The 288,358-nt window shown below is 45.8% G+C and overlaps 14 protein-coding genes, 1 long non-coding RNA gene, 1 other non-coding gene, 2 pseudogenes and 1 gene segment (V, D, J or C); 10 read left to right on the top strand and 9 right to left on the bottom strand.

Moving 5' to 3' along the window:
* The window catches only part of LOC144483994 (uncharacterized), a 105,096-nt gene extending 87,099 nt beyond the window's left edge, over positions 1-17,997 (top strand). The window contains exon 6 of the mRNA XM_078202570.1: positions 16,969-17,997. Coding sequence (XP_078058696.1) covers positions 16,969-17,915 — 947 coding nt within the window. The 3' untranslated portion in view covers positions 17,916-17,997. The remainder of the gene's footprint in view (positions 1-16,968) is intronic.
* LOC144483997 (uncharacterized) lies at positions 6,006-8,638 on the bottom strand. Its single transcript, XM_078202572.1, has 2 exons — positions 8,609-8,638; positions 6,006-7,286 (listed from the first exon to the last, which is right to left on the bottom strand). The coding sequence occupies exon 2, from the start codon at positions 6,827-6,829 to the stop codon at positions 6,224-6,226; it is 606 nt and encodes a 201-aa protein (XP_078058698.1). The 5' UTR covers positions 6,830-7,286; positions 8,609-8,638; the 3' UTR covers positions 6,006-6,223.
* A 9,411-nt stretch (positions 17,998-27,408) lies between the features above and the next one.
* On the top strand, positions 27,409-30,504 carry LOC144483968 (uncharacterized). Of its 3 annotated transcripts, none has more exons than XM_078202547.1 (2): positions 27,409-27,653; positions 29,466-30,504. In XM_078202547.1, the coding sequence occupies exon 2, from the start codon at positions 29,817-29,819 to the stop codon at positions 30,405-30,407; it is 591 nt and encodes a 196-aa protein (XP_078058673.1). In that variant the 5' UTR covers positions 27,409-27,653; positions 29,466-29,816; the 3' UTR covers positions 30,408-30,504. The 3 variants fall into 3 exon arrangements, with proteins under 3 accessions (XP_078058673.1, XP_078058672.1, XP_078058671.1); XM_078202546.1 differs by having other exon boundaries at positions 27,409-27,984; XM_078202545.1 differs by having other exon boundaries at positions 27,533-27,681.
* A 6,232-nt stretch (positions 30,505-36,736) lies between these two features.
* LOC144483993 (uncharacterized) lies at positions 36,737-70,394 on the bottom strand. Its single transcript, XM_078202569.1, has 4 exons — positions 70,356-70,394; positions 63,804-63,982; positions 59,698-60,711; positions 36,737-38,099 (listed from the first exon to the last, which is right to left on the bottom strand). Exons 1-4 carry the CDS (start codon positions 70,392-70,394, stop codon positions 37,256-37,258), a joined length of 2,076 nt encoding a protein of 691 aa, XP_078058695.1. The 3' UTR covers positions 36,737-37,255.
* Positions 70,395-71,359: 965 nt separating this feature from the next.
* On the top strand, positions 71,360-74,102 carry LOC144483955 (uncharacterized). Its single transcript, XM_078202524.1, has 2 exons — positions 71,360-71,497; positions 72,046-74,102. Exon 2 carries the CDS (start codon positions 72,155-72,157, stop codon positions 73,190-73,192), a length of 1,038 nt encoding a protein of 345 aa, XP_078058650.1. The 5' UTR covers positions 71,360-71,497; positions 72,046-72,154; the 3' UTR covers positions 73,193-74,102.
* Positions 74,103-75,256: 1,154 nt separating this feature from the next.
* LOC144483950 (uncharacterized) lies at positions 75,257-80,833 on the top strand. The gene is made up of 2 exons (XM_078202511.1): positions 75,257-75,292; positions 79,332-80,833. The coding sequence occupies exon 2, from the start codon at positions 79,515-79,517 to the stop codon at positions 80,718-80,720; it is 1,206 nt and encodes a 401-aa protein (XP_078058637.1). The 5' UTR covers positions 75,257-75,292; positions 79,332-79,514; the 3' UTR covers positions 80,721-80,833.
* A 2,516-nt stretch (positions 80,834-83,349) lies between these two features.
* LOC144483964 (uncharacterized) lies at positions 83,350-86,544 on the top strand. Of its 2 annotated transcripts, none has more exons than XM_078202538.1 (2): positions 83,350-83,420; positions 84,349-86,544. In XM_078202538.1, the coding sequence occupies exon 2, from the start codon at positions 84,699-84,701 to the stop codon at positions 85,518-85,520; it is 822 nt and encodes a 273-aa protein (XP_078058664.1). In that variant the 5' UTR covers positions 83,350-83,420; positions 84,349-84,698; the 3' UTR covers positions 85,521-86,544. The 2 variants fall into 2 exon arrangements, with proteins under 2 accessions (XP_078058664.1, XP_078058663.1); XM_078202537.1 differs by having other exon boundaries at positions 83,357-83,494; positions 84,341-86,544.
* Positions 86,545-97,611: 11,067 nt separating this feature from the next.
* LOC144483992 (uncharacterized) lies at positions 97,612-224,036 on the bottom strand. The gene is made up of 11 exons (XM_078202568.1): positions 224,031-224,036; positions 222,917-222,979; positions 219,546-220,429; positions 206,627-208,880; positions 142,545-142,711; positions 141,828-141,939; positions 125,770-126,743; positions 122,303-122,307; positions 103,485-104,055; positions 102,259-102,267; positions 97,612-98,314 (listed from the first exon to the last, which is right to left on the bottom strand). The coding sequence occupies exons 1-11, from the start codon at positions 224,034-224,036 to the stop codon at positions 97,612-97,614; spliced, it is 5,748 nt and encodes a 1,915-aa protein (XP_078058694.1).
* Positions 107,383-108,738, top strand: LOC144483981 (uncharacterized). Its single transcript, XM_078202557.1, has one exon. It carries the CDS (start codon positions 107,560-107,562, stop codon positions 108,736-108,738), a length of 1,179 nt encoding a protein of 392 aa, XP_078058683.1. The 5' UTR covers positions 107,383-107,559.
* On the bottom strand, positions 134,915-142,764 carry LOC144483951 (uncharacterized). Of its 5 annotated transcripts, none has more exons than XM_078202515.1 (4): positions 142,538-142,764; positions 141,828-141,939; positions 141,468-141,621; positions 134,915-136,339 (listed from the first exon to the last, which is right to left on the bottom strand). In XM_078202515.1, exon 4 carries the CDS (start codon positions 136,228-136,230, stop codon positions 135,034-135,036), a length of 1,197 nt encoding a protein of 398 aa, XP_078058641.1. In that variant the 5' UTR covers positions 136,231-136,339; positions 141,468-141,621; positions 141,828-141,939; positions 142,538-142,764; the 3' UTR covers positions 134,915-135,033. The 5 variants fall into 5 exon arrangements, with proteins under 5 accessions (XP_078058641.1, XP_078058638.1, XP_078058642.1 ...); XM_078202512.1 differs by having other exon boundaries at positions 134,921-136,339; positions 142,578-142,764; XM_078202516.1 differs by lacking the exon at positions 141,468-141,621 and having other exon boundaries at positions 134,921-136,339.
* Positions 144,982-145,054, bottom strand: trnav-aac (transfer RNA valine (anticodon AAC)). Its single transcript has one exon. It is a non-coding gene; the product is annotated as a tRNA-Val (tRNA).
* Positions 151,956-161,272, bottom strand: LOC144483966 (uncharacterized). Of its 2 annotated transcripts, none has more exons than XM_078202542.1 (2): positions 161,241-161,272; positions 151,956-154,242 (listed from the first exon to the last, which is right to left on the bottom strand). In XM_078202542.1, the coding sequence occupies exon 2, from the start codon at positions 153,910-153,912 to the stop codon at positions 153,154-153,156; it is 759 nt and encodes a 252-aa protein (XP_078058668.1). In that variant the 5' UTR covers positions 153,913-154,242; positions 161,241-161,272; the 3' UTR covers positions 151,956-153,153. The 2 variants fall into 2 exon arrangements, with proteins under 2 accessions (XP_078058668.1, XP_078058667.1); XM_078202541.1 differs by having other exon boundaries at positions 161,187-161,253.
* LOC144484001 (U2 spliceosomal RNA) lies at positions 155,372-155,472 on the bottom strand (annotated as a pseudogene).
* Positions 161,404-164,113, top strand: LOC144483961 (uncharacterized). 2 transcript variants are annotated; one of them, XM_078202533.1, is made up of 2 exons: positions 161,404-161,508; positions 162,033-164,113. In XM_078202533.1, exon 2 carries the CDS (start codon positions 162,391-162,393, stop codon positions 163,279-163,281), a length of 891 nt encoding a protein of 296 aa, XP_078058659.1. In that variant the 5' UTR covers positions 161,404-161,508; positions 162,033-162,390; the 3' UTR covers positions 163,282-164,113. The 2 variants fall into 2 exon arrangements, with proteins under 2 accessions (XP_078058659.1, XP_078058658.1); XM_078202532.1 differs by having other exon boundaries at positions 161,424-161,863; positions 162,033-164,111.
* Positions 183,508-189,740, top strand: LOC144483957 (uncharacterized). The gene is made up of 2 exons (XM_078202525.1): positions 183,508-183,612; positions 188,343-189,740. The coding sequence occupies exon 2, from the start codon at positions 188,694-188,696 to the stop codon at positions 189,702-189,704; it is 1,011 nt and encodes a 336-aa protein (XP_078058651.1). The 5' UTR covers positions 183,508-183,612; positions 188,343-188,693; the 3' UTR covers positions 189,705-189,740.
* On the top strand, positions 211,740-212,587 carry LOC144483967 (uncharacterized). Its single transcript, XM_078202543.1, has one exon. The coding sequence runs from the start codon at positions 211,916-211,918 to the stop codon at positions 212,570-212,572; it is 657 nt and encodes a 218-aa protein (XP_078058669.1). The 5' UTR covers positions 211,740-211,915; the 3' UTR covers positions 212,573-212,587.
* A 6,159-nt stretch (positions 224,037-230,195) lies between the features above and the next one.
* Positions 230,196-231,248, bottom strand: LOC144483959 (uncharacterized; annotated as a pseudogene).
* A 2,819-nt stretch (positions 231,249-234,067) lies between these two features.
* LOC144483998 (uncharacterized) lies at positions 234,068-237,042 on the top strand. Its single transcript, XR_013496054.1, has 3 exons — positions 234,068-234,384; positions 234,885-234,981; positions 235,910-237,042. It is a non-coding gene; the product is annotated as an uncharacterized LOC144483998 (long non-coding RNA).
* Positions 237,043-246,185: 9,143 nt separating this feature from the next.
* LOC144483944 (Ig heavy chain C region-like) lies at positions 246,186-265,359 on the bottom strand. The segment is given in 7 exon segments: positions 246,186-246,646; positions 247,148-247,456; positions 248,377-248,697; positions 249,672-249,971; positions 263,552-263,598; positions 264,805-265,114; positions 265,247-265,359. Coding segments are annotated over 7 exon segments (1,725 nt in total).
* Between the last annotated feature and the right edge of the window lie 22,999 nt (positions 265,360-288,358).

Here is a 288,358-nt window from a genome sequence, read left to right as displayed (position 1 = left end):
AATGTATAACATCGCTACAGCATTATATTACAATGCAAGAAATAATAATAAAAGTATTTTATTACAGAAACATAAATAATATATCTAATCTGGCTAACATATAATAACACTAGACATATCTCTGTCCTATATTAACGTACTGTCCCCTTAAATGTCAGCCATCTCCTGGGGAAAGCTGCCCTTTAATGTGAACATGAGGAAAAAGACCATCCTTTTTGACAGACAAATAAATGTGTCAAGCTGAGAGAGCAAAGGATATTTACCAGGCTGATTCAGGGAATGGCGGGACTGATGTATGAGGAGAGACTGACGAGGTTAGGATGGTTTTCGTTGGAGTTCAGATGAATGAGGGAGGATCTCATAGAGACTTATAAAATTCTAACAGGTCGAGACAGGATAGCTGCAGGGAGGATGTTTCTGATGGTGGGGGAGTCCAGAACCAAGGGTCACAGTCTGAGGATTCAGGGTAGACCATTTAGAACATAGAACATAGAACATTACAGCGCAGAACAGGCCCTTCGGCCCACGATGTTGCACCGACCAGTTAAAAAAAAAAAACTGTGACCCTCCAACCTAAACCAATTTCTTTTCGTCCATGAACCTATCTACGGATCTCTTAAACGCCCCCAAACTAGGCGCATTTACTACTGATGCTGGCAGGGCATTCCAATCCCTCACCACCCTCTGGGTAAAGAACCTACCCCTGACATCGGTTCTATAACTACCCCCCCTCAATTTAAAGCCATGCCCCCTCGTGCTGGATTTCTCCATCAGAGGAAAAAGGCTATCACTATCCACCCTATCTAAACCTCTAATCATCTTATATGTTTCAATAAGATCCCCTCTTAGCCGCCGCCTTTCCAGCGAAAACAATCCCAAATCCCTCAGCCTCTCCTCATAGGATCTCCCCTCCATACCAGGCAACATCCTGGTAAACCTCCTCTGCACCCTCTCCAAAGCCTCCACATCCTTCCTGTAATGTGGGGACCAGAACTGCACACAGTACTCCAAGTGCGGCCGCACCAGAGTTGTGTACAGTTGCAACATAACGCTACGACTCCTAAATTCAATCCCCCTACCAATAAACGCCAAGACACCATATGCCTTCTTAACAACCTTATCTACTTGATTCCCAACTTTCAGGGATCTATGCACACATACACCTAGATCCCTCTGCTCCTCCACACTATTCAAAGTCCTCCCGTTAGCCCTATACTCAACACATCTGTTATTCCTACCAAAGTGAATTACCTCACACTTCTCCGCATTAAACTCCATCCGCCACCTCTCGGTCCAACTTTGCAACCTGTCTAAGTCTTCCTGCAAACTACGACACCCTTCCTCACTGTCTACCACACCACCGACTTTGGTGTCATCAGCAAATTTGCTAATCCACCCAACTATACCCTCATCCAGATCATTAATAAATATTACAAACAGCAGTGGCCCCAAAACAGATCCCTGAGGTACACCACTTGTAACCGCACTCCATGATGAATATTTACTATCAACCACCACCCTCTGTTTCCTATCCGCTAGCCAATTCCTGATCCAATTTCCTAGATCACCCCCAATCCCATACATCTGCATTTTCTGCAGAAGCCTACCATGGTGAACCTTATCAAACGCCTTACTAAAATCCATATATACCACGTCCACTGCCTTGCCCCCATCCACCTCCTTGGTCACTTTCTCAAAAAACTCAATAAGGTTAGTAAGGCACGACCTACCTGCCACAAAACCATGCTGACTATCACCTATCAATTCATTACTCTCCAAATAACTATAAATCCTATCCCTTATAATTTTTTCCAACATCTTGCCGACAACAGAAGTGAGACTCACCGGTCTATAATTCCCGGGGAAGTCTCTGTTCCCCTTCTTAAACAATGGGACAACATTCGCTAACCTCCAATCTTCTGGTACTATACCAGAGGCCAACGACGACCTGAAGATCAGAGCCAGAGGCTCTGCAATCACTTCTCTTGCCTCCCAGAGAATCCTTGGATAAATCCCATCCGGACCAGGGGATTTATCTATTTTCAGACCCTCCAGAATATCCTGCACATCCTCCTTATCAACTGTAATACTGTCTATTCTACTCCCTTGCAACCCAGTGTCCTCCTCAGCTATATTCATGTCCCCTTGCGTGAACACCGAAGAGAAATATTGGTTCAATGCTTCACCAATCTCCTCCGGTTCCACACATAACTTCCCTCTGCCATCTATAACTGGCCCTAAACTTGCCCTAACCAACCTTCTGTTCTTGACATACCTATAGAACGCCTTAGGATTCTCTTTAACCCTATCCGCCAAAGTCTTCTCATGTCCCCTTTTAGCCCTTCTAAGCTCGCTCTTCAACTCCCTCTTAGCCAATCTAAAGCTTTCTAGTGCACTACCCGAGTGCTCACGTCTCATCCGAACATAAGCCTCCTTTTTCTTTTTAACCAACAAAGAAACTTTTTTGGTGCACCACGGTTCCCTAGCCCTACCAATTCCTCCTTGCCTGACAGGGACATACCTATCACAGACTCGCAGTAGCTGCTCCTTGAAAAAACTCCACATGTCGGACGTTCCCAGTCCCTGTAATCTCCTAGTCCAACCTATGTTTCCTAATTCTCTCCTAATAGCCTCATAATTACCCTTCCCCCAGCTAAAACCACTGGCCCGAGGTTCATGCCTATCCCTTTCCATCACTAAGGTGAACGTAACCGAATTGTGGTCACTATCACCAAAATGCACACCAACTTCCAAGTCTAGCACCTGGTCTGGCTCATTTCCCAGCACCAGATCCAATATAGCCTCACCTCTAGTTGGCCTGTCTACATACTGAGTCAAAAAACCTTCCTGCACGCTTTGAACAAAAACTGACCCCTCTAACGAGCTAGAGCTATAACAATTCCAGTCAATATTAGTCAAGTTAAAATCCCCCATAACAATTGCCCTATTACTTTCACTCATTTAGGACGGAGGTGAGGAGACATTTCTTCACCCAAAGAGTGGTGAGCCTGTGGAATTCATGACCACAGGAAGTAATTGATGCCAAAACATTGAATGTATTCAAAAGCGGCTCGATATAGCACTTGGAGCAAATGGGATCAAAGGTTATGGGGAGAAAGCAGGATTAGACTATTGAGTTGCTTGATCATCCATGATCTTAATGAATGGCAGAGCAGGCTCGAAGGGCCAAATGGCTTATCCTGCTCCTATCTTCTATGTTTCTCTTAAATTTCTTTAAGAGAGAGAGAGAGACCTGGGCCAACCTTTCCTGAGTCTGCACTCTCCCTGGATTCACTTCCTTTTCCTTCAGTTGTTGCAATTCTCCAATTACCCCCAGAATGAGAAAAGAAGGCGTTTTACTCACAGATGTTGGCCTCTTTTAGGTTGAGACTGGAGGAAGTTTGAGTCTGTCAGAAGCTCAATCTTCATTCACACAAAGCCCGCGCTCTGATTGGCTGGAGGACCACGGTCTTTCCGGTCCTCCAAGTCTTCCCATTGGCCAGAGCTGGTGAGCGGAAGTGAATCAGACGTGCGCATGTGCGGGTTTTGGGGGAATGCGCATGTGCGGGTGTGGGGCGGGGCCCGGGCCACAGCTGGCGCACTGACCATTGTCTGTCCGGGTCTTCCAGCCTTTCCCATTGGACAACAGCTCAGCGCGGCTGGAGGGCACAGGCCCGCCCATCCCCACGTGGGGCTCCGCCCCTCATTGTCTGTCTGCGTGGGATTGACCAATGGGAACTCTGGAGTACTCGGGTCCTCCAGCCAATCAGAGCTCCCCTATTGTCTGAATGCGGAAGTTGCACAATGAGCTTGTTCAGCTGCTCATTCCTGCCCAGCGAAGCTGCTGCTGCTCTTTCTGAATGAAGATTGAGCTTCAGACAGGCTCAAACTTCCTTCTGTCTTCAACATCTGTGAGTAAAACACTTTCTTTTTTCCCCCTTTCCATTTATTTTCTCATTCTGGGGGAAATTGTTGACTTGCAGCAACTGATCACGAGAAATAGAAGCAGGAGCGGCCACCAGGCCCTTGAAGCCTGTCCCGCCATTCAATCCGATCATAGCTGACTGATGCTGGTTTCAACTCCTTTACTGTGCCATTTCCCCATAGCCCTCTATTCCCCGATCTATCAAATATGTATCCACCTCCACTTTAAATACTTCTAACGATCCAGCCTCCACCACCCTTTGGGGCGGGGAATTCCAGAGCTTCATCATCCTCTGTGAGAAGAAATTCCTGCACACCTCAGTTTTAAATGACTGACCCTTTATTTTGTTTGAAAATATCTCACCATCTACCCTGTCAAGCCCCCTCAGGATCTGAAATGTTTCAATAACTCCTTTGTCTTCAAAATTTCAAGGAACACAGACCTTGACAATTTACTCCCTCGTGATAAGACAACCCTCCTATCCCAGGAATTAGCCTGGTGAATTTCCTTTGGACTATGTCCAATATTACTATATCCTTGTTTAGATAAGGGGATCAAAACTGTATGCATTATCCCGGGTGAGGCATCACCAACACACTGTATAGTTGCAACAAAACCTCCCTGTTTTTAAACTCCAACCCCTTTGCACTAAAAGCCAAAATGCCATTTTCCTTTTTACCTATTGTGTGAACCTGCCTGCTAGCTTTTTGTGATTCATGCACAAGAACACCAAGATCCCTCTGTACTTCACTCACCGGCAGCCTCTCTCCATTTAGATAATCTCCCTGTTGATTCCTCCAACTGAAATACATGACCTCACACTTCCCCACTTTAAACTCCATTTGCCAGGTTTTGAAGAGAGGGGTGACTTTATTGCATCTTCCCCAATGCCCGACTCATCTTTCCCAGGCCCTATCCCTGTAGCCCTACATTTTTACCCCACTAATCCACCTAATCTACATCTATTGGGACACAAAGGGGCAATTTAGCATGGCCAATCAATCTAACCCGCACATCTTTGGACTGTGGGAAGAACCTGGAGAACTCAGAAATCCACACAGACATGGAGAGAATGCGCATACTCCACACAGATTGTCACCGGGATTGAACCTGGGTCCCTGGCACTGTGAGGCAGCAGTGCTAACCACTGTGCTGCCATGGCGCCATATCTAAATAAACTATCCTAAATGATTAGCTATTTGCTCTTTGATTATTGACTCCAGCGTCTTGCCAATAATAGATGTTAAATTAACTGGCCTATAGTTCTCTGCCTTCTGCCTTTCTCCCTTTTTAACCAAGGGAGTCACATTGACCGATTGCCAATCTTCTGATACTCTCCCGGAATCTAGCAAGTTACGAAAAATTTAAACAAAATTCTCCACTATCTCTTCAGCAACCTCCATTAAAAAGCTAGCGTGCAGTTCATTGGGTCCTGGTGACTTGTCCGCCCTTAGTCACTGAAGGGAAAGGAAGTGAGTCCAGTCTATATAATCCATACATTTTTCGTCCAGTCATATAGACATATCTGTGTCTGGCAGCCTGCATGGAGATTTCCAGCTCTCTGTGTCCAGGACAGGAAGCAGTGAGCATGGATCTGTCAATCAGCCTCAATCAGCACCTTCAGGAGAATTGGGAGGGTGAATATTAGATACAGCAGAGTGAGAATGGAGGGAGAGTGTGTGGGATGGAGATTTACAGCTTTTGGGGAATGAGAGAGAAAGGAATGTTTCATAGAAACTAGAATTGTCTGTTCTGAATTTCTATCCTGTACTGACACTGATGACTTTTGTAACCCACACATCTTTGGACTGTGGGAGGAAACTGGAGCACCCGGAGGAAACCCACGCAGACACGGGGAGAATGTGCAAACTCCACAGACAGTGACCCAGGCTGGAATTGAACCCGGGTCCCTGGCATTGTGAGGCAGCAGTGCTAACCACTGTGCTGCCGTGCTGTCCCATTTTATAAATACCATGGAAGCAGTTCAGAGGAGCTTTACTAGATTGATTCCCAATCCAGTAGTGTGAAATATTAACACTGTTTCTCTCTCCATAAATGTTGCCAGACCTAAAGCATTTTTCCAGTCCTTTCTGTGTTTATTTCAGATCTACCTGTAGTGGTAGGAAAAACACTATTTACTATCCAGGATAAATAAATGTCCTTCATCAGCTTTTGTGGATCATTTCAGTGGAAATGTGCTCTCCCAGGCTCAAAGAGCATCAGTCCACTGGAAGCAAAGTCGTGAGACCGGCCAGTCCAGCAGAAAGAAACCCTCCGACCCTCCCACTTCACCAACTGTCAGAATGAACATGGTTCAGTCCTGGATGTGATTAACAGCAGCATCCAACCCCTGTCATCACTTGTGAACTCGTTGGTGTCTCCGCAGGCTGGATGACTGAGTGAATCCCTTCCCACACAAACAGCAGGTGAATGGTCTCTCCCAGTGTGAACTCGCTGGTGTTCCTGCAGGTTGGATGATGTTCTAAATTTCTTTGTGCAGTGAGAGCAGCTGAATGGTCTCTCCTCAGTGTGAATGCGCTGGTGGATAACCAGATCCCGAGAACTTTTGAAACCACTGCCACAGCCAGAGCATTTAAAGGGTCTCTCCTGGGTATGAGTGAGATTGTGACTCAGCAGGCTGGAGGAATGAGTGAATCCCTTCCCACACACAGAGCAGGTGAACGGTCTCTCCCTGGTGTGAATTCGCTGGTGCTCCCGCAGGTGGGATGATGTTCTAAATGTCTTTGTGCAGTGAGAGCAGCTGAACGGTCTCTCCCCAGTGTGAATCCGCTGGTGGATCATCAGTTCCCGAGAGCTTTTGAAACCATTTCCACAGTCAGAGCATTTAAAGGGTCTCTCATTGGTGTGAGTGACTTTGTGTTTTGACAGATTGGATAACTGCATAAATCCTTTCCCACACACCAAGCAGATGAATGGTCTCTCTCCAGTGTGAACACGCTGGTGTCTCTGCAGATCGGGTAAATGAGCGAATCCGTTCCCACACTCAAAGCAGATGAACGCTCTTTCTCCAGTGTGAACCAACCGATGTCGCTGCAGATGATATAACCGAGTGAATCCCTTCCCACACACAGAACAGGTGTACGGCTTCTCTCCAGTGTGAATACGTCATGGGAAAATCTCAGTTGATTGTGTGTGTGTGTGTGTGTGTGTGTGTGTCAGTCCTGTTCCAGTCACAATGATGTTTAAAGACTGCTGAAGCCGATAGAACAGAGAAACATTTCTCCTTCTGGATTCAAAGACCGAAGATATTCAGGTCCCGATGAATTGAGTGACTCTGTCAGATGTTGATGTGATGTTTGGTTTGAGATTTCTGTCTGTAAAATCCTCAACTTCTGATATCCTGTAAAAGGAGTTTACAAAGGTTATCAGTGTCAGTACAGGATAGAAATTCAGAACAGACAATTCGAGTTTCCATGGAACATTATTTCCACTCTCATTCCCCAAGAGCTGCAAATCTCCATCCCACACACTCTCCCTCCATTCTCACTCTGCTGTATCTAATATTCACCCTCCCAATTCTCCTGTCAGTGCTGATTGAGGCTGATTGACAGATCCATGCTCACTGCTTCCTGTCCTGGACACAGAGAGCTGGAAATCTCCATGCAGGCTGCCAGACAGATATATGTCTATCTGACTGGACTAAATGTGTGGAACATACCGACTGGATTCACTTCCTTTCCCTTCAGTTGCTGCAAGTCCCCCAGAATGAGAAAAGAAATGGAAAGGGGGAGAAAAGAAAGTGTTTTACCCACAGATGTTGGCCTCTTTTAAGGTCAACCCAAATAAACAAACTCAAGTTAAATCAGGACAAAGTAAAAGGGGCAGCTCCCCAAAAGGAGGGGGAACAGCCCGAACAAAAATCAAAGTACAAAGGAAACTTAAAAACATCAAATTAAAATGTGATTATTAGGGTCGATAACGCACCCCAACCCCTGCGGTGCCCAACGGGGGCGGAAGGCGTCAACCGCACCCGTGGACACCGCATGTTCCCTCTCCAGGGACACCTGGCCGTGAACGTAGCCGCGGTAGAGGGGCAGACAGTCAGGGTGGACGGCCCCCTCGATCGCCCGTTGCCTGGACCGATAAATGGCGCGTTTCGCCAGGCCCAGGAGCAGGTTCACGAGGAGGTCGCCATCCCGACCCGCCCCTCTCTGCGTGGGTTTCCTCCGGGTGCTCCGGTTTCCTCCTACAGTCCAAAGATGTGCGGGTTAGGTTGATTGCTATGCTAAAAAAATTGCCCCTTAGTGTCCTGGGATGTGTAGATTCGAGGGATTAGCGGGTAAAATATGTAGGGATATGGGGGTAGGGCCTGGGTGGGATTGTGGTCGGTGCAGACTCGATGGGCCGAATGGCCTCTTTCTGTGCTGTAGGGTTTCTATGATTCTATTGTCCCTCTGAAGACAGAGGTTCTGAACCAGCCCCTGAAACCACGCCCATTGTGACCCGCCACCGACAGCAGCGCATGCGCTCTCCTTCCCCGCTGAAACAAGATGGCGGCCGATAACCGGGGCCTGTTCCCGAGATAAAAGCCTTGGAGCTGTAAACCCAGGACCTGCAGGGTCTTATTCGGGCCGTGCGGCCTACAGCGGATGTTTGTGAAGCCAGAGCTCCCTCCCTACCCCGACTCCCGGCTCCATTTCTCCCGCAGCCCCACCGACTCACCCGCTGAAAAAAGCCGCTCCCGCACTCACACGGCTCCGAGCAAAGTGACACTGCGCACGCTCCAGATATAGCATTGCGCCTGCGCAATAGGCTCCTGTGGAATGAATAGGTCACTTCCACACCCGCAGGGCCACCTGGGACTTAACGGCGTCATTGTCAAAGACAATAATAGAAAATTATCTTGTGCAATTAAGACCAATTAATTTTTTAAAATGCATTCCTCGGAATTTGTGCGCTGCCATTCTCTATTTCTAAAATTGATTTAAACCAGTGCTCTCCTGTGGGAATACCTCGAGTTTTTAAAACTTTTCCCACTGGTTTCCTCCCCTCTCTCTGCTCTCCTGAAGGTGCTCACACTGGTTGGGTCAATCCCACAGAGACTGGTTTCTTTCACTTTCTTTCTCCTGATGCTGAATATTCTGTTTTATGGAATGATACATCACAGATGGAAACCATTTGGCACATCCTGCCCAGTCGGGCAGTCTTTAAGATCTGTCCAATTAATCCCACAGCCCTGCTGGCAGAGTGAGAACGATATCTATATGTACTGCAGCAATGCAGGAGGTGAATGGAAAATGTTTTCCAGTTGCATACCTCTCAGACACACTCATCCCTAGAAAGATAAATTGGCCTGTGTACTAAGAACAAAGAAAATTGCAGCACAGGAACAGGCCCTTTGGCCCTCCAAGCTTGCACCGACCATACTGCCTGACTTAACTAAAACCCACTACCCTTCCAGGGACCATATCCCTCTATTCCCATCTCATTCATGTACTTGTCAAGACGCCCCTTAAAAGTCAATACCGTATCTGCTTCCACTACCTCCCCCGGCAATGAATTCCAGGCACCCACCACTCTCTGTGTAAAACATCTGCCTCGTACATCTCTTTTAAACTTTACCCCTCGCACCTTAAACCTATTCCCCCGAGTAATTGACTCTTCCACCCTGGGAAAAAGCTTCTGACTATCCACTCTGTCCATGCCTCTCATAATCTTGTAGACTTCTATCAGGTGTCCCCTCAACCTCCGTCGCTCAAGTGAGAACAAACCAAGTTTCTCCAACCTCTCCTCATAGCTAATGCCCTTCATACCAGGCAACATCCTGGTAAATCTTTTCTGGACCCTCTCGAAAGCCTCCACATCCTTCTGGTAGTGTGGCAACCAGAATTGAACACAATATTCCAAGTGCGGCCTAACTAAAGGTTCTATAAAGCTGCAACATGACTTGCCAATTTTTAAACTCAATGCCCGAGCCGATGAAGGCAAGCATGCCGTATGTCTTCTTGATGACCTTCTACACCTGCATTGCCACTTTCAGTGATCTGTCCACCTGTACACCCCAATCCCTTTGCCTATCAATATTGTTAAGGGTTCTGCCATTTACTGTATATTTCCTATCTGTATTAGACCTTCCAAAATGCATTACGTCACGTGTCTGGATTAAACTCCATCTGCCATCTCTCCACCCAAGTCTCCAACCGATCTATATCCTGCTGTATCCTCTGATAGTCCTCATCGCTATCCGCAAATCCACCAACCTCTGTGTCGTCCGCAAATTTTCTAATCAATCCAGTTACATTTTCCTCCAAATCATTTATATATATTATATATATCCTGTGTGAATTCGCTGTTGTGTCCAAAGACTGGATGGCCTAGCAAACTCCTTCCCACACAAGGAGCAGGTGAACGATCTCTCCCCAGTGTGAACTCGCTGATGTGCACTGAGGTTGGATGAACATGAGAACCCCTTTCCACAGGTGGAGCAGCTGAACGGCCTCTCCTCAGTGTGAATTTGCTGGTGTAACAGCAGGTGGGATGAGATAGTGAATCCTTTCCCACACACAGAACAGATGAATGGCCTCTCTCCAATGTGACTGTGTCTATGGTTTTCCAGCAAGTATGGATAATTGCATCCTTTATCACAATCATCACATTTCCATGGTTTCTCCATTTTCCCAACCCCAATGAGACCGTGTCAATGGGTTTCCAACCGGGTGGATAATTGAATCCTTTACCACAATCCTCACATTTCCACGGTTTGTCCATGGTGCTGGTGTCCTTCTGTCTCTCCAGGTTGGATGATTAGTTGAAGCCTCATCCACATACAGACCATGGTGTGATGTTTTTCTGGCTATGTAACTGGTTAAAGCTCTATCCACTGTCAGGTCACTGGAGCACTCTCACTTGGGTGTATGTGTGTGTCTCAGTTCTTTTTCTGTCACATTGAATTTTGAAATTTTCTTCCACTGACAAAACAGGGAATGATTTATCCCTCCACTGTCAAAAGTAATCATATTTAGGTCATGATGAATCGAATGGCTCTGTCAGACTTTGATGTGAAGTTTAGTTTGAGTTTCCTGTCTGTGAATCCTCCTCTTCTAGTTCCCTGCAAAAAGAGTTTTAAAAAACTGCTTTAGAACAGACAATTTCAGTTTCCACGAAACATTTCTCTATCTCATTTATCTTGAGCTGTAATCCCCATCCCACACACTCTCTCTTGTCCCTGAGCTGAAATCAAACTCATTGCCCCATCTCCACTCTGAGCCCAGCTCCCTCTCCCTCCAGCTGGATTCAGTCCTCCAGACCATGTGCAGATTGAGAGGACAATCAAGGAGTCAATTATTTTCCTTCCAAGGCAGGGGACGTGCAGCCCCACTGACTCTGTTGTTACCACAATAGGCACATGTGCTCTGCTCACCAATGAAACACCACGGTGACCATTAACATGGGCCGGTTCCTGGGAAAGGCTCCATTTTATTTGTGCCACAACACCAGGGGAATTACCTCCTGCACAGGCACAAAGGTATCATCAGTCACAGAAAATAATTGCAGCTGGTGTCTCAAACCTCATTTTACCATTTGCTCTCAGACATTCCCAATTGAATTTTGAAATGCAAACTGAAATCTGCAATTATGGGGTAAATTAAAACACATTTTAATGGTCATTTTCAGAATGACTATTCCCGAGAATTAATTCCCAAGTCAGTAAATTAAAATTCTCATCAGCAATGTAGGCAGCACAGTGGCTAGCACTGCTGCCTCAGAGCTCCAGGGACCTGGGTTCAATTCCCAACTTGGGTCACTGTCCGTGTGGAGTCTGCCCATTCTCCCCATGTCTGTGTGGGTTTTCTGCAGATGCTCCAGTTTCCTCCTATCGTCCAAAGATATGCCAGTTAGGTGCATTGGCCACACTAAATTGCCCCTTAGTGTCCTGGGATGAGTAGGTTAGAGGGATTAGCAGGTTACATATGTGGGAATAGAGCATAGGTGTGATTGTTGTCGGTGCAGACTCGATGGGCCGAATAACCTCCTCCAGCCCTGTAGGGATCCTATGAAATACATTGGGAGAATTGCTATTTTAATGGGTATTTTCACAAATGCTATAAAATGATTTTTCAAAACAAATTAATATTTTCTGCAACAGATGATTAATAAATAAAAAGTATTTAATAAAACAACCACCCAGTGTGGGGTTCAGGATTCTAACCCAGGGTTTCTGAGCTCCAGGAACCACTAACTGAACCAGCCGGGAATGGTCTCCACAAAACATCCCCAACTCCCTCCCGGGAAAAAGCTGCAAACCCGGGAGCTGCAGCTTTTTACTGGGGGTGTTGGGGCCTCCAGCGGGTGTTTGTGAATCCTCCCCGCCCACCTCCCAGGGTTTCCTTCCTTCCCAGAGATCAGAGTCCTCATTGATTTGAGGCCAAAGTGTAACCTCTTATTTATTGTCCCCCTCCCCCATCCTCTGATGTGAACCATCCTCCAGTGGCTGAGCCAGGATGGGGCCGTTAACCTGGGCCTGTTCCCGGGAGGGAGGGAGGGAGAAGCCCCGCAGCTGCAAACCAGGGAGCTGACAATGATTCTGAAGGGTTTGCGGATCCACAAAGTGTTTCCAAATCCTCCCAGCCACCGCCTAACGCTGACTCCGCTTCTCCGGGACAAACAAGCGCCAAGGACAGCAATGACACTGCGCATGCTCCACATCACAATGCCCGGGGGCTGATTGACGGCAGCTCCGGACCAATAGGAAGAGGGGGCGGGGCTGGAGGACCGAGCGGGAGCGGCTGGTCCTCCAACCAATCGGAGTGAATGAGGGGCGGGAAGTGCGGGTAATGGCGACGGACAGACGGACGGTTTTAACTGGGAAGCGAGAACAATACCAGGTAGAGGACGGTGCGCGGGGAGCGATGAATCCCCCGGTGGGTGGAGAGGCTCCTTAAACATGTTGTTCAAACTCAATCCCCGGAAATGAACTTCCCGGTCCCCCCCTTTGTACCAAATGGAGCGGCAGCTTGTAGTGTTAGACCCGGGCTGACTGCCGCCATTGAGGCTGCATGTGGGAGGCCGGCAGGGATTGCGATCGGAGAGTGAAGCCCTGACGTCAAAGAACAAAGAACAGTACAGCACAGGAAACAGGCCCTTCCGCCCTCCAAGCCTGTGCCGCTCCTTGGTCCAACTAGACCAATCGTTTGTATCCCTCCATTCCCAGGCTGCTCATGTGACTGTCCAGGTAAGTCTTAAACGATGTCAGCGTGCCTGCCTCCACCACCCGACTTGGCAGCGCATTCCAGGCCCCCACCACCCTCTGTGTAAAAAAACGTCCCTCTGATGTCTGAGTTATACTTCGCCCCTCTCACCTTGAGCCCGTGACCCCTCGTGATCGTCACCTCCGACCTGGGAAAAAGCTTCCCACCGTTCACCCTATCTATACCCTTCATAATCTTGTATACCTCTATTAGATCTCCCCTCATTCTCCGTCTTTCCAAGGAGAACAACCCCAGTCTACCCAATCTCTCCTCATAGCTAAGACCCTCCATACCAGGCAACATCCTGGTAAACGTTCTCTGCACTCTCTCCAATGCCTCCACGTCCTTCTGGTAGTGCGGCGACCAGAACTGGACGCAGTACTCCAAATGTGGCCTAACCAGCGTTCTATACAGCTGCATCATCAGACTCCAGCTTTTATACTCTATACCCCGTCCTATAAAGGCAAGCATACCATATGCCTTCTTCACCACCTTCTCCACCTGTGTTGCCACCTTCAAGGATTTGTGGACTTGCACACCTTGGTCCCTCTGTGTTTCTATACTCCTGATGACTCTGCCATTTATTGTATAACTCCTCCCTACATTATTTCTTCCAAAATGCATCACTTCGCATTTATCCGGATTAAATTCCATCTGCCACCTCTCCGCCCAATTTTCCAGCCTATCTATATCCTGCTGTATTGCCCGACAATGCTCTTCGCTGTCCGCAATTCCAGCCATCTTCGTGTCATCCGCAAACTTGCTGATTACACCAGTTACACCTTCTTCCAAATCATTTATATATATCACAAATAGCAGAGGTCCTAGTACAGAGCCCTGCGGAACACCACTGGTCACAGACCTCCAGCCGGAAAAAGACCCTTCGACCACTACCCTCTGTCTCCTATGGCCAAGCCAGTTCTCCACCCATCTAGCCACTTCTCCTTGTATCCCATGAGCCTTAACCTTCTTAACCAACCTGCCATGTGGGACTTTGTCAAATGCCTTACTGAAATCCATATAGACGACATCCACGGCCCTTCCTTCATCAACCGTTTTTGTCACTTCCTCAAAAAACTCCACCAAATTTGTAAGGCACGACCTCCCTCTTACAAAACCATGCTGTCTGTCACGAATGAGATTGTTCCGTTCTAAATGCACATACATCCTGTCTCTAAGAATCCTCTCCAACAACTTCCCTAGCACGGACGTCAAGCTCACCGGCCTATAATTTCCTGGGTTATCCCTGCTACCCTTCTTAAACAACGGGACCACATTCGCTATCCTCCAATCCTCAGGGACCTCACCCGTGTCCAAAGAAGCGACAAAGATTTCCGTCAGAGGCCCAGCAATTTCACCTCTCGTCTCCCTGAGCAGTCGAGGATAGATGCCATCAGGCCCTGGGGCTTTGTCAGTTTTAATGTTCCCTAAAAAACCTAACACTTCCTCTCTTGTAATGGAGATTTTCTCTAACGGGTCAACACCTCCCTCCGAGACACTCTCGGTTAACACGCCCCTCTCCTTCGTGAATACCGATGCAAAGTATTCATTTAGGACAATGGAATGGGTGAGAGTGTGACGTCACAATGGAATGGGTGAGAGTGTGACGTCACAATGGAATGGGTGAGAGTGTGACGTCACAATGGAATGGGTGAGAGTGTGACGTCACAATGGAATGGGTGAGGGTTCCAGATGAGCTGAGACTGGGCTGGAGTCGGGCGATGGCACTGACATGTGGCCCGGTGGCACAGTGGTTAGTGCAGCTGCCTAACAGCGCCAGGGACCCGGGTTCAATTCCAGCCTCGGGTCGCTGTCTGTGCAGAGTTTCTACATTCTCCCCGTGTCTGTGTGGGTTTCCTCCGGGTGTTCCGGTTTCCTTCCACAGTCGAGAGATGTGCCGGTTAGACGGATTGGCCATGATAATTGCCACTTGGTATCAGGGGGATTAACAGGTAAATATGTGGATAGGGCCTGGATGGGATTGTTGCCGGTGCAGGCTCGATGGGCTGAATGGCCTCCTACACTATTTTCTGATTCATTATTATTAATTAATTACTATTAATGCTTCTATGAATGAAGGTGGTCTTGATGATGATGTGGACGTTTGGCTGGAAGCTCATCTTGGGATGAACTATTTCACCCTGGTTGTGAACAGCCTGGTTCAGCCTCAGACAGTTGCCAGGAGGAGAGATAAAGTTGTTGGTGAGGGAGTGGAGTCTGTAGTGGGGACTGAACACAATGGGTTCAGTCTTCCCAGTATTTATATGAAATAAATTTCTGTTCTTTCAGTACTGGATGTCAGACAAGTCAGGATGGTGTGTGAGTTGGAGAGGAACTTGGAGCTGATGGTGTTCACAGGGTTTGGAAATTCTGTCAGAGTTCCTGTTGAGTTGTGGATGTATAAAATCTCTCTCCTCACCTCCGGCCTCTCCTACTTCTCTCTGTCTCCGCTCAGAGTGTGGAGATGCCGGCGTTGAACTGGGATAAGCACAGTAAGTAATCTCACAACACCAGGTGAGAATCCATTGATATGGATGGAGATTTACAACTTCTTGGGAATGAAATAGGAAAGAATGTTCCATAGAAACTAGAATTGTCTGCTCTGAATTTCTATCCTATACTGACTGTGATGACTTTTGCAAACTCATTTCACAGGATTTTCAATGAGGAATCACAGGCAAAAATCTCAACCGCCACGTCTAGACAGAGTCATATTCCTTGGGACCTGAATATCTTGTAATATGGAACTGTAGCTCCGTTATATATTTCCAGACATCTCTTCCCTCAGAGGGTTGTTAGTCTTTTGGATTTCTCTTCTACAGGGACCAGTGGAGGCTGAGGATCATTGAATATATTCCAGTTAGACAGATCTTTGACTGACAAGGGTGTCAAGAGTTATGGGGAACAGACAAGAAGATGGAGCAAAAGTAATATGTGGGGCGATTTCTTCACTGAAGGATGTGGTAAAGCTTTGGAATTCTCAACCCCTGAGGACAGTGAAGCCTCAGTCATCAACTATTTTCAAGAGAGATATTGATTGGTTTCTCGATATTGAAGATATCAAGGGATATGGGTTTAGTGTGGGGAGAATGATGCTGAGGTAGATGAACAAATTATCTCATTGAATAGTTTAAAAGGCTCGATGGGCCAAATGGCCGACTGCAGCTCCTATTTGTTATGGTCTCTGTGTCCAGGACAGGAAGCAGTGAGCATGGATCTGTCAATCAGCCTCAATCAGCACCTTCAGGAGAATTGGGAGGGTGAATATTAGATACAGCAGAGTGAGAATGGAGGGAGAGTGTGTGGGATGGAGATTTACAGCTTTTTGGGACTGAAATAGGAAAGAATGTTCCATAGAAACTAGAATTGTCTGTTCTGAATTTCTATCCTGGACTGACAGTGATGACTTTTGTAAACTTGTTTTACAGGATATTGAAAGAGGAATCACTGGCCGAAATCTCAAACGTCACGTCTCGATCTGACAGAGTCATATTCCATGGGAGCTGAATATCATCGGCCTTTGAATCAAGAAGGGGAAATGGTTGTGTGGTCTGTCGATTTGAAAAGGTTTCAAACATCAGTGTGACTGGAAAAGCACCAACACACTGCCACACTCGAGTGAGAGTCTTCCAGTGCACTGACTAAACCAGTTACACAGCCTGAATAAATATCACACCATTCACAGCAGGGAGAGACGGTACCCGTGTTGTGAGTGTGGACGAGGCTTCAACTGATTGTCCACCCAAGGGAGAGGCAAGGACACCTGCACCATGGAGAAACCATGGAAATGTGCAGACTGTGGGAAGGGATACAGAGCCCCATCTCTGCTGGAAGCTCATCGGCGCAGCCACACTGGGGAGAGACCATTCACGTGTTCTCAGTGTGGGAAGGGATTCACTCGGTCATCTGACCTGTGGACACACCACCGAATTCACACTGGGGAGAGACCGTTCACCTGCTCTCAGTGTGGGGAGGGATTCACTCAGTCATCCCACCTGCAGAAACACCAGCGAGTTCACACTGGGGAGAAACCATTTACGTGTTCTCAGTGTGGGGAGGGATTCACTCAGTCATCCAGCCTGCGGGCACACCAGCGAGTTCACACTGGGGAGAGACCATTCAGCTGTCCTCAGTGTGGGAAGGGATTCACTTGTTCATCCCACCTGCGGAGGCACCAGCGAGTTCACACGGGGGAGAGACCATTTACGTGTTCTCAGTGTGGGGAGGGATTCACTCAGTCATCCAGCCTGCGGACACACCAGCGAGTTCACACTGGGGAGAGACCATTCAGCTGCTTTCAGTGTGGGAAGGGATTCACTTGTTCATCCAGCCTGCGGGCACACCAACGAGTTCACACTGGGGAGAGGCCATTCAGCTGCTCTCAGTGTGGGAAGGGATTCACTCAGTTATCCAACCTGCAGAAACACCAGCGAGTTCACACTGGGGAGAGGCCGTTCAGCTGCCCTCAGTGTGGGGAGGGATTCACTTGTTCATCCAGCCTGCAGAGGCACCAGCAAGTTCACACTGGGGAGAGACCATTCAGCTGCCCTCAGTGTGGGGAGGGATTCACTTGTTCATCCAGCCTGCGGAGGCACCAGCGAGTTCACACTGGGGAGAGGCCATTCACTTGCTCTGATTGTGGCAAGGGATTCAGTCAATCATCCAACCTGGTAAAGCACCAGCGAATTCACACTGGGGACAGGCCATTCACCTGCTCCGTGTGTGGGAAGGGATTCACTCAGTCACCTCACCTGCTGAAACACCATCATGTTCATGAGTGACTGCAAGGACTGAAGTTTGCTGTTAATCACATCGAGGTCCCAACCATTTTCATTGGTGTCTGTTTCTGCTGATGTTAATAAACCCTGGCCCAGTTGTAAGATTTGTAATGTGGATTGTCTTGTCTGAGTCCTGAACTCGTAAATAAAAACAAGAAGTGCTGTAAAAACTCAGCAGGTCTGACAGCATCTCTGGAGAGAGAAACAGAGCTAATGTTTTGACACTGAAGAAGAGTCACATTCAACTGGAAACATTAACTGTTCCTGTCTTTACAGATTCTGTAAGAAGTCTCACAACACCAGGTTAAAGTCCAACAGGTTTATTTGGTAGCAAATACGTGTATTTGTGGCATTTGTTACTTGGTACACAGATTGCTTTTCTACCTATCTGTATCATCAATTCTGGCTTCATCCAAGTCATTGATCAAGGTGGCTGTTTTTCTCTCTCTCAGTTGTGGGTAAAACCCCAGACAGTTCCTCAGTAAGGATTTTTCTGGTTCCTCACCATATATTAGTCAGGATACTGAAACAGATAAGTATCTGTGGTATCTCCAAGGTATTTGCTCCCAAATAAACCTGTTGGACTTTAACCTGGTGTTGTGAGACTTCTTACTGTGCTTACCCCAGTCCAACGCCGGCATCTCCACATCATGACTACCATTTACAGATTCTGTCAGACTTACTGAGATTTTGCAGCAACTTCTGTTTTGAGAATGACGGTGAATGCTGGATACATGAATCAGAGATTGGTGTAAAACTGGGATCTGCTCCTAAATGAAAGTGAAACAGCAGGTTAAAGTTTCCAGCCTGAAAATTACTCTGGTTATTATTCTATATCTACCATTTTAAGGCTGGTTTTAACTCATTTAAAATAAACCTATTTAAAATATATTTGTTAAAGTCAGTATTAAAATACGAGTTGGATGAGTTCACAGGAGCCTGTTAACCGCTGGGACAATTATTCAACAAACATTGGATCTCCAGATAGAGAAGAAGCTGCAGTTTGTTTGCAGGAATTCCCTGTTTTATTGATGTGTGTGTTAGACATCAGGATAACTAAAAATACACAAACCTGGACATCAATGGTGATCTGATTGACAGTTACTCTGGGAATCACTCCCACGGTGAAACTTCAGCACTGACACTGCTGAATGTTGTCGGCTCAGGGAGTGGGACCTCCAGGAGTGGACTGTAAAAAAGCTGGGTTTCAGTATCCTGACTAATATACGGTGAGGAACCAGAAAAATCCTTACTGAGGAACTGCCTGGGGTTTTACCAGTGTAGGTTCAGGGGCGAATGATTCCTGACTCCCTGAAATGTCTGATATTGAACCCAGTTTGGAACAAGATTCATTCCGTTTCCAGGAGAATAGGGACAAATATCACCCACAACTGAGAGAGAGAAAAACAGCCACCTTGATCAATGACTTGGATGAAGCCAGAATTGATGATACAAAGATAGGTGGAAAAGCAAGTTGTGAGGTTGTGACAAAAAATCTGTAAGGGGCACAGATAAGTTACCTGAATGGACAGAAAAATGGCAGATGGAGTATAGTGCGGGAAAGTGGGAGCTTTTCCACTTTGGCAGGAAGAATAGAGAAGCAAAAAATTGTTTAAATATACAGAAACTGAAGAATACTGCCGTAGAGAGGAATCTGGGTGTCCTTGTACATGAATCGTGAAAAAATAGGATGAAGGTACAGCAAGTAAAGAAGGCGGCAAATGGAGTGTTGGACTTTACTGCAAGGGGGTGGAGTTTGAAAAAGGGAACTTGCTGCACCTACACAGGACATTGCTGAGATAGCAGCTGGAATACTGTGTACGGTTTTGCTCTCCCATCCCACCCACCACAGGAATCATAGCAGGCCAGGGGGTGGACCACACAAAGGTCCTTTGACCTCGCAGAATCCAACTCGTTGTCTTTTGGGGAAGGGTTGCACCTATACTCATTCGGTTTGGAAGAATGAGCAGTGAACATTCTGAAACATGAGATTCTCATGGACAGTTGACAAGCTCGAGGCCAAGAGGATGATTCATGAAGCAGTCTTGAACTTGGTGCCACAGATCTACAAGGAAGCCAAGGGTATTATTTTAGACCTTACAGACACCAATACTTTATCCTCAGTTTTAGTCAGGTTAGTCAGAGGTTTAGTCAGGTGTGGTGAAAGCTTCAACCAATCATCTGGCCTTTTGGAACATAATTGCAGTCACAGGGAGATGCCATGGAAATGTGGGGATTGTGGGAAGAACATAAGAACTAGGAGCAGGAGTAGGCCATCTGGCCCCTCGAGCCCTCATGGCTGATCTTTTTATGGACTCAGCTCCACTTACCCGCCCGCTCACCACAGCCCTTAATTCCTTTACTGTTCAATAATTTATCTATCCTTGCCTTAAAAACATTCAATGAGGTAGCCCCAACTGCTTCACTGGGCAGGGAATTCCACAGATTCACAACCCTTTGTGTGAAGAAGTTCCTCCTCAACTCAGTCCTAAATCTGCTTCCCCTTATTTTGAGGTTATGCCCCCAAGTTCTAGTTTCACCCGCCAGTGGAAACAACTTCCCTGCTTCTATCTTATCTATTCCCTTCATAATCTTATATGTTTCTCTAAGATCTCCCCTCATTCTTCTGAATTCCAATGAGCATAGCCCCAATTTACTCAGTCTCTCCTCATAAGCCAACCCTCTCCACTCCAGAATCAACCTCGTGAATCTCCTCTGCACCCCCTCCAGTGCCAGTATATCCTTTCTCAAGTAAGGAGACCAAAACTGTACACGGTACTCCAGGTGTGGCCTCACCAGCACCTTATACAGCTGCAACATAATCTCGCTGTTTTTAAACTCCATCCCTCGAGCAATGAAGGACAAAATTCCATTTGCCTTCTTAATTACCTGTTGCACCTGCAAACCAACTCTGAGATTCCTGCACAAGGACACCCCTGTCCCTCTGCACAGCGTAAGAAGTCTCACAACACCAGGTTAAAGTCCAACAGGTTTATTTGGTAGCAAATACCATAAGCTTTCGGAGCACTGCTCCTTCGTCAGATGGAGTGGAAATGTGCTCTCAAACAGTGCAAACAGACAAAATCAAGTTGCAGAATACTGATTAGAATGCGAATCCTCCAGCCAGCCAGTTCTTAAAGGTACAGACAATGTGGGTGGAGGGAAAATTAAACACAGGTTAAAGAAATGTGTATTGTCTCCAGACAGAACAGCTAGTGAGATTCTACAAGCCCAGGAGGCAAGCTGTGGGGGTTACTGATAATGTGACATAAATCCAACATCCCGGTTTAGGCCGTCCTCATGTGTGCAGAACTTGGCTATCAGTTTCTGCTCAGCGACTCTGCGCTGTCGTGTGTCGTGAAGGCCGCCTTGGAGAACGCTTACCTGAAGATCCAAGGCTGAATGCCCGTGACTGCTGAAGTGCTCCCCCACAGGAAGAGAACAGTCTTGCCTGGTGATTGTCGAGCGGTGTTCATTCATCCGTTGTTGTAGCGTCTGTATGGTTTCCCCAATGTACCATGCCTCGGGACATCCTTTCCTGCAGCGTATCAGGTAGACAATGTTGGCCGAGTTGCAAGAGTAGGTACCGTGTACCTGGTAGATGGTGTTCTCACGTGAGATGATGGCATCCGTGTCAATGATCCGGCACGTCTTGCAGAGGTTTGTTTGAGGTCATTAGGTTACATTGAAGCTTGATATGTTTCATATGAAGCAATTTTTAAAAGCAGTATCTTGGCCTTTTGGCTAAGATGCAAATGAGATCAAGTCTTGGAGGAGGAATTGCTTTCCCTCCTCCAATCAGCTTGGCCTCTGCACAGTAGCACGCTGCAATTTTTTCCCATTTAAATAATAGTCAATTTTGCTGTTATTCCTACCAAAATGGATGACCTCACATTTACCAACATTGTACTCCATCTGCCAGACCCTCGCCCACTCACTTAGATTATCTATATCCCTTTGCAGACTTTCAGCGTCCTCTGCACACTTTGCTCTTAGTGTCATCTGCGAATTTTGACACACTACACTTGGTCCCCAACTCCAAATCATCGATGTAAATCATAAACAATTGCGGTCCCAACACTGATCCCTGAGGCACACCACTAGTCACTGATCGCCAACCAGAAAAACACCCATTTACCCCCACTCTTTGCTTTCTGTTAGTTAACCAATCCTCTATCCATGCTAATACATTACCCGTAACACTGTGCACCTTTATCTTATGCAGCAGTCTTTGGTGCGGCACCTTGTCAAATGCCTTCTGGAAATCCAGATACACCACATCCACAGGTTCCCCATTGTCCACTGCACATGTAATGTTCTCAAAGAATTCCACCAAATTAGTCAAACATGACCTGCCCTTCATGAACCCATGCTGCATCTTACCCATGGGACAATTTATATCCAGATGTCTCGCTATTTCTTCCCTGATGATAGATCCAAGCATTTTCCCTCCTACAGAAGTTAAGCTAACCAGCCGATAGTTACCTGCCTTTTGACTACCTCCTTTTTTAATTGTTTGTGATTTTGTGAAACCTGTTTTTGTTGTCTGAGCTGACTGGAATTAGAGCCAGAGCAGGAGTAATCCAGGAGAATGATTTGGAGGTAAAGCAAAATCCAGCAGATGCTGGAGTTCTGAAAAGAACCGACCTGCTGAGTTTATCCAGCATTTTCTCTATTTATTATAATGCTTTTGGGACCTGGGTTTGAATCCCACCACGTTTCAACAAAAATATTGATGAGCATGAATTAATTGTTGTAAAAACACATCTGGTTCTCTAATTCCCTTCAAGGAAGGAAATCTGCCGCCCTGATCCAGTCTAACCGACATGTGACTGGATTCACAAACAATTCAAGGGCTGACTGGGTAAACAGGGAATGTCACCATCAGAAAAACAGAGCCCCCTGGAGGGCAGAAGTGTTAGGACAGGTTACGGAGAGGTTAAAACTGTCATCATTGAGAACAACACAGACTTTAGTGGAACAACTGGTCCCAAACACAATCTCTTGTAATTAGTGTGGCAGGGTGTGGTGAATCAGGTTTAAAAAGAGTCAAATTATATATGTTTTCTAGTTTGGACAACCACATTTAAATCTGGGACTCGGATGAGGATATAAATTGGTGTTTGGTGGTAAGATCTAAATCTGTGTATTACGCCGTGAAGCCTTAAACCCAGAGTGAGAATATTTCAAACCAGGGTTCAAAATAAATGGCTGTGGATGGTGAATTCACTCTCAAAAGAAAACAAAGAAAATTACAGCACAGGAACATTCCTTCGACCCTCCAAGCCTGCACCAACCACGCTGCCCGACTGAACTGAAATCCCCTCCCCTTCTGGGGACCATATCCCTCCATTCCCATCCTATTCATGTATTTGTCAAGACGCCTCTTAAAACTCACTATCGTATCTACTTCCACTACCTCCCCCGGCAGCGAGTTCGAGGCACCCACCACCCTCTGGGTAAAAAACCTGCCTCGTACATCTCCTTTAAACCTTGCCCCTTGCACCTTAAACCTGTGCCCCCGAGTAATTGACTCTTCTACCCTGGGCAAAAGCTTCTATCCACTCTGCCCAAGCCCCTCACAATCTTGTAGACTTTGTCAGATCGCCGTCAACCTGCGTCGTTCCAGTGAGAACAAACCAAGTTTCTCCAACCTCTCCTCATAGCTAATGCCCTCCATGCCAGGCAACATCCTGGTAAATCTTTTCTGTACCCTCTCCACTCTCCAAAGCCTCCACATCCTTCTGGTAGTGTGGCGACCAGAATTGAACACTATATTCCAAGTGCGGCCTAACTGAGGTTCTATAAAGCTGCAACATGACTTGCCAAAAGGCCCGCAGAAATTCTGTCTTGGGAGGAGCAACTGGAAGAAAATAAATCATCCTGTACATGGGAGAGACAGAAGCTGTGAGGACCATCTCCTCCAATCACAGATTCTGTCTCTCCCGATGTTGCTGCATCTGCAGAGACAGAGTCTCAAACTGGAGGAACAGCTTTGCCACCTATTTTGAGAAAAGAAGTTCACTGACTCAGCAGCCTATCGGTGATGTGTGGAGGAGTTGTGTCTTCCTGCTACAGAACTAGTTTCATAGCAGTGTGAGCCTCAAAAGGAATGATCCAACCATCGGCAGAGCTTTCCCCATTCTGCTGAACAAGTCTCAATTATTTTTATATATCTCAGGAGGTGGGGTTTACAGCTCAGGAATTGGAGTAACCAGATATTGTGAACATACTTACCAATCACTTGGGTCGTCACATTAGAAATTGAGATCCATTCATCCAGGTTCATATTCTAAACTGCTTTTATTTGCAGTTTAATGTTCACAGACAACATACAGAATCCCCGGTCAGAGCTGATCTCAGCTGGTGTAGTGAGGTTATTGATGGGTTATCAATGTAAATCCACACACAATGAAGATCAGAATCGGGAGAGATTTTTCCTGCTCCACCGTCTGAACCAATGAACATCTGATTGTTACCTTGTGTCCAATAGTTAGAATTCTCATTTTGGAAAGAGTATGGGAGTATTTTTAAAGTAAATTAACAAAACATATCATTCATAGATTCCAATTTAAAAGATTTAATATATACACAGTCTTCAGTATTTGTGCTATCTTATTCAAAGAAGTAAACAAACACAAACACAAAAAGTAATGTTACTACGTGACTACATCACTAATAAAGGAGTTACTGAGAATGGAAAACGATGCCCTGGAAGCCAAAAAATAGCCCTTAAAAATCAAAGAGTAGCTTTCCAGAAAATCTCAATACAAGCATTGAAAATAAATACTTTGTGCCCTGCAGATGGATCTTTCAGAGAATGAATTGTAGATTTTGCCCCAAAGATCAAATTAGAATTGAAGCAAAAGTTCTTAACTTTATTCTCAACAGGTTCCTGTGAGAGTTCTTCAGTTAAGAGGGAAGATCACAGGTGTTGCTTTTAAAAAGTGACATTGCAGCCCCGAAAATCAGTGACATTTCCAGAATATTAAATTCCAGCGAGTTATAGGGTTTGTTAACATCAACAGAAATAAAATATTGTCAGACTGTCAATACTGAACAGCAGCAAAAACAGCAGAATCCAACCCCTGCAGTCACTTGTGAACTTGTTGATGTCTCAGGAGCCATTGTGACTGAGTGAATTCCTTCCCACACACAGAGCAGTTGAATGGCCTCTCCCCTGTGTGAACTCGCTGGTGAGCAGAGAGGTTGGATGGCCGATTGAATCCCTTCCCGCACACGGAGCATGTGAATGGTCTTTCTGCAGTGTGAGTGCGTCGGTGAGCAGTGAGGTTGGATGACTGCCTGAAATTCTTTCCACAGTGCAGCGGAATGGCTTCTCTTCAGTGTGAATTTTCTGGTGTCTCAGCAGGGTGGGTAAAGCTGTGAATCCCTTTCCACACACAAAGCAAGTAAACGGTCTCTCCCCAGTGTGAATTCGCTGGTGTGCAATGAGGGAGGATGCCTGTCTGAAACTCCGTCCACAGTCAGTGCAGCTGAATGGCTTCTTCTCAATGTGAACTCGCTGGTGTGACAGTAAGTGGGATGACCCAGTGAATCCCTTCCCACAGTCGGAGCAGGTGAACGGCCTCTCCCCAGAATGAACTCGCTGGTGTGACAGCAGGTGGAATGACTGAGTGAATCCCTTCCCACATACGGAGCAGATGAATGGTCTCTCCCCGGTGTGAGTGCGTTGGTGCACAGTGAGTGCTGAAGAATGCCTGAACCTCTTCCCACAGGAGGTGCAGGTGAATGACTTTTCCTCAGTGTGAATTCTCTGGTGAGACCAAAGGCCAGATGACTGAATGAATCCCTCCCCACAGACAGAACAGGTGAACGGTCTCTCAAAAGTGTGACTGCGCCGATGGTTTTCCAGCAGGGAAGGGTAACTGAATCCTTTCCCACAGTCCCCACATTTCCACGGTTTCTCCATGGTGCTGGTGTCCTTATGTTTCTCCAGGTTAAACGATCAGTTGAAGCCTCATCCACACACAGAACACGTGTACAGTTTCTCCTTGCTGTGAATGGTGTGATGTTTTTTCAGGCTGTGTAACTGGATAAAGCTCTTTCCACAGTCAACTCACTGAAACACTCTCACTCGGGTGTGCGTGTATCTTGGTGCTTTTTCAGTCACACTGATGTTTGAAATCTTCTCCTCCAGACAGAAGACAAACATTTTTCCTTCCACGTTCAAAGTCTGAGGATATTTAAGTCCAAGTGAATCGAGACTCTGTCTGATTTTGATGTGATGTTTCTTCACCTCACCTGTAAAAGGAGTTTACAAAATTAATCACTGTCAGTCCAGGATAGAAATTTTGAACAGGCAATTCTAATTCTCTGGAACATTTCTTCCTCTCTTGTTCCCCAAATCAATAAATTCCTGTCCCACAAACTCTCCCTCCTCCCTGGGCTGAAATCCAAACCCATCTCACCATTTCTTTTCTCCACTCCCAGTTTGCTCCTTCCCTGTCCTCTGTCTGGGTTCAGTTCTGATGTGGAGATGCCGGCATTGGACTGGAGTTTTAACAACACCAGGTTAAAGTCCAACAGGTTTATTTGGTAGCAAACACCTAATGGTAGCTAATGGTGTTTGCTACCAAATAAACCTGTTGGACTTTAACCTGGTGTTGTTAAAACTCTTACAGGGTTCAGTTCTCCAGCTCCTGTCTGCAGACTGACAATAAAACCAATGGGTCTTATTGGGGGTGTTGGGGCCTCCAGCGGGTGTTTGCGAATCCTCCCCGCCCACCTCCCAGGGTTTCCTTCCTTCCCAGAGATCAGAGTCCTCATTGATTTGAGGCCAAAGTGTAACCTCTTATTTATTGTCCCCCTCCCCCATCCTCTGATGTGAACCATCCTCCAGTGGCTGAGCCAGGATGGGGCCGTTAACCTGGGCCTGTTCCCGGGAGGGAGGGAGGGAGAAGCCCCGCAGCTGCAAACCAGGGAGCTGACAATGATTCTGAAGGGTTTGCGGATCCACAAAGTGTTTCCAAATCCTCCCAGCCACCGCCTAACGCTGACTCCGCTTCTCCGGGACAAACAAGCGCCAAGGACAGCAATGACACAGCGCATGCTCCACATCACAATGCCCGGGCACTGATTGACGGCAGCTCCGGGCCAATCAGAAGAGGGGGCGGGGTTGGAGGACCGTGTGGCAGCGGCTGGTCCTCCAACAATCGGAGTGAATGAGGGGCGGGGCTGGAGGACCGAACGGGAGCGGCTGGTCCTCCAACCAATCGGAGTGAATGAGGGGCGGGACTGGAGGACCAGCGGGAGTGGCTGGTCCTCCAACCAATCGGAGTGAATGAGGGGCGGGGCTGGGGGACCGAACGGGAGCGGCTGGTCCTCCAACCAATCGGAGTGAATGAGGGGCGGGGCTGGAGGACCGAGCGGGAGTGGCTGGTCCTCCAACCATTCGGAGTGAATGAGGGGCGGGTCCTGAAGCATGCGCAGTGCGGGTAATGGCGACGGACAAGCGGTTTTCACTCGGAAGCGAGATCAATACGAGGTAGAGGGCGGCGCGCGGGGAATGATAAATGTGGCGGGTGGGTGGAGAGGCTTCGTAAACATGTTGTTCAAACCCAAACCCCGGAAATGAACTTCCCGGTCCCCCCCTTTGTACCCAATGGAGCGGCAGCTTGTAGTGTTAGACCCGGGCTGACTGCCGCCATTGAGGCTGCATGTGGGAGGCCGGCAGGGATTGTGATCGGAGAGTGAAGCCCTGACGTCACAATGGAATGGGTGAGCGTGTGATGTCACAATGGAATGGGTGAGAGTGTGACGTCACAATGGAATGGGTGAGGGTTCCAGATGAGCTGAGACTGGGCTGGAGTCGGGCGATGGCACTGACATGTGGCCCGGTGGCACAGTGGTTAGTGCAGCTGCCTAACAGTGCCAGGGACCCGGGTTCAATTCCAGCCTCGGGTCGCTGTCTGTGCAGAGTTTCTACATTCTCCTCGTGTCTGTGTGGGTTTCCTCCAGGTGTTCAGGTTTCCTCCCACAGTCCAAAGATGTGCCGGTTCGACGGATTGGCCACGATAAATTGCCACCTGGTATCAGGGGGAATTAACAGGTAAATATGTGGATAGGGCCTGGATAGGGATTGTTATCGGTGCAGGCTCGATGGGCTGAATGGCCTCCTTCTACACTGTATTTTATTATTCATTACTTTTAATTAATTACTATTAATGCTTCTATGAATGAAGGTGGTCTTGATGATGATGTGGACATGTGGCTGGAAGCTCATCTTGAGATGAACTGTTTCACCCTGGTTGTGAACAGCCTGGTTCAGCCTCAGACAGTTGCCAGGAGGAGAGATAAAGTTGTTGGTGAGGGAGTGGAGTTCATAGTGGGGACTGAACACAATGGGTTCAGTCTTCCCAGTATTTAAATGAAATAAATTTCTGTTCTTTCAGTACTGGATGTCAGACAAGTCAGGATGGTGTGTGGGTTGGAGAGGAACTTGGAGCTGATGGTGTTCACAGGGTTTGGAAATTCTGTCAAAGTTCCTGTTGAGTTGTTGATGAATAAAATCTCTCTCTTCACCTCCGGCCTCTCCTACTTCTCTCTGTTTCCACTCAGAGTGTGGAGATGCCGGCGTTGGACTGGGGTAAGCACAGTAAGAAGTCTCACAACACCAGATGAGAATCCATTGATATGGATGGAGATTTACAACTTTTTGGGAATGAAATAGGAAAGAATGTTCCATAGAAAGTAGAATTGTCTGCTCTGAATTTCTATCCTATATTAACTGTGATGACTTTTGCAAACTCATTTCACAAGATTTTGAACGAGGAATCACAGGCAAAAATCTCAACTGTCACATCGAGACAGTCATATTCCTTGGGATCTGAATATTTTGTAATATGGAACTGTAGCTACATTATATCTTTCCAGACATCTCTTCCCTCAGAGGATTGTTCGTCTTTTGGATTTCTCTTCCACAGGGACCAGTGGAGGCTGAGGATCATTGAATATATTCCAGTTAGACAGATTTTTGACTGACAAGGGTGTCAAAGGTTATGGGGAACAGACAAGAAGATGGAGCAAAAGCTAAGATGTGGGGGGATTTCTTCACTCAAGGATGTGGTAAAGATTTGGAATTCTCAACCCCTGAGGACAGTGAAGCCTCAGTCATCAACTATTTTCAAGAGAGAGATTGATTGGTTTCTCGATATTGAAGATATCAAGGGATATGGGTTTAGTGTGGGGAGAATGATGCTGAGGTAGATGAACGAATTATCTCATTGAATAGTTTAAAAGACTCGATGAGCCAAATGGCCGACTGCAGCTCCTATTTGTTATGGTCTCTGTGTCCAGGACAGGAAGCAGTGAGCATGGATCTGTCAATCAGCCTCAATCAGCACCTTCAGGAGAATTGGGAGGGTGAATATTAGATACAGCAGAGTGAGAATGGAGGGAGAGTGTGTGGGATGGAGATTTACAGCTTTTGAGGAATGGGAGAGGAAAGAATGTTCCATAGAAACTAGAATTGTCTGTTCTGAATTTCTATCCTGTACTGACACTGCTGACTTTTGTAAACTTGTTTTACAGGATATTGAAAGAGGAATCACAGACCGAAATCTCAAACGTCACGTCTAGATCTGACAGAGTCATATTCCTTGGGAGCTGAATATCATCGGACTTTGAATCTAGAAGGAGAAATGATTGTCCAGTCTGTTGATTTGAAAAGATTTCAAACATCAGTGTGACTGGAAAAGCACCAACACACTGCCACACTCGAGTGAGAGTGTTCTAGTGCTCGGACTAAAGAGCTTTAACCAGTTACACAGCCTGAATAAATACCACACCATTCACAGCGGGTAGAGACGGTACCCGTGTTCTGTGTGTGGACGAGGCTTCAACTGATTGTCCACCCAAGAGAGAGGCAAGGACACCTGCACCATGGAGAAACCATGGAAATGTGGGGACTGTGGGAAGAGATACAGAGCCCCATCACAGCTGGAAGCACATCGGCGCAACCACACTGGGGAGAGGCCATTCACCTGCTCTCAGTGTGGGAAGGGATTCACTCGGTCATCCAGCCTGCAGACACACCAGCGAGTTCACACTGGGGAGAGGCCATTCACCTGCTCTCAGTGTGGGAAGGGATTCACTCGGTCATCCAGCCTGCGGGCACACGAGCGCATTCATACTGGGGAGAGACCGTTCACCTGCTCTCAGTGTGGGAAGGGATTCGGTGATTCATCCAGCCTGCTGAGACACCAGACAGTTCACACTGGGGAGAGGCCATTCACCTGCTTTCAGTGTGGAAAGGGATTCTGTGATCCATCCAGCCTGCTGAGACACCAACGAGTTCACACTGGGGAGAGGCCGTTCACCTGCTCTCAGTGTGGGAAGGGATTCGCTCAGTCATCCAACTTGCAGGCACACCAGCGAATTCACACTGGGGACAGGCCATTCACCTGCTCCGTGTGTGGGAAGGGATTCACTCAGTCACCTCACCTGCTGAAACACCATCAGGTTCACGAGTGACTGCAAGGACTGAATTTTGCTGTTAATCACATTGAGGTCCCAACCATTTTCATTGGTGTCTGTTTCTGCTGATGTTAATAAACCCGAGCCCAGTTGTAAGATTTGTATTGTGGATTGTCTTGTCTGAGTCCTGAACTCGTAAATAAAAACAAGAAGTGCTGTAAAAACTCAGCAGGTCTGACAGCATCTCTGGAGAGAGAAACAGATCTAATGTTTTGACACTGAAGAAGAGTCACATTCAACTGGAAACATTAATTGTTCCTGACTTTACAGATTCTGTCAGACTTATTGAGATTTTGCAGCAACTTCTGTTTTTAGAATGACGGTGAATGCTGGATACATGAATCAGAGATTGGTGTAAAACTGGGATCTGCTCCTAAATCAAAGTGAAACAGCAGGTTAAAGTTTCCAGTCTGAAAAGTACTATGGTTATTATACTATATATACCATTTTAAGGCTGGTTTTAACTTATTTAAAATAAACCTATTTAATATATATTTGTTAAAGTCAGTATTAAAATACGAGTTGGATGAGTTCACAGGAGCCTGTTAACCATTGGGACAATTATTCAACAAACATTGTCTGTCCAGACAGAGAAGAAGCTGCAGTTTGTTTGCAGGAATTCCCTGTTTTATTGATGTGTGTGTGTTAGACATCAGGATAACTAAAACTACACAAACCTGGACATCAATGGTGATCTGATTGACAGTTACTCTGGGAATCACTCCCACTGTGAAACTTCAGCACTGACACTGCTGAATTTTGTCGGCTCAGGGAGTGGGACCTCCAGGAGTGGACTGTAAAAAAGCTGGGTTTCAGTATCCTGACTAATATATGGTGAGGAACCAGAAAAATCCTTACTGAGGAACTGCCTGGGGTTTTACCAGTGTAGGTTCAGGGGCGAATGATTCCTGACTCCCTGAAATGTCTGATATTGAACCCAGTTTGGAACAAGATTCATTCAGTTTCCAGGAGAATAGAGACAAATATCACCCACAACTGAGAGAGAGAAAAACAGCCACCTTGATCAATGACTTGGATGAAGCCAGAATTGATGATACAAAGATAGGTAGAAAAGCAAGTTGTGAGGTTATTACAAAAAATCTGTAAGGGACACAGATAAGTTACCTGAATGGACAGAAAAATGGCAGATGGAGTATAGTGCGGGAAAGTGGGAGCTTTTCCACTTTGGCAGGAAGAATAGAGAAGCAAACAATTTATAAATATACAGAAACTGAAGAATACTGCCGTAGAGAGGAATCTGGGTGTCCTTGTACATGAATCGTGAAAAAATAGGATGAAGGTACAGCAAGTAAAGAAGGCGGCAAATGGAGTGTTGGACTTTACTGCAAGGGGGTGGAGTTTGAAAAAGGGAACTTGCTGCACCTACACAGGACATTGCTGAGATAGCAGCTGGAATACTGTGTGCGGTTTTGGTCTCCCTACTTATGGAATGACATGCTTTCATTGGAATGAGTTCAGAGAAAGTTCACCAGGCCCATTCCTAAGATGATGGTGTTGGCTTTTGAGGAAAGGTTGTGAAGGTGTAGGGGAGAATTCTCCCATCCCACCCACCACAGGAATCGTAGCAGGCCGGGGGGTCCTCTGACCTCAGGGGGGGATTCTCCAGTTTTGGGGAAGTGATCCCACAGAATCCAACTCGTTGTCTTTTGGGGAAAGGTTGCACCTATACTCATTAGTTCTGGAAGAATGAGCAGTGAACATTCTGAAACATGAGATTCTCATGGACAGTTGACAGGCAAGAGGCCAAGAGGATGATTCATGAAGGAGTCTTGAACTTGGTGCCACAGATCTGCAAGGAAGCCAAGGGTATTGTTTTAGCCCTTACAGACACCAATACTTTATCCTCAGTTTTACTCAGGTTAGTCAGAGGTTTAGTCAGGTGTGGTGAAAGCTTCAACCAATCATCTGGCCTTTTGGAACATAATTGCAGTCACAGGGAGATGCCATGGAAATGTGGGAATTGTGGGAAGAACATAAGAACTAGGAGCAGGAGTAGGCCATCTGGCCCCTCGAGCCTCGTGGCTGATCTTTTTGTGGACTCAGCTCCACTTACACGCCTGCTCACCATAGCCCTTAATTCCTTTACTGTTCAATAATTTATCTATCCTTGCCTTAAAAACATTCAATGAGGTAGCCCCAACTGCTTCACTGGGCAGGGAATTCCACAGATTCACAACCCTTTGTGTGAAGAAGTTCCTCCTCAACTCAGTCCTAAATCTGCTTCCCCTTATTTTGAGGCTATGCCCCCAAGTTCTAGTTTCACCCGCCAGTGGAAACAACTTCCCTGCTTCTATCTTATCTATTCCCTTCATAATCTTATATGTTTCTATAAGATCTCCCCTCATTCTTCTGAAATCCAATGAGTATAGCCCCAGTCTATTCAGTTTCTGCTCATAAGCCAACCCTCTCAACTCCGGAATCAACCTCGTGAATCTCCTCTGCACCCCCTCCAGTGCCAGTATATCCTTTCTCAAGTAAGGAGACCAAAACTGTACACAGTGTTCCAGGTGTGGCCTCACCAGCACCTTATACAGCTGCAACATAATCTCGCTGTTTTTAAACTCCATCCCTCGAGCAATGAAGGACAAAATTCCATTTGCCTTCTTAATTACCTGTTGCACCTGCAAACCAACTCTTTGAGATTCCTGCACAAGGACACCCCTGTCCCTCTGCACAGCGTAAGAAGTCTCACAACACCAGGTTAAAGTCCAACAGGTTTATTTGGTAGCAAATACCATAAGCTTTCGGAGCACTGCTCCTTCGTCAGATGGAGTGGAAATGTGCTCTCAAACAGTGCAAACAGACAAAATCAAGTTGCAGAATACTGATTAGAATGCGAATCCTCCAGCCAGCCAGGTCTTAAAGGTACAGACAATGTGGGTGGAGGGAACAGTAAACACGGGTTAAAGAGATGTGTATTGTCTCCAGACAGAACAGCTATTAAGATTCTACAAGCCCAGGAGGCAAGCTGTGGGTGTTACTGATAATGTGACATAAATCCAACATCCCGGTTTAGGCCGTCCTCATGTGTGCGGAACTTGGCTATCAGTTTCTGCTCAGGGACTCTGCGCTGTCGTGTGACGTGAAGGCCGCCTTGGAGAACGCTTACCTGAAGATCCAAGGCTGAATGCCCGTGACTGCTGAAGTGCTCCCCCACAGGAAGAGAACAGTCTTGCCTGGTGATTGTCGAGCGGTGTTCATTCATCCGTTGTCGTAGTGTCTGCATTGTTTCCCCAATGTACCATGCCTCGGGACATCCTTTCTTGCAGCGTATCAGGTAGACAATGTTGGCCGAGTTGCAAGAGTAGGTACCGTGTACCTGGTAGATGGTGTTCTCACGTGTGATGATGGCATCCGTGTCAATGATCCGGCACGTCTTGCAGAGGTTTGTTTGAGGTCATTAGGTTACATTGAAGCTTCATATGTTTCATATGAAGCAATTTTTAAAAGCAGTATCTCGGCCTTTTGGCTAAGATGCAAATGAGATCAAGTCATAGAGGAGGAAGTGCTTTCCCTCCTCCAATCAGCTTGGCCTCTGCACAGTAGCACGCTGCAATTTTTTCCCATTTAAATAATAGTCCATTTTGCTGTTATTCCTACCAAAATGGATGACCTCACATTTACCAACATTGTACTCCATCTGCCAGACCCTCGCCCACTCACTTAGATTATCTATATCCCTTTGCAGACTTTCAGCATCCTCTGCACACTTTGCTCTTAGTGTCATCTGCGAATTTTGACACACTACACTTGGTCCCCAAATCCAAATCATCTATGTAAATCGTAAACAATTGCGGTCCCAACACTGATCCCTGAGGCACACCACTAGTCACTGATCGCCAACCAGAAAAACACCCATTTACCCCCACTCTTTGCTTTCTGTTAGTTAACCAATCCTCTATCCATGCTAATACATTACCCGTAACACTGTGCAACTTTATCTTATGTAGCAGTCTTTGGTGCGGCACCTTGTCAAATGCCTTCTGGAAATCCAGATACACCACATCCACAGGTTCCCCATTGTCCACTGCACATGTAATGTTCTCAAATAATTCCACCAAATTAGTCAAACATGACCTGCCCTTCAAGAACCTATGCTGTGTCTTACCAATGGGACAATTTATATCCAGATGTCTCGCTATTTCTTCCCTGATGATAGATCCAAGCATTTTCCCTCCTACAGAAGTTAAGCTAACCAGCCTATAGTTACCCGCCTTTTGTCTACCTCCTTTTTTAAATGTTTGCGATTTTGTGAAACCTGTTTTTGTTGTCTGAGCTGACTGGAATTAGAGCCAGAGCAGGAGTAATCCAGGGGAATGATTTGGAGATAAAGGAAAATCCAGCAGATGCTGGAATTCTGAATAAAACAGACTTGCTGAGTTTATCCAGCATTTTCTCTATTTATTATAATGATTTTGGGACCTGGGTTTGAATCCCACCACGTTTCAACAAAAATATTGATGAGCATGAATTAATTGTTGTAAAAACACATCTGGTTCTCTAATTCCCTTCAAGGAAGGAAATCTGCCGCCCTGATCCAGTCTAACCGACATGTGACTGGATTCACAAACAATTCAAGGGCTGACTGGGTAAACAGGGAATGTCACCATCAGAAAAACAGAGCCCCCTGGAGGGCAGAAGTGTTAGGACAGGTTACGGAGAGGTTAAAACTGTCATCATTGAGAACAACACAGACTTTAACGGAACAACTGGTCCCAAAAACAATCTCTTGTAGTTAGTGTGGCAGGGTGTGGTGAATCAGGTTTAAAAAGAGTCAAATTATATATGTTTTCTAGTTTGGACAACCACATTTAAATCTGGGACTCGGATGAGGATATGAATTGGTGTTTGGTGGTAAGATCTAAATCTGTGTATTACGCCGTGAAGCCTTAAACCCAGAGTGAGAATATTTCAAACCAGGGTTCAAAATAAATGGCTGTGGATGGTGAATTCACTCTCAAAAGAAAACAAAGAAAATTACAGCACAGGAACATTCCTTCGACCCTCCAAGCCTGCACCAACCACGCTGCCCGACTGAACTGAAACCCCCTACCCTTCTGGGGACCATATCCCTCCATTCCCATCCTATTCATGTATTTGTCAAGACGCTCCTTAAAAGTCACAATTGTATCTGCTTCCACTACCTCCCCCGGCAGCGAGTTCCAGGCACCCACCACCCTCTGGGTAAAAAATCTGCCTCGTACATCTCCTTTAAACCTTGCCCCTCGCACCTTAAACCTATGCCTCCGAGTAACTGACTCTTCTACCTGGGAAAAAGCTTCTGACTATCCACTCTGCCCAAGCCCCTCACAATCTTGTAGACTTTGTCAGATCGCCCTCAACCTGCGTCGTTCCAGTGAGAACAAACCAAGTTTCTCCAACCTCTCCTCATAGCTAATGCCCTCCATGCCAGGCAACATCCTGGTAGATCTTTTCTGTACCCTCTCCACCCTCTCCAAAGCCTCCACATCTTTCTGGTAGTGTGGCGACCAGAATTGAACACTATATTCCAAGTGCGGCCTAACTGAGGTTCTATAAAGCTGCAACATGACTTGCCAAAAGGCCCGCAGAAATTCTGTCTTGGGAGGAACTACTGGAAAAAATAAATCATCCTGTACATGGGAGAGACAGAAACTGTGAGGACCATCTCCTCCAATCACAGATTCTGTCTCTCCTGATGTTGCTACATCTGCAGAGACAGTCTCAAACTGGAGGAACAGCTTTGCCACCTATTTTGAGAAAAGAGGTTCACTGACTCAGCAGCCTATCGGTGATGTGTGGAGGAGTTGTGTCTTCCTGCTACAGAACTAGTTTCATAGCAGTGTGAGCCTCAAAAGGAATGATCCGACCATCGGCAGAGCTTTCCCCATTCTGCTGAACAAGTCTTGATTATTTTTATATATCTCAGGAGGTGGGGTGTACAGCTCAGGAATTTGAGTAAACAGATATTGTGAACGTACTTACAATCACTTGGGTCATCACATTAGAAATTGAGATCCATTCATCCAGGTTCATATTCTAAACTGCTTTTATTTGCAGTTTAACGTTCACAGACAACATACAGAATCCCCGGTCAGAGCTGATCTCAGCTGGTGTAGTGAGGTTATTGATGGGTTATCAATGTAAATCCACACACAATGAAGATCAGAATCGGGAGAGATTTTTCCTGCTCCACCGTCTGAACCAGTAAACATCTGATTCAGTTACCTTGTGTCAAATAGTTAGAATTCTCATTTTGGAAAGAGAGTATGGGAGTATTTTTAAAATAAGTTAACAAAAAATATCATTCATAGATTCCAATTTAAAAGATTTAATATATACACAGTCTTCAGTATTTGTGCTATCTTATTCAAAGAAGTAAACTAACAGAAACACAAAAGGTAATGTTACTACGTGACTACATCACTAATAAAGGAGTTACTGAGAATGGAAAACGATGCCCTGGAAACCAAAAAATAGCCCTTAAAAATCAAAGAGCAGCTTTCCAGAAAATCTCAATACAAGCATTGAAAATAAATACTTTGTGCCCTGCAGATGGATCTTTCAGAGAATGAATTGTAGATTTTGCCCCAAAGATCAAATTAGAATTGAAGCAAAAGTTCTTAATTTTATTCTCAACAGGTTCCTGTGAGAGTTCTTCAGTTAAGAGGGAAGATCACAGGTGTTGCTTTTAAAAAGTGACATTGCAGCCCCGAAAATCAGTGACATTTCCAGAATATTAAATTCCAACTAGTTATAGGGTTTGTTCACATCAGCAGAAATAAAATATTGTCAGACTGTCAATACTGAACAGCAGCAAAAACAGCAGAATCCGACCCCTGCAGTCACTTGTGAACTTGTTGATGTCTCAGGAGCCATTGTGACTGAGTGAATCCCTTCCCACACACAGAGCAGTTGAATGGCCTCTTAGTGTGAGTGCGTTGGTGAGCCAGCAGGTTGAAAGACTTTGCGAATCCCTTCCCACACACGGAGCATGTGAATGGCCTTTCTGCAGTGTGAGTGCGTCGGTGAGCAGTGAGGTTGGATGACTGCCTGAAATTCTTTCCACAGTCAGTGCAGCTGAATGGCTTCTCTTCAGTGTGAATTTTCTGGTGTCTCAGCAGGGTGGGTAAAACTGTGAATCCCTTTCCACACAAAAAGCAAGTAAACGGTCTCTCCCCAGTGTGAATTCGCTGGTGTGCAATGAGGGAGGATGCCTGTCTGAAACTCCGTCCACAGTCAGTGCAGCTGAATGGCTTCTCCTCAATGTGAACTCGCTGGTGTGACAGTAAGTGGGATGACCCAGTGAATCCCTTCCCACAGTCGGAGCAGGTGAACGGCCTCTCCCCAGTATGAACTCGCTGGTGTGACAGCAGGTGGAATGACTGAGTGAATCCCTTCCCACACACGGAGCAGATGAATGGTCTCTCCCCGGTGTGAGTGCGTTGGTGCACAGTGAGTGCTGAAGAATGCCTGAACCTCTTCCCACAGGAGGTGCAGGTGAATGGCTTTTCCTCAGTGTGAATTCTCTGGTGAGACCAAAGGCCAGATGACTGAATGAATCCCTCCCCACAGACAGAACAGGTGAACGGTCTCTCACCAGTGTGACTGCGCCGATGGTTTTCCAGCAGGGAAGAGTAACTGAATCCTTTCCCACAGTCCCCACATTTCCACGGTTTCTCCATGGTGCTGGTGTCCTTATGTTTCTCCAGGTTAAACGATCAGTTGAAGCCTCATCCACACACAGAACACGTGGACAGTTTCTCCTCGCTGTGAATGCTGTGATGTTTTTTAAGGCTGCGTAACTGGATAAAGCTCTTTCCACAGTCAACTCACTGAAACACTCTCACTCGGGTGTGCGTGTTTCTTGGTGCTTTTTCAGACGCACTGATGTTTGAAATCTTCTCCTCCAGACAGAAGACAAACATTTCTCCTTCCACATTCAAAGTCTGAGGATATTTAAGCCCGAGTGAATCGAGACTCTGTCTGATTTTGATGTGATGTTTCTTCACCTCACCTGTAAAAGGAGTTTACAAAATTAATCACTGTCAGTCCAGGATAGAAATTTTGAACAGGCAATTCTAATTCTCTGGAACATTTCTTCCTCTCTTGTTGCCCCAAATCAATAAATTCCTGTCCCACAAACTCTCCCTCCTCCCTGGGCTGAAATCCAAACCCATCTCACCATTTCTTTTCTCCACTCCCAGTTTTCTCCCTCCCTCTCCTCTGTCTGGGTTCAGTTCTGATGTGGAGATGCTGGCGTTGGACTGGGGTGAACACAGTAAGAGTTTTAACAACACCAGGTTAAAGTCCAACAGGTTTATTTGGTAGCAAACACCTAATGGTAGCTAATGGTGTTTGCTACCAAATAAACCTGTTGGACTTTAACCTGGTGTTGTTAAAACTCTTATTGGGTTCAGTTCTCCAGCTGCTGTCTGCAGACTGACAATAAAACCAATGGGTCTTATTGGGTGTGTTGGGACCTCCAGCGGGTGTTTGTGAATCCTCCCCGCCCACCTCCCAGGGTTTCCTTCCTTCCCAGAGATCAGAGTCCTCATTGATTTGAGGCCAAAGTGTAACCTCTTATTTATTGTCCCCCTCCCCCATCCTCTGATGTGAACCATCCTCCAGTGGCTGAGCCAGGATGGGGCCGTTAACCTGGGCCTGTTCCCGGGAGGGAGGGAGGGAGAAGCCCCGCAGCTGCAAACCAGGGAGCTGACAATGATTCTGAAGGGTTTGCGGATCCTCAAAGTGTTTCCAAATCCTCCCAGCCACCGCCTAACGCTGACTCCGCTTCTCCGGGACAAACAAGCGCCAAGGACAGCAATGACACTGCGCATGCTCCACATCACAATGCCCGGGCACTGATTGACGGCAGCGCCGGACCAATAGGAAGAGGGGGCGGGACTGGAGGACCGAGCGGGAGCGGCTGGTCCTCCAACCAATCGGAGTGAATGAGAGGCGGGACCTGAAGCATGCGCAGTGCGGGTGAACCAGATAAACCTGTTGGACTTTAACCTGGTGTTGTTTGACTTGTTGCTGTGTTTACCCCAGTCCAACGCCGGCATCTCCACATCAGTGCGGGTAATGGCGACGGACGGCCGGTTTTAGTTTGGAAGCGAGAGCAATACGAGGTAGAGGGCGGCGCGCGGGGAATGATAAATGTGGCGGGTGGGTGGAGAGACTTTGTAAACATGTTGTTCAAACCCAAACCCCGGAAATGAACTTCCCGGTCCCCCGCTTTGTACCAAATGGAGCGGCAGCTTGTAGTGTTAGACCCGGGCTGACTGCCGCCATTGAGGCTGCATGTGGGAGGCCGGCAGGGATTGTGATCGGAGAGTGAAGCCCTGACGTCACAATGGAATGGGTGAGAGTGTGACGTCACAATGGAATGGGTGAGGGTGTGACGTCACAATGGAATGGGTGAGGGTTCCAGATGAGCTGAGACTGGGCTGGAGTCGGGCGATGGCACTGACATGTGACCCGGTGGCACAGTGGTTAGTGCAGCTGCCTAACAGCGCCAGGGACCCGGGTTCAATTCCAGCCTCGGGTCACTGTCTGTGCAGAGTTTCTACATTCTCCCCGTGTCTGTGTGGGTTTCTTCCGGGTGTTCCGGTTTTCCTTCCACAGTCCAAAGATGTGCCGGCGTTGGACTGGGGTAAGCACAGTAAGTAATCTCACAACACCAGGTTAAAATCCCAACAGGTTTATTTGGTAGCACAAGCCACAAGCTTTCAGAGCGCTGCCCCTTCATCAGGTGAGTGGGAGTTCTGTTCACAAACAGGGCATATAAGGACACAAACTCAATTTACAAGATAATGGTTGGAATACGAGTCTTTAAACGTAATCAAGTCTTAAAGGTACAGACAATGAGAGTGGAGAGAGGGTTAAGCACAGGTTAAAGAGATGTGCATTGTGTCCAGCCAGGACAGTTAGTGAGATTTTGCAAGCCCAGGCAAGTCGTGGGGGTTACAGATAGTGTGACATGAACCCAAGATCCCGGTTGAGGCCATCCTCATGTGTGATTGACAGATCCATGCTCACTGCTTCTTGCCCTGGATGCAGAGAGCTGAAAATTTCCATGCAGGCTGCCAGACAGATAAATGTCTACATTACTGGAGTAAAAATGTGTGGAATATACAGACCGAATTCACTTCATTTCCTTCAGTTGCTGCAAGTCCCCAACTTCCCCCAGAATGAGGAAAGAAATGGAAAGGGGGAAACATTGATTTCCTCCCAGATGTTGAACAGAGGAGGGAGTTTCACTCGGAAGCTCATTGGACAACTTCCGCATTGTGACGTCACAATAGAGCCCTGCCTGAATCAGCCAATAGGAATCACTCTGCTCCGCGGTGACGTCTCTGGGTTCCAATGCGCAGGCCCGGGCGCGCGGACCCAGGAGCCCCGCCCCCACCCATTGTTCCCCTCCCCCTACACCTCCTTGAACCAAGGTTTCCAGGCAACTGGCTGACGGCTCCGGCAAGAGCGAGAAGCCGCTCAGTGAGCTCTCCCGCCCCCCGGCCCAGGACTACACATGTGCGAGGGAGAGGGGAAGCTGCGCATGTGCGGGGGAGAACCCACCCTCTGATCTTCATGCTGAGGTGTTGACCAATGGGAAGAGTTGGAGGACCGGAAGGACTCTGGTCCTCCAGCCAATCAGAGCGTGGGCTTTGTGTGAATGAAGATTGATCTTCAGAGAGAGTCAAAGTTTCTCCTGTCGTCCACATCTGTGAGTGGGAAAGATTGGATTGTCCAGCCAGTCCACCATATTGGCCGTTCGCTTTGCGTGTTGGCCAGTATGGTGTGCTCCAGGCAGGGGGCGGGCAGAGGATAAGGAGTTCAAGGCGGGCTTAATGTGCGCCTTGCGGTGAGCTTTTGGAAATGTGGCCGCTGGGAGGAACGCCTTGGTCGGCGTGAAGTTTCTGTTTCAAGTGCTTGGGTTCGTGACTTGTGCAAGAACTTTTTGTTTCGGCTGGGGCTTGTTGAATGCTGCTCTCGCTGGGATTCCTGTGCCTTGAAAGGCGTGGCCCAGGTAGATGCAGTCTCGGAAGACCCAAGCCAGGGAGGAGCCATTTGGGAACTATGGTTTCGGAAGGTTCAGCTGCGGAAGGTGTGACCCCAGACGGTGCAGCCCCAGTGGGTGTGATTTTGGAAGTTCTGGCCCGGAGTGGTGGACGTTGGAGGACTGTATTTGAGTGTTGTCGACTTCGGACGGTGGAGTGTTGATGGGCGAAGCTCTGGAAGGCGATGCCTCCGAAATGTTTCACAATTGTATGGTTGTTCATGGATTGTTTGTTATTGTAGTATGTGGTTTTCCTGTTATGACAGTTGGTGGTTTGTTCTGGCCCCCGTCTATTTTCTTGCGTTATTTGCGGCCTGGGGGGCATCCCCCCCTGGATAAAGTCACCCCCGGGGGGTGTGACATCCACTTGGGGAAAGTTCTGGGTGGTGAAGCCCCGGACATAGTAACACCAGAGGGATTTTTATTCTCTGGGAGAAACATTGGGAAGGCAGGCCCGAACTGAGTACCCTGGAGAGACTCTCCCACCGCCCCGGCTGAAATTCCGGAAGGCAGTCCGGATTGAGTAGGCGGGGTGGTTTCCCCAATTTCCCCCCCTCCGGCTGAACATCCGTAAGGTGTAACCCCCGGATATGAGTACCACTGGAGGGTTGCATCCCCCGGCAGGTGGACAAATCCAGGGGACGGTGCCCTTATGCTTCAGTGTTTATTTTTTTGTTGTGTACAGTTGTAGTGTTGTTAATGTTTGTAGATTTGTAGATTATGATTTGTAAATGGAGGTGTATTTTGAGGGCAATGCACTGGAAAACTGTAATTGACGATGAACCCTTCCGAAATGGAAGGTAGTAATTGATAAATGGATGGTGTTAGCCATCGGTAATGTATTTTTCATGGATTGTTTGTTATTGTAATATGTGGTTATCCTGTTATGGTAGTTGGTGGTTTGTTCCGGCCCCCGTCTATTTTCTTGCGTTATTTGTGGCCTGGGGGGCATCCCCCCCTGGATAAAGTCACCCCCGGGGGGTGTGACATCCACTTGGGGAAAGTTCTGGGTGGTGAAGCCCCGGACATAGTAACACCAGAGGGATTTTTATTCTCCGGGAGAAAAATTGGGAAGGCAGGCCCGAACTGAGTACCCTGGAGAGACTCTCCCACCGCCCCGGCTGAAATTCCGGAAGGGATTCCGGATTGAGTCGGCAGGGTGGTTTCCCCCATTTCCCCCCTCCGGCTGAACATCCGTAAGGTGTAACCCCCGGATATGAGTACCACTGGAGGGTTGCATCCCCCGGCAGGTGGACAAACCCAGGGGACGGTGCCCTTATGCTTCAGTGTTTATTTTTTGTTGTGTACAGTTGTAGTGTTGTGTTAGTGTTTGTAGATTTGTAGATTATGATTTGTAAATGGAGGTGTATTTTGAGGGCAATGCCCTGGAAAACTGTAATTGACGATGAACCCTTCCGAAATGGAAGGTAGTAACTGATAAATGGATGGCGTTAGCCATTGGTAATGTATTTTTTTCACATTTGTTCTTTGTGTATTTGTAATTGTTTTGTATTAACGTATTTGTAATAAACAAAAAGAAATCCACATCTGTGAGTGGGAAAGATTGGATTGTCCAGCCAGTCCACCATATTGGCCGTTCGCTTTGCGTGTTGGCCGGTATAGTGTGCTCCAGGCAGAGGATAAGGAGTTCAAGGCGGGCTTAATGCGCGCCTTGCGGTGAGCTTTTGGAAATGTGGCCGCTGGGAGGAACGCCTTGGTCGGCGTGAAGTTTCTGTTTCAAGTGCTTGGGTTCGTGACTTGTGCAAGAACTTTTTGTTTCGGCTGGGGCTTGTTGAATGCTGCTCTCGCTGGGATTCCTGTGCCTTGAAAGGCGTGGCCCAGGTAGATGCAATCTCGGAAGACCCAAACCAGGGAGGAGCCATTTGGGAACTATGGTTTCGGAAGGTTCAGCCGCGGAAGGTGTGACCCCAGACGGTGCAGCCCCAGTGGGTGTGATTTTGGAAGTTCTGGCCCGGAGTGGTGGACTTTGGAGGACTGTATTTGAGCGTTGTCGACTTCGGACGGTGGAATGTTGATGGGCGAAGCTCTGGAAGGCGATGCCTCCGAAATGTTTCACAATTGTATGGTTGTTCATGGACTGTTTGTTATTGTAATATGTGGTTTTCCTGTTATGATAGTTGGTGGTTTGTTCCGGCCCCCGTCTATTTTCTTGCGTTATTTGTGGCCTGGGGGGCATCCCCCCCTGGATGGAGTCACCCCCGGGGGGTGTGACATCCACTTGGGGAAAGTTCTGGGTGGTGAAGCCCCGGACATAGTAACACCAGAGGGATTTTTATTCTCCGGGAGAAAAATTGGGAAGGCAGGCCCGAACTGAGTACCCTGGAGAGACTCTCCCACCGCCCCGGCTGAAATTCCGGAAGGCAGTCCGGATTGAGTAGGCGGGGTGGTTTCCCCATTTCCCCCCTCCGGCTGAACATCCGTAAGGTGTAACCCCCGGATATGAGTACCACTGGAGGGTTGCATCCCCCGGCAGGTGGACAAACCCAGGGGACGGTGCCCTTATGCTTCAGTGTTTATTTTTTGTTGTGTACAGTTGTAGTGTTGTGTTAATGTTTGTAGATTTGTAGATTATGATTTGTAAATGGAGGTGTATTTTGAGGGCAATGCCCTGGAAAACTGTAATTGACGATGAACTCTTCCGAAATGGAAGGTAGTAATTGATAAATGGATGGTGTTAGCCATCGGTAATGTATTTTTCATGAATTGTTTGTTATTGTAATATGTGGTTTTCCTGTTATGGTAGTTGGTGGTTTGTTCCGGCCCCCGTCTATTTTCTTGCATTATTTGTGGCCTGGGGGGCATCCCCCCCTGGATAAAGTCACCCCCGGGGGGTGTGACATCCACTTGGGGAAAGTTCTGGGTGGTGAAGCCCCGGACATAGTAACACCAGAGGGATTTTTATTCTCCGGGAGAAAAATTGGGAAGGCAGGCCCGAACTGAGTACCCTGGAGAGACTCTCCCACCGCCCCGGCTGAAATTCCGGAAGGGATTCCGGATTGAGTAGGCGGGGTGGTTTCCCCCATTTCCCCCCTCTGGCTGAACATCCGTAAGGTGTAACCCCCGGATATGAGTACCACTGGAGGGTTGCATCCCCCGGCAGGTGGACAAACCCAGGGGACGGTGCCCTTATGCTTCAGTGTTTATTTTTTTGTTGTGTACAGTTGTAGTGTTGTGTTAATGTTTGTAGATTTGTAGATTATGATTTGTAAATGGAGGTGTATTTTGAGGGCAATGCCCTGGAAAACTGTAATTGACGATGAACCCTTCCGAAATGGAAGGTAGTAACTGATAAATGGATGGCATTAGCCATTGGTAATGTATTTTTTTTACATTTGTTCTTTGTGTATTTGTAATTGTTTTGTATTAACGTATTTGTAATAAACAAAAAGAAATCCACATCTGTGAGTGGGAAAGATTGGATTGTCCAGCCAGTCCACCATATTGGCCGTTCGCTTTGCGTGTTGGCCAGTATGGTGTGCTCCAGGCAGGGGGCGGGCAGAGGATAAGGAGTTCAAGGCGGGCTTAATGTGCGCCTTGCGGTGAGCTTTTGGAAATGTGGCCGCTGGGAGGAACGCCTTGGTCGGCGTGAAGTTTCTGTTTCAAGTGCTTGGGTTCGTGACTTGTGCGGGAACCTTTTGTTTCGGCTGGGGCTTGTTGAATGCTGCTCTCGCTGGGATTCCTGTGCCTTGAAAGGCGTGGCCCAGGTAGATGCAATCTCGGAAGACCCAAGCCAGGGAGGAGCCATTTGGGAACTATGGTTTCGGAAGGTTCAGCCGCGGAAGGTGTGACCCCAGACGGTGCAGCCCCAGTGGGTGTGATTTTGGAAGTTCTGGCCCGGAGTGGTGGACTTTGGAGGACTGTAGTTGAGCGTTGTCGACTTCGGACGGTGGAATGTTGATGGGCGAAGCTCTGGAAGGCGATGCCTCCGAAATGTTTCACAATTGTATGGTTGTTCATGAATTGTTTGTTATTGTAATATGTGGTTTTCCTGTTATGATAGTTGGTGGTTTGTTCCGGCCCCCGTCTATTTTCTTGCGTTATTTGTGGCCTGGGGGGCATCCTCCCCTGGATGGAGTCACCCCCGGGGGGTGTGACATCCACTTGGGGAAAGTTCTGGGTGGTGAAGCCCCGGACATAGTAACACCAGAGGGATTTTATTCTCCGGGAGAAAAATTGGGAAGGCAGGCCCGAACTGAGTACCCTGGAGAGACTTTCCCACCGCCCCGGCTGAAATTCCGGAAGGGATTCCGGATTGAGTAGGCGGGGTGGTTTCCCCCATTTCCCCCCTCCGGCTGAACATCCGTAAGGTGTAACCCCCGGATATGAGTACCACTGGAGGGTTGCATCCCCCGGCAGGTGGACAAACCCAGGGGACGGTGCCCTTATGCTTCAGTGTTTATTTTTTGTTGTGTACAGTTGTAGTGTTGTGTTAATGTTTGTAGATTTGTAGATTATGATTTGTAAATGGAGGTGTATTTTGAGGGCAATGCCCTGGAAAACTGTAATTGACGATGAACCCTTCCGAAATGGAAGGTAGTAATTGATAAATGGATGGTGTTAGCCATCGGTAATGTATTTTTCATGGATTGTTTGTTATTGTAATATGTGGTTTTCCTGTTATGGTAGTTGGTGGTTTGTTCCAGCCCCCGTCTATTTTCTTGCGTTATTTGTGGCCTGGGGGGCATCCCCCCCTGGATAAAGTCACCCCCGGGGGGTGTGACATCCACTTGGGGAAAGTTCTGGGTGGTGAAGCCCCGGACATAGTAACACCAGAGGGATTTTTATTCTCCGGGAGAAAAATTGGGAAGGCAGGCCCGAACTGAGTACCCTGGAGAGACTCTCCCACCGCCCCGGCTGAAATTCCGGAAGGGATTCCGGATTGAGTAGGTTCGGGGTGGTTTCCCCCATTTCCCCCCTCCGGCTGAACATCCATAAGGTGTAACCCCCGGATATGAGTACCACTGGAGGGTTGCATCCCCCGGCAGGTGGACAAACCCAGGGGACGGTGCCCTTATGCTTCAGTGTTTATTTTTTGTTGTGTACAGTTGTAGTGTTGTGTTAATGTTTGTAGATTTGTAGATTATGATTTGTAGATGGAGGTGTATTTTGAGGGCAATGCCCTGGAAAACTGTAATTGACGATGAACCCTTCAGAAATGGAAGGTAGTAACTGATAAATGGATGGCGTTAGCCATTGGTAATGTATTTTTTCACATTTGTTCTTTGTGTATTTGTAATTGTTTTGTATTTATTTGTATTTATTTGTAATAAACAAAAAGAAACCAACATCTGAGAGTAAAACACTTTCTTTTCTCCCCCTTTCCATTTCTTTTCTCATTCTGGGGGAAATTGGGGACTTGCAGCAACTGAAGGGAAAGGAAGTGAATCCAGGGAGGCTGCAGACTCTGGAAAGGTTGGCCCAGGTCTCTCTCTCTTAAAGACATTGACATCCTTTGCTCCCTCAGCTTGACACATTTATTTGTCTGGCTAAAAGGATGATCTCTTTCCTAATGTTCACAATTAAAGGGCTGGTTTCCCCAGGAGATGGCTGACATTTAAGGGGACAGTAAATTAATATAGGACAGAGATATGTCTAGTGTTGTTATATCAGACAGGTTTATTCCTGGTCCTGCAATAAATACATTTATCATTCCAATCTTGTCATATTGTACTGTAGCTGCATTATATATTTCCAGTTATAGAGTCATTACAGCACAGAAGGAGTCCATTGGACAACTCGAGTCCATGCTGACTCTCACAGTAACTTCATAGATTGTTTGCACTTTTTTCATGATTTTCAAGTGACTTCATTGCAGTGTTAATGTAAGCCTCCTTGTGACACTAATTAATAAACAATCAAAACTAAACTATAAACCGCCTTGGCGAACACTTACCCGAAGATCAGAGGCTGAATGCCCTTGATCTTCGGGTAAGCGTTCTCCAAGGCGGCCTTCAAGACTCACGACAGTGCAGAATCGCTGAGCAGAAACTGATAGCCAAGTTCCGCACACATGAGGACGGTCTCAACCAGGATCTTGGGTTCATGTCACACTATCTGTAACCCCCACAACTTGCTGGGCTTGCAAAATCTCACTAACTATCCTGGCTTGAGACAATTCAGTAAGAAGTTTAACAACACCAGGTTAAAGTCCAACAGGTTTATTTGGTCGCAAAAGCCACACAAGCTTTCGGAGCTCCAAGCCCCTTCTTTAGGAGAGTGGGAATTCTGTTCACAAACAGGGCATATAAAGACACAGACTCAATTTACATGAATAATGGTTGGAATGCGAATACTTACAGCTAATCAAGTCTTTAAGAGACAAACAACGTGAGACAATTGAGACAACATTGAGACAATTCACACCTCTTTAACCTGTGCTTAACCCTCTCTCCACTCACATTGTACCTGTAAAGACTTGATTACCTGTTAAGACTCGCATTCCAACCATTATCTTATAATGGAGTTTGTGTCTATATATGCCCTGTTTGCGAACCAAATCCTGCACACAGCTGATGAAGGAGCAGTGCTCCGAAAGCTCCTGCTACTAATAAACCTGTTGGACTTTAACCTGGTGTTGTGAAACTTCTTACTGTGTCTACCCCAGTCCAACACCGACATCTCCACATCCAGGACAGGAAGCAGTGAGTATGGATCTGTCAATCAGCCTCAATCAGCACCTTTCGAAGAATTGGCAGGGTGAATATTAGATACAGCAGAGTGAGAATGGAGGGAGAGTGTGTGGGATGGAGATTCACAGCTTTTTGGGGAATGAGAGAGGAAAGAATGTTCCATAGAAACTAGAATTGTCCGTTCTGAATTTCTATCCTGTACTAACACTGATGAATTTTATAAACTCTTTTGCAGGATAGATTTGCAGAAGGTGAGGATTTACAGGCAGAAATTTCAAATCAAACAACACATCAAGACCTGACAGAGTTATTCATTTGATCAGGACCTGAATATCATTGGCCTTTGAATCTAAAAGGAGAAATCTTTTTCTGTTCTGTCTGCTTCAGAATTTTTTTTAACATAAATGTAACTGAAAAATCACTGAGACACAGATACACCCGAGTGAGTGTGTTCCAGTGTACTGTGTGGGAAGAGATTTAACCAGTTACACAGCCTGAAAATACACCGCAGCATTCACAGCGGGGAGAGACTGTACCCGTGTTCTGTGTGAGATTTAACTGATTGTTGAACCTGGAGAGTCACAAGAACACCCGCACCAGGGGGAAACCGTGGAAATGTGGGGACTGTGGGAGGCGATTCAGGGTCCCATCACAGCTGGAATCTCATCGACACAGTCACACTGGGGAGCGGCCATTCACCTGCTCTGTGTGCGGGAAGGGATTCACTCAGTTATCCAGCCTGCAGAGTCACAATCTCACTCACACCAATGAGGGATCGTTTAAATGCTCTGACTGTAGCATTGGCTTCAAAACCTCTGGAGAACCAGTGTCCCACCAGGTGTCACACTGAGGAGAGACCGTTCAGCTGCTCTCACTGCAGAAAGAGGTTTAAAAGCTCATCCAATCTGCAGAGACACCAGCGAGTTCACACTGGGGAGAGACCATTCACCTGTTCTGACTGTGGGAAGGGATTCACTCAGTTATCCCACCTGCTGAGTCATAATCTCACTCACACCAATAAGAGACCCTTTAAATGCTCTGACTGTGGGAGCAGATTCAAAAGCTCTGGAGAACTGGTGTCCCACCAGCGAGTTCACACTGGGGAGAGACCATTTACCTGCTCTTTGTGTGGGAAGGGATTCACTCAGTCATCCAGCCTGCTCAGACATAAAGTCACTCACACCAATCTGAGGCCTTTCAAATGCTCTGACTGTGGAAGTGGCTTCAAAAGCTCTCAGAGCTGATGTCCCACCAGCGCATTCACACTGAGGAGAGACCGTTCAGCTGCTCTCACTGCTCAAAGAGATTTCGAATATCTTCAGCACTGCTGAAACACCAGCGAGTTCACACTGGGGAGCTGCTCTCAGTGTGGGAAGGGATTCACTGAGTCATCCAACCCATGGGTACTTCAGTGAGTTCACACTGGGCAGAGGCTGGTCACCTGCTCTGACTGTGATTCACTCAGTCAGCAAACTTGGTGAAACACCAGTGAGTTCACAAGTGATTACAGTTCTGGGATTATTCTTGTGAATCTTTCTTGCCCCTTCTCCAGTGCCTCTGTTTCCTTTTTCTAAATGGAGATCACAAATAGAACATAGAACAGTACAGCACAGGAACAGACCCTTCAGCCCACGATGTTGCGTTAAACATGATGCCAAATTAAACTATTCCTTTCTGCCTGCCCTTGGTCCATATTCCTCTATTCCTTACATATTCATGTGCTTATCTAAAAGCCCCTATTGTATCTGCCTCCACCACCACCCCAGGCAGTACAGGGAATCCCTGTAACTCTTTCCTCCCCAGCTGTTGCTAAACCTCAGACTCTGCCTGTCGTTCTGCTAATTAACCCAGAACCCCTTCCACACCATTTGTTAGCGGGTTTCTCCGACAAGGTGGCAATTATACTCCGGAAACCAATGTCACAGTATCAAGGTAAAACTTTATTAAAAACCAGTGATCAATGGGAGAAATTATATTGATGATCTCAGATACAGAATACCCAGACCGTTCTAATGTAATCATAAGACCATAAGATATAGGAGCAGGATTAGGCCATTTGGCCCGTCGAATCTGCTCTGCCATTAAATCATGGCTGATCTGATTCTTGTCCCCATTCTCCTGTCTTCTCCCCGTAACCCTTGATCCAGTTATTAATCAAGAACCTGTCTATCTCTGTCTTAAAGACACTCAATGACCGGGTCTCCACAGCTCTCCTTCCAAAGATTCACCACTCTGGCTGAAGAAATTCCTCCTCATCTGTTTTAAAGGATCATCCCTTCACTCTGAGGTTGTGCCCTCGAGTTCTCGACTCTCCCACTGGTGGAAACACCCTCTCCACGTCCACTCTCTCCAGGCCTCTCAGGCTTCTGTAAATTTCAATTAGATCCCCCCTCATCCTTCCAAACTCCAATGAGTACAGACCCAGAGTCCTCAACCATTCCTCATACGAGAAGCTCTTCATTCCAGGGATCATTCTTGTGAACCTCCTCTGGACCCCTTCCAAGGCCAGCACATCCTTCCTTAGATAAGGGGCCCAAAACTGCTCACAATACTCCAAATGGGGTCTGACCAGAGCCTTAGACAGCCTCAGAAGTACATCCCTGCTCTTGTATTCTAGCCCTCTCGACATGAATGCTAACATTGCATTTGCCTTCCAAACTGTCAACTGAACCTGCACGTTAACCTTAAGAGAGTCCTGAACCAGAACTTACAAGTCCCTTTGTGCTTCTGATTTCCTAAGCATTTCCCCAGACCACAATCCCATCAGGCCCTATCCCCATAACACCACTTATTTACCCTGCTCGTTCCGCTGACATGAAGGGACAATTTGCTATGGCCAATCAACCTAACCTGCCAATCTTGGACTGAGGGAAGAAACTGGAGCACCCGGAGGAAACCCACACAGACATGGGGAAAATGTGCAAACTCCACACAGACAGTCACCCAAGGCCAGAATTGAACCCGAGTCCTTGGCGCTGTGAGGCAGCAGTGCTAACCACTGTGCCACCATGCCAACCTTTATATTCTTCAGTGCAGTTCCACCGTGTACTGTCGGATGTCAGTTCCTTCACAATTTACAAACCACCTCTGCAATCTCACATCGGTGTTCCAACTCCTTCTTTAACCCTCTGTTGGAGTCTCGCGCTCATAAGCCATCTTCACACATGTCCCTCCCTGTTAAACGTTGCCTCTCATTTTATTTTTAACCAGACAGTGTTCTTTTGTCATATTTGTTGGCATCTCTTTTCCCTCTCCAACAAATCATTGTTTTACATTTGTGGAAGGTTTATCAGGTCTTTTGGGATTGTGCTGTGTATTTTACCAATCAGTTTCATCATCCTGGATTCCACTTTCTTACAAAAGAAGCACCATTACATAATTCTGTCAGAATCTTCAGAAGAAAGTCAAAAGTCAGAGTCAAAGGGGTTCTTCATCTCAATGTCTTTGCTTATTTCCCCCTGTACAGTCCCAATGTGTCAGGTGGTGGCCAGATTATCAAATTCAGTTCTCTCAAATAGTTCATAGACAAAGAAACAAATATCTCCAAGAGAAAACTGTCACCTCATTCATCTCATCTGGACTTCCCTTTCACTCAAATCTTCATAAACACCCAAATGTATGGATTGCTTTAAACTACACTTTCAGGAGTTCTGGAGAATCTTTGGAGTCAAATAAATCATGAAGTATTCTCATAATATCTTTTAACAGAAACCGAACATTTCTGTTTGATTCCAGGCATTATCAATTTTGTTCTTTCCCTTAAACATCAGGTAAATTTCCATTTTAAATGCTTGAAATAGCAACCCATGTCAGATATTTATCAATTCCAATATCAAAAGCAGGCTTGTTGGCTTTCTGAAAGGTAAAGTCTTTTATTCTCTGCTTTAATTCTCAAAACTGCTGCCTTCACTCGGATTGTTTGTGAGTGAAAACGTCATCACCTGTTTAAAAAAACCCCATAAACAATCCATCTGGCTCTGGCCAAGATCCCAGTGAGTTAATGTGTCCAATCACAGGTTACATTAAAAAACAAAGGCTGTGTGGAGATTTATAAAAATCAGCTGTCTGCTGAAAGGGTTAACTTCTCTGTGGAACCGAGAGAGGCGGGGAGTGGGCAGAGGAAACTTGGCAATTGTGTCAATTTATATAATTTTAAAAATTTCTCTCATGTTATTTTCTTCAATTTTGTTCAAATTTCATCTCTTTTATCCATCCTTTTTTGAACACCAATTTCAATTTTCAATATTTGCTACTTAATCGAAGTTGAAAGAAATACTTTGTGAAATGTGTTGTTAACCAAATCTCAACAATTTTAACTCCGATGTTTTGGAAAGTTGGAACTGGTTTGCTGCCAAACTGCAGCCTTATCTTTGTGTTTTGGGAGCAAATTGGCCTTCACAATTCTAACCTTCAACAACTTAATTTCAAACCCAAATACATTCCTTTCATATTTTAGTGCAGTCTGAATTTATTTCAAACAGAAACTCATGGCAGTTCAAATTAAATTAATTTTTATTCCCTTTCCAAACTAATTCTTCGAATCTGTGATGCTTTCAAACAACACTCTGCTTCAACAATTATGACTCAAATGTACAGTATTCCTTCAACTGAGCAAACCAACTTGGAGTAAGGGTTGTGGATCATGATGGTGCAGAAGTCATGGCTAACCTCACACACCTGCATTCCCTTATCACACAGGAGAGGCAGAGGAGAGGGAGGAGTGCTTTCAGTGATTATTTTTTTGGAGAAAACAACTAAATGTGCTCGCTGGTGACTGATTTGTGTCTCAGGTTGTTTGATTTTAGCTAAACACGGGGAGTGGTCTGCTTCAGGGAGGTGTCTCTTTGTGGCTGAATTAACTTCCTCAAAGTCCCCACGGCATTTTCTAACTCTTCACTTGATCTGATATTTTCTGACTGTAAATCAATATCTTGTTCCAGAGTTTGGCCGAACAGCAGTAGATTTTTCTGAGCTCCACTCACCCTATCATCTGCCCCCTGTTCCCAATGTAACTGATTGTCCAGGTCAGACGTGCTCTCCTGCCAGCAATCAGCTCCATTCTGCAGCTTATCCACCAGTTCCCTCAACTCTTTATATTTTGTACTCAGCTGTGAGGCACAGGTTTCCAATGTAACTGTAAATTAATTTATTCTGGACTTTTTCCAACTCACTCTTTCCTTTCTGACTCTCTTTAGAAAACCTATCAAGGACCCGCTCGTAATCTCCGTCACATTCTTCTCCACCTCCCAAGGTATCTTTTACTCCTGATGCCCTTGACTCCGTTGTCAAACTGTCAGTCACATTGTAGCAGTTGCCAAAGCCATTGCTGTATTTGCTTTTTTGAGGCAGCAGTGCTAACCACTGTGTCGCTGGATGGAATGCTGGCCCAGTGGAGAGAAACATAGAAACTAGAAGCAGGAGTCGGCCATTCGGCCCTTTGAGCCTGCTCCACCATTCATCTTCATCATGGCTGATCATCGAATTCAATATCCTGATTCCCCAATTCCTTCCATATCCCTTGATCCCTTTAGCCCCAAGAGCTATATTTCATATCTTCTTGAAATAAGACAATGTTTTGGCCTCAACTATAGGGTGACATGGTGGCACAGTGGTTAGCACTGCTGCCTCACAGCGCCAGGGACCCATCTAATTCCAGTCTTGGGTGAGTGTCTGTGTGCAGTTTGCATGTTCTCCCTGTGTCTCCGTGGGCTTCCTCCAGGTGCTCCAGTTTCCACCCACAGACCAAGGATGCCCAGGTTCAGTGGATTTGCAATGTTGAATTCCCCCTTAGTATCCCAAGCTGTGTGAGTTAGATAGGTTAATACGGTAAGAAGTCTCACAACACCAGGTTAAAGTCCAAGAGGTTTATTTGGTAGCAAATACCATAAGCTTTTGGAGCACTGCTCCTTCGTCAGATGGAGTGGAAATGTCCACACATTGCTAAGTTTGCAGATGATACAAAGATATGTAGAGGGACAGGTAGTATTGAGGAAGCAGGGGGGCTGCAGAAGGACTTTGATGGGCTCGGAGAGTGGGCAAAGAAGTGGCAGATGGAATACAATGGAAAAGTGTGAGATTATGCACTTGGGGAGGAGGAATGGAGGCATCGACTATTTCCTAAATGGGGAAATGCTTCGGCAATCAGAAGAACAAAGGGACTTGGGAGTCATTGTTCAAGATTTTCTTAAAGTTAACGTGCAGGTTTAGTTGGCAGTTAGGAAGGCAGATGCAATGTTAGCATTCATGTCAAGAGGGCTAGAATACAAGAGCAGCGATGTACTTCTTAAACTGTATAAGGCTCTGGTCAGACCCCATTTGGAGTACTGTGAGCAGTTTTGAGCCCCACATCTAAGGAAGGATATGCTGCTCTTGGAAAGGGTCTGGAGGAGCTTCACAAGAATGATCTCTGGAATGAAGAGCTTGTCGTCGTATGAAGAATGGTTGAGGACTCTAGGTCTGTATTTATTGGAGTTTAGAAGGATGAGGGGAGATCTTATTGAAACTTAGGAGGAAAAACTAGAACTAGAGGACACAACCTCAGGCTAAAGGGACGATCCTTGAAAACAGAGATGAGGAGGAATTTTTTCAGCCAGAGAGTGATGAATCTATGGAACTCTTTGCTGCAGAAGGCTGTGAAGGTAAGTTCATTGAGTGTCTGTAAGACAGAGATAGATGGGTTCTTGATTAATAAGGGGATCGGGGTTCTGGGGAAAAGGCAGGAGAATGGGGATGAGAAAAATATCAGCCATGATTGAATAGCGGAGAAGACTCGATGGGCCGAGTGGCCTAATTCTGCTCCTATGTCTTATGGTCTAAGCTCACAACTCCTTGATTAAAATAAGATACAAGATCCTTTATTCCCTTTCATTATAACTTAACCTTTTTTTAGCCAACTTCCAAGGCCTGATTTTATAGGAAACATCTAGTCTTTGTTGATTTAAAATCCCAAACATGTTGCCAGCTGCAAAATCTTTGTTCTTTATCTGGGGTTGAGGTGACAACACGATAAAATCCTCACAGTTCTTCCAAATTCATCCAGGCTCTGCTTAAAATTTACACTTTTAACTGGTTCCCATAAATCCTCAATCAAAAACTAAAATAGACACATGAGTTTCCAGGTGATTTACAAAGAAATGAACTGTCTGCTGAAAGGGTTAACTTTTCTACAGAACCTAAAGGGGTCGGGAGTGAGCAGAAAAAACTTGGCCCACAATTACTTCACTTTACATATAATGGGGTTTTTTCTCAGAGGCTAAGTATTTAGCTGAACCCAGTTAATACAAAGATTTGCAAAAGACAGTATACTGGTTAAAGACATTATTTATTGACCAACGCACGCTGGGAGAAAGGCAGCTGGGCAGTCCAACTCCTTTCTAAAGTTACAATACATTGGCCACGTAGTTATACTATTTTGAAAGTTCATTTCACCCGCCGACTCTGTCATCCTAACTGGATGCTCCAATCATGTTTGTGCACAATATTTACCTTGGCCAATAACATCCTTTCTTCTGGAAGAATGGGAATTCATTGGTCTGTAGAATCTGAAAGTTCCTGCCCACTGTGACTTTGCAACATTCACTTATGTAGGTCCATAGGGTTCAAAGGTTGCTTTCTAACTGACTCTCAGCAACTTCTATTACATAAGAACATAAGAAATAGGAGCAGGAGTAGGCCATCTAGCCCCTCGAGCCTGCCCCGCCATTCAATAATATCATGGCTGATCTGACGTGGATCAGTACCACTTACCCGCCTGATCCCCATAACCCTTAATTCCCTTACCGATCAGGAATCCATCCATCCGCGCTTTAAACATATTCAGCGAGGTAGCCTCCACCACCTCAGTGGGCAGAGAATTCCAGAGATTCACCACCCTCTGGGAGAAGAAGTTCCTCCTCAACTCTGTCTTAAACCGACCCCCCTTTATTTTGAGGCTGTGTCCTCTAGTTTTAACTTCCTTACTAAGTGGAAAGAATCTCTCCGCCTCCACCCTATCCAGCCCCCGCATTATCTTATAAGTCTCCATAAGATCCCCCCTCATCCTTCTAAACTCCAACGAGTACAAACCCAATCTCCTCAGCCTCTCCTCATAATCCAAACCCCTCATCTCCGGTATCAACCTGGTGAACCTTCTCTGCACTCCCTCCAATGCCAATATATCCTTCCTCATATAAGGGGACCAATACTGCACACAGTATTCCAGCTGCGGCCTCACCAATGCCCTGTACAGGTGCATCAAGACATCCCTGCTTTTATATTCTATCCCCCTCGCAATATAGGCCAACATCCCATTTGCCTTCTTGATCACCTGTTGTACCTGCAGACTGGGCTTTTGCGTCTCATGCACAAGGACCCCCAGGTCCCTTTGCACGGTAGCATGTTTTAATTTGTTTCCATTGAGATAGTAATCCCATTTGTTATTATTTCCTCCAAAGTGTATAACCTCGCATTTCTCAACGTTATACTCCATTTGCCATATCCTCGCCCACTCACTCAGCCTGTCCAAATCTCTCTGCAGATCTTCTCCGTCCTCCACACGATTCACTTTTCCACTTATCTTTGTGTCGTCTGCAAACTTCGTTACCCTACACTCCGTCCCCTCCTCCAGATCATCTATATAAATGGTAAATAGTTGCGGCCCGAGTACCGATCCCTGCGGCACGCCACTAGTTACCTTCCTCCAACCGGAAAAACACCCATTTATTCCGACTCTTTGCTTCCTGTCGGATAGCCAGTCCCCAATCCACTTTAACACACTACCCCCAACTCCGTGTGCCCTAATCTTCTTCAGCAGCCTTTTATGGGGCACCTTATCAAACGCCTTTTGGAAATCCAAAAACATCGCATCCACCGGTTCTCCTCCATCAACCGCCCTAGTCACATACCTTATAGTGTTCAAAAGTTCCTTTCCACTGTCTGCTGAGCCATCCCTCATCAGTAAAAAATGAATAATTCTATTCATTCTAGTGTCTGGGAAGCGTTTACTTTTATAACTCATACTGATAAAAACTGTGCTCTGTGGCTTCACTGTTCTGAAAGAATGTGGCCTGTCTCACTCAGCTTTTATCCCATTATGCTTTAGGGCAGTCTGCAGTTTGGCCAAGGTATACATTTCAGTACAAAAAGTACATATTTAAATCTGAAATACATGTTTAAATTCTCTACCAGTGGTTATATGTGTCTCTAAGCAGACAGTACCTTTGTATAATATAAATAAGGCACATTGTGGTCCTTATTCTACATTAGTCTAAGTCAGTCCACCCTGTTTCAATAGCCTTTATTAGTTTTTAATCTCAAGGTATTCTGAACCCCTCTAACAAAATAACTTTAAAAAATTTAAAGTTTATAATTAGTCTCAAGTAAGCTTACATTAACACTGCAATGAAGTTACTGTAAAAAATCCCCTCTCTAACAACAAAAGAAACTTGATTTTAAACTTCATCTATGAATTTTTTTGTTATATTCTCAACCTATTTTAATTTGATCAGTTTTTTGTTAGGGATGGGTAATTTCTGTTCTTTATAAACTGGTTCACTCGTTTTGTTAATTCTACATGGGCTCGGAGAATCAGAACCCAGACTCTATCATCCATATCCTTTTTCTCCTTTTGTCACCACTTTCTCTCTGCCTTGCGGGAGGATCGTGGGGATTCCAATCAGACCGAATCATTTATTATAAAAGTAAAACAAAAACAGAAAATGCTGGAAAATCCCAGCAGATCTGACAGTATCTGTAGGGAGAGAATAGAGCCAACGTTTCAAGTCTGGATGACCCTTCATGAGAGCTCCTATGAAGTGTCATCCAGACTCAAAATGTTGGCTCTATTCTCAAATCATTTTATCGATAAGTTTCTTGCTCTTAGTTTCCAAAAGACAGGTAAGAAATCTGTCCAGTCCCCACTCGAGCTCTGAATTTTTCACTGGCCATGCTTGGGTCAGATTATAACCATTAGAATCCACTCTTAGAGGTCCACTTTTCAGTCCAGTGCTACTTGGAGTGTACCGTCACTTCACCGACTATCAGGTCACAAGTCCCTCACAGTTCTTATCACAAATTTATGATAACATAATTTAAACATGCCTGAAAACACTTCTTAATTTCTTGGTCAGCTACCTCCCCCGGTCTGTTGATCAGTCAGACCCCGTTTTTACAGATTCCAGGTATCTCAGCCGCTGAACACCAGCCGGTCCTGCAATAATCTCATAGAATCTCTACAGTGCAGAAGGAGGCCATTCGGCCCATCAAGTCTGCACCAACCACAATCCCACCGACCCTATCCCCATGCATTTACCCTCGCAAGACCCCCTGACACAAAGGGGCAATTTAGCATGGCCAATCCACCTAACCCGTACTTCTTTGTACTGTGGAAGAAAACCGGAGAACCTGGAGGAAACCTACACAGACACGGGGAGAATGTGCAAACTCTACACAGTGACCCAAGCTGGGAATAAAACCCGGGTTCCTGGCGCTGTGAGGCAGCAGTGCTAACCACTGTGCCACCCCAGTTTAATTTTAGCTCATTCTGAGTAAATATTCTCACCAGGTCCTCTGTCGGGGCCCTGCTGAGCAGCTTTAATGGTTCGTGATTGCAGAAACTGAGCAGTCACAGGAATGTGGTCAAGATAGTCCAGTCCCATAATGCCTCACATTCAATCTGCAGTCCTTCAATTATAACAGAATATGTGGCTGTATGTAGCTGCCTCGGCCACGATCAGCACCAACACTGCCTTCCTGAACTGCTACAATGCCTGAGGTGTAAGTACACCCACAGTGCTGTTAGGGAAGGATTTCCAGCTACACATTCCAGACTTTCCCTAGACTGTAGATGGATACCAGATTGATATATTCCATTCAACCACACCCAAGGTGAGTCATTCCAATTTCTTTATTGTCCAGGAAAGTATATTCACAAGATCTTTAAAACAGAAATTAAACATTCCCATTTGATTTCAGGCAGTAACATATTCTGTTAGTTTGTTCTTTATTGTCAATGTCAGGCTGGGGTTGTTCCCCTTGGAGCAAAGCATGTTGAAGGGAAATTTGATGGAGGTGGACAAGATTCTGACAGGTTTAGATAAGGTGGACAAAGAAAAGCTGTTCCCATTAGCTGATTGGACAAGGATGAGGGGGACACAGATTTATGGTTTTGGGTCAGAGATGCAGGGGGAGATCTGAGGAAAAATATTTTGATGCAGTGAGTGGTAATGACCTGGAACTCGCTGCCTACGAGGGTGGAGGAAGTGGAGACAATAAACAATTACAAAGGAAATTGGATGGGCATCTGGGGGGTTTCAAACAGAAATAGTGACTCTTAACTTCCTAACACCCTGTCACTCTGTGATCCTTGTGAAATTTGAAACCAGGTATTCGCAACAAGACTCAAAGAGCATCAGCCCACTGGAGGCAAGGTCATGAGACCGGCCAGTCCAGCAGAAAGAAACCCTCCGACCCTCCCCATAAAGGGATTTACTCAGTCATCCAGCCTGTGGACACACCAGCGAGTTGAATGAACAAAATGCAGTCCTGGATGTAATTGAGAGCAGAAACAATAACAGCAGAATCCAACCCCTGGAATCACTCATGAACTTGTTGGTGTCTCAGCAGGTGGGATGAAAGACTGAATCTCTTCTCACACACAGAGCAGCTGAACGGCCTCTCCCCAGTGTGAACTTGCTGGTGTGTCTGCAGGCAGGATGAGCGAGTGAATCCCTTCCCACATTGAGAGCAGGTAAATGGCCTCTCCCCAGTGTGAACTCGCTGATGTGTCAGCAGGCTGGATGAATCACTGAATCCCTTCCCACACTGACAGCAGGTGAACGGCCTCTCCCCAGTGTGAACTCGCTGGTGTATCCGCAGGCTGGTTAATCGAGTGAATCCCTCCCCACACTGAGGGCAGGTGAACGGTCTCTCCCCAGTGTGAACTCGCTGGTGTGTCCACAGGCTGGATGACTGAGTAAATCCCTTACCACACTGAGAGCAGGTGAATGGCCTCTCCCCAGTGTGAACTCGCTGGTGTATCTGCAGCTGGGATGACCGAATGAATCCCTCCCCACATTGAGAGCAGGTGAATGGCCTCTCCCCAGTGTGAATTCGCTGGTGTGTCTGCAGGTTGGATGAACAAGTGAATCCCTTCCCACACTGAGAGCAGGTGAACGGTCTCTCCCCAGTGTGAACTCGCTGGTGTCTCCGCAGGTGGGATGACAGAGTGAATCCCTTCCCACACTGAGAGCAGGTGAATGGTCTCTCCCCAGTGTGAACTCGCTTGTGTGCCCGCAGGCTGGATGACAGAGTGAATCCCTTCCCACACTGAGAGCAGCTGAATGGCCTCTCCCCTGTGTGAACTGGCTGGTGTCTCCGCAGGTTGGATGAACAAGTGAATCCCTTCCCACACTGAGCACAGGTGAACAGTCTCTCCCCAGTGTGAACTCGCTGGTGTTTGCGCAGGCTGGATAAATGACTGAATCCCTCCCCACACTGAGAACACGTGAATGGCCTCTCCCCAGTGTGAACTCGCTGGTGTGACTGCAGGCTGAATGACTGAGTGAATCCTTCCCCACACTGAGAGCAGGTGAATGGTCTCTCCCCAGTGTGGCTGCGCCGATGAGCTTCCAGCAGAGAGGGGGCTCTGTACCTCTTCCCACAGTCCGCACATTTCCATGGTTTCTCCATGGTGCAGGTGTCCTTGCCTCTGTCTTGGGTGGACAATCAGTTGAAGCCTCGTCCACACACAGAACACGGGTACAGTCTCTCCCTGCTGTGAATGATATGATATTTATTCAGGCTGTGTGACTGGTTAAAGCTCTTTAGTCAGTGCGCTGGAAGACTCTCACTTGAGTGTGGCCGTGTGTTGGTGCTTTTCCAGTCACACTGATGTTTGAAATCTTTTCAATTCAACAGATCGGACAATCATTTCTCCTTCTAGATTCAAAGGCCGATGATATTCAGCTCCCAAGGAATATGATCCTGTCAGATCTAGACGTGAAGTTTGAGATTTCAGTCTGTGATTCCTCTTCCAATATCCTGTAAAACGAGTTCACAAAAGTCATCAGTGTCAGTACAGGATAGAAATTCAGAACAGACAATTCTAGTTTCTATGGAACATTCTTTCCTCTCTCATTCCCCAAAAAGCTGTGAATCTCCATCCCACACACTCTCCCTCCATTCTCACTCTGCTGTATCTAATATTCACCCTCCCAATTCTCCTGAAGGTGCTGATTGAGGCTGATTGACAGATCCATGCTCACTGCTTCCTGTCCTGGACACAGAGACCATAACAAATAGGAGCTGCAGTCGGCCATTTGGCCCATCGAGCCTTTTAAACTATTCAATGAGATAATTCTTTCATCTACCTCAGCATCATTCTCCCCACACTAAACCCATATCCCTTGATATCCTCAATATCTAGAAACCAATCAATCTCTCTCTTGAAAATAGTTGATGACTGAGGCTTCACTGTCCTTGGGATTCTTTCCTATTTCATTCCCAAAAAGTTGTAACTCTCCATCCATATCTATGGATTCTATTTCAAAAGGAAAGTGGATGGGCACTTGAAGCAAATAAACTTTCAGGAGAATGGGGATATAGAGGGGGAATGGGACTGGAATGTTATACAGAGAGTCAGCATGGACTCGAGTTACCAAATTGGATTCCTTCTGTGCTGTAATGACTTTATGACTGGAAATGTATAACGTTGCTACAGCATTATATTATAATGCAAGAAATAATAATAAATGTATTTTATTACAGAAACATAAATAATATATCTAATCTGGGTACCATATAACACCAGACATATCTCTGTCCTATATTAATGTACTGTCCCCTTAAATGTCAGCCATCTCCTGGGGAAAGCTGCCCTTTAATTATGAACATTAGGAAAAAGACCATCCTTTTCGACAGACAAATAAATGTGTCAAGCTGAGGGAGCAAAGGATGTTTACCAGGCTGATTCAGGGAATCGCAGGACTGATGTAGGAGGAGAGACTGACTAGGTTAGGATTGTTTTCATTGGAGTTCAGATGAATGAGGGGGGATCTCAATGAGACTTATAAAATTCTAACAGGTCTAGACACGATAGATACAGGGAGGATGTTCCCGATGGGAGTCCAGAACCCGGGGTTACAGTCTGAGGATTCAGGGTAGACCATTTAGGACGGAGGTGAGGAGACATTTCTTCACCCAAAGAATAGTGACCCTGTCGAATTTATTACCGCAGGAAGTAGTTGATGCCAAAACATTGAATGTATTCAAGAGGCGGCTGGATAAAGCACTTGGGGCGAATGGGATCAAAGGTTATGGGAAAAAGCAGGATTAGGCTGTCGAGTTGGGTTGTGTGGTGTCATGGTCACTGTTCTCCTGAAACCGCATCAACCTCCTCAGAAGACAAACACGGGACACGGTGGACAGAGTACTCTTCGTCGTCCAGTACTTCCCCAGAGCAGAGAAGCTACGGCATCTCCTCCAGAGCCTTCAACATGTCATTGATGAAGACAAACATCTCGCCAAGGCCATCCCCACACCCCCACTTCTTGCCTTCAAACAACCACGCAACCTCAAACAGACCATTGTCCGCAGCAAACTACCCAGCCTTCAGGAGAACAGTGACCACGACACCACACAACCCTGCCACAGCAACCTCTGCAAGACATGCCGGATCATCGACACAGATGCCATCATCTCACGTGAGAACACCATCCACCAGGTACACGGTACCTACTCTTGCAACTCGGCCAACATTGTCTACCTGATACGCTGCAGGAAAGGATGTCCCGAGGCATGGTACATTGGGGAAACCATGCAGACGCTACGACAATGGATGAATGAACACCGCTCAACAATCACCAGGCAAGACTGTTCTCTTCCTGTGGGGGAGCACTTCAGCAGTCACGGGCATTCAGCCTTGGATCTTCAGGTAAGCGTTCTCCAAGGCGGCCTTCACGACACACGACAGCGCAGAGTCGCTGAGCAGAAACTGATAGCCAAGTTCTGCACACATGAGGACGGCCTAAACCGGGATGTTGGATTTATGTCACATTATCAGTAACCCCCACAGCTTGCCTCCTGGACTTGCAGAATTTCACGAGCTGTTCTGTCTGGAGACAATACACATCTCTTTAACCTGTGTTTAATGCTCCCTCCACCCACATTGTCTGTACATTTAAGACCTGGCTGGCTGTAGGATTCGCATTCCAATTAGTATTCTGCAACTTGATTCTGTCTGTTTGCACTGTTTGAACGCACATTTCCACTCCATCTGACGAAGGAGCAGTGCTCCGAAAGCTTATGGTATTTGCTACCAAATAAACCTGTTGGACTTTAACCTGGTGTTGTGAGACTTCTTACTGTGTTCACCCCAGTCCAACGCCGGCATCTCCACACAATGTCAGTTGTCACAGCCCTCCATTCAGAAATGTACCTTTGCACTGCCAACCTCTGTTTTCTTCTGACTAAATATCTCTAAACTTCCTAACACCCTGTCACTCTGTGATCCTCGTGACATTTGAAACCAGGTATTCACAAAAAGACTCAAAGAGCATCAGCCCACTGGAGGCTGAGACCAGCCAGTCCAGCACAAAGAAACCCTCTGTCCCTTCCCATTGACCAACTGAGAGAATGAACAAAATGCAGTCCTGGATGCAACTGAGAGCAGAAACAATAACAGCAGAATCCAACCCCTGGAATCACTCGTGAACTTGCTGGTGTCTCAGCAGCTGGGATGAAACGCTGAAACTCTTCCCACACTGAGAGCAGGTGAACGGCCTCTCCCCAGTGTGAACTCGCTGGTGTGTCTGCAGGTTGGATGAAAGACTGAATCCCTTCCCACACACAGAGCAGGTGAATGGCCTCTCGCCAGTGTGAACTCTCTGGTGTGTTTGTAAATGGGATAACTGAGTGATGTGACTGCAGGTGGAATGACTGAGTGAATCCCTTCCCACATTGAGAGCAGGTGAATGGTCTCTCCCCAGTGTGAACTCGCTGGTGTATCCGTAAGCTGGAGAACTGATTAAATCCCTTCTCACACTGAGAGCAGATGAACAGCTTCTCCCCAGTGTGGCTGCGCCGATGAGCTTCCAGCAGGAATGGGGCTCTGTATCCCTTCCCACAGTCCCCACATTTTCATGGTTTCTCCATGGTGCAGGTGTCCTTACCTCTCTCTTGGGTGGACAATTAGTTGAAACTTCGTCCACACACAGAACAAGATTACAGTCTCTACCCGCTGTGAATGGTGTGATATTTATTCAGACTGTGTAACTGGTTAAAGCTCTTTAGTCAGAGCATTGGAACACACTCACTCAAGTGTGGCAGTGTGTTGGTGCTTTTTCACTCACACTGACATTTCAAATCTTTTCAAATCGACAGACTGGACAATCATTTCTCCTTCTGGATTCAAAGTCCGATGATATTCAGCTCCCAAGGAATATGACTCTGTCAGATCTAGACGTGACGTTTGAGATTTCGGTCTGTGATTCCTCTTTCAATATCCTGTAAAATGAGTTTACAAAAGTCAGCCGTGTCAGTACAGGATAGAAATTCAGAACAGACAATTTCTATGGAACATTCTTTCCTCTCTCATTCCCCAAAAGCTGTAAATCTCCATCCCACACACTCTCTCCCCATTCTCAGCAGGTCTGGCAGCATCTGTATGGAGAGAAAAGAATTGATGTTTCAGAGCTTTGACAAAGGGTCATCTAGACAAGAAACATCAGCTCTTTTCTCTCCTTACAGAGGCTGCCAGACCTGCTGAGATTTTCCAGCATTTTCTCTCTTGGTTTCAGATTCCAGCATCCGCAGTAATTTGCTTTTATAAGGCTGCAGATACCTCCTCCCAAGTAGCATGCGTGTGCCCAAGACATCACCACTTGTTTCCCTTATTTCTTTAGCACCCATGGTGCTCTCCGCAGTAAACACAGAGGGGAAGTATTCATTAAAAATCTCACCCATCTCCTGTGGCTCCACACACAGATGGCCATACTGATTTTTAAGGGGATCTATTCTCTCTCTAGCCACCCTTTTACTCTTAATATAGCTATAGAACCTCTTGGAATTGTCTTTAATCTTACCTGCCAGATCCATATCATACCCTCTTTTTGTCCTCCTGATTTCCCTCTTCAGTATTTTCTTACACTTTTTATAGTCAGAGTGATTCACTTGTCCCCAATTGCCTAAACCCAATGTCTGCTTCCTTCTTTTACCTGACCAGAGCCTCAATGTCCCTTGTCTGCCAGAGATCCCTAAATTTACCATTCTTTCCCTTCATCTTAACAGGAATATACTGCCCCTGGACTCTTGATATCACACTTTTAAAACCTCCCATTTGCCAGTCATTCCTTTCCCTTCAAACAAACTCACCGAATTGACATCTGCTCGATCCTGCCTAATGCCCACAAAAGTGGCCCTGCTCCTGTTTAGGGCCTTGACCTGTGGACCTGTCCCATCTTTTTCCAGAACTATTTTGAAACTATTGGTGCTCCCAATAGTGCTCCCTGACTGACACTTCAGTCACTTGCTCGACCTCATTTCTTAACTGTCTAATAGAAAGTGAGTCCAGGAATTGATGATGAAAAATAAGGAGCTGGGAGATGAATTGAACAAGTATTTTGCCTCGGTGTTCACAATAGAGGACACAGTTAAAACTCAGAAACAGCTGGAAATCAGAAAACAGAAGTGTGGGATGAACTCTGAAAAAGCACAATTCCCAGGGAAGTAGTCCTCAGCAAACTGTTGGAGCTGTGGGCTGATGAGTCCTCGGGTCCTGCTGGGCTTCATTCTCGGGTCTTAACAGAGTGAGATAGTTGATGTGTTGTTCAATTTTCTAAAATTCCCCATCGGGAATTGGATAAAGGGAAACCGGTGGATGTGCTGTACTCAGATTTCCAGAAGACATTTGATGAGGTGCCACATCAAAGGTTATTGCAGCAAATAAAAATTCATGCTGCGGGGATAACATATTGGCGTGGATAGAAGATTGGCTAACAGCAAACAGTGGGCAGAAATGGATCATTTTCTGGTTTAAGAGAGAGACAGACAGACCTGGGCCAACCTTTCCAGAGTCTGCAGCCTCCCTGGATTCACTTCCTTTCCCTTCAGTTGCTGCAAGTCCCCAATTTCCCCCAGAATGAGAGAAGAAATGGAAAGGGGGAGAAAAGGAAGTGTTTTACTCACAGATGTCGATGTGTTCAATTTTCTAAAGTTCCCCATCGGGAATTGGATAAAGGGAAACCGTCCGTCGCCATTACCCGCACTGCGCATGCTTCAGGTCCCGCCCCTCATTCACTCCGATTGGTTGGAGGACCAGCCGCTCCCGCTCGGTCCTCCAGCCTCGCCCCCTCTTCCTATTGGTCCGGAGCTGCCGTCAATCAGTGCCCGGGCATTGTGATGTGGAGCATGCGCAGTGTCATTGCTGTCCTTGGCGCTTGTTTGTCCCGGAGAAGCGGAGTCAGCGTTAGGCGGTGGCTGGGAGGATTTGGAAACACTTTGTGGATCCGCAAACCCTTCAGAATCATTGTCAGCTCCCTGGTTGAATCTTAAATTCCCACTGATGTGGCACAGCAAGCCACTCAGTTGTACCCAACTAGTACTTCTCCACCCACAGACCAGGCATAGGCCTTGACACGGGAAACGGCCTTGTCGACCCTGCAAAGTCAGATTTAGAAAATAAATATTTGAACCTGGTTGTAAACAGCCTGCTTCAGCACCAGAGTGGGATGGTGTCAGTGTCCACGGGGTGGAGTTTGTATCGTGAACTGAAGACAATCGTTTCATGTTTCTCACTCTTTAAATGGAGGAAACTTCTCCTAATCCAGGACAGGATCTCAGTCCAGTCGCGATGCTGTGTGACTTTGAGGTGATGATGTTCACATTCACCTGTGAACCTGGTCTTTCTAAATGGTGGAAGATGAGGGTTTGGGGGTTTCTGTCTGGTTGTAGATGTATCCTTTCCTTCACCTCTTCTCCTCCCACATCTCTTAATCCCGCCCATCCGCTGCCTCTTCACCTTGAAGCTCTGGTCTTGTATAGGTTCAGACTGGCTCAAAGGTTCCCTTCCCTGAAGGACATTAGTGAACCAGTTGGGTTTTTATGACAATCCATCAGTTTTCTTGGTCTCTTTTTCCCAGTGCCGGCCCCACAAATTACCAGATTCATTCAGCTCAATTTCACAACCTGCCTTTGTGTTTTTGTGGGTTCTCTCTCACTCTCTTTTTTTCTTTTTTAAATCAATTTCACAGCATATTCAAAGGTGAGGATTTGCAGTCGGAAAACTGAAACCAAACATCACATCAAGATCTGACAGAGTCGCCCAATTTATCGTAATATGCGTATCATTGGATTTTGAACATGGAAGGAAAAAGCACCGCTCACAGTGGGGAGAAACTGTACACGTGTTCCGTGTGTGGACGAGGATTCAGCCATTTATCTGGCCTGTCAAAACATAAATGCAGTCACAACGGAGAGAAATTGTGGAAATGTGAGTATTGTGGCAAGGGATTCAGTTCCCCATCAGAGCTGGAAATTCATCGACGGTGTCACACTGGGGAGAGACCGTTCACCTGCTCCGAGTGTGGGAAAGGATTCACTCAGTTGTCCCACCTGGTGAGACACCAGCGAATTCACTCTGGAGAGAGACCATTCACCTGCTCTGTGTGCAAGGTGGGATTCACTCAGTCAGCCCACCTGGTGTCACACCAGCGAGTCCACACTGGGGAGAGACCATTCACCTGCTCCGAGTGCAAAATGGGATTCACTCAGTTAACCCACCTGGTGACACACCAGCGAGTTCACACTGGGGAGAGACCATTCACCTGCTCCGAGTGTGGGAAGAAATTCAGCCGGTCGTTTCACCTTCTGATTCACCAGCGAATTCACTCTGGAGAGAGACCATTCACCTGCTCTGAGTGTGAGAAGGCATTCATTACATCAACAGAACTGTTGACACACCAGCGGATTCACACTGAGGATAACCCGTTCACCTGCTCCAAATGTGGGAAGGAATTCGCTAACTCTTCGAACCTGATCTGCCATCAACGGATTCACACTGACGAGAGACCTTTTAAATGCCCAGACTGTGGAAAGTGCTTTAAAAGTTTTGGGAACTTGATGACCCATCAACGGGTTCACACTCGAGTCCGTTCAGATGCTTTCACTGTGGGACTGAGTTCAGATAATCATCTCCTCTCACTGTAAACCAGCGAGTTCACACTGGGGACAAACCATTCATCTGCTTCAAGTGTGGGAAAGGATTCAATCAGTCATCCAACGTGCTGACACACCAGCCAGATTGGAGTTTGCTGTTAATCACATCCAGAACTGAACTATATTTATTGGGGTCTGATGTTAACAATATCCAGTGCAGATTTAGATATTAGTATTCTGGGTTCAAAATAAAAAAAATCAACTTTGCTTTAATTTTTGAATGACTGCATCTTCATTTGGGAGGCTGGGATTATCCCCGTTTCGAGGGAACTAAGGAATAGACCATAAGCCGTAGGAGCAGCATTCGGCCATTCAGCCTTCATTTTAACAATGATCCCATTGTGATTCCTGCTGGTTGGGAAATGTGCGATATTAATGCCAGTCTGTCTTTCTTTAATTATCTTCAATCCCAGTCCTCTGGTTACTGACCCGCATCAGTGGAACAGTTTCTCCCGGTCTGCTCTATCAAACCACCCGTCCCCACCCCCATAATCTTGAACAGATCCATGAAATCTCCATTTAAGCTTCTTTGTTCTAAAGGGAACAAATTTGGGGGAGGTGATGCCTAATGGTATTATCGATAGACTATTAATCCAGAAACCCAGCTAATGTTCTGAGGACCTGGATTCGAATCCACATTTTGAAAAAGATGAACAGTGTCTGTGGTACCTGCTGGATGTGGTGCAGCACATTTCCCAGGACATTGGAGCAGTAATGAATGAGGCCAGGATGACAGAGTCAAAACAACATTATATTCTTTATGCTTGAAACCTATCTTAGAATTCTCTTCATTAACTGGACCATCAATGTGAGGGGAATTAGCATCTTCTGTAATTCCAGAACCAAGAGACACTGATTCCCCTGGGATGTTGTTCTGTAATTTACACTATCCCCCAGCAGGGCTCTTCACCCAGGCTGACAAGAGGCAGCTCAGTGTTCGTGATTTGTCATTGCTGCTCTCCCAGATGTTGTTCAACATAGACTCAAGTTTAGAGAAAGGAGTGGAAATGGGTCATCAGAACTGCTCACAATCCCTGGAGGGTAATGGTTACTTGAATTTCTCAAACATTGTGGTTTGTAAAGACACTGTTATTTCATCTCCAGTATTAGTCAGAATGGGCTGTATTCTCCACATGACAGGGCTGGAATTATCTGTGTGGGTGTGTCTATGAATGAAGATGTCTGTCTGGGTGTGGGTGTGTGTCTATGAATGAAGATGTCTGTCTGGGTGTGGGTGTGTCTCTATGTTTGCCCATGTCCGTGTAAGAGACAGGGAGAGAGAGTGTGTTTGGATCTCTGTGTTTGGATATCTTTATGTGCTGCTGCTTCTTAGGTGGTTTGTCTCAAAGGTTCCTCTCCGGGTGATTTGAGTAGAATCATTCAGAGATTCTTCATCCTGGGTGAATCCACAGGCTGACCATCTGCTGTGTAAAACCTGACATCCACACCACTAGACCCACTTTTCCTGGAACAACATAAAGTGTTTGCTGCTTTCCTGATCCTTTCCTCTCTCTTTTCAATTGTATCACTTCTCATGATTCTGAATTTCAGAGAGGACAGACTCATCCCACTGAATGTCCTCCAAAGACAACCGCCTCACCTCAGGAATCAATCCAGTGAAATTTAGTTGCACAAAGACAGTGAGCAAATAGAACAAAGACCAAAAGAGGGAAATAGAGACACAGACAGAGACTGTTAGAGTGAAAGAGACTGAGCGAGAGTTACAGTCATAGTCATACAGTGCAGAAAACACCCTTCGACCCATAGAGTCTGCACCAACAATAGATACCACTAAACCCCATGCTAATCCTATTTTCCAGCACTTGTCCCATATCCTTATCTGAATGCTATAATATTTCAAGTGCTCATCCAAATACTTTTTAACGGTTGTTACGTTTCCAGCCTCCACTACCTTCCCAGGCAGTTTATTACAGATTCCCACCACCCTCTGATTTTTTTTTCTCAACTCCCCCCTGAATCTCTTGTCTGGCACCCTAAAGCTATGTCCCCTCATGCTTGACCCCCTCAACCAAGGGTTCTACTCACCCGGTCCATATCCTTCATAATCTTATTCACCACAGTCATGTCCCCCTCAGCCTTCTCTGCTCTAAACACTCTAAACCTATCCAGTCTCCTTATAGCTCAAATGTTCCATCCCAGGCAACATCCTGGTGAATCTCCTGTGTACCCCCTCCAGTGCAATCACACCCTTCCTATAGTGAGGTGACCAGAACTGCACACAGTACTCAAGCTGTGGCCTAACCAACATTCTATACAGCTCCAACATTATCTCCATGTTCTTATACTGTATGCCACCACTGATAAAAGCAAGTGTCTCATATGCCTTCTTATCTATTCTATTCGCCTGCTCTGCTACCTGAAGTGAATAAGTACCCCAAGCTCCTCTGATTTTACCTCGTGTCCTTCCTTTCATTAATTATTTCCTGTCTTGTTGCTTCTTCCAAAGTGCATCACTTCGCACTTATCAAGGTTAAATACCATATTTTTTTTATTCATTTGTGGGACATGGGCGTCGCTCGCTGGCCATCCCTAGTTGCCCTTGAGAAGGTGGTGGTGAGCTACCTTCTTGAATTGCTGCAGTATATGTGCTGTGGGTTTACCTACAATGCGGTAAGGGAGGGAATTCCAGGATTTTGACCCAGTGACTGTGACGGAATGGTGATATATTTCAAAGTCTACCACTGTTCTGCCCATGTGACCAACCCAACTATATCTTGCTGCAACCTACGACAGAGTGGGGTAGACTCTAAAAGGACCCTGGGTCTCTGGAATGCTCGTCCAGTAACAATCCCACCATGCACATTGGTAGATGTATCAATTGGTTTAATAATTTTATATATTAACCCTATAGTTCTGATTGTAATTGGATGACAAAATACAATTTTGTGTTGAACATTATCTCCTTCCTATGGCGGTCCTCTTACCCAGCATTCGCAGCGAGAGAGAATGTGCCGTATTGTCACAATAGCAGCCGCTTGCGCAGGCGCAGTACCTGATTCTGAGTGGAGCATGCGCTGTGCGGATTCGGACTGGCCCATGCGCAGTGTGGGTGCTGGAGCTGCAGGGAGGCAGGGAAGTGAGTGCAGAGGCTTCAGAAACAGCCAGTGGAGGAGGCCTCAAACCCGGAATAAGAAACCCCCGGGCCCGAGTTTGCACCGACCCGGGGGGTAATTGCAGCACCTCTACAATCGGGGAGGTGGTGGTAATATCAGTGACACAGCCTAATGTTCTGGGGACAGGGGTTCAAGTCCCATCATGGAGCTGGGGGAGATTTAAATAGAATTCACAAAACGCTGGAAAATCTGGAATATAATTTCACTTGAGTAACCATTACAGCTGTGAACAATTTAAAAAACCCATCCTGTTTATTCATGGGAATCTGCTGTCTCTCCATAGACTTGTCAACATGCGATTCAGTCTCTAACTGCCCTCCTCAGGGGCAGGAAATAAATGCTGGTTTTGGCAATAAAACCCACATCACATGAAATAGTGAAGGAGAAACACTGATAGACTTGGGTTAATGGCTGTCATCTCAGGACACAGGCACGGTTATCACTGTCCCTGTGAGAAAATGTGAATTTCTAACCTGGACTGACATTGATGGATTTTGGAGTCTCCTTTTCCAGAGGGTGAGAAGGGGAGGATTTACACACAGTAAACTCAAACCAAGAGAAATATTTGCTTCAATTTTTAACTTTGGACTTTTTTTTTACAGGATATTAGAAGTGCAGGAGTGGAAGGGAGAAAACTCAAACCAAACATCGCATCAGGATCTGACACTATCGCCTAAATTAGTGTAATCTGAACATCATTGGGTTTTGAACATGGAAGGGGAAAGCACGGTTAACAGTGGAGAGAAACCGTACACGTGTTGTGTGTGTGGACGAACATTCAGCCGATCATCTGGCCTGTTGAAACATAAATGCAGTCACAACAGGGAGAAACAATGGAAATGTGGAGACTGTGGGAAGAGATTCAGATTTCCATCTGAACTGAAAACTCATCGACACAATCACACTGGAGAGAGACCATTCACCTGCTCTGAGTGTGGGAAGGGATTCACTACCTCATCCATCTTGTTGACACACCGGCGAGTTCACACTGGGGAGAGACCGTTCACCTGCTCCAAGTGTGGGATGGGATTCATTTGTTCATCCCATCTGCTGAAACACCGGTGGGTTCACACTGGGGAGAGGCCATTCAACTGTCATGAGTGTGGGAAGGGATTCGCTACCTCATCAATCCTGCTGACACACCAGAGAGTTCACACTAGAGAGAGACCATTCAGATGCTCTGACTGTGGGAAGGGATTCCCTACCTCTTCTATCCTGCTGAAACACCAGCGAGTTCACACTGGAGAGAGGCCGTTCACCTGCTCTGAGTGTGGAAAGAGATTCACTGATTCATCCTACCTGCTGAAACACCAGAGAATTCATAACGGGGAGAGGCCATTTATCTGCTCCGAGTGTGGGAAGAGATTCACTCAATCATTCAACCTCCTAAAACACCAGCGAGGTCACACCGGAGAGAGGCCGTTCACCTGCTCTGAGTGTGGGAAGGGCTTCAGTCAGTCATTCATCTTGTTGAAACACCAGCGAGTTCACACTGGGGAGAGGCCATTCACTTGCTCCAGTTGTGGGAAGGGATTTATTGATTCATCCACCCTGCAGAGACACCAGCGAGTTCACACCGGGGAGAGACCATTCACCTGGTCTGATTGTGGTAAGAGATTCAGTCAATCATCCAACCTGGTAAAGCACCAGCGAATTCACACTGGGGACAGGCCATTCACCTGCTCCGTGTGTGGGAAGGGATTCACTCAGTCACCTCACCTGCTGAAACACCAGCGTGTTCACGAATGACTGCAAGGACTGGAGTTTGCTCTTAATCACATCAAGGTCCTGACTATTTTCATTGGTGTCTGTTTCTGCTGATAAATCCTAGCCCAGTTGGAAGGTTTATATTTTGGGTGGAACTCAAATACACAAGCTTTATGTTCAACACAGTGTGATGAATGCTTTTAATACCTCAAACATGTTAGTTCCATTTGAAGGGCTTCCCCCTCTCCCGTCTCCTCCATCCTCACCTCCAACAACAAGTGTGAGGAGCTCATGGAGTTTCTTTGTCACCAAGATTGAGACAATCTGATCAGCTGCCTCTGCTCCTTCCCTCTCTTCCATTCGCCCACCGGGCCAAACTGTCTTTAAATTTCCTTCTGGCCTGACTCCTGAACTCATAAATACAAACAGGAAGTGCTGTAAAAACACAGCGGGTCTGACAGCACCTCTGGCGAGAGAAACAGATTTAATGTTTTGGGAGGCACGGTAGCACAGTGGTTAGCACTGCTGCTTCACAGCGCCAGGGACCCAGATTTGATTCCCGGCTTGGGTCACTGTCTGTGTGGAGTTTGCACGTTCTCCCCGTGTCTGCGTGGGTTTCCTCCGGGTGCTCTGGTTTCCTCCCACATTCTGAAAGACGTGCTGGTTAGGCGCATTGACCCGAACAGCTTGTCTGGACTTGCAGAATCTCACTGGCTGTCCTGTCTAGAGACAATACACATCTCTTTAACCTGTGCTTAATGCTCCCTCCATTCACACTGTTTGCACCTTTAAGACTTGATTATCTGTAAAGACTGCATTCCAATCATTATTCTGTAAATTGAGTTTGTGTCTCTGTATGCCCTGTTTGTGAGCATTTCTCCACTCCACCTGACGAAGGGGCAGCGCTCCAAAAGCTAGTGGCATTTGCGACCAAATAAACCTGTTGGACATTAACCTGGTGTTGTTAAACTTCTTACTGTCTTTACCCCAGTCAACGCCGGCATCTCCACATCATGGATTCAGTTCTCCAGCTCCTGTCTGCAGACTGACAATAAAACCAATGGCTCTTATTGGGGGTGTTAGGGCCTCCAGCGGGTGTTTGTGAATCCTCCCCGCCCACCTCCCAGGGTTTCCTTCCTTCCCAGAGATCAGAGTCCTCATTGATTTGAGGCCAAAGTGTAACCTCTTATTTATTTTGCACATTCTCCTCGTGTCTGTGTGGGTTTCCTCCGGGTGCTCCGGTTTCCTCCCACAGTCCAAAGATGTGCGGGTTAGGTTGATTGGCCATGCTAAAATTGCCCCTTAGTGTCCTGGGATGCGTAGGTTAGAGGGATTAGTGGGTAAACATGTAGGGATATGGGGGTAGGGCCTGGGTGGGATTGTCGTCGGTGCAGACTCGATGGGCTGAATGGCCTCTTTCTGTGCTGTAGGGTTTCTAAGATTTCTTATTGTCCCCCTCCCCCATCCTCTGATGTGAACCATCCTCCAGTGGCTGAGCCAGGATGGGGCCGTTAACCTGGGCCTGTTCCCGGGAGGGAGGGAGGGAGAAGCCCCGCAGCTGCAAACCAGGGAGCTGACAATGATTCTGAAGGGTTTGCGGATCCACAAAGTGTTTCCAAATCCTCCCAGCCACCGCCTAACGCGTCTTCAAGACAGAGATTGATAAATTCTTGAATTCTCGAGGAATTAAGGGCTATGGGGAGAGAGCGGGTAAATGGAGTTGAAATCAACCATGATTGAATGGTGGAGTGGACTCGATGGGCCGAATGGCCTTACTTCAGCTCCGATGTCTTATGGTCTTATGGACTCCGCTTCTCCGGGACAAACAAGCGCCAAGGCCAGCAATGACACAGCGCATGCTCCACATCACAATGCCCGGGGATTGATTGACGGCAGCTCCGGACCAATAGGAAGAGGGGGCGGGGCTGGTCACCCAACCAATCGGAGTGAATGAGGGGCGGGACTGGAGGACCGAGCGGGAGCGGCTGGTCCTCCAACCAATCGCACTGAATGAGGGCCCGGACCAATAGGAAGAGTTCTCTATTCTTTGCATGGGAGAGATGCACATGCGCAGTAAGCAACGGCGTTCGCCTTATGGGTGACAGCAATTGGAGAGAAGTTCCTCTGTCTCATCAGCAGCCGGTAAGGATGCAGAAACATAGAGGGAACAATGGAACCGGCGGATGGACGTAGAGGGTTTGTAAATATCTGGTGAAGGCCTCAAACCTCGAATATGAGCCCGTAGGTCCCGTGTTTGCAGCTTCAGGTCTTTTTCCCGAGACGAAGCTCAGGTTAACGGCCGCCATCTTGATTCAGCGGGGAGCAGAGCGCACGCGTTGGTGTCTTGGTGACGCAACCGTGAGTGGGCGGGTCTTTGTGTTTCTGCTCCCACCGGGTCCTAATGCACCCATCGGGTCCTAATGCATACCAACAATGAACAATAGATTTTCAAACAGCTTCACCCACTCCCAGGCTGCACCTCACGTTTGCAGCCGAGAGAAGTTTATGGGTCATGTACATATTCAGTGTGAGAGGTTGCATCCCAGAGTACTTACATGAAGCGGTTACAAGGCTTTTGTACTCGTTGGAGTTTAGAAGGTTGAGGAGGAATTTATTGAAACTTACAGGATACGGCGAGGCCTGGACAGAGTGGACGTGGAGAGGATGTTTCCACGAGTAGGAAAAACTAGAACCAGAGGGCACAACCTCAGACGAAAGGGACGATCCTTTAAAACAGAGATGAGGAGGAATTTCTTCAGCCAGAGAGTGGTGAATCTGTGGAACTCTTTGCCGCAGAAGGCTGTGGAGGCCAGGTCATTGAGTGTCTTTAAGATAGAGATAGATAGGTTGTTGATTAATAAGCAGATCAGGGGTTATGGGGAAAAGGTAGGAGAATGGGGATCAGAAAAATATCAGCCATGATTGAATGGTGGAGCAGATTCAATGGGCCGAGTGGCCCAATTCTGCTCCTATGTCTTATAGCCTTTTCGTTACACTTCAGCCCCAGGCTCCTCATGTTTACATAGAAGCGGAAGTAGACCATTCAGCTCTTTGAGCATTCCCTGCCATTCATTATAGTCATGGCTGATCCTCAAATTCAATACCCTAATCCCACCCCCCACCCCATAATATCCCTTTAGCCCCAAGAGATATATCTAATTGAAATCAGGCTCTACTTCCACTTTTGAGGAACGCAGATCCAAAGATTCATGACCCACTGAGAGAAAAACATCTCATCTCTGTCTCTATGGGCAGCACTGTTTTTTAAATAGTGACCGCAAGATTCTCCCATAAGAGTAAACAACAGTTCTAACAAGTTTTTAGAAGGTATTTTGAGAGACAGGATCTACAGGCATTTAGAGACACAAGGACTGATTAGAGATAGTCATGTGAGTGACATTTAGAGACAGTATGGCTTTGGAGTGGAAAATCATATCTCTCAAATTTGATTGAGTTTTTTGAAGGAGTAACCAAGAAGGTAGATGAGGGCAGTGCAGTTGATGTTCTCTACATGACCTTTAGCAAGGCCTTTGACAAGATACCACATGGTAAGTTGTTGCATAAGGTTAAATCTCTCGGGATCCAGGGTGAGGTAGCCAAATAGGTACAAAATTGGCTTGATGACAGAACAAGTCTCACAACACCAGGTTAAAGTCCAACAGGTTTATTTGGTAGCACAAGCCACAAGCTTTCAGAACACTGCCCCTTCATGACAGAAGACAGAGGATGGTTGTAGAGGATTGTTTTTCAAACTGGAGGCCTGTGACCAGCGGTGTGCCTCAGGGATTGGTGCTGCGTCCACTGTTATTTATCATTTATATTAATGATGTGGATGAGAATTTAGGAGGCATGGTTAGTAAGTTTGCAGACACCAGGATTGTGGTATAGTGGACAGTGAAGAAGATTATCTCTGATTGCAACGGAATCTTGATCAATTGGGCTGACGAATGCCAGATGGAGTTTAATTTAGATAAATGCGAAGTGATGCATTTTGGTAGATCAAACCAGGGCAGGACTTACTCAGTTAATAGTAGGGCATTGGGGGGAGTTATAGAACAAAGAGATCTAGGGTAACAGATTCATAGCTCCTTGAAAGTGGAGTCACAGGTGGACAGAGTGGTGAAGAAGGCATTCGGCATGCTTGGTTTCATTGGTCAGAACATTGAATCCAGGAGTTGGGACGTCTTGTTGAAGTTGTACAAGACATTGGTAAGGCCATACTTGGAATACTGTGTGCAGTTCTGGTCACCCTATTATAGAAAGGATGTTATTAAATGAGAAAGAGTGCAGAAAAGATTTACTAGGATGCGAACAGGACTTGATGGTTATAAGGCGAGACTGGATAGACTGGGACTTTTTTTTCTGGAGCGCAGGAGGCTGAGGGGTGAACTTATAGCGGTCTATAAAATAATGAGGGACATAGATCAGCTAGATAGTCAATATCTTTTACCAGAGGTAGGGGAGTCTAAAACTAGAGGTCATAGGTTTAAGGGGAGAGATAAAAAGAGTCGAGAGGGGCAATATTTTCATACAGAGGGTGGTGAGTGTCTTGAACAAACTGCCAGAGGTAGTAGGAGAGGCAGGTACAATTTTGTCTTTTGAAAAGCGTTTAGACAGTTACATGGGTATGATGGGTATAGAGGGATATGGGCCAAATGCGGGCAATTGGGACTAGCTTCGGGGTTAAAAAAAGGGGCGGCATGGACAAGTTGGGCTGAAGGGCCTGTTTCCATGCTATAAACCTCTATAACTCCTCTCCACATCCAAGACTTTTCAGGATGTGAAAGGTTTAAATTAAGTTGCCTCTTACTCTTTTAAACTCGAGCAGAAGCTAAACTCGAGCAGAGACTGTCTCACTGCTCCTCATCAGACAATCCACCTATTCCAGGTGTTAGTCGACTAAACCTTCTATGAACTTCATCTAATGCACTTATATTTTTCCTTAAATAAGGAAATCGATAATGTAGACATTGCTCCAGATACAGACTCACCGTGTGCAACTGAAACATAACTTCCCAGCTTTTACTCCATTCCCCTCATAACAAATGATAGCTTTCTGAATTACTTGTACCTGTATTTTCTATCGTGATGGATTTTGAACACTTTTTTGTGACAGGGGGTTAGAAAGGGAGGATTTACACACAACAAGCTCAAACCAAGAGAAAATGTTGTCTCTTCTGATATGGGCTTTCTGAATGGGACAAGTAGGTAGATGTGAATGGAATGTTTCCACTTGTTGGTTCTTCCATTACTGGGAACCATGAACAGACAACAAATAAATCAAACAGGAAAATAGGAGATGTTTCTTTCTTCAGACAGTTGTTAGAATTTGGAACTCACTGCGACTGGAAGTGGTTGACTCAAATACTTTAGATGCTTTCAAAAGGAAAATATATGAGCCTATGAGAGAAAAGGGATTGGAAAAATCAAGTGAAAAGCTGAGATGTGGTGATCAGAATGAGAGGAGACTCATGTGGAGGATAAACTCCAGTACAGACTCGATAAACCGAATGGCCTGTTTGTGTATTGTCACAGACAGAACAAACAATTCTCCTTCCCTGTTCAAAGACAATAACAATCAGCTCTGAATGATCCGAGTGACTGTCAGATCTCAACGTAATGTTTGGTTTGTGTTTTCTTGCTGTAAATCCTCCTTTCCAATATCCTGCAAAGGGAATTTACAAAAGTCATCACTGTCAGTTCAGGATAGATATATTCATAGAATTCCACAGCTCGGAAGGAGGCTATTTGGCCCATCAAGTCAACTCTCTGACAGAGCATCCCACCAAGGCCCCAACAACATAACCCAACTTATTTACCCCACTAATCTCCCTAACCTACACACCCTGGGGGGAAAATGGATAATTTAGCATGGCCAGTCCACCTAACCTGAATATCTTTGGACTGTGGGAGAAAACCGGAGCACCTGGAGGAAACCCACGCAAACAAGTGGAGAATATGCAAACTCCACACAGCAGCACTCCGAAAGCAAGTGGCGTTTGCTACCAAATAAACCTGTTGGACTTTAACCTGGTGTTGTTAAACTCCTTACTGTGTAAACTCTACACAGACAGGTAACCACGGCCAGAATTGAACCCAGGTCCCTGGTGCTGTGAGGCAGGAGGACTAACCACTGTGCCACCGTGCCAGCCACGTAATTCTTTGTAAACTTATTTTGCAGGAAATAGAAGAGGAGGATTTGCAGTCTGGACAAACAAATCTCACGTCAGACAGAGTCAATCAATTCATTGGGATTTGAAGATTTGTACATCTGAAGGGATTTAATTGACCATCTCAGTTGGAAACTGGTGAGAATCTGTTTCCTTGCTCCTCCTGTGGGGAGGGATTGATACAGCTGGAAAACATGCTGACACGACAGCGAGCTCGCAATAGTGAGAGTTCATTCACCTGCTCCGTGTGTGGGAAGAAATTCATGTGTTCGTCCAACCTGCTGGCTCACCAACTCGATCACATTATTCAGAAGCCTCTTCAAAGCTCTGACTCTGGGCAAAGCATTGAAACCTCTGAGGAACAGGCCCAACACCAGCTCCTTCGCACTGACGAGAGACCGTTCAGCTGCTCCCACTGCGGGAAGAGGTTCAGCCAGTCCTCCCGCCTTGCAGAGCACCAGCTCCTTCACACACACGAGAGACCGTTCAGCTGCTCTCACTGTGGAGAGTCATTCAGCGACTCAGTGCATCTCACTGAGCACCAACAAGTTCACACCAAGGACAGGCCATTCAGCTGCTCCCAGTGTGGGAAGAGATTCACTCAGTCCTCCCACTGCACCGTTCACCAACAGATTCATTTTCAGAAGAGACATTTTAAATGCTTTAAATGTGAGAAGACCTTCAAAAGAAGGATTAGTCTGCTGAGACACCAGGGCACTCACACTGGGGAGAGACCATACGTTTGCCCTGTTTGTGGGAAAGCATTTACTTGTTTGCAGCATCTGCTAAGTCACCGGCCTATTCACACCGGGGAGAAGGCATTCAGCTGCTCCGTGTGTGGGAAGGCTTTCACGGAGTCATCCAGCCTCCGGAGACACCGCCGCATTCACACAGGGGAGAAGCCGTTCTCCTGCTCCATTTGTGGCAAAAGATTTGCTCAGTTTTCCTCCTGCAATCAACACCAACACATTCACTCTGATAAGAGACCTTTTCAATGCTCAGAATGCAATAAGACCTTTAAAAGAAGTGATGATCTGCTGAAACACAAACGCATTCACACCGGGGAGAGGCCGTTCCTGTGCTCTGTGTGTGGAAAGGGATTCGCTCAGTCATCTGGCCTGCTGAGACACCAACGCATTCACACCGGGGAGAAGCCGTTCACCTGCTCTGTGTGTGGGAAGGGATTCACTGATTCATCCTATATGCTGAAACACCCGCGGGCTCACACTGCGACAGAACCGTTCACCTGCTCCCTGTGTGGGAAGGGATTCACTGATCCATCCCGCCTGCAGAGACACCAGCGAGTTCACACTGGGGCAAAACCTTTCAACTGCTCCATGTGTGGGAAGGGATTTAATCAGTATTACAGCCTGCTGAAACATAGACGACTTCATGTGTGACCGGCAAAGTTGGATTCTGTTGTTTCTGCGCCCTGAGATAAACAATAACAATTGGATGAATAGGGGAGGCAGCGGCACAGTGGAATTATCACTGGACTCAGGGTAAGGCTCTGGGGACCCAGGTTCAAATTCCACCACAGGCAATGGTGAAAGTTGTATTCAATTAAAATCTTCAATTAAAAGTCTAATGACAAACCTCAACCTTTAATCAATTGTCGTAAAAACCCATTTGATTCAGTAACGTCCTTTAGAAAAGGAAACCTGCCGTCCTTACTTGGTCAGACCTACATGTGACTCCAGACCCACAGCAATGTGGTTGACTCTCAAATGCCCTCTGAAATGGAGGGCAGTTAGAGATGGGCAAGAAATGCTGGCCCAGCCAGTGACGTCTACATTCCGTAAAAATGAATAAAACAAAGTTCCTCGGTATCTCAGTAACCTCCTCCAGCCCCACAACACTCTGTGTAAATACAAGTTGTTGATGATTATACCCTGAGATCGATAACGTGAACCCGATTCCCCTCGTCCGCCAACTCGGCAACTTCTTCACAAAAAGTAAAGCACATGGGATTGGGGCTGTTGTACTGAGATGGGTAGAAAACTGATTGGCAGACAAGAAACAAAGAGTAGGATTAAACGGGTCTTTTTCCAACTGGCAGGCAGTGACTATTTGGGTAACGCAGGATCAGTGCTGGGGCCTCGGTTACTCACCTGCCATGGGTCTTGTTTTTTTTCCCTTGTTTATTATACATCATTTTTAAATTGTTGCTTCCTAAGAATCTAATTTAAAACCATGGATAAACTCAAACCACTTTTGGAAAATCTGTGACTCTCTGATCAAGAATCTTACTGACCACTGCATACCATTCTAGTCATCGTATTATTAAAAAAATATCCAGGCACTGGAGAGGGTGCAGAGAAGATTTTAATTATGAGATTTTAATGTAGACGGTAGCTCACCACCACCTTCTCAAGGGCAATCAGGGATTAGCCATAAATGCTGGCCAAGCTCGCAATGCCCACATCCCAGAAATGAATTTCAAAATGTGTGTTTTTTTATCAGGAAAGGATTGACAGGCTAGTTCTTCTTTCTTTAGAAATGAAGGCTGAGGGGTAACCTGAGCAGAGGTCTTCAAATTTATAAAATGCTTCGATACAGAAATAGTGTTTCCTCTTGTGGGGAAGAGCAAAAAGTAAAGTTTATTTATTAATCACAAGTAGGCTTAGATTAACACTGCAGTGAAGTTACTGGGAAACTGGAGACAATCAATATAAAACAGTCACTAAGAAATCCAATCGAAAATCCAGGATAAATTTCTCTACACAAAGAGTGGCGAGAATAGGGAAATCACAACTACAGGGAGTGAAATGAACAGTATAGATGTCTTTCAGGGGAATCTCAACAAGTACTTATGAATGATTTTATAGTTCATTCAGGATTTATTTCAAAACGACTAAAAGTGACAGGAGATAATTTGCAGGGTGTGAGACTCTGTGTGTGAGGGTGTCTGTGAGTGTGTGTTGCTTTTCATTGGTGTCATAGAAACCTTCCTCTTTCTGAGCAGACAATCTGGCTCCTGAATGAGGTGAATTGTACAACTCAGAGATTCTCCATTCAGAATGACCATGTGCTGTGTAAAACAGGCATTCGGCCTCTGATCTTCGGGTAAGCATTCTCCAAGGCGGCCTTCACGACACAACAACGCAGAGTCGCTGAGCAGAGACTGATAGCCAAGTTCCGCACACATGAGGACGGCCTCAACTGGGATCTTGGGTTCATGTCACACTATCTGTAACCCCCACAACTTGCCTGGACTTGCAAAATCTCCCTTACTGTCCTGGCTGGAGACAATACACATCTCTTTAACCTGTGCTTAATGCTCCCTCCACTTACATTGTCTGTACCATTAAGACTTGATTACCTGTAAAGACTTGCATTCCAACCATTATTCTGTAAATTGAGTTTGTGTCTTTATATGCCCTGTTTGTGAACAGAACTCCCACTCATCTGACGAAGGGGCAGCGCTCCGAAAGCTTGTGTGGCTTGTGCTACCAAATAAACCTGTTGGACTTTAACCTGGTGTTGTGAGACCTCTTACTGGGCTTACCCCAGTCGAACACCGGCATCTCCACATCATGGAATCTCTCTCCACAGTTGCTGTCAGACTTGCTGAGGTTTTGCAGCATTTTCTGTTTTGAAGTCAGTGCTTTGCTGTGTTGTCTCTGTGCTCCATCCCCACTCTGATTGTATTGGAGCCTGTGTGTGTCATTGTTACACTCAGAGTAAGTCAGTGCTTTGCTGTGTTGTCTCTGTGCTCCATCCCCACTCTGATTGTATTGGAGTCTGTGTGTGTCATTGTTACACTCAGAGTAAGTCAGTGCTTTGCTGTGTTGTCTCTGTGCTCCATCCCCACTCTGATTGATTGTATTGGAGCCTGTGTGGGTCATTGTTACACTGAGACTCTGTCACTTATTATTGGACAAACAGCAAGCCACCGTCACAATGCCCGGCTGATTGACGGTAGCCCGGACCAATGGGAAGAGAAGGGGCTGGAGGACCAGCCTTTCCCGCTCGGACCTCCAACCAATCACAGTGAATGAGGGGCGGAGCCCGCTCTGACTGGAGCATGCGCATTGTGGGTAATGGCGACGGAGACGGGCTGTTTTTTCGGCTCGGAGATAGATTAGCGGTGATTGACGGTACGGAGGGGGCGAGGGATCTCGCGGGTGGACGGAAACGCTGCGTAAGCAGCTTGTGTCAGCCACGAACCTCGGTAAAGAGCTTCACGGACCCAGTTTGTACCGAGCGGTACCGCAGCTCCTCATGGTCGGGCCGTGTTCATGGCCGCCATCTTTATTGGGGGCAATATGCAACAAGGCGCATGCGCAGGCCGGCATCGTTTTACGGGGTAATATTGTCAATGAGTGGGAGGGGCTTGTTCCCCAGTGTTCAGAATGGAGACAACTTGTCCATCAAACTGCATCAACCCCCTGAGTCCCAATGTCTTATTGACGAGGCAGAGCGGTGGCAGAGAAGGAAAGAAAGGGAAATAGCTTTGACAAACGGTCATCTGGCCTCAACGTCAGCTCTTTTCTCTCCTCACAGATGCTGCCAGGCCTGCTGAGATTTTCCAGCATTTTCTCTTTTGGAAAGGGAAATAAATTCTGCTTTCCAGATCCCACTATATCATGAGATTTCTTTCCCATTCATCTTCTGTTTCACCATCCTTATAGGCAGCGAGTTCCAGATCGTGTGCTCTCCCTACCCAAGTATAAATCTTCCTCAAATGCCTGCTCTATCACGATTCAAATAATGTCCTGTATATTACACTTTTATCCAGTATTGTAGACATCTGTCTGGCGGCTGCATGGAGATTTCCAGCTCTCTGTATCCAGGACAGGAAGCAGTGAGCATGGATCTGTCAATCAGCACCTTCAGGAGAATTGGCAGGGTGAATATTAGATACAGCAGAGTGAGAATGGAGGGAGAGTGTGTGGGATGGAGATTTGCATCTTTTGGGGAATGAGAGAGGAAAGAATGTTCCATAGAAACTAGAACTGTCTGTTCTGAATTTCTATCCTGTACTGACTGTGATGACTTATGTAAATTCCTTTTACAGGATATCAGAAGGTGAGGATTTACAGACAGAAATCTCAAACCAAATGTCACATCAACATCTGACAGAGGCCTCAATTCGTCGGGACCTGAATATTATCGACATTTGAATCCAGAATGGAAATGTTTCTCTGTTCTGTCTGCTTCAGGAGATTTCAAATTTCAGTGTGACTGGAAAAGCACCGAAATACACACACACACCCGAGTAAGAGTGCTCCAGTGCACTGAGTGTGGAAAGAGCTTTAATCAGTTACACAGCCTGAAAATACATCGCAGCATTCACAGCGGGGAGAGACTGTACCCGTGTTCTGTTTGAGTTTAACTAATTGTTTAACCTGGAGAGTCACAAGGACACCTGAACCATGGAGAAACCGTGGAAATGTGGGGACTGTGGGAAAGGATTCAGTTTCCCATCTCAGCTGGAAATTCATCGACGCAGTCACTCTGGGGAGAGACCATTCACCTGCTCTGTGTGTGGGAAGGGATACACTCAGATAATTGATTTACAGAGACACCAGCGAGTTCACACTGGGGAGAGGCCATTTACTTGCTCTGAGTGTGGGAAAGGATTCACTCGGTTATCCAGTCTGCAGAGACACCATCGATTTCACACTGGGGAGAGACCTTTCATCTGCTCTGTGTGTGGGAAGGGATTCACTCAGTTAATTGATTTGCAGAGCCATCAGCGAGTTCACACTGGGGAGAGGCCATTCACTTGCTGTGTGTGTGGGAAAGGATTCAGTGTGGCATCAGGCCTGCGGAGACACCAGTTAGTTCACACTGGGGAGAGGTCATTCACTTGCTCTGTGTGTGGGAAAGGCTTCAGTCAGTTGCCCTACTTGCTGAGGCACAATGTCACTCACACCCAAGAGAGACCCTTTAAATGCTCTGACTGTGGGAGGGATTTCAAAAGCTCTCAGCTAATGATGTCCCACCAGCGCATTCACACTGAGGAGAGACCTTTCAGCTGCTCTCACTGCACAAAGAGATTCAGATCGTCATCTGCCCTGCGGACACACCAGCGAGTTCACACTGGGGAGAGGCCATTCCCCTGCACCGTGTGTGGGAAGGGATTCACACATTCATCCCGACTGCAGAAACACCAGCGAGTTCACAAGTCAGAGTCATACCGTACAGAAGAGGCCTTTCAGCCCATCGAGTCTGCACTGACAAAACTATACTAAATTTACACTAATCCATTTTCCAGCACTTGGCTGATGGTGTTTGAACTGTCAAAACATTCAAGTGCTCATCCATGTGCTTTTTAAAGGTTGTGAGGTTTCCCGCCCCCACTACCCTCCCAGACAGTGAATTCCAGACTCCCACCACCCTCTGGGTGAAAACATTTTTCTTCAAATCCCCCAAAACCTCCTGCCCCTCACCTTAAAATGATGCCCCCTCGTTATTGACCCGTCAACTAAGCTTCCTGTCGGCTGCTTCCTGTCCACTCTGTCCATACCCCTCACAATCTTATACACCTCAATCATGTCCCCCCTCAGCCTTCTCTGCTCGAAAGAAGACAATCCAAGCCTATCGAGTCTCTCCTTATAGCTCAGCTGCTCCATCCCAGGCAACATCCTGGTGAACCTCCTCTGCACCCCCTCCAGTGCAATCACATCCTTCCTATGGTGAGGCAATCAGAATGAGTGCAAACTGGGGTCAAGCAGGGCTGCGTCATTGCACCAACGTTCATCCCCACCTTCCCTGCAGCAACACTCCACCCCAGCACCGTGAAGCTCCCCACTGGAGTCCAGCTGGCCTACTGGACCAGTGGGAAACTTTCAATGTCTGACCCCTCCAGGCCAGAACCAAGACCAGCCCAGCCTCAGTCATCGGGCTGCAGTACGCAGACTCTAAGGGGGGTTGGGGGGAGGTGATGGCCGAGTGGGTATTATTGCTAGACTATTAATCCAGAAATTCAGCTAATGTTCTGGGGGTCCGGGTTCGAATCCCGCCACGGCAGATGGTGGAATTTGAATTCAATTAAATAAAATTAAGAACCTACTGATCATCATGAAACCATTGTCGATTGTCGGAAAAACCCATCTGGTTCACCAGTGCCCTTTCGGGAAGGAAATCTGCTGCCCTTACCTGGCCTGGCCTACATATGACTCCAGAGCCACAGCAATGTGGTTGTCTCTCGAATGCCCTCCAAGGGCAACTAGGATGGCAATAAATGTCCCATAAATGAATGAAGAAAATGCGTACTTGATTTGATTTATTATTGACACGTATTAGTACACAGTGAAGAGGATTATTTCTTGCACGCGATACAGAAAAACCATAACGTACATAAGGAAGGAAATGAGAGAGTGCAGAATGTTACAGTCATAGCTGGGGTGCAGAGAAACATCAACTTAATGCGAGGTAGGTCCATTCAAAAGTTTGATGGCAGCAGGGAAGAAGCTGTTCTTGACTCGGTTGGTTCGTGTCCTCAGACTTTTGTTTCTTTTTCCCCGATAGAAGAAAGCGGAAGAGAGAATGTCCGGGGTGTGTGGGGTCCTTAATTATGCTGGCTGCTTTTCCAAGGCAGTGGGAAGTGTCGACAGTGTCAATGGATGGGAGGCTGGTTTGAACGATGGACTGATCTTCGTTCACGACCTGAGTGAGTCTGTGCGCACACTCAGAGGTTGATCAAGGGCATTTTTACAGTAACTTCATTGCAGCGTTAATGTAAGACCACTTGTGACACTAATCAAAAACCTTAAACTTATCTACAAACTCGTCGACATATTCACTGAGACATATGAGAGAATGGGACTCAGATTAAACATCCGGGAAACAAAGGTTCTCGACCAGCCCACTCCTGCTCCCCCTCCCGACCATCAAGATCCACAGTGAGCCCCTGGGTAACGTGGATCATTCCCCACACCTCGGGAGCATCCTGTCGGCACGGGCAGGCATCGACGATGAAATCCAGCATCGACTCCAATGCGCCAGTGCAGGCTTCGGACGCCTGAGGAACAGAGTTCAAAGCCCGAGACCTCAAATCCAGCACCAAGCTCATGGTCTACAGAGCAGCCGTGGTCCCTGCCCTCCTGTATCCATCAGAAACATGGACAATGCGCAGCACACACCTCAAATCCCTGGAGAGATGTCACCAATGTTGCCTCCACAAAATCCTGCAAATCCACTGGCAGGATAGGCTTACCACCGTGACTGTCCTCTCCCAGGCCAATATCCCCAGTATCGAGGCACTGGTCACACTTGACCAGCTGCGATGGGCGGGGCACATTGTCCACAAGCCCCACACAAGACTCCTGAAACAAGTGCTGTACTCCGAGCTCCACAATGGCAAGCTGTTGGAGAAAATTTCTAATAGGTTGGAGAAATTTTAAACCATGAGGCATCTCAGACACTAACAGAACCACCAGCATTGAGTTCAATGACTAAATCAGACTGAGAAGCTAACAAGGGAACAGTCTACACATGTGAACACAGTAAGAGATTTAAACAAGTAATTCTGATTTAGACATGAATTTTCTGATTTTAAAATGTATGTTAGCTGTATTTTTAAAAGCAATTGGAAACTTTAGCCAAAGGCAGGCTGCTGCAAGGCATGATGGTACAGGGATACTTACAGACAGGCTACATTCTTCGGAACAATGAAGCCACAGAATGCGCCAACCTTTTCAAGGAAGTTTTTAACAAAGTTTCTAAAGGCAGCTTCATGAATATGATTGATTCACACTGGCCAGACAAGACAGTGTCTTCTCAGACGTGAAAACGTGCATTTGTCTGGTTTGGCCAGTGACGGAATAAGAGCCGATTGGAACATTAACTTTGACCTTTGTAGCTAAGCTTCTGAGGTTGCTCAGCAACAAGGGGAAGCAGAGTCAGCAATAGGGGGAGGAAGTGTCCGGATTCTACGGACCAATGAAATCCCATTATGTCAGAGGGTAAAATGCAATTGGTTAAAGTATATGACGTGTAATTAAGGATTGATTTGTATTGAAAATGATTGGTTTACACCTGATGAAAGGCAGGAGAATTGATATGAAGAATGTATTATTGATCTATCCTAATGATTGTCAGAGTTATTAGATCAGGATGCTTCTCTTCTCGAGCAGGATTAACACCGTCCAATAATTTCTCCCTTCAATCGTTGGTCAAATAGAAGATATGTCTTTAAACTGGGGCACTGGCTTTCATGAGTCTTTGTATTGTCTGAAGGTTTTGGCAATACCTGGTCTCCAGTGGTAACGTACCCAGTGTGTTTTGGGAATGAACTCAGAAGAATCATTCAACACTCAAGCCTGATTCAATTGACAAACAGTTTATTGAGTTATGCCAGTGGGGAGAAGTATGCCTGTCTGGAGACAATACACATCTCTTTAACCTGTGCTTAATACTCCCTCCACTCACATTGTCTGTATCTTTAAGACCTGGTTGGCTGTAGAGATTCGCATTCTAATCAGTATTCTGTAACTTGATTTTGTGTCTCTGTGCCCTGTTTGAGAGCAGATTTCCACTCCATCTGACGAAGGAGCAGCGCTCTGAAAGCTAATGGCATTGGCGACCAAATAAACCTGTTGGACTTTAACCTGGTGTTGTTAAAACTCTTACAGTGGGGAGTAGCCACAGGGGCTGACTATGTACAACTCCACCCCACAAGGAAAATCATCAATTCTTATACAGTTACTCAGCTCATCCCAGCTGGACACAATCCAATCAGAATGGTTATAGATTACATACCTTATATATAGGTCCAATCAGTTAGTATCTGGGCATCATGGGGCTTTGTGATCATCTCATGAACAGATCGGTGCCCCCATCATGATGTTTTCCAGACCCCCATATCTACCATCCCTGGTCTTTCTTTGTACATCGACTCTCTTAGTTTGAAAAGGGTGGATTAAAAGTTCTCAAATGGATATCGGTGCCCTTCCTTTGTTTTAATCGAACAACCACACAGTCTGGGAATCATTTCATAAGAACATAAGAAATAGGAGGAGGAGTAGGCCATCTAGCCCCTCGAGCCTGCCCCGCCATTCAATAAGATCATGGCTGATCTGAAGTGGATCAGTTCCACTTTCCCGCCTGATCCCTATAACCCCTAATTCCCTTACCGATCAGGAATCCATCTATCCGTGATTTAAACATATTCAACGAGGTAGCCTCCACCACTTCAGTGGGCAGAGAATTCCAGAGATTCACCACCCTCTGAAAGAAGAAGTTCCTCCTCAACTCTGTCCTAAACTGACCCCCCTTTATTTTGAGGCTGTGCCCTCTAGTTCTAGTTTCCTTTCGAAGTGGAAAGAATCTCTCCATCTCTACCCGATCCAGCCCCTTCATTATCTTATAGGTCTCTATAAGATCTCCCCTCAGCCTTCTAAATTCCAATGAATACAAACCCAATCTGCTCAGTCTCTCCTCATAATCAACACCCCTCATCTCTGGTATCAACCTGGTGAACCTTCTCTGCACTCCCTCCAAGGCCAATATATCCTTCCGCAAATAAGGGGACCAATACTGCACACAGTATTCCAGCTGCGGCCTCACCAATGCCCTGTACAGATGCAGCAAGACATCTCTGCTTTTATATTCTATCCCCCTTGCGATATATCTATTTCTATTTATAATCTCTCCTTTTAAACTCTTTCCTTCAGTATCCAATTTCCTTTTCATTGTGTTAATTGCATCAGGAATAAATCTTTGGACCTGACAGGAAGTTTAACCCAAGATCAATCCAACACAGGATTGGTCAGAATCATTTCACATGTCCCAAATTTTAAATAACTATTACAAATTAAAACTCTCATTCTCACATGTGTGAATTTATCCGGATTAACATTCCCGCATGTTTAGTAAAATGTCCTGGAAACATATCCCTGGCCAGTAAATATGGGTCCAGGTTCATAACTTTGGAAAAAAAAGCTTTGGATACGGTTGAGGGGGACGACATACCAGTGGGAAGCCGCAGTGAGAGGATCTCCAGCACTGTGTCCATCTCTGTGGCTCGGGAGGGAAAGGGGGAGAGCGGGAGGGCGATAGTTATTGGGGACTCGTTAGTTAGAGGGATAGATAGGAGGTTCTGTGGCAGCAAAAGAGACTCACGGATGGTATGTTGCCTACCGGATGCCAAGGTCCGTGATGTCTCAGACCGTGTTTTCCAGATTCTGAAGGGGGAGGGGAAACAGTCACAAGTCGTGGTGCACATTGGTACCAATGACATAGGTAAGAGAAGGGACGGGGATTTAAAGCAGGAATTTCTGGAGCTGGGCTGGAAGCTGAGAGCCAAGACGATACATGTGGTCATCTCTGGTACGTTGCCGGTACCACGTGATAGCGAGTTGAGGAACAGGGAGAGAGTGCAGTTAAATATGTGGTTGCAGGGATGGTGTAGGAGGGAGGGTTTCAGATACGTGGATAATTGGAACACGTTCTGGGGAAGGTGGGACCTGTACAAACAGGACGGGGTGCACCTGAACCAGAGGGGCACCAATATCCTCGGAGGGAAATTTGTTACGCCTCTTCAGGGGGGTTTAAACTAATTTGTCAGGGGAGTGGGAAAGGGAGTTGTAGTCCAGAAGTCAGTGAGGGTGGTGAGGTATTGGGGAAGGTATCAGGGTCAAGGGTGGGTACTGGTAGACAGGAAGGTGGGTTGAAGTGTGTCTACTTCAATGCAAGGAGCATCCAGAACAAGGTAGATGAACTTGGGGCGTGGATTGGTACTTGGGACTACGATGTTGTGGCCATTACGGAGACATGGGTAGAACAAGGACAGGAATGGTTGTTGGACGTTCCGGGGTATAGATGTTTCACTAAGTGTAGGGAAGCTGGTAAAAGAGGTGGAGGAGTGGCATTGTTAATCAAGGATAGTTTAACGGCTGCGGAAAGGCACTTCGTGGGGGATCTGCACGCTGAGGTAATATGGGCTGAAGTTAGAAATAGGAAAGGAGCGGTCACGTTGCTAGGAGTTTACTATAGGCCCCCAAATAGTAATAGAGATGTGGAGGAAGAAATTGCTAAGCAGATTATGGATATGTGTGGGGGTCACAGGGTAGTTGTCATGGGGGACTTTAACTTTCCAAATATTGATTGGAACCTTTGTAGGTCAAATAGTTTGGATGGGGCAGTTTTTGTGCAGTGTGTGCAGGAGGGTTTCCTGACACAATATGTGGATGGGCCGACTAGAGGTGAGGCCACATTGGATTTGGTACTGGGAAATGAACCGGGCCAAGTGTTAGATTTGGTTGTGGGAGAGCAATTTGGAGATAGTGACCACAATTTGGTGTCTTTTGTTATTACAATGGAGAGGGATAGGGCCGTACGGCAGGGCAAGGTTTACAATTGGGGGAGGGGTAATTATGATGCGATTAGGCAAGAATTAGGGGGCATAAGTTGGGAACAGAAACTGTCAGAGAAAGGAACTAATGAAAAGTGGAACTTTTTCAAGGAACAAATACTGGATGTCCTTGATAGGTATGTTCCTGTCAGGCAGGGAGGAAATGGCCGAGTGAGGGAACCATGGTTCACAAAAGAGGTGGAATGTCTTGTGAAAAGGAAGAGGGAAGCTTATGTAGGGATGAGGAAACAAGGTTCAGATGGCTCGATTGAGGGTTACAAGTTAGCAAGGAATGAGCTGAAAAAGGGGCTTAGGAGAGCTAGGAGGGGACATGAGAAGTCCTTGGCGGGTCGGATCAAGGAAAACCCCAAGGCTTTTTACTCTTATGTGAGGAATAAAAGAATGACCAGGGTGAGGTTAGGGCCGGTCAAGGACAGTAGTGGGAACTTGTGTATGGAGTCAGTAGAGATAGGCGAGGTGATGAATGAATACTTTTCTTCAGTGTTCACCAAGGAGAGGGGCCATGTTTTTGAGGAAGAGAAGGTGTTACAGGCTAATAGGCTGGAGGAAATAGATGTTCGGAGGGAGGATGTCTTGGCAGTTTTGAATAAACTGAAGGTCGATAAGTCCCCTGGGCCTGATGAAATGTATCCTAGGATTCTTTGGGAGGCAAGGGGTGAGATTGCAGAGCCTTTGGCGTTGATCTTTGGGTCCTCGCTGTCCACGGGGATGGTGCCAGAGGACTGGAGAATGGCGAATGTTGTTCCTCTGTTTAAGAAAGGGAATAGAAATGACCCTGGTAATTATAGACCGGTTAGTCTTACTTCGGTGGTTGGTAAATTGATGGAAAGGGTCCTTAGGGATGGGATTTACGACCATTTAGAAAGATGCGGATTAATCCGAGATAGTCAGCACGGATTCGTGAAGGGCAAGTCGTGCCTCACAAATTTGATAGAATTTTTTGAGGAGGTAACTAAGTGTGTTGATGAAGGTAGGGCAGTTGATGTCATATACATGGATTTTAGTAAGGCGTTTGATAAGGTCCCCCATGGTCGGCTTATGATGAAAGTGAGGAGGTGTGGGATAGAGGGAAAGTTGGCCGATTGGATAGGCAACTGGCTGTCTGACCGAAGACAGAGGGTGGTGGTCGATGGAAAATTTTCGGATTGGAGGCAGGTTGCTAGCGGTGTGCCGCAGGGATCAGTGCTTGGTCCTCTGCTCTTTGTGATTTTTATTAATGACTTAGAGGAGGGGGCTGAAGGGTGGATCAGTAAATTTGCTGATGACACCAAGATTGGTGGAGTAGTGGATGAGGTGGAGGGCTGTTGTAGGCTGCAAAGAGACATAGATAGGATGCAAAGCTGGGCTGAAAAATGGCAAATGGAGTTTAACCCTGATAAATGTGAGGTGATTCATTTTGGTAGGACAAATTTAAATGTGGATTACAGGGTCAAAGGTAGGGTTCTGAAGACTGTGGAGGAACAGAGAGATCTTGGGGTCCATATCCACAGATCTCTAAAGGTTGCCAGTCAAGTGGATAGAGCTGTGAAGAAGGCCTATCGTGTGTTAGCTTTTATTAACAGGGGGTTGGAGTTTAAGAGCCGTGGGGTTATGCTGCAACTGTACAGGACCTTGGTGAGACCACATTTGGAATATTGTGTGCAGTTCTGGTCACCTCACTATAGGAAGGATGTGGAAGCGCTGGAAGGAGTGCAGAGGAGATTTACCAGGATGCTGCCTGGTTTGGAGGGTAGGTCATATGAGGAAAGGTTGAGGGAGCTAGGGCTGTTCTCTCTGGAGCGGAGGAGGCTGAGGGGAGACTCAATAGAGGTGTATAAAATGATGAAGGGGATAGATAGAGTGAACGTTCAAAGACTATTTCCTCGGGTGGATGGAGCTATTACAAGGGGGCATAACTATAGGGTTCGTGGTGGGAGATACAGGACGGATATCAGAGGTAGGTTCTTTACGCAGAGAGTGGTTGGGGTGTGGAATGGACTGCCTGCAGTGATAGTGGAGTCAGACACTTTAGAAACATTTAAGCGGTTATTGGATAGGCACATGGAGCACACCAGGATGATAGGGAGTGGGATAGCTTGATCTTGGTTTCAGATAAAGCTCGGCACAACATCGTGGGCCGAAGGGCCTGTTCTGTGCTGTACTGTTCTGTGTTCTGTGTTTATTAATGACACTTCCATTTTAAAGTCCATTTGATTTAAATCACAGACACAAAACCTCAAAGCTTGAAGCATTCAACATACAAATATCATCCATACACAAGCAGAGGATCTTAGCATGTGCTTTACAGCAACAATAACCAAAATAAATTCCTTAAGCGTTCTTGTGGTTCTGTTTTTAAACTTCCAGGAATGCCTTTAATTAAAGACTCACGGTAAGGTTAAACCCCAGAAAGATAAACCTTAACAAATGTAGCCCAAAACAATGATAAAACACATTTACAAACATCCACATAAAACAAGAGATGGGTGAGATCCTGAATGAGTATTTCTCATCAGTATTTACTGTTGAGAAAAGCATGGATGTTAGGGAACTCGGGGAAATAAATAGTGATGTCCTGAGGAGTGTACATATCACAGAGAAGGAGGTGCTGGAAATTTTAAAGTGCATCAAGGTAGATAAATCCCTGGGATCTGATGAAGTGTATCCCAGGACACTTTGGGAGGCTAGGGAGAAAATTCTGGGTCCCCGAGCAGAGATATTTGAATCATCGATAATCATAGAATCATAGAATCACAGGTGAGGTGCCTGAAGATTGGAGGGTGGAAAATGTTGTGCCTTTGTTTAAAAAGGGCTGCAGAGAAAAGCCTGGGAACTGCAGGCCAGTGAGCCTCACATCTGGGTAAGTTGTTTGAAGGTATTTTGAGAGGATCTAATGGCGTTTTGAGATGCAAGGACTGATTAGGGACAGTCAGCATAGCTTTGTGAGTGCAACATTATGTCTCACAAATTTGATTGAGTTTTTTGAAGGGGTAACTAAGAAGGTAGATGAGGGCAGTGCAGTTGATGTTGTCAACATGGACTTTAGCAAAGCCTTTGACAAGGTACAGCATGGTAGGTTGTTGCATAAGGTTTAATCTCACGGGATCAAGGGTGAGGTAGATAAATGGATACAAAATTGGCTTCTTGATGACAGAAGCCAGAGGGTGGTTGGAGAGGGTTGTTTTTCAAACTGGAGGCCTGTGACCAGTGGTGTGCCTCAGGGATCAGTAATGGGTCCCCTGTTATTTGTCATTTATATTGGTGATTTGGATGAGAATTTACCATGCTTGGTGAGTAAGTTTGCAGATGACACCAAGATTGGTGGCACAGTGGACAGTGAAGAAGGTTATCCAGGATTGCAACAGGATCTCGATCAATTGGGCCAGTGGGCTGACAAATGGCTGATGGAGTTTAATTTAGATAAATGCGAGGTGATGCATTTTGGTAGATTGAACCAGGGCAGGACTTATTCAGTTAATGGTAGGGCATTGGGGAGAGTTACAGGACAAAGAGATCGAGGGGTACAGGTTCACAGCTCCTTGGAAGTGGAGTCACAGGTGGACAGAGTGGTGAAGAAAGCTTTCGGCATGCTTGGTTTCATTGGTCAGAACATTGAATACAGGAGTTAGGATGTCGTGTTGAAGTTGTACAAGACACTGGTAAGGCCACACTTGGAATACTGTGTACAGTTCTGGTCACCTTATTATAGAAAGGATATTATTAAACTAGAAAGAGTGAAGAAAAGATTTATCAGGATGTTACCGGGACTTGATGGTTTGAGTTATAAGGAGAGTGTAAGTTGATAAGGGTTCAGGACCGGCACATTCCTGTAAGGATGAAGGATAAATATGGCAAGTTTTGGGAACCTTGGATAACAAGAGATATTGTGAGTCTCGTCAAAGAGAAATAGGAAGCACTTGTCAAAGCTAGGAGGCTGGGAACACACGAAGCAAGTGTGGAATACAAGGAAAGTAGAAAGAAACTTAAGCAAGGAGTAAGGAGGGCTCAAAGGGGTCACGAAAAAGCCTTGGCCAACAGGATTAAGGAAAATCCCAAGACTTTTTATACATATATAAAGAGCAAGAGGGTAGCCAGGGAGAGGGTTGACCCATTCAAGGACAAGGGAGGGAATCTGTGTGTGGAGCCAGAGGAAATGGGCGAGGTATTAAATGAGTACTTTGCATCAGTATTCACCAAAGAGAAGGACCTGGTGGATGATGAGTCTGGGAAAGGATGTGTAAATAGTTTTGAGTCATGTTGAGATCAAAAAGGAGGTGGTATTGGGGTTCTTGAGAAACATTAAGGTAGACAAGTCCCCAGGGCCTGATGTGATTTACCCCAGAATACTGAGAGAGGCAAGGGAGGAAATTGCTGGGGCCTTGAGAGAAATCTTTGTATCCTCACTGGCTACAGGGGAGGTCCCAAAGGATTGGAGAATAGCCAATGCTGTTCCTTTGTTTAAGAAGGGTAGCAAGAATAATCCAGATATTACAGGTCGGTGAGCCATACTTCAGTGGTCGGGAAATTATTGGAGAGGATTCTTCAAGATAGAATTTATTCCCACTTGGAAATAAGTGGATGTATTAGTGAGAGGCAATATGGTTTTGTGAAGGGGAGGTCGTGACTCACTAACTTGATCGAGTTTTTCGAGGAAATGACGAAGATGATTGATGAGTGTAGGGCAGTGGATGTTGTCTACATGGACTTCAGTAAGGCCTTTGACAAGGTCCCTCGTGGCAGATGGTGCAGAAGGTGAATTCGCATGGGATCAGAGGTGAACTGGCTACGTGGATACAAAACTGCTTGGTCAAAGAAGACAGAGGGTAGCAGTGGAAGGGTGCGTTTCTGAATAGAGGACTGTGACTAGTGGCGTCCCTCAGGGATCAGTGCTGGGACCTTTGCTATTTGAAATATATATAAATGATTTGGAGGAAAATGTAACTGGATTGATTAGTAAGTTTGCAGACGACACAAAGGTTGGTGGATTTGCAGATAGCGATGAGGACCATCAGAGGATACAGATCAGTTGGAGACTTGGGCGGAGAGGTGGCAGATGGAGTTTAATCCGGACAAATGTGAGGTAATGCATTTTGGAATTGGTTGCCTGGTATGGAGGGCATTAGCTATGAGGAGAAACGTGGTTTGTTCTCACTGGAACAACGGAGTTGAGGGGTGACCTGATAGAAGTCTACAAGATTATGAGAGGCATGGACAGAGTTCATGCTGCACTATATAATTATGCCGCACTATATTCCAAGTGTGGCCTAATTAAGGTTCTATAAAGCTGCAACATGATTTGCCAATTTTTAAACTCAATGCCCCGGCCGATGAAGGCAAGCATGCCATATGCCTTCTTGACTACCTTCTCCATCTGCGTTGCCACTTTCAGTGACCTGTGTACCTGTAAACCCAGATCCCTCTGCCTATCAATGCTCTTAAGGGTTCTGCCATTTACTGTATATTTCCTATCTGTATTAGACCTTCCAAAATGCATTACCTCACATTTGTCCAGATTAAACTCCATCTACCATCTCTCCACCCAAGTCTCCAACTTAATCCTGCTGCATCCTCTGACGGTCCTCATCACTATCCGTAATTCAACCAACATTTGTGTCGTCCACAAACTTACCAATCAAACATTTTCCTCCAAATCATTTATATATATTACAAACAGCAAAGGTCCCAGCACTGATCCCTGAGGAACACCACTAGTCACAGCCCTCCATTCAGAAACGCATCATTTCACTGCGACCCTCTGTCTTCTCCTGGTTAAATATTTCTGAACTTCCTAACACCCTCTCACTCTGAGATCCTTGTGACATTTGACTCAAAGAACATCAGCCCACTGGAGGCAAAGTCATGTGACCAACCAGTCCAGCAGAAAGAAACCCTCTGACCCAATCCATGGATCAACTGTGAGAATGAACAAAATGCAGTCCTGGATGTAACAGAGCAGAAACAATAACAGCAGAATCCAACTCCTGGAATCACTCGTGAACTTGTTGGTGTCTCAGCAGCTGGGATGAAACTGTGAATCCCTTCCCACACTGAGAGCAGGTGAACGGCCTCTCCCCAGTGTGAACGCACTGGTGTATCCGCAGCTCTGATGACTGAATGAATCCCTTCCCACAATGAGAGCAGGTGAATGGTTTCTCCCCAGTGTGAACCCGCTGGTGTCTCTGCAAGTGGGCTGACAAAGTGAATCCTTTCCCACACTGAGAGCAGGTGAACGGCCTCTCCCCTGTGTGACGTAGCTGGTGTCTCTGCAGGTCGGCTGACTGAGTGAATTCCTGCCCACACTGAGAGCAGGTGAACGGCCTCTCTCCAGTGTGAATTCGCTGGTGTGTCCGCAGGTGCGACGACTGAGTGAATCCCTCCCCACACTGAGAGCAGGTGAATGGTCTCTCTCCAGTGTGAACTCGCTGGTGTCTCTGCAGGTGGGATGACTGAGTAAATCCCTTCCCACACTGAGAGCAGGTGAACGGTCTGTCCCCAGTGTGAACTCGCTGGTGTCTCTGCAGGTGGGCTGACCGAGTGAATACCTCCCCACACTGGGAGCATGTGAACGGCCTCTCTCCAGTGTGAACTCGCTGGTGTGTCTGCAGGCTGGATGACTGAATGAATCCCTCCCCACACTGAGAGCAGGTGAATGGTCTCTCCCCAGTGTGAACTCGCTGGTGCATCTGTAGGCTGGATAACTGATTAAATCCCTTCTTACACTGAGAGCAGATGAATGGCTTCTCCCCAGTATGGCTGCGCCGATGAATTTCCAGCTTAGATGGTGCTCCATATCCCTTCCCACAGTCCACACATTTCCATGGTTTCTCCATGGTGCAGGTGTCCTTGCCTCAGTTGCAGCCTTATCCACACACAGAACACAAGTACAGTCTCTCCCAGCTGCGAATGGTGTGATATTTATTCAGGCTGTGTTTAAAGTTCTTTAGTCAGTGCACTGGAACACTGTTGGTGTGTTGGTGCTTTTCCAGTCACAGTGATGTTTGAAATCTTTTCAAATCGACAGACTGTACAATCATTTCTCCTTCTAGATTCAAAGGCCGATGATATTTAGCTCCCAAGGAATACGACTGTCATGTCTCGACGTGACTTTTGAGATTTCTGCCCGTGATTCCTCTTTCAATATCCTGTAAAACAAGTTTTAAAAAGTAATCAGTGTCAGAACAGAATAGAAATTCAGAAGAGAAAATTCTAGTTTCTATGGAACATTCTTTCCTCTCTCATTCCCCATACCTGCTGGGGGGTAGGTACAGGGGAAATGTTAGGGGGAAGTTTTTCACACAGAGGGTGGTGGGCGAGTGGAATCGGCTGCCATCAGTGGTGGTGGAGGCAAAATCAATAGGGGTTTTTAAGAGACTCCTGGATGAGTACATGGGACTTAATAGGATGGAGGGTTACAGGTAGGCCTAAAAGGTAGGGATATGTTCGGCACAACTTGTGGGGCCGAAGGGCCTGTTTTGTGCTGTAGTTTTTCTGTGTTTCTATGTTCTAAAAGCTGTGAATCTCCATCCCACACACTCTCCCTCCATTCTCACTCTGCTGTATCTAATATTCACCCCTTCCAATTCTCCTCAAGGTGCTGATTGAGGCTGATTGACAGATCCATGCTCACTGCTTCCACTCCAGCACATAGAAATCATAAGAAATAGAAGCAACAGTTGGCCATTCAGCCCATCAAATTGCCTCAACCATTCATTGGGAATTGGCTGATCTACCTCAGCGCCATTTCCCACATTATCTCCCAGATCACCCAATGTCCTCAATATCTCAAAATTTATCAATCTCCAGCTTGAAAATTCTTGATGACTGAGGCTCCACAGTCCTCTGGGGTGCAGAATTCCAAAACGTCACCACATCCTTGAGTGAGGAAATCCCTCCTCATCTTAACTTTCTCTCCATTTTCCACCTGTTCCCCAAAGCGCTTGACTCCTTTATCAATCAAAAATCAGTCTAACTCACCCTGGAATATATTCAATGACACTCAGCCTCCACTGATCGCTGTGGAGAAGAAATCCAAAGACTCGAATAGGCAAGAGATGAATGACTGGAAATATATAATGTAGCTCCAGTACAATATTAGTCTGTTTTAAGCTCAATCTTCATCCAGAGCGAGAGGAGCAACAATGGAGGAAGCTCCATGCGGCCATGCACACAAGTCCCGGACTCTGATTGGCTGGAGGACCAGCGTCCATCCGGTCCTCCACACGTTCCCATTGGTCAATCTGCCGCATGTAGACAATAAGGGGGCGGAACCCGGGCCCACGTGGGGGTGGGCGGGGCTTTGACCGCCTGCTGCGCTGAGCTGGTGTCCAAACCGCTTCTGTAACCAGTGATATTGCTGCCAATGGGACACTGTGTGCTGGGAACGCCCCTCTGAGTCATTGTGACGGCACAATGGAGCCCTGCCTGAATCAGCCAATAGCAATCACTCTGCTCCGCGGTGACGTCTCCGGGTTCAGGCGTGCGGACCCGGGAGCCCCGCCCCCCCCCCGCCCCCCAGTCTGTACATTCCACACATTGTTAGTCCAGTCAGATAGACATATATCTGTCTGGCCGCCTGCATGGGGATTTCCAGCTCTCTGTGTCCAGGACAGGATAAACACAGTAAGAAGTTTAACAACACCAGGTTAAAGTCCAACAAGTTTATTTGGTAGCAAATGCCACTAGCTTTCGGAGTGCTGCCACTTCGTCAGGTGGAGTGGAGAAATGCTCACAAACAGGGCACAGAGACACAAACTCAATTTACAGAATAATGATTGGAATGCAGTCTTTACAGATAATCAAGTCTTAAAAGTACAATGTGAATGGAGGGAGCATTAAGCACAGGTTAAAGACAGGACAGCCAGTGAGATTCTGCAAGTCCAGACAAGCTGTGGGGGTTACAGATAGTGTGACATGAACCCAAGATCCCGGTTGAGGCCGTCCTCATGTGTGCGGAACTTGGCTATCAGTTTCTGCTCATCCAGGACAGGAAGCATGAGCATGGATATGTCTATAGAACAGGGTAAAGGTTTGCTCTGCAGAGAGCCAGCATTGAATCAGTGGCCCGAATGGCCCCATTCCAAGCCCTGATGTCTGACTGATCTAAAGAGAGAAATTTCAGCAGCTCCAGTCTCTCCAACCAACTGAACTGCCTCATCATAGAATCGTACAATGCAGAAAAGGCCCTTCAGCCCATCGAGACTGCACCGACACGCAAGAAACGCCTGACTTCCCGCCTAATCCCATTTACCCGCACCTGGCCCATAGTCTTAACTGTTCTGACTTGCCCAGTGCTGATCCAGGTACTTTTTAAGGATGCGAGGTGCCATTCTCGCAAATCTCCTCTGCATCCTCTCTAAGAACTTCACATCTTCCCTAAAGTTTGAGGCCCACATATAGAGTTCCATTCTCGAGGGATAGAATCGAACAGCAGGGAGGTTATGTTCGACTTGATTAGAAGCGCGATTATACTACACTGGGAATACTGTCAACAGTTGTGATCTCCATTTAGAATCATAGAATCCCTCCAGTGCGGAAGGAGGCATTCAGCCCAATTGAGTCTGTACTGACTCTCCAAAAGTTCATCCCAGCCAGGTCTATTCCACCCGAGCCTCGAACCCCGCATATTTGCCATAGCTAATCTACCTAACCTGCACATCGTTGGACTGTGGGTGGAAACCGGAGCACCTGCAGGGAAAATGTGCAAACTTCACACAAACAGTCACCCAAGGCCAGAATCAAACACGTCTCCCTGGATTTGTGAGGCAGCAGTGCTAACCACTGTAGAAATAAAGGCACTGGAGAAGGGGCAAAAAAAGTCACAAGAATAATCCCAGAACTGAGAGCATTTAACCCTCAGGAGAGGCTGGGGCTGCTGATTGTTACAAAGACATTATCAGTTTAAAAAAGGTTTATTTTTGATCTGTTACATTGTTCCAATTTGGCTGTACGCTGCCCAATTATAGAACCCAAATTGTCCTTTTAAAGGGTTTGAATTTGGCAGAGATATAACCATCAAGCAAAGACTCAGACACCAAATCAGTCAATTGTGTCAAAGTTTATTGATTATAAGCAACTTTTAGAAACTGATCGGGTCAAGTTTACTCATCAATGAAACTCTCCCAACTCCACACTTTCAAGTCAGTGATCGATCCAAGAGAAGTGGACGACAATGTGAAATCCTGGGGCTGACAGAGAAACAGTCACTGCCTCTGAGAAGCACGGACGGCACCTTCCTGGGGTTTCGAATAGCAGGGAACCCTTCGCTGAACCATTCCCAGGACTAACTACTCATCTTTTTTTAATTCATTTGTGAGACATGGGCATTGCTGGTGAGGCCAGCATTTATTGCCCATCCCTAGTTGCCCTTGAGAAGGTGGTGGTGAGCTGCCTCTTGAATCACTGCAGTCCATGTGCTGTGGGTTGACCCACAATGCCGTTAGGGAGGGAATACCAGGATTTGACCCAGCGACAGCGAAGGAACAGCGATGATCACTTCACTGATGATCAAGAGTAGGCTGATTGGGCGGTATTTGGCCGGGTTGGGTTTGTCCTGCTTTTTGTGTTCAGGACAATTTTCCACATTGCCGGGTAGATGCCAGTGTTGCAATTGTACTAGAAGAGCTTGGCTATGGAACCGGCAAGTTCTGGAGCACAAGTCTGGAATGTTATCAGGGCCCATTGCCTTAGCAGTATCCAGTGCCTCCAACTGTTTCTTGATATTATGTGGAGTGAATCGACTTGGCTGGAGACTGGGATCTGAGATGTTGGGGACCACTGGGACCCGCTCTTTGCTCCAATGCACCATGAATTTAGGCTTGCTATTTTTCACATGTAACTATTCATATCTGCACACTCACACCCGTATCCCAAAATCATGTCACACATTCTTGACTCTCAGATGTGCTGATGAAAAGATCAAAGTGAGTGTCTGTCTTTCTTATCTCCTGCTGTTCTGGTGCTGATATTTCATGTAGTGGCCGGACTTTCAAATGTGGATTTCTTTAAAACAAAGTTCATGGACAAGGATGTAAGTATTTCCAAGAGAAAGTGATCAACTTATTCATCCCATCTACACATTCCAGACTTTCTCAAGAATGCAGGTGGATACCAGATTGATATATTCCATTCAACCGCACCCAAGGTGAGTTATTCCAATTCCTTTATTGTCCAGGACAATATATTCACAATATCTTTAAAACAGAAATTAAACATTCCCATTTGATTTCAGGTATTAACATATTCTGTTTGTTCTTTATTGTCAATGTCAGGTTGGGGTTGTTCCCATTGGAGCAAAGGAGGTTGAGGGAAGATTTGATAGAGGTGGACAAGATTCTGACAGGTTAAATAAGGTGGACAAAGAAAAGCTGTTCCCATTAGCTGATGGGACAAGGACGAGGGGGACACAGATTTAAAGTTTTGGATCAGAGATGCAGTGAGGGGATATGAGGAAGAATATTTTGATGCAGTGAATGGTAATGACCTGGAACTCGCTGCCTATGAGGGTGGAGGAAGTGGAGACAATAAACAATTTCAAGGGAAATTGGATGGGCATTGGGGGAGGTTTCAAACAGAAATGCTGACTAAATATCTCTGAACTTCCTCACACCCTGTCACTCTGTGATCCGTGTGAAATCTGAAACCAGGTATTCGCAACAAGACTCAAAGAGCATCAGCCCACTGGAGGCAAAGTCATGAGACCGGCCAGTTCAGCAGAAAGAAACCCTCCGACCCTCCCCATTGACCAACTGTGAGAATGAACAAAATGCAGTCCTGGATGTAATTGAGAGCAGAAACAACAACAGCAGAATCCAACCCGTGTGATCACTTGTGAACTCGCTGGTGTGTCTCCAGGTTAGATAACTGAGTGAATCCCTTCCCACACTGAGAGCAGGTGAAAGGCCTCTCCCCAGTGTGAACTCGCTGGTGTGACTGCAGTGTGGATAACTGAGTGAATCCCTTCCCACACTGAGAACAGGTGAATGGCCTCTCCCCAGTGTGAACTCGCTGGTGTGTCTGCAGGTTGGATAAATCACTGAATCCCTTCCCACAGTGAGAGCAGGTGAATGGTCTCTCCCCAGTGTGACCTCGCTGGTGTGTTTGCAGGCTGGATGAATGACTGAATCCCTTCCCGCACTCAGAGCAGATGAAGGGTCTCTCCCCAGAGTGAACTCGCTGGTGTGTCAGCAAGGTGGATAACTGAGTAAATCCCTTCCCACACTGAGAGCAGGTGAATGGCTTCACCCCGGTGTGAATTAGCTGGTGTTTTTGTAGGCTGGATAACTGAGTAAATCCCTTCCCACACTGAGAGCAGGTGAATGGCCTCTCCCCAGTGTGAACTCGCTGGTGTGACTGGAGGGTGGATAAGCGAGTGAATCCTTTCCCACACCAAGAGCAGGTGAATGGCCTATCTCCTGTATGAATGCGTTGATGAGCTTGCAGCTCTGATGGGGCTCTGTATCCCTTCCCGCAGTCCACACATATCCACGGTTTTTCCATGTTTTGGGTCTCCTTGTATCCCTGCAGTTCAGACAACCCTTTGAAGCCGTGGAAACACACACAGAACACGTGTGCGGTTTCTCCCCACTATGAATGGATGTTTTTTTTACAGGCTGTGTAACTGCTGAAAGCTCTTTCCGCAGTCAGTGCACTGGAACACTCTCACTCAGGCGTATGTGTGTCTTGGTACTTTTCCATCCACACTAATGTTTAAAATCTTTTGAAGTTGACAGACCGGTCAAACATTTCTATGATATTCACGTCCCAAGGGATCGAGTGATTTTGTCCAAAATGCACATCACGTCTGAGATTTCTGTCAGTGATTTCTCCTCTTCCAATATCCTGTAAAAACAATTTAGAAAATATCTCACTGTCAGTACAGGATAGAAATTCAAAACAGACAATTCAAGTTTCTATGGAATGTGCTTTCCTTTCTCATTCCCCAAGAGCTGTAAATTCAGGCTGATTGACAGACCCATGCTCACTGCTTCCTGCCCTGGACACAGATCTGTAGAAATAGTTGCTGCTGTTGACTATTCGGCCCATCGAGCCTGCTGAACCATTCAATGAGCTCACTGACCGATTTACCTCTGCCAGATTATCCCCCATATCTCTAGATATCTTCAATGTCTAGAAATATATCAATCACCTGCTTGAGCATACTTTATGACGAAGGTTCTGGTGTAGAGAATGCCAAAACTTCACCACATCCTTAAGTGAAAAAATCCCTCATCTTAAATTTCTCTCTGTTTTCCCCATAACTCTTGACTCCCTTGTCCCCTCAATGATATATTCAATGATCTTCAGCCTTCACTGGTCCTTAAGGAAGAGAAACCCAGATAGTACAACACTCTGAGGGAAGAGATGACTGGAAATATATAAGCTAGCTAAGATTACACAGCAAGAAAAGATATTAAATATATTTTATTACAAGACAATAGATAATGTATCTGATATGGACCATATAAAAACACTAGACATATCTCTTTCTGATTTTAATTTACTGTCCCCTGAAATGTCAGCCATCTCCTGGGGAAACCAGCCATTTAGTTGTGAACATGGGGAAAGAGATCATCTTTTTAGCCAGACAAATAAATGTGTCAAGCTGAGGGAGCAAAGGATGTCAATGTCTTTAAGAGAGAGCGAGGGAGACCTGGGCCAACCTTTCCAGAGTCTGCAGCCTCCCTGGATTCACTTCCTTTCCCTTCACTTGCTGCAAGTCCCCAATTTCCCCCAGAATGAGAAAATAAATAGAAAGGGGGAGAAAATAAAGTGTTTTACTCACAGATGTTGGCCTCAAGAGGAAGTTTGAGTCTGTCTGAAGCTCAATCTTCATTCAGAGAGAGAGGATCTTTATTTAGGCAGCGAGTGGTGACCTGGAAGTTAAAAATTCAACTCCAGAATGAGAAAAGAAATAGAAAGGGGGAGAAAATAAAGTGTTTTGCTCACAGATGTTGGCCTCAAGAGGAAGTTTGAGTCTGTCTGAAGCTCAATCTTCATTCAGAGAGAGAGAAGCAGCAGCAGCTTTGCTGGGCAGGAATGGGCAGCTGAACAAGCTCATTGTCCACTTCCGCATTCAGACAATGAGGAGCTGTGATTGGCTGGAGGAGCAGAGTACGTCCGGTCCCCCAGAGTTCCCATTGGTCAATGCCCCGCAGACAGACAATGAGGGGCGGAGCCCCACGTGGGGGTGGGCGGGACTTTGCCCTCCAACCGCGCTGAGCTGTTGTCCAATGGGACAGGCTGGAAGACCCGGACAGACAATGGTCAGTGCGCCGGCTCTGTCCCGGGCCCCGCCCCGCCCCGCACATTCCACATAACGCGCATCCTCCGAAATCCACACATGCGCATTCCCCAAATTCCGCCAATGTGCACTTCCGACTCACTGCCTCTCACCGTAGCTGGCCAATGGGAAGTGTTGGAACACCGGAAGGACTCTTGGTCCTTGTGTGAATGAAGATTGAGTTTCAGACCGACTTAAACTTCCTCCTTAAAAGAGGCCAACATCTGTGAGTAAAACACTTTCTTTTCTCCCCCTTTCCAGTTCTTTTCTCATTCTGGGGGAAATTGGGGACTTGCAGCAAGTGAAGGGAAAGGAAGTGAATCCAGAGAGGCTGCAGACTCTGGAAAGGTTGGCCCAGGTCTCCCTCTCTCTTAAAGACATTGACATCCTTTGCTCCCTCAGCTTGACACATTTATTTGTCTGGCTAAAAGGATGGTCACTTTCCTAATGTTCACAATTAAAGGGTTGGTTTCCCCAGGAGATGACTGACATTTAAGGGGACAGTAAATTAATATAGGACAGAGACATGTCTAGCGTTGTTATATGATACAGATTAGATATATTATTTATGACTCTGTAATAAAATACATTTATTATTATTTATAGTCTTGTAATATAGAAATGTAGCTACATTATGTATTTTCAGTCATCTCTTTCCTCAGGCAATTGTTATTCTTGAATTTCCTTTCCACAGGGATCATTGCAGGTTGAGAATCATTTAAATATATTCCAGGATGAGTTAGACTGATTCTTGACTGAGAAGACTGTCAAGGCTTATGGGGAACATATGGGGAAATGGAGAGAAAGCTAAGATGACGAGGGATTTCCTGATTCAAGGATGTGGTGAAGCGTTGGAATTCTCTACCTTGGAGGCCTGTGGAGCCTCAGTCATCAAGAAATTTCAGGAGAGAGAGATTGGTTTCTAGATATTGAAGAAATCAAGGGAGATGGATTTAGTGTGGGGAGAATGATGCTGAGGTAGATGAGCCAATGATCTCCCGGAATGGTTTAAAAGGCATGATAGGCCAAGTGGCCAACCGCCATTCCTATTTGTTATCATTTCTGTGCTGGACAGGAAGCAGTGAGCGTGGATCTGTCAATCAGATTCAATCAGCACCTTCAGGGGAATTGGGAGGGTGAATATTAGATACAGCAGAGTGAAAATGGAGGGAGAGTGTGTGGGATGGAGATTTACAGATTTTGGGGAATGAGAGAGGAAAGAATGTTCCATAGAAACTAGAATTGTCTGTTCTGAATTTCTATCCTGTACTGACACTGATGACATTTGCAAACCTGTTTTACAGGATAATGAAAGAGGAATCACAGTCCGAAATCTCAAACGTCACGTCTAGATCTGACAGGGTCATATTCCTTGGGACCTGAATATCATCAGCCATTGAATCCAGAAGGAGAAATGATTGTCCAGTCTGTTGATTTGAAAGGATTTCAAATGTCAGTGTGACTGGAAAAGGACCAACACACTGCCACACTCGGGTGAGAGTGTTCCAGTGCATGGACTAAAGAGCTTTAACCAGTTACACAGCCTGAATAAAGATCACACCATTAACAGCGGGGAGAGACTGCACTCGTGTTGTGTGTGTGTTAACGAGGCTTCAACTGATTGTCCACCAAAGAGAGAGGCAAGGACACCTGCACCATGGAGAAACCATGGAAATGTGGGAACTGTGGGAAGAGATACAGATCCCCATCAGAACTGGAAGTTCATCGGCGCAGTCACACTGGAGAGAGGCCATTCACCTGTTCTCAGTGTGGGAAGGGATTCAGTGAAATATCCCACCTGCGGACACACCAGCGAGTTCACACTGGGGAGAGGCCGTTCACCTGCTCTCAGTGTGCGGAGGGATTCACACAATCATCCCATCTACAGTCACACCAGTGGGTTCACACTGGGGAGTGGCCATTCACCTGCTCTCAATGTGCGAAGGGATTCAGTCAGTTATCCAGCCTGCAGACACACCAGCGAGTTCACACTGGGGAGAGACCGTTCACCTGCTCTCAGTGTGGGAAGGGATTCAGTCAATTATCCAACTTGCAGACACACCAGCGAGTTCACACTGGGGAGAGGCCATTCACCTGCTCTCAGTGTGGGAAGGGATTCAGTCAATTATCCAACTTGCAGACACACCAGCGAGTTCACACTGGGGAGAGACCGTTCACCTGCTCTCAGTGTGAGAAGGAATTCACTCATTTATCCAGCCTGCAGACACACCAGCGAGTTCATACTGGGGAGAGGCCATTCAGCTGCTCTCAGTGTGGGAAGGGATTCACTCATTCAACCAGCCTGCAGACACACCAGCGAGTTCACACTGGGGAGAAGCCGTTCACCTGCCCTCAGTGTGGGGAAGGATTCACTCAATCATCCAACCTGCGGAAGCACCAGCGAGTTCATACTGGGGAGAAACCATTCACCTGCTCTCAGTGTGGGAAAGGAGTCACTCAGTTATCGAGTCTGCGGACACACCTGCGAGTTCACACTGGGGAGAGGCCATTCACCTGCTCTCAGTGTGGGAAGGGATTCAGTGATTCATCCAGCCTGCGAAGACACCAGCGAGTTCACACTGGGGAGAGGCCGTTCACCTGCTCTCAGTGTGGGAAGGGATTCACTCAGTTATCCAGTCTGCGGACACACGAGCGGATTCACACTGGGGAGAAACCGTTCGTCTGCCCTCAGTGTGGGAAGGGATTCACTGACCTATCCAACCTGTGCACACACCAGCGAGTTCACACTGGGAAGAGGCCATTCACCTGCTCTCAGTGTGGGAAGGGATTCAGAGTTTCATCCCAGCTGTTGAGACACCAACGAGTTCACGAGTGATTCCAGGGGTTGGATTCTGCTGTTATTGTTTCTGCTCTCAATTACATCCAGGACTGCATTCTGTTCATTCTCACAGTTGGTCAATGGGGAGGGTCGGAGGGTTTCTTTCTGCTGGACTGGCCGGTCTCATGACTTTGCCTCCAGTGGGCTGATGCTCTTTGAGTCTTGTTGCGAATACCTGGTTTCAAATTTCACACGGATCACAGAGTGACAGGGTGTGAGGAAGTTCAGAGATATTTAGTCAGCATTTCTGTTTGAAACCCCCCAAATGCCCATCCAATTTCCTTTGTAATTGTTTATTGTCTCCACTTCCTCCACCCTCGTAGGCAGCGAGTTCCAGGTCATTACCATTCGCTGCATCAGAATATTCTGACTCACGTTCCCCCCTGCATCTCTGACTCAAAACTTTAAATCTGTGAACCCCTCGTCCTTGTCCCATCAGCGAATGGGAACAGCTTTTCTTTGTCCACCTTATCTAAACCTATCAGAATCTTGTCAGGAATGTGTAGCTGGAAATCCCTCCCTAACAGCACTGTGGGTGTACTTACACCTCAGGCATTGTAACAGTTCAGGAAGGCAGTGTTGGGGTTGACCACGGCCGAGGCAGCTACATACAGCCAAATATTCTGTTATAATTGAAGGACCGCAGATGAATGTGAGGCATTATGGGACTGGACTATCTTGACCACATTCCTGTGACTGCTCAGTTTCTGCAATCACGGACCATTAAAGCTGCTTAGCAGGGCCCCAACAGAGGACCTTGTGAGAATATTTACACAGAATGAGTTAGAATTAAACTTATTCCATAAGTTTGGGTGCCATGATGGCACAGTGGTTAGCACTGCTGCCTCACAGCGCCAGGGATCCGGGTTCGATTCCTGGCTTGAGTTACTGTCTGTGTGGAGTCTGCACATTCTCCCCGTGTCCCTGTTTCCTCCGGGTGCCCCGATTTCCTCCCAAAGTCCAAAGATGTGCGGGTTAGGTGGATTGGCCATGCGAAATTGCTCCTTAGTGTCAGGGGGACTTGCTAGGGTAAATGCATGGGGGATAGGGCCTGGGTGTGACTGTGGTCAGTGCAGACTCGATGGGCCAAATGGCCTCCTTCTGCACTGTAGGATTCTATGAATCTATGAATAACCAGCTGATATTCAGCGGCTGAGATATCCAAATCTGTAAAAAGGGGGTCTGATCAATCAACAAACGGTGGTAGGTAGTCGATTAAGAAGCATTCTCAGGCATTGCTGAAATTATTTTATCATAGATTTGTGATAAGTACTGTGAGGGACTTGTGACCGGTAGTCGGTGAAGTGACGGTACACTCCAAGTAGCACTGGACTGAAAAGTGGACCTCTAAGAGTGGATTCTAATGGTTATAATCCAACTCAAGCATGGCCAGTGAAAAATTCAGAGCTCGAGTAGGGACTGGACAGATTTCTTACCTGTCTTTTGGAAACTAAGAGCAAGAAACTTAGCGATAAAATGATTTGAGAACAGAGCCAACATTTTGAGTCTGGATGACACTTCATAGGAGCTCTCATGAAGGGTCATCCAGACTTGAAACGTTGGCTCTATTCTCTCCCTACAGATGCTGTCCGATCTGCTGGGATTTTCCAGCATTTTCTGTTTTTGTTTTACTTTTATAATAAATGATTTGGTCTGATTGGAATCCCCACGATCCTCCTGCAAGACAGAGAGAAAGTGGTGACAAAAGGAGAAAAAGGATATGGATGATAGAGTCTGGGATCTGATTCCCGAGCCCATGTAGAATTAACAAAATGAGTGAACCAATTTATAAAGAACAGAAATTACCCATCCCTAACAAAAAACTGATCAAATTAAAATAGGTTGAGGAATATAACAAAAAAATTAATAGATGAAGTTTAAAATCAAGTTTCTTTTGTTGTTAGAGAGGGGATTTTTCACAGTAACTTCATTGCAGTGTTAATGTAAGCTTACTTGAGACTAATTATAAACTTTAAGTTTTTTAAAGTTATTTTGTCAGAGGGGTTCAGAATACCTTGAGATTAAAAACTAATAAAGGTTATTGAAACAGGGTGGACTGACTTAGACTAACATAGAATAAGGACCACAACGTGCCTTATTTATATTATACAAAGGTACTGTCTGCATAGAGACACATATAACCACTGGTATCGAATTTAAACATGTATTTCAGATTTAAATATGTACTTTTTGTACTGAAATGTACACCTTGGCCAAACTGCAGACTGCCCTAAAGCATAATGGGATAAAAGCTGAGTGAGTCGGGCCACATTCTTTCAGAATAGTGAAGCCACAGAGCACAGTTTTTATCAGTATGAGTTATAAGGGATGGCTCAGCAGACAGTGGAAAGGAACTTTTGAACCCTATAACCTATGTAATAGAAGTTGCTGACAGTCAGTTAGAAAGCAACCTTTGAACCCTATGGACCTACGTAAGTGAAAGTTGCAAAGTAACAGTGGGCAGGAACTTTCAGATTCTACAGACCAATGAATTCCCATTCTTCCAGAAGCTCGGATGTTATTGGCCAAGGTAAATATTGTGCACGAACATGATTGGAGCATCCAGTTAGGATGACAGAGTGGGCGGGTGAAATGAACTTTCAAAATAGTATAACTACGCGGCCAATGTATTGTAACTTTAGAAAGGAGTTGGACTCCCAGCTGCCTTTCTCCCAGCGCGTGTTGGTCAATAAAGAATGTCTTTAACCAGTATACTGTCTTTTGCAAATCTTTGTATTAACTGGGTTCAGCTCAATACTTAGCCTCTGAGAAAAACCCCCACCATATGTAAAGTGAAGTAATTGTGGGCCAAGTTTTTTCTGCTCACTCCCGACCCCTTTAGGTTCTGTAGAAAAGTTAATCCTTTCAGCAGACAGTTCATTTCTTTGTAAATCACCTGGAAACTCATGTGTCTATTTTAGTTTTTGATTGAGGATTTATGGGAACCAGTTAAATGTGTAAATTTTAAGCGGAGCCTGGAGGAATTTGGAAGAACTGTGAGGATTTTATCGTGTTGTCACCTCAACCCCAGACAAAGAACAAAGATTTTGCAGCTGGCAACATGTTTGGGATTTTAAATCAACAAAGACTTGATGTTTCCGATAAAATCAGGCTTTGGAAGTTGGCTAAAAAAAGTTTAAGTTATAATGAAGGGGAATGAAGGCTCTTGTATCTTATTTTAATCAAGGAGTTGTGAACTTAGACCATAAGACATAGGAGCAAAATTAGGCCACTCGGCCCATCGAATCTTCTCCGCTATTCAATCATGGCTGATATTTTTCTCATCCCCATTCTCCTGCCTTTTCCCCATAACCCCTGATCCCCTTAATAATCAAGAACCTATCTATCTCTGTCTTACAGACACTCAATGAACTGACCTTCACAGCCTTCTGCGGCAAAGAGTTCCACAGATTCACCATTCTCTGGCTGAAGAAATTCCTCCTCATCTCCGTTTTAAAGGATCATCCCTTTAGCCTGAGGTTGTGCCCTCTAGTTCTAGTTTTTTCCTACTAAGTTTCAATAAGATCCCTCCTCATCCTTCTAAACTCCAATGAGTACAGACCCAGAGTCCTCAACCATTCTTCATACGACAAGCTCTTCATTCCAGAGATCATTCTTGTGAAGCTCCTCCAGACCCTTTCCAAGACCAGCATATCCTTCCTTAGATGTGGGACTCAAAACTGCTCACAATACTCCAAACGGGGTCTGACCAGAGCCTTATACAGTCTCAGAAGTACATCGCTGCTCTTTATTCTAGCCCTCTTGACATGAATGCTAACATTGCATCTGCCTCCCGAACTGCCAACTAAACCTGCACGTTAACCTTAAGAGAATCTTGAACAATGACTCCCAAGTCCCTTTGTGCTTCTGATTTCCGAAGCATTTCCCCATTTAGGGGATCCTCAAAAAAGCAAATACAACAATGGCTTTGGCATCTGCTACAATGTGACTGACAGTTTGACAACGGAGTCAAGGGCATCAGGAGCAAAAGATACCCTGGGAGGTGGAGAAGAATGTGACGGAGATTACGAGCGGGTCCTTGATAGGTTTTCTAAAGAGATTCAGAAAGGAAATAGTGAGTTGGAAATAGTCCAGAATAAATTAATTTACAGTTACATTGGAAACCTGTTGCCTCACAGCTGAGTACAAAATATAAAGAGTTGAGGGAACTGGTGGATAAGCTGCAGAATGGAGCTGATTGCTGGCAGGAGAGCACGTCTGACCTGGACAATCAGTTACATTGGGAACAGGGGGCAGATGATAGGGTGAGTGGAGCTCAGAAAAATCTACTGCTGTTCGGCCAAACTCTGGAACAAGATATCAATTTACAGTCAGAAAATATCAAATCACGTGAAGGGTTAGAAAATGCCATGGGGACTTTGAGGAAGTTAATTCAGCCACAAAGTGACACCTCCCCTGAAGCAGACCACTCCCTGTGTTTAGCTAACATCAAACAACCTGAGACAGAAATCAGTCACCAGTGAGCAGATGTTGTTGTTTTCTCCAAAAAAAAGAATCACTGAAAGCACTCCTCCCTCTCCTCTGCCTCTCCTGTGTGATAAGGGAATGCAGGTGTATGAGGTGAGCCATGACTTCTGCACCGTCATGATCCACAACGCTTACTCCAAGTTGGTTTGCCCCGTTGAAGGAATACCGTACATTTGAGTCATAATTGTTGAAGCAGGGCGTTGTTTGAAAGCATCATAGATTCGAAGAATTAGTTTGGAAAGGGAATAAAAATTAATTTAATTTGAACTGCCGTGTGTTTCTGTTTGAAATAAATTCAGACTGTACTAAAATGTGAAAGGAATGTATTTGGGTTTGAAATTAAGTTGTTCAAGGTTAGAATTGTGAAGGCCAATTTGCTCCCAAAACACAAAGATAAGGCTGCAGTTTGGCAGCAAACCAGTTCCAACTTTCCAAAACATCTGAGTTAAAATTGTTGAGATTCGGTTAACAACACATTTCACAAAGTATTTCTTTCAACTTTGATTAAGTAGCAAATATTGAAAATTGAAATTGGTGTTCAAAAAAGGAGAGATAAAAGAGATGAAATTTGAACAAAATTGAAGAAAATAACATGAGAGAAGTTTTTTAAATTATATAAATTGACACAATTGCCAAGTTTCCTCTGCCCACTCCCCGCCTCTCTTGGTTCCACAGAGAAGTTAACCCTTTCAGCAGACAGTTGATTTTTATAAATCTCCACACAGCCTTTGTTTTTTAATGTAACCTATACTTGGACATATTAACTCACTGGGATCTTGGCGAGAGCCAGATGGATTGTTTGTGTTTTTTAAACAGGTGATGATGTTTTCCAGCTCTGAGTGAAGTCAACAGTTTTGAGAATTAAAGCAGAGAATAAAAGACTTTACTTTTCAGAAAACCACCAAGCCTGCTTAGGATATTGGAATTGATAAACATCTGACGTGAGTTGCGATTTCAAGCATTGAAAATGGAAATCACCTGTTGTTTAAGGGAAAGAACAAAGTTGAAAATGCCTGGAATCAAACACAAATTTGGGGTGGCACGGTGGCACAATGGTTCGCACTGTTGCCTCACAGTGCCAGGGACCCGGTTCAATTCCTGACTTGGGTCACTGTCTGGGCGGAGTCTGCACGTTCTCCCTGTGTCTGCGTGGATTTCCTCCGGGTGCTCCAGTTTCCTCCCACAGTCGAAAAGACGTGCTGGTTAGGTGCATTGGCTATGCTAAATTCTCCCGCAGTGTGCCAGAGCAGGCGCTGGAGTGTGGCGACTAAGGGATTTTCACAGTAACTTCATTGCAGTGTGAATGTAAGCCGACTTGTGACGAATGAATAAACTTTGACTTCAAATATTCTTAAAGTTTTTAAAGTTAGTGTCACTACGAGACTTACATTAACACTGCAATGAAGTTACTGTGAAATGTTTGGTTTCTTTTTAAAGATATTATGAATATATTTCATGTTTTAAAAGATTCTCCAGAACTCCGGAAAGTGCAGTTTAAAGGAATGCATACATTCGGGTATGGAACATTCTGGTAAAGGGGAAGTATAGACGAGGTAAATGAGGTGACAGTTTTCTCTTGGAGATATTTAAAGTTTATTTATTAGTGTCACAAGTAAGACTTACTGCAATGACGTTACTGTGAAATTCCCCCAGTCACCACATTCCGGCACCTGTTTGGGACAATGCTCCTAACCAGCACGTCTTTCAGTCTGTGGGAGGAAACCGGAGTACCCGGAGGAAACCCACGCAGACACGGGGAGAATGTGCAAACTCCACACAGACAGGGACCCAAGCCGGGAATCAAACCCAGATCCCTGGTGCTGTGAGGCAGCAGTGCGAGCCACCGTGCCACCCCTTGTTTGTTTCTTTGTCCATGAACTATTTGAGAGAACTGAATTTTATAATCTGGCCACCATCTGAGACATTGGGATTGTACAGGGGGAAATCAGCAAATACGTCGAGATGGAAAACCCCTTTGACCCTGACTTTTGACTTTCTTTTGAAGTTTCCAGCAGAATTATTGGATGGTGCATCCTTTGAAAGAGAGTGGAATTCAGGATGATGATTGGTAAAATACCCAGCACCATCGCTATAGACCTGATAAACCTTTCACAAATACACAACAAGGATTTGTGGGAGAGGACAGAGAGATAACAACAAGCAAGACAAAGTACATGTCTGGTTCATAACAACAACATGAGAGACAACATTTAACATGTAGGGAAATGTGTGAAGATGGCTTATGAATGTGAGACTCCAACAGAGAATTAAAGAAGGAATTGGAACACTGATGTGAGATTGCAGAATTGGTTTGTAAGTTGTGAATGAACTAACATCCGAGAGTGCACAGTGCAGCTGTACTGAAGAGTGAAGTGTGGCACGGTGGCACAATGGTTAGCAGTGCTTCGTCACAGCGCCAAGGACCCGGGTTCAATTCTGGCCTCGGGTGACTGTCTGTGTGAAGTTTGCACAATCTCTCCGTATCTGTATGGGTTTCCTCCAGGTGCTCCAGTTTCCTCCCACACTCCAAAGATATGCAGGTTAGGTTGATTGGCCATAGTAAATTGCTTCATAGCGTCAGGCGGACTAGCAGGGTAAATAAATGGGGTTTTGGGGATAGGGCCTGGATGGGATTGTGGTCAGTGCAGACACGATGGGCCAAATGGCCTCCTTCTGCACTGTAATGATTCTATGATTCAAATGGGACTTTCTCAGCTGCTTGACTAACAGCGTGACATGAAATGGTTAATATGACCTGAAGAGTAAGAAATCATTTTGAAATGATCAAGGCACTGACACAGACTCCAGAGAAACTGACTGGAAGAACAAATTAAAGTCAATGGAATATTGGATTGGGACAAATAAAGGCGGGGGAGAAATAATACTGAATAAGAATTATTACAAGATGAAGCAGGTTAACATAAGAACAGAAGAACATAAGAAATAGGAGCAGGAGTAGGCCATCTAGCCCCTCGAGCCTGCCCCGCCATTCAATAAGATCATGGCTGATCTGAAGTGGATCAGTTCCACTTACCCGCCTGATCCCTATAACCCCTAATTCCCTTACCGATCAGGAATCCATCTCTCCGTGATTTAAACATATTCAACGAGGTAGCCTCCACCACTTCAGTGGGCAGAGAATTCCAGAGATTCACCACCCTCTGAGAGAAGAAGTTCCTCCTCAACTCTGTCCTAAACTGACCCCCCTTTATTTTGAGGCTGTGCCCTCTAGTTCTAGTTTCCTTTCTAAGTGGAAAGAATCTCTCCATCTCTACCCTATCCAGCCCCTTCATTATCTTATAGGTCTCTATAAGATCCCCCCTCAGCCTTCTAAATTCCAACAAGTACAAACCCAATCTGCTCTGTCTCTCCTCATAATCAACACCCCTCATCTCTGGTATCAACCTGGTGAACCTTCTCTGCACTCCCTCCAAGGCCAATATATCCTTCCGCAAATAAGGGGACCAATACTGAACACAGTATTCCAGCTGCAGCCTCACCAATGCCCTGTACAGATGCAGCAAGACATCTCTGCTTTTATATTCTATCCCCCTTGCGATATAGGCCAACATCCCATTTGCCTTCTTGATCAGCTGTTGCACCTGCAGACTGGGTTTTTGCTTCTCATGCACAAGGACCCCCAGGTCCCTTTGCACAGTAGCATGTTGTAATTTTTTTCCATTTAGATAATAATCCAATTTGCTCTTATTTCCTCCAAAGTGAATAACCTCGCATTTGTTAACGTTATACTCCATCTGCCAGATCCTCGCCCACTCACTCAGCCTGTCCAAATCACTCTGCAGACCTTCTACGCCCTCCACACGATTCACTTTTCCACTTATCTTTGTGTCGTCTGCAAACTTTGTTCCCCTACACTCAGTCCCCTCCTCCAGATCGTCTATATAAATGGTAAATAGTTGAGGCCCCAGTACCGATCCCTGCGGCACGCCACAAGTTACCATCCGCCAACCAGAAAAGCACCCATTTATTCCGACTCTCTGCTTCCTGTCAGATAGCCAATCCCCAATCCACGCTAACACCCTACCCCCAACTCGTGTGACCCAATCTTCTTCAGCAACCTTTTGTGAGGCACCTTATCAAACGCCTTTTGGAAATCCAAAAACACCGCCTCCACTGGTTCCCCTCCGTCAACCGCACTAGTCACATCTTCATAAAAATCCAACAAGTTTGTCAAGCACGACTTTCCCCTCATGAATCCATGCTGCGTCTGCTTAATTGAACCATTCTTATCCAGATGGCCTGCTATTTCTTCTTTAATGATGGATTCCAGCATTTTCCCAACTACAGACGTTAAGCTAACCGGCCTGTAGTTACCCGCCTTTTGTCTATTTCCTTTTTTAAACAGCGGCATAACATTAGCCGTTTTCCAATCCGCCGGCACTACCCCAGAATCTAACGCATTTTGATAAATAATCACTAACGCATCCGCTATTACCTCTGACATTTCTTTCAGTACCCTGGGATGCATTCCATCCGGGCCCGGGGACTTGTCCACCTTCAGTCCCGTTAGTCTACCAAGCACTGCCTCCCTGGTAACATTAATTGTATTGAGTACCTCTCCTCCTACCAACCCTCTATCGTTAATATTCGGTAAACTATTTGTGTCTTCCACCGTGAAGACCGACACAAAAAACTTATTTAAAGTTTCAGCCATTTCCTCATTTCCCACTATTAAATCCCCCCCTCTCGTCCTCCAAGGCTCCAACATTCACTCTTGCCACTCTATTCCTTTTTCTATATTTGTAAAAGCTTTTACTATCATTTTTTACATTTAGGGCTAGCCTAACTTCATAACCTATCTTTCCTTTCTTTATCGCTTTCTTAGTCGTTCTTTGTTGTTTCTTAACGTTTTCCCAATCTTCCGATTCTCCACTATTTTTGGCCACTCTGTACGCATCGGTCTTTAATTTAATACTCTCCTTAATTTCCTTCGTTATCCATGGCTGGTTATCCCTTTTCTTACAGTCCTTCTTTATCACCGGAATATATTGTTGCTGAGAACTGAAAAGGATCTCCTTAAAAATGCTCCACTGTTCCTCAGCTGTCCTACCTACCAGTCTGCTCTCCCAGTCCACCTTAGCCAATTCAGCCCTCATCCTATTGTACTTCTCTCTGTTCAAACAGAGGACACTGTTATGGGACCCTACTTTCTCCTCTTCCATTTGTATCAGAAATTCAACCACATTGTGATCACTTGACCCAAGAGAGTCCTTCACAAGAACATCCTTAATTCTACCTACCTCGTTACACATTACCAGATCTAAGATAACTCGTTCCCTCATCGGTTCTGTAACATACTGTTCAAGGTAACTATCCCGACAGCATTCTAAGAACTCTTCCTCCATCCCACCCCTTCCAACTTGAGTCTGCCAATCAATATGCAGTTTGAAGTCCCCCATCATTATTGCCGTTCCGTTTTTGCACGCATCCATTATTTGCTTGTTTATAGCCCGCCCCACCTCAACATTATTATTTGGGGGCCTATAGACCACGCCTACTAGTGTCTTTCTCCCCCTACTATTCCTTATCTCTACCCATAATGATTCCACATTTTGTTCCTCAGAGCCTATGTCATCCCTCACTACTACCCTGATATTAAGCCACCCCACCACCTTTTCCTTCCTGTCTATTCTTCCTAAATGCCTGATACCCCTGGATATCCATCTCCCAGTCCTGGTCTCCCTGCAGCCACGTTTCTGTAATGGCCACTAGATCATACCCATTTGTGCTGATTTGCACCATCAACTCATTAACTTTGTTCCGACTGTTTCGTGCATTCAGGCAAACTGTCTTTATTCCAGCTTTTATCTGGACCCGATTTGATGAAACACTATCAACCTCTCCCTCGCCCTCTACTCCTTTAACTACTTGAATGCCCTCATTCACTTGCACTCGCTCCCTCTCCTCTACCATTGATTTTGTAATTCCTCTTACCTCTGCACCCTCCCCCCCCCATAAATTAGTTTAAAGCCCGATCTACAGCCCTAGTGATATGATTCTCCATGACTCTGGTCCCAGCAAGGTTCAAACGGAGACCATCCCATCTATACAGGTCCCATCTGCCCAAATACGGGTGCCAATGCCCCATGAATTCGAACCCATTCCTCCCTCACCCATCCTTGAGCCACGCATTCGTCTCCTTAATCCTATTAACCCTGTGCCAATTCGCACGTGGCTCAGGTAGTAATCCAGAGATTACCACCTTGTTGGTTCTGCTTTTTAATTTGTCCCCGAGCTCTTCGTACTCCCTCTGTAGATCCTTAGTTCCTGTTTTGTCTATGTCATTGGCACCTACATGGATCACGACAACTGGATTTTCACTCTCCCACTCCAAATTCCTCTGCAGCCCAGATGAAACATCCTGGACCCGAGCACCAGGCAGGCAACACAACCTATGGTATTCCTTATCCTGGTCACAGAGAACAGTGTCTATGCCCTTAACTACACTATCCCCAATTACTACTACATTTCTCTTTGATTTCTCCATTAAGGGACAGCTTGAGAATTTTTTGAATCTATGCAATTTATACAGCAATTACATGTTATCACTGCTTTTATATCCAATTATACTGCTTCAATTATATCTAAAAACTAGTTGTGAGAAGGGGATTGTAAAGGGGATGGAAGTTAACTACCTTGTGCTAAGCCAATGAGGAAAAGGGGGAAAATGCCAGAGTGAATGAATAGATTGAGTAAAAGGGGTGATAGATGTAACACCCTGCGTTAGAGTAAAATCACATGTTAATCAAATGCTCCACATCAAGGTTCTAATATCAGCAAGGTTGTTTACTTGTTTGAGGAACAAACAGTTTCTGGATTACAGACAAGTCTTTGGGTGAAGTTTTAATAATAAACCTACATAGGCAAGATAGGAATTTTTGAACAATGTTCTGTGTTCTGACTAACAGTATAACATTTATACCTGTATTGTAGCTGAGAGCTGTGTTAAAATGCTCAGTGGGATTTGTGAGTGATCTTGGGCTTTGCAGGTTGGACTCTAGTTGTGGAGGTACTGAGTGCCCCTGGGGCAGGATTTTGGGAAATCCCCTTTGGTTCAGGACCCCGAGGAAGATTCACATTTCTACTTGGGGTGGTCACCCAATGGAGTTAGTGAAAGTCATCAGTGTTATTCATAATTTTACCTTTCTAAAAATAAACTTTCAAATGGGAATGGGAAAACGAGCTGTCGTCCAGAAGCCAGTGTTGAGTGTTGTGAGGTACTGAGGAGGGTATCAAGGTCGCAGGAGTGTACGGGCAGACAGGAAGGTGGGTTGAAGTGTGTCTACTTCAATGCAAGGAGCATCCGGAATAAGGCAAATGAACTTGGAGCGTGGATTGGTACTTGGGACTACGATGTTGTGGCCATTACGGAGACATGGTGAGAACAGGGACAGGAATGGTTGTTGGAAGTTCTGGGGTATAGATGTTTCAGTAAGAGTAGGGAAGGTGGTAAAAGAGGTGGAGGAGTAGCATTGTTAATCAAGGATACTTTAACGGCTGCAGAAAGGTAGTTCGAGGGGGATCTGCCCACTGAGGTAATATGGGCTGAAGTTAGAAATAGGAAAGGAGCGGTCACGTTGTGAGGAGTTTTCTATAGGCCCCCAAATAGTAATAGAGATGTGGAGGAAGAAATTGCAAAGTAGATTATGGATAGGTGTGGAGGTCACAAGGTAGTTGTCATGGGTGACTTTAACTTTCCAAATATTGATTGGAACCTTTATAGGTCAAATTGTTCAGATGGGGCAGTTTTTGTGCAGTGTGTACAGGAGGGTTTCCTGACACAATCTGTGGATAGGCCGACAAGAGGTGGGGCCACATTGGACTTGGCCCATTTCATTACCCAGTACCAAGTGTTCGGTTTGTTTGTGGGAGAGCACTTTGGAGATAGTGACCACAATTCGGTGTCTTTCGTTATTGCAATGGAGAGGGATAGGGCCGTACGGCAGGGCAAGGTTTATAATTGGGGGAGGTGTAATTATGATGCGATTATTTTGATGCAGCGAATGGTAATGACCTGGAACTCGCTGCCTACGAGGGTGGAGGAAGTGGAGACAATAAACAATTACAAAGGAAATTGGATGGGCGTTTGGGGCATTTCAAACAGAAATGCTGACTAAATATCTCTGAACTTCCTCACACCCGGTCACTCTGTCATTCTTGTGAAATTTGAAACCAGGTATTTGCAACAAGACTCAAAGAGCATCAGCCCACTGGAGGCAAAGTTGTGAGACCGGCCAGTCCAGCAGAAAGAAACCCCCCGACCCTCCCCATTGACCAACTGTGAGACTGAACAAAATGCAGTCCCGGATGTAATTGAGAGCAGAAACAATAACAGCAGACTCTCATTCCCATATTCACTTGTGAACTCGCTGGTGTCTCAGCAGGGTGGATGAATGACAAAGTCCCTTCCCACACTGAGAACAGGTGAATGGCCTCTCCCCAGTGTGAACTTGCTGGTGTCTCTGCAGGTGGGATGACCGAGTGAATCTCTTCCCACACTGAAAGCAGCTGTATGGTCTCTCCCCAGTGTGATCTCGCTGGTGTGTCTGCAGGCTTGATACCTGAGTAAATCCCTTCCCACACTGACAGCAGGTGAATGCACTCTCACCAGTGTGAACTTGCTGGTGTCTCTGCAGAGTGGATGAATCAGTGAATCCCTTTCCACACACCCAGCAGGTGAACGGCCTCTCCCCAGTGTGGCTGCGCCGATGAGCTTCCAGTGGAGAGGGCACTTTGTATCTCTTCCCAGTGTGTTGTGCCTGATTCAATCGACAGACAGTTTATTGAGTTACGCCAGCGGGGAGAAGCCACAGGGGCTGACCATGTGTAACTCCACCCAACACAGAATATCATCAATTCTTATCCAGTTACTCAGCCTAACCCGGCTGGACACAATCCAATCAGAATGGTGATAGATTACATACATTATAGGCTCAATAAAATTAGTATCTGGGCATTATGGAGCTTTGTGATCATCTCATGGACAGGTTCCCCCATCATGATGCTTTCCAGACCCCCCTTGGGGGGGGTCTTTCTTGGGCTTTCTTTGTACATAGACTCCCTTAGTTAGAAATGGGGTGGATTAAAAGTTCTCAAATGGACGTCAGCACCTTTCCCTTGTTTTAATCTAATGACCACATGGTCTGGCAACATTTCTATTTAATAATCTCTCTTTTTAAACTCTTTTCTTCAGTATCCAATTCCAGAATTTACTTTTCTTTATGTTACTTGCGTCAGGAATAAATCTTTGGACCTGACAGGAAGTTTAACCCAAGATCAATCCAACACAGGATTGGTCAGAATCATTTCACATGTGTCAAATTTTAAATAACCATTACAAATTAAAACTCTCATTCTCACATGTGTGAATTGTATCCGGATTAAAATTCCCACATGTTTAGTAAAATATCCTGGAATCCTGTCTCTGGCCAGTAAATATGGCTCCAGGTTCATAACTTCTGAACAAAAAAAGTTTTATTAATCACACTTCCTTTTTTAGAAATCTGTTTGATTTAAATCACAGACAGAAAACCTCAAAGCTTGAAGCGTTCAACCCACAAATATCATCCATACACAAACAGAGAAACTTAGCATGTGCTTTACAACAACAATAACCAAAATTAATTACTTAAGCGTTCTTGTGATCCTGTTTTTAAACTTCCAAAAATGCCTTTAATTAAAGATTCAAGATCAGGTTAATCCGCCAGAAAGATAAACCTTAACAAATGTAGCCCAAAACAATGATAAAACATACCTACAAACATCCACATAAAACAAACAAAACACACAGATTCTCACAGCTCGTCAATTTCAAACAATGAATCCTCAGCATTCTCTCTCACAGCTATAGCTTCTTAAAGCGACAGAGCGCTACAAACTCACAACTCCTTGATTAAAATAAGATCCAAGATCCTTCATTATAACAACCTTTTTTAAGCCAACTTACAAGGACTGATTTTAGAGGCAACATCTTTGTTGATTTAAAATCCCAAACACGTTACACCCAAACACCAGCAAAATCTTTGTTCTTTATCTGGGGATAAAATTCTCAGTTATTCCAAATCCCTCCAGGCGATGCTTAATATTTCCGCATTTAACTTATTCCCAGAAAACCTCAATTATAAACTAAAATAGACATGAGTTTCCGGGCAGTCACAGGAATATGGTCAAGATAGTCCAGTCCCACAATGCCTCACATTCAATCTGCAGTCATAGAAACCCTACAGTACAGAAAGAGGCCATTCGGCCCATCGAGTCTGCACCGACCACAATCTCACCCAGGCCCTACCCCCATATCCCTACATATTTTACCTGCGAATCCCTCTAATCTATGCATCCCAGGACACTAAGGGGCAATTTTAGCATAGCCAATCAGCCTAACCCACACATTTTTGGACTGTGGGAGGAAACCGGAGCAGCCAGACACGAGGAAAATGTGCAAACTCCACACAGACAGTGACCCAAGCCGGGAATTGAACCCAGGTCCCTGGAGCTGTGAAGCAGCAGTGCTAACCACTGAGCTACCATGCCACCCCACCACTGTGCTACCGTGCCGCCCCTTCAATTATAACAGAATATGTGGCTGTATGTAGCTGCCTTGGCCATGGTCAACCCCAACCCCTTCTTGAACTGCTGCAATGCCTGAGGTATATGTCTACCCACAGTGCTGTTAGGAAGGGACTTCCAGCTGCATATTCCAGACTTTCACGAGACTGTACGTGGATATCAGATTGATATATTCCATTCAACCACTCCCAAGGTGAGTTATTCCAATTCCTTTATTGTCCAGGACAATATCTTCACAATATCTTTAAAACAGAAATTAAACAATCCCATTTGATTTCAGACAGTAACATATTCTGTTAGTTTGTTCTTTATTGTCGATGTCAGGCTGGGGTTGTTCCCCTTGGAGCAAAGGAGGTTGAGGGGAGATTTGATAGAGGTGGACAAGATTCTGACAGGTTTAGATAAGGTGGACAAAGAAAAGCTGTTCCCATTAGCTGAAGGGACAAGGACGAGGGGAGACACAGATTTCTTATTTTGGGTCAGAGGTGCAAGGGGGGCAGTGGGGGGTTGAGATGTTAGGAAGAATATTCTGATGCAGCGAATGGTAATGACCTGGAACTCGCTGCCTACGAGGGAGGAGGAAGTGGAGACAATAAACAATTAAAAAGGAAATTGGATGGGCATTTGGGATGTTCCAAACAGAACGAAGAACAAAGAAAATTACAGCACAGAAACAAGCCCTTTGGCCCTCCAAGCCTGCAGCAACCATGCTGCCCGTCTGAACTAAAACCCCCTACCCTTCCGGGGACCATATCCCTCTATTCCTATGCTATTCATATATTTGTCAAGACACATCTCAAAAGTCACTATCTTATCTGCTTCCACTACCTTCCCCAGCAACGGGTTCCTGGCACCCACCACCCTCTGTGTAAAAAACCTGCCTTGTACATCTCCTTTAAACCTTGCCCCTCGCACCTTAAACCTATGCCCCCAGTAATTGACTCTTCCACCCTGGGAAAAAGCTTCAGATTATCCACTCTGTCCATGCCCCTCATAATCTTGTAGACTTCTATCAGGTCGCCCCCCTCAACCTCCGTCGTTCCAGTGAGAACAAACCAAGTTTCTCCAACCTCTCCTCATAGCTAATGCCCTCCACACCAGGCAACATCCAAATAAATATTTTCCGTACCCTCTCCAAAGCCTCCACATTCTTCTGGTAGTGTGGTGACCAGAATTGATTCCAAGTGCGGTCCAACAAAGGTTCAATAAAGCTGCAACATGACTTGCCAATTTTTAAACTCAATGCCCCGGCCGATGAAGGCAAGCATGCCATATGCCTTCTTGATTATCTTCTCCACCTGCATTGCCACTTTCAATGACCTGTGTACCTGTACACCTCGATCCCTCTGCCTATCAATACTCTTAAGGGTTCTGCCATTTACTGTATATTTCCCATCTGTATTAGACCTTCCAAAATGCATTACCTCACATTTGTCCGGATTAAACTTCATCTGCCATCTCTCCGCCCAAGTCTCCAACTGATCTATATCCTGCTGTATCCTCTGCCGGTCCCCATCGCTATCCGCAATTCCACCAACCTTTGTGTCGTCCACAAACTTACCAATCAAACCAGTTACATTTTCCTCCAAATCATTTATATCCATTACAAACAGCAAAAGTCCCAGCACTGATCCCTGAGGAATGTCATTTGTCACAGCCCTCCATTCAGAAATGTACCTTTGCACTGCCAACCTCTGTTTTCTTCTGACTAAATATCTCGAAACTTCCTAACACCCTGTCACTCTGTGATCCTTGTGACATTTGAAACCAGGTATTCACAAAAAGCCACTGGAGGCTGAGACCAGCCAGTCCAGCACAAAGAAACCCTCTGACCCTTCCCATTGACCAACTGTGAGAATGAACAAAATGCAATCCTGGATGCAACTGAGAGCAGAAACAATAACAGCAGAATCCAACCACTGTCATCACTCGTGAACTTGCTGGTGTATCCGCAGGTGGGTTAACCGAGTGAATCCCTTCCCACACTGAGAGCAGGTGAACGGCCTCTCCCCAGTGTGAACTCTCTGGTGTGTCCGCAGGTTGGATAACTGAGTGAATCCTTTTCCACACTGAGAGCAGGTGAATGGTTTCTCCCCAGTGTGAGCTCGCTGGTGTCTCAGCAGCTGGGATGAAACGCTGAAACCCTTCCCACACTGAGAGCAGGTGAAGGGCCTCTCCCCAGTGTGAACTCGCTGGTGTGTCCGCAGGTGGGTTGACCGACTGAATCCCTTCCCACACTGAGAGCAGGTGAATGGTTTCTCCCCAGTGTGAACTCGCTGGTGTGTCTGCAGGTTGGATAACTGAGTGAATCCCTTCCCACACTGAGAGCAAATGAACGGCTTCTCCCCTGTGTGAACTCGTTGGTGTCTCTGCAGGTCGGATGACACAGTGAATCCCTTCCCACACTGAGAGCACGTGAATGGTTTCTCCCCAGTGTGAACTCGCTGGTGTGTCCGCAGTTCGGATAATCGAGCGAATCCCTTCCTACACTGAGAACAGGTGAACGGCCTCTCTCCAGTGTGAACTCGCTGGTGTCTCTGCAAGTCTGATAACTGAATGAATCCCTTCCCACATTGAGAGCAGGTGAATGGTTTCTCCCCAGTGTGAACTCGCTGGTGTATCTGCAGGTCGGATAATCGAGTGAATCCCTTCCCACATTGAGAGCAAGTGAACGGCCTCTCCCCTGTGTGAACCCGTTTGTGTGTCCGCAGGTTGGATGACTGAGTGAATCCTTTCCCACACTGAGAGCAGGTGAATGGTCTCTCCCCAGTGTGAACTCGTTGGTGTGCCCGTAAGCTGGATAACTGATTAAACCCCTTCTCACACTGAGAGCAGATGAACGGCCTCTCCCCAGTGTGACTGCGCCGATGAGCTTCCAGCTCTGATGGGGTTCTGTATCCCTTCCCACAGTCCACACATTTCCATGGTCTCTCCATGGTGCAGGTGTCCTTACCTCTGTCTTGGGTGGACAATTAGTTGAATTTCGTCCACACACAGAACAAGTTTACAGTCTCTACCCGCTGTGAATGGTGTGATATTTACTCAGACTGTGTAACTGGTTTAAGCTCTTTAGTCAGTGCATTGGAACACTCTCACTCAAGTGTGGCAGTGTGTTGATGCTTTTTCACTCACACTGACATTTCAAATCTCTTCAAATCGACAGACTGGACAATCATTTCTCCTTCCGGATTCAAAGTCCGATGATATTGAGGTCCCAAGGAACACGATTCTGTCACGTCAGGACGTGACGTTTGAGATTTCGGCCTGTGGTTCCTCTTTCAGTATCCTGTAAAATGAGTTTCCAAAAGTCATCAGTGTCAGTACAGGATAGAAATTCAGAACAGACAATTTCTATGGAACATTCTTTCCTCTCTCATTCCCCAAAAGCTGTAAATCTCCATCCCACACACTCTCTCCCCATTCTCAGCAGGTCTGGCAGCATCTGTATGGAGAGAAAAGAACTGATGTTTCAGAGCTTTGACAAAGGGTCATCTAGACAAGAAACATCAGCTCTTTTCTCTCCTTACAGAGGCTGCCAGACCTGCTGAGATTTTCCAGCATTTTCTCTCTTGGTTTCAGATTCCAGCATCCGCAGTAATTTGCTTTTATAAGGCTGCAGATACGTCCTCCCAAGTAACATGCGTGTGCCCAAGACATCACCACTTGTTTCCCTTATTTCTTTAGCACCCATGGTGCTCTCCGCAGTAAACACAGAGGAGAAGTATTCATTAAAAATCTCACCCATCTCCTGTGGCTCCACACACAGATGGCCATACTGATTTTTAAGGGGATCTATTCCCTCTCGAGCCACCCTTTTACTCTTAATATAGCTATAGAACCTCTTGGAATTTTCTTTAATCTTTAAACCCAATGTATGCTTCCTTCTTTTACCCGACCAGAGCCTCAATGTCCCTTGTCTGCCAGAGATCCCTAAATTTACCATTCTTTCCCTTCATCTTAACAGGAATATACTGCCCCTGGATTCTTGATATCACACTTTTAAAACCTCCCAATTGCCAGTCATTCCTTTCCCTTCAAACAAACTCACCTAATCGACATCTGCTCGATCCTGCCTAATGCCCACAAAAGTGGCCCTGCTCCAGTTTAGGGCCTTGACCTGTGGACCTGTCCCACCTTTTTCCAGAACTATTTTGAAACTATTGGTGCTCCCAATAGTGCTCCCTGACTGACACTTCAGTCACTTGCTCCACCTCATTTCTTAACTGTCTGATAGAAAGTGAGTCCAGGAATTGATAATGAAAAATAAGGAGCTGGGAGATGAATTGAACAAGTATTTTGCCTCGGTGTTCACAATAGAGGATACAGTTAAAACTCAGAAACAGCTGGAAATCAGAAAACAGAAGTGTGGGATGAACTCTGAAAAAGCACAATTCCCAGGGAAGTGGTCCTCAGCAAACTGTTGGAGCTGTGGGCTGATGAGTCCTCGGGTCCTGCTGGGCTTCATTCTCGGGTCTTAACAGAGTGAGATAGTTGATGTGTTGTTCAATTTTCTAAAATTCCCCATCGGGAATTGGATAAAGGGAAACTGGTGCATGCGCTGTACTCAGATTTCCAGAAGACATTTGATGAGGTGCCACATCAAAGGTTATTGCAGCAAATAAAAATTCATGCTGCAGGGATAACATATTGGCGTGGATAGAAGATTGGCTAACAGCAAACAGTGGGCAGAAATGGATCATTTTCTGGTTTAAGAGAGAGAGAAACCTGGACCAACCTTTCCAGAGTCTGCACCCTCCCTGGATTCACTTCCTTTCCCTCCAGTTGCTGCACGTCCCCAATTTCCCCCAGAATGAGAAAAGAAATGGAAAAGGGGTTGAAAAGAAAGTGTTTTACTCAAAGATGTTGGACCCCTTTTTAGGTCAAACCAATTAAACAAACTCAAATTAAGTCAGGACAAAGTAAAAGGGGCAGCTCCCCAAAAGGAGGGGGAACAGCCCGAACAAAAATCAAAGTACAAAGGAAACTTAAAACATCAAATTAAAATGTGATTATCAGGGTCAATAACACACCCCAACCCCTGCAATGCCCAGGGGTTGGGGTGCGTTATATCCGCACCGGGTGTCTGGAGATCAGGAGCGTGGGACTGAAGTGCAAACAAAACATCATTAAAAGGTTCTTTAGGGAAACAAAAAGGGAGTGCAGCCTAAGACACACAACATAGACATGGTCCACGGACTCTGCAAGGCCACAGAAAGGGCAGTCTTCGGAGCCCGTGAACCAGTGAATCCTACGGTTGTGCGGAACTGCTGCATGCATCACCCTCCACCCCAGGTCCCCGACGTAATTGGGGGAGATCCCTCCATAGAGGGACCTCCAGCAGGGACCTCCGCCGCCCGGTGGCAACAAGGCCCGCCAAGGTGTATCCGGGCGACAGGCGAGGAGGCGGTAGTGGAGGGTGTGCAGCAGCAGCCCGCACAGGAAACGCCTCCGCGCGGGAGAAAAAGGCACGGAGGGCATTTCCGCGAGGCGGCTCAGGCTGTGGGGCACCTCACCCAGGGAGGGGGGTTGAGGATTTGGGCCAATGTGGAATTCCGCCCGAACAGGGGAACGCTCGGGCGGGATCCCACCGCACGCCTGCGCCGCCTCGAGTTTATATTTTCGGGGCCGAGCACGACCGTCCTAAGGTCTAGGATGGCTTTGGCCGCGCGCCGGACGGTCGTCCCCACGCGCTCAGCCTGCACGCGGGGACTCATCCAGCCCGCCCCTCCGCCATCGAGCACGTCCCCGATTAGGTCCCGGACCAGTTGGAGGTTATCGTGTATACAACGGCCCGGGACCGTGTAGGACTGGTCAGGGTGGATCATGTGGTCCAGCACGGATCCAAGGCATGAAGCAATAGCCTTGGCAAAGATTGTATAATCCGTGCTGAGGAAGGAGGCCGAGCGCCAGTTTTTTAGGAGGCATAGATCCCACTTGTTGGGCAGCAGGGCAATGATGGCCCTGCGCCACAAAAGGGGCATCTCCCCGGTAGCGACGCTCTCCCCCAGGACCCCCGCGTAGTCGCTCCCCAGGAGAACTCTACTGTCAGCCCGTCCAGCCCCGGGGCCTTGCCCCGACTGAGGCCATTGAGGGCGCCGGTCAGCTCGGCCATGGTGGTGGGGGCTTCAAGCCTGCCGACGCCCTCCGGGCTGACCTGCGGCAGGTCCTCCCACAGAGGTCTGCGGGAATCCTCGCTGGACGGATCCGGAGAGAAGAGGGAGGTGTAATCATCCCGGGCAATGGCCCGGATGCCCTCGGGATCCGAGACGGGGGAACCGTCGTCGGCCAGCAGCGTAAGGAGCTGCTGACGGTTAGCCCGCCCTCTTTCCAGCGAGTAGAAGAAGGGGGAGCCGCGGTCCAGGTCCACCTGGAACTGGAGCCGCGACCTCACCACCTTCTTTTCCCTGTACTCCGAACACAGGGCCGGGTCCGCGTCGGGCTGACTGAGACGTGCCTCCTTCTCCAACTCCTCGAGCCTGGATTTCCGTCCCTTTGTCGACCCCCTTGCGTACTCCTGACAGAAGGTACGGACGTGAGTCTTGCCCACATCCCACCAGAGCCTCAAGGAGAGGAAGCCTCCCCGCTTCCTTCTCCAGCCGGCCCAGAATCGACGGAACAAGTCCAGGAAGCGCTCGTCCTCCAGCAGCTTGTTGTTAAAGTGCCAGTACGCGGACCCCCGCCGGACGCGAGACGGCACAAAGTCCGCCCACATCAGGCTGTGGTCCGTGCACGACACCAGCCGCATGGAGCCGAAGACACGCCGGACACGTTCGCCCTCGAAATGTAAAGGCGGTCGAGCCTGGACGCTCCGACTCCAGGCCTCACGTAACTGAAAGCTCTGGAGCCAGGATGGAGATGTCTCCAAATGTCCACCAAGTCGTGGGACCCGAGCAGGTCCCGCAACTTCACCATCACCGGGGTGCGCAGCGAGGGGCCGGTGCGGTCCCGTGCCTCGAGGGTACAGTTGAAATCTCCCCCGAGGATAATGCATTCACCCCCCGCAATGGTGTCGAGATGAGCGGACACTTTCTCATAGAAAGTCATTTGCTGCGGTCCGGCGGTTGGGGTGGAGACGTTCAGCAAGTGAATGACCACGCCCCCCTCACGGACCGTCAAGTGCAAATATTCTAACTCCCTGCAAAAGGAGATTACAAGAGTCATGTGTCAATTGTGGCTTGAAATTAAGAAATACACATTTTTTGGGGTTTGAGATTGCTGTAAAAATCCTCTTCTTCTAACCATCTGGAAAAGGAGATTCCAAAATCACAGAATCTCTGCAGTGCAGAAGGAGGCCTTTTAGCCCATCGAGTCTGCACCAGGTTTCTAACAGAGCACCTTTACTCAGGCCCTATCCCTGTAACCTGATGTACGTACATCACTAATCCTTTCCTTCCCCCTCATCTTGAGACACAAAGGGACAATTTAGCATGGTCGATCAACCCACTCTTTGGAGTGTGGGAGGAAACCAGAGCATGCAGAGGAAACCCACACAGACAGAGGGAGAATGTGCAAACTCCATACAATCACCCGAGGCTGGAATTGAACCGGGTCTCTGGCGCTTTGAGACAGAAGTGCTAACCACTGTGTCACCCCCAACAGTCATTTGTCAGTCCTGAATATAAATCCATAACATTCTCTCCTCCTGTTTTCTAGCATAAGATTACTTAAGATGGAATATACTTACAGTGGAAGCAATTCAGACAAGGTTCACGAGCTGATTTCGGACATGAAGGGGTCTGTTTTATGAGGAAAGGTTAGGCAGGGTGCATCTATGCTCATTGGATTTTAGCTAAATGAGAAGTGATTGTTGGAATGAAATTAAGACTGTGACCTTTGAAAGTTAATGCGTACGTGACTACAGGACCGGCTGCGCCCAGCACGTATCCTGTGGTTAACAAAGATCATTCTGTTGCTAACTAAATAACGAACTAACCTTTGAGCTACATCCTGTTATTGAATAAAAAATACAGAACAGACAAAAAAAACCAGACCGATAGGTCCAGATGGTCCGTTTAGCTTCAGATAAAGCGGAACTGAAACTTGTGGGTTTTTGTTAATGGTTGTTTTTGAAGGAATGTGATTGGAGGTCAATTGTTGCTCGGGGAGCCCAATTGGCTAAATACATGTAATCACCCAAAGCTAACGACGAAGTAACCGCTAATGTCTGTATGATTAAAGTGTATAAAAGACGGCGAGCCGCCGCTGCAAATTGAGAAGGTGAAAGGCAGCATCCATGAACCCGGCCTGTCAGTCAATGACTCAAACATTGTCTCTCCTGGTCACCCAAATCCTGAAGCCCCGCCCACCGGCCGCGCATGCGCTCTGCTCCCCGCTAAACAAAGATGGCGGCCGCGGCACTGGGCCTGATCCCGGATAAAATCCCCGCAGCTGCAAACCCGGGACCGGAAGGCTCTTATTCAGGCCTTGCGGCCAACAGCAGATGTTTATGAAGCCTCTGCTCCCTCCCCACCCCAACTCCCGGCTCCATTCCTCCCTCCGCCCCACCGACTCTCACCCCTTGAAATAAGCATCTCCACACTCGCAGGGCTCCGAGCAAAGTGACACTGCGCATGCCCCAGGTACAACGCTGCGTCTGCGTACTGGGCTCCTGTGGAGTGAATAGGGCACTTTCACACCCGCAGCGAATGCTGGGTAATAACCGCCATTGAAACTTCATATAGTTAGTTCAAAATAACATTGTCAGCATGAGGTAAGTTAATGAAATATTGAGAATTGGTGATCTGCTGTGCTCCATTTCTCAAAGTTCTGCTGCAAGACCGTGCCCCTCTCACTCCTCCCTTTATGGTGCTGATCCTGGCTGGGTTCAATCGCACAGTCACTGGTTCTTCTCTCTGTCCCTGATACTGAATATTCACTCTTTTAGAGAATGATACAGCATAAATAGAAACCATTTGGCCCATTATGACTCTGCTGGCTCTCTGGAAGATCCATCCAATTAATTCCACAGCCCAGCTGGTCGAGTCAGAACAATGCATATCTGTTGTAGTAATCTGAGACCTTAATGGAAAAGGGTTTCCACAGTTAAGCATATCAGGTGCCTGGTAGAATTTAGTTGAATGTTTCTGCAGATCTCATATACTATAGAATCATAGAAACCCTACAGTGCAGAAGGAGGCCATTCGGCCCATCGAGTCTGCACCGACCACAATCCCACCCAGGCCCTACCCCCACATATTTACCCACTAATCCCTCAAACCTACGCATCTCAGGACTCTAAGGGGCAATTTTTAACCTGGCCAATCAGCCTAACGCGCACATCTTTGGATTGTGGGAGGAAACCGGAGCACCCGGAGGAAACGTACGCAGACACGAGGAGAATGTGCAAACTCCACACAGACAGTGACCCGAGCCGGGAATCGAACCCGGGACCCTGGAGCTGTGAAGCAGCAGTGCTAACCACTGTGCCACCGTACCGCCCTATGTCATACTGCAGTGACATTATCCTAAAGGGCCAAAGGGAGTATTCCAGTGTGTTAACCAGAATACTCCAGGGCACAACCTCAGGCTAAAGAGGGCACAACCTCAGGCTAAAGGGATGATCCTTTCAAACAGAGATTAGGAGGAATTTCTTCAGCCAGAGATTGGTGAATCTGTGGAACTCTTTGCCACAGAAGGCTGTTGAGGCCAGGTCATTGAGTGTCTTTAAGACAGAGATAGATAGGTTCTTGATTAATAAGGGGATCAGGGGTTATGTGGAAAAGGCAGGAGAATGGGGATGAGAAAAATATCAGCCATGATTAAATGGCGGAGCAGACTCGATGGGCCGAGTGGCCTAATTCTGCTCCTATGTCATGGTCTTATGGTTAAGAGTGGATGAATGTTGGAATTACAAAGAAAAGGCATTCATATCCTGAATTTTCATAATTATCACTTGTCTGGGATGTTTCAGTCTGAAAGAATCCCATGTACTTGTCAGGTGAGAGGTCGTGTCCAATAGACCTGTGAAAGACAAATCACTGTCAGATTGCACTGGGGTTTATGCGATCAGGTCTTGGTTTTATGAACAAGGTCTGTATCAGACTGGAGCTGTGTCTTTGATTCTCCACAACAGTTGTAGTATCCTTACTAAATATCCACCACAACCACAACAGTCCGGAAGACTGAGGTTATTGTGATCACAGCCCTTCAAATTGGATGCACAAATTCTTTCCCACACGGAGCAGGTGAATGGCCTTTTCCCTATGTGTGTACATTGAAGAGGCAGTGGCAGAGTGATATTGTCACTGGAGCAGTAACCCAGAGACCCAGGGCAATGTTCTGACCATGAAACCATTGCTGATTGCTCACTAACATCCTCTGGGGAAGGAAATCTGCTGTCCCTCTCCCCACCCTATACCCATAATCCCATACATTTAGCATGGCCATTCCAGCTAGCCTGCACATCTTTGGAGTGTGGAAGAAACCGGAGCACACGGAGGAAATCCACACAGACACAGAAAGAATGTGCTTGCTCCACACAGGTTGAAATTGTACTCAGATGTCTGGATCTGTGAGGCAGCAGTGTGAACCACCATGCCACCTTGCTGCCCAAATAGGAGACCAAAAGTATATATCCTTGGGAGACACCAAGTTCAAAGATTTTGGAGAGGAAAGGAAGGCTGGAGATGGGGCCATAATTTGCAAGCAAAGTGGGATCAAAGGGTTTTTTTTCAGAAAGGGTGATGTTTGTGTATTTAAAAGTGAGAGGAACAAAACCAGAAGAGAGGGAGAGAATCATTAACAATATCAGCCAATATGGGGAAGTTGGATGGTCAGTAATTTAATGAAAATAGAGTCAGGACCAAGACAGGAAAGAAACTGTTGAAAGATGCAGGTTCAAGGCTCAGACAGGGAGAGGCTTTAGGTACATTAGTTTGGCTCAGTGGGAGGGTGGAAGAGAGGGAAGCAGCAGGGACAGCTGAATGGGTTGGCTCAATCCTAGTAACAAAGAAGCTCCATGACTTCATCACACTTTTTGTTGGGGGTCAGGATGGAGGAGACAGGGGAGAGGGAGAGCCATTTGAAAGGAATGGACTTGAGTCAGAGATAATAAAACGTTTCAACAGATTGTTTGTTTAACATAAAAGCAGATTGATTTGACTTTCATCCAGGACATTAGTATTTATTTGCGGGCTCAAATTTATTTACATCAGAGGCGAATGACCACAATCAACATGTTTGTGATTTGTGATAAACAGCAGAATCAAACTCCAGCAGTCACTTGTCAACTCGCTGATGGCTCAACAGGTTGTATTTCTGAGTGAATCCCTTTCCACATTTGGAGCAGGTGAACGGCCTCTCCCTAGTGTGAATTCGCTGGTGGACAGTGAGTTGGGATGGTCGCCTGAACCCAGTCCCACAGTGAGTGCACTTGAACGGTCTCTCATCAGTGTGACCACGTTGATGAGACATCAGATCACTGCAGCTTTTATAGCATTTCCTGCAGTCTGGACATTTAAAAGGTCTCTCCTCACTGTGAACACGTTGATGGGACACTAGATTGCTGGAACTTTTACAGCACTTCCCACAATCTGGACATTTGAACGGTCTCTCATCGGTGTGAACTTGCTGATGTGCCACGAGGTGTGATGTCCGAGTGAATCCCTTCCCACAGTCGGTGCAGGTGAACGGCCTCTCCCCAGTGTGAATTCGCTGGTGTTCAGTGAGTTGAGATGACCACCTGAACCCAGTCCCGCAGTGAGAGCACCTGAACGGTCTCTCATCAGTGTGAACACGATGATGGAACATTAGTTCCCTGGAACCTCTATAGCACTTCTCGCAGTCTGGGCATTTAAATGGTCTCTCCTCAGTGTGAACACGTTGATGGAACATCACTTCCTTTAAACTTTTATAGCACTTGTCGCATTCTGGACATTTAAATGGTCTTTCCTCTGTGTGAACTCGCTGGTGTGTCTGCAGTGTAGATGACTGAGTGAATCCCTTCCCACACTCGGAGCAGGTGAATGGCCTCTCTCCCTTGTGAATCCGCTGGTGTCTCAGCAGGTTGAATGACTGAGTGAATCGCATCCCACATTCAGAGCAGGTGAATGGCTTCTCCCCAGTATGAGTGCGCTGGTGTGTCAGCAGGTTAGATGATGGAGGGAATCCCTTTCCACACTCGGAGCAGATAAATGGCCTCTCTCCAGTGTGAACTCGCTGGTGTGTCAGCAGGGTGGATAACTGAGTGAATCCTCTCCCACACTCAGAGCAGGTGAACAGCCTCTCCCCAGTGTTACTGTATTGGTGAATTTCCAGCTCAGACAGGTCTCTGAATCCTTCCCCACATTTCCACGGTTTCTCCTCAGTGTGACTGCACTTGTGTCTTGACAGGCCAGATGATTGTCTGAATCCTTGCCCACACACAGAACACGTGTACAGTTTTGCCCCATTGTGAACGGTGCTTTTTCCTTCCATGCTCAAGGTTCAGTTATATTCAGGTTACAATAAATTGGGCGACTCAGTCAGATCCTGATGTGATGTTTGGTTTGAGTTTCCTGACTGCAAATCCTCCCCTTCCAAATCTCTGTGAGATTGATTTAAAACAGTGAAAAAGGAGTGAGAGAGATCCCACAAAAACACAAAGGCAGGTTGTGAAATTGAGCTGGATGAATCTGGTCATTTGTGGGGCCGGCACCAGGAAAAAGTTACCATGGAAACTGCTGGATTGTCATAAAACCTCAACTGGTTCACTAATGCCTTTCAGGGAAGGGAATCTGCCATCCAGTCTGGGACTACACAAGGCTCTGGCCTCAATGGATGGAGAGAGAGGTGGGGGCAAAGGAGGGACTTAATGTATCTACAACTCAACCAGTGGTTTGAACCTTAAAACCGTTAACCTGCACACCGAGAAGGATCAGGGTAAGAGGTGTATGTGAACACCATCATCTCCAAATTCCCTCCAATTTTACACACCATCCTCTCTTGTCTGACATCCAGGACTGGATGAGCAGTAATTGCCTTTGTTAAATATTGGAAGATGAAGGCTATCATCTTCAGCCCGGCAACAAATTCCACTTCCTAACCACTGACTCCATCTGTCCCCATTGCGACTGTCTGAGGCTGAACCGGAGTATTCACAACCTCAGTGACATGTTTCACTTCAAACTGAGCTTCCAAACACATCCTCATAGAATCTACAGCACGGAGACAGGCCCTTCGGCCCAAACTGGTCCATGCCCACCAAAAATACCCATGTAAGCTAACTCCATTTGGCCCATATCCCTCGAAACCTTTCCTATCCATGTACCTGTCCAAATGCCTTTTAAATGTTGACAATGTCCCTGCCTCAACCACTTCCTCCGGCAGCTCATTCCACACCCGTACCACCTCTGTGTAAAAAAGCTGCTCCTCAGGTTCCCATTCATTCTTTCTCCTATTAACTTAAACATATGCCCTCTAATTCTTAATTCCCCAACCCTGGGAAAAAGACTGAGTGCATTCAACCTATCCATGCCTCTCATGATCTTACACACCTCTATAAGATCACCCCTCAGTCTCCTACGCTCCAAAGAAAAAAGTCCTAGCCCGTCCAATCTCTCCCTATAACTTGAGTCCTGGCAACATCCTTGTAAATCTCTTCTGCACTCTCTCCAGTTTAATAACATCTTTCCAAATCAAGGTGACCAAAACTGAGCACAATATTCCAGGTGCAGCCTCACCAAAGTCCTGTACAACTGCAACATAACTTCCCAACTTCTATACTCAATGCCCTGACTGATAAAGACCAGCAGGTCAAAAGCCTTCTTCACTGCCCTATCTACACGTGACTCCACCTTAAGAGAACCGTGCACCTGAACTCCAAGGTCCCTCTGTTCCACGATACTCCCTGAGGTCCTACCATTCACCGTGAAAGTTCTACCTTGGTTTGACTTTCCATGATTCAACACCTCACACTGATCTGTATTTAACTCTATTTGCCACATCACCACCTACACTACCTATTTCCACCTCAGTGACATCGCCCCACTTTGTCCTGGCCTCAGATCATCTGCTGCTGAAACCAGGTGGAGGAAGAAATTGCTAAGCAGATTATGGATAGGTGTGGGGGTCACAGGGTAGTTGTCATGGGGGACTTTAACTTTCCAAATATTGATTGGCACCTTTGTAGGTCGAATAGTTCGGGTGGGGCAGTTGTTGTGCAGTGTGTGCAGGAGGGTTTCCTGACACAATATGTGGATAGGCCAACAAGAGGTGGGGCCACAGTGGATTTGGTACTGGGAAATGAACCGGGCCAAGTGTTAGATTTGGTTGTGGGAGAGCACTTTGGAGATAGTGACCACAATTCGATGTCTTTTGTTATTGCAATGGAGAAGGATAGGGCCATACGGCAGGGCAAGGTTTATAATTGGGGGAGAGGTAATTATGATGCGATTAGGCAAGAATTAGGAGGCATAAGATGGGAACAGAAACTGTCAGGGAAAGGCACTAATGAAAAGTGGAACTTTTTCAAGGAACAAATACTGTGTGTCCTTGATAGGTATGTCCCTGTCAGGCTGGGAGGAAATGGCCGAGTGAGGGAACCATGGTTCACAAAAGAGGTGGAATGTCTTGCAAAAAGAAAGAGGGAAGCTTATGAGGAAACAAGGTTCAGATGGCTCGATTGAGGGTTACAAGTTAGCAAGGAATGAGCTGAAAAAGGGGCTTAGGAGAGCTAGAGGGGACATGAGAAGTCCTTGGCGGGTCGGATCAAGGAAAACACCAAGGCTTTTTACTCTTATGTGAGGAATAAAAGAATGACCAGGGTGAGGCTGGGGCCGGTCAAGGACGGCAGTGGGAACTTGTGTATGGAGTCAGTAGAGATAGGAGAGGTGATGAATGAATACTTTTCTTAAGTGTTCAACAAGGAGAGGGGCCATGTTTTTGAGGAAGAGAAGGTATTACAGGCTAATCGGCTGGAGGAAGTAGATGTTCGGAGGGAGGATGTACTGGCAGTTTTGAATAAACTGAAGGTCGATAAGTCCCCTGGGCCTGATGAAATATATCCTAGGATTCTTTGGGAGGCAAGGGATGAGATTGCAGAGCCTTTGGCTTTGATCTTTGGGTCCTCACTGTCCACGGGGATGGTGCCAGAGGACTGGAGAGTGGCGGGTGTTGTTCCTCTGTTTAAGAAAGGGAATAGAAATGACCCTGGTAATTATTGGCCGGTTCGTCTTACTTCGGTGGTTGGTAAGTTGATGGAAAAGGTCCTTAGGGATGGGATTTACGACCATTTAGAAAGATGCGGATTAATCCGGGATAGTCAGCACGGATTCGTGAAGGGCATGTCATGCCTCACAAATTTGATAGAATTTTTTGAGGAGGTAACTAAGTGTGTTGATGAAGGTAGGGCAGTTGATGTCATATACATGGATTTTAGTAAGGCGTTTGATAAGGTCCCCCATAGTCGGCTTATGATGAAAGTGAGGAGGTGTGGGATAGAGGGAAAGTTGGCCGATTGGATAGGTAACTGGCTATCTGATCGAAGACAGAGGGTGGTGGTGGATGGAAAATTTTCGGATTGGAGGCAGGTTGCTAGCGGAGTGCCACACGGATCAGTGCTTGGTCCTCTGCTATTTGTGATTTTTATGAATGACTAGAGGAGGGGGCTGAAGGGTGGATCAGTAAATTTGCTGATGACACCAAGATTGGTGGAGTAGTGGATGAGGTGGAGGGCTGTTGTACACTGCAAAGAGACATAGATAGGATGCAAAGCTGGGCTGAAAAATGGCAGATGGAGTTTAACCCTGATAAATGTGAGGTGATTCATTTTGGTACGACAAATTTAAATGTGGATTACAACGTCAAAGGTAGGGTTCTGAAGACTGTGGAGGAACAGAGAGATCTTGGGGTCCATATCCACAGATCTCTGAAGGTTGCCACTCAAGTGGATAGAGCTGTGAAGAAGGCCTATAGTGTGTTAGCTTTTATTAACAGGGGGTTGGAGTTTAAGAGCCATGGGGTTATGCTGCAACTGTACAGGACCTTGGTGAGACCACATTTGGAATATTGTGTGCAGTTCTGGTTACCTCACTATAAGGAGGACGTGGAAGCGCTGGAAAGAGTGCAAAGGAGATTTACCAGGATGCTGCCTGGTTTGGAGGGTAGGTCTTATGAGGAAAGGGTGAGGGAGCTAGGGCTGTTCTCTCTGGAGCGGAGGAGGCTGAGGGGAGACTTAATAGAGGTTTATAAAATTATGAAGGGGATAGATAGAGTGAACGTTCAAAGACTATTTCCTCGGGTGGCTGGAGCTATTACAAGGGGGCATAACTATAGGGTTCATGGTGGGAGATATAGGAAGGATGTCCGAGGTAGGTTCTTTACTCAGAGAGTGGCTGGGATGTGGAATGGACTGCCTGCAGTGATAGTGGAGTCAGACACTTGAGGAACATTTAAGCGGTTATTGGATAGGCACATGGAGCACACCAGGATGATAGGGAGTGGGATAGCTTGATCTTGGTTTCGGATGAAGCTCGGCACAACATCGTGGGCCGAAGGGCCTGTTCTGTGCTATCCTGTTCTATGTTCTATGTATGACTTACTCAGTTAATGGGAGGCGTTGGGGAGAGTTACAGAACAAAGAGATTGAAGGGTACATGTTCATAGCTCCTTGAAAGTGGAGTCACAGGTGGACAGAGTGGTGAAGAAGACATTCGGCATGCTTGGTTTCATTGGTCAGAACATTGAATACAGGAGTTGGGACATCTTGTTGAAGTTGTCCAAGACATTGGTAAGGCCACACTTGGAATACTGTGTACAGTTCTGGTCACCCTATTATAGAAAGGATATTATTAAACTAGAAAGAGTGCAGAAGAGATTTACTAGGATGCTACCGGACTTGATGGTTTGAGTAATAAGGAGAGGCTGGATAGACTGGAACTTTTTTCTCTGGAGCTGAGGAGGCTGAGGGTGATGTTATAGAGGTCTATAAAATAATGAGGGGCATAGGTCAGCTCGATAGTCAATATCTTTTCCCAAAGGTAGGGGAATCTAAAACTAGAGGGCATAGGTTTAAGGTAAGAGGGGAGAGTTAGAAAAATGTCCAGAGGGGCAATTGTTTCACACAGAGGGTGATGAGTATCTGGAAGAATCTGCCAGAGGTAGTAGTAGAGGGGGGTACAATTTTGTATTTTAAAAAGCATTTAGACAGTTACATGGGTAAAATGGGTATAGAGGGATATGGTCGAAATGCAGACAATTGGGACTAGCTCAGGGGTTTTAAAAAAAGGGTGGCATGGACAAGTTGGGCCGAAGGGTCTGTTTCCACGCTGTAAACCTCTATGCCTGTTTGCCCTGGATCAAAGTGACACCCAGGAACTCCCAAATGCTGCAGCTTGAATGTGTACAAATAAACTGTTTCTTTTATCCAATGATAATTTATTTTTGTTTTAAGTATTTTATTAACCTTACCACCTGTTGCTATACTATTTTGATCCTTAGGAACAGAATAAATTTTAGTTACTGAGCAGATACTCACCAAAAATCTAGCTTCTTCTCCTGTAGAAGAGTAAGATCACTTCCCAAAGGCTGAGAAAGTTAGAAAGCAAAAGGGCACCCCTTTCCCTTCCTTCCCTAACTCCCTTAATTACCCAACTCCCAGAACTATATTCTAAGCTGCACTCAAGTGATGCCGGTTCAGAGCTGTTTCTGAGCTGTCGATTCAATACAATACTCACTTGCTGACATGGACATCAAGGCCTGTATGGGTCTCCAGGCCATCATGCACACCATCATGATAGGGAGGATGGAGATTGTGTTGCCAGTCATTTACATGATGAACAGATTCATGGGCAGCTGCTTCAATGGGCCCAAGGCAATGTCCCAGCAGCACTGAAAACAGAAAGTGAGCAGGGTATCAGTAAAGGGGGCCGGTTAGGGGAGGCCATATACTGATCTTATACCCAGGCCTGGAAGTAAGGATGACGATTAACCCTTTATCACACAGGCTGCTGTGGTTCACCAAGGTACTTGACCACCGTGGACAAACCAGGGGCATTGTCAGCCACCCACTAAAGACACATTCAAATCCAACTTACTTTCTCAACCAGGATCCGGTCTGTTTCTTGGACGCAGATGTCCGGTAGCTGTTTGTCCGAATATGCGACTGGGTACATGGAGTCTCTCTGGCCACACTGTTGATCACGGCTCCTATGAGAAACAGAAAACACAAGTTGGTCACTCTTTCAAGACCTTCTTTAAAGAAGGAGTCTCTCTTTTGAGGACCCCAACGTGGTGGCAATAGTGCCAGCACGAACTAAAGCTTGGGCAAACCTCAGACACACACTGCCATTGCGTGTACCAAACTGCCAGGGGAATGGAGGGATGTAGAAGTAGATTTAGTGTGAATTGATAATCAGGGTGCCAATCCGCTTGCCCTCCATTTAGGGACAAAGCGACAAATCACCAGATGTACCAAATTGTATCTTGAAAACAAACTGAGGGTTATTGAGAGAGATCCAGTTCAGCACCCGGCCCTGGAAACGAGCAATCGTTCCTCCAACCACCACCGCAGTTGGCACCTGATCAGGTGGAGGGGCTGAAACCAAAAGGGCATCTCAGGGTCATGACCTGGGGAAAAGATGCCAAGTGGGGTCTGCGTGGTTTCTGGGGGATTTGAGGGGCTGCTTTGTGCTGAGGAGCTCGGTGAGGGGTAAAAGCGACGTGAAAAACCCGGGGTTGGGAAGTTTTGGGTTGGTGTCACATCCCCAGGTCGCCTTCGCTGGAGAGGCGGGCTGACCCGACTTGCCTCCTACTCGAGCCCCCGGCTCCCCGCGCGGCCTCCGCACCTGCTGCTGCTGTCGCTCAAGTTGAGCTCGAGGGTCCACTTGTGCCAGCGCGCGCTGTTGGCGAGCCCCGCCCCTGCAGCCATGGCAACGCCTGCCACCGTTAACCGTTCCCCCCTTTCAAATCTGATTCCGATCTGGAGAAGAACCCGCGCGCTTCCGTCAACAAACCACACCCGCTGCAATGCGCATGTGCGATCCCAACCTCCTCAGCGTTCTGCGTACACCGCCCATTGCCCCGCCCCCCACATCGTCGCCATCTTTGTTAAGGGCACATTGGTTCTTCATCTTCCGTCCAGACGGAGGACGTCTGCCCCACACAAAGATGGACATCACTTAATATCAGAGATATTTAAAATATTGCTTTTATCGCTTCAACCGTAACGCCGCATAAAACGTCAATAAAACCGAAAGGACATTGTCTCCTCATTCAGCAACCAAAATCATAAGAATCCATTGTTAATAGGTTTCTCCACAGATGCCGCCAGGTCTGCTGAGTTTATCCAGTATTTTCAGTTTAAGTTTCCCAATTCCAACATCCGCAGTATTTTACTTTTATTTCCTTCCCATTCTACCTCCAGTGCAACTGGATACCATGAGTAAAGCTACCACCAGGCTGATCCTTCCGGGTGGAACAGTGGTTAGCATTTACAGTGCTTGGGATCTGGATTTGATTCTTGCCTTGGGTGACTGTGCGGAGTCCATCCACTGTGGTTGACAGGGCTCTTGACTGTGTCCAACTCATCCCCCAGGCCACTGCTCGCACCCCCTCCCCTCCCTCCTAGAAAGAGGACAGGGCTCCCCTTGTTCATGCTTTTTACCAGACCAGAGACCAGCCTCCGTGTTCAAAGTATCATCCTCCGCCATTGCTGCCAACTCCAGCATGAAGCCACTCCTCAACACATCTTCACCTCACCCCTCACACCCATCAGCATTCCACAAGGAAGGTTCTCTCTGGGGCACCCTGGTCCACACCTCCATCCCACCCAACATCCCATCCCCTACCCACAGCATCTTCTCGTGCAATGGTAGAAGGTGCAACACCTGCCCCCTTTACCTCCTCCCTGCTCACCATCCCAGGTCCTAAACACCCCTTTCAGGTGAAGCAGCGATTCACATGCATCTCCTTCAGTCTAGTCTATTGCATTCGCTCCTCCCCATGAAGTCTACTCTCCTACATTGGAGAGACCAAACACAAACTGGGTGATCGCTTTGCTGAACACCTTCAGTCCGTCTGCAAGCAGGACCCAGAACTTCCAGTTCTTGCCACTTCAACACAGCACCCTGCTCTCCTGTCCACATGTCCGTCCTTGGCCTTTTGCAATGTTTGAATGAACCCCAACGCAAACTGGAGGAACAGCACCTCATCTTCCGATTGGACACTTTACAGCCTTCTGGAATAAACATTGAGTTCAACAACTTCAGAGCATGAACTCGCCCCGCCACCTTTATCCCCTTTCCATTTATTTTATTTCATACTGTTTGTTCTTTTCATCTCATTTACCCATTTTTATCATACTTCTTTCTCATTTCCATTTTTCCATTTCTTCATTCCTGCTCTCCACCCTTCCACCCTTCCACCCATAATTTAAATCTTTTCTGCTTTTCTTTGCCCTTAGCTCTGATGAAGGGTCATCCAGACTTGAATCGTTGGCTGGTTACTCAATATTTGTTTCGTTATTCGATATTAAATATTAATACATGTATGTAATACATACGTCTTCATTCTGAATTGAATATCTCGGGAATATGCAACATTGAATTGCAAACATGACTGACCAATAAAAGAAATTGAGTCACAGGGTAATACACATCCCATGGTGCTTATTTGAGACAGTCAGCTTTTAAACAAAATCAGATATCTTTAAAGGGAAGAGATTTAAGAATGATCTGTTAGTTGTACTTGATCCCTCATTATTTTGCGTGTGAAATATTCTGGTGCTTAAATCCCGTTCATCTATAGGAAAGTCCAGCAGATCTACACTGAGTCTCGATTTCTTCATCTGCCTGAGTGCTTTTTCCTATTTCTTTATTATGAAGAACAATTTTAAAAAGAGGCTTCTGGGCAATGTCTGCCATTTCCTCTAGTTCATTTACAGTTTCACTTGTGTCTGTCTTTATGAGCACACAATACTATTTGACATGTTTCAGATGGTGATTAACTATGTTAGTCTGCATTTATAAAACCATTAAGTTCTGTTGTGGTTTGAACAAGTTGCTGATATGCGCACGGTGTCCAAATACACACATTTATTTCCTCATTGCGTCTTAAACTACAGCATTTCTGATTTTGCTGAGAGCATTTGTGGCCGAGTTTAGAGCAAAGATAATATGGCTGCAACATCGAGATTCGGAATGTGTGCAGCAAAAACTGAAGCCATGCAAAACGACCCTCACAATAAATTAATGTTTCTGCCCGGTTTCGAACCGGGGACCTTTCGCGTGTTAGGCGAACGTGATAACCACTACACTACAGAAACAACTGACAGCAGAGCGCCACCAATTGGCCTGACCGCAATATTCACCTCCACTGTGTTGCTGCAGGTTCTAATGGTTACACTGAGAGCCCATGTCAATTAATACAAGACAAAAAACGTTTCTTTCAACTTGATTTCTCAACTCATCTTGAACTTCAACATTTAAAAGTGGTCGTCCAGCAAACATCTAAGGAGCAATGATTTCTGCTCAATCATTAATGCATCATTCTCATCTTCCTTCGAATAATTTTAACCAGCTCCACCCAGTGCTTGTTTGCTGTTCAATGTTTAATATTAATATATTTTTGTTAATTACATATCACCTCATTCTGAATTGAATATCTCTGAAATATACAACATTGAATTGCAAGCATGACTGACCAACAAAAGGAATCGAGTCACTGGGTAGTACACATCCCATGGTGCTTATTTGAGACAGTCAGCTTTTAAACAAAATCAGATATCTTTAAAGGGAAGAGATTTAAGAATGATCTGTTAGTTATACTTCATCCCTCTTTACTCTGTGAGTGAAACATTCTGGCGCCTAAATCTCGTTCATCTGCAGGAAGCCCAGCAGATCCGCACTGATTCTCGATTTCCTCATCTGTCTGAGTGGCTTTTCCTAATTCTTTACTCTGAACAACGATGTTAAAAAGATGGTTCTGTGCAATGTGCGCTATTTCCTCTAGTTCAGTTACAGTTTCACGTATGCCTGTCTTTATACTGTTAGGAGTCTAACAACACCAGGTTAAAGCCCAACAGGTTTATTTGGTAGCAAACGCCACTAGCTACCAAATAAACCTGTTGGACTTTAACCTGGTGTTGTCAGACTCCTTACTGTGTTTACCCCAGTCCAACGCCGGCATCTCCACATCATTTATACTTTTAGATATGTTTCAGATGGTGATTAACTTTGTTCGTCTGCATCAATAAAGCCATTAAATTCTGTTGTGGACTGAACGAGTTGCTGATATGAACACGGTGTCAAAAAGGGACCTCTATTTCCTTTCATTGCGTCATAAAAATACAAGATTTCAGATTTTGCTGAAAGATTTTGAGGCCGAGGTCAGAGCAAAGATAACATGGCTTTAATATCGAGTTTCGGACGATGTTCAACAACAAATTTAAATCATGTAAACTTCCCTCATCCTTAAAGAACAAACACTAATAACATTCCGGCATGGCTTTGAACTGGGCAGCTTTCGTGTGTGAGGTGAATGCAATCACCACTTGCAAGCACCCAATGGGACTCTCTTGAAATGTTGCAACACTCATTGGGAATGCTGTAGACATATTGATCCAAGAATGATTGAAAATGGTTGACAATGGCAGGCAACAATAAGAGGCCCTTTGACCCACAATGCCTATGCCAATTATTTGATTACGAGCTACCCAACTGATGTATCGGTGCGGGCTTGGTGGGCCGAAGGGCCTGTTCCTGTGCTGCACTGTTCTTTGTTCTCATTTTAGTTTCCTCCTCTGATTCCATGAAGCTGATTTTTCTCCCTTTCAAGTCATTGTCCAATCCCCATTTGAAGAAGGGGTTTCTGTGGAATCCGTGTCCATACAGTTTGCTTTAAGTAACAACGTTTCCTTGATCCAATGGCATGAAGTATTGGATATAGCTTCCCGACATAGTTTTCAATGTAAACATATATTTATTTATGCAATTGATTTCATATTGAATTTACAAAACGAGTTTAATCGGATGAAGCATCTCCTCATTATTTCTGAATTATATATAATATAACTAATTAACTTCACAACTTTCCACAGAATGTGGAATAGAACAGAGGAGAATGAATCACCTGCACCCAAAGCAGTCTCCTTGTGTTGTCCTCCTGTGTCCCGAACATTTGATCCGATAACATTGAGAATGGGTGGGGAATCAGTCTTACCTACACTGACCTCACACGGGGCGGCACAGTGGCACATAGCTACCTCACAGCGCCAGGGACCCGGGTTCGATGCCTGGCTTGGGTCTGTGTGCAGTTTGCGTGTTCTTCCTGTGTGTACACGGGTTTCCTCTGTGTGCTCTGGTTTTCTCCCACAGTCCAAAAGACGCACTGGTTAGGTGCATCGCCACGCTAAAGTTCTCCCTTAGTGTATCCGAATAGGTGGCGGAGTGTGGCGACTAGGGGATTTTCACAGTAACTTCATTGCAGTATGAATGTTATCCCACTTGTGACACTAATAAAAAACTTTAAACATGACACGGACACATCCAGAATATGTTTGACTGTAAAAAATAAATCCATCCATTGTTGCTTATTCTCCAATAGTCGTCAATTGCTTATAGTCATCAATTAATGATCACCATTGATAAGAAATAGATTTCTGGCTGTTCCTGTTGTTAAAATGGACAGTTCCATCGCAATGATTATCTAACGGGATATTGCCGCACTGACACGACCCCAGGGAATTCCAGTTCAGGGAGTTTTCTCTGGAACTAGTACGTTTTTGGCATTGTCAATGGGCGCGCTTCTCTTTAGTGTGTCTATGGCTGTGTTAATCTGATTGTTTATCTTCCTCAGTGACTGTGTTTGAGTCGATCGGTTTGAGAATCGATCACTGTGTTTACTTGTCCCTGTGTCTATACTTTGTTGATTCTGTGCGGTATACGACGCTTCTAGTGAACACGGAGGTGGCGTTATTCATGTATTATCATGGTTAACAGCTGAGACTAATATATATCACAAATCTACAGAATAATTCTGTATTTATAGCGAGGGACGTTGATGTCAGTGCCTGGGCATATATCTACATGGTTATATATCCTTACATGTGTTAGCCTTTGCACGTGGCCGTGTATGTATCTGCTCTCCCCGTGTCTGCTGGGTTTCCTCAGGTGCTCCGGTTTCCTCCCACAATCCAAAGATGTGCAGGTTCGGTTGATTAGCCATGCTAAATTGACCCAAGTGTCAGGGGGATTAGCGGGGTAAATATATGGGGTTACGGGAATAGGGCCTGGGTGGCGTTGTGGCCAGTACATACTCGCTGGGCCGAATGGCATTCTTCTGTACTGTACGGATTCTATGATTCTAATATCTCGAAATGTGTCAGTCTTTGCAGGTGGCCGTGTGTGTGTCTGTTTCCAATATGCGGCAGTGCTGTCCACGGGAGGGCGCTCTCTGATCACTTATGCAAGGTCACCCATTCCTTTTAGAGAAAGCGCCTGTTTGAAGATGTAAAAATGGGCGGAGACAGGGAGTCACGTTCGACCTCATACCATTCCACTGACTGTTTCAACTTCTCCAATTACAGTTCTGGCACAGTCAGTGATCACTGTCTCTGTTTCTGAAGCTCTAACTGGAACCATGGGGGTGAAATTCTGTCTGACTCTGGTTATTGTCCTGATCACAGCTCGGTCATTTTGAACCTTTGGGTGAAATCCATCAATCACCAAATTAATTCCCCATTTCCATCTCGAGGCAATTATTCCGTTGTTGTTCCTCCTAATCCGCTTTGTGTCCGCTGTTTATTTTCAGAGATAGAGTCATAGAGTCACAGAGTCACAGTGGTTTGCAGCATAGAAACTGGCCCTTCGGCCCAACTTGTCCATGATGCCCTTTTTGTTTAAACCACTAAACTAATCCCAATTGCCCGCATTTGGCCCATATCCCTCTATACCCATCTTACCCATGTAACTGTCTAAATGCTTTTTAAAAGACAAGATTGTACCCACCACTGCTGCTGCCTCTGGCAGCTTGTTCCAGATACTCACCACCTGCTGTGCGAAAAAAATGCCCCTCTGGAACTTTTGTATCTCTCCCCTCTCATTGAACTTATGCCCTCTGGTTTTAGACTTCCCTATCTTTGGGAAAATATATTGACTGTCCAGCTGATCTGTGCCCCTCATTATTTTATAGACCTCTATAAGATCGCCCCTCAGCCTCCTACGCTCCAGAGAAAAAAGTCCCAGTCTATCCAGCCTCTCCTTATAACTCAGTCCATCAAGTCCCGGTAGCATCCTAGTAAATCTTTTCTGCACTCTTTCCAGTTTAATAATATCCTTTCTACAATAGGGTGACCAGAACTGTACACAGTATTTCAAGTGTGGCCTCACCAATGTCTTGTCCAACTTCAACAAGACATCCCAACTCCTGTATTCAATGTTCTGACCAATGAATCCAAGCATGCCGATGCCTTTTTCACCACTCTGTCCACCTGTGACTCCACTTTCAAGGAGCTCTGAACATGTACCCTTAGATCTCTTTGTTCTGTAACTCTCCCCAACGTCCTCCCATTAACTGTGTAAGTCCTGCCCTGGTTCAATCTACCAAAATGCATCACCTCGCATTTGTCTAACTTAAACTCCATCTGCCATTCGTCAGCTCACTGGCCCAATTGATCAAGATCCCGTTGCAATCGAAGATAACTTTCTTCGCTGTGCACTATGCCACCAATCTTGGTGTAATCTGCAAACCATGCTACCTATATTATCATCTAAATCATTAATATACATGACAAATAACAGTGGACCCAGTACTGATCCCCGAGGCATACCGCTGGCCACAGGCCTCCAGTTTTAAAGACAACCCTCTACAACCACACTCTGGCTTCTGTCCAGAAGCCACTTTTGTATCAATTTAGATATCTCACCCTGGATCCCGTGAGATTTAACCTCATGCAACAACCAACCATGCGGTACCTTGTCAAAGGCCTTGCTAAAGTCCATGTAGACAACATCAACTGCACTGCCCTCATCCACCTTCCTGGTTACCCCTTCAAAAAACTCAATCAAATTTGTGAGACATGATTTTCCACTCACAAAGCCATGCTGAGTGTCCCTAATCAGTCCTTGCGTCTCTTAATGCCTGTTGGTCCTGTCTCTCAAAATACCTTCCAACAACTACGCACCACAGATGTGAGGCTCACTGGCCTGTAGTTCCCAGGCTTTTCCCTGAAGCCCTTTTTAAACGAAGGCACAACATTTGCCACTCTCCAATCTTCAGGCACCTCACCCGTGACTATCGATGATTCAAATATCTCTGCTAGGGGATCTGCAATTTCCTCCCTAGCCTCCCACAATGTCCTGGGATACACTTCTTGATGCTCTTTAAGACTTCCAGCATCTCTTTCTCTGTAATATGTACGCTCCTCAAAACATCACTATTTATTTCCCCAAGTTCACTAACATCCATGCTTTTCTCAACACTAAATACTGATGAGAAATATTCATTTAGGATCTCACCCATCCCTGTGGATCGGCACATAGATTACCTTGTTGATTCTTAAGAAGCCCTACTCTCTCCCTTGTTACGCCTTTGCCCTTTATGTATTTGCAGAAGTTCTTTGGATTCTCCTTTGCCTTCTCTGCCAAAACAATCTCGTGTCCCTTTTTTGCTCTCCTGATTTCTCTCTTAACTCTACTCCTACACCCACTATACTCTTCAAGGGATTCACTTGATCCCAGTGCCTATGCATGTCATGTGCCCCTTTCTTCTTCTTGACCAGGGCCTCAATATCCCGAGTCATCCAGCGTTCCCTACGTCTACCAGCCTTGCTCTTCACTCTAAGAGGACTGTGCTTACCCTGAACCCTGGTTAACACACTTTTGAAGCTTGCCACTTGCCAGAGGTCCCTTTGCCTTCCCACAGACTCCTTCAATTAACTTTTGAAAGTTCCTGCCAGAGCGACTGCCCCCAATCAATGAGCTCCTTTGTCCATTCCTCAGTGCAGAACTCCTTCAGCCTGATCCTCCCACAGTACTCAGCCTGATACAGAGTTAGCTCTTCTAACCATCAGCCTTTGCTGCTGTCTTCATTTGCTTTATGGTTACACATCAGGTTGTACTCTCTTTAGATCAGTCAGGAATTAGGGTCACGAATGCGGCCACCTGCCCCATTAAGTCCATGCTCGTTCCCTGTGAATCAAACCATTGCCCCGTCGATCCCCAGACCCCTGTAGGTTTATTTCCCTCAATTGCCCATCCAATTTCCTTTTGGAAAGATTCCATCATCTCTGCTTCTCCCCCTTGCCGGAAGTGGGTTCCAGATATTTATCACTTTCATCAGATGCAAATGAATCTGAGAGCAGAGAAGGAGGCCATTCCAGCCATTGTACCCATGATATCCCTTTGAACAAGATCTTCCATTAATCCCATATTTCATTTCGAATCTGTCCAGTTCCCTTTTGAAAGATCCAGTTTAATTTGCTTCCTGCACCATTTTCTGACAGTGAATTCCAAATCACAACAACTCATTCTGTTTTAAACCAAATAATTTCACGATATATTGTGTTTGGATTTTCACAGGGGATTTGGAAACGGAGTGAAAGACATGGTTGTTACTCAAAATTAAGACTCAGTCTTTATTAATGATCTCAATGAGCGGACTGAGTGTGATGTATCCAAGTTGGGGACTATTTCTAAAAAGGAAATTACATTTCTGCAGCTTCTTGCATGACCACAAGATCTTGGAAAGTGTTTTACGGTCAAGTTATTTTGAAGTGTGGTCACTGTTGTGATGTGGGAAACTGTAGGGGTGCCTCAGAAATGAAAATGATCACTTCCATCTGTATTAACAGTTAAATATAACTAGGTCAAGGAAGCCATGTTAAACTCTAACATGTGATGAGAACTTTATATCATAAAGCTAAAAGCCTCCAGACACGGCTGAGCAAGCAATTAAGGAATTCTTCAATCATTTTGATAAGTTAGAGGACATTATATTCTGCTAAAGTCTGGCTCAAGAATGAGGCTGATTGTTCAACCTGATCAAGATTAGTAAGAAAGCTTTGTGTCTTTCACAAAGTATATTTTTGAACCATTGTATCTTGTGTTAACCAAATATATTAATTAAAGATTACTCTAACAATTAGCGACCAGTCAGTAACAGATGGTTGAATAAGTAGTGAGCCATAATTGAGTTAAAGTTAATGAATCAATAATAAGTCAGTAGTTGTAATGAAAGATTGAGTTTTATTTGCAGTCAAATGTAAAAGTTTAATTGCTGTGTATGTAAAGAATGTGCAGTGAAGATAAATGTACTGGCGAGAGAGACCTTCCAGCTCTGATTAGCCTCAACATTTGTACAGGGATTGTATAGAATCAGATAAAGGGATGGTGTGAAATTATTCTATTGTATTCCTGATAATGACAGAAAATGGGGCAAGTAATTGGGGATACAATTAATCTAGTGACAAAACTGCTTTCTTTCTTCACTACAACCATTACCTCTCCCTTTGCCTTTTGTTCCAGGACATTTTTGACATTTAATCTCGTCGCCCACTAACCAATCCCTGACTTTCCCTTTTGTTCGACCTGACCCTCCCCCTTTCTCATCAGTATCAAACCCATCACATTTCTCCCTCTAGTTCTGAAGTAGAGTTACATTGGACGTGAAACATTAACTCAGTTTCCCTCTCCACAAATGCTGCCAGACCTGTGTTTTTCCAGTTCTTTCTGTATTTATTTTAGATCTACCTGCAGTGGAGGAAAAACACTATTTACTATCCAGGATAAAATAAATGTCTTTCATCAGTTTTTGTGGATCATTTTATTTGTTTGTTTAGCTATGAGGAGAGGTTGGAGAAACTTGGTTTGTTCTCACTGGAACAAGAGAGGTTGAGGAGCGACCTGATAGAAGTCTCCAATATTATGAGGGGCATGGACAGAATGGATAGTCAAACGCTTTTTCCCAGAGTGGAAGAGTCACAGCTTTAAGGTGCGAGGGGCAAGGTTTAAAGGAGATGTATAAGGCAGATTTTTTACACAGAGGGTGGTGGGTGCCTGGAACTCGCTGCCGGGGGTGGTAGTGGAAGCGGATACGATCGTGACTTTTAAGGGGCATCTGGACAAATACATGAATAGGATGGGAATAGAGGGATATGGTCCCCGGAAGGGTAGGGGGTTGTGGTTCAGTCAGGCAGCATGATCAGTGCAGGCTTGGAGGGCCTGTTCTTGTGCTGTAATTTTCTTTGTTCTTATTTCATTGGAAATGTGCTCTCCCAGGCTCAAAGAGCATCAGCTCATTGGAAGCAGAGGGGCGAAACCGGCCAGTCCAGCAGAAAGAAAACCCTTCAACCTTCCACTTCACCAACTGTCAGAATGAACATGGTTCAGTGCTGGATGTGATTAACAGCAGAAACCAACTCGATAATCATTTGTGAATCTGTTGGTGTTTCTGCAGGTTGGATAACCGAGTCAATCCCTTCCCACACACAGAGCAGGCGAACGGCCTCTCCCCAGTGTGAACTCGCTGGTGTATCCGCAGTGCAGATGACCATTTAAATCTCATTGAGCAGTGAGAGCAGCTGAACGGTCTCTCCTCAGTGTGAATGCGCTGGTGGGACATCAGATCCACTGAGCTTTTGAATCCACTCCCACAGTCAGAACATTTAAAGGGTCTCTCATTGGTGTGAATGAGATTGTGTCTCAGCAGGATGGATAACTGAGTGAATCCCTTCCCACACACAGAGCAGGTGAATGGCCTCTCCCCAGTATGAACTCGCTGGTGTTCCCGCAGATGGAATGTCGTTCTAAACTTCTTTGTGCAGTGAGAGCAGCTGAACGGTCTCTCCCCATTGTGAGTGCGTTGGTGGGACACCAGTTCTCGAGAACTTTTAAATCCACTCCCACAGTCAGTACATTTAAAGGGTCTCTCATTGGTGTGAGTGACTTTGTGACTCAGCAGGTGGGAGGACCGAGTGAATCCCTTCCCACACTGAGAGCAGGTGAATGGCCTCTCCCCAGTGTGAACACGCTGGTGTCTCTGCAGGTGGGATGACTGAGTGAATCCCTTCCCACAATCAGAGCAGCTGAATGGTCTCTCTCCAGTGTGACTGCGTCGATGAGTTTCCAGCTCTGATGGGGCATTGTATCCCTTCCCACAGTCCCCACATTTCCACGGTTTCTCCATGGTTCGGGTGTCCTTGTGACTCTCCAGGTTAAACAATCAGTTAAATCTCACACAGAACACGAGTATAATCTCTCCCCGCTGGGAATGCTGTGATGTATTTTCAGGCTGTGTAACTGGTTAAAGCTCTTTCCACACTCAGTGCACTGGAACACTCTCACTCGTAGTGCTTTTCCAGTCACGCTGATGTTGAGAATCTTCTGAAGCAGAAAGAACAGAGAAACATTTCACCTTCTAGAATCAAAGGTCAGTGATATTCAGGTCCCGATAAATTGAATGCTGATGTGATGTTTGTTTTGAGTTTTTGTCTGTAAATCCTCACCTTCTGATATCCTGTAAAACGAGTTTGAAAAATTCATCACAGTCAGTACAGCATAGAAATTCAGAACAGACAATTCTAGTTTCTATGGAACATTCTTTCTTCTCTCATTCCCCAAAAGCTGTAAATCTCCATCCCACACACTCTCCCTCCATTCTCACTCCGCTGTATCTAATATTCACCCTCCCAATTCTCCTGAAGGTGCTGATTGAGGCTGATTGACAGATCCATGCTCACTGCTTCCTGTCCTGGACACAGAGAGCTGGAAATCTCCATGCAGGCTTCCGGCCGAACAGAAATATGACTATATTCCTCGACTAAGAATGTTTTAAATGGATTGTTTCAGTTAGTGAAGATACAGGGGGTTGTGACTGATGATAGTCTTGAACTTGCTGCCTGTGAGGGTGGTCATAGAGTTTGACAGCATGGAAAGAGGCTCTTCAGCCTATCGTGTTTGCGCCGACCATCAAACACCTTTCTATTCTAATCCCATTTTCCACTCTTGGTGCGTAACCTTGTATGCTATGGCATTTCAAGAGCTCATCTAAATACTTCTTAAATGTTTCAGGCAGTGAGTTCCAGATTCCCACCACCGTCTGAGTGAAAAGGTTTTTCCTCACATCTTCTATAAACCTACTGCCCCTGAACTTAAATCCATGCCTTTGGTTATTGCCCCCTCTACTAAAGCGAAAAGTTCCTTCCTGTCCCCCTCCATCTGTGCCCCTCAGAATTTTATACACCTCAATAAGGTCCCCTCACCCTTCTCTGCTCCAAGAAAAACAACGCCAGCCTATCCAGTTTACCTTGATAGCTGAAACACTCCAGCCCAGGCAACACCCTGGGGAATTTCCTCTTCACCTTCTACAGTGCAATTACATCCTTCCCATAGTGTGGCGACCAGAACTGCACAAAGTACTCCAGGTGTGGCCTATCCAGTGTTTTATACAGCTCCATCATAACCTCCCTGCCTTTATAGTCAATGCCTTGGTTAATAAAGGCAAGTATCCCACGTGCCTTCTGAACCACCTTATGTAGCTGTCCGACTGTCTTCAGAGATCTATGATCATCCACACCAAGGTCCCTCTGATCCTCTGTACCTCCGAGGATCTGACTATTCATTGTGCATTCCGAGATGCCGCTTGTAAAAATTGCTTCAAATTAAGCTAAAATGTAACCAAATGACTTCAACCAAGCACAGCATGTCAATACTACACTGGATCTTAGCCAAAAGGCCGAGAAGCGATACCTCCTGCTCTTAATATACTGACAGAACACCTTTGGATTTCCTCACAGATGTTGCCGAGAGGAGGAGGTTTGGTCTGAAGCTCATTGGCCAACCAACTTCCGCATTCAGACAATGGGGAGCTCTGATTGGCTGGAGGACCAAATAAACAAACTCAGGTTAAATCAGGACAAAGTAAAAGGGGCAGCTCCCCAGAAGGAGGGGGAACAGCCCGAACAGAAATCAAAGTACAAAGGAAACTTAAAAACATCAAATTAAAATGTGATTATCAGGGTCAATAATGCACCCCAACCCCTGCGGTGCCCAGCGGGCGTGGAAAGCATCAACCACGCCCGTGGACACCGCATGCTCCCTCTCCAGGGACACCTGGCCGCGAACGTAGCCGCGGTAGAGGGGCAGACAGTCAGGATGGACGGCCCCCTCGATCGCCCGCTGCCTGGACCGGTAAATGGCGCGTTTCGCCAGGCCCAGGAGCAGGTTCACGAGGAGGTCGCCATCCCGACCCTCCCCTCTCTGCACCGGGTGTCCGTAGATCAGGAGCGTGGGACTGAAGTGCAGACAAAACATCAACAAAAGGTTCTTCAGGAAAACATAAAGGGAGTGCAGCCTAAGACACACAACATAGACATGGTCCACGGACTCCACAAGGCCGCAGAAAGGGCAGTCTTCGGAGCCCGTGAACCAGTGAATCCTACGGTTGTGCGGCACTGCTGCATGCATCACCCTCCACCCCAGGTCCCCGACGTAATTGGGGGAGATCCTTCCGTAGAGGGACCTCCAGCGGGGACCTCCGCCGCCCGGCGGCAACAAGGCCCGCCAAGGTGTATCCGGGCGACAGGCGAGGAGGCGGTAGTGGAAGGTGTGCAGCAGCAGCCCGCACAGGAAACGCCTCCGCGCGGTAGAAAAAGGCACGGAGGACATTTCCGCGAGGCGGCTCAGGCTGTGGGGCACCTCACCCAGGGAGGGGGGTTGAGGTTTTGGGCCAATGTGGAATTCTGCCTGAACAGGGGAACGCTCGGGCGGGATCCCACCGCACGCCTGCGCCGTCTCCAGTTTGCGTGCAGTTTCGGGGCCGAGCACGACCGTCCTAAGGTCTAGGATGGCTTTGGCCGCGCGCCAGACGGACGTCCCCGCGCGCTCAGCCAGCACGCGGGGACTCATCCAGCCCGCCCCTCCGCCATCGAGCACGTCCCCGATTCTGGTCACCCCGGCGTCCACAGCCCCCCTCTCCGCCAGCCACCTGAAGTTATACGGCTGGAGGAGCGGATTCCTGAGCAGCGGCTCTCGCACGAGAGCCGTTACTCCTGACAGGGGGGGGCGGGGAGCTGCGTTGCGAGGCGACCTTGTTCCAGACAGTGAGGAGGTCCTGGTAAAAGACGGGCAACTCCTGCAGGGTGGTCGGAGCACGCCCCAGTTCGATATGCAGGAGCTGCACGTCATAATTGAGGCCGTGCCACTGGCGGAAGAAATACGTCGCCATGGCACACCACTGTGGAGGGGGCTCAACGTAAAGGTACCTCTGCAGGGCCTGGAGACGGAAGGTCGCTATCTGAGTGCGAAGGCACACCAGACCTTGTCCGCCCTCCTCAAGCGGGAGATACAGGACCGCAGCAGGGACCCAGTGCAGTCGATTGTCCCAGAAGAACCGCAGGAGGGTTCTCTGGATATCGGTGACAAAGCCAGGGGAGGGGTCAAAGGGACCAGCCGGTACCACAGCATGGAGGCGACCAGCTGGTTTATGACGCGGGCTCGCGCCCCGTAGGACAGCACTCGGAGCAGTCCTGTCCAGCGACTCAGGCGGGCGGAGACTTTGGCCTCCAGCTCCCGCCAGTTCGCCGGCCAGGATTCCTCGGCTGGACAGAGATGGGCCCCCAAGTAGAGGAGGTTGGTCCTGCTCCAGGTGAAAGGCCTGAGCTCCGTCTCCCAAGGACCGACAAGGAGTCCGGAGCACTTAGCCCAGTTGATCCTGGCAGAGGACGCGGCGGAGTATACCGCCTGGCATTCTCGCATCCTCCGCAGGTCAGCCGGGACCTCAGATGCGGAGACAGGAGGAGGTTTGAGTCTGTCTGAAGATCAATCTTCATTCACACAAAGCCCGCGCTCTGATTGGCTGGAAAACCAGAGTCCTTCCGGTCCTCCAACTCTTCCCATTGGTCAACACCTCAGCATGAAGATCAGAGGGTGGATTCTCCCCCGCACATGTGCAGCTTCCCCCTCCCTTGGACATGCGCAGTCCCGGGCCGGGCGGAGGGGGAGCTCACCGAGCGGCTTCTCGCTCTGGCCGGAGCCGTCAGCCGGTTGCCTGGAAACCTTGGCTCGAGGAGGTGCAGGGGGAGGGGAACAATGGGTGGGGGCGGGGCTCCAGGGTCCACCCGCCCGGGCCTGCTCACTGGAACCTGGAATCGTCACCGCGGAGCACAGTGATTCCTATTGGCTGACTCAGGCAGGGCTCCATTGTGACATCACAATGTGGAAGTTGTCCAATGAGCTTCAGAGTGAATCTTCCTCCTCTGGGCAACATCTGGGGGGAAATCAATGTTTCCCCCTTTCCATTTCTTTTCTCATTCTGGGGGAAATTGGGGACTTGCAGCAACTGAAGGGAACGAAGTGAATTCGGTCTGTATATTCCACACATTTCTACTCCAGTAATGTAGACATTTATCTGTCTGGCAGCCTGCATGGAAATTTTCAGCTCTCTGCATCCAGGGCAAGAAGCAGTGAGCATGGATCTGTCAATCACACATGAGGACGGCCTCAACCGGGATCTTGAGTTCATGACACACTATCTGTAACCCCCACCACTTGCCTGGGCTTGAAAAATCTCACTAACTGTCCTGGCTGGAGACAATACACATCTCTTTAACCTGTGCTTAACCCTCTCTCCACTCACATTGTCTGTACCTTTAAGACTTGATTACCTGGAAAGACTCACATTCCAACCATTATTCTGTAAATTGAGTTTGTGTCTTTGTGCCCTGTTTGTGAACAGAACTCCCACTCACCTGATGAAGGGGCAGCGCTCCGAAAGCTAGTGGCTTATGCTAACAAATTAACCTGTTGGATTTTAACCTGGTGTTGTGAGACTTCTTACTGTGCTTACCCCAGTCCAACGCCGGCATCTCCACACTCTGAGTGGAAACAGAGAGAATTAGGAGAGGCCGGAGGTGAGGAGAGATATTTTATACATCTACAACTCAACAGGAACTTTGACAGAATTTCCAAACCCTGTGAACACCATCAGCTCCAAGTTCCTCTCCAACTCACACACCATCCTGACTTGTCTGACATCCAGTACTGAAAGAACAGAAATTTATTTCATATAAATACTGGGAAGACTGAACCCATTGTGTTCAGTCCCCACTACAAACTCCACTCCCTCGCCAACAACTTTATCTCTCCTCCTGGCAACTGTCTGAGGCTGAACCAGGCTGTTCACAACCAGGGTGAAATAGTTCATCCCAAGATGAGCTTCCAGCCACATGTCCACATCATCATCAAGACCACCTTCATTCAAAGAATCATTAATAGTAATTAATTAATAATAATGAATAATAAAATACAGTGTAGAAGGACGCCAGTCAGCCCATTGAGCCTGCACCGACAACAATCCCATCCAGGCCCTATCCACATATTTCCCTGTTAACCCCCTGATAGCAAGTGGCAATTTATCATGGCCAATCTTTCTAACGGGCACATAGAAGCATAGAATATTACAGCACAGAAACAGGCCTTTTGGCCCTTCTTGTCTGTGCTGAACCATTTTTCTGCCTCGTCCCACTGACCCGCACCTGGACCATATCCCTCCACACCCCTCTCATCCATGTACCTGTCCAAGTTTTTCTTAAATGTTAAAAGTGAGCCCGCATTCACCACTTCATCTGGCAGCTCATTCCACACTCCCACCACTCTCTGCGTGAAGAAGTCCCCCCTAATATTCCCTTTAAACTTTTCACCCTTAACCCATGTCCTCTAGTTTTTTTCTCCCCTAGCCTCAGTGGAAAAAGCCTGCTTGCATTCACTCTATCTATACCCATCATAATTTTATACACCTCTATCAAATCTCCCCTCATTCTTCTACACTCCAGGGAATAAAGTCCTAACCTATTCAACCTTTCTCTGTAACTCAGTTTCTCAAGTCCCGGCAATATCCTTGTAAACCTTCTCTGCACTCTTTCAACCTTATTAATATCCTTCCTGTAATTAGGTGACCAAAACTGCACACAATACTCTAAATTCAACCTCACCAATGTCTTATATAACCTCATCATAACATTCCATCTCTTCTACTCAATACTTTAATTTATAAAGGCCAATGTACCAAAAGCATTCTTTACAACCCTATCTACCTGTGACGCCACTTTTAGGGAATTATGTATCTGTATTCCCAGATCCCTCTGTTCTACTGCACTCTTCAGTGTCCTACCATTTACCTTGTATGTTCAACCTTGGTTTGTCCTTCCAAAGTGCAATACCTCACACTTGTCTGCATTAAACTCCATCTGCCATTTTTCAGCCCATTTTTCTAGCTGGTCCAAATCCCTCTGCAAGCTTTGAAAACCTTCCTCACTAAACACTACCCCTCCAATCTTTGTATCAACAACAAATTTGCTGATCCAATTTACCACATTATCATCCAGATCATTGATATAGATGACAAACAACAATGGATCCAGCACTGATCCATGTGGCACACCACTCGTCACAGGCCTCCAATCAGAGAAGCAATCCTCCACTACCACTCTCTGGCTTCGTCCATTGAGCCAATGTCTAATCCAATTTACTACCTCTCCATGTATACCTAGCGACTGAACCATCCTAACTAACCTCCCATGTGGGACCTTGTCAAAGGCGTTACTGAAGTTCATGGAGACAACATCCACTGCCTTCCCTTCATCCACTTTCCTGGTAACCTCCTCGAAAAACTCTAATAGATTGGTTAAACATGACCGACCACGCACAAAGCTGGACTCTCCCTAATAAGTCCCTGTCTATCCAACTATTTGCAGATCCTATCTCTTAGTACTCCTTCCAATAATTTATCTGCTACTGACATCAAAGTTACCAGCCTATAATTTCCCACATTACTTTTTGAGCCTTTTTAAACAACGGAACAACATGAGCTATCCTCCAATCATTCGGCACCTCACCCGTGGATACCAACATTTTAAATATATCTGCCAGGGCCCTTTGGACTGTGGAAGGAAACCGGAACACCCGGAGGAAACCCACACAGACACAGGGGGAATGTAGAAACTCTGCACAGACAGCGACCCGAGGCTGGAATTGAACCCGGGTCCCTGGCGCTGTTAGGCAGCTGCACTAACCACTGTGCCACCGGGCCACATGTCAGTGCCATCGCCCGACTCCAGCCCAGTCTCAGCTCATCTGGAACCCTCACGCATTCCATTGTGACGTCACACCCTCACCCATTCCATTGTGACATCACACCCTCACCCATTCCATTGTGACGTCACACTCTCACCCATTCCATTGTGACGTCAGGGCTTCACTCTCCGATCACAATCCCTGCCGGCCTCCCACATGCAGCCTCAATGGCGGCAGTCAGCCCGGGTCTAACACTACAAGCTGCAGCTCCATTTGGTACAAAGGGGGGGACCGGGAAGTTCATTTCCGGGGTTTGGGTTTGAACAACATGTTTACAAAGTCTCTCCACCCACCCGCCACATTTATCATTCCCCGCGCGCCGCCCTCTACCTCGTATTGATCTCGCTTCCACATGAAAACCGTCCGTCTGTCCGTCGCCATTACCCGCACTGCGCATGCTTCAGGTCCCGCCCCTCATTCACTCCGATTGGTTGGAGGACCAGCCGCTCCCGCTCGGTCCTCCAGACCCGCCCCCTCTTCCTATTGGTCCGGAACTGCCGTCAATCAGCCCCCGGGCATTGTGATGTGGAGCATGCGCAGTGTCATTGCTGTCCTTGGCGCTTGTTTGTCCCGGAGAAGCGGAGTCAGCGTTAGGCGGTGGCTGGGAGGATTTGGAAACACTTTGTGGATCCGCAAACCCTTCAGAATCATTGTCAGCTCCCTGGTTTGCAGCTGCGGGGCTTCTCCCTCCCTCCCTCCCGGGAACAGGCCCAGGTTAACGGCCCCATCCTGGCTCAGCCACTGGAGGATGGTTCACATCAGAGGATGGGGGAGGGGGACAATAAATAAGAGGTTACACTTTGGCCTCAAATCAATGAGGACTCTGATCTCTGGGAAGGAAGGAAACCCTGGGAGGTGGGCGGGGAGGATTCACAAACACCCGCTGGAGGCCCCAACACCCCCAGTAAGACCCATTGGTTTTATTGTCAGTCTGCAGACAGCAGCTGGAGAACTGACCCCAGACAGAGGAGAGGGAGGGAGAAAACTGGGAGTGGAGGAAAGAAATGGTGAGATGGGTTTGGATTTCAGCCCAGGGAGGAGGGAGAGTGTGTGGGATGGGGATTTACTGATTTGGGGGAACAAGAAAGGAAAAAATGTTCCAGAGAAACTAGAATTGTCTGTTCAGAGTTTGTATCGTGTTCTGACAGTGATGACTTTTCTAAACTGTTTTTACAGGATATTGGAAGTGAAAGATTGGCAGACAGAAAACTCAAACCGGACATCACATCTGACAAAGTCATTCAGTTCCTTCGGAGCTGAATATCATTGGTCTTTGAATATAGAAAGAGAAATATTTGTCTGTTCTGCCTGTGGGCAAAGAAATTAAACATCAGTATGACCGGAAAAGCATCGAGACAAACACACACCCGAGTGAGAGTGTTCCAGTGAACTGAATGTGGAAAGAGCTTTAACCAGTTACACAGCCTGAAAAAACATCACAGTTCACAGCAGGGTGAAACTACGTGTATGTTGTGTGTGTGGATGAGGCTTGAACTGATCATCCAACCTGGAGAAACACAAGGGCACCAGCACCATGGAGAAACCGTGGAAATGTGTGGAGTGCGGGAAGGGATTCGGTTTCCCATCACAACTGGAAGTTCATCGGCGCAGTCACACTGGGGAGAGACCGTTCACCTGCTCTGTTTGTGGGAAGGGATTCACCCATTCATACAACCTTCTGACTCACCGACGGGTTCACACTGGGGAGAGGCCGTTCACCTGCCCTGTGTGTGGGAAGGGATTCACTCGCTCATCCCACATTGTGACACACCAACTTGTTCACACAGATGAGAGAATGTTTACATGTTCTGACTGTGAGAAGAGTTTTAAATGCAAAAAAGATCTGCTGACGCACCAACGTATTCACACTGGGGAGAGACCATTCACCTGCTCTGTGTGTGGGAAAGGATTCATTCAGTCATCCCACTTGCAGACACATCAACTTGTTCACTCTGATAACAAACTTTTTAATTGTTCCCACTGTGAGAAGAGCTTTAAAAATAAAAAAGATCTGCTGACGCACCAATATACTCACACTGGGGAGAGGCCATTCACCTGCTGTGTGTGTGGGAAGGGATTCAGCCGTCCATCTGCCCTATTGAACCACCAGAGAATTCACACTGGGGAGAGGCCCTTCACCTGCTCAGACTGTGGGAAGGGATTCATTAATTCATCCAACCTTCTGATACACCAGCAACTCCACACAGGGGATCGACCGTTCACCTGCTCTGAATGTGGGAAGGGATTCACCCGTTCATACAACCTTCTGACACACCAGCAGGTTCACAGTGAGGAGAGGCCATTCACTTGCTCCGTGTGTGGGAAGGGATTCACTCGTTCATCCAACCTATTGAATCACCAGCGAGTTCACACTGGGGAGAGGCCGTTCACCTGCTCCACGTGTGGGAAGGGATTCAGTCAGTAATCCAACCTGCTGACACACCAGAGAATTCACAGTGGGGAGAGGCCATTTACCTGCTCTGTCTGTGGGAAGGGATTTTCTCATTTATCTTATCTTCTGAAACACCAGCAAGTTCACACTGGGGAGAATCTTTCTCAATTTTTCTCTCAGTCTTTCTGTCTCTCCCTTCCTCTGTATCTCTCTCAGGCTTTGTGTGTTCCTATTTGATCAAGATGTTCAAAATCATGAAGAGTTTCTGATTGATTATAGAGGGAAAAACAGGGAGAAAAGCAGAAAAACGCGGCAGGTCCGGTGGCATCTGTTGAGAGAGAAACAGTTAACATTTTGAGTCCATATAATTCTTCAGGGCAGGAAAAACATGCGTTATCCATCTTAGATGAGGGAATGTGATGGGGAGATTAAATAGAGGTGTTTAAAACGACAAATGATTTATGATAGTGTCAATGGAGAGAAATTATCTCCCAGGAGCACAAGGGCCTGTCGATGGAGAGAATCGATTTGCTCGGTGCAGGAGGGTCTGTAAGCAGAGAACAGAGATTTAATTTAATTAACAACAGAACTGGAGGGGGTGATAAGGAGAATGTTTTACACAATAACTTGATATGATCTGGAATGCACAAACTGACAAGTGCTAGAAGCAGGTTTAATAGTAGCTTTCAAAGGGAATTGGATAAATACTTGCAGAAGGTAAATTGGCAGAGTTATGGTGAATGGGATTAATTGGACAGTTCACTCATCTTTGTGACATTCTGAATGTTTCTCTCCTAAGGTTTTAATGTTTGATCTTTTCGGTCATAACGTGTCTCAAACAGAAGATTAAAATATTGGGTTTGATGAGCTGTCAGATCTCTTTCCTGTGTGTCTGTGTAACTTGAGAACTGGAGATAACCATGAGGAGGAACTGATTATTTTCAGTTCCTCTAACAGATACACCTCAGATATCAGAAATCTCAGGAGTTCCCCATGTCCTCATTATTCTCGCCTCGAGTATAACAGCTCTCAGTCAGGCCGCGTCAGTCACATGTGTCTCTGTCATGATGTTTCCACGTGTATTTTATCACTCACCTCCCAGTGACACTCACCATAACACAGACACCTTAAAATATCATTGCTCCCTTACACTTTGTCCTCCTATTATAATCAAATGTTTGTTGGGCCTCTTGTCTCCATTAATGTCAGATTACCTGCAGTTAAAATGACCTCAGAGACACTGAAACTGCAGTTGTAGAATACAGCAGAATTGGAATAACAGACAGGTTATTGTCTGATACTGACAGTGGCAGAGTAACACACATCGGAATTTAAATACATTATATCAATAGACCATGACTCACTCACACTATCAAATGAAACCTAAACTTTGGTTCTGGTGCACGAGATACTGACTGTATTACCATTACATTGGATCCAATGCTGTGTTCGCTAACATACTGCAACGTGACTCTTATTATTTGAACAAACATTGTATTTGTTACACTCAGAGTAAGTCAGTGCTTTGCTGTGTTGTCTCTGTGCCCCATCTCCACTCTGATTGTATTGGAGCCTGTGTGTGTCATTGTTACACTGAGACTCTGTTATTGCTAATGTGGAGATGCCGGCGTTGGACTGGGGTAAACACAGTAAGAAGTTTAACAACACCAGGTTAAAGTCCAACAGGTTTATTTGGTAGAAAAAGCCACAAGCTTTCGGAGCCTTAAGCTCCTTCTTCAGGTGAGTGGGAATTCTGTTCACAAACAGGGCATATAAAGACACAAACTCAATTTACAGAATAGTGGTTGGAATGCGAATACTTACAGCTAATCAAGTCTTAAAGGTACAAACAATGCGAGTGGAGAGAGCATCAAGACAGGTTAAAGAGATGTGTATTGTCTCCAGACAGGACAGCCAGTGAAACTCTGCAAGTCCAGGCAAGCTGTGGGGAGTACAGATAGTGTGACATGAACCCAATATCCCGGTTGAGGCCGTCCTCGTGTGCGGAACTTGGCTATCAGTTTCTGCTCAGCGACTCTGCGCTGTCGTGTGTCGTGAAGGCAGCCTTGGAGAACGCTTACCCGAAGATCAGAGGCTGAATGTCCGTGACCGCTCAAGTGCTCCCCAACAGGAAGAGAACAGTCTTGCCTGGTGATTGTCGAGCGGTGTTCATTCATCCGTTGTCGCAGTGTCTGCATGGTTTCCCCAATGTACCATGCCTCGGGACATCCTTTCCTGCAGCGTATCAGGTAGACAACGTTGGCCGAGTTGCAAGAGTATGTACCGTGTACCTGGTGGATGGTGTTCTCACGTGAGATGATGGCATCTGTGTCGATGATCCGGCACGTGTTGCAGAGGTTGCTGTGGCAGGGTTGTGTGGTGTCGTGGTCACTGTTCTCCTGAAGGCTGGGTAGTTTGCTGCGGACAATGGCCTGTTTGAGGTTGTGCGGTTGTTTGAAGGCAAGAAGTGGGGGTGTGGGGATGGCCTTGGTGAGATGTTCGTCTTCATCAATGACATGTTGAAGGCTCCGGAGAAGATGCCGTAGCTTCTCCGCTCCGAGGAAGTACTGGACGACGAAGGGTACTCTGTCCACCTTGTCCCGTGTTTGTCTTCTGAGGAGGTCGGTGCGGTGGCGGTTTTTCGCTGTGGCGCGTCGGAACTGTCGATCGATGAGTTGAGCGCCATATCCTGTTCTTATGAGGGCATCTTTCAGCGTCTGGAGGTGTCTGTTGCGATCCTCCTCATCCGAGCAGATCCTGTGTATACGGAGGGCTTGTCCAACGTGTTTAGAGTGGATGCTCTCCACTCACATTGTTTGTATCTTAAAGACTTGATTAGCTGTAAGTATTCGCATTCCAACCATTATTCTGTAAATTGAGTCTGTGTCTTTATAAGCCCTGTTTGTGAACAGAATTCCCACTCACCTGAAGAAGGGGCTTGAGGCTCCGAAAGCTTGTGTGACGTTTGCCACCAAATAAACCTGTTGGACTTTAACCTGGTGTTGTTAAACTTCTTACTGTTATTATTGGACAAGCAGCAAATCACCGTCACAATGCCCGGCTGATTGACGGCAGCGCGGACCAATGGGAAGAGGGGACAGTGCTGGAGGACCGACATGGAGCGGTCGGTCCTCCAACCAATGGGAGCGAAAGAGGGGCGGGGCCAGCTTTGACTGGAGCATGCGCAGTGTGAGTAATGGCGATGGGAAACGGCTTTTGTTCTGGGCTCGGAAATCTGTTAGAGGTGATTGGAGGTACGGAGAGAGCAATGGATCGTCCAGGTGGGTGGAAACGCTGCGTAAGCATGTTGTGTCAGCCGCAAACCGCGGAAGAGAACTTCTCGGACCCAGTTTGTACCGAGAAGGGCTGCAGCTCCTCGTGTTCGTCCCGGGTTAACGTTCGCCACCTTTATTGGGGGCAATATGCAGCAGTGCGCACGTGCGGCCGCCATGTTTGTAGAGGGCAATGTTGTCAATCAGTGGGAGGGGCTTGTTCCCCAGTGTTCAGAATGGAGACAACTTGTCCATCAAACTGCATCAACCCTGAGTCCCAATGTCTTATTGATGAGGCAGAGCGGTGGCAGAGAAGGAAAAAGAAAGGAAAATAAAAACAATAAATGCTGGAAAATCTCAGCAGATCTGACAGCATCTGTGGAGAGAGAATAGAACCAACGTTTCGAGACTGGATGACCCATAGTCAGGGCTTGTACACGTGTAAACAGAGCATGTAAACTTTGACACCTCCATGTACCCTTGTACACCTCTATCAATCTACTTTGCTCCAAGGAGAACAACCCCAAGTTCATAGAATCATAGAAATAACCCCAAGAATCATAGAAATAACCCCAAGTTATCCAGCCTAACATTGTAACTATAATTCCTCATCCCTGAAACCATTTTGATAAATCTCCTCTGCACCCTGTCAAGGAGCCTCACATCCTCCATAATGTGTGGTGATCACTGGTTTGCACAGACCCAGGTATTCTGTGTTCCTGTCTGTGATCTCATTGCATACTTACAATTGCACAGTGACATCACCCCCGCTCCCCGGGGATTTCCTCAACTGGGAGATTTTTCTCTGATGCCAATGCTTCTGATATCTTTCCAGCTGCAGGCTCCAGCAGGAGATTTTAATATTAAAATCAGTTAAATTGTTTCAGATGTGAGTGTTTGTGACCATTCACGGGCGCGAGTTCACGTCATAAACCAGCTGGTCACCTCCATGCTGTGGTACCGGCTGGTCCCTTTGACCCCTCCCCCTGGCTTTGTCACCGATATCCAGAGAACCCTCGTGCGGTTCTTCTGGGGCAATCGACTGCACTGGGTCCCTGCTGCAGTTTTGCATCTCCCGCTTGAGGAGGGTGGACAAGGTCTGGTGTGCCTCCGCACTCAGATAGCGACCTTCCGCCTCCAGGCCCTGCAGAGGTACCTTTACGTTGAGCCCCCTCCACAGTGGTGTGCCATGGCAACGTATTTCTTCTGCCAGTGGCACGGCCTCAATTATGACGTGCAGCTCCTGCATATCGAACTGGGGCGTGTTCCGACCACCCTGCAGGAGTTGCCCGTCTTTTACCAGGACCTCCTCACTGTCTGGAACACGGTCGCCTCGCGACGCAGCTCTCCCCCGTCAGGAGTAGCGGCTCTCGTGACTTCAGGTGGCTGGCGGAGAGGAGGGCTGTGGACGCCGGGGTGACCAGAATCGGGGACGTGCTCGATGTCGGAGGAGCGGGCTGGATGAGTCCCCGCGTGCTGGCTGAGCGCGCGGGGACGACCGTCTGGCGCGCGGCCAAAGCCATCCTAGACCTTAGGACGGTCGTGCTCGGCCCCGAAACTGCACGCAAACTCGAGACGGCGCAGGCATGCGGTGGGATCCCGCCCGAGCGTTCCCCTGTTCGGGCAGAATTCCACATTGGCCCAAAGCCTCAGCCCCCCCCCCCTGGGTGAGGTGCCCCACAGCCTGAGCCGCCTCGCGGAAATGTCCTCCGTGCCTTTTTCTACCGCGCGGAGGCGTTTCCTGTGCGGGCTGCTGCTGCACACCTTCCACTACCGCCTCCTCGCCTGTCGCCCGGGTACACCATGGCGGGCCTTGTTGCTGCCGGGTGGCGGAGGTCCCCGCTGGAGGTCCCTCTACGGAGGGATCTCCCCCACTTACGTCTGGGACCTGGGGTGGAGGGTGATGCATGCAGCAGTTCCGCACAACCGTAGGATTCACTGGTTCACGGGCTCCGAAGACTGCCCTTTCTGCGGCCTTGTGGAGTCCGTGGACCATGTCTATGTTGTGTGTCTTAGGTTGCACTCCCTTTATGTTTTCCTAAAGAACCTTTTATTGATGTTTTGTTTGCACTTCAGTCCCACGCTCCTGATCTACGCACACCCAGTGCGGAGAGGGGAGGGTCGGGATGGCGACCTCCTCGTGAACCTGCTCCTGGCGAAACGCGCCATTTACCGGTCCAGGCAGCCGGCGATCGAGGGGGCCGTCCATCCTGACTGTCTTCCCCTCTACCGCGGCTACGTTCGCGGCCATGTGTCCCTGGAGAGGGAGCATGCGGTGTTCACGGGCGCGGTTGACGCCTTCCGCGCCCGCTGGGCACCGCAGGGGTTGGGGTGCATTATTGACCCTAATAATCACATTATGATTTGATGTTTAAGTTTCCTTTGTACTTTGATTTCTGTTCGGGCTGTTCCCCCTCCTTTTTGGGAGCTGCCCCTTTTACTTTGTCCTGATTTAATCTGAGTTTGTTTATTTTGTTTGACCGAAAAAGAGGGCAACATCTGGGAGAAAATCAATGTTTCCCCCTTTCCATTTCTTTTCTCATTCTGGGGGAAATTGGGGACTTGCAGCAACTGAAGGGAAAGGAAGTGAATTCGGTCTGTATATTCCACACATTTTTCCTCCAGTAATGTAGACATTTATCTGTCTGGCCGCCTGCATGGAAATTTTCAGCTCTCTGTGTCCAGGACAGGAAGCAGTGAGCATGGATCTGTCAATCAGCCTCAAGCAGCACCTTCAGGAGAATTGGGAGGTTGAATATTAGATACAGCAGAGTGAGAATGGAGGGAGAATGTGTGGGATGGAGATTTACAGCTTTTGGGGAATGAGAGAGGAAAGAATGCTCCATAGAAACTTGAATTGTCTGTTCTGAATTTCTATCCTGTGCTGACACTGATGACTTTTGTAAATTCCTTTAGCAGGATATCAGAAGGCGAAAATTTAAAGACGAATATCAAACCAAACTTCACATCAAAATCTAACATAGTCACTCAGTTCATTGGGACCTGAATATCATCGACATTTGAATCTAGAATGGAAATGTTTCTCTGCTCTGTCTGCTTCAGGAGATTTTAAACATCAGTGTGACTGGAAAAGCACCGAGACACACACACACTGAAACATGCACACACCTGAGTGACTGTGGAAAGAACTTTAACCAGTTAAACAGCCTGAAAATACATTGCAGCAGAGAGACCGCACCCATGTTATGTTGTAACTGAACTGATTGTCAAGCCTGGAGAGTCACAAGGACACCCGCACCATGGAGAAATTGTGTAAATGTGGGGACTGTGGGAAAGGATTCAGGTTCCCATCTGCACTGGAAACTCATTGGCGCAGTCACACTGGAGAGAGACCATTCACCTGCTCTGTGTGTGGGAAGGGATTCACTCAGTTATCCCATTTACAAACACACCAGGGAGTTCACACTGGGGAGAGTCCATTCACCTGCTCTGTGTGTGGGAAGGGATTCAGTCAGTTATCCAACCTGCTGAAACACAATCTCACTCACATCCAGGAGAGACCCTTTAAATGCTCTGACTGTGGGAGTAGCTTCAAAAGCTCTGGGGAACTGGTGTCCCACCAGCGCATTCACAGTGAGGAGAGACCGTTCAGCTGCTCTCACAGCACAAACAGGTTTAGAAGGTCATCCAGTCTGCGGGTACACCAGCGAGTTCACACTGGGGAGAGGCCATTCACCTGCTCTGACTGTGGGAAAGAGTTCACTCGGTTAACAATCTGTTGACACACCAACGGGTTCATGCCAGAGAGAGACCGTACACCTGCTCTGTGTGTGGGAAGGGATTCACTCAGTTGCCCAACCTGTTGAGCCACAAGGTCACTCACACCCAAGACAGACCCTTTAAATGCTCTGACTGTGGGAGTGGCTTCAAAAGCCCTCAGGAACTGATGATCCACCAGTCCATTCACACTGACGTGAGACCGTTTAGCTGCTCTCACTGCTCAAAGAGGTTTAGGAGGTCATCCACACGGCGGAGACACCAACGAGTTCACACCGGGGAGAGATCGTTCACCTGCTCTGTGTGTGGGAAGGGATTCAATCGGTCATCCAACCTGCAGAGACACCAACAAGTTCACAAGTGATTACAGGGGTTGGATTCTTTCTCTTTCAATCTTTCTCTCTCTCTCGCTCTGTCAATCTTTCTCTCTCAATCTTTCTCTCTCTCTCTCTCCCAATCTTTCTCTCTCTCAATCTTGCTCTCCCCCCCCCCCCACCCCTCCCCCTGCTCCTTTCCCCCCCTTGCTCTTTTGAGAATGTGTATAAGGTAGATTGAGAAGAGGAAAGGGTTAAAATTGGGATGCGTAACTAGAAATCAGTTGAGGGATAAACTGGTTTTGGAAAGGGCCTGAGGCGAGGGCGACAAGTGAAACTAATGATCACGTTAAAGAAACTGCTGATAGGTAATTGTGGTTCTGGCTTCGGAGGGCAGGGCCTTATCGATTGGCCTTTTGTCCTTGAAAGTAATCTAATCAAAATGTAACAATACAGCTATGCCCTTATTGGCTAACAGAAGTTTGTGGATGTATCTCCGTCATGTATCACTGAAACTTTTTTGTAAGCCAGACAGAGACTCACAAACCCATGCTGGATGTGCATGGTCTTGCGATCTCTCCTCTGATGCAATAAAGGCGGCTTTCGGAGAAACCTGTGTCTCTTCAGTTTTTGATCCGACTTCCGAAACACGAATTCTACACTTTCTCCCCCTGCTCCTTTCTCCCTCTCTGCTCTTTTCCCCCGGTCTATCCCCCCCTGCTCTTCCACCCCCCTGCTCTTCCCCCCCCGCTCTTCCACCCCCCTGCTCTTCCCCCCCCCTGCTTTTTCCCCCCCACTCTCTCCCCCCCGCTCTTTCCCCCCACGCTCTTCCCCCTGCTCTTCCCCCCCCCCACTCTTTCCCCTCCCCTGCTCCTTTCCCCCCCCCCCCGCCGCTCTAACCCCCCTGCTCTCCCCCCCCCCTCCCCCCCCCCTCCCCCCCCCCCCGCAGGGTGGGTGAATCTCTGAATCCCTTCCCACACTGTGAGCAGGTGACTAGCCTCTCCTCAGTGTGAATTCACTGGTGTCTCAGCAGATTTGATGAATGATTGAATTCCTTCCAACAAGTGCAGCATATGAACGGTCTCTCCCCGATGTGACTGCGTCGATGAGATTCCACCTCAGATGGGGCTCTGAATCCCTTCCCACAGTCTCCACATTTCCATGGTTTCTCCATGGTGTCGGAGTCCTTGTGTCTCTCCACAATCAGTGCACTGGAACACTCTGATACGGGTGTGCGAATCTCAGTGCTTTTCCAGTCACACTGATGTTAAAAAGGCTGATGATTTTCACGTCCTTATGAATCAAGTGACTCTTTTGAGATTTCCATTTTCAAAACCTCTCCTTCCAATAAAATCATCACTGTCAGCACATGATAGAAATTCAAAACAGACAATTGTAGTTTCTATGGAACATTCTTTAAATCTCCACCCACGCCCCTCACACATACACTCTCTCTCTCATTCCATTTAGCATTCTGCGGCACGGTGGCACAGTGGTTAGCACCATCAGCTCCAAGTTCCCCTCCAACTCACACACACCATCCTGACTTGTCTGACATCCAGGACTAAGAGAACAGAAATGTTTTCCATATAAATACTGGGAAGTCTGAACCCATTGTCTTCAGTCACCACGACAAACTCCACTCCCTGTCGGAGCCGGAACCAGGCTGTTCACAAGCATGGTGAAATATTTCACTCCAGGATGAGCTTCCAGCCACATCATCATCAAGACTGCCTATTTCCACCTCAGTGACATCGTCCGACGCCACCCCAGTCTCAACTCATAAGACCATAAGACACAGTAACAGAATTAGGCCACTCGGCCCATCGAGTCTGCTCCGCCATTCAATCATGGCTGATATTATTCTCATCCCCATTCTCCTGCCTTTTCCCCAGAACCCCTGATCCCCTCATTAATCAAGAACCTATCTATCTCTATCTTAAAGACACTCAATGACCTGGCCTCCACAGCCTTCTGTGGCAAAGAGTTCCACAGATTCACCACTCTCTGGCTGAAGAAATTCCTCCTCATCTCGGTTTTAAAGGATCATCCTTTTCGTCTGAGATTGTGCCCTCTATTTCTAGCTGTTCCTACTCGTGGAAACATTCTCTCCACGTCTACTCTATCCAGGCCTCGCAGTATCCTGTAAGTTTCAATCTCATCCTTCTAAACTCTAATGAGTACAGACCCAGAGTCCTCAACCGTTCCTCATAGGACAAGCTCTTCATTCCAGGGATCATTCTTGTGAACCTCCTCTGGACCTTTTCCAAAGCCAGCACATCCTTCCTTAGATATGGGGACCAAAACTGCTCACAACATTCCAAATGAAGGCTGACCAGAGCCTTATACAGCCTCAGAAATACATCCCTGCTATTGTATTCTGGGCCTATCGACATGAATGCTAACATTGCATTTGCCTTCCTAACTGCCGACTGAACCTGCACGTTAACTTTAAGAGAATCTTGAACAATGACTTCCAAGTCCCTTTGTGTTTCTGATTTCCTCAGCATTTCCCCATTTAGAAAATAGTTGATGCCTCCATTCCTCCTTCCAAAGTGCATAACCTCACACTTTTCCACATTGTATTCCATCTGCCGCTTCTTTGCCCACTCTCCTAACCTGTCCCAAGTCCTTCTGCCGCCCCCCTGCTTCCTCGATACTACCTCTCCCTCTACATATCTTTGTATCATCTGCAAACTTAGCAACAGTGCCTTCAGTTCCTTCCTCCAAATCGTTAATGTATATTGTGAAAAGTTGTGGTCCCAACACTGACCCCTGAGGCACACCACTGGTCACCGGCTGCCATCCTGAGAAAGACCCCTTTATCCCCACTCTCTGCCTTCTGCCAGCCAATCCTCTATCCATGCCAGGATCTTACCCTTATCACCATAGGCACTTAACTTATTTAACAGTTTCCTCTGCAGCACCTTGTCAAAGGCCTTCTGGAAATCTAAATAAATCAGGTCCACTAGTTCTCCTTTATCTAACTTCTTTGTTACCAGATATGATCTAAGGAGATCCATCAAAGATGCCAAAAGACAATACCGGACCAAGCTAGAGTCCCAGGCTAGCCACACCAACCCCCGCTGACTGTGGCAAGGTCTGCAAGACATAACAGGCGACAAGATGAAGGCATGTAAAATCGCCGGCTCCAACGCTCCTCTCCCTGATGAGCTCAATGCATTCGTTTTGAGCAAGAGGTCAGCGAGAGCATGCTCTCCACCCTGGAAGCCCTGGATGAACCTGTATCTGGGGTCTCCATTGCAGATGTCAGAGCAGCTTTCTTGAAGGTCAACCCACAGAAAGCAACTGGCCCGGATGGGATACCCGGACGTGCATTCAGATCCTGCGTGGATCAGCTGGCAGGAGTATTCACAGACATCTTCAACCTCTCTTTACAACAATCTGAGGTCCCTATCTGCTTCAAGAAAGATGACCATCATCCTGGTACCTAAGAAAAACCAAGCAGCGTGTCTTAATGACTATCGGCCGGTGGCTCTGACATCCATCATTATGAAGTGCTTCGAAAGGTCAGTCATGGCACAAATCAATTCCAGCCTCCCGGACTATCTGGATCCACGACAGTTTGCCTGCCGCCGCAACAGGTCCACAGCAGACGCCATTTCCCTGGCCCTGTACTCAACCTTGGAACAGCTAGATAACAAGGACACCTATGTCAGACTCCTATTTGTTGACTACAGCTCAGTCTTCAACACTATTAGTCCCACGAAACTCATCTCCAAACTCCGTGACCTGGGTCTCGGCACCTCCCTCTGCAACTGGATCCTGAACTTCCTAACTCACAGACCACAAACAGTAAGGATAGGCAACAACACCTCCTCCACGATCATCCTCAACACCGGTGCACCACGAGGCTGTGTTCTCAGCCCCCTAACATACTCCTTCTACACCTATGACTGTGCGGCTAAATTTCCCTCCAATTCGATTTTCAAGTTTGCTGATGACACCACAGCACTGGGTCGGATTTCAAACAATGATGAGACAGAGTACAGGAATGAGATAGAGAACCTGGTGAACTGGTGCGGCAACAATAATCCCTCCCTCAATGTCAACAAAACAAAGGAGATTGTCATCGACTTGAGGAAGCATAAAGAAGAACATGCCCATGTCGACATCAATGGGGACGAAGTAGAAAGGGTCGAGAGCTTCAGGTTTTTAGGTATCCAGATCACCAAAAACATGTCCTGGTCTCCCCATGTCGACACTCTTGTTAAGAAAGCTCACCAACGCCTCTACTTTCTCAGAAGACTATGGAAATTTGGCATGTCAGCTACGACTCTCACCAACCTTTACAAATGCACCATAGAAAGCATTCTTTCCGGTTGTAGCACAGCTTGGTATGGCTCCTGCTCTGCCCAAGACTGCAAGGATCTACAAAAGGTTGTGAATGTAGCCCAATCCATCATGCGAACCAGCCTCCCATCCATTGACTCTGTCTACACTTCCCGCTGCCTCGGCAAAGCAGCCAGCATAATTAAGGACCCCAAGCACCCCGGACATTCTCTCTTCCACCTTCTTCCCTCGGGATAAAGATACAAAAGTCTGAGGTTACGTACCACCGACTCAAGAATAGCTTCTTCTCTGCTGCTGTCAGTCTTTTGAATGGACTTACCTTGCATTCAGTTGATCTTTCTCGACACTCTCGCTCTGACTGTAACACTACATTCTGCACTCTCTCATTTCCTTCTCTATGAATGGTATGTTTTCTCTGTATAGCGTGCAAGAAACAACACTTTTCACTTTATGTTAACACATGTGACAATAATAAATCAAATCAAAAGCTCCTCAAAGAACTCTAACAGATTTGTCAGACATGACCTCCCCTTGACAAAGCCGTGCTGACTCAGTCCTACTTTATCCTGCACTTCCAAGTACTCTGCGATCTCAGCTTTAATAATGGACTCGGAAATCTTGGCAATGACCGAAGTCAGGCGAATTTGGAACCCTCACCCATTCCATTGTGACCTCACACTCCGACCCATTCCATTGTGATGTCACACCCTCACCCATTCCATTGTGACATCACACTCCGACCCATTCCATTGTGGCGTCACACTCTCACCCATTCCATTGTGACGTCACACCCTCACACATTCCATTGTGACGTCACACCCTCACACATTCCATTGTGACGTCACACCCTCACACATTCCATTGTGACATCACTCTCCGATCACAATCCCTGCCGGCCTCCCACATGCAGCCTCAATGGCGGTGATGCACTATCTATCAATCAAGTAAAGACTAGTTTGTTTGCAAGAACAAATAGGCTTTTATTCGCAAAAGACTTGGAGCATACCCATGCTGATGAACTGGTCCAGCAACTGAGGCAGGAGGGTGGGGAGCAGTCACCTTCATACCTGGACAGGGGGGGGGGGAGGAGTCTCATGCAGGGCTGGCAGGGGCATGCCCAGACATGTCACACACACACAGGCAATAAGCTTAACAGTGGTTTACCAGAGGCAGCAGTCAGCCCGGGTCTAACACGACAAGCTGCCGCTCCATTTGGTACAAAGGGGGGGACCGGGAAGTTCATTTCCGGGGTTTGGGTTTGAACAACATGTTTACAAAGTCTCTCCACCCACCCGCCACATTTATCATTCCCCGCACGCCGCCCTCTACCTCGTATTGATCTCGCTTCCAAATTAAAACCGTCCGTCTGTCCGTCGCCATTACCCGCACTGCGCATGCTTCAGGTCCCGCCCCTCATTCACTCCGATTGGTTGGAGGACCAGCCGCTCCCGCTCGGTCCTCCAGCCCCGCCCCCTCGTCCTATTGGTCCGGAGCTGCCGTCAATCAGTGCCCGGGCATTGTGATGTGGAGCATGCGCAGTGTCAGTGCTGTCCTTGGCGCTTGTTTGTCCCGGAGAAGCGGAGTCAGCGTTAGGCGGTGGCTGGGAGGATTTGGAAACACTTTGTGGATCCGCAAACCCTTCAGAATCATTGTCAGCTCCCTGGTTTGCAGCTGCGGGGCTTCTCCCTCCCTCCCGGGAACAGGCCCAGGTTAACGGCCCCATCCTGGCTCAGCCACTGGAGGATGGTTCACATCAGAGGATGGGGGAGGGGGACAATAAATAAGAGGTTACACTTTGGCCTCAAATCAATGAGGACTCTGATCTCTGGGAAGGAAGGAAACCCTGGGAGGTGGGCGGGGAGGATTCACAAACACCCGCTGGAGGCCCCAACACCCCCAATAAGACCCATTGGTTTTATTGTCAGTCTGCAGACAGGAGCTGGAGAACTGAACCCAATCAGAGGAGAGGGAGGGAGAAAACTGGGAGTGGAGGAAAGAAATGATGCAGATGGTGAGATGGGTTTAAGCCCAGGGAGAAGGGAGAGTGTGTGGGACGGGGATTTACAGATTTTGGGGAACAAGAGAGGAAAAAATGTTCCGGAGAAACTAGAATTGTCTGTTCAGGATTTCTATTCCGGACTGACAGTGATGACTTTTCCAAATTTTTTTTTACAGGATATTGGAAGTGGAGGATTGGTAGACAGAAAACTCAAACGAACATCATGACTGGCAAAGTCACTTTGTTCATTCAGAGCTGAAGATCATTGGTCTTTGAATGTGGGAGGAGAAATGTTTGACTCTTCTGTCTGTCGGCAAAGATTTTAAACATCAGTGTGACCGGAAAAGCATTGAAACAAACACACACCCGATTGAGAGTGTTCCAGTGAACTGACTGTGGAAAGAGCTTTAACCAGTCCACAGCCTGAAGAAACATCACACAGTTCACAGCAGGGTGAAACTACATGTATGTTGTGTGTGTGGACGAGGTTTCAACTGATCATCCAACCTGGAGAAACACAAGGGCACCAGCACCATGGAGAAACAGTGGAAATGTGTGGATTGTGGGAAAGGATTCAGTTTCCCATCACAACTGGAAGTTCATTGGTGCAGTCACACTGGGGAGAGACCATTCACCTCCTCCGTTTGTGGGAAGGGATTCACCCATTCATACAACCTTCTGACTCACCAACGGGTTCACACTGGGGAGAGGCCGTTCACCTGCCCTGTGTGTGGGAAGGGATTCACTCGCTCATCCCACATTGTGACACACCAACTTGTTCACACTGATGAGAGAATGTTTCCATGTTCTGACTGTGGGAAGAGTTTTAAATGCAAAAAAGATCTGCTGACACACCAACGTATTCACACGGGAGAGACCGTTCACCTGCTCTGTGTGTGGGAAAGGATTCATTCAGTCATCCCACCTGCAGACACATCAACTTGTTCACTCTGACAACAAACTTTTTAATTGTTCCGACTGCGAAGAGCTTTAAAAACAAAAAGGATCTGCTGACGCACCAATATACTCACACTGGGGAGAGGCCATTCACCTGCTGTGTGTGTGGGAAGGGATTCAGCCGTCCATCTGCCCTACTGAACCGCCAGAGAATTCACACTGGGGAGAGGCCTTCACCTGCTCAGACTGTGGGAAGGGATTCATTAATTCATCCAACCTTCTGACACACCAGCAGGTTCACAGTGAGGAGAGGCCATTCACTTGCTCCGTGTGTGGGAAGGGATTCACTCTTTCATCCAACTTATTGAACCACCAGCGGGTTCACACTGGGGAGAGGCCGTTCACCTGCTCCATGTGTGGGAAGGGATTCAGTCAGTCATCCAACCTGCTGACACATCAGAGAGTTCACAGTGCGGAGAGACCATTTACCTGCTCTGTCTGTGGGAAGGGATTTTCTCATTTATCTTATCTTCTGAAACACCAGCGAGTTCACACTGGGGAGAGGCCGTTCACCTGTAATGTCTGTGGAAAGGGATTTATTCAGTCATCCCACCTGCTAACACACCGGCGAGTTCACAAGGGACTGCAAGGTTTGGATTCTACACTTATCGATGCTGTTAATCATATCCAGGACTGAATCATGTTCACTCTGACTTTTTTCTTCTGTTGAGGTTTGATATTCTGAATAAATGTGAAATAGACATTTGATTGAATCATTGTTGTAGATTTTTGTCTTTTCCATTTGAGTGTTTAACGTCACCAGGCTGGAGCTCAGAAAGGGCAATCTGAGGGAGGATCATACAGTAGGAACAGAACTTCATTCTTGACCCAGTCCTTCAGGGTCACGCTGAGAGGGACAAACAGCACTTTGGTCTTTTTCGTCACTTTTCACTGACAGCAAAGTCCCCGCGTGGGTGAATCCTGAGGTGTGTAAGAAATGTTTCCCAGTCGTTCTTTTCCATGGTTCCGAGCTCCCAGACATGGAACAGAAGCTCCTTTACAACTGTGTTTAGAGTCAGGAAGAACAATGGTGAATGCTGGAAACGTGCTGTCAAAGATTGGTGTAAAACTGGGATCTATTCCTGACTGAGAGTGAAACGGCAGGTTTAGGTTTCCAGACTAAAAATGCAAAAAAGTCTAAAACATTTTAATGTGTGTGTGTGTCAGTCCTGGTTTATTGAACAGAAACTGGCTTAAAATAAATTGGTTGAAGTCTGCATCAAAGTAGCAGCTGGAGAAGTTCAAAGGAGCCTGTTAACTGCTGGGACAATTAGACAACAATTTGATTCCCAGATAGAGAAGGAGCTGCAGTGTGTGTCCAAGAATTCTCAGTTTTGTTGATGTGTGCTTCCCATACACTATCCTTCTAAATAAACCTCACTCCTATCAGCCTTTAACCATTATAAACAGAACAGAGAGAAGCTGAGCAGCATCAGAGTCCTGACTGACCATTTAAGAATGAGTGATGTGTTCAGCTGAAGTTTCCTGTTGGTAGTTTTCTGGGTGATCTCCTTATTTTGATCATTCTCAGTGACCCCTGGGTGTGAACCTGCTCTCCTCTCTTTCAGACATTCACTCACTCAACATCTCCTCTCTCTCAGAAACTCAATCACTTAACCTCTCTCATCTCTCTAACACTCACTGAACATCTCTCTCTCTCTCTCTCTCTCCAGGCATTCACTCACACGTTACCTTCCATCTCTCTTACATTCTAACCTCGCTCCTCTCTCATTCACTTAACCTCTTCCCTCTCAGATACTGTGTTCATCACTTAATGTCTCTCTATCTTTCTTTCAAACACTCACTCATTTAACCTTCCTATTTCAGATCTGCTTAAACTTATTCATTGTTTTCTCTCTCTCGTTACCTCTCTCTGAAAAGGCACAAACAAACTTCATCTCTCTTCGCTGTCTGAGAAAACATCTAATTGATGGAGATTCAATCCTCTCTGTTTCTCTCTCCCACTTCCTCTGACAGGCCCTGACTCACTTTAAATCTCCTCTTTTCTAATAACCCTCTTTGGGAAAACTCATTTGTTCTCTAATTCCTCCTCATTTCTCCCAGTGATGACCCTCAGTCCATCTCCCAATTCAGTGAATGTGTTAAAAATCCAAATAATCTCCTTTCTTTATTGTTTAAAATGGGAATGGAGCTGAATGTAATGCTGAGAGCGGCAGCAATCTGTGTGGTTGTTCTTGATGCTGTCAGAGTGAGTTCACCCTCACAGGCAGGAAGACTGTTCACGGTGATAACATCAAACTGACACCGGCTGTTTCATTCTCAGGTAACACAACTTCCTGTTTCTCTGCTGCCGGTTCCAAACCTCACATCTCATTTCTGAGCAGAAAATAAATCCAGGGACCACAATCTGGTGAGAACATCTGTCAATGCGGCCTTTATCTGTCCACAGAGTCAGGGCAGAGTCACACAGGTCACATTGTGGTGACATTTACAAATGAGCCAGTTATTTCTGTTCAGAGTTTCCATTCGCAGATATAACCAGCTGTGTCTGTGGATCAGTTACTGAGTTCCCTCTGCTCCCCATAGCTGGGAACTGATAGCCTGCTCCCTTACATACAGAGCATTCTCTCTGTATTGCTTGTTTCCTCTGTTTCTCAGCTTTTATCTTTGACCACCTCATCTTTCTGCTTTTTAAAATCTCTCAATTTTTCTTTCTGTCTCTCCCTCTGTATCTTTCTCAGGGTCTGATTGTTCCTATTTGATCAAGATGTTCAAAATCATGAAGAGTTTCTGATTGATTATGGAAGGAATGACAGGGAGAAAAGCAGAAAAACCCGGCAGGTCCAGCGGCATCTGTTCAGAGTTAACATTTTGAGTCCATATAATTCTTCAGGGCAGGAGAAACATGGGTTATCCATCTTAGGTTGGGGAATGTGCTGGGAGATTTAATAGAGGTGTTTAAAATGACAAATAATTTATGATAGTGTCAATGGAGAGAAATTATCTCCCAGGAGCACGAGGGTTTGTCGATGGAGAGAATCGATTTCCTCCGTGCAGGAAGGTCTGTAAGCAGAGGACACAGAGATTTAATTTAATTGACAACAGAACTGGAGGGGGTGATAAGGAGAATTTGTTACACAATAACTTCATATGATCTGGAATGCACTAACTGACAGGTGCTAGAAGCAAGTTTGATAGTAGCTTTCAAAGGGAATTGGATAAATACTTGCAGAGGATAAATTGGCAAAGTTATGGTGAATGGGATTAATTAGACAGTTCACTCATCCTTGTGACATTCTGAATGTTTCTCTCCTCAGGTTTTAATATTTGATCTTTTCGATTATAATGTGTCTCAAACAGAAGATTAAAATATTGGGTTTGATGAGCTGTCAGATCTCTTTCCTGTGTGTCTGTGTGACTTGAGAACTGGAGATAACCATGAGGAAGAACTGATTATTTTCAGTTCCTCTAACAGATACACCTCAGATATCAGAAATCCCTGGAGTTCCCCATGTCCTCATTATTCTCGCCTCGAGTATAACAGCTCTCAGTCAGGCCGAGTCAGTCACATGTCTCTGTCATGATGTTTCCACTTGTATTTTATCACTCACCTCCCAGTGACACTCACCACAACACAGACACCTTAAAATATCATTGTTCCCTTACACTTTGTCCTCCTATTATAATCAAATGTTTGTTGGGCCTCTTGTCTCCATTAATGTCAGATTACCTGCAGTTAAAATGACCTCAGAGACACTGAAACTGCAGTTGTAGAATACAGCAGAATTGGAATAACAGACAGGCTATTGTCTGATAATGACAGTGGCAGAGGAACACACACCGGAATCTAAATACATTATATCAATAGACCATGACTCACTCACACTATCAAATGAAACCGAAACTTTGGTTATGGTGCACGAGATACTGACTGTATTACCATTACATTGGATCCAATGCTGTGTTCGCTAACATACTGCAACGTGACTCTTATTATTTGAACAAACATTGTATTTGTTACACTCAGAGTAAGTCAGTGCTTTGCTGTGTTGTCTCTGTGCCCCATCTCCACTCTGATTGTATTGGAGCCTGTGTGTGTCATTGTTACACTGAGACTCTGTTATTGCTAATGTGGAGATGCCGGCGTTGGACTGGGGTAAACACAGTAAGAAGTTTAACAACACCAGGTTAAAGTCCAACAGGTTTATTTGGTAGAAAAAGCCACAAGCTTTCGGAGCCTTAAGCTCCTTCTTCAGGTGAGTGGGAATTCTGTTCACAAACAGGGCATATAAAGACACAAACTCAATTTACAGAATAGTGGTTGGAATGCGAATACTTACAGCTAATCAAGTCTTAAAGGTACAAACAATGCGGTGGAGAGAGCATCAAGACAGGCTAAAGAGATGTGTATTGTCTCCAGACAGGACAGCCAGTGAGACTCTGCAAGTCCAGGCAAGCTGTGGGGAGTACAGATAGTGTGTCATGAACCCAATATCCCGGTTGAGGCCGTCCTCGTGTGCGGAACTTGGCTATCAGTTTCTGCTCAGCGACTCTGCGCTGTCATGTGTCGTGAAGGCAGCCTTGGAGAACGCTTACCCGAAGATCAGAGGCTGAATGCCCGTGACCGCTCAAGTGCTCCCCAACAGGAAGAGAACAGTCTTGCCTGGTGATTGTCGAGCGATGTTCATTCATCCGTTGTCGCAGTGTCTGCATGGTTTCCCCAATGTACCATGCCTCGGGACATACTTTCCTGCAGCGTATCAGGTAGACAACGTTGGCCGAGTTGCAAGAGTATGTACCGTGTACCTGGTGGATGGTGTTCTCACGTGAGATGATGGCATCTGTGTCGATGATCCGGCACGTGTTGCAGAGGTTGCTGTGGCAGGGTTGTGTGGTGTCGTGGTCACTGTTCTCCTGAAGGCTGGGTAGTTTGCTGCGGACAATGGTCTGTTTGAGGTTGTGCGGTTGTTTGAAGGCAAGAAGTGGGGGTGTGGGGATGGCCTTGGCGAGATGTTCGTCTTCATCAATGACATGTTGAAGGCTCCAGAGGAGATGCCGTAGCTTCTCCGCTCCGATGAAGTACTGGACGACGAAGGGTACTCTGTCCACCGTGTCCCGTGTTTGTCTTCTGAGGAGGTCGGTGCGGTTTTTCGCTGTGGCGCGTCGGAACTGTCGATCGATGAGTTGAGCGCTATATCCTGTTCTTATGAGGGCATCTTTCAGCGTCTGGAGGTGTCTGTTGCGATCCTCCTCATCCGAGCAGATCCTGTGTATACGGAGGGCTTGTCCGTAGGGGATGGCTTCTTTAACGTGTTTAGAGTGGAAGCTCTCCACTCACATTGTTTGTACCTTTAAGACTTGATTAGCTGCAAGGATTCGCATTCCAACCATTATTCATGTAAATTGAGTCTGTGTCTTTATAAGCTCTGTTTGTGAACAGAATTCCCACTCACCTGAAGAAGGGGCTTGAGGCTCCGAAAGCTTGTGTGACGTTTGCTACCAAATAGACCTGTTGGACTTTAACCTGGTGTTGTTAAACTTCTTACTGTTATTATTGGACAAGCAGCAAATCACCGTCACAATGCCCGGCTGATTGACGGCAGCGCGGACCAATGGGAAGAGGGGACAGTGCTGGAGGACCGACATGGAGCGGTCGGTCCTCCAATCAATCGGAGCGAACGAGGGGCGGGGCCAACCTTGACTCGAGCATGCGCAGTATGAGTAATGGCGATGGGAAACGGCTTTTGCTGTGGGCTCGGAAATCTGTTAGAGGTGACTGGAGGTACGGAGAGAGCAATGGATCGTCCAGGTGGGTGGAAACGCTGCATAAGCATGTTGTGTAAGCCGCAAACCGCGGAAGAGAACTTCCCGGACCCAGTTTGTACCGAGCAAGGCTGCAGCTCCTCGTGTTCGTCCAAGGTTAACGTTCGCCATCTTTATTGGGGGCAATAGGCAGCAGTGCGCACGTGCGGCCGCCATGTTTGTAGAGGGCAATGTTGTCAATCAGTGGGAGGGGCTTGTTCCCCAGTGCTCAGAATGGAGACAACCTGTCCATCAAACTGCATCAACCCTGAGTCCCAATGTCTTATTGATGAAGCAGAGCGGTGGTAGAGAAGGAAAAAGAAAGGAAAATAAAAACAATAAATGCTGGAAAATCTCAGCAGATCTGACAGCATCTGTGGAGAGAGAATAGAACCAACGTTTCGAGACTGGATGACCCATAGTCAGAGCTTGTACACGTGTAAACAGAGCATGTAAACTTTGACACCTCCATGTACCCTTGTACACCTCAATCAATCTACTTTGCTCCAAGGAGAACAACCCCAAGTTATCCAGCCTAACATTGTAACTATAATTCCTCATCCCTGAAACCATTTTGATAAATCTCCTCTGCACCCTGTCAAGGAGCCTCACATCCTCCATAATGTGTGGTGTTCACTGGTTTGCACAGACCCAGGTATTCTGTATTCCTGTCTGTGATCTCATCACATACTTACAATTGCACAGTGACATCACCCCCGCTCCCCGGGGATTTCCTCAACTGGGAGATTTTTCTCTGATGCCAATGCTTCTGATATCTTTCCAGCTGCAGGCTCCAGCAGGAGATTTTAATATTAAAATCAGTTAAATTGTTTCAGAGGTGAGTGTTTGTGACCATTCACGGGCGCGGGTTCTCGTCATAAACCAGCTGCTCGCCTCCATGCTGTGGTACCGGCTGGTCCCTTTGACCCCTCCCCCTGGCTTTGTCGCCAATATCCTGGTGTTGTTAAACTTCTTACTTTGTCGCCAATATCCAGAGAACCCTCCTGCGGTTCTTCTGGGGCAATCGACTGCACTGGGTCCCTGCTGCGGTTCTGTATCTCCCGCTTGAGGAGGGCGGACAAGGTCTGGTGTGCCTCCGCACTCAGATAGCGACCTTCCGCTAAAGGTACCTTTACGTTGAGCCCCCTCCACAATGGTGTGCCATATTTCTTCTGCCACTGGCACGGCCTCAATTATGACGTGCAGCTCCTGCATATCGAACTGGGGCGTGCTTCGACCGCCCTGCAGGAGTTGCCCATCTTTTACCTCACCGTCTGGAACACGGTCGCCTCGCGACACAGCTCTCCCCCGTCAGGAGTAGCAGCTCTCGTGCGAGAGCCGCTGCTCAGGAATCCGCTCCTCCAGCCGTATGACTTCAGGTGGCTGGCGGAGAGGAGGGCTGTGGACGCCGGGGTGACCAGAATCGGGGATGTGCTCGATGGCGGAGGAGCGGGCTGGATGGGCCCCCGCGTGCTGGCTGAGCGCGTGGGGACGACCGTCCGGCACACGGCCAAAGCCATCCTAGACCTTAGGACGGTCGTGCTCGGCCCCGAAACTGCACGCAAACTCGAGGCGGCGCAGGCGTGCGGTGGGATCCCGCCCGAGCGTTCCCCTGTTCGGACAGAATTCCACATTGGCCCAAAACTTCAACCCTCCTCCTCGGGTCAGGTGCCCCACAGCCTGAGCCGCCTCGTGGAAATGTCCTCCGTGCCTTTTCCTACCGCGCGGAGGCGTTTCCTGTGTGGGCTGCTGCTGCACACCTTCCACTACCGCCTCCTTGCCTGTCGCCCGGATACACCTTGGCGGGCCTTGTTTCCGTAGAGGTCCCTCTACGGAGGGATTGCCCCAATTACATCGGGGACCTGGGGTGAAGGGTGATGCATGCAGCAGTTCCGCACAACCGTAGGATTCACTGGTTCACGGGCTATGAAGCTTGCCCCTTCTGTGGCCTTGTGAAGTCCGTGGACCATGTCTATGTTTTGTGTCTTAGGTTGCACTTTCTTTTTGTTGGGGTCGGGATGGCGACCTCCTCGTGAACCTGCTCCTGGGCCTGGCGAAACGCGCCATTTACCGGTCCAGGCTGCGGGCGATCGAGGGGGCCGTCCATCCTGACTGTCTTCCCCTCTACCGCGGCTACGTTCGCGGCCAGGTGTCCCTGGAGAGGGAGCATGCGGTGTCCACGGGCGAGGTTGACGCCTTCCGCGCCCGCTGGGCACCGCAGGGGTTGGGGTGCGTTATCGACCCTAATAATCACATTTTAATTTGATGTTTTTAAGTTTCCTTTGTACTTTGATTTCTGTTCGGACTGTTCTCCCTCCTTTTGGGGAGCTGCCCCTTTTACTTTGTCCTGACTTAATCTGAGTTTGTTTATTTGTTTTGACCTAAAAGAGGCCAACATCTGTGAGTAACACACTTTCTTTTCTCCCCCTTTCCATTTCTTTTCTCATTCTGGGGGAAATTGGGGACTTGCAGCAACTGAAGGGAAAGGAAGTGAATCCAGGGAGGCTGCAGACTCTGGAAAGGTTGGCCCAGGTCTCCCTCTCTCTCTCTCTCTTAAAGACATTGATATAGAAACAGAGATGATAGGAGCAGGAGGAGGCCATTTGGCCCTTCGAGCCTGCTCCGCCATTCATTATGATCATGGCTGATCATCCAACTGAGTAGCCTAATCCTGCTTTTTCCCCATAACCTGTGATCCCATTCACCCCAAGTGCTTTATCCAGCCGCCTCTTGAATACATTCAATGTTTTGGCACCAACTACTTCCTGTGGTAATGAATTCCACAGGGTGACTACTCTTTGGGTGAAGAAATGTCTACTCACCTCCGTCCTAAATGGTCTGCCCTGAATCCTCAGACTGTGACCCTTGGTTCTGGACTCCATCGGGAACATCCTCCCTGCATCTATCCTGTCTCGACCTGTTAGAATTTTATAAGTCTCTTTGAGATTCCCCCCTCATTCATCTGAACTCCAACGAAAACAATTCTAACCTGGTCAATCTCTCCTCATACATCAGTCCCGCGATTCCCTGAATCAGCCTGGTGAACATCCTTTGCTCCCTCAGCTTGACACATTTATTTGTCTGTCGAAAAGGATGGTCTTTTTCCTCATGTTCACATTAAAGGGCAGCTTTCCCCAGGAGATGGCTGACATTTAAGGGGACAGTATGTTAATATAGGACAGAGATCTGTCTAGTGTTATTATATGGTACCCAGATTAGATATATTATTTATGTTTCTGTAATAAAATACTTTTATTATTAGTTCTTGCATTGTAATATAATGCTATAGCGATGTTATACATTTCCAGTCATAAAGTCATTACAGCACAGAAGGAATCCATTCGGTAACTCGAGTCCATTCTGACTCTCTGTATAACATTCCAGTCCCAATCCCCCTCTATATCCCCATTCTCCTGAAAGTTTATTTCCTTCAAATGCCCATCCACTTTCGTTTTTAAATAGAATCCATAGATATGGATGGAGATTTACAACTTTTTGGGAATGAAATAGGAAAGAATGTTCCATAGAAACTAGAATTGGCTGCTCTGAATTTCTATCCTATACTGACAGGGGCGGCACGGTAGCACAGTGGTTAGCACTGCTGCTTCACAGCTCCAGGGTCCTGGGTTCGATTCCCGGCTCAGGTCACTGTCTGTGTGGAGTTTGCACATTCTCCTCGTGTCTGCGTGGGTTTCCTCCGGGTGCTCCGGTTTCCTCCCACAGTCCAAAGATGTGCGGGTTAGGTTGATTGGCCAGGTTAAAAATTGTCCCTTAGAGTCCTGGGATGCGTAGGTTAGAGGGATTAGCGGGTAAATTAGCGGGTAAAAAAAAAAAGGGATTAGCGGGTAAGGCCTGGGTGGGATTGTGGTCGGTGCAGACTCGATGGGCCGAATGGCCTCCTTCTGCACTGTAGGGTTTCTATGATTCTATGACTGTGATGACTTTTGCAAACTCATTTCATAGGATATTGAATGAGGAATCAAAGGCAAAAATCTCAACCGTCACGTCTAGACAGAGCCATATTCCTTGGGATCTGAATATCTTGTAATATGGAACTGTAGCTACGTTATATATTTCCAGACATCTCTTCCCTCAGAGGGTTGTTAGTCTTTTGGATTTCTCTTCCACAGGGACCAGTGGAGGCTGAGGATCATTGAATATATTCCAGTTAGACAGATCTTTGACTGACAAGGGTGTCAAGGGTTATGGGGAACAGACAAGAAGATGGAGCAAAAGCTAAGACGTGGGGGGATTTCTTCACTCAAGGATGTGGGAAAGCTTTGGAATTCTCAATCCCTGAGGACAGTGAAGCCTCAGTCATCAACTACTTGCAAGAGAGAGATTGATTGGTTTCTAGATATTGAATATATCAAGGGATATGGGTTTAGTGTGGGGAGAATGATGCTGAGGTAGATGAACGAATTATCTCATTGAATAGTTTAAAAGAATCGATGGGCCAAATGGCCGACTGCAGCTCCTATTTGTTATGGTCTCTGTGTCCAGGACAGGAAGCAGTGAGCATGGATCTGTCAATCAGCCTCAATCAGCACCTTCAGGAGAATTGGGAGGGTGAATATTAGATACAGCAGAGTGAGAATGGAGGGAGAGTGTGTGGGATGGAAATTTACAGCTTTTTGGGACTGAAATAGGAAAGAATGTTCCATAGAAACTAGAATTGTCTGTTCTGAATTTCTATCCTGTACTGACACTGATGACTTTTGTCAACCTGTTTTACAGGATATTGAAAGAGGAATCACAGGCCGAAATCTCAAACGTCACGTCTAGATCTGACAAAGTCATATTCCTTGGGAGCTGAATATCATCGGACTTTGAATCTGGAAGGAGAAATGATTGTCCAGTCTGTTGATTTGAAAAGATTTGAAATGTCAGTGTGACTGGAAAAGCAGCAACACACTGCCACACTCGAGTGAGAGTGTTCCAGTGCACTAACTAAAGAGCTTTAACCAGTTACACAGCCTGAATAAATATCACACCATTCACAGCAGGGAGAGACTGTACCCGTGTTGTGAGTGTGGACGAGACTTCAACTGATTGTCCACCCAAGAGAGAGGTAAGGACACCTGCACCATGGAGAAACCGTGGAAATGTGGGGACTGTGGGAAGAGATACAGAGCCCCATCAGAGCTGGAAGCTCATCGGCGCAACCACACTGGGGAGAGACCATTCACCTGCTCTCAGTGTGGGGAGGGATTCACTCAGTCATTCAGCCTGCAGTCACACCAGCGAGTTCACACTGGGGAGAGACCGTTCACGTGTTCTCAGTGCGGGGAGGGATTCAGTCATTTATCCAGCCTGCGGACACACCAGCGAGTTCACACTGGGGAGAGGCCGTTCACCTGCCCTCAGTGTGGGAAGGGATTCACTTGTTCATCCAGCCTGCAGTCACACCGGCGAGTTCACACTGGGGAAAGGCCATTCACCTGCCCTCAGTGTGGGAAGGGTTTCACTCAGTCATTCAACCTGCGGGCACACCAGCGAGTTCACACTGGAGAGAGGCCATTCACCTGCTCTCAGTGTGGGAAGGGATTCACTCAGTCATCCCACCTGCGGATACACCACCGAGTTCACACTGGGGAGAGGCCATTCACCTGCTCTCAGTGTGGGAATGGATTCACTCAGTCATCCCACCTGCAGACACACCAGCGGGTTCACACTGGGGAGAGGCCATTCACCTGCTCTCAATGTGGGGAGGGATTCAGTCGGTCATCCCACCTGCAGACACACCAGCGAGTTCACACTGGGGAGAGGCCATTCACCTGCTCTCAATGTGGGGAGGGATTTACTCAGTCATCCCAGCTGCAGATACACCAGCGAGTTCACACTGGGGAGAGGCCATTCACCTGCTCTCAGTGTGGGAAGGGATTCACTCAGTCATCCAGCCTGCTGACACACCAGCGAGTTCACACTGGGGAGAAGCCGTTCACCTGCTCTCAATGTGCGAAGGGATTCACTCGGTCCTCCCACCTCCAGATACACCAGCGAGTTCACACTGGGGAGAGACCGTTCAGCTGCTCTGTGTGTGAGAAGAGATTCAGTCTTTCATCCGCCCTGCTGAGACACCAACAAGTTCACGAGTGATTCCAGGGGTTGTTTCTGTTATTGTTTCTGCTCTCAATTACATCCAGGACTGTATTTTGTTCATTCTCACAGTTGGTCAATGGGGAGGGTCGGAGGGTTTCTTTCTGCTGGACTGGCCGGTCTCATGACTTTGCCTCCAGTGGGCTGATGCTCTTTGAGTCGTGTTACCAAATTTCACAAGGATCACAGAGTGACAGGGTGTGAGGAAGTTAAGAGTCACTATTTTTGTTTGAAATCCCCTCAAATGCCCATCCAATTTCCTTTGTAATTGTTTATTGTCTCCACTTCCTCCACCCTCGTAGGCAGCAAGTTCCAGCTCATTACCATTCGCTGCATCAAAATATTCTTCGTCACATCCCACCCCCACGCATCTCTGATCCAAAACCTTAAATCTGTGTCCCCCTCATCCTTGTCCCATCAGCTAATGGGAACAGCTTTTCTTTGTCCACCTTATCTAAACCTGTCAGAATCTTGTCCACCTCTATCAAATCTCCCCTCAACCTCCTTTGCTCCAAGGGAAACAACCCCAGCCTGACATCGACAATAAAGAACAAACTAACAGAATATGTTAATACCTGAAATCAAATGGGAATGTTTAATTTCTGTTTTAATGATATTGTGAATATATTGTCCTGGACAATAACAGAATTGGAATAACTCACCTTGGGTGTGGTTGAATGGAATACCTCAATCTGATATCCACCTACAGTCTAGTGAAAGTGTGGAATGTGTAGCTGGAAATCCCTCCCTAACAGCACTGTGGGTGTACTTACACCTCAGGCATTGTAGCAGTTCAGGAAGGCAGTGTTGGGGTTGACCATGGCCGAGGCAGCTACATACAGCCACATATTCTGTTATAATTGAAGGACTGCAGATTGAATGTGAGGCATTATGGGACTGGACTATCTTAACGACATTCCTGTGACTGCTCAGTTTCTGCAATCATGAACCATTAAAGCTGCTTAGCAGGGCCCCAACAGAGGACCTGGTGAGAATATTTACTCAGAATGAGCTAAAATTAGCTAAAACAAAGATTTTGCAGCTGGCAACATGTTTGGGATTTTAAATCAACAAAGACTTGATGTTTCCGATAAAATCAGGCCTTGGAAGTTGGCTAAAAAAAGTTTAAGTTATAATGAAGGGGAATGAAGGATCTTGTGTCTTATTTTAATCAAGGAGTTGTGAGCTTAGACCATAAGACACAGGAGCAGAATTAGGCCACTCGGCCCATCGAGTCTTCTCCGCTATTCAATCATGGCTGATATTTTTCTCATCCAAATTCTCCTGCCTTTTCCACATAACCCCTGATCCCCTTATTAATCAAGAACCTATCTATCTCTGTCTTACAGACACTCAATGAACTGACCTTCACAGCCTTCTGTGGCAAAGAGTTCCACAGATTCACCACTCTCTGGCTGAAGAAATTCCTCCTCATCTCTGTTTTAAAGGATCATCCCTTTAGCCTGAGGTTGTGCCCTCTAGTTTTTTCCCACTAAGTTTCAATAAGATCTCCCTTCATCCTTCTAAACTCCAATGAGTGCAGACCCAGAGTCCTCAACCATTCTTCATACGACAAGCTCTTCATTCCAGAGATCATTCTTGTGAAGCTCCTCCAGACCCTTTCCAAGACCAGCATATCGTTCCTTAGATGTGGGGCTCAAAACTGCTCACAATACTCCAAATGGGGTCTGACCAGAGCCTTATACAGTCTCAGAAGTACATCGCTGCTCTTGTATTCTAGCCCTCTTGACATGAATGCTAACATTGCATCTGCCTTTCGAACTGCCAACTAAACCTGCACGTTAACTTCAAGAGAATCTTGAACAATGACTCCCAAGTCCCTTTGTGCTTCTGATTTCTGAAACATTTCCCCATTTAGGAAATAGTCGATGTCTCCATTCCTCCTCCCCAAGTACATAATCTCACACTTTTCCACATTGTATTCCATCTGCCACTTCTTTGCCCACTCTCCTAGCCCATCAAAGTCCTTCTGCAGCCCCTCTGCTTCCTCAATACTACCTGCCCCTCTACATATCTTTGTATCATCTGCAAACTTAGCAACAATGCCTTCAGTTCCATCTTCCAAATCATTAATGTATATTGCGAAACGTTTGTGGTGCTCTGTCGCTTTAAGAAGCTATAGCTGCGAGAGAGAATGCTGAGGATTCATTGTTTGAAATTTACGAGCTGTGAGAACCTGTGTGTTTCATTTGTTTTATGTGGATGTTTGTAGATGTGTTTTATTATTGTTTTGGGCTACATTTGTTAAGGTTTATCTTTCTGGGGAATTAACCTTATCTTGAGTCTTTAATTAAAGGCATTTCTGGAAGTTTAGAAACAGAACCACAAGAACGCTTAAGGAATTAATTTTGTTTATTGTTGTAAAGCACATGCTATGTTTCTCTGTTTGTGTGTGGATGATATTTGTTGAATGCTTCAAGCTTTCAGGTTTTCTGTCTGTGATTTAAATCAAACATTTAAATAAAGGACGTGTAATTAATAAAGCTTTTTTTCATAAACGTTGTGAACCTGGAGCCACATTTACTGGCCAGAGACATGATTCCAGGAAACTTTGCTAAACTTGTGGGAATTTTAATCCAGATTCAAACTCACACATATGAGTATGAGAGAGTTTTAATTGTAATGGTTATTTAAAATTTGGGACATGTGAAATAATTCTGACCATTCCTGTGTTCATTGAATCATAGAATCCCTCCAGTGCAGAAGGGACCATTCGGACCATCGAGTCTGCACCATCTCTCCAACAGAGCACCTTACCCAGGCCCTCTCCCCTGCCCTATCCCTGTAATCTCACACATTTACCATGGCTAACCTATCTAACCCACACAGCTTGGGAGACGAAGAGGGAATTCAACATTGCAAATCCACTGAATCTGGGCATCTTTGGTCTGTGGGTGGAAACTGGAGCACCCGGAGGAAGCCCACGCAGACACAGGGAGAACATGCAAATTCCAAACAGACACTCACCCAAGGCTGGAATTAAATGCCTGACGCTGTGAGGTAGCAGTGCTAACCACTGTGCCACCATGTCACCCGATAGTTGAGGCCAAAACATTGCCTGATTTCAAGAAGATATGAGATATACTCTTGGGGCTAAAGGGATCAAGGGATATGGAAGGAAGGGGCGAATCAGGAAATTGAATTCAATGATCAGCCATGATCAAGATGAATGGTGGAGCAGGCTCAAGGGGCCGAATGGCCTACTCCTGCTTCTAGTTTCTATGTTTCTCTCCACTGGGCCAGCATTCCATCCAGTGGCACAGTGGTTAGCACTGCTGCCTCAAAAAAGCAAATACAACAATGGCTTTGGCATCTGCTACAATGTGACTGACAGATTGACAACGGAGTCAAGGGCATCAGGAGCAAAAGATACCCTGGGAGGTGGAGAAGAATGCGACGGAGATTACGTGCGGGTCCTTGATTGGTTTTCTAAAGAGATTCAGAAAGGAAGCAGCAAGTTGGAAAAAGTCCAGAATAAATTAATTTACAGTTACATTGGAAACCTGTGCCTCACAGCTGAGTACAAAATATAAAGAGTTGAGGGAACTGGTGGATAAGCTGCAGAATGGAGCTGATTGCTGGCAGGAGAGCACGTCTCACCTGGACAATCAGTTACATTGGGAACAGGGGGCAGATGATAGGGTGAGTGGAGCTCAGAAAAATCTACTGCTGTTCGGCCAAACTCTGGAACAAGATATTGATTTACAGTCAGAAAATATCAGATCAAGTGAAGAGTGAGAAAATGCCGTGGGGACTTTGAGGAAGTTAATTCAGCCACAAAGTGACACCTCCCCTGAAGCAGACCACTCCCTGTGTTTAGCTAACATCAAACAACCTGAGACACAAATCAGTCACCAGTGAGTAAATGTAGTTGTTTTCTCCAAAAAAAGAATCACTGAAAGCACTCCCCCTTCTCCTCTGCCTCTCCTGTGTGATAAGGGAATGCAGGTGTGTGTGATTAGCCATGACTTCTGCACCATCATGATCCACAACGCTTACTCCAAGTTGGTTTGCCCAGTTGAAGGAATGCTGTACATTTGAGTCATAATTGTTGAAGCAGGGTGTTGTTTGAAAGCATCACAGATTCGAAGAATTAGTTTGGAAAGGGAATAAAAATTAATTTAATTTGAACTGCCGTGTGTTTCTGTTTGAAATAAATTCAGACTGTACTAAAATGTGAAAGGAATGTATTTGGGTTTGAAATTAAGTTGTTCAAGGTTAGAATTGTGAAGGCCAATTTGCTCCCAAAACACAAAGATCAGGCTGCAGTTTGGCAGCAAACCAGTTCCAACTTTCCTAAACATCTGAGTTAAAATTGTTGAGATTCGGTTAACAACATATTTCACAAAGTATTTCTTTCAACTTTGATTAAGTGGAAAATATTGAAAGTTGAAATTGGTGTTCAAAAAAGGATCGATAAAAGAGATGAAATTGGAACAAAATTGAAGAAAATAACACGAGAGAAGTTTTTTAAATTATGTAAGTTGATGCAATTGCCAAGTTTCCTCTGCCCACTCCCCGCCTCTCTCGGTTCCACAGAGAAGTTAACACTTTCAGCAGACAGTTGATTGTTATAAATCTCCACACAGCCTTTGTTTTTTAATGTAACCTATACTTGGACATATTAACTCACTGAGATCTTGGCCAGAGCCAGATGGATTGTTTGTGTTTTTTAAACAGGTGATGATGGTTTCCAGCTCTGAGTGAAGTCAACAGTTTTGAGAATTAAAGCAGAGAATAAAAGACTTTACTTTTCAGAAAACCACCAAGCCTGCTTAGGATACTGGAATTGATAAACATCTGATGTGAGTTGCTATTTCAAGCATTGAAAATGGAAATCACCTGTTGTTTAAGGGAAAGAACAAAGTTGATAATGCCTGGAATCAAACACAAATTTGGGGCAGCACTGTGGCACAATGGTTCTCATGGCTGTCTCACAGTAAGAAGTCTCACAACACCAGGTTAAAGTCCAACAGGTTTATTTGGTAGCAAATAGGCCAGGGACCCGGTTCGATTCCTGACTTGGGTCACTGTCTGGCGGAGTCTGCACGTTCTCCCTGTGTCTGCGTGGATTTCCTCCGGGTGCTCCAGTTTCCTCCCACAGTCAAAAAGACGTGCTAGTTAGGTGCATTGGCTAGGCTAAATTCTCCCGCAGTGTGCCAGAGCAGGCGCCGGAGTGTGGCGACTAAGGGATTTTCGCAGTAACTTCATTGCAGTGTGAATGTAAGCCTACTTGTGACTAATGAATAAACTTTGACTTCAAATATTCTTAAAGTTTTTAAAGTTTATTTATTAGTGTCACAACTAGACTTGCATTAACACTGCAATGAAGTTACTGTGAAATGTTCGGTTTCTTTTTAAAGATATTATGAGCATATTTCATGTTTTAAAAGATTCTCCAGAACTCCGGAAAGTGCAGTTTAAAGGAATGCATACATTCGGGTATGGAACATTCTGGTAAAGGGGAAGTATAGACGAGGTAAATGAGGTGACAGCTTTTTCTTGGAGATATTTAAAGTTTATTTATTAGTGTCACAAGTAAGGCTTATTGCAATGACGTCACTGTGAAATTCCCCTAGTCACCACATTCCGGCGCCTGTTTGGGACAATGCACCTAACCAGCATGTCTTTCAGTCTGTGGGAGGAAACCGGAGTACCCGGAGGAAACCGACGCAGACACGGGGAGAATGTGCAAACTCCGCACAGACAGTGACCCAAGTCGGGAATCAAACCCAGATCCCTGGTGCTGTGAGGCAGCAGTGCGAGCCACCGTGCCACCCCTTGTTTGTTTCTTTGTCCATGAACTATTTGAGAGAACTGAATTTTATAATCTGGCCGCCATCTGAGACGTTGGGATTGTACAGGGGGAAATAAGCAAATACGTTGAGATGGAAAACCCCTTTGACCCCGGCTTTTGACTTTCTTTTGAAGTTTCCAGCAGAATTATTGGATGGTGCATCCTTTGAAAGAGAGTGGAATTCAGGATGATGATTGGTAAAATACCCAGCACCATCGCTATAGACCTGATAAACCTTTCACAAATACACAACAAGGATTTGTGGGAGAGGACAGAGAGATAACAACAAGCAAGACAAAGTACATGTCTGGTTAATAACAACAACATGAGAGACAACATTTAACATGGAGGGAAATGTGTGAAGATGGCTTATGAATGTGAGACTCCAACAGAGAATTAAAGAAGGAATTGGAACACTGATGTGAGATTGCAGAATTGGTTTGTAAGTTGTGAATGAACTAATATGCGAGAGTGCACAGTGCAGCTGTATTGAAGAATGAAGTGTGGCACGGTGGCACAATGGTTAGCAGTGCTTCGTCATAGCGCCCAAGGACCCGGGTTCAATTCTGGCCTCGGGTCACTGTCTGTGTGGAGTTTGCACAATCTCTCCGTATCTGCGTGGGTTTCCTCCAGGTGCTCCGGTTTCCTCCCACACTCCAAAGATATGCAGGTTAGGTTGATTGGCCATAGTAAATTGCTTCTGAGCGTCAGGCGAACTAGCAGGGTAAATAAATGGGGTTTTGGGGATAGAGCCTGGATGGGATTGTGGGCTGTGCAGACACGATGGGCCAAATGGCCTCCTTCTGCACTGTAATGATTCTATGATTCAAATGGGACTTTCTCAGCTGCTTGACTAACAGCGTGACATGAAATGGTTAATATGACCTGAAGAGTAAGAAATCATTTTGAAATGATCAAGGCACTGACACAGACTCCAGAGAAACTGACTGGAAGAACAAATTAAAGTAAATGGAATTTTGGACTGGGACAAATGAAGGCGCGGGAGAAATAATACTGAATAAGAATTATTACAAGATGGAGCAGGTTAAGGGACAGCTTGAGAATTGTTTTGAATCTATGCAATTTATACAGCAATTATATGTTATCACTGCTTTTATATCCAATTATACCATTTCAATTATGTCTGAAAATTAGTTGTGAGAAGGAGATTGTAAAGGGAATGGAAGTTGGCTACCTTGGGCTAAGCCAATGAGGAAAAGGGGGAAAATGCCAGAGTGAATGAATAGATTTAGTAAAAGGGGTGATGGATGTAACACCCCTGCATTAGAGTAAAATCACATGTTAATCAAATGCTCCACATCAAGGTTCTAATATCAGCAAGGTTGTTTACTTGTTTGAGGAACAAACAGTTTCTGGATTACAGACAAGTCTTTGGGTGAAGTTTTAATAATAAACCTACATAGGCAAAATAGGAATTTTTGAACAATGTTCTGTGCTCTGACTAACAGTATAACATTTATAGCTGTATTGGAGCTGGGAGCTGTGTTAGAATGCTCAGTGGGATTTGTGAGTGATCTTGGGCTTTGCAGGTTGGACTCTAGTTGTGGAGGTACTGAGTGCCCCTGGGGCAGGATTTTGGGAAATCGCCTTTGGTTCAGGACCCCGAGGAAGATTCACATTTCTACTTGGGGTGGTCACTCAATGGAGTTAGTGAAAGTCATTATTGTTATTCATAATTTTACCTTTCTAAAAATAAACTTTGAAATGGGAATGGGAAAATGAGCTGTAGTCCAGAAGCCAGTGTTGAGTGTTGTGAGGTACTGAGGAGGGTATCAAGGTTGCAGGAGTGTACCGGCAGACAGGAAGGTGGGTTGAAGTGTGTCTACTTCAATGCAAGGAGCATCTGGAATAAGGCAGGTGAACTTGGAGTGTGGATTGGTACTTGGGACTACAATGTTGTGGCCATTACGGAGACATGGTTAGAACAGGGACAGGAATGGTTGTTGGAAGTTCTGGGGTATAGATGTTTCAGTAAGAGTAGGGAAGGTGGTAAAAGAGGTGGAGGAGTAGCATTATTAATCAAGGATAGTTTAACGGCTGCAGAAAGACAGTTCGAGGGGGATCTGCCTACTGAGGTAATATGGGCTGAAGTTAGAAATAGGAAAGGAGCGGTCACGTTGTTAGGAGTTTTCTATAGGCCCCCAAATAGTAATAGAGATGTGGAGGAAGAAATTGCAAAGCAGATTATGGATAGGTGTGGAGGTCACAAGGTAGTTGTCATGGGTGACTTTAACTTTCCAAATATTGATTGGAACCTTTATAGGTCAAATAGTTCGGATGGGGCAGTTTTTGTACAGTGTGTGCAGGAGGGTTTCCTGACACAATATGTGGATAGGCCGACAAGAGGTGGGGCCACATTGGACTTGGCCCGTTTCATTACCCAGTACCAAGTGTTCGGTTTGTTTGTGGGAGAGCACTTTGGAGATAGTGACCACAATTCGGTGTCTTTCGTTATTGCAATGGAGAGGGATAGGGCCGTACGGCAGGGCAAGGTTTACAATTGGGGGAGGTGGAATTATGATGGGATTATTTTGATGCAGCGAATGGTAATGACCTGGAACTCGCTGCCTACGAGGGTGGAGGAAGTGGAGACAATAAACAATTACAAAGGAAATTGGATGAGCGTTTGGGGCATTTCAAAAATAAATGCTGACTAAATATCTCTGAACTTCCTCACACCCGGTCACTCTGTCATTCTTGTGAAATTTGAAATCAGGTATTTGCAACAAGACTCAAAGAGCATCAGCCCACTGGAGGCAAAGTTGTGAGACCGGCCAGTCCAGCAGAAAGAAACCCTCCGACCCTCCCCAATGACCAACTGTGAGACTGAACAAAATGCAGTCCTGGATGTAATTGAGAGCAGAAACAATAACAGCAGACTCTCATCCCCATATTCACTTCTGAACTCGCTGGTGTCTCAGCAGATTCGATAACTGAGTGAATCTTTTCCCACATGCAGAGCAGTTGAATGGCCGCTCTCCTGTGTGAACTCGCTGGTGTTTCTGTAGGTTGGATGACTTACTGAATCCCTTCCCACATTGAAAGCAGCTGTATGGTCTCTCCCCTGTGTGATCTCGCTGGTGTGTCTGCAGGCTTCATATCCGAGTAAATCCCTTCCCACACTGACAGCAGGTGAATGCACTCTCACCAGTGTGAACTTGCTGGTGTCTCTGCAGAGTGGATGAATCAGTGAATCCCTTCCCACACACCCAGCAGGCGAACGGCCTCTCCCCAGTGTGGCTGTGCCGATGAGCTTCCAGTGGAGAGGGCACTTTGTATCTCTTCCCAGTGTGTTGTGCCTGATTCAATCGACAAACAGTTTATTGAGTTACGCCAGCGGGGAGAAGCCACAGGGGCTGACCATGTGTAACTCCACCCAACAAAGAATATCATCAATTCTTATCCAGCTACTCAGCCCATCCCGGCTGGACACAATCCAATCAGAATGGTGATAGATTACATACATTATAGGTTCAATAAAATTAGTATCTGGGCATTATGGGGCTTTGTGATCATCTCATGGACAGGTGCCCCATCATGCTTTCCAGACCCCCCTTGGGGGGGGGTCTTTCTTGGGCTTTCTTTGTACATCGACTCCCTTAGTTAGAAATGGGGCGGATTAAAAGTTATCAAATGGACGTCAGCACCCTTCCTTTGTTTTAATCGAATGACCACATGGTCTGGGAATCATTTCTATTTAATACTCTCTCTTTTTAAACTCTTTTCTTCAGTATCCAATTCCAGAATTTTCCTTTCCTTTGTGTGACTTGTGTCAGGAATAAATCTTTGGACCTGACAGGAAGTTTAACCCAAGATCAATCCAACACAGGATTGGTCAGAATCATTTCACATGTGTCAAATTTTAAAGAACCATTACAAATTAAAACTCTCATTCTCACATGGGTGAATTGTATCCGGATTAAAATTTCCAGATGTTTAGTAAAATATCCTGGAATCCTGTCTCTGGCCAGTAAATATGGCTCCAGGTTCATAACTTCTGAACAAAAAAAGTTTTATTGATCACACTTCCTTTTTTAAAAATCTGTTTGATTTAAATCACAGACAGAAAACCTCAAAGCTTGAAGCATTCAACCTACAAATATCATCCATACACAAACAGAGAAACTTAGCATATGCTTTACAACAACAATGACCAAAATTAATTACTTAAGCGTTCTTGTGATCCTGTTTTTAAACTTCCAAAAATGCCTTTAATTAAAGACTCAAGACAAGGTTAATTCCCCAGAAAGATAAACCTGAACAAATGTAGCCCAAAACAATGATAAAACACATCTACAAACATCCACAAAAAACAAATGAAACACACAGGTGGAAAAAGTGGTGAAGGCATATGGCATGCTTGCTTTTATTGGATGGGGCATAGAGTATAAAAGTTGGCACATGATGTTGCAGTTATATCGAACGTTGGTTAGGCCGCATTTGGAATACTGCGTCCAGTTCTGGTCACCACACTACCAGAGGACGTGGAGGCTTTGGAGAGAGTGCAGAAAAGGTTTACCAGGATGTTGCCTGGTATGGAGGGTATTAGCTATGAGGAGAGATTGAGTAAACTAGGGTTGTTCTCTCTGGAAAGAGGTTGAGGGGGCAACCTAATAGAAGTTTATAACATTACGAAGGGCATAGATAGGGTGAACAGTTGGAAGCTTTTTCCCAGGTCAGAAATGACAAACACAAGGGGTCACAAGTTCAAGGTAAGGGGGGCAAGGTTCAATACAGATATGCGGGGGACGTATTTTACACAGAGGGTGGTGGGGGCCTGGAATGCACTGCCAAGCAAGGTGGTTGAGGCAGACACGCTAGGATCATTTAAGACTTATCTAGATAACCACATGAACAGACTGGGAATAGAGGGATACAAACGGATGGTATGTTAGGAACACATGATCGGTGCAGACTTGGAGGGCCGAAGGGCCTGTTCCTGTGCTGTATTGTTCTTTGTACATATTCCAGACTTTCACTCGACTGTCGGTGGATATCAGATTGGTATATTCCATTATAGGGTCTGTTCTGTGCTGTACTGTTCTATGTTCTATAACATCTTTGTTGATTTAAAACCCCAAACACGTTACACCCAAACACCGGCAAAATCTTTGTTCTTTATCTGGGGATAAAATTCTCAGTTATTCCAAATTCCTCCAGGCTATGCTTAATATTTCCACATTTAACTTATTCCCAGAAATCCTCAATTATAAACTAAAATAGACACATGAGTTTCCGGGCAGTCTCAGGAATATGGTCAAGATAGTCCAGTCCCACAATGCCTCACATTCAATCTGCAGTCCTTCAATTATAACAGAATATGTGGCTGTATGTAGCTGCCTTGGCCATGGTCAACCCCAACCCCAAGGGTGCCTTCTTGAACTGCTGCAATGCCTGAGGTGTACGTACACCCACAGTGCTGTTAGGAAGGGACTTCATCGAAACACAGAAAAACTACAGCACAATACCAGCCCTTCAGCCCACAAAGTTGTGCCGAACATGTCCCTACCTTAGCGATTACTAGGCTTACCTATAACCCTCTATCTTACTAAGTTCCATGTACTTATCTAAAAGTCTCTTAAAAGACCCAATCGAATCCGCCTCCACCACCGTTGCTGGCAGCCCATTCCACGCACCCACCAACCTCTGAGTGAAAAACTTACCCCTGACATCTCCTCTGTACCTACTCCCCAGCACCTTAAACCTGTGTGGTCTTGTGGCAACCATTTCAGCCCTGGGAAAAAGCCTCTGACTATCCACTCGATCAATACCTCTCAACATCTTATACACCTCTATCAGGTCACCCCTCATCCTTCATGTCTCCAAGGAGAAAAGACTGAGCTCACTCAACCTATCCTCATAAGGCATGTCACCTAATCCAGGCAACATCCTTGTAAATCTCCTCTGCACCCTTTCTATGATTTCCACATCCTTCTGTAATGAGGCGACCAGAACTGAGCACAGTACCCCAAGTGTGGTCTGACCAGGGTCTTATATAGCTGCAACATTATCTCACGACTCCTAAACTCAATTCCTCGATTGATGAAGGCCAGTACACCATCCACCTTCTTAACCACAGCCTCAACCTGCACAGCTGCTTTGAGCGTCTTACGAACTCTGACCCCAAGATCTTTCTGATCTTCCACTCTGCCAAGAGTCCTACCATTAATATTATATTCCGCCATCCTATTTGACCTGCCAAATGAACCACCTCACACTTATCTGGGTTGAACTCCATCTGCCACTTCTCCACCCAGTCTTGCATCCTATCAATGTCTCGCTGCACCTTCTGACATCTCTCCACACTATCCACAACACCTCCAACCTTTGTGTCATCAGCAAACTTGCCAACCCATCCTTTCACTTCCTCATGGAATTGCGGATAGCGAAGAGCATTGTCGGGCAATACAGCAGGATATAGATAGGCTGGAAAATTGGGCGGAGAGGTGGCAGATGGAATTTAATCCGGATAAATGCGAAGTGATGCATTTTGGAAGAAATAATGTAGGGAGGAGTTATACAATAAATGGCAGAGTCATCAGGAGTATAGAAACACAGAGGGACCTAGGTGTGCAAGTCCACAAATCCTTGAAGGTGGCAACACAGGTGGAGAAGGTGGTGAAGAAGGCATATGGTATGCTTGCCTTTATAGGACGGGGTATAGAGTATAAAAGCTGGAGTCTGATGATGCAGCTGTATAGAACGCTGGTTAGGCCACATTTGGAGTACTGCGTCCAGTTCTGGACGCCGCACTACCAGAAGGACGTGGAGGCATTGGAGAGAGTGCAGAGAAGGTTTACCAGGATGTTGCCTGGTATGGAGGGTCTTAGCTATGAGGAGAGATTGGGTAGACTGGGGTTGTTCTCCTTGGAAAGACAGAGAATGAGGGGAGATCTAATAGAGGTGTACAAGATTATGAAGGGTATAGATAGGGTGAACAGTGGGAAGCTTTTTCCCAGGTCGGAGGTGACGATCACGAGGGGTCATGGGCTCAAGCTGAGAGGGGCGAAGTATAACTCAGACATCAGAGGGACGTTTTTTACACAGAGGGTGGTGGGGGCCTGGAATGCGCTGCCAAGTAGGGTGGTGGAGGCAGGCACGCTGACATCGTTTAAGACTTACCTGGATAGTCACATGAGCAGCCTGGGAATGGAGGGATACAAACGATTGGTCTAGTTGGACCAAGGAGCAGCACAGGCTTGGAGGGCCGAAGGGCCTGTTTCCTGTGCTGTACTGTTCTTTGTTCATCCAGGTCATTTATAAAAATCACAAAGAGTAAGGGTCCCAGAACAGATCCCTGGGGCACTCCACTGGTGACCGACCTCCATGCAGAATATGACCCGTCTATAACCACTCTTTGCCTTCTGTGGGCAAGCCAGTTCTGGATCCACAAAGCAACGTCCCCTTGGATCCCATGCCCCCTCACTTTCTCAATAAGCCTTGCATGGGGCACCTTATCAAGTTTCCAGTTACTGAGAGAGACAAGAGATGAAATTGCTGGGCCTCTCACAAAAATCTTTGTTTCTTCATTGGACACAGGTGAGGTCCCAGAGGATTGGAGGATAGCAAATGTGGTCCCGTTATTTAAGAAGGGTAGCAAGGATAACCCGGGTAATTATAGGCCAGTGAACTTGATGTCCGTGGTAGGGAAATTGTTGGAGAAGATTCTTAGAGATAGGATCTATACACATTTAGAACTGAATAATCTCATTAGCGATAGACAACATGGTTTTGTACAAGGGAGGTCATGCCTCATAAATTTGGTTGAGTTTTTTGAGGAGGTGACAAAAATGACTGACGAGGGAAGGGCCGTGGATGTCGTCGACATGGATTTTAGTAAAGCGTTTGACAACGTCCCTCATGGAAGGCTGGTGCAAAAGGTTAAATCTCATGGGATCAAAGGTGAACCAGCTAGATGGGTACAGAACTGGCTTAGCCATAGAAGACAGAGGGTAGCAGTGGAGGGGTCTTTTTCTGATTGGAGGTCTGTGACTAGCGGTGTTCTACAGGGCTCTGTACTGGGACCTCTGCTGTTTGTGATATATATAAATGATTTGGAGGAAGATGTAGCTGGTGTGATCAGTAAGTTTGCGGACGACACAAAGATTGCTGGAGTTGTGGATTGTGATGAACATTGTCAGAGAATACAGCAGGATATAGATAGGCTGGAAAATTGGGTGGAGAAATGGCAGATGGAATTTAATCCAAATAAATGTGAAGTGATGCATTTTGGTAGATCTAATGCAGGGGGGAGCTATACAATAAATGGCAGAACCATCAGGAGTATAGACACACAGAGGGATCTGGGTGTGCAAGTCCACGATCCTTAAAGGTGGCAGCACAGGTGGAAAAGGTGGTGAAGAAGGCATATGGCATGCTTGCCTTTATTGGGGCATAGAGTATAAAAGTTGGCACATGGTGTTGCAGTTATATGGAACGTTGGTTCGGCCGCATTTGGAATACTGTGTCCAGTTCTGGTCACCACACTACCAGAAGGACGCGGAGACTTTGGAGAGAGTACAGAAAAGGTTTACCAGGATGTTGCCTGGTATGGAGGGTATTAGCTATGAGGAGAGATTGAGTAAACTCGGGTTGTTCTCCCTGGAAAGACGGAGGTTGAGGGGCGACCTAATAGAAGTTTACAAAATTACGAAGGGCATAGATAGGGTGAACAGTTGGAAGCTTTTTTCCAGGTCAGCAATGACAAACACAAGGGGTCACAAGTTCAAGGTAAGGGGGGCAAGGTTCAATACAGATATGCGGGGGACGTATTTTACACAGAGGGTGGTGGGGGCCTGGAGTGCACTAGCAAGCAAGGTGGTTGAGGCAGACACGCGAGAAACATTTAAGACTCATCTTGATAACCACATGAACGACTAGGAATAGAGGGATACAAATGGATGGTCTAGTTAGGAACACATGATCAGCGCAGGCTTGGAGGGCCGAAGGGCCTGTTCCTGTGCTCTATTGTTCTTTGTGCTTTAAAATAGACACATGAGTTTCCGGGCAGTCACAGGAATGTGGTCAAGATAGTCCAGTCCCACAATGCCTCACATTCAATCTGCAGTCCTTCAATTATAACAGAATATGTGGCTGTATGGAGCTGCCTTGGCCGTGGTCAACCCCAACCCCAAGGGTGCCTTCCTGAACTGCTGCAATGCCTGAGGTGTACGTACACCCACATTGCTGTTAGGAAGGGACTTCCAGCTACATATTCCAGACTTTCACTGGACTGTAGGTGAATATCAGATTGATATATTCCATTCAACCACACCCAAGGTGTGTTATTCCAATTCCTTTATTGTCCAGGACAATACATTCACAATATCTTTCAAACAGAAATTAAACATTCCCATTTGATTTCAGACAGTAACATATTCTGTTAGTTTGTTCTTTATTGTCAATGTCAGGCTGGGGTTGTTTTCCTTGGAGCAAAGGAGGTTGAGGGGAGATTTGATAGATGGGGGACAAGATTCTGACAGGTTTAGATAAGGTGGACAAAGAAAAGCTGTTCCCATTAGCTGATGGAACAAGGACGAGGGGGGACACAGATTTATTGTTTTGGGTTAGAGATGCAAGGGAGGGGGGAGTGGGGGGCTGGGGGGGGGGGGGCAGTGGGGTGGGGGGGGAATTGAGGGGGGAGATGTGAGGAAGAATATTCTGATGCAGTGAATGGTAATGACCTGAAACTCGCTGTCTATGAGGGTGGAGGAAGTGGAGACAATAAACAATTAAAAAGGAAATTGGATGGGCATTTGGGATGTTCCAAACAGAACGAAGAACAAAGAAAATTACAGCACAGAAACAAGCCCTTTGGCCCTCCAAGCCTGCAGCAACCATGCTGCCCGTCTGAACTAAAACCCCCTACCTTTCCGGGACCATATCCCTCTATTCCTATGCTATTCATATATTTGTCAAGACACATCTTAAAAGTCACTATCGTATCTGCTTCCACTACCTTCCCCGGCAACGAGTTCCAGGCACCTCTGTGTAAAAAACCTGCCTTGTACATCTCCTTTAAACCTTGCCCCTCGCACCTTAAACCTATGCCCCCCAGTAACTGACTCTTCCACTCTGGGAAAAAGCTTCTGACTATCCACTCTGTCCATGCCCCTCATAATCTTGGAGACTTCTATCAGGTCTCCCCTCAACCTCCGTCGTTCCAGTGAGAACAGACCAGGTTTCTCCAAACTCTCCTCATAGCTAATGCCCTCCACACCAGGCAACATCCTGATAAATATTTTCCGTACCCTCTCCAAAGCCTCCACATTCTTCGGGTAGTGTGGTGACCAGAATTGAACACTAGATTCCAAGTGCGGTCAAACTAAGGTTCTATAAAGCTGCAACATGACTTGCCAATTTTTAAACTCAATGCCCCGGCCGATGAAGGCAAGCATGCCATATGCTTTCTTGACTACCTTCTCCACCTGCATTACCACTTTCAATGACCTGTGTACCTGTACACCGAGATCCCTCTGCCTATGAATGCTCTTAAGGGTTCTGCCATTTACTGTATATTTCCATTCTGTATTAGACCTTCCAAAATGCATTACCTCACATTTGTCCGGATTAAACTTCATCTGCCATCTCTCCGCCCAATTCTCCAACTGCTCTATATCCTGCTGTACCCTTTGCCGTTCCCCATCGCTATCCGCAATTCCACCAACGTTTGTGTCGTCCACAAACTTACCAATCAAACCAGTTACATTTTCCTCCAAATCATTTATATATATTACAAACAGCAAAAGTCCCAGCACTGATCCCTGCGGAATGTCACTTGTCACAGCCCTCCATTCAGAAAGGTACCTTTGCACTGCCAACCTCTGTTTTCTTCTGACTAAATATCTCTAAACTTCCTAACACCCTGTCACTCTGTGATCCTTGTGACATTTGAAACCAGGTATTTGCAAAAAGACTCAAAGAGCATCAACCCACTGGAGGCTGAGACCAGCCAGTCCAGCACAAAGAAACCCTCTGACCCTCCCCATTGATCAACTGTGAGAATGAACAAAATGCAATCCTGGATGTAATTGAGAGCAGGAACAATAACAGCAGAATCCAACCTCTGGAATCACTCGTGAACTTGCTGGTGCCTCAGCAGCCGGGATGAAACGCTGAAACCCTTCCCACACAGAGAGCAGGTGAACGGCCTCTCCCCAGTGTGAACTCGCTCGTGCGTCTGCAGGTTGGATAACTGAGTGAATTCTTGCCCGCACTGAGAGCAGGTGAACGGCCTCTCCCCAGTGTGAACTCGCTGGTGTGTTTGCAGGTTGGAAAGCTGAGTGAATCCCTTCCCACACTGAGAGCAGGTGAACGGCCTCTCCCCTGTGTGAACTCGCTGGTGTGCCCGCAGGCTGGATGACTGAGTGAATCCCTGCCCACACTGAGAGCAGGTGAATGGTTTCTCCCCTGTGTGAACCCGCTGGTGTGTCCGCAGGTCGGATGACCGAGTGAATCCCTTCCCACACTGAGAGCAGGTGAATGGTCTCTCCCCAGTGTGAACTCGCTGGTGTGTCTGCAGGCTGGATAACCGAGTGAATCCCTTCCCACACTGAGGGCAGGTGAACGGTCTCTCTCCAGTGTGAACCCGCTGGTGTGTCCGCAGATGGGTTGACCGAGTGAATCCCTTCCCACACTGAGAGCAGGTGAACGGCCTTTCCCCAGTGTGAACTCGCTGGTGTGTCTGCAGGCTGGATAACTGAGTGAATCCCTTCCCACACTGAGAGCAGGTGAACGGCCTCTCTCCAGTGTGAACTCGCTGGTGTCTCTGCAGGCTGGATAACTGAATGAATCCCTTCGCACACTGAGAGCAGGTGAATGGTCTCTCTCCGGTGTGAACTCGCTGATGTGTCTGCAAGTGGGATGACAGAGTGAATCCCTTCTCACATTGAGAGCAGGTGAACGGTCTCTCCCCAGTGTGAACTCGCTGATGTCTCTGCAGGTGGGATGACCGAGTGAATCCCTTCCCACACTGAGAGCAGGTGAATGGGGGCTTCTCCCCAGTGTGAACTCGCTGGTGTGCCCGCAGGTCGGATGACCGAGTGAATCCCTTCCCACACTGAGAGCAGGTGAACGGCCTCTCCCCAGTGTGAACTCGCTGGTGTGCCTGCAGGTTGGATAACTGATTGAATCCCTTCCCACACTGAGAGCAGGTGAACGGCCTCTCCCCAGTGTGAATTCGCTGGTGTGTCAGCAGGCTGGATGACCGAGTGAATCCCTCCCCACACTGAGAGCAAGTGAATGGCCTCTCCCCTGTATGAACTCGCTGGTGTGTCCGCAGCTCGGATAACTGAATGAATCCCTTCCCACACTGAGAGCAGGTGAATGGCCTCTCCCCAGTGTGAACTCGCTGGTGTCTCTGCAGGCTGGATAACTGAGTGAACCTCTTACCACACTGAGAGCAGGTAAATGGCCTCTCTCCAGTGTGAACTCGCTGGTGTCTCTGCAGGCGGGATGACTGAGTGAATCCATCCCCACACTGAGAGCAGGTGAACGGCCTCTCCCCAGTGTGAACTCGCTGGTGTATCTGCAGGCTGGATAAATGAGTGAATTCCTTCTCACACTGAGAGCAAGTGAACGGCCTCTCTCCAGTGTGAACTCGCTGGTGTCTCTGCAGGTGGGATGACTGAGTGAATCCCTCCCCACATTGAGAACAGGTGAACGGCCTCTCTCCAGTGTGAACTCGCTGGTGTGACTGCAGGCGGGATGACCGAGTGAATCCCTCCCCACACTGAGAGCAGGTGAATGGCCTCTCCCCAGTGTGAACTCGCTGGTGTGTCTGCAGGCTGGATAAATAAGTGAATTCCTTCTCACACTGAGAGCAAGTGAACGGCCTCTCTCCAGTGTGAACTCGCTGGTGTCTCTGCAGGTGGGATGACTGAGTGAATCCCTCCCCACATTGAGAACAGGTGAACGGCCTCTCTCCAGTGTGAACTCGCTGGTGTGACTGCAGGCGGGATGACCGAGTGAATCCCTCCCCACACTGAGAGCAGGTGAATGGCCTCTCCCCAGTGTGAACTCGCTGGTGTGTCTGCAGGCTGGATAAATAAGTGAATTCCTTCTCACACTGAGAGCAAGTGAACGGCCTCTCTCCAGTGTGAACTCGCTGGTGTCTCTGCAGGCTGGATATCCGAGTGAATCCCTTCCCACACTGAGAGCAGGTGAAGGGCCTCTCCCCAGTGTGAACTCGCTGGTGTCTCTGCAGGTGGGATGACTGAGTGAATCCCTCCCCACATTGAGAGCAGGTGAACGGCCTCTCCCCAGTGTGAACTCGCTGGTGTCTCTGCAGGTTGGATAACTGACTGAATCCCTTCCCACATTGAGAGCAGATGAACGGCCTCTCCCCAGTGTGGCTGCGCCGATGAGCTTCCAGCTCTGATGGGGTTCGGTACCCTTCCCACAGTCCGCACATTTCCATGGTTTCGCCATGGTGCAGGTGTCCTTACCTCACTCTTGAGTGGACAATTAGTTGAAACTTCGTCCACACACAGAACAAGATTACAGTCTCCACCTGCTGTGAATGGTGTGATATTTATTCAGACTGTGTAATTGGTTAAAGCTCTTTAGTCAGTGCATTGGAACACACTCACTCGAGTGTGGCAGTGTGTTGACGCTTTTTCACTCACACTGACATTTCAAATCTTTTCAAATCGACAGACTGGACAATCATTTCTCCTTCTGGATTCAAAGTCCGATGATATTGAGGTCCCAAGGAATATGACTCTGTCAGATCTAGACGTGACGTTTGAGATTTCAGCCTGTGATTCCTCTTTCAATATCCTGGAAAATGAGTTTCCAAAAGTCATCAGTGTCAGTACAGGATAGAAATTCAGAACAGACAATTTCTATGGAACATTCTTTCCTCTCTCATTCAGAGGGTGGGTTCTCCCCCGCATATGCACAGCTTCCCCTCTCCCTCGCACATTTTGCAGTCCCGGGCGGGGGGAGGGGGAGATCACCGAGCGGCTTCTCGCTCTGGCCAGAGCCGTCAGCCGGTTGCCTGGAAACCTTGGCTCGATGTGGTGTAGGGGGAGGGGAACAATGGGTGGGGGCAGGGCTCCCGGGTCCGCACGCCCGGGCCTGCACCATGGAACCCGGAGACATCACCGCGGAGCGCAGTGATTCCTATTGGCTGATTCAGGCAGGGTTCTATCGTAGCGTCACAATGCGGAAGTTGTCCAATGAGCTTCAGAGTGAAATTTCGCTCTCCGATCACATTCCATTGTGACGTCACACACTCACCCATTCCATTGTGATGTCACACCCTCACCCATTCCATTGTGACCTCACACCCTCACCCATTCCATTGTGACGTCAGGGCTTCACTCTCCGATCACAATCCCTGCCGGCCTCCCACATGCAGCCTCAATGGCGGCAGTCAGCCCGGGTCTAACACTACAAGCTGCCGCTCCATTTGGTACAAAGGGGGGGAACCGGGAAGTTCATTTCCGGGGTCTGGGTTTGAACAACATGTTTACAAAGTCTCTCCACCCACTCGCCACATTTATCATTCCCCGCGCGCCGCCCCCTACCTCGGATTGATCTCGCCTCCAAATTAAAACCGCCCGTCTACCCGTCGCCATTACCCGCACTGCGCATGCTTCAGGTCCCGCCTCTCATTCACTCCGATTGGTTGGAGGATCAGCCGCTCCGGCTCGGTCGGCCAGTCCCGCCCCCTCCTCCTATCGGTCCGGAGCTGCCGTCAATCAGTCCCCGGGCATTGTGATGTGGAGCATGCGCAGTGTCATTGCTGTCCTTGGCGCTTGTTTGTCCCGGAGAAGCGGAGTCAGCGTTAGGCGGTGGCTGGGAGGATTTGGAAACACTTTGTGGATCCGCAAACCCTTCAGAATCATTGTCAGCTCCCTGGTTTGCAGCTGCGGGGCTTCTCCCTCCCTCCCTCCCTCCCGGGAACAGGCCCAGGTTAACGGCCCCATCCTGGCTCAGCCACTGGAGGATGGTTCACATCAGAGGATGGGGGAGGGGGACAATAAATAAGAGGTTACACTTTGGCCTCAAATCAATGAGGACTCTGATCTCTGGGAAGGAAGGAAACCCTGGGAGGTGGGCGGGGAGGATTCACAAACACCCGCTGGAGGCCCCAACACCCCCAATAAGACCCATTGGTTTTATTGTCAGTCTGCAGACAGCAGCTGGAGAACTGAACCCAGTAAGAAGTCTCACAACGCCAGGTTAAAGACCAACAGGCTTATTTGGTAGCAAAAGCCACTCGCTTTCGGATCACTGCTCCTTCATCAGGTGAGTCGGACTTGTGTTCATAAACGGGGCATATATATTGACACAAACTCAATTTACAAGATAATGGTTGGAATGTGAGTCTTTACAGGCAATCAAGTCTTAAAGGTACAGACAATGTGAGTGGAGAGAGGGTTAAGCACTGGTTAAAGAGATGTGTACTGTCTCCAGCCAGGACAGTTAGTGAGATTTCCACATCAAGAACTGAACCCAGACAGAGGAGAGGGAGGGAGAAAACTGGGAGTGGAGGGAAGAAATGGTGGAGATGTTGAGATGGGTTTGGATTTCAGTCCAGGGGAGGAGGTAGAGTGTGTGGGACGGGGATTTATAGATTTGGGGGAACAAGAGAGGAAAATATGTTCCAGAGAAACTATGAATTGTCTGTTCAGAATTTCTATCCTGCACTGACAGTGATGGTATTTGTAAACTGTTTTTGCAGGGTATTATGAAGCAGGATTTACAGATGTGAAACTCAAACCAAACTTCACATCAAGATCTGTTTCAGTGATTTGATTCATCAGAAACTGAATATCATCAGCCTTTGTCTACAGAAGGAGAAATGTTCATTCTGTCTGCGGGCAAAGATTTCAAACATCAGTGTGACTGAAAAAGCACCTAGACACACAAACACACCTGAGAGTTTCCAATGTGCTGAATGTGGAAAGTGGTTTAACAAGTCTGAAAAATAATCACATCATTCTAACTGAGTAGTGACCCGACACATATTCTGTGTAAACGAGGCTTCAACTCATCATCCAACCTGGAGTCACATGAGGACACCCGCAGCACAGAGAAACCATTGAAATGTGTGGACTGTGGGAGGGGATTCAATTACCCGTCCGAATTGGATATTCATCGTCGCATTCACACTGGAGAGAGGCCGTTCACCTGCTCTGAGTGTGGGAAAGGATTTGCTTACTCATCCAGCCTCTATACACACCGGCGTGTTCACACTGGTGAGAGGCCGTTCACCTGCCTCGAATGTGGGAGGGGATGTCATGCTTTATCAAGCCTCCTGATTCACCGGGAGGTTCACTCCGATCAGAGACTGTTTCAGTGTTCTGATTGTGAGAAAAGCTTTAAAAGCACAAAGGACCTCCTGAGACACCAGCGCACTCACATGGCGGTGAGACCGTTCACCTGCTCAGTGTGTGGGAAGGGATTCACTCAGTCATCCCACCTTCTGACACACCAACTTGTTCACACTGATCGGAGACCATTTCAGTGTTCTGACTGTGAGAAGAGATTTAAAAGTAAAAATGATTTACAAGTCCATCAGCGCACTCACACTGGGGAGAAGCCATTCACCTGCTCCGTATGTGAGAGGAGATTCGGACGTTTATCCCAGCTGCAAACACACCAGCGAGTTCACTCTGATAAGAGACCATTTCAGTGTTCTGACTGTGAGAAGAGCTTTAAAAGTAAACAGGATTTGGTGACACACCAGCGAGTTCACACTGGGGAGAAACCGTTCACCTGCTCGGTGTGTGGGATGGGATTCACCCATTCATCCCACTGTCTGAGACACCAGCGAGTTCACACTGGGGAGAAACCGTTCACCTGCTCGGTGTGTGGGATGGGATTCACCCATTCATCCCACCGTCTGAGACACCAGCGAGTTCACACCGGGGAGAAACCGTTCACCTGCTCGGTGTGTGGGATGGGATTCACCCATTCATCCCACTGTCTGAGACACCAGCGAGTTCACACCGGGGAGAAGCCATTCATTTGCACTGTGTGTGTGGGAAGGGATTCACTGATTCAGCCCAGCTTCTGATACACGAGCGAATTCACACTGGGGAGAAACCCTTCACTTGCTCCACATGTGGGAAACGATTCACTCAGCCACCCCAGCTCATTGCACATCAACTGGTCCACACTGATCAGAGACCTTTTAAATGTTCTGACTGTGAGAAGAGCTTTAAAAGCACGAAGGACCTGCTGAGACACCAGCAAATTCACACTGGGGAGAGATCATTCACCTGCTCCATGTGTGGGAAAAGGTTCACTCAGTCATCCCACCTGCTGAGACACCAGCAGGTTCACACGGGAGAGAGATCGTTCACCTGCTCCGTATGTGGGAAGAGATTTGCTCGGTCAGCCAATCTGCTGAGACACCAGCAAGTTCACAAGTCACTGCAGGGGTTGGATTCTGCTGTTGCTGCTAATCCCATGCAGGACTGAATCATGTTCATTCTGTTATTAAGGAGACTGGGATGGGACACAGATAATCTCCGTGCAATCAGGCAGAGTCAACATGGTTTTGTGCAAGGGACATCCTGTTAATTGATGTGTTGGATTCTTTGAGGAAGTAACAAGCAATGTGGATAAAGTGGAACCTGTGGATGTGGTGTATTTAGTTTTCCAGAAGGCATTTGACAAGGTGCCACATCAATGTTTACCACACTTAATAAGAATTCGTAGCATAAGGCATATTAGCATTTTATCCATGTTGATTCTTTATATTAGCATGGATAGAGGATTGATGAGCTAATCGGAAACAGAGAGGAACATAGAACATAGAACATAGAACATTACAGCGCAGAACAGGCCCTTCGGCCCACGATGTTGCACCGACCAGTTAAAAAAAAAAAAAACTGTGACCCTCCAACCTAAACCAATTTCTTTTCGTCCATGAACCTATCTACGGATCTCTTAAACGCCCCCAAACTAGGCGCATTTACTACTGATGCTGGCAGGGCATTCCAATCCCTCACCACCCTCTGGGTAAAGAACCTACCCCTGACATCGGTTCTATAACTACCCCCCCTCAATTTAAAGCCATGCCCCCTCGTGCTGGATTTCTCCATCAGAGGAAAAAGGCTATCACTATCCACCCTATCTAAACCTCTAATCATCTTATATGTTTCAATAAGATCCCCTCTTAGCCGCCGCCTTTCCAGCGAAAACAATCCCAAATCCCTCAGCCTCTCCTCATAGGATCTCCCCTCCATACCAGGCAACATCCTGGTAAACCTCCTCTGCACCCTCTCCAAAGCCTCCACATCCTTCCTGTAATGTGGGGACCAGAACTGCACACAGTACTCCAAGTGCGGCCGCACCAGAGTTGTGTACAGTTGCAACATAACGCTACGACTCCTAAATTCAATCCCCCTACCAATAAACGCCAAGACACCATATGCCTTCTTAACAACCTTATCTACTTGATTCCCAACTTTCAGGGATCTATGCACACATACACCTAGATCCCTCTGCTCCTCCACACTATTCAAAGTCCTCCCGTTAGCCCTATACTCAACACATCTGTTATTCCTACCAAAGTGAATTACCTCACACTTCTCCGCATTAAACTCCATCCGCCACCTCTCGGCCCAACTTTGCAACCTGTCTAAGTCTTCCTGCAAACTACGACACCCTTCCTCACTGTCTACCACACCACCGACTTTGGTGTCATCAGCAAATTTGCTAATCCACCCAACTATACCCTCATCCAGATCATTAATAAATATTACAAACAGCAGTGGCCCCAAAACAGATCCCTGAGGTACACCACTTGTAACCGCACTCCATGATGAATATTTACTATCAACCACCACCCTCTGTTTCCTATCCGCTAGCCAATTCCTGATCCAATTTCCTAGATCACCCCCAATCCCATACATCTGCATTTTCTGCAGAAGCCTACCATGGTGAACCTTATCAAACGCCTTACTAAAATCCATATATACCACGTCCACTGCCTTGCCCCCATCCACCTCCTTGGTCACTTTCTCAAAAAACTCAATAAGGTTAGTAAGGCACGACCTACCTGCCACAAAACCATGCTGAGGGAGAAACAAGTCATTTTTGGGATGGCAAAGTGTAGCCTGTGGAGTGCCACAGGGACCAGTGCTGGGCCCTCAACTATTGACAAACTATTTTCATGATGTGGATGACAGGATCAAAATTTGTTGATAACACAAAGGTAGGTAGGAAAGTGAGATGTGAATGACCATAACAAGCCTGCAAAGCGATATAGATAGGGTCAGTGAGTGGGCAAAAAGTTGGCAACTGGAACAAGATTTTTGGATAATGTGAACTTGTCCATTTGGCAGGAAGGATGGAAAAGCAGCTGATTATTTAAACAGAGAGAGATTGCAGAACTTTGAGGTACAGAGGGATCTGGGTGTCCTGGTACCGTAATCAGGAAAAGTTAGTGTGTGGATCCAGCAAATGATTAGAAAGGTAAATGAATTGTTGTTTATTGCAGAGATGTTTTGCTGCATTTGTTCAGGGTATTGGTGAGACCACATCTAGAGCACGGTGTACAGTTTTGGTCTCCTTACTTAAGAGAGGACTTGTGTGAGAAGTAGTTCAGAGAAGGTTTAGTTGACTGATTCACGGGATGAGGGTGTTATCATACAAGGAAATGTTGGACATGTTCGGCCTGTATCTAAAGGGGTTTAGAAGAATGAGAGAGGATCTGATTGAAACATAAAATTCAGAGGGGACTTGACAGAGTGGATGTTGATTGTAGAGAGAGGAGAACTAGAGGCACAGTTTAAAAATACGGGGTCTCCCATTTAAGACTGGGATGAGGAGAAACCTTTTCTCTCAGAGGGTTGTTACAGTGTGGAATTCTCTTCCACAGAGAGTGGTGGAGGCTGGCTCACTGAATATTCTGAAGTCTGAATTTAATAGATTCTTGATTGACGAGAGTCAAAGGGTGTGAGGGGTAAGAAGGAAAGTGGAGTTGAAGCTACAATCACATCAGCCGGGACCCTATTGAATGGTGGAGCAGGCTCGAGGGGCCGAGTGGCCTTCTCCTGCTCCTAATTCACATGTTCCCATTGTGATAGTTGGAGTTTGTTTCTGCTGATGTTAATTTCCCAAAAAACTGAGCTGCAGCTTAATCTACAGAATAGAATCAAATAAATCTTGCCAATCTGATTGTTCAGCCAGGGTCTAACTGGGCGGCACGGTAGCACAGTGGTTAGCACTGCTGCTTCACAGCTCCAGGGTCCCGGGTTCGATTCCCGGCTCGGTTCACTGTCTGTGTGGAGTTTGCACATTCTCCTCGTGTCTGCGTGGGTTTCCTCCGGGTGCCCCGGTTTCCTCCCACAGTCCAAAGATGTGCAGGTTAGGTTGATTGGCCAGGTTAAAAATTGCCCCTTAGAGTCCTGAGATGCGTAGGTTAGAGGGATTAGTGGGTAAATATGTGTGGGTAGGGCCTGGGTGGGATTGTGGTCGGTGCAGACTCGATGGGCCGAATGGCCTCCTTCTGCACTGTAGGGTTTCTATGATTTCTATGAATGACAGAGCGGACTGGAAGAGCTGAACAACCAACTCCAGTTCCTGTGTAGTTTCTCCCAGGCTTCTCCCACTCTCTAACTCTGCTCCAGTGCTGGTTTCTGATGAAGTCTCTTCTCCCCAGGTCTCCCATCACTTTCCATTCATCAGCTGGTGTCTGAGTCCAAGTTTACCAGGAACAGGAGGAGGTCATTTATCCCTCAAGCCTGTTCTCTCATTCACTGAGGTCATGGCTGATCTGTGACCTAACTCCATTTACCCAGATATTGTTTTAATCCTGACTTCCTCAGTCTGTTACAATGAGATTTAAAAAATAACTTTTGTTTACATCAGACCTTCAATGTAGGAGAGTGTCCCAAGGTGAATCTCAGAAACATCAATTGATAAATCAGACAACTGGCACTGAGGGGATGTTAGGAGGCTGACTGAAGACTTGGTGCAGTGTAAAGGGTCAATGTTAAATTTGTAAATATTCTACCCAGTGATGTAAGATCAGATGATAAGAGTTTGCTGAGAGATGGTTCTATGCTGAGCCTTGTGCTGTACATATTTAGAAGAAGGTGCAATAAAAAGTTATATTAACCAATAGCCTTGCCTCCAGCAGTCTTTGTCAATCCTGGCCAATCCCTGTGGCATAGGGACACCCACACTTGTTTGGGAGGAAGCTCCAGGATTTTGACCGAGTGACAGCGAAGGAACAGCGATATATTTTGAAGTCAAGATGGTGAGTGTTACGATCCCAGTTGATGTTATAATTGGACAGGATGATTCCAGGATGGAACACTGGCTCAAAAGACCGCAACTTTTACTTTTTGTAGAAAACATAAAGGAACAGAATCACAGGACTGCCAATTAGCTTTTAACAAAATATTTATTAAACACGAAGAGTTTGACGATAACAAAATACTCCTTGACTCACACTTACCTTCACAAATGTATCCAGATTTCAAGAATAACATAGATTTAAAATTCCTTATGCTATAATGTTCTCAGTAAACACATGGTTCCTTTAAACCCACAGGTTGGCTGTGATCAGACAAGCCCCACTCTGAAACCAAGTGGCAGATGCAACTCAATCGATCCTCTGTGGATTTCTCCTCAAATTTCCCCCCAGATGATTGTCACGAGTGTTTCCAAACTTGGCTCTCAAAAAGACACGTGTTAATATCTCCTTCCAAAGCAACTTTCTCACTTCCAGGTCTTCCAATTGTTCTTTCAAACAAGGCTTTCTCTCCACTCTTTTAGCAAGAAGCTGCCTCTAGGTTTTTAACTCTCAGAATTCCTTTGCCTTGAATTGCAACATGCTTCCAAAATTCTGCATAAACTCAGATCATCAGTCCGTAACAGAATACAATTGCTTCAAAATCTGGATTTAAGGACATCAAACCTTCCCACTATTTCAGATATGCGGCTTCTCTTTCGCCAACCTCATCAGTTCTTTTCTTCCCAGGTCTGAGTTTAACTTCCATGAATAGTATCCTGTTCCAAAGACAATGCTGTTCCTTTTTTACTTAAATATTCCTGAAACTTCTTTTCCATTCCCGGGTTTCTCAAACGAACTGTCCTTTAATTCCTCTGGAGCTTGCTTTCGGACACATTACTCCATTGTATGGCTTTCCTGCTTCTAGTAGAGCTGAGAGCTGCTCACTCTCTCGTTTCCTCACCCCAACTGCTATAGAACAACGAACAAAGAAAATTACAGCACAGGAACAGGCCCTTCAGCCCTCCAAGCCTGCACCGGTCATGCTGCCCGACTGAACTAAAACCCCCTCCCCTTCCGGGGACCATATCCCTCTATTCCCATCCTATTCATGTATTTGTCAAGACGCCCCTTAAAAGTCACGACCAAAGACTATAAATTCAACTAATACTACACTCAAAAAACCTTCTCACCCTCAAGGTGCCCCTGGTTGCTATGCAACAATGCATTATTTCTCCAACTTCACGTTTATTTTTCACGCCATAAACTCTCTCAGCACAACAGGAATACAATTTCAATTGAAACCTATCCCCCACACATGCAAACACCTTTGTTCAACATGAATCCAACCAAAGTTCTCCTCTTCCTACACAGAAACACTAAATCAAACTTACTTAAATCTATACTTTATTTCTAATATTTAACAATAGAAACATAGATCACTTAAAACTATCTCTGTTTTCCTGACATGAGTGACTTAGAGAGGAAACTCCAGGTGGTGATATTCTCATGTATCTGCTGCTCTTGGCCTTCTAGATGGTAATGTTCCTGAGTCTGTAAGATGCTGCCTAAGGAGTCTTGGTGAGTCCCTGCAGTGCATTTTGTAGATGGTACACACTGTTGCTCCTGTCCGTCGGTGGTAGAGGGAGTGAATGTTTGTGGTTAGTGTGTTGATCAAGTGGGGCTGCTTTGCCCTGGGTGGTTTTGAGCTTGAGTGTTGTTGGGAGCTGCACTCATTCAGGCAAGTGGAGAGTATTCCATCTCATTCCTGACTTGTGTCTTGTAGATGGTGGACGGGCTTTGGCTGGGGGAGTCAGAAAGTGAGTTACTCTCCTCAGGGCTGCCAGTCTCTGACCTGCTCTGGTAGCCACAGTGTCTATGAGTTTCTGGTCAATGTAACCCCCGCAGGATGTTGATAATGGAAGGGGGATTCAGTGATGGTAATACCCTTGAATGTCAAGGGGTGATGGTTAGATCTTCTCCTGTTGGAGATGGTCATTGCCTCGGACTTATGTGGCATGAATGTTACTTGCCACTTGTCAGCCCAAGCCTGGATATTGTTGTATTTGGACATGGACTGTTTCAGTATCTGAGGAGTCACAAATGGTGCTGAACATTGTGTATTCATTGGCGGATATCCCCACTTCTGATCTTATGATGGAGGGAAGGTCATTGATGAAGCAGCTGAAGATGGTTGGGCCTCGGACACGACCCTGAGAGATCCCTGCATTGATGTCCTGGAGCTGAGATGACTGACCCTCCACAACCACAACCATCTTCCTAATTGCCAGTACACGTCCAACCAGCAGAGAGTTTGCCCCTTGATATCCATTGATTCCAGTTTTGCCAGGGGTCCATGATCTGGGTGGCACAGTGGTTAGACCAGTTGGCTCACAGCCCCAGGGACCGGGTTCGATTCCGACCTTGGGTGGCTGTGTCGAGTTGGCACATTCATCAGCTTTTTTTTTGTGGATCATTTCAGTGGAAATGTGCTCTCCCAGACTCAAAGAGCATCAGCCCACTGGAAACAAAGTTGTGAGACTGGCCAGTCCAGCAGAAAGAAACTCTCCGACCCTCCCACTTCACCAATTGTCAAAATGAACATGGTTCAGTCCTGGATGTGATTAACAGCAGCAATAACAGCAGAATCCAACCCCTGTCATCACTTGTGAACTTACTGGTGTCTCAGCAGGTGGGATGACTGAGTGAATCCCTTTGTGAATCCTTGTGAACTCGTTGGTGTGTCTGCAGGTGGGATGACTGAATGAATCCCTTTCCACACTCAGAGCAGATAAACGGCCTCTCTCCAGTGTGAACTTGCTGGTGACTCTGCAGATAAGATGAAAGAGCGAATCCTTTCCCACACTCAGAGCAGGTGAATGGTCTCTCCCTGGTGTGAACACGTCGGTGTGCCTGCAGGTTAGCTGAACGAGTAAATCCCTTCCCACACTCAGAGCAGGTGAACGGCCTCTCCCCGGTGTGAACTTGCTGGTGATTCTGCAGGTCAGATAACTGAATGAATCCCCTGCCACACTCGGAACAGGTAAATGGCCTCTCCCTGGTGTGAACCTCCTGGTGTGACACTAGGTGGGATGATTGAATAAAACGCCTCCCACACTCGGAGCAGACGAATGGCCTCTCCCTGCTGTGAACTCCCTGGTGTGACATTAGGTGTGACGATTGGATAAAACGTTTCCCACATTCGGGGCAGCTGAATGGCCTCTCCCTTGTGTGTGTTCCTTTGTGTGTCACTAGATGTGATAACTGAATAAAACGCTTCCCACACTCGGAGCAGGGGAACGGCCTCTCCCCCCTGTGGACTCCCTGGTGAGTCACTAGGTGTGATAATTGAATAAAACACTTCCCGCACTCAGAGCAGTTGAAAGGCCTCTCCTTAGTGTGGGCTCGCTGGTGTATCTGCAGGTGAGATGACTGAGTGAAACCCTTTCCACAGTCGGAGCAGGTGAATGGTCGCTCTCCGGTGTGGATTTGTTGGTGATTCAAAAGTTCAGATGAATGATTGAATTGCTTCCCACACTCAGAGCAGTTGAATGGTTTTTCCCCAGTGTGAACTTGCTGGTGTGTCAGCAGGTGGGATAACTGAGTGAATCCCTTCCCACACTCAGAGCAGGTGTACAGCCTCTCCCTACTGTGAACTGCTTGGTGATTCCACAGGTCGGCTGCCTGGAGAAAACCCTTCCCACACTCAGAGCAGATGAAGGGCCTCTCCCCAGTGTGGCTGCATTGATGAATCTTCAGGGCAGATGGGGAGCAGTCTCCTTCCCCACACTTGGAGCAGGGGAACAGTCTCTCCCCAGTGCGAATATGTTGATGAGTTTGCAGTGCAGACGGGATATGGAATTCCTTACCACAATCCTCATCTTTCCCCGGTTTCTCCATGGTGTGGATGTCCTTGTGTCTTTCCAGGTTTAACAATCAGTTAAATCCTCATCCACACATAGAGCATGTGCACTGTCTGTCCCCGCTGTAAATGATGTGATATTTTTGCAGTCTGTGTAACTGGTCTTTTGACAGTCAGTGTACTGGACACTCTCACTCAGGCCTGTGTTTCTTGGTGCCTTTCCAGTCACACTGATGTGACAGAAAAAACAGATAAATATTTCTTCTTCTCGATTCAAAGTCTGACGATATTCAGGTTCTGATAATTTGAGTGACTCTATTAAGCATTAACATGTTTTGAGATCGCTGGCAGCAAATCTTCCCCTTATAACTTCCTGTAAAATGAGTTTACAAAAGTCATCACTGTCAGTATCAAACAGAAATTCAGAATAGACAATTCTAGTTTCCGTGGAACATTTTTTCCTTTCTTGTTCCTCTGAATCTGTACATCTCCATCCCACACCCTATCCCTGTATCCTCACTCTGCTGTATGTATAATACACCCTTCCAATTCTCCTGAAGGTGTTGATTCATGCTGATCAACAAATCCATGCTCACTGCTTCTTCTCCAGCACTGAGATATCTTCATGCAGGCTGCTAGTCTAAATGCCTAAATATACTTAGCGAAGTAAAATGTATGTAACATAGGGGACCAGTTTAATAATTAGAAGTACAGCAAGGCTATGAGATAGAACATTATTTCGACAGTGAACGTTCTTGAATATCAATTTTTTGGCTATGAGGGTGGTGCATTTTGATACATTCAATATTTCAAAATGAAATTAGATGGGCAGTCAAAATAGACTGGCAGGGGAACAGGGATACAGACGGGATGAGGAACATATCAGCCATGATTGAATGGCGGAGTGGACTCGATGGGCCAAATAGCCTAATTATGCTCCTATATCTTATGAACTTAAGGGGGAATGGGACTGACTGGATTGCTCTACAGAGAGTTAGCATGGACTTGAGTTGCTGAATGGACTCCTTGTGTGATATAATAACCCGATTACTGAAAATAAACTACTTAGTTACAGTATTAACAAAACTAAAAATAATAAAAAATGAACTTTATTACTGGACCATGCATAATATATCTAATTTGTATCATATTACAAGACTGCACACATCTCTGTCCTATATTAATTTACTGCCCCTTAAATTTCAGCTATTTCCTCGGGAAATCACCCCTTTAAATTGTGAACATTGGGAAAGAGACCATCCTCTTAACCAGACAAATAATTTTTAAAAATACTTTTCCAATCAATCAAATCAAATCCAATTCAGAGTCTCAACAAGTTGAGACATTTCCGATCCAGGCTGACAAGACAGGGCATGCAATCCTCTCCCCTGTCTTGGGCCTGATCTACATGAGCCAAGCTGATTGGAGTAGGCGGAGATTTCCTCCTCCAAGGCCTGGTCTCATTTGCATCTTAGCCAAAAGGCCGAGATGCCACTTTTAAAAATTGCTTCATATGAAAATGAAGCTTAAATGCAACCCAATGACCTCAACCAAATGCAGCATCCGCATAACTACACTTGATCTTAGCCAAAAGGCCGACCATCCTCTTAACCAGACAAATAAATGTGCCAAGTTGAGGAAGCAAAGGATGGCAATGTCTTTAAGAGGGAGAGACCTGGGCCAACCTTTCCAGAGTCTGCAGCTCCCTGGATTCACTTCCTTTCCCTTCAGTTGCTGCAAGTCACCAATTTAACCCCAGAATGAGAAAAAAGAAAGGAGAAGAAAACAAAGTGTTTTACTGACAGATGTTGATGACAGGAGGATGTTTCAGTCTGTCTGAAATCCAATCTGCATTGTCACAAAGCCCGCACTCCGATTGGCTGGAGGACCAAGCGTCTTCCAGTCCTCCAACTCTTCCCATTGGTTAATGCCCCTCATGAAACCAATGGGGCAGCGGAAGTGACTGGGAGACACTTTGACCCCGGGTCGCTCTCAGCTGTTGGCCAATGGGAAACACTATCCTCTGCACATGCGTAGCACTTCTCTCTGTTAATCATGCGCAGTGCCACTCAGCGAATAGAGCGATTTCCTCAGCGCGGTGGATTGTGGGAGTTACGGCCGCCATTACTCGGCCGGAGCCCAGTCTCCAAACACCTGGGACTGCGATGGATGGGATGGGGGAGGAGGCGAAGTGACCCCATCCGGACATAATGTACATCTGGGTAGTCACTGGAATTGATAGCGACGCCGCCTTAGCCAAACAGTTTGTTAAATTCAGGTGTAAACATTTGGACACCTGGGTGACATACTGGGGAGTGGAATAATTCAGTGTGAAACTGAACCCCAGAGTCAGTAGCTTCCTTGGGGGAGAACTGGGGAAAAATAAGGAAGATGGTCAAAAGAATTAGGCTTACAATTGATAGGGAGGAAGCAGATGTTTATAGTTTGAAATTCGATTTGATTTGATTTATTGTTGTCACATGTATTAGTAGACAGTGAGAAGTATTGTTTCTTGTACGTTTTACTGACAAAGAGAAGGAAAGGGAAGGGTGCAGAATGTAGTATTACAGTCATAGCTAGGATTTAGAGAAAGATCAAATTAATACAAGGTAGTTCCATTCAAAGGTTTGATGGCAGCAGGGAAGAAGCTGTTCTTGAGTCGGTTGGTACGTGTCCTCAAACCTTTTCATCTTTTTCCCGATGGAAGAAGGTGGAAGAAGGAATGTCCGGGGTACGTGGGGTCCTTAATTATGCTGGCTGCTTTTTCGAGACAGTGGGAAACGTAGACAGAGTCAATGGATAGGAGGCTTCTTTGCAAAATGGATTGGGTTTCATTCATGATCCTTTGTAATTTCTTGTGGTCTTGGACAGAGCAGGAGCAATACCAAGTTGTGATACAACCAGAAAGAATGCTTTCCAGAAAGGGAGGAGAATGTTACGTGTCAATCAAACATCAGTTTCAAATTTCTATTCTGTGCTTCTATTCATTGTTTTGATAGATGTTTTTATTTACAAGGGATTAGAATGGAAGAATTTTCAGTCAGAAATATCTTGATTCATTCATGATGACTATCATCAGCGATCAAATGTCAGAGGAACACTGATGCCCTGTTCAAAAAGATTTCAAACATCAGTGCGAATGGAAAAGCTGTGTGACGGACATTCCCAAGAGAGAGATTTCCAGGGAAAGAGGCATAAGAATATATGAACAAATGAACTAGTAGCAGGCCACTCAGTCCCTCCAGCCTGCTCCACAATTCAATAAGATCATGGCTGATCTGATTTTAGCCTGAATCCCACGGTCCAGGCTATCCCTAATAACCTTTCAGTCCCTCATTAATCAAGAATCTATTTGGCTGTGCCTTTAACATATTCAAAGACAATGCTTCCACTTTCTTTTGAGAAAGAGTTCCAGAGACTCACAGCCATCTAAGATAAAACATTTCTAATCTCTGTCATAGATGAGCAATCTCTTATTTGTAAATATTTCCTCCACTCCTGCCAGTTCTAGATTCTCCATTAAAAGAAAACATCAAAAGAATTTCTGATACAGATGGAGGGTGAGAAAGTAGGGTCCCAAACCAGTGTCCTCTGCTTGAACAGAGGGGAGTACGATAGGATGAGGGCAGAATTGGCTAATGTAGACTGGGCGAGCAGACTGGTAGGTAGGACAGCTGAGGAACAGTGGAGGATTTTTAAGGAGATTTTTTTAAGTACTCAGCAAAAATATATTCCGGTGATAAAGAAGGACTGTAAGAAAAGGGATAACCAGACGTGGATAACGAAGGAAATAAAGGAGAGTATTAAAATAAAAACAGATGCGTACAGAGTGGCCAAAAATAGTGGAGAATTAGTGGATTGGGAAAGCTTTAAAAAACAACAAAGAACGACTAAGAAAGCGATTAAGAAAGGAAAGATAGATTATGAAACTAAACTAGCTCAAAATAAAAAAAATTATAGTAAAAGTTTTTACAAATATATAAAAAGGAATAGAGTGGCTAGAGTGAATGTTGGACCCTTGGAGGACGAGAGGGGGGATTTAATAGTGGAAAACGAGGAAATGGCTGAGACTTTAAATAAGTTCTTTGTGTCGGTCTTCACGGTGGAAGACACAAATAGTTTACCGAATATTGGAGATCAAGAGTTGGTGGGAGGCGAGGTCCTTAATACAATTACTGTTACTACAGAGGTAGTGCTTGGTAGACTAATGGGACTGAAGGTAGACAAGTCCCTGGGCCCGGATGGAATGCATTCCAGGGTACTGAAAGAAATGGCTGAGGTAATAGCAGATGCATTAGTAGTTACTTATCAAAATTCGCTGGAATCTGGGGTAGTGCCAGCTCTTTGGAAAACAGCTACTGTTACGCCGCTGTTTAAAAAAGGAAGTAGACAAAAGGCGAGTAACTACAGGCCGGTTAGCTTAACGTCCGTAGTTGGGAAGATGCTGAAGTCCATCATTAAAGAGGAAATAGCAGAGCACCTGGATAAGAATGGTTCGATCAAGCAGACGCAGCATGGATTCATGAAGGGAAAGTCGTGTTTGATGAATTTACTGGATCTTTATGAAGATGTGACTAGTGCGGTTGACAGAGGGGAACCGGTGGATGTGGTGTTTTTAGATTTCCAGAAGGCATTCAATAAGGTGCCTCACAAAAGGTTGCTGCAGAAGATTGGGGTACATGGAGTTGGGTGTAAGGTGTTGGCGTGGATTGGGGATTGGCTATCTAACAGGAAGCAGAGAGTTGGGATAAATGGGTGCTTTTCTGGTTGGCAGTTGGTGACCAGTGGCGTGCCGCAGGGATCGGTGCTGGGGCCTCAACTGTTTATCATTTACATAGATGATCTGGAGGAGGGGACTGAGTGTAGGGTATCAAAGTTTGCTGATGACACGAAGATGAGTGGGAAAGCGAATTGTGTGGAGGACGCGGAAAGTCTGCAGAGAGATTTGGATAGGCTGAGCGAGTGGGCGAGGATCTGGCAGATGGAATATAACGTTGGCAAATGTGAGGTTATCCACTTTGGAAGAAATAATAGTAAATTGGAATATTATTTAAATGGAGAAAAATTACATCATGCTACTGTGCAGAGGGACCTGGGGGTCCTTGTGCACGAATCGCAAAAACTCAGTCTGCAGGTGCAGCAGGTGATCAAGAAGGCGAATGGAATGTTGGCCTTTATCGCGAAGGGGATGGAGTATAAAAGCAGGGAGGTCTTGCTGCAACTATACAAGGCACTAGTGAGGCTGCAACTGGAGTACTGTGTGCAATTTTGGTCCCCTTATTTGCGAAAGGATATATTGGCCTTGGAGGGAGTGCAGACAAGGTTCACCAAGTTGATACCGGTGATGAGGGGTGTAGCTTATGAGGAGAGATTGAACAGATTGGGTTTGTACTCGTTGGAGTTTCGAAGGCTGAGGGGTGATCTTATAGAGACATATAAGATAATGAAGGGGCTGGATAGGGTAGAGGTAGAGAGGTTCTTTCCACTTAGAAGGGAAACCAGAACTAGAGGGCACAGCCTCAAAATAAGTGGGGGCTGGTTCAGAACAGAGTTGAGGGGGAACTTCGTCTCTCAGAGGGTAGTGAATCTCTGGAATTCTCTGCCCATTGAAGTGGTGGAGGCTACTTCATTAAATATGTTTAAATCATGGGTAGATAGATTTCTGATCGATAAGGGAATTAAGGGATATGGGGAGCAGGCGGGTAAGTGGAACTGATTCGCTTCAGATCAGCCATGATCTTGATGAATGGCGGGGCAGGCTCGAGGGGTTAGATGGCCTACTCCTGCTCCTATTTCTTATGTTCTTATGTTCTTTTTCTCTCCACATCCACCCTGTCAAGACCCTCAGGTTTTGATCAAATCACCTCATACTCTACTAAACTCCAGTGGATACAAGCTGACCCTGTCCAACCTTTCCTCATGTGGAGATGCCGGCGTTGGACTGGGGTAAGCACAGTAAGAAGTCTCACAACACCAGGTTGGACTTTAACCTGGTGTTGTGAGACTTCTTACGAACCTTTCCTCATCAGACAACCCGTCTATTCCTGGTATTAGTCTAGAAAACCTTCTCAAAACTGCTTCTAATAAATTTACATCTTTCCTTAAGTAGGGAGACCAATACTGTACACAACACTCCAGATGTGGCCTCACCAATTGCCTGTACAACTGGAGCATAACCTTTTGTAATCATTTCCCCTCACAATGAACAATAACATTCTATTAGCTTTCCCAATTACTTGCTGTTCCTGTATACTGGCCATTTGGGATCCGAGGTGATCAAAAGGTTGCTGACACCTTCATCCAAGTAAAGCAAGTGTATTCTGTTAGCGTGGCTGCATACCTGAGAGATTGTTTGGAACCTTGAATGCACATGGAGATCTGGGCCAAATGAATACAGACACTGTGGAGTGGCATGGTGGCACAGTGGTTAGCATCACAGCACCAGGGAACCGGGTTTGATTCCGGCCTCGGGTCACTGTCTGTGTGGAGTTTGCACATTCTCCCCGTGTCTGTGTGTGTTTCCTCCGGGTGCTCTGGTTTCCTCCCACAGTCCAAAGATGTGCGGGTTACGTTGATTAGCTGTGCTAAAATTAACCCAAGTGTCAGGCGGGTTAGCAGGGCAAATGTGCGGGGTTACGGGAGTAAGGCCTGGGTGGGATTGTGGTCGGTACAGATTCTATGGGCCGAATGGTCTCCTTCTGTACTGTAGGGATTCTATGATTCATTAAGAAAGAAGTTGAAATCCTGGTGGTGAATCCTTGGTGAAGGCATCCAAGAGAATGCATTGTTTGGGAGAAGGTTCCAAAGTGTGATCTTCGAGAGTGTGAGATTGGAAATGCTCACGGGAAGACGGAATTTCAGTGAGATCAGTTGGCTCACAGTTTGACAACCATCTGGGGAAATGATGAGAAATCCGGAGAAGTTATATTCGGTGACATCTGTCACTTAGTTTCAGAGTGTGGGGTGTCTGACCACATTTCACCTATTGGTTTGCATGGATTGTGAACTCACTGAGAATATTTGAGTGTAAGATAAAGTTTGTAACTTGTGTAATGGTAGAAATCTGTTTGTATGTTTGTACGTTCTCCTCGTGTCTGCGTGGGTTTCCTCCGGGTGCTCCGGTTTCCTCCCACAGTCCAAAGATGTGCGGGTTAGGTTGATTGGCCATGATAAAAAAATTGCCTTTAGTGTCCTGGGATGCGTAGGTTAGAGGGATTAGCGGGTAAATATGTAGGGATATGGGGGTAGGAGTTGGGTGGGATTGTGGTCGGTGCAGACTCGATGGGCCAAATGGCCTCTTTCTGCACTGCAGGGTTTCTATGAATTCTGCCATTTCTACTGGTTCCGTACACCGAGCTGTGTGTGTTTGGTGCCTCAAAAAAATACAATCTCATCTCCCTCCTCGCCCTCTTTACCAATTACCTTCGAAGGTGAGAATGAGCCTGCCAACCTCTCTCACCCACTTTCTCTAAAATACATAAACTTAGTCATGAAAAGCCCAGCTAAATAAAATGTTATTTCTGATAGTTTATTCATGAAGCAGAACATGGTTAAAAACACAAAATTATTTCAGATCAAAGCCAAGGGTAAAAAGGTGTGAACAATGTTTCTCTTCAGCTCCTCTGTAATCTGTTCCCATGGTCCCTTGCTTTGGACACAGGGACACTGAACCCTGGGGGTCATATCACCATGTCCCAGTCACCCCTCCCATGCCCCAATTAGTTAAAGGCCTTTTCCAGTCAGTTCCCCAGCACCTTTTGCCTCACTCTTAGCGTGACACCCAGGTTCCCAACTGGGACTCAGGCCCTGTTATTCTCAGCTAAATTCAGCCCTCAGCTCTGTCGCCCGGCTGTCATTGACACAAGAAGCAAGACAGGCAGAAAGGTTCCCGAAGCTCAGATGGAAACTTGAAACTTGTGGCTCCAAACAAACACTTCAACATTTGTCAGTCAGATACATGTTATTTAGACTGGGGTTTTATTATTAAACTTTGTCACTGCAGATAAAGGGAGGGGGCTTTAAATGGGTAAACGCTAAGAAAATTGCAGAGCGATGGGATTAATCGGATAGCTGGCATAAGCACGATGGATCAAATGACCTCCTGCTTTTGGCACAGTGGTTAGCACTGCTGACTCACACTGCCAGTTCAATTCTGGCCTTCGGTGACTGTGTGGAGTTTGTATGTTATGCTCCTGTCTGCATTGGTTTCCTCTGGGACCAGTTAGACCCCCAACTCATGAGTCCATTTCTGATCACCACACTTTAGGAAGTGAGGGCCCTTGAGAAGGTGCAGAGGAGATTTACCAGAATAATACCAGGGATGAGGGGTTTTAACAACAATGTTAGGCTGGAGAAACTGGGGTTGTTCTCCTTGGAGCAAAGTAGATTGAGGGGAGATTTGATGAAGGTGTACACATTTATAACAGGTTTTAGAAGATAGATAAAGAAAAGCTGTTCTCATCAGCTTCGGACACAGTTTTAAGATTTTGAGCAAGATCTACAGAGGAGGTTGGAGGAAAAACATTTACACAGTGAGTGGTAATGATCTGGAACTCAATATCCAGGTCCTGTTGAACAGTGACTCAGTCAGATTTTGATGTGAGATCTAGTTTGAGTTACTGCCTGCAACTTCTTTTCCAATACACTACAAAATAAATTTACAAAATCCATCACAGTCATGTCCAGGTGTGAAATTTGGAAGAGACAAACATTTCTCTTGGTTTGATAGATTCGATAGAGGTGTAGAAATTTATGACAGGTTTAGATCAGATAGAAAGAAAAGCTGTTGCCATTGGCTGGTTGTTCAAGGATGAGGTGGCACAGATTTAAGGTTTGGCGAAGAGATGCAGAGGGGATGTAAGGAAGAACATTTTATCACAGACCCTGATAATGAACTGAAACTCGCTGAATATGAGGGGGTGGAAGCAGAGGCTGAACGATACCAAAAGGAAATTGGATGGATGCTTGAGGGGAATAAATCTGCAGATTATGGCACTAGAACAGGGCAATGGGACTGAATGTTTTTTCTACAGAGTTGGCCTGGACTCAATGGACCAAATGGCCTGTCCCTATTACTGTGTGATCTAAAGAGAATAATTTCAGCTACTCCAGCCTCTCCAACTAACTGAAGTCCCTCATTCCTGGTTTCCTTCCCGTAAATCCCCTCTGCACCCTGAGAACTTCACATCTTTCCTAAAGTGTGGGGCCCATACATAGGGTTCCGTTCCAGAGGGATAGAATTTAAAAGCGGGAAGATTATGTTCAGCTTGTTTAAAACCAGGGTTACACAACACTGGGAGCTCTGCCAAATTAGTGATCTCCATTTAGGACATGGAGGCACTGGAGAGACACTCAATGGAACTGAGACAAAAGTATTATTTTGGATCTAGCTGTAGTGGTAGGAAAAACACTATTTACTATCCAGGATTAAATGAATTTGTCAGCTTTTGTGAATCATTTCAGTGGAAATGTGCTCTCCCAGGCTCAAAGAACATCAGCCCATTGGAAGCAAAGTCGTGCGACCGGCCAGTCCAGCAGAAAGAAACCCTCCGACCCTCCCACTTCACCCACTGTCAGAATGAACATGGTTCAGTCCTGGATGTGATTAACAGCAGCAATAACAGCAGAATCCAACTTATGAACTCGCTGGTGTGTTAGCAGGGTGGATGACTGTGTGAATCGCTTCCCACACACAGAGCAGGTGAATGGTCTCTCCCCGGTGTGAACTCGCTGGTGTGTCGTTAGATGGGATAACTGAATGAATCCCTTCCCACACTTAGTGCATGTGAACGGCCTCTCTCCAGAGTGAACTCGTTGGTGTGTCCGCAAGTTGGATGACTGAGTGAATCCCTTCCCACACACAGAGCAGGGGAATGGCCTCTCTCCAGTGTGAACTCGCTGGTGTATCAGCAAGTTGTAGGAATTAATGAATCCCTTCCCATAAGCAGGGCAGGTTAATGGCCTCTCGCCAGTATGAATCCGCTGGTGTCTCAGCAGGTTATAGGAATTAGTGAATCCTTTCCCACAGTCAGAACAGGTGAACGGCCTCTCCCCCGTGTGAATTCGCTGGTGCGTAAGCAGGTTGGATGAATCACTGAATCCTTTCCCACAGTCAGAGCAGGTGAACGGTCTCTCCCCAGAGTGAATTCGCTGGTGTGTTTGCAGGTTGGACAACCGAGTGAATCCCTTCCCACACTGAGAGCAGGTGAATGGCCTCTCCCCAGTGTGAACTCGCTGGTGTGCCTGAAGGTTGGCTGATTGACTGAATCCCTTCCCACACTGAGAGCAGGTGAATGGCTTCTCCCCAGTGTGAACATGCTGGTGTGTCTGCAGGTTGGCTGATTGACTGAATCCCTTCCCACACTCAGAGCAGGTGAATGGCCTCTCCCCAGTGTGAACATGCTGGTGTGCCAATAAGGCCGATGAATCACAGAATCGCTTTCCACACACAAAGCAGATGAACGGCCTTTCCCCAGTGTGAACTCGCTGATGTGTCAGGAGGGCCGATGAGTGAGTGAATCCCTTCCCACATTTGGAGCAGGTGAATGGGCGCTCCCCAGTGTGGCTGCGTCAATGTTTCTCGAGTGCAGACGGGGATTGGAATCTCTTCCCACAGTCCCCACATTTCCATGGTTTTTCCATGGCGCTGGTGTCCTTGTGTCTCTCCAGGTTGGATGGTCAGTTGAAGCCTCGTCCACACAGAACACCTGTACAGTCTCTGCACGCTGTGAACGGTCTAATGTGCTTGTGGAGCTGTATCGCTAATTAAAGCTTTCTCCAGTCAGTGCACTGGAACACTCTCACTTGGGTGTGTGTACATCTCGGTGCTTTTCCAATCACACTGAAATTTGAGGCAGACAGAACAGACCGATATTTCTGCTTTTAGATTCAATGTCCGATGATATTCAGGTCAAGTGAATTGCAGATTCTGTCAGATCTTGAGTTGAGGCAAATCCTCGCCTTCTAATATTCTGGAGAAGGAGTTTACAAAGATCATTAGTATCAGTAAAGGATAGACATTCAGAACAGACAATTCGAGTTTCCATGGAACATTCTTTCCTCTCTCATTCCCCAAAATCTGTAAATCTCCATTCCACACACACTCCCTCCATTCTCACTTTGCTCTACCTAATATACACGCTCCGAGATCCATGCTCATTGTTTGCTGTCCTGGAGTCAGAGATCATAAGAAATGGGAGTAAAAAGGAGGCCATTTACCCCATCAAGCTTGCTCTGCAATTCAGTGAGACCATGGTTGACCTGATCTGGCTTTAACTGCACTTTTCTGCCAGTTACCCATTCCTCTTGACTCTCCTGTTGGTCAAAAATCTGTCCAACTCAGCCTTGAATACATTCAATGACCCAGCCTTCGCTGCTCTCTGTGGAACAGAATTCCAAAGACTAACAACCCTCTGAGAGAAGAAACTCCTCCTCATCTCCATCTATTTAAACTGTTGTAGATTTCCTCATGAGAGAAAACATCCACCTCGCAGCTCCTACCAAACCCCCTCAAAATCCTATTTGTTTCAATAATGTCGCTACTTTTTCTTTTAAACTCCACTGAGTTAAGGTTCAACATGCTCTGCATTTCCTCATAAGACAACCCTTCATCCCAGGAATCAGCCTCGTGAACTTTCTATGAACTGCTTCCAATGCTTGTATATCATTCTGAAGGAAGAAGCCCAAAACTGTACAGAATACTCCAGGTGTGGTCTTAACAATCCCTTGTACAGCTGTAGCAAGACTTCCTGGAAAGTTGCTTTTGCCTGGAGTGAACCAGACCCCGAGTCGGGATATATGGATCTTCTAGTCAGCATAAGTGAGCCACATTGTGAGTCTAATTAATAATCTTAAATTGGGCCTGGTCCACAACACCTCTTGACTGATCAGTGATGACACTGTTTGATCTCATTCAATAAGATCATGGCTGATCTAATATAATCCCCAACTCCACTTTTCCACATTGCCCCATTAACCTTGATTCCCTCACTGAGAAACAATACACAAGCTCTTTGTGTCGACAAGGCTTGAACAGATTGTTTAACCGAGAGAGACACAAGGACACCAGCACCATGGAAAAGACTCATTTATGTCAGCTCTTGTTTCCTATCTGCTCACCAGCTTTCTATCCATCTCAAGACATTACCAGCAATCCCATGTGCTTTAACTTTACAAAATAGTCTGTTATGTGAGACCTTGTCGAAAGCCTTCTGAAAGTCTAAATAAACCACATCCACTGGTTCTCCTCAGTCAACTCTACTACTTACATCCTTACAAAATTCCAATAGATTCGTCAAACATGATTTCCCTTTTGTAAATCCATGCTGTCTTTGTCTGATTATACCACTGCCTTCCAAATGCCGAGTTGTGAAATCCTTGATAATAGACACCTGCAACTTCCCCAGTACCGATGTTAAGCTCACTGGTCTCTCGTTCCCTGTTTTCTCTCTCCCTCCCTTTTTGAATAGTGGGCTTACATTAGCTACCCTCCAATCTGCAGGAACTATTCCAGTGTCCAAAGAATTTTGGAAAATAACCACCAATGGATTTACTATTTCCAGGGTCACTTCCTTAAGTACTCTGGGATGAAGATTATCTGGACCTGGAGATTTATCCACCTTCAATCCCATCAATTTCCCCAAAACCATTTCTTGACTAATGCTGATTTTCTTCAGCCCCTGACTAAAACATGTTTCTCTCAGCACATCTGGTATATTATTCACGTCTTCCTTTGTGAAGACTGAAGCAAAGTACAAATTTAATTCGTCGGCCATTTCTTTATTCCCCGTTATGAATTCTCCCATTTCTAACATTCGTTTTTGTCAATCTTTTTCTCTTTATCGACAGAAACTTTTACAGTCAGTTTTTATATTCCCTGCTAGCTTACTTTCATACTCCATTTTTCCCTTTTTAATCAATCCCTTGGTCCTCCTTTGCTGAATTTTAAACTGCTCCCAATCCTCGGGCCTATCGCTTTTTCTTGCCGATTTGTATGCTTCTTCCTTGAATCTGATACTATCTCTAATTTCCCTTGTAAGCCATGGCTTGGCCACAATTCCCTTACCACTCTTGCGCCAAACAGGAATAAACAACTTCTGGAGTATATACATGGTGTGGAGATGCCGGCGTTGGACTGGGGTAAACACAGTAAGAAGTTTAACAACACCAGGTTAAAGTCCAACAGGTTTATTTGGTAGCAAAAGCCACACGTGTGGCTTTTGCTACCAAATAAACCTGTTGGACTTTAACCTGGTGTTGTTAAACTTCTTACTGTATATACATGGCCCATGGATTCCTCAAGGCTGCAAACATTAGCTGCAGCCTGGGAATGGGTGAAGTTGTTAAAAACCTGCTGCTCAGATTGCTCTGCATTCCGGGCACTAGGACCCGGTTGGGAGCAGAAAACGCTGAAGCCCCACCCACTCACTGTTGCGTCATCAAGACACCAGCGCATGCGCTCCGCTCCCTGCTGAATCAAGATGGCGGCTGTTAACCTGAGCCTCGTCCCGGGAAAAAGACCCAAAGCTGCAAACACGGGACCTGCGGATTACTATTAGAGGTTTGAGACCTTCAGCAGATATTTAGAAACCCTCTCCGTCCATCTGCCGGTTCCAATCCTCCCTCCATGTATCCGCATCCTTACCGGTTGCTGATGAGACAGAGGAATGTCGCTCGCCATTGCCATCATCCACGCTACGCATGCGCCACACACTGCCGGACTGCGCATCCACAACGCTCCCGTGCTGTGGATAGGGGACATTCCCCACCGCGAGGAATGGTGGGTAAAGCGCACGCCATCGAAACTCCTCGTTTGTGAACAGTGAGCTTTTTTTGCTGCGATGTGAAAATTAGGGATAGGGGTGCAGTCAATAAAATTAGGAATCAAATTATACTGTAATCTAAGTACTCAAGGCATTCATTATCCACCAGAAAGTAGGGGAATGGAAATTCTCAACCAAAGTATCTGAAATTGATACATCATGAGGGGGAAATCGATCCTTATCTTTAATGAACATCAACATGCAAAAATGGAACTTAATGACTTTTAAACAGCTCGCCCTCTTGACATAGAACTGCCATAATGGGAAATGTGTGTGATGGATAGAGCTGTTTCTGGGGCACAGGGGATTGTGGGATCCACGGCCCCGTTAAACAGCAGCTATTGGTATGTGTTTTATTAGAGAAGCGTCAGTGACTGCAAACATTAACTCTGTTTCTGTCTCCATAGATGCTGTCTAACCTGATGAGTATTTCCAACATTTTCTCTTTTCATTTCAGATTTCCAGCAGCTGCAGAGTTTGGTTTTGTTTAGTTGAAGGCATTACTCACGGAACTGAATCTAGAACCAAACGGACCATTTAAAGCTGTGTTTCAAGTAAGGAAATAGTAGTTCTGTTGGGGATTTTCATTAAATTTACATTTAGAAAATTTTCAAATTAATAACTGGAACATGGACATTACTAGAATTACCAGCAATTGGCTAAACCTCCTTTGACAGCAGCTTCCAAAACTACAAACCTCTTCTCCAACATGGATAAGGGCAGTTTGTCCGTGGAAACCCCACTACCTGCATTTACTCTTTTGAATCGCACACTATTCTGACTTGGTAGTTTACTGCTCTGCCTTCACAATCACTCGGCCAAAATCCTAAAACTTATTTCTGAGCAACAATAGTACAGTGGCACAGGGTGGCACAGTGGTCAGCACTGCTGTTTCACAGCACCAGGGACCCGGGTTCAATTCCAGCTTTGGGTGACTGTCTGTGTGGAGTTTGCATGTTCTCCTTGTGACTGCATGAGTTTCCTTTAGGTGCTCCGGTTTCCTCCCACACCCCAAAGGTGTGCAGGTTAGGCGGATTGGCCAGGCTAAATTGCCCCTTAAATGCAGGAGGTTACAGGTTACCTCAGGATTACAAGTTGTTTTGAGATTGAAAGCGACATTTGGAGGTGATAGTTTTCCTGCATCCTTTGAGTTGGTGAAGGTTGTGGTTTGGCAGGTTCTGTCAAAGTTCTTGTCCAGTTGTAGATGTATACAGTCCTTACTGTTCATTCCCTCCCTGTTTCATCTCTATCTTTCTCCTCCCATTAAGGTTGAATTCTTGTGTAGATCTGGACTGGGTGGCAGGTTTCCTGAATTGAAGGACATTTGCAAACCATTTGAGTTTTTAATCACAATCCAGCAGCTTTCGTGGTCACTTTTTCCTTGTGCCGGCTCCACAAATTACCGGATTCATTCCGCTCAATTTCACAACCTACCTTTGTGTTTATCACTGTTTTTTTCTCCATTTTGAATTAATTTTACAGCATATTAGAAGAAGATGATTTGTAGGTGGGAAACTCAGATCAAACATCACATCAGGATCTGACAGACACTCAACTCATCAGGGCCTGAACATCATCAACTTTTGAACATGGAATCAAAAAGCACCGTTCACAATGGGGAGAAGGTGTTTACATGTTCTGTGTGTGGACGAGGTTTCAGTCGCTCATCAAACCTGTCAAAACACAAGTGCTGTCTGACTGGTGAGAAACCGTGGAAATGTGGAGACTGGGGGAAGGGATTTGATTACCCATCTGAGTTACATATTCATCACCGCAGTCACACTGAGGAGAGGCCATTCACTTGCTCTGTGTGTCAGAAAGGATTCACTAAATCATCCCACCTTCTAAGACACCGGCGTGTTCACACTGGGGAGAGACCATTCACCTGCTCCGTCTGTGGGAAAGACTTCACAAACTCATCCCACCTCCTGTCACACCATCGAATCCACAGTGAGGAGAGACCTTTCCAATGTTCTGACTGTGAGAAAAACTAAAGAAGGAAAAATGATCTGTTGAACCATAAATGCACTCACACTGGGGAGAGACTGTTCCCCTGCTCCGTGTGTGGGAAGGGATTCACCCGTTCATTCGACCTACTGACACACCAACTTGTTCATACTGATAAGAGGCTGTTTAAATGTCCTGACTGTGAGAAGTACTTTAAAAGCCAGACGGATCTGCTGATGCACCAACTCACTCATAACAGGGAGAGACCCTTCACCTGCTTTTTCTGGGGGAAAGGCTTCACTTGGATGTCCAACCTACTTAATCACCAGCGGAATCACACTGGGGAGAGGCCGTTCATCTGCTCAGTGTGTGGGAAGGGATTCACTCAGTCGTCCACCCTGCTGACACACCAGCGAGTTCACACCGGGGAGAGGCCATTTCCTTGCTCAGTGTGTGGAAAGAGATTCAGTCGTTCATCCACACAGCTGAGGCACCAGCGAGTTCACAAGTAACTGAAGGGATTGGATTTAGAATCTGCTGTTAATCACATCCAGGACTGAACCATGTTCATTCTCAGAGTTGGAGTTTGTTGCTGCTGATTAATAAGCATGAAAGCTGGTGTGTGCAGTGATGTTGTTTGTAAATGTTGATTAAATCAGCTTTGATTCAAACACAGTGTTTTGGATTTCTCCAATAATAAGAGGAGAATGATTGATCTCCTGTTTTTGACAGTGCCATTATTTGGGCCTTTTCTTACTCAAGATTATTTCTATTCTCTGATTCATCTTCTCCCGGATTAAACTCTGAACTTTCATCAATCCTATCAATCTATTGAAGACATTGGGTGCTTGGTGAAACCCACCTGATGTTGGTGTCATTGCCTTTCGGAAGATTTCCCAGTTTTCTGAAATTCCATCGTGGTTCTGGTGTTGATGTAATGATGGGAGTTTCAGTTCCAATGCTGATGATGTAGAGTCTGTGCTGACAGAAACACAGAATCCTCACAGTGCAGAAAGACACCATTCAGCCCATTGAGTCTGTCCTGGGTCTCTGAAAGGGCATTGTACCCAGTGCTACTTCCCTGCCTTATTCCCGTAACATTGCACATTCTTTCTTTTCGGATAGCAATCTAATTTTCTTTTCAATACCTCAATAGAACCTGCCTCCACGACCTTCTCAGTGAATTTGTTCCAGACTCCAACCAACCTCTGAGTGAAACATTTTTATTCACATCACTCTTACTCCTTTGCTAAATACTTTGAATCTGTGCCCTAGTTCTTGGTGCTCTCTTGAGTGGGAACAGTTTCTGACTATTTACTCTGTCCATACTCATTGCTCAATCCTAATTGCCTTTGAACTGAATGGCTTGCTGGACCATTTAAAGACCCACATCGCTGTGGATCTGGAGTCACATGTGGAATATACCGGGTAAGGGTGGCAGATTTCCTTCCCTAAAGGACAAGAGTTTTTTATGACAATCGGCAATGGTTTCATTAAAAGTTTATTTCCGGATTTTTTTGTTATTGAATTCAAATTCCACCAGCTGCCATGGTGGGATTTGAACCCAGGTCCCCAGAACATGACTTTGGGTTTCTGGATTACTTGTTCAATATTACTTCGCCACTGGGTGCCCCTAAACTCATAAGAAATCTTACACCAAAAGCTTTGACCTGGATATCGAGCTCAGAGATTAATATTTAACACGGTTTTTGCTTCTTCTCTCAGACAGCAGAAGGAAAGAAACCACAAGCTTGTTCTGTTTGACTGTTCTACTTGTGGGTGTGACAAATTGAACTGTAATAGAAAACATAGAAAACTACAGCACAAAACAGGCCCTTCGGCCCTACAAGTTGTGCCGAACATGTCCCTACCTTTTAGGCCTACCTATAACCCTCCATCCTATTAAGTCCCATGTACTCATCCAGGAGTCTCTTAAAGGACCCTATTGAGTTCGCCTCCACCACCACCGACGGCAGCCGATTCCACTCACCCACCACCCTCTGTGTGAAAAACTTCCCCCTAACATTTCACCTGTACCTACACCCCAGCACCTTAAACTTGTGTACTCTCGTAGCAGCCATTTCCACCCTGGGAAAAAGCCTCTGAGAGTCCACCCGATCTATGCCTCTCAACATTTTATACATCTCTATTAGGTCTCCTCTCATCCTACGTCTCTCCAAGGAGAAAAGCCCGAGCTCCCTCAGCCTATCCTCATAAGGCATGCCACTCAATCCAGGCAACATCCTTGTAAATCGCCTCTGCACCCTTTCAATCTTTTCCACATCCTTCCTATAGTGAGGCGACCAGAACTGCATACAGTACTCCAAGTGGAGTCTGACGAGGGTCTCATATAGCTGCATCATTATCCCCGGACTCCCAAACTCAATCCCTTGATTGATAAAGGCCAGCACACCATACGACTTCTTAACCACCTCCTCCACCTGTGGGGCCGATTTTAGAGTCCTATGGACCCGGACCCCAATGTCCTTCTGATCCTCTACCGTACTAAGAGTCTTTCCCTTTATATTGTACTCCTTCATCCCATTTGACCTGCCAAAATGGACCACTTCGCATTTATCTGGGTTGAAGTCCATCTGCCACTTCTCTGCCCAGTCTTGCATCCTATCTATGTCCCTCTGTAACTTCTGACATCCCTCCAGACTATCCACAACCCCACCAACCTTTGTGTCATCGGCAAACTTACCAACCCATCCCTCCGCTTCCTCATCCAGGTCATTTATGAAAATGACAAACAGCAAGGGTCCGAGAACAGATCCCTGGGGCACACCACTGGTGACCGACCTCCATTTAGAAAAAGACCCATCGATACCCACTCTCTGCCTCCTTTGGGCAAGCCAGTTCTGGATCCATCGGGCAGCAGCCCCTTGGATCCCGTGCCCTCTCACTTTTTCTAGAAGCCTTGCATGGGGGACCTTATCAAACGCCTTGCTGAAATCCTTATAAACCACATCTACCGCCTTCCCTTCGTCAATGTGTTTCACTTTACACACATCTGGAGTTCCTGTGAACCATCCATTGTAGAACGATATTGCAGAAGAAATCTGTTATTTTCTGGCTCAATTAACCCTTTTGGAATCTTGTTTATTAAAACTCCACCACACGTACTGCATGTGAGAGCCTTTGAAATGTTCTGATCTTTGCAATTGTCATCGTTGATTTTGATGGCTTCTCTGGCATGCAAAAGCTCCACACCACCCGCTCCCCCATGGACACAAATCTCCCAATTGCTAAAGAAATTGACAGAGTTTGGGAAGATTGCAGTGTCAAACTCATCAGACTCTTTTGACAAATAGAATTTTTGTTGGGGAAGGTTGCACCTTTTATGTTTTCAGGAAAGTGACGCCAGTGTGCCTTTAAGAAATGTATTTTTTAAAAACATGTTCTCCGCAGTTTGTAAGCAGCTTTATTTTATTGTGGCACTGGCTGCTTGCATAGATGTCCTTTTATTGCTGCTTAAATTTGGTGTCTCGTTGTAAGTGGTCCTTGAGTTTGATGTCATGGTGCCAGTGGTCCCTGGATTTGGTGCCTGGGTGTAAATAGTTGGATTTACTACTATTTACTGTGTATTCATGTCTCAGTGGAAACATTCTGTCCATACTTACCTGTCCATCCCATTTGAAGACCTGTATCCGAAGAATCATAGAACCCCCTACAGTGTAGAAGGAGACCATTCAGCCCATCGAGTCTGCACTGACTCTGCAAAAGAACATCTTACCCAGGCCCACCGCCAGCAACTCCACACGTTTACCCCGCTAATCCTCTAACCTGCACATCTTTTGACTGTGGGACAAAAGCAGAGCACCTGGAGAAAACCCCTAAAGTCACAGGTGGAATGTGCAAACTCCACACAGATGGTGAGGCAGCAGTGCTAACCACTGTGCCACCCTGCAGAAATGAACCTTTCTTCAGTTTGGGATTACCGTGTGTAAATCCTCCTCTTCTAACCCCCTGTAAAAGGAGTTTCCGAAATCCATCCAGGATAGAAATTCACAACATTCTCTCCTCCTGCTCCAGCTTTGTCACCGGGATAATTCCCCTTGTGTCCACTCAGTAGCTTCTCATTTGGGATTTGCAGTTTACACAGCAGGTTTCCAGAGAATCTCTATCCACCCACCAAATCCATTGCTCCCGCCATCCCACCTTTTACCCATCATGGATCCGAGAGAGAAATGTCTGTTCATAGTCATGGCTGACACTGCGGATGCTCCAAACACAGGGCAGAACCAGGCCTGCCCACTGCTCTCCTGTGCTGTGGAAAGGGGATACTCTCAACCATGGGGAATGCTGGGTTAAAAACACCACCACTGATGGTCCCAATTAAATGGTGACAGAACGCAGAGGAAGATGCAGGTTCAGAGCTCAGACAATGAGGAACTTTAGAAGCAGTATTTTTCTGGTGGGCTGTTGGAAGTAGTAGAGGTAATTCATTGGATGTTCTCAATCTTAAAGAAGCTCTATGAGTTGCTTACACTTGTTATTGGAAGTGAGGATGGAGGAAAGAGGGAATGGGCAGAGCATCTCAAAAACTCCTAACATATTGGAGATATAAAAAAAAATTGACACTCAGCTTAACATACAGCTGATTTATTTAACTTTTAACCAGAAGATTAAAAACATACAACTGGCCTGGAGTTTATCATCAGCAGTAGAAACAGACTCCAAAGAATGGGATTCAGTCCTGGCTGTGATTAAAAGTAAAATACAATCAATATAGTTATTTCTGAAATCACTGGATCTCAGCGGATGGGACGAATGAGTGACACCCTTCCCACATTTAGAGGGAGTGAACATTCTCTCCTCAGTGTCAATGCACTGGTGTACAGTGAGATGAGGTTACCTAAACTCAGACCAAAATGACAACACTTGAATTGTCTCTAGTCTGTAGTTAAATACAGTATTGGTCATCTCAAATTATCCCATAGCATTCGCCTTAATTTGGAAATTTGTAATCTATTATCTGCTTATGTGAAATGCACCCCAGTCTCTTGGTTTCACCTCATGGTTTGCACCTCTGCTCTGGATGTGTTCTCTATCTAGCTTGTGGCATGTCTGCCTTGTAAGTATTTCATCGGACGAAATATAGAGAGATTCACACTGTTAACCCACGCTGCAGCGACACTGATAGTTTTTTTAAGGGGCAGTGTAAATGAAACTATCTTCTGCCACACACTGTCCTGCATCGGCCTCTGATGAAACAGAGCCTTTGCTTTTTAGAATTACCTGAAACTCGGTCAGTGACAGACCAGTTTATGAGTGAAATCACCGAGGTTCTCCTCATTCTTCACTCGCTCTGTCTCTGGATTTTATTATAAAAAGGCAGAGATGAAGGTGTCTTTAAACGGATTGGCCACTGGGTGGCGCAGTGACTCTTTCACTGAACAGCCTTGAGTTCAAACACATCCCGCACAGAACTGGGCCAACAGACATGTCTGGGAAAGAGGGGAAACCGTATAATATGGAATATGGGGCGGAGTTGATGGGCTTTGGAAAACGGAATTAAGCCAAGCCAGAGATGGTTAAATTTTCATTCAATATTTATTTTAAAAATTCAGAGAATATTTTACAGCGACATTATTTTTTAAAGTTAGAAAAGTGAATTTAACGATCGAGCTTCACATTGAGAACACAACACATGCACAGGGAATCCGTCAATATTTGTACATCTGTCACATACACCAGAAAGAGAAAACAGGACCTTAATAGAAGGAGGAATTAACAAATATGGAAATGGAATGAGAAAAGTTTCTTATTTATACATGATATTTAAACGATGGGGAAACTGTTAACCACAATTACATTATAACAAAAAATGCCTCGTACTTTTCACTCTGAAAACTGAAATACCATCTACGATTGTCTCAGTTACAGATTCAGAATGATAAACTGAGAGAATTTTACTGATAGAGTCACCGAGAGCAGATATTGTATTTGTGTCATACAGAGATCATAATAATCAGCTGAGGGAAATCTGCAGCATCCAAAATTCAACCCATCACTTGATCTGTAAAAGAAAGATACAATAATGATCAGATGTTGATGATGCGGGACATTAAAGTTAGAGTTTTTAATCAGTGGAACATTGAGAGATTTTTCAAATCCATTCTGTCAGTTTGATATGTGAGTGCATTCAATCATCTCACCTTCACCAGAGTGACCGCAGTGCTGTAGAAAATGCTCAGGAAGAACAGGACAATGAATGTGGAAGCCGTTGTCCAGATGTTACTGTTATCATCCTCATTGTCTTCAATCCAGATGCGGTCGGTGGAGTCTAGGGGACGGAGACCAGGATATGAAATTAGATTACTTTATTTATCCAGCTAATCTTATTGTTATTTTTCTTTTCCCCGTTCTCCTTTTTAAACTGTTCATTTATTCTTGAACCTAATTTTCAATGTATACCTATTCTTAAGCTCAGGGCACTCAGTAACCGATCTCCGTAACTATTTTCACACCTGATCTTTATTGACATTCCTTGGACAGTCCATGTCAAAAAGCACTGAAGATGTTTTCTCGAAAATCAGTTGATTTTTTAACAATTCGGAACTATCCCTTATTGAAGAATATTATCACTGATATCGAGGAACGTTCACTGATCAATGATTGTTTTCACAGATGGTTACTGATCTGTAAACTGTGAATGTTGTTGTTTAAGAGTTGGGATGTAATTTCCGATCTGTGCTTCTTTATGGTGGAAATATTTAGTAGATCGTGAGCTTAATTCAGTTTCTCAGCGTGTTTATATGTTCATTGTACATTGGGATAATAAATCTGTGGATATCTCCATTAAAAAGTCACGTTTAAATTGTACTTTCATCATTTGCCTACCGTTTGTATTGAAGATTTTGCATTTGTGTGCGTATGCATGAGCATCTCGTGCTCTGCATTAATCTTTGGCTCTGAGTTAATATGTGTTTATGAGTGTTAATGTGCGCGTACATTTGCCAGTGATTGTTGATTTGTGTAGTTGTGTGTCTGCATCTGTGCGCATATTTTATTCTTTTGTCATTGTGTATATATGACTCTATTATTGTGTGAAGTCTATGAATATATATTAATGCCATTCTTAATGCGTGTTTATGCCTATTGCTATGTGTTAATTTCTGTCACTCTAATAATGTTTGTTTCCCTTTCTGTGGAGTTGCCGGCGTTGGACTGGGGTCAGCACAGTAAGTAGTCTCACAACACCAGGTTAAAGTCCAACAGGTTTATTTGGTTGCACGAGCTTTCGGAGCGTTGCCCCATCATCAGGTGACTACTTACTGTTTCCCTTTCTGTGTGCGTCTGTTTCTCCATGTGTCTGTGTGCACGCCTGTTAACATGTCAGTGTATGTATACACGTGTTGACATTCTTTATAACGGTGTGTTGATGTATATTTGTGTTTCGATGTGTAGTAATGTGTGCTATGGTGTTCTGTTCTATGAGCATGTTAATGTTTGCGTCTACATGTTTGTCTATTCTTCTATATGCAGTCTGGTGATTTGTTTATATATATTTCCATATATGTTTGTGAATGTGTATAACATTGTGTGTCTTTATATCTATATTCCTATCAGCGTGAACGTGTGCTAATATATGTATTTATTTGAGTCTAAGTATGTGCTTGTGTATTTATGTGGGTCTGCATGCGTGTGTATCTGTCTGTATTGTGTCTATGCATGTATGTGTTTGTGTTTGGGTCTGTACCTACTCACGTATGTGTATGTGTATGTACTTGTCTGTTTCATGTGTACATGCGTGCGTTTGGACATATTTGATTATGTGTGTGTATGTTGTTGTTTTAGTGTCTGTTTGTACAAGAGCGCGTGTCTATGTGTTCGTATGTGAGTTTAGAAGGATGAGGGGTGATCTTATAGAGACATATAAGATAATGAAGGGGCTGGATAGGGTAGAGGTGGAGAGATTCTTTCCACTTAGAAGGGAAACCAGAACTAGAGGGCACAGCCTCAAAATAAGGGGGGGCCGGTTCAGAACAGAGTTGAGGGGGAACTTCTTCTCTCAGAGGGTAGTGAATCTCTGGAATTCTCTGCCCATTGAAGTGGTGGAGGCTTCCTCGTTGAATATGTTTAAATCACGGGTAGATAGTTTTCTGATCGATAAAGGAATTAGGGGATATGGGGAGCAGGCGGGTAAGTGGAACTGATTCGCTTCAGATCAGCCATCATCTTGTTGAATGGCGGGGCAGGCTCCTATTTCTTATGTTCTTATGTTCTTATGTGTGTGTGTGTGTGTGCGTGTGTATGTGTGTGTGAGAGAGAGAGAAAGAGAGAGAGAGAATGGGTGTGTCCCTATGTATATTTGTGTACGGATGTGTTTGTGTCTGGGTGTAATTTTGTGTGGGTGTATTTGTGTAAGTGTGTATTTTTGGTTGTGCATGTTTTGCCCATGAGTGCATTTGTGTGTGCATTCTTGTTTCTCTGCATGTGTGTTCGTCTGTGCAAGTATTGAGTGTACCTATGGTGTGTGAAAGTGTATCTGTTGTGTATTTGTGTGTTTCTGTGTCTGTATTTGAATGTGCCTGTCCCTATTTCTGTATATGTATGTGTGTGGGGGTATATGCATGCGTTTGTGTGTGTATATTTACATGTGTCTTTCTGTATTTGTGTGCATATGTGTGAGTATGTGTATTTGTGTGTGTAGTTGTGCATTTGTGTCGATGTGTGTCTGTGTGTATGTGTGTGAGTGTGAGTGTGTGTGTGTGCGCTTATGTGTGTATTTATAATTGTGACAGTTTTGTGGAGTATTGCCAGTGTGTGTATTTTTTAGCTGTTGCTCCAAGTTTCACCGCAATCATTAACTGAAAATGATCCAAACAATACGAATAATGGAGCATATTTTCAATGTTTTGCTGTATGAATGTAGTTTATGTGAGTGGCACGGAGATATCAGGAGAACGAATGAAATCATTCATTGATGCATCTCAGAAACATCAGGGACAGAACAGTAAAAACCGGGGAAGATTCAACCATTTGTTTCAATTTGCATTATGGGAAATCAATGCCAGGACATGACTAACAGGAACAAGAGTGCAGAAACATTTTAAAATTATGTTGCATAAGTATATATGCATCACATTGATTAGGATAATGATACTTCAAACTCTGCAGCAAATAAGCCAGAAGCTAATTTGTACTGTTGGCAACTGGGTTCTTCTAGTAGAGAGCTGGTCCCTTCCAAACACGTTACTTGCAAAGAGGGAGGAGAGTGAGCTCATAATTTCCCTCTCTCTACCCGGTGAAGCAATGTGCCTGATGGTTCTAACCACTGACGAGGTGGAGGTGAGTGGATTAAATAATGACATTCCTCCTCTTTTCATTGAGGAAGTGGTGGTACATGGGTTAGCTACTGCTCTCCCCTCTCTTTGTTGGGTGAGTAGGAATCCGGTATGTTCACAATTTCACTCTCCCCTCTCTCTGATGGGGGGGATTGTTGCTCCATGTTTGAGTGTGACCCTCACTTCAGTTCCCAGTGGGTGTGGTGCAGCAGCTTAAAGCTGACATCAATGGTAAAGGCATGGACAATGAGAGAAGCAGGAACACCGAGATCTAAATTGTGTTTGTTTGTCAGAAATGTTGAAATTGTCAGATTTCTCCTCAGTGGGAGGAAAGTCGGTGAAGATATTTTGCAGAATACTGTAATGAATGTGCTCTACTCTGTCTCTAACACAGGGTGTATCTGAGCTGGGTGCACTGGTTCAACAAGGCTTGAGCCCGAGACGTGGAAATACCTGACTCAAACCAAAGATACATAGTGGAAGTAAAATTGAAAACCAATCAATTAAGCAATTGGGTATTTCATTTATCGTTGGAGGAAAAAGATTTTATTCTTTTTATTGAAGTTTTTAATGTAACCGAGTGATTCTCATTGACATGAATTAACGGTGTCCATCAGTGCAAGGGAAATGTTCACAAAACTGGGTTTACCGCTGGATTTGTCAACTGTTCTGTTGATGATCTTCAAGGGGATGGCTTCATGTCCCACCACACAGGAGTAAGAAGCACCGCTGGACCATTCCTCTGCTGCAATGGATAACAGACTGTACATGAAGAAGGAGCTATTCCCGCTCTCCGCGACCACCTCGGTGTTCCTGTAGTTCCCAGGATTCACCGGCTTGTCGTTGACGGTCCACTTGACGAAGATCTCTCGCGGGGAGAAACGTCTCACTAAGCAGCTGAGGGAGACGAATCTCTGAGCGGAGACTTCTTCTGCCGAGGGCAGGAGGACAGAGACGAACGGTTCCCGCGGATTTGGATCTGCAGAAAATGTACAATAAATGTCAATAAACTGGAGAATTCCGGAGAGAATGTAACCACTGGCTCGATATCAGAAAAATGTGCTTCGTTTCGATTTTAAATGTTTCCATTTTTGACTTCCAGTTTGGAGCAGAGGTGAACACAATTATTTTCTCAAATAACTCAGGGGGCTGGACTGGGAAGTTTCAGAAATTTTACAGCACAGAATCAGGCTTTTCGGCCCAACTGATCGGCTTTTTGTTTGGTTTTCTGGTTTTTATGCTCCACATCAGGCTCCTCCCTCGTTATTCGATCTAAACCCAATAACATCGCCTTCAGTTCACTTTTCATTCATCAACACATCAAATTTCCCCGTAAAAATATCTACAACCCCCAGTTTTTAGTTAGTAGAGTTTCCACTCAGGGGAGACCATTAATGCACTGAATACTGAATATTGACCAGTCCACTTACACTGGAAATAGACACAGTGACGCATTTATTCCTTCAATCTCTCAGCTCACCTGTTTCCTTGTGGATGGATTTTCTTAAAGGAGTCGGCAGATCCTGATGGCTCACCACGCAGTCAAACACAGCCGCACTCAGCCAGGCTTGTGTCGAGATGTTTAAGTTGCTGACCACGCTGTCAGGATCCGCTCCAGGCTTTTCGGCAATCTCTGATTTCAAATACTTCCTGTCTCGGATCCAGGACACATTAACTCCATAAGGAGCATTAGAAATGATGCAGGTTAAGGTTATTGTTGCCTCCAGTAAGACCTGTTCAATTGGTGGTGGCTGTATCGTCACTGTGGTATCAGGGCACTGGGGAGGATCTGTGAATGAAAAATGAAAATCAACCCTAGTTCCCTCTTCAGAAGCAGGACAGCAGTCTTCAGCCTGAAGGAGACGAAGTTGCCTTCGATATATCAACCTCTAACTATCACCTTTCAACCTCTATGGAGGATGGAAAACCAGCCTGCTCTGTGAAATTATTCTCTTTTTGTTCAAGTATTTTAGCAGCGGTTTCATTCTCATGAATCAACATTGCAGTATTCCCCAACAAATATACCATTCCTGAACTCAGGATCCAAGTACTGGCAGTTAGTTTATAAGTCGGGTGGATGCACTTCCCAATATTTTACCCCTATGCTGTGACCTGTGAAACAGTCCGACACCGACTGTCTCTCCAAATCTTACCAGCTGTCTCAGGAAAAAGCTGACATCAAGACCACCTCGCTTACTATATTACTTCAAAATGGAAGGGAACACTATTTCAAGGGGAGGCAGTGGCATGGTGGTGTTGCCAATGGTCTTGTAACCAAGGGCACGACTCTGGGGACACAGATTCGAATCTCACCACTGCAGATGGTGAAATTTGAATTTAGTAAAAATCTATCATTAAAAGTCAAATGATCATCATGAAGCCATTGTTGTAAAAACCCACCTGGTTCACGAATGCCCTTTAGAAAAGTAAATCTGCTGTCTTTATCTGGCCTGGCATGCATGTGACTCCAGATCCACAGCAATGTGGTTGACACTTAAGTGCCCTCAGGGATGGGAAATAAATGCACATCTCATGAAGGAATAACAAAAATTGCTGTTGTGATGAAATTCTGAATGGGGCACTGTCCCAATGCAGCAAACCACATGACAGCAAATTAGAAGTTGTTCTATCTTTGTACTAACTGTAATAGATCCCTAATTTCGATTAACATCGGAATGGTATATTTTATCCTCGGTTTGAGTCTCTTACCCAGAGATCCGCTGATGTTCTGACTCTGAGTGAATCCTTGATGAGTGACCTGGCAGGTATAGACCACTTTGCTGAACCATTCCTGAGCGGAGACTGTCAGCCGACTGCTGGCCGAGAAGTTCCCGTTCACTTCACAGGCGGGAGAGGTGACAATTCCTGAATCCATGAGTTGTCCATTCTTCAGCCACTTCACCGTCATTGACTTTGGCTGGAAATCGATGATTGAACAGACGATGGTTGCAAATTTTCTGCTTGTGATTTCTTCACTGGAACTCACGGTGAGGATAACGCTTGGGCGGATAACGGTTGGGGGGATGTCGCCTTTAACAAACACATGTTTTGACGTTACTTGAAGATTCAATTGACAGCAATTAAAATTAGTTCTTTTATTTTAGCACCATAGCTGCCGATTTGAGAATTATATTCATGGTTTGGTTGAATTGGCAGGGAAATGGCGAATGGATTTCAACCGTCAAAAGTGCCACACAATGCATTTGGGGAGGGAAAACAACGCAAGGCAATAAACTGGAATGTTAAGAGGGATTGAGGAAATGCAAGACTTTAGAGTGCATGTCCACAGGTCCTTGTAGATGGTAGGGCAGCTGGAAAAGTTGATCAAGAAAGCATATCGGATTAGTTCCTCTGTTATGTGAGGGATTGAATACAAAAACAGTGGTGTAATGATGGAGATGTATAAAACGCTAGTTAGGCCACGTTTGGAGTTTGCTGTACAGTTCTGGTCACCACGTTGCAGGAATGATGTAATGACTCTGAAGAGAGATGAGGCTGACAAGAATGTTGCCAGGGACTGAAAATTGCAGCCATGAGGCGTGATTGGACAGGCAGGAGTTTTTCTCCTTAGAAAAAGAGGAGGCTGAGGCGTGACGTAATTGTGGTTCACAAAATTATAAGGGATGTAGGCAGAAATAATTCATTCCCCAAGTGGATGGCTCAATTACCAGGGAGCATGGTCATTTAAAAGGTCATTACGTCTGCATCTCAGGTGCTTTAACCTGCACGGCTACGGCGCAAGGGCTGGAAAATGGGCTCAAAATGTTAGGCTAGTTTATTTCTTCTCCCTTTTGGCCAGCACAGACAGGATGGGCTAAATGGCCTCATTCTGCTCAGTAACAGTCCTGTTGTTCTTTGGTTCTGAACAACTTTTCAGTCAGGAGACACTTACTTGGAGTTTGCATAATTCAATTTTTTTCAGAATGTTACAGATCAGTTATAACTAAGGCCTTATACAGTTCAATCGGCGCGTTCCTGTCTTGCCCAAGTTCCACAACACTTACATTGCATTCCAATGCTCTTGACTGAGTCGCTGTGTCGAACCTCACAGTCGATTTTGCTGCACTCTCCCACTGACTGGGTGATGGTTAACTGGCTGCTCAGGGTATAGGTTCCCTTCGTGTTTCTCACTGATGGATAAGTCTTAAATCCAGTGGCGATCAGCTGCCCATTTTTCTTCCAGGTCAGTTTGGAGACATCTGGAGAGTAGTCCATCGCCAAACAGCCGTAGGTGATGGAGCCAGCGGAGTTGTGTTGCTGACAGGAAGAGACGAGGCTGTAGAGAGTGGGCGGAGACGGTGTCGCTGGGAAAGAACAGTCGATTCAACAAGTTAGACTCTTACTTGCGTTTATTAATTAGTCAAACATATTTATACAAGTAAGTTTCTATATTAGGTATAGCTCTTGGGGCTAAAGGGATCAATGGATATGGGTAGTAGACGGGGTCAGGATATTGATGAGCTGTGATCAAAGTGAATGGTAGAGCAGGGTCAAAGGGGCGAATGGCCTACTCCTGCTTCTATTTTCTATGTTTCTACATCACGATTTGTCTAGAATTATGAACTTAACGTAATATTTCCCGGTTAAGACCTACATACACCTTTCAGCTTCTGTTACTCCTATCATTTGAGAATCGCCATCTTTGTAGAAACTCACATCACTGTCTCGACCTCTATCAGATTGGAAAGACAAAAACATTTTGATGTCATTGTAATGACATACCATTCATTAGATTAACAGAGAAGTGTAAAGAGTTTCTCCATTACTTCAGGCACGAGCTATTTCTCAAACAACAGCACTTTGTGATGAAGAAGTTGTCTCTTCATTCATGTCAGCCACTCACCTGATGAAAGAGCTCCAAAAGCTCACGATTCCAAATAAGCCTGTTGGAGTTCAACCTGGTGTTGTCAGACTCCTTACTGTGCCCACCCCAACCTAACGTCGGCATCTCCACATTGTAGTTTTGGATATTGCCTGTGTACAAACTAACTGATGCCCCTTCCTCTCTCCAACTCACTGCCTCTCACTCCACAAAACGAAGACTAGTGACTTTGCTTCAAAACTACCTTCGGAATGAATACTTACTGAATGACCAGGAAACTCTCAATGTGATTACAAATTCAAATAATTGCAACATTGACTAATTGAAGGGTCATACATTAATAGCAAGAGTTGGCCATTCGGGCCCTGAAGTCTCCTCCATTATTCACTGAGATTACAGATGATCTGGTTGTGGTGCTCGCTCTATTTTGCACATCCTCACTCCGCCCGTCGATCACCCACTCTCTGCCCATTTTCCCCGACTCTCTGCCCTTTCCCCTGGCTCTCTGCTATTCCCTGTGGCTCTTTTCCCCTTTCACCCGGCTCTCCGCACTTCCACCTGGCTCTCTACACTTCCCTCCAGCTTTGCGCCCTCTCCCCCGGCTATCTGCCCTTTCCCTCAGCTCCCTACCCTTTCCCCCGGATCTCTGCCCGGTGTCCCTGCTCCCTATCCACTTTCCCCTTTCTCCTGGCTCTCTGTCCTTTCCCCCGGCTCTCTGCCCTTTCCCCTTGACTCTCTGCCCTTACCCCTGGGCTCTCTTGCCCTTTTCCTAGGCTCCCTGTCGTTTCCCCGGCGTCCCTGCCCTTATTCCTGGCTCTCTCCCCGTTCTCTGGTCTCTCTGCCCTTTCCCCCATCTCTCTGCCCTTTCCACCGTCTCTCTGCCATTTCCCCTGGTTCTTTGCCTTTCACCTGGCTCCCCGCCCTTTCTCCTGGCTCTCTACCCTTTCTCCTGGCTCTCTGCCCTTTCCCCCGGCTCCCTGCCCTTTCTCCTGGCTCTCTGCCCTTTCTCCTGGCTCTCTGCCCTTTCCCCCGGCTCTCTGCCCTGTTGCCCGGCTGTGTGCCCTTTCCCCAGGTTCTCTGCCCTCCCCCCCACCCCCTGCTCTCTGCCCTTTACCACGCCTCCTGTTCTCCCCGGCTCTTTGCCATTGTCCCTGGCCCTGAGCCCCCAGGGATTCCCTCCAGCTCTCTGCATTCGCAGGGCAGCTCCCACATTTGAACACCAAACTGCCGCTTGAGATCTTTCTTCTCTCTCGTTGCAGACCTCCACACATAGGTTTAGCAAGTGTGAGTAAGAGAATGTGTGTGCGTGAGGGTGAGTGATTGAAGGAGTGAGAGTGGATGAGTGATGGTGTGTGTGACGGAAGGTGGATAAGTGAGGGTGAGTGAATGAAATTCTTTGAGTGAGGATGAGTAATTGAGGGTGAGTGAGTAAGTGTGAGTGAGGGTGAGAGGGCGTGAGTACATGAGGGTGTGTGAGGGGGGGGGTGAGTGAAGGTGGGTGAGTGAGTGTCGGTGAGCGAGAATGAATGAATGAGGGTGAGTGAGTGAGGATGCGTGAAGGTTAGCGAAGGTGGGTGAGTGAGAGCGAGTGAATGAGGGTGAGGGAGTGAATATGACTTAGTAAGTGAGGGTGAGAGAGTGAGTGAGTCAGGGTGTATTGTTAGGGGTGGTGTGTGAGAGTGCGTGAGGGAGAATGAATGCGGATGGGTGGGTGAGTGAGGATGAGTGAGTGAAGGTGTTTGAGTGAGGATGAGTGATTGAGCATCTGTGAGTTAGGGTGGGTGAAGTTGAGTGATGGTGAGTATGTGAGGGTGTGTGAGTGAATGTAGGTGCGTGAGTCTGAGTGAGTTTGAATGGGTCAGGTGGCGTAAGTGAAAGAGAGAGGATGATTGAGCTTGAGTGTGTGGGGGTGAGTCTGGGTGAGTGAGGGTCGGTAAGTGGGGAGAGTGAGTGAGGGTGAGTGAGAGTGAGTGAGACTGGATGAGTGAGGGTGGGTAAGTGCGGTGAGTGAGTGAGACCGAGCGAGTGAGGGTGGGTAAGTAGGGTGAGTGAATGAGGGTGAGTATGAGTGTTGGTGAGTGACTGAGGCTCTGAGTGAGTGACTGAGGGTTGGTGAGTGAGGTTGCGTGTGTGATGGTGTGTGAGTGTGGGTGGCTGAGTGACAGTGCGTGAATGAGGGTGAGTAAATGAGGGTGTCTGAGGGTGAGTGAGTGCGAGTGAGTGAATGCGGGTGTGTGAGTGAGGGTGTGAGAGTGAGTGAATGAGGGTGAATGAATGTGAGTGAGTAAGTGAGGGTGTGAGGATGAGTGACTCAGGATGTGTGATTGAGGTTGAATGAGTGAGGTTGAGTGAGGGTGTGTGAGTGAGTGTGGGTGAGTGAGTGAGGATGGGTGAGAGTGAGTGAGCGAATGTTTGTGAGTGAGTGAGGGTGTGAGGGTGAGTGACTCAGGGTGAATGAGGATCAGTGAGTTTCTGAGGGTGAGTGTGTGAGGGTGAGTATGTGAGGCTCAGTGTGTGAGGTTGAGTGTGTGAAGGTAAGTGTGTGAGGGTGAGTGTGTGAGGGTGAGTGTGTGAGGGTGAGTGTGTGAAGGTGAGTGTGTGAGGGTGAGTGTGTGAGGGTGAGTGTGTGAAGGTGAGTGTGTGAGGGTGAGTGTGTGAGGGTGAGTGTGTGAGGGTGAGTGTGTGAGGCTGGATGAGTGAGCAAGGGAGAGTGAGTGGGGATGAGTGAGCGGGGATGAGTGAGAGGGGATGAGTGAGTGAGAGTGTTTCAGCGAAGGATGGTGGGTAAGTGAGGGTGAGTGAGTGAAGTTCTTTGAGTGAGGATGAGAGATTGAGGGTGAGTGAGGAAGTGTGGGCGGGGGTGAGAGAGTCAGTGGGCCACCTCCACCTCTTCCTCTCCATCGATCTTTTCCCGATTGTCTCCATTGATCAGCTTTCTGTAACAGGGCTGTGTAAAGTCAGGCAGCAGTGTAGATCACCGGGCAGCTGGTTAATGTCGGTGTCTTTCTTTAAGAATCACGTATCAGTTAATAAATAGACAGACTGAGGGAGCTGGAAGGGAAGCTTACAGCGAAACCAGAATGGCTCGCACAGGAATCAAACAGCAAGTTTACACCAGTATTGGGGAGCCAGGCGGCCTTGGTCTCAGCCAAGTCCCTTCTTACTTATTGTGTCTTTCTGTCCGGTGTAACACATGGAAATCTCTACTTCTGACCTCATGTTGGATGGAATGTCTTTGATGAAGCAGTAGAAGATTGTTGGTCCCAGGACAATCCCCTGCCGAACTTTTGCAGTGAAATCTGAACTTAGATGTTTGACCTCCAACAACCAACACCATCTTGCTTTGTGCTAAGTATGACTCCGAACAGAGAAGAATTTCCCGCCGATTCTTATTGACTTGAGTTTTACTCGGGCTCCTCGATCCCATCCTCATTCAAATGCTACCGGGGGGTTGGGGGGCGGGGGGTGGCACGGTGATTAGCACTGCTGCCTTACAGTTCGATTCCCGACTTGGCTCATTGTCTGTGTGGAGTTTGCAAGTTCACCCCGTGTCTGTTTGGGTTTCCTTCGGGTGCTCCTGTTTCCTCCCACATTCCAAAGATGTGCGGGTTCGGTGGATTGGCCGTGCTAAATTGCCCCTTAGTGTCAGAGGGACTAGTTAGGGTAAATACATGTGGTTATGTGGATAGGGCTTTGGTGGGATTGCTGTTGGTGCAGACTCGATGGGCTGAATGCCCCCTTCTGCACTGTAGGATCCTATGCTTCTATTTATGATGTCAAGGACAATCACTCTGACTATGTGAGATGGAAAGTGTGTGAGGGTGTTTGGATGTGTGTGAGAGAGAGAGAGGGTGGATGTATGTGTGAGGGTGCCTGTGTGTGATAGACTGTGTTTGCACGTGTGTGATACAGTGGGCTGTGTGTGCAAGAGGGGAGAGTGTGCGTGAGAGAAAGGGTGTGTGAGATAACGTGTGTGAGAGAGAGAATGTGTGATTGGAAAGTTATTCTTGGTGTGTGAGAGTGTGTCTCTTCTTGAAAGTGTGTGTGTGGGCAGTCTGTGTGAGAGAGTACTTCGGTGTGTGATTGAGTGTGTGTTTATGTGAAAAGGAGTGTGTCTATATGAGATACACGGTATCTATGAAAGATAGTGTGTGTGCTTGAGGGAGGGTGTGTGTGTGTGTGTGTGTGGGAGAGAGTGTTGTGTTCATGTGAAAGACAGTGTGTGTGAGAGGGAGTGCCTATTGGAAAGCAAATTAATATGTTCATGAGTGTGTGAAAGTGTGCATGGGATTGTGTGTGAGTGAGAAAGATATGCGCAATGTGTGTGGGTGATAGAAGCAATGTGTTTGAGTGTGTGTGTGTGTGTGCGTGTGTCTGTGTGTCTGTGTGTGTGTGTGTGTGTGTGTGTGTGCGTATGTGAGACAGAGAGAGAGATTTTTTGTGCGAGAGAGACGTTGTGTATGGTTTATGTGTGTTAGAGTGTCAGACACATGAGTGTTTTGCACGTGTTTGAGAAAGTGGTCTGTGTGTACAAGAGGAGAGAGTGCGCGTGAGAGAAAGGATATGTGAGATAGAGAATGCGTGTGTGCGAGAGACAGTGTGTGTTTCAAGAGTTATTTTTTATGTGTGTGAGAGTATTTTTCTGTTCTTCAAAGTATATGTGTGTGCGTGTGTGTGTGTGCGTGCGTGGAGGGGCGGGGAGAGTGTGTGTGAGTGAGAAAAACTGTGAAAATTAGACAGAGTGGATGCGTGAGTGTGTGTGAGTGAAATAACGGTTGCGAGAACATGTGTCTGTGATAAGTGGCGTGTTTAAGAGAGATACATTGTGTATACATGTGTGTTCATGTGTGAGAGACGGAGAGACTGTGTGCGTGTGAGAGAGAGAGGGTGTTTGTGAGAGACAGTGTTTGAGAGCGAGATTGTGCGTGTGTGAGACAATGTGTAAGGGAGTGAGCGGGTGAAAGAGAGAGAAAAATGCGCCTGTGTGAGAGAATGCGTGTGCAAGTGTCCGTATGAGAGAGAGAGCGAGCATGCAAATGAGTGTGAGATGGAGTGAGAGCACGGAAGAGGGAATGTGAGAGGGATAGTGCATGTGTGTGTGTGTGAGGGAAAATGTGTGCGCGAGACTGTGCTTATGTGAGAGACTGTGTCTGTGCGGAAGAGTGTGTGTTAGAGTGCGTGCGTGAGTCTTTGCTTGTGAGAGAGTGTTTGTGAGAGAGCCAGTGTGTGAGAGCAAGAATGTACAGGTGTGAGATAGTGTGTGCAAGAGATATAGAAATATATGCGTGTGCTTGAGAGAGAGAGAGAGATGCGTGTGTGCAAGAGGAATTGTGAGAGCGTGTGTGAATAAATGTGAGACAGCTTGAGCGTGTGTGACAGAGTGTGGGAGAGAGAATGCATGTGAGAGTGCGTATGCGAGAGTGTGAGACTGTGCTTATGTGAGAGTGTGTGGCTGTGCGTAAGAGAGAATGTGTGTCGGGGGTGTGCGTGTGAGTGCTTTTGTGTATGGTGGTATGAGAGACTGATTGAGAGAGCGAGAGTATGTATGTATTTGTATTTGAGAGAGTTTATGTGAGAGAGAGAATGTGTATGGGCGTGTGAGAGAGATCGGATGAGAGAGAAAGTAAGTGTGAATATGTATGTGGGCATGTGTGAGAGACTATGAGAATGTGTATGTGTGTATTTATGTGTGTGAGAGTGTGTGATGTGTGCAAGTCTCTATCTGGCTGATTCAGACTGGAAAAACACCCTCACTTCACATACACACTCACCCACTCACACAGTAAATGGGAGTGACAAGTGAGCACAATACGGACCTCAGGCCAAGGGTTGGAAAAACATTTAAATCTTTCACAAGTCAGTCACAATTGAATAATTTCCTCTTTCCTCAATGAGCGAAACTTGTAAAAACTGAAGAAATTTGACACAATCCAGGACAAAGCCACCCACAAGATTACCCGCCCCCTCAGTCACCCTATTCACTCTCTCTATCACTAACAAGCAGTGACAGCAGTGTGTATTTTATACAAGATGCACTGCAGCAACTCACCAAGACTCCAGAGAAAACACTGTCCAAACCCGCTGCCTTTACATCCTAACAAGCCAAGGGCAGCAGCCACATATGAACACTATCACCTGCAAGCTCCCCTACAAGACACACACCATCTTGACTTGAAACAATATCTCAGTTCCTTCACAGTCGCTGGGTCAAAATCCTGGAACATCCTGCCTAACAGCACGGCGGATGCCTGCAGCATATGCACTGCAGTTATTCAAGGATACTTAATATCAATTCTTTCCCAAGGAACAATTATGTAGGGACATATTTAAAATTCTTGCTTTGCAAGCGACTCTAAATTGCCTTTAGAAATTAAGAATAAGATGCAAACGAATTTGACCCTGCAACTGTTCTACTAAACAGGTCAGGGACTGCTATAGTATAGAATACAATACAGTAAACCTCCCTTTGCATTTGCTCATCCAAAGTTCCCAAAGCCGGTATATCACTGGTTAAAAATCAACCAAATCTCTTTCTACAGCCTGACGTTTCTGCTCTCTCTAACTGTCACAATGTGCTTCAGGGATCTCATTTCTGAGACGCCGAGTCAAACATCAAGTCAACCTGTCACGTTTCTCACAGGTACAAGTTTATTGAAGAAATAAATCAATTTTCACTCCCTGAAATACAGGGGAAGGAACCAAAAGGTTTATAACCAGTCAGGCAGATTCTTGGTGCCAACATAGGGCAATTGTTATGGGGGATTTTAACTTGACTAATATTGACTGGAATTGTTATAGCTCTAGCTCGTTAGAGGGGTCAGTTTTTGTTCAAAGCGTGCAGGAAGGTTTTTTGACTCAGTATGTAGACAGGCCAACTAGAGGTGAGGCTATATTGGATCTGGTGCTGGGAAATGAGCCAGACCAGGTGCTAGACTTGGAAGTTGGTGTGCATTTTGGTGATAGTGACCACAATTCGGTTACGTTCACCTTAGTGATGGAAAGGGATAGGCATGAACCTCGGGCCAGTGGTTTTAGCTGGGGGAAGGGTAATTATGAGGCTATTAGGAGAGAATTAGGAAACATAGGTTGGACTAGGAGATTACAGGGACTGGGAACGTCCGACATGTGGAGTTTTTTCAAGGAGCAGCTACTGCGAGTCTGTGATAGGTATGTCCCTGTCAGGCAAGGAGGAATTGGTAGGGCTAGGGAACCGTGGTGCACCAAAAAAGTTTCTTTGTTGGTTAAAAAGAAAAAGGAGGCTTATGTTCGGATGAGACGTGAGCACTCGGGTAGTGCACTAGAAAGCTTTAGATTGGCTAAGAGGGAGTTGAAGAGCGAGCTTAGAAGGGCTAAAAGGGGACATGAGAAGACTTTGGCGGATAGGGTTAAAGAGAATCCTAAGGCGTTCTATAGGTATGTCAAGAACAGAAGGTTGGTTAGGGCAAGTTTAGGGCCAGTTATAGATGGCAGAGGGAAGTTATGTGTGGAACCGGAGGAGATTGGTGAAGCATTGAACCAATATTTCTCTTCGGTGTTCACGCAAGGGGACATGAATATAGCTGAGGAGGACACTGGGTTGCAAGGGAGTAGAATAGACAGTATTACAGTTGATAAGGAGGATGTGCAGGATATTCTGGAGGGTCTGAAAATAGATAAATCCCCTGGTCCGGATGGGATTTATCCAAGGATTCTCTGGGAGGCAAGAGAAGTGATTGCAGAGCCTCTGGCTCTGATCTTCAGGTCGTCGTTGGCCTCTGGTATAGTACCAGAAGATTGGAGGTTAGCGAATGTTGTCCCATTGTTTAAGAAGGGGAACAGAGACTTCCCCGGGAATTATAGACCGGTGAGTCTCACTTCTGTTGTCGGCAAGATGTTGGAAAAAATTATAAGGGATAGGATTTATAGTTATTTGGAGAGTAATGAATTGATAGGTGATAGTCAGCATGGTTTTGTGGCAGGTAGGTCGTGCCTTACTAACCTTATTGAGTTTTTTGAGAAAGTGACCAAGGAGGTGGATGGGGGCAAGGCAGTGGACGTGGTATATATGGATTTTAGTAAGGCGTTTGATAAGGTTCACCATGGTAGGCTTCTGCAGAAAATGCAGATGTATGGGATTGGGGGTGATCTAGGAAATTGGATCAGGAATTGGCTAGCGGATAGGAAACAGAGGGTGGTGGTTGATAGTAAATATTCATCATGGAGTGCGGTTACAAGTGGTGTACCTCAGGGATCTGTTTTGGGGCCACTGCTGTTTGTAATATTTATTAATGATCTGGATGAGGGTATAGTTGGGTGGATTAGCAAATTTGCTGATGACACCAAAGTCGGTGGTGTGGTAGACAGTGAGGAAGGGTGTCGTAGTTTGCAGGAAGACTTAGACAGGTTGCAAAGTTGGGCCGAGAGGTGGCGGATGGAGTTTAATGCGGAGAAGTGTGAGGTAATTCACTTTGGTAGGAATAACAGATGTGTTGAGTATAGGGCTAACGGGAGGACTTTGAATAGTGTGGAGGAGCAGAGGGATCTAGGTGTATGTGTGCATAGATCCCTGAAAGTTGGGAATCAAGTAGATAAGGTTGTTAAGAAGGCATATGGTGTCTTGGCGTTTATTGGTAGGGGGATTGAATTTAGGAGTCGTAGCGTTATGTTGCAACTGTACACAACTCTGGTGCGGCCGCACTTGGAGTACTGTGTGCAGTTCTGGTCCCCACATTACAGGAAGGATGTGGAGGCTTTGGAGAGGGTGCAGAGCAGGTTTACCAGGATGTTGCCTGGTATGGAGGGGAGATCCTATGAGGAGAGGCTGAGGGATTTGGGATTGTTTTCGCTGGAAAGGCGGCGGCTAAGAGGGGATCTTATTGAAACATATAAGATGATTAGAGGTTTAGATAGGGTGGATAGTGATAGCCTTTTTCCTCTGATGGAGAAATCCAGCACGAGGGGGCATGGCTTTAAATTGAGGGGGGGTAGTTATAGAACCGATGTCAGGGGTAGGTTCTTTACCCAGAGGGTGGTGAGGGATTGGAATGCCCTGCCAGCATCAGTAGTAAATGCGCCTAGTTTGGGGGCGTTTAAGAGATCCGTAGATAGGTTCATGGACGAAAAGAAATTGGTTTAGGTTGGAGGGTCACAGTTTTTTTTTAACTGGTCGGTGCAACATCGTGGGCCGAAGGGCCTGTTCTGCGCTGTAATGTTCTATGTTCTATGTTCTAACACAGTGACCACGCGCACAGAAACAGAACAGACATAAACGGTGCAACAATCGAGTGCCCAGCAGATAGATCTGTTCAATCTGTCAATTTCATTCAAATTGTTGGATTCTAATTGATCAATGGTCAACTTACAACAACAGAAAATCAATAACCTATTTTAAATTAAACTGATATTCATTTCAGAACTCCTTTCGACTTTTAATTATTTCTCTGTCTCACTTCTCGAAAACTATGTAAAAATGTAATTTTGCTGAAAATGAGCAATCAAAAATAACAGGTTCAGGACAGTTCAATGTCCCTAACAGAGATGCAGTGACACAGTCAGAATTAAACAAATCGGGAAACATTTACATTGAAAATCATTATCTGATTCGAGTTAATTTCTTAATTAAATAGAGTGAACAAAATAAGCAAGGCAAAACACTTTATCGAGCTGAGCATAGCTGTGTAAAGAAATGTTTTGTTTCTGAATTCATTTTCGATACAATTAAATATTCTCTAAAACTAATTGTATTTTGCACGCCTGTACAGTATTCAGGTTCTTTTGTTTTAAATTAATCAGCATCAATATTATATTTTAAGTTATTGTTAATTGTCAGTTAATTCTCCTGTCAGCTGATTTGCGCTCTAATAAAATGAGTTTTCAATCATTCAAAACGTGCTTCTGCCTTTAACATTGTTAAATAATTAGGTTACAATTAAGTCTTAGACAATGTTAAACAATAATTTCAAATTACTGAATGAAAACATTCAGACATCTGTCATTCATTTACTTAAATCTAATCACATTGTAATATTTTACTTTTCACGTTTACTACCAATGTCTTATTGTAACAGAGAAACGTGTTAAAAATGCGTACTTCTGAATTTGTATAGACTGTAACGGACTGGCAGTTTGAAATCAATAATACTGCTTCCTCGATTTAGTAATTTAGACCATCCATATAACTTAATTAGTGAACATATTGTTTAATTAAAGAAGATCTGAATTAAACAGTGCAAACACAAAGAGGACAATTGATTCAAATCTCCTCTAACACTAAAACATGGTGCAGAATATAAGTCCAGACTTTTTCTTCATTATAATATTTAATAAGAATTAAACATCAGGTTCAGATAGAATCAATTCTTCTATTCTGTCATTTATTCGTCCCATAATTCTAGCCTGAGTTCAGCAGTAATGGGAGACATTATGCTATTATTAAGTGCAGAGCTAATATTATCTTTATAATATTTATGATATTATAATATTTTTATATAAATTAATCTTTTTGAATTTCAAGTATTTACTTGTCAATTTCTAGCCAGTTTCTGTTGACACTTTACTACAATTTAAACACAATTATGTGAACAATTACTTGAGTGTCAGCGAATTCCACCTGTCAGAAAACTCTGTTCACGCTGTCAAATGTATTCAAACTGTTTGAATCTAATTGATCAAAGGTCAAATTACAACAACAACAAAAATGAAAATTTTTAAATTAACCTGACGTTCCTTTCAAAACTCCCTTCGTCTTTTAACTATCTCTCCCTGTCTGTCTCAAATCCCGAAAACTGGGCAAAAATGTATTTTTTCCGAAAAAGAGCACCTCAAATATAACAGATTCAGGGTAGTGTAATGTCCCTAAGAGAGATACAGTGACACAGTATGTAATTCATGATGTATATTAATATGTAAGCATCAGTTAACATGAATAAAATGCCCTAACATCTATTTATTTTAATTTTCCGAAACCTGTTTGCTTTATCCCGACAAGAATTTTCATTTAGCCAGAAAACGTGTAACTGCTCAGTATTAATGAGTTGAAACAATACAAAAACAATTGAGAAACACCAAACCATTTCACAATTTTTTAGATGAGATTAGTAATTAATTATCTCGGTATCCAATGACAAATTAGTTGGAAGAAATAATCTGGTTGCGACTTCACTGAAAAAAAATGTAAAAATCGGATACCAAAATTGCCAAAAAGAAACGTCTTATTGTGCAAAACACGTATTCCAGTGAATGCGAACTAATCTGGGATATAACGATTAATGCAAAGTATCTTGTTGAATTGAGCGCTGCGGTGGAAACAGCATGTTATCATTGAAGTCATTTCTGGAATTATCAATAAATATTTCCAGTCTGGAAAATTTTCTGGTCATGTTAGTGAAAAGCACAACAGAACTATTAAAGGGGATTAATGCTAAATTATATTAATATAAAATAATCTTAGGTGAATATGGAGTTATATTACCGATTAATAATTGTTTGGTTTATATTAACTTTGCAATTAAACTTGTTAATGAGAAGTTTGTGTTTGCAGCAACGACTTAGTTTCCGAATGAGCATTGTAAGTCATGATTTTTCGATAAAAGTCGAAAGGTTACTTTAATTTGTCAGCATTAGTTAACATTTATAAAAATGCTGTGATATCTTTATTTTAGTTTCTTTCCAAAACCTGCTCGTTTTCTCCCTCCAAGGATTTTCAAACTCAAAGATTGTTTGCATTCAACCAGAAAACGTCTAACCACTCAGTGCCACCGAGCTAAAACAATGCAGAAATAATGCCGAAACACCAAACCATTTCACAAATTTTAAACATTCATAGTGGCCGAACCAGAGTCTCCTCAACAGAAACACACGAAAACACATCCATGAGGGAATGAATCCATTTCACGGAGAAGCAGCTCAATTATCCATTCAACAGAACATTGCAAGAAAATCTCAATGTCGAATCTAGCAAACGAGCTCTTAACCAACTATTAAACTGAACAGAAATCTAGTACAATAGCAATAGCATTGCGAGGTGGTGGAATGTGTCCAACAAATTAGTATTGAAACTTTATCACATTTAATTCATATTGGGTCATGTATCAAACATATTTAAACATTTGGATGGTAAAAGCTCCAGCCATCAAACGTCTCCGAGATTTAGCATTGCAGGTACCCCAAATTGCGAATGCAGTGACAAACTATGTTCTGAACGAGTGGCATAAACCGTACTTTAGTTTAACCTGCAATTATCACTTAAGATTTTAAAAATACAAACAGAATAAAGCCTGCCTGATTTCTGCCTGTAGTCATGCGTCAAGCAGTTGCAAACCCGCAGACTGTTCGTATTCAATCACAAAGCGTGTAACAGCTCAGTCTCACCGAGGGTTTAAGCAATGCAGAAACAATGCAGAAACACCCAACTATTTCACAAACTTTACTTATTTAAAGTCATCCAGATACATAATCTCCTCACCAGAAAAAACGCATCACTGAGAAGCTGAACCCCGCTTCCTGCAGAAGCAGCTCAATTCTACAAACACTTTCAACAGATTCAAATGTAACATTGACAGAAATTTTTAATATAAATTCCAGCCAATCCGCCCATCACCAAAGTAATTAATGTTTAAAATAAGCAGAAATATTGCATAGCATCACCAGCATTGTGAGTGAGTGGAACATGTTCACTGGATTAATATAGACATTTTAGAACTTTTTTAAAATATTGGCTTAGATTTCAAACACTTGTGCAGTAGATGGTACAACCCGCAGCCACTAGATGTCACCGAGATTAAACATGACCGAAACGCTGAATTGTTTAACAGACGTCAGGCTTTTAAAGTAACCCAGCCACACAGTAGCCTCAAAAGATAATCACAAAATCACAATAATTAGGGATTGAATCGCTCAGCAGCACCTATTGTCAAGAAACAGCAGAATTCTAGAACCCCTTTGCAGCAGAATCACAGGAAGCATTGTAAAAATTCACAATCCACCAAACCCACATTTAAGTAAACAAATTGATTATTAGTATAGACAAAAATATAAAACAAAGACACATGTAAACCAATTATTCAATAAGTGCATCGCTCTTACCTGCAGTCACCGTCACCATGGTTCCTTGTCCCCAGTAGTCGAAGTAGTCACAGTGTCACATTCCCTGGGCTGTGTCGTACAATAACCGTCCCTGCACAAAATAGATACAAAACCACCATTATTTTAAATATTCACAAACCAGAGGAAAAGCAAAGTCAATTAATGTTCATTAAATTATAATTGTATTTCTGGATACCATTCTCCATTCATAAATGACCCTAATGTTTTATATTTCACAGAGGAACACATGAACATGTTATTGATAAACACCAACCGATAATTGAGTAATTATCACAGATTTTCCATATTCATTCTTATCATGTGGTCAGTGCTGGACATAATAATACTGTATTGCGATTAAAGTTGGAATTTAAAAGTGACACTGATCCAGCCTCAATCAATTAGTGCTGAGGGGTTTTTTGCATTGACAGTAAATGTTGTGCCACCCAGGTATCACAGTGAGACACAGCATGACAAATACAGCGGCAGATTATTAACCGTAAAATGCAGATAGGTCATTTCACTGCGATTTCAAAAGTCTGTTTCCATGTCGTTTAAGAGTGAGTCAGTGAGATATTTCAATTTTTACTGGTCATGATATTGATAAAGGGGATTAGAAACTTTTACACTCTCCGTGCACATTCAGCATGTAAATCAATAACAATAAAGTTGAAGTATTTTATATCTTTTAAAAAACAATGCTGCTTCTACCTATTATTTTGTCTATTCCTCATTTTGTTTAGCATTCGGCAGTGGCACTGATCACATATTTAAGCAAAGTCTTTTTTCTGAGGTTTTTGTATGAGGATGTCGCTGTGTTCAGCACTGTGACCCACTGCTGTATCACTGTGACACGCACCCACACAAAAACTGCACTCATTCTGTTCTGTACTGCCGCTCAATATTCACTTCAAATGGACCATTAGTTCTGCTCTCATTTAAAATGCAGGCAACTGTTTATATAACACAATCTATCAGAAATATTAAAACGAGTAATATGTCCAGTGATGTACTTGCTGAAACTACAAAAAATATAAAGTCAGTGAAAAGCTCACCCCGTTAAAGTGGTGAGTTTGTTAAATTTTACCGTTAAATGCTTTCTTTGTTACTTCTTTTCAACACGATTATGGTTCGGTTCTGACCACTGTCGTTAATGTTACATTTAAAACAGATATTTACCTTCAGGTTATGATGGAAGTTGCTGAATTCCCTCTCGAGCTGTTCTTGTTCGGGTGTAGCCCTGGTTCCTCTCGCTGTGGTGTCTTGCACAGTAATAGATGGCCGTGTCTTCAATCTTCAGGCTCTTCATGTCCAAAACGAAGGTGCTCTTTGAATTGTCTTTGGACGCAGTAAATCGATTCTTAATTCCTGGGGCGTAGCTGTTGCTGGATGAACTATAGTAGCTAACCAGCCACTCCAGGCCCTGCCCGGGAACCTGCCGGATCCAACCCATCCAGGTGCTGCCAAGAGTGAAACCGCTGGTTTTACAGGTCAGTTTGAGGGAGCCTCCTGGACGCCCGGTCTCTGCCTCATTCTGAGTCAACACAACCTCCGACTGGACACCTGTAAAAGTAGATCAAAAAACCCGAGGATTAATCCTGGTGTAATGATTTTTTACTCTGGAATATTACAGAGATAGACTAAGACTGAGACAGTAACAGTGAGAGACTTGGACAATGAAAAAATACTACTCACCGGAGAAGAAAGTCAGCAACAAACTGAGAGAAATCGCCGACCTCATCCTTCTGGTGATTTGGGGGAAATGGTTGTGTCAGGAACTCAGTGAACAAACCAGCTCCCGGACTGTTGGATTCCGGTCCCAGTGAGCGGTATTTAAATACCCGGCAGAAGGGGGCGGCTTTCCAGGCGCCGCCTGTTGATTCCCTGCTGGAGGCGGCGACTGGACTCACGTCCCTTCCACACCCCCAATAGAATGGACTCCGAGATTTATAATAGACTAATATTAAAATGGACATTTTATCTGTGTCTGGATATTTGTTTGGCTGAATATGTCCATTGTATTGTCTCCATTATTTCTGATGGTGATATTGCAGTTCATCATTTCTTTATTTAAATAACTAATTCCATTGTAAGTATGGTGCTATTATTACCACGCCCCAAGAAGAACACAAATCTAAAAATGATGAAATTACATTTTTGGAATATAAAGAGACCGTCAGTCTGTGTTGCAACAATTCTGGGGGTCTCTGTCACATTACAATAATAAAGCATACTTTATCAGAAGAATTGTTATCGATTTCTAATTAAATGTGGGGGATGAACAAAATGATTCTATTTACAGTGTGGATGGCTATCACTGGATAATTTGGGATTGGAGATGAGAAGAAACTCTCACACAATAAAATATTTCTGCTTATATTTGTCAAACTACCACAATCGCGAAGACAGCCCTTTGAAAATAATACGAATCCCGCCCTCCTGATAATTAAATAGTGAGGTGACGGAGAAACATAAAATTAACATCGACTTTCGACAGAGAAGCTAATGAATCGGAACGGACACGGAGATCATTAAATTCTTCATTCAGCGTCCAGATCATTGCAGCTCACTCTATTGGCCACTGGCTGTCTAACATTCACTGGTAGTGGGAACACAGGATATCAGGACTTTGCGGCACATGGCACAATATCACAAAATTAAATGTTTTATCTTCCATTGAATCAGGTTATGAACTGATCATTTCTCCACTCATTGGCAGCTATGAGAGGCACTCTTCAATAACAGGAATCAGATTATGCTGTACAATGGAACACGGTGCTAATCAGGTACAAGAGACGCTGCTGTTTAAATGAGATACATAACTTTCAGAATATTCCAGCAATCCCCGCTATTCATGTCAGTTTTATGATGTTCTTTTAATATTATTTCGAAGCATTTTTTGCCATTGTTCTGATCTCAATTGACTGGGGAATTGGAACGATTAACATCTCTCTCTGTCATTTTATGAAGTGGTTCGCAAACAGACTTTAATTATTGGAATGGCATTTACTTGGAAGTTATACAAATGAAAAAGCATCTGGTCACTTTATTGTTTTGCGATACTATGTAATCACATAATGAACAGGACACTGAATGAAAATATTTGAATAGAATGATTTCGATTTAAAATGTGTCTTTCTTGTGCGAATGAAACATTTATTCTTTAAATGGCTGAATCCCAATTTGTCCATTCAGGTTCACACTAATCTGTCCCACACAGTATTTGGCAGCAATCCAGGCTACTGTCAAATGCTCAAAGTGATTGACAGGAAGCATCTGGGGGTGTTTGTGCAGTAGATCAAAGATCTGTTTCCTCTGTACTGACCGCTTGGCTGCAAGCCAACTTAAAACCCTTCACATTGTCAATCAGGCCTATTTATAAATAAATCTACCCAGCAACAGTACTGCAGGCACTTGAATTTTTTAAAGTTGTAAATCTAGATGAATTTTTCCCATCTCTAATGAAAGGAATTCCATGCAGCTTCTCTGGCACCCTGTTAGCAACAATGATGATTTTTCCAACACATCAGGATATGGTGATAGATGGATAGAAAGAATTACAGACAAACTGAGAGATGTCCCAGAGAGACGATACATGAACATGTATGTTTGTATTTTCTTTCCCTTTATCTTTCCATGGGATGTTTGTTGAAAAGACCGGCATTTTTTGCCTCTCCCAAATTCCCTTGAACTGACTGGTTTTCTCGACCACTTCTGAAGATATTAAAGAGTCAGCTATTGTGCTGTCGGCCTGGAGTCACATCCTTGTGAGACCAGGTAGCGATGGCAGATTTCCTCCAATGGGGAATTAGAGAGACTCCAAAGGTCACCATTAGTATCTGTTCCAGATTTATTAATTGAATTAAAATTCCACCAGCTGCAATGCTTCGATTTAAATCCCTGTCCCCACATCATTGTCCTGGGCCTCTGGATCACTGGATCAATTAAATTAATATTATGTCAGAACTGACGCAAACAATAAATGTGTTACTGTGTTGATGTAGGAATGAATGACATTTGAATGAATGATAGTGGGATGAATGGCAGTTTGATGCCTGAGTATTTTGATTGAGGAATCAATGAATAGATTGATGGATGCATTGATAGATGGCATTGAAAGATGCTGTTCTACAATCCCATATTTGTGCTTGGTTATTTCATAAATTGAATCAGCTCCTTCATCAGATTTGTGTCAGTCTAATACCTCTAATTCTTCCAGAATGTCTGGGTGAAATCCATCCCGAGTTTATCGAGAGTTAGCAAGCTGATTCTCACGGAGAGAAGGACGAGATATTCCTGCGGCTCGGATGGTTCATTTCTCTGCTGATGCTGAATCTTCATATCCAAGATAAAAAGAGTGAACATCATTAGTTTGAGGAGGGAGGATTGTAATATTTGAAACATGTGGTTCTTTCACGTGCAACAAATCACTCAACATGCCCTCACCCAAATTAGTGAAGGTAACAGGGTGAAAAGTAAATAAGGTAGCAACAGAAATATTGTGAGACTCACTGGACAGCTACAAGTGTTACCTTACTTCTCAAAACAGTGTAATAATGAATCGGGATTTAAAGATTCAGTAACTTCACATGAGGTACAGGTAGTTTCATTTATATCATCACCTTGAAAATCATCACACACACTCCAGCTACGTATCAGGACTTTCTGTGTGATGATGAGGTGATTACTTGTCAATGAAGCTGCTGGATAACTGTTCATTATCCTTTTTTTTTAACAGTACAGCACAGAACCGACCTTCGGCCCACGATGTTGTGCCAAGCTTTGTCTGAAACCCACATCAAGCTATTTCCTCCCTTGCATCCCGAAGTATCCATGTGCCTATCCAATGGCTTCTTAAATATTCCTAAAGTTTCTGACTCCACTATCCCTGCAGGCAGTCCATTCCTGACTCAAAACGTTGGCTCTATTCTCTCTCCACAGATGCTGTCAGGCCTTTTGGTATTTTCCAGAATTTATTGTTTTTGTTCAGTTTCCAGAATCCTTAGTATTTTGCTTTTTTCAAAATGCTGAATATAATTTGTGAAATAATTGTTTATCTGTATGAATTGATGATAATTAATGAATTGGAACAACCCCGCCTGGAAATTCCCCTCCAAGACACCCATCAAACTGAATTGAACATATATTACCGTTCCTCTACTGTCGCTGGGTCGGAATCCATGAGCACTCTCCCTAACAGCACCATGGAAGTACCTACACTGCAGGTTTTGCAGCGGTTCAAGAAGATGGCTCACCACCAACTTACCGAATGCAATTAGCAATGGGGAATAAATGCTGGCCTGCACAGTGTCGCCCACCTTCCATAAAGTAATGTTAAATATATTAATCTTTATGAATGAATGAGAACTGGTGAATGCATTTATTAAATTGTTAATGGACGGTCATTGGTGAAAATAATTACTATTTTTCTGAACATTTATGACATTCTCCTTATCTGCTCGAAGATTTAAGGATTGAAGTTTATTTATTAATGTCACAAGTAGGCTTACATTAACACTGCAATGAAGTTACTGTGAAAATCCCAGAGTCGCCACATCGCGGCGTCTGTTCGGGTACACTGAGGGAGAATTTAGCCTGGCCAGTGCACCTTACCTGCATGCCTTTTCGGACTGTGGGAGGAAACTGAGCACCCAGAGGGAATCCACACATACACGGAGACTGTGCAGACTCCGCACAGACACTGACCCAAGCTGGGAACCAAACCTGTGGCCCTGGCGCTGTGAGGCAACAGAGCTAATCTCTGTGCCACCATTCCACAAGAGATGTATGATTCAAATTCATCACATTTTTTGCAACGTAAGTCAATGTAAGAGAATGCTCCAGCTACAGACATATCTCAGTCATAGCGTCACGGGAAAGATCTTTGCTCGGGTCACACTTGAAACACATCATCTGCTTGCAGACCGGGTGTTCCTGATGTGCAGTGTAGTGACTGTGTTGGAACATTTACTCCAGCCGACAACTTCTCCATTTTCCATATGTGTCCATATCTTTAAGGTACTTTGGTCAATCTCGCTAAGACATTCAACACCGTCTGCACGGAAAGGACTATAGGATTTTGGTGATAACTGGCTCTACACCAATCTCCTAATATCCATTCATGATGCAAAAACGATAACACACAATGACAAAGGTAGCTTAGTGGGCAGCACTTGTGGCAGAACTAACCTTTCATAAATTGTCCTCTTCAATCATGAGAAAAGGTGACATATGTAAAGAAAGCCAATCTGAATTGGATGCGTTTATTATGTGTCCATCATGTACTGCAAATGGAAGGATCCAATTGATCATTTTGAAATTAATTTCTATAAAACATGATACATTTCACAAAACACACGCACACCAAATTGCACAATTTTTGTTCCGCCAGGATCACTCGATTCCAGAAATGATTTAAAATGAGTCCAAATATAGATAGAAATTTTAATTTAAAAGGTCAATTGAGAGTCCGTGCCTTTGACATCGATGCAGCATTTGACGGCTTGCAGCATCAAGGAGCCGGAGCGAAACTGCAGTTAATGGGAATCAGGGGGAAACAGTCCACTGGCTGGAGCACAAAGGAAGATGGTTGTGGTTTTTAATGGTTAACCATCTCAGTCACAGGGCTTTGCAGAAATTCTTCAGGTTAGTGACCTACCCCCAAGCTTCAGCCATCATTAAAGTTCATATGTGGGATGTTCACTGATGATTGAACAAAGTTTAGCACCAGTTCCGACTCCTCAGGTACTGACACAGTCTGCATCCATATGAAGCAAGACTTCGAAAACATTCAGCCTTGGAATAATGAGTGACAAGTAACACTTATGCCACACAAGTGGCAGGCAATGACCCTCTCCAGTAAGGGAGATTCCAACCTTCTCCCCTTGACACTACGCAATATTACGAGCGCAGAATCCCTCAATATCAACATCCTGGGCATTATACTTCGTGAAAATCTGAACTGGAACAGGCATTTAAATCAGTTGGCTAAAAGAGCAGGTCAGATGCCAAGAGTTCTGCGGCGAACAGCTCACCACCTGAATTCCCAAACCCTATCCAACATCTACAAGGAAAAGGTGAGGAGTATGAATAAAGAAAAAAGAACAGTACAGCACATGAACAGGCCCTTCTGCCCTCCAAGTCTGTTCCAACACAGATGATTGAATATTCTCTACTTGCCTGACTCATGCCACTCAAAAGGCTCAATGCCATTCTGGAAAAAGTAGCTGTCTCGAAGAACACCCCACCCACCAGCTTCCCAAACCTTGCCACCACATTCTCAAAGGAAATTAGGGCTTGGTAACAAAAGTTGACTTCATCAGTGACGCCAAAATCTCATGAAATAACTTTAAACCGATCATATCCCTGCTTATATTCAACTCGCCACTGACCCTGTCTGTATTACACCTGGATCACATTCCATGAGGTCCTATCTAATTTTTTTCCTGCACTCGGCTCAATTTCAGGTGTTCAGATACGAGGCAGAGGCCCTGTTAATATTATAATTTCTAAGTTATGGTTGCACTTAGCCATGTCTCTTCTAATCTGACAAGAGGCCGTGTCTTAATTCTTACTGCCTCAGAACATTTACCACTGTATACTAAACTGGAAATACTGTATTCATGCATTACACATGGTACTGTCACAGTTGTTATGCTAATAGTTCATTAAATTTTAATAGTTTAGGTCTTGTTTAAGTCAATGCTTCACCAGTCCATGGATTTGATTATTTAAGACTGTCATGTCTCAGTTTCATTGTACGTTGCAATACCTCCTAATTGCTGCATCGTCCGAATCTCTGTGTGTATCAGTCTTGGTCCTGTATCAGCAATTACCACGAATAAAATGGGCTGTGTCTCAGTTTATATCAGTCTAGGTACTGTATCAGTAATTATCACTAACACACTGGACTCGGTCTCAGTTTAAATCTGGCTAAGTCGTGTATCAGTAGTTATTACTAATGCACTTGGCTCCATCTCAGTGCAGACAAGTCTCGCTCCAGTATCATTAATTACTCGACTCTGTCTCAGTTCATATCGCACAAGCTCCTATATCCAGTGAAACTGCACTAGACACTGTCTCCGTTTGCTTTTCCTTGACAATGTCATAAATATATTTTTAATGTTTCTATCATGGGATGTGGGTGTTATTGGAAATACAAGTATTTGATATTTGACCATCCCCACATGGCAGTCGGCACTAACTCATTTCTATTTTATTGGATCAGGCCCCTGTTTATATTAAAATACAGTCTGGCTCTGTTACTCTGCTAGACCAGAACTCAGTTTATATTGCACTGGACACTCTCTCTGGATATTTAATATTTGATACTGACCCTGTATATATTTCACTAGACCGTGTCAGTGTTATTCCTGCACTTAACTATGCCTCTGTTTGAATTATGTCTGTATTACTACACGGTTCTGCGAGAAGAAGAGATAACATATTGGGATAAAAACATTGCTTTCAGGCAGGATCCAGAAACGGGCAGTATTGGATCGACAGTATTTGGTTGGTGCAGTCTTGGAGGGCCGACGGGCCTTTTCCTGTGCTGTAATTGTCTTTGTTTTTTGTTCTTTGTTGACAGTGCATGCTACACAGGGCTTGGTATCCATTTTCAATGCAGTCAGCAGAAGTAGGTTTCAGATATCTCTTCTTCTTTTCCAGTGCCCAAAACCTCATACAGTTTGCACCTGCAGAAGGATGCAGAGAATTGTGTTCCCCCAACGACTTTCATCATTACTGGCATTGACTAGTGCAGTAAAAACTGAGACCATGTCCAATGCAATATAAACGTGGACACGATCAATTGCAGAAATAAGATTACATCTAGTTTGATACAAGCAGAGACATATCTAAATTAATGTAAACGGAGACAACGTCTCGCTTAATATAAACAGAAACATGGTGATGTATAATATAAACAGGGACAGCGTCTAATTTAGTATAAACAGATAAAACATCCAGTTTAATATGAGTAGAGACAGGCAATATAAAATTCTACGTGCAATATAAAAAGAGTTAGGGTCTAGTGAAAAATAAACAAAGGCATGGCCTCATAATATAAGCTGACACAGGGTAAATTTACTGTAATATAAAGAGACTGCTTCAATCCCCTTGAAATTTGTAGAGAGGGCCGACTGTCCCATCAAAAACTTACAGGACAGGAGTAACATGGGGTTAGCTGCAGAATGCAAAGTTCCCTCTGCATTGGAAAATTAAACACTCCCAAGGCAGAAATAGCATGAGTTAGATACAAGTGAATCTCCCTCTACACTATCCAAATCAAACATTCCCAGAACAGTATACTGTCTGGAAACAGAATGAAACTCCCTCTATAAAGTCTGCTCAAACAAAATGAAGGCAGAAAGAGTATGGATTCTCTTCTAGGTAAAACCTCTTCTGCACTCTTCCTTTAGAGATTCGGGACGCAGGTTTACAATAGTGCTCGTTACAGGGGAAAGACCGTCTCCACAGTTCCATAAAACACACCCAGGTCAGGTACAGCAGAGATTAGATACGGATTTAATCTTCCTTGACAAAGTCATATCAAACATTCAAAAGGCGGGTACAGTGAGTTTAGATGCAGAGTGAATATTCCTCGACACTGTCCAGTCAAATACTCCAAGGACAGGGACACCACCGGCTAAATCTGGGGAAAGATCCTTCGATACTGCCACATCGAATCCTTATCACTCGGGACAGCCGAGGTCAGATACAGAAGAAAATGTCTCAAGCGTTTCAAGATCATAGGACGCTCAAGAGATCTTTTAGAGTAAATTTCACTCACGGATTCCAATTCATTGAATTACATTCTTTGAGAAGCTTATAACTCCGGCTGAGACAATACATTGGGCAGACATTGACTTAGTGCTGTGGAGTGAAGACGATGAACCATCGTCGAGAGACAAGATACAAAACCAGAAAGGAGAAAGACAGAGAAAGAGATGAAACACAGGAAATTTCTACGAACACATTTGCAGTGTCATTATATTTCGGGATGAGAGGAATTATTTCCTAATTCTGAACATAGATATCATCATGATGTTTTTCTTCACATAACTGACGAATAAATAATGTTGAAAAACAATCATTACTGGAATCCGTTGATTGATTTGCATGGTTGTCTCTATTTCTGTGCTGTGTTTGTGGGGAAATATTTGTTGTGTTTTTGTCAGTCAACAATCTAATTTGGAATTTCTATTTTTGTATTTATTTACATAAACACCTCACTGGTTACAATGAAATGTTCATGACAGCAAAACCAGATAAACCGTCACTTATTGATCAGTTTCAACTCAAAATAGCGGTTTATTTTAAGAATATTAACAGTTGGTTCAAAATGAATAGAAACTTTTTGAACATTCATTACACCAGTTGTATTTAATTAAAAGAAAATGATACATTCCATTTCAGAATTAGCTCGGAAATTTCTGATGTCACAATTAATAACGCATCTGTGAACAGGCAGATATTAATTTGATTGAGCATTTAATATGTTTAAACTAGACAAGTTAAAAAAAAGAAACAGATCTGACGTCTGAAGTATTCCTGTCATAATAGTGATCACTCTCACACAAGGGAAGAATAAAAAATCCAGTGTGGTTATCAATGAGAGATACAATTAGCTTTGCTGCCTCACAGCGACAGGGAAGCGGGTTCGATTCCAACCTCGGGTGACTGTGTGTGGTTTCCACATTCTACCCATATCCATGTGAGTTTCCTCCGAGTGCTCCAGTTTCCTTCCACAGTCCAAGGATGTGCAGGTTAGGTGGATTAGCTATGATAAATTGCCCCTCAGCGTCCAATGATGTGCAACCTAGAATCATAGAATCCCTACAGTGCAGAAGGAGACCATTCGGTTCATCAAGTCTGCACCAGCTATCCAGCAAAGCATCCTTCCCAGGCCCAAGGTGGATTATCTATGCTAAATTTCCTGTTAGTGTCCAATGATGTGTCGGTTCGGGGGATTAACCTGTGAATATGTGTCGTTGTCGGGATAGGGTGAAGGCTGGGCCCAGGTAGGATGCTCTGCTGGAGAACCACTGCAGACCTCTTGGACCCAATGGCCTCCTTTTGAACTGTAGTGATGCTATGATTTTATGCTGCTATGATCAGAGAGAAGAGTGACTATATTCACATTAATCGCAGCGCTTCCAAAGAATTACAACTTACATTTTGGTGGAACTTGCATTTATAGAACATTTTACCCGACCTCATGTCGTCCCAAAGTTCTTAAAGCTCACTGACGTACCTTTGCTGAATTTACTCACTGCTCTAATGTTGGAAATATAGCAGGTAATTTGCGTAAACTTGCTCCAACAAACCGAGATGTGATAAATGTCCAGTAAATTTGCGATTTTATTTGAAGAATGAGGATTTGGGTAGGATATTGGGCAGAACAGCCTTGCTCTTCATAATTAGACCAAGAGACTTTGCATCCTGGCATCGATCTTAAATGTGAATCTTGTTCTGTCTCTGCTGATGCCCATTGAGATGCTGAGTAGCACTTTTGTTGTTTTAGTATTAGATTTCAGAAATCTGCAGCACTTTGCACTGCTTTTATTGAATCTCTGGATGTGAGCATCACTGACAAAGCCAACAGTAATTGTCCCTACTGAGAGGGCGATTGTGAGCCACCTAGTTGAAACCTGCCATCTAGATGATTTTATAGTTTGACTTTCCATAGCAGCTTTGATACAACTGGATGGCTTGCCCAGCAATTGCATTGGTGGCGAAGAGTCATTTTCATCACATTGGAACTAGAGTCTAGTTATGACAGACAGGGGAAAGTTGAGAATCTTCGGTTTTCATGTTATTTCCAAAGAGACGACGTTGTTTGAAGTATAAAAGCAAATTACCACGGATTCTGGAATTGAAACCAAAAGAATAAATGCTGGAAAATCTCAACAGGCCTGGTAATATCTGTAAGGAGAGCTAAGAGCTGACGTTTCGAGTCCAGATGGCCTTTTGAAAAAGCTTTGACAAAGGGTCATCTGTGCTCGAAAAGTCAGCTCTTCTCTCTCCTTACAGATGATGCCAGACTTGCTGAGATTTTGCAGCATTTTCTCTTTACGTTGTTTTAAGTGTCTGTGGGCGGAGTAAATTGATTCTGAATCCCTGGGGCGGAGGAATTGTAGGTTGATCCAAATCTATCCTACTGAAGAAGACACTATAAACCTTGTCCAGGGACGTGTGGGACCCGAACCACCCAGTTGCTGCCAATATTCAACGCGTTGGCCTTACAGCTCAGTCTCAGGGAGCCTCAGGGAAGTCCGGTTTCTGCCTCTGGCTGAGTGAACATAACCTCCGATTCGATACTTGTAAAAATATAAAGAAAACAATGAAAACGAAAGGCCACACACCCCGAACATACTCTCTCACCTTTTTACACCGGGAACAAGATACAAAAGTATTAGGACACGTACAAACCGACTAAAAAAATCGCTTCTTTCCTGCTGCAATCAGACTTTTGAATGGACCTTCCTCGCATTAAGTTGATATTTCTCTATACCCTAGCTATGACTACAACACTACATTCTGCACTCGCTCGTTTCCATCTCTATGTACGGTATGCTTTCTCTGTATAGTGCGCAAGAAACAATAATTTTCATTGTATACTAATATGCACGCCAATAATAAATCAAATGAAACTAAACCAAATCAAATCAAATCAATCAAAAACACTGAGGATTATTCCCGATGAATTGATTGCTGACACTGCGACATTCCAGAGATAGGCTAACACTGAGGCAGTAACAGTGAGATCCATTGTCTTGTCTCTGCTAGTCCAAGAGGTGAAATTGCATTTGAGCATCTGTTATAGAAAAAAAAACAATTTCATTGTAAATTAAGTCCCTTCATTTATCCACCCCTCCACAAGGGAATAGACATAAAGAAGATGACATTAACTTATCAGGGTAAAGATGTCAATCTGATTTGCAATAATTCTGTGTCTCTAGCACATTGCATCAAAAATATAATTCATTAAAGGAATTATTATCGATTTATTGTATTTCTGGTGTAGATAGCTTTCACTGTAACTTGGGACTGGATATAAGAAGAAAGGAATACAATGGCCTAGTGTTTTTATCGCTAGACAATTAATCCACAAACTCAACTAATGGTCTCAGGATCCGGCTTCGAGTCCCGCCACGGCAGATGGTGGAATTTAAATTCAGTAAAAACATCTGGAATTAAGAATCTACTTATGACCATGATATCATTGCCGATTGTGTAAAAACCTATCTGGTTCACTAATGTCTTTTAGGGAAGGGAATCTGCTGTCCTTACTTGGTCTGGCCTACATGTGATTCCAGAGCCACAACAATGTGGTTAGCTCTCAACTGCCCTCGGATAAGAGGTGGGCCATAAATGCTGATCATTCAGCGGCACCCATGTCCATAGAATCCCTACAGAGCAGAAGGAGGCCATTTGGCCTATCGGGCCCGCACCGACACCATTCTCTCCCAGGCCCTATACCCATCACCCCACGTATATTCCCTGCTAATTCCCTTGACACTATGGGACAATTTATCATCGCCAATCAGCCTAAGCAGCACATCCTTGGATCGGATGAGTAAATAGGCAGACAATTGGAGAATGTGCATGCTCCACAGAGACAGTGACTCCACACAGACCCAAACCGGTAATTGAGCCCGGGTCCCTGGCGCTGTGAGGCAGAAGTGCTAACAACTATGCCACTGTGCCTCCCACGAATGAATTCAAAAAAGAAAATCCTCATATGATACAGTATTACACTTTATATTTTTCCAACAGCTCCTTAACCCTGTGACAATTAGCGGTGAACGAAACCTGGTTGGCTTATAATTAATTGAGCTGGCAGAGAAACAAAATTGAAATCGACTTTTGACAGAATTGAATAAATCAGGACGGACACAGCGACCAGGAAAGTTATCCGTCAGCATCCAAATCATTGTAGCTCATCTTATTGACCACCGGCTGTCTCACATTCACTGGTAGTGGGAGCACAGGGCATCAGGACTTTGCAGCATATTGCACAATATCACAAGAGTAAATGCTTTATCTTCCACAGAACCAGGTTATGAACTGGACATTTCTTCACAGATTGGCAGCTCTGAGAGGCACTGTTAAATAATCAAAATCAAATTATGCTGCACATTAGAACATGGTACTACTCAGGTACAAGAGACGTTGCCTTTCTAATGAGGGGCAGAAGACTGAGAATATTCCAGGAATCCGCGCTGTTCAAGGCAATTATATGACTTTATTTTACTTTTAATTATTTTCATTTTTGGGCCATTACACTGATCTCATTGGACTGAGGGATTGGGGACATCAAAATCTCTTTCCTGCACTTCATTGAAGTTGCTCACAAAGTGGCTTTAATTGTTGGAAGGACATTTATTTGTAAGTCATACAGATGAAATAGCACCCAGCCAATTGACTAGTTTCCGATACTGTTTAATCACATAATCAACAGTGCATTCATTAAAAGTATTTGCTTGGAATGAATACCATTTAAAACGTGTCTTTCTTGTGGGAATCAGACATTTATTGCATAACTGGCTAAGTCCCATTTTATCCTTACATACTAACGTTAATCTGTCCACGCAGTGTTTGGCAGCGGTCCAACCTGCTGCCAAATATCCGAAAATATTTACAGGAAGCATCTGAGGGTGTTTGTTCAGAAACTCAAAGATCTGTTTCCTCAGTACTGAGCGCTTGGCTGCAAGCCAACTTCAAACTCTCAGCATTGTCAATGGGGCCTATTTATAAATAAATCTGCCCAGCAACAGTACTGGAGGCAACTTAATTATTTTTAATGTTGTAAACCTATATGAATGTTTCCCATTTCTTTGGAAAAGAAAGTTTCCATCTTCTCTGGCTCCTTGTTAGCAACAATGATGATCTCGCCAACACAACAAAACACTGTGATCGATGGATAGAAATAAATACAGGCAGATTGTGAGAGTTGATTCAGAGAGGTGATATATCTTATACTGCAGAAACATGTATGCTTGTGTTTTATTTCACTTGATTCTTCCATGGGACGAGGGAGTCTCTGGAAAGACCAACATTTGTTTCCTGTGCTTAATTTATTTTCAACTGAGGGGTGTGCTAGGGCATTTCGGAAGGCATTGCCCAGTTACACATACTGCTGCCTGTCTGTAGTCACACCCCGGTGAGACCAAGTAGGGATGGCAGATTTCCTTGATTGGGGAATCAGAGAGGTTTATCTGGTCGCTGTAAGTATGAATCCAGATTTATTGATTGAAATCAAATTCCACCAGCTGCCATGGTCGGATTTAATCTCGTGTTCCCTCATCACTGGCTTGGGCTTCTGGATTACTGCTCCACTGGCATTAATATTACGCCACCATCGACACAAGAAATAAATAAATGCCTGTGTTGATGCAGGGATGAACGATAGTTGGATACCTGAATGTTTTCATTGAGGAATCAGTGAATGGACTGATGGATGCGACGATAGCTGGTCCTGAAATTTGTTGTTCTACATTCGCTTACTTGTGTTTTACTACTTCAAAAATCGAATCTAGTCCTTTATTACAATTGTGTCAGTCTACAACCTTTAATCCTTCCAGATTTTCGGGGTGAATTCCATCCCCGGGATATCGGGAACAAATGAATTGAACCTCACTAAGATTAGTCTGATTTTTCCCCATGTTGGTGGTAAATCTTCAAATCCAAAATGGAAAGAGGGAACATGATGAGGTTGATGAGGGAGGATTGTAATATTTGGAACATGTGGCCTTTCCAGTGCAACAAAATCACTCAACAGATCATCACCCAAATTAGTGAAGCCTATTAAATAAATAATGTGGCAACGAAAATATTGTGTAACTCACTGGACAGCTTGAAGTTTTGAATTACTTTCCAGAACTGTGTAAAAATGAATCGGGATTTTTAAGCTTCTATAAATTCATATTAGATACAGATACTTTCAGTTATACAGCCATTATAAAAATGGTCACACATTCCAGTTATTTATCAGGAGTTTCTGTGTGATGATGAGGTGATTACTTGTAATAAAGCGTAGAGGCTGCTGGGTAGCTGCTACTATTTGGTCTGATTTAAATCAATTTCCCACTGAATTCTGAGGCAGATTTGATTCTTTCGTGACAGAAAGGCGAATGCTGTCTCAATACATTTGAATCTCAATGAATTGTACTAAATAAACTGCAATTATATTCGCATCAAATAAAATACTGACAATAATTGGTGAAATATTAATTATTTTTTGTGAATTGAAGATTATTGGTAATATTAGCGCCAGGCAATGACCACCTCCAAAAAGGGAGAATCTACCCATTGCTCCTTGTCACTCAATGATATTATGATACTGAATCACCCACTATAAACATCGTCGGGGTTACCAATGGCTAACAAGAATATAAGAACATAAGAAGTAGGAGCAGGAGTAGGCCATCTAGCCCCACGAGCCTGCCCCGCCATTCAATAAAACCATGGCTGATCTGATAGTATGTTCCACTTACCCGCCCGCTCCCCATAACCCTTAATTCCCTTATTGATCAGAAATCTATCTACCTGTGACTTAAACATATTGAACGAGGTAGCCTCCACTGCTTCAATGGGCAGAGAATTCATTCCAAAGATTCACTACCCTCTGAGAGAAGAAGTTCCTCCTCAACTCTGTTCTAAACTGACTCCCCCTTATTTTGAGGCTGTGTCCTCTCGTTCTTGTTTCCTTTCTAAGTGGAAAGAATCTCTCTGCCTCTACCCTGTCTAGTCCGTTCATTATCTTATATGTCTCTATAAGATCTCTCCTCAGCCTTCTAAACTCCAATGAGTACAGGCCCAATCTACTCAATCTCTCCTCATAAGCTAACCCCCTCATCTCCGGTATCAACCTGGTGAACCTTCTCTGTACTCCCTCCAAGGCCAATATATTCTTCCGCAAATAAGGGGACCAAAATTGCACACAGCACTCTAGTTGCGGCCTCACCAGTACATTGTACAATTGCAGCAGGACCTGCCTGCTTTTATACTCCATCCCCTTCGCGATAAAGGCCAACATTCCATTTGCCTTCTTGATCACCTGCTGCACCTGCAAACTGATTTTTTCCGATTCATGCACAAGGACCCACAGGTCTCTCTGCACAGTAGCATGTTGTAATTTTTCATCATATAAATAAGAGTCCATTTTACTATTATTGCTTCCAAAGTGGATAACCTCACACTTGTCAACGTTATATTCCATCTGCTGCATTATCACCGCTGCATTAACGAGGTATATAAATGCTCCGGCTGGAAAATCAGGTCAGCCTGCTGTGAGTAACCCACCTCCAGACTCCCCAAACCTGTGCACCAACTACACGACATAAGTCAGGAGAGTAAAAGGGTTCTTTCCACTTGCTTGAATAAGTGGAGCTCAAACAACATTCAAGAATCTTCATACCATTCAGGAATAAGCAGCCGGCTTGACTGGCATAGAATTTGAAAATGCTCACTCCCTCCACCACAGAGAGCAGTATGATGTACCATTTACAAGTTTCACTTCCGAAACTCACCAAGACTCCTTAGGCAGCAACTTCCAACCACACGACAGTTACCATCTGGAAGGACAGGAGTAACAGTTACCAGGGAATATCACCTATAAATTCCCCTCCAAATCAGTCATATACCTGACTTGTAAACATATCGTCCTTCCTACACTGTCGCTGGATTGAAATCCTAGAACAGCACAGTGTGGGTACCTACACCACAGGTTCTGCAGCAATTCAAGCAGTTAGCTCATCACCAGCTTACTAAGGGCAATTAGGTATAGGCAATAAATGCTGACTTAGCCAGCAACACCCATGTCCCTTGAATTAAAACTTAAATGCATTAATGTTTATGAATGGATGATAACTTGTGAACAAAATTGTGCAACTTTGTGAATGGATGGCAATTGGTGAAAATAAAGGAGGTGTGGGATAGAGGGAAAGTTGGCCGATTGGATAGGTAACTGGCTGTCTGATCGAAGACAGAGGGTGGTGGTGGATGGAAAATATTCGGACTGGAGGCAGGTTGCTAGCGGAGTGCCGCAGGGATCGGTGCTTGGTCCTCTGCTCTTTGTGATTTTTATTAATGACTGAGAGGAGGGGGCTGAAGGGTGGATCAGTAAATTTGCTGATGACACCAAGATTGGTGGAGTAGTGGATGAGGTGGAGGGTTGTTGTAGGCTGCAAAGAGACATAGATAGGATGCAAAGCTGGGCTGAAAAATGGCAAATGGAGTTTAACCCTGATAAATGTGAGGTGATTCATTTTGGTCGGACTAATTTAAATGTGGATTACAGGGTCAAAGGTAGGGTTCTGAAGACTGTGGAGGAACAGAGAGATCTTGGGGTCCATATCCACAGATCTCTAAAGGTTGCCACTCAAGTGGATAGAGCTGTGAAGAAGGCATATAGTGTGTTAGCTTTTATTAACAGGGGGTTGGAGTTTAAGAGCCGTGGGGTTATGCTGCAACTGTACAGGACCTTGGTGAGACCGCATTTGGAATATTGCGTGCAGTTCTGCTCACCTCACTATAAGAAGGATGTGGAAGCGCTGGAGAGAGTGCAGAGGAGATTTACCAGGATGCTGCCTGGTTTGGAGTGTCGGTCTTATGAGGAAAGGTTGAGGGAGCTGGGGCTGTTCTCTCTGGAGCGGAGGAGATTGAGGGGAGACTTAATAGAGGTTTATAAAATGATGAAGGGGATAGATCGAGTGAACGTTCAAAGACTATTTCCTCGGGTGGATGGAGCTAGTACAAGGGGGCATAACTATAGGGTTCATGGTGGGAGATATAGGAAGGATATCAGAGGTAGGTTCTTCACGCAGAGAGTGGTTGGGGTGTGGAATGGACTGCCTGCAGTGATAGTGGAGTCAGACACTTTAGGAACATTTAAGCGGTTATTGGATAGGCACATGGAGCACACCAGGATGGTAGGGAGTGGGATAGCTTGATCTTGGTTTCAGATGAAGGTCGGCACAACATCGTGGGCCGAAGGGCCTGTTCTGTGCTGTACTGTTCTATGTTCTATGTTCTATAAACACCAACTTTCTGAACATTTATGACCTTCTCTTTCTCTGCCAGAAGATAGGTTCCGTTCCACAGGAGATTCATGATTCAAAAACATCACACTATCCGAAGACAAGGCCGACAGAGGAGACGGCAACATCTGCAGCTGTATCTCAATCATAGCATCACGGGAAAGGCCTTTGGTAGGATTACAATTTTGTTACTCATCTGCTTGAAGAGCGGGATTAACCTGAAGCACAGTGTTGTGCTTGTGTTGGAAGATATACGTATCATAACCATACTTTCGTGAATCGCAAGAAGACATTCGACACTCGCATCAGAGCAGAGACTGCAAGATTTGGGGGAACTAGGCTCTCCAACAAAAAGTCCTCGGTCTCATTCATGACACACAACACGACAATGTACAAGTACAACTGATAGCGTCATGGGCAACACTTGTAGTTGAATCAATCTCTCAAAAGTTGTCCTCCTCAGTCATCAACAAATTTGACATATGCAAAAGAAACCGAACTGAAATGAATGTGTTTACTGTGTTTCTCACTTCTATTGTAAATGGGAGGATGCCGGTTATCATTGTGACGTTGATTTGTAAACAATATGACATTTTTCCGACAACGCACGCAGAGGCACACACATATATTCTCTCTTGTTCTCATTCTGTCCCATAAATTGTCTCCCTTTCATACGCACGTACACGTACAGAAATAGAAACACACACACACACACGCACACACACGCACACACACAAACACACACACTTTCCTTCAACTTAACACTCCATCTTGGCTTCCGAGGAATCACCTCATCATCACACAGAAACTCCTGATAAATAACTGGAATGTGTGACCAACTATCTTTCAGATGGAACGATGAACAAATAAACTTTCCCCAACGCCATGTTTGCTGAGCTGAACATTAAAGGTCCCATGGTCTCCAACAGCGCCCTGGTCAACATCCCTCCTTTTAACCAAAATGAACAAAAATACATTACCATGGATTGAGCTATTTTGATCTGATGCTGATCTGGCAACATCGGAACATAGCCGCAGGAGTAGGCCATTCAGCTCCTCGAACTCGCCTCGCCAATCAATAAGTTCATGGCTGATCTGTGGCCGAATACATGTACCTTCCCTCGGCCCATGTTGATACCCCTGTTCAATAAAAGAAAATCGATCTCAGATTTCAATCTAACAATTGAACCAGCACCCACCGGCGTCTGCAGAAGAGAGTTCCAAACATCCATCTCTCTCTGCGTGTACAAATTCTTTCTATTAACTCTCCTGAACGGCCTGTCCCTATTTTTTTAAACTATGGCCCTTATTCTCGAACTTTCAACGTGTGGAAATATTTTATCTTTATCTACCTTCCCTGTAAATATTTCATAGATTTCTATCAGAGCAGCCCTCAACCTTCTGAATTCGAGAGAAAAAGTCTTAATTTGTCTGATCTCTCCTCGCAACTTGCGTTGAACTCCCTCCAGAGCCAACATCTTTCCAAAGATTTTTTGCCCATGCCTGCTCACAGTACTCTTTTTGTGGTCTAACAAAGATTTTCACAATTGCAGTACAACATCTGCATCCCTATACTCCAGTCCTTTGGGTATGAAGGCCAGCATTCCGTTGGCCTTAATGTCTATTTTCTGCATCAGTTCGTGGCATTTTGAGAAACTATGCGCCTGAAGCCCCAAATCTCGTTGGGCATCCACTAAATTTAATTTTGTGCCTTCTAAAAATACCTTGATCTATCATTTGGACATTTGACTTTTTATGCCATTATCTAAGCCATTAATGAATACTGTCAATAATTGAGGCCCCAAGACAGATTCCTGCGGGACACCACTTAAGCTGCATGATTCAGCAACGTACGTGTACAATTCGTTGCACCTTACAATTTGGCACCTTCCGCAGAAGGGGATGTGGTATTACATTAATGGATGTGAATTCGTGGTACATTCATATCATAGATCATACCTAACAGCGATATTTTCACAGTAACTGTAATTACAGAGTTTTGCCAGCAGATGGAAATGAAATCTTGATGGGTTACATTACATGACGCAATGAATGCCGCAATAAATACTACACTGGACCCTGTATCTGTTCATTTTGAATTGACCTCCATATGTATCTATTTAGAATGGGCACAGTCTCTGATTATACTACATTATATTATATGGCACCCTGTTTAAACTAATAATTGCACCAGTACATGTCAATGTATACATCACACAATCACTCTGATCCGAATATTTCCAGGAAGGATCAAACTTTGCAGTTCTGCCGCATGCAGTCCTGAATGGTGGTGGACATTAAAACAATTAACCGCAGCAGGAGCCTCAAATAAAACCCACATTCTGAATGATGTGGGACCTCAGCAAAGGGTAAAGAAACAAAACTGAAACAATTGCTACCATCTCCAGCCGGAAGTGCCGAGAAGATGTTCCATCTCAGCCTCCTCCTGAGGTCCCCAGCATCACAGATGCCAGTTTCCAAGCAGTTCAATTCATTTCACAGTATAACATTGGAACAGGAATAGGCCATTCAAGCCCTGGAGCCCGCTCCGCCATGCAATATGTTCATGATTGATCTGTGGCCTAACACTGTGCTGAAGGCTTTGGACACTGCAAAGGTTATTGGTCCTGACAATATTTCAGCAATAATAATGACGATTTGTGCTCTGGAGCTAGCTGCGCCCCAGCCAATCTATTCAAGTATACACATCACGGTCACATACCCAACAGTATGGAAAATTGGCAGACATGTCCTGTCACGAAAAGCAGGGAAAATCCAATCCGGCCAATTATCGCCCAATGCGTCCTCACTCGATCAACGTAATAGAAAGTATCAAGGATCATCCGATCAGCAATAATAATAATAATCCGCTCAATGATGCACTCTCTGGGTCCCACTAGGGGCACGCGGTTCCAGAAATCATTTGAACTTAGTCCAAATATAGTAGAAATAGCTGATTTAATAAGGTAAGGTGAGAGTGCCTGCCCTCGACAATAACGCAGCACTTGACTGATTATGGCATCAATAAGCCCGAGCGAAGCTGCAGTCAATGGGGATCCGGGGGTAAACATTCCACTGGCTTCAGTCAAACCGAACATAGAGTAAGATGGTTGTGGTTGTTGAAAGCCAATCATCTGAGTCACAGGGCATTGCTGCAGGAAGTCCTCAGGATAGTGTGCTCGGCCTAATCTTCACCCTTCATTAGAAGCTCAGAAGTGGGATGTTCACTAATGATTGCACAGTGTTCAGCACATTTGCGACTCCTCAGATACTGAAGCAGTCCGTGTCCATATGCAGCAAGACTTAGAACACATTCAGGCTTGTCTGAGGAGTGGAGAATAACATTCACGCCACACAAGTGGCAGGCAATGACCTTCTTCAAGTAAGAGAGATTCCAAACATCTCTCTTTGACACTAAATGGCATGACGACCGCTGAAACCCCCACTATCATCATTCTGTGAATTACCGTTGATTAAAAACTGAATTGGGACAGCCACGTAAAAAATATTGCGACAAGAACATGTCAGATGCTGGGAATTCTGTGTTGAGTAACTCACCCCCTGACTTCTCAAACCCTCTCCATCATGTACAGGGCAAAAGTCAGGAGTGTGATTGAATATTCTCCACTTGTCTGACGTGTGACCCTGAAGCAACACCTAAATATCTCGATACCACCCAGCAGAAAGCAGGTGGCTCGATGAACGCCCCGCGCGCCACTTGAAGCATTCACTCTCTGCATCACAGATGTACAATTCCAGTAGTCTGAACTATACAACTTGTATAACAGCGGCATTATCCTTCCATGGCACCTTCCAAACACATTCATTCTGACACTTAAAGCGACAAGGGCAGCAGATGCAGGAGAACACAATTACCTGCAAGTGCCCATAAAACCCACACGCCATCTTGACTGTATATTTCAGTGTCAATGGATGAAAACCTTGTAACTCCTTTCCTGTCAGCACTGTGCGTGTATTTACTCTGTGGAATTCAATGGCTCGAGAAGAGGGCTCACCACTACATTCTCAAAGGGAAAAACGAAGTGGCAACAAATGCTACTTTACCAGTGACACAAAAATCTCATAAAATAACTTTGAACATGTCATATCTCTGCTTATATTCAATTAACCCCCATTTCTGTTTGTATTGAAATAGGCCATGTCTCGATCACATTACAACATGTCTTATCTCCGTTATTTCCCTACTCGGCTCATTATCAGTTGTTCCTACAAGAAGCCAAGGCCCTACTTAGACGATAGTTTCTGAGTTATGACTGTGCTGAACTATGTTTCAGTTAATACGGGCGGCACGGTGGCACAATAGTTATCACTGCTGCCTGATAGCACCAGGGACCCGGCTTCAATTCCCAGCTATGGTTACTGTCTGTGTGTCGTCTGCATGTTCACCCTGTGTCTGGGTGGGTTTCATCCGGGTCCTCCGGTTTCCTCCCACAGTCCGAAGGACGTGCTGTTTAGGTGCATTTTGGCCATGCTAAATTCTCCCCTAAATTCTACCCGAACAGGCGACTAGGGGATTTTCACAGTAACTTAATTGCAGTGTTGATGTAAGCCTACTTGTGACACTAATAAATAAGCTTTAAAACTTTAATCTGGCTGTGTCTCAATTCCTACTGCATCACAACATGTATCTGCGTATACTAAACTGAAACAACATTCTTACATTACAAATGTTCGGTCACAGTATTTGCTTGAATAGTTCATTACATCAAATTAACTCGATCTTGTTTTAGTTAGAACTTGCCGTATGAGGAACGTTTGAGGACTCTGGGTCTGTACTCGATGGAGTTTAGAAGGATGGGGGGGATCTTATTGAAACTTGCAGGATACTGCGAGGGCTGGATAGAGTGAACATGGAGAGGATGGTTCTCCTCGTAGGAAAAGCTAGAACCAGAGGGCACAACCTCGCGCTAAAGGGGTGATCCTTTAAAACAGAGATGCGGAAAAATTTATTCAGCCAGAGAGTGGTGAATCTGTGGAACTCTTTGCCACAGCAGGCTGTGGAGGCCAAGTCATTGAGTGTCTTTAAGATAGAGATAGATAGGTTCTTGATTAATAAAGGGATCAGGGGTTATGGGCAAAAGGCAGGAGAATGAAGATCAGAAAAGTATCAGCCATGATTGAATGGCGGAGCAGTCTCGATGGGCCGAGTGGCCTAATTCTGCTACTATGTCTTATGGTATGGTCTTAATGCTGCATCAGTCCATGTATGTGTTCATTTGATCCTGACTCTGCCTACATTTAATGTGACCAGGTCACTGTTATCAATGCACTAGATTATGCCTCTGTTCGAATTAAGGTCGCATTACTCTACGGTTCTGTGAGGAGGAGAGATAATACCATACATAAATATGCTGTGCTAAAAACATCTGTATTCAGCAGGATCCTGAAACAGAAACGATTGGATCGACAGTGCATCCAGCGCAGGGTTTGATATCTACTTGCAATGCAGTCAGCAGAATTGGATTTCAGATATCACTTCTTCCAGTGCCCAAGACCAGTCTCCATCCCAGAGAGTTGTGTCTGTCGGAGGATGCAGAGAAATGTGTTCCCCCAGCCACTTTTCACATTATTGCACCTTGTCTAGCGCAGTAATAACTGAGTCCGTGCCCAATATAAAATGAAAGTGGACACAGTCAAGTGCAGAACTAAGACCGCATCCAGTTTAGTACAGAGACAGGTCTACATTAATAGAAGCAGAGTCACTGTCGAGCTTAATGTAAACAGAGATATGGTGACGTGTAAT

This window comes from Mustelus asterias, unplaced genomic scaffold, assembly GCF_964213995.1.
Source record: "Mustelus asterias unplaced genomic scaffold, sMusAst1.hap1.1 HAP1_SCAFFOLD_85, whole genome shotgun sequence".
Lineage (NCBI taxonomy): Eukaryota > Metazoa > Chordata > Chondrichthyes > Carcharhiniformes > Triakidae > Mustelus > Mustelus asterias.
The sequence above is the reverse complement of the archived record's forward strand: the minus strand, read 5'-3'. Positions and strand labels throughout refer to the sequence as shown.

What these genes read in the sequence shown, in the direction of transcription:
- LOC144483997 (XM_078202572.1), bottom strand. Translation starts at nt 6,829, where the DNA reads ATGCAGTTATCCAATCTGTCAAAACACAAAGTCACTCACACCAATGAG.
- LOC144483968 (XM_078202547.1), top strand. Translation starts at nt 29,817, where the DNA reads ATGGAGAAACCATGGAAATGTGGGGACTGTGGGAAGAGATACAGAGCC.
- LOC144483993 (XM_078202569.1), bottom strand. Translation starts at nt 70,394, where the DNA reads ATGACTGTGGTGAATAAGATTATGAAGGATATGGACCGG. An exon ending in TTATGAAGGATATGGACCGG is followed by an intron (nt 63,983 to 70,355) that starts GTGAGTAGAACC and finishes CAAACACACCAG; the next exon opens with AGAGTTCACACTGGCGAGAG. An exon ending in AGACACCAGCAAGTTCACGA is followed by an intron (nt 60,712 to 63,803) that starts GTGATTCCAGGG and finishes TCATCGGCGCAG; the next exon opens with CCACACTGGGGAGAGACCAT.
- LOC144483955 (XM_078202524.1), top strand. Translation starts at nt 72,155, where the DNA reads ATGGAAGGGGAAAGCACGGTTAACAGTGGAGAGAAACCGTACACGTGT.
- LOC144483950 (XM_078202511.1), top strand. Translation starts at nt 79,515, where the DNA reads ATGCTGACACGACAGCGAGCTCGCAATAGTGAGAGTTCATTCACCTGC.
- LOC144483964 (XM_078202538.1), top strand. Translation starts at nt 84,699, where the DNA reads ATGGAGAAACCGTGGAAATGTGGGGACTGTGGGAAAGGATTCAGTTTC.
- LOC144483981 (XM_078202557.1), top strand. Translation starts at nt 107,560, where the DNA reads ATGGAGAAACCATGGAAATGTGGGAACTGTGGGAAGAGATACAGATCC.
- LOC144483951 (XM_078202515.1), bottom strand. Translation starts at nt 136,230, where the DNA reads ATGGAAGGAAAAAGCACCGTTCACAATGGGGCAAAACTGTACACGTGT.
- LOC144483966 (XM_078202542.1), bottom strand. Translation starts at nt 153,912, where the DNA reads ATGGAGAAACCGTGGAAATGTGGGGACTGTGGGAAGGGATACAATGCC.
- LOC144483961 (XM_078202533.1), top strand. Translation starts at nt 162,391, where the DNA reads ATGGAGAAACCGTGGAAATGTGTGGAGTGCGGGAAGGGATTCGGTTTC.
- LOC144483957 (XM_078202525.1), top strand. Translation starts at nt 188,694, where the DNA reads ATGGAGAAACCGTGGAAATGTGGGGACTGTGGGAAGAGATACAGAGCC.
- LOC144483967 (XM_078202543.1), top strand. Translation starts at nt 211,916, where the DNA reads ATGGCGGTGAGACCGTTCACCTGCTCAGTGTGTGGGAAGGGATTCACT.
- LOC144483992 (XM_078202568.1), bottom strand. An exon ending in GCGGGGAGCCGGGGGCTCGA is followed by an intron (nt 141,940 to 142,544) that starts GTAGGAGGCAAG and finishes TGTTTCTCATAG; the next exon opens with GAGCCGTGATCAACAGTGTG. An exon ending in ACCGGATCCTGGTTGAGAAA is followed by an intron (nt 126,744 to 141,827) that starts GTAAGTTGGATT and finishes ACCATGGAGAGA; the next exon opens with CCATGGAAATGTGTGGACTG.